Raw genomic sequence first — 215,007 nt, forward strand, 5'->3', positions numbered from 1 at the left:
AATTAAATATTGTGATACTCAGAGGTGTGTGTGTGTGTGTGTGTGAAAAGGCTTTGGGAAAGTGCTTTTCAATGTGGATTGGTGATGACGTTACTGTAATATTGAGGTATTGGCATATATGAATGGGGTATTAGCGATCTTACATTCAAACTGCAATAACTCTCTTATTCCTTCTTTAATTTCTTTTGAACTTTTAGTATTTTGTTTCTATTATTTTTCTTCTTTCATACAAATCATATTCTTCACAATTTTGAATCCTAAAATAAAAAGAAATCATTCATGTTTTACAGTGCTAGCAACACACCAATGTAGGAACAAGAAACTGAGAAATTTCATACATTCACTGTTCATGAGGTGAGAATGTTGCCAACTGTAATTTTCACCTTTCAGGTAAAATTAACATGGATAGCAGGGAGATCATTTCCAATCAGTGTACAATTCATTCCAAAAACCTAATAATGGTATATCATGACAACAAAGATATAAATTAAATTTTAGAGATTATATGATTTATTGTCATATTGAACTTGTATCAAATTAAGTTTCTCATGAAGGAAAATAGAATTATGATTACCAGTGATAAACTGCATAAAAAAATGTACTTCTATTAACATAATTATGATGCACTTCCTTTGGTCGTTATAAAGATTTAACTTTGAAGGATTTAAAAGTATTTAGTGCTACTGCCCCCTCCCCCCCAAAAAAGTAGCATCCAGACCGGGTATATGATGCATTGCCCCCAATACATCACTAATTGATTACCTATATCAAAATAAAAATCACGTCTACTTCAAACTTTGTCTTCCAATTCTGCATGCACTAGAATTTTCATAATGGATAAAAACTTACACATGTATTATCCATAATTGGTGATATGCATATGAAAATTTTGATATGTTGAAGCAGGGCTTAAGCAATGCACTACACAATGTGACATGTTTGTTAGACCCAAACACATGTTACACAAAGATACAACTACAAGTAAATGTTTGCATGAACAACGATGCAAAGGTGAAGTTGGAAACACCTACATGTATCCTGTATTTCAAACCAAATATTCATGTAACCTGTCAAAATCTAACAACGCTTAATTGCTATAGCAACCTAGAAAGAGCCCTAATACTTCATTCAACTGACGATCTCCAGGAAAGAGAGAGCTGAGCGTTACAGTGCCTCATGAAGGTATTTTATGGTGGTTTCCTTTTTTTCTATGCTTATCTTTGTATATTCCACAGACCATCACAAAATATATCTTGATCATGGAAGGTAAATGGAAACTGTTCTATCATTATTAAAACTTTCTTATTGAGCATCACATATCAGTTATGTATTAAAGTACTTCTTTACCCCAGTCACCTGTGATAAGCAGGTTATCTTGGACAGGCTATAATTTCAGCCACATCATTTCAGTGGAAACTATAAACATCAACTTACTGATGTTCCTGCCATGTTGATAATTATTTGAACTCATTATTTTTAATCATCTAAAATTATACCTCCCTACAATATCATTCAATTCTGAGAATAAACATTTCCATCAGTACTAATTTGTGCAACATACAATCAACTTTGCTCAAATCAAATCCATAACAGAAATATCTTAAGTTTAGAGGAAATTTGACTTATATCAGCTTAAATATACATTAACTGTACACTGTAGAACTTGTGCAAATTATAATGTTGGAAGAGTTTCACAAGTTGATATATTCATGATTTTCAATATAAAATTTCTATAGCAATGGTCATATAACCAAAGTGGAACTTTCATGATGATGGACTAGTAAACTTTGCAGAAACATATAGCCACAATTTAATCCCAGTGTACACACCAATACATCTTTTATGATTGCAGTGCTCATGCTTGAGAAGAGAAACCTGAGATGGCTCAATCAAAACATGACAGTTATGAAAATTCACTTTTCATGAGCCCTGTAAAATTAACTAATTGATATATATTTAACAAAAAACATTTTTTGCTTTATCCAAATGAGGTAAATTGATACCCAATGGAAGACAATCCAACAATATCCCAAAGAATCAACAACCTCAACAACATCAACAAACTGAGGTGAGGGAATCTCAAACAAACAAGATGAGAATGGAACTTTATATCCTAGAACATTCATATAATATCAGAAATAAAAGAACCATTTTATGGTCTGTGTCATTTAAGTCCTTTCCAAGGGAAGTAGATTACTCTAAAGGAAAAAAAATTACAAATTACATTAAATGTAAAGAACTATACATGTTCACTAACACATTTCATATAAATCTGAAAGAAATGTTTACTCACTGGTACTATGGCATATCAAGTTCTTGAAATCATACATCTTATGAATCAATATGATAACATAAAGTTAAAAAAACAACAGATACACTTGTCTTGAGGGTACCCATGAAACGGCATATTAGATGGTAAATAAGGATGAAACCAGAAAGGCAGTCACGTATTGTTTGGATTCATAAAAAAAAAGATGATGTATGAGAGTGGTGATCTAGAATTCCACTTGCAATTTTCTCATAAACTGTCAGTATATCAATTCAAATAAGTACATATCAATTGTTACTTACTCTGGGTAATCTACATGTAAAGCCACTCATCTGGTAGTATTTCATACAGCAATGCATAGTGCATACAGGTAGTTATACATGCAAGTGACTAAAGACATTTCTAAACAGACTTTATTCAAAGAAGCATCACCAAAAAAAATAATAATTTGTATATCAAGTCATTTTCATACCAGCTGACAGAGTAGCTATAAATCCAAAGCACAGACTCTACCAAAACTTAACCTTAATATCTAATATATATATTTTCAAACTCTTTTATTATTTTATTATTGTCAGTTCCAAGTTTATCCTCCTGAAAAGAGCAGAGAGACATCATCCTCCAATATCATTTTCAAAATCTCACATATTTAGTGAACCAAACTTCACATAACCCTATATTATCCCTATTAGCCAATTAAACTCACCAGGACTAAACTGATAAGAGTCATTAAATATTTATCCCATTTGCCTCTGTCCATACACAATGCAGCTTTTATTAAACATTTATAAAATGGGTTCAATGATGTAGCCAATGGTGAGTGTATATGCAAGCCACATGTTCATGCTTTAATTCTAAGCAACTTTCTAAACATGCATTTTAATGCAGCACTCTGCATAGACTGAGATGCTACGTGAAATAATGCTCTTTCAAAGAAAAGGCTATGGCAAGGATTTTGATGCATAGCCGGGCTATTTTGAAATTGCATAGCCCGGGGGGGCCTAATAGGCCCCCCCCCCCTTAGATCTCAGCCGTTCATCGACCGATTGCGACCAAATTTGGTGTGTGGGTGTCTCATTATGTATTTTACAAGAATGCGTTGTCAAATTTGTGATATTTATTATCATTTTTTATTTATCTAATTAATTATGCGAATATTCACATTTTTTCAAGGAATTTTCATTTTTTGTAGAATCAAGCATGTTAGTAGCCAGTCATGTAATCTAAAAGACAGCTCACTCTACTGTCTTGAAATTGTATAATTATTAGATTATACTAGTAATTAATTATGCGCATATGCTAATTACTATTTTGTTTTGGCGTCACCTGTGCCTGGGAGGCGAAAAGCGAACTGAATCACTATGACCCGCAGGTCTCTCCTCCCGATATAACTGATTGGGGGGAATGCAGGTGGACCACTACACCGGGGTTTCCCCCTACTCTTATACGAATAGTGCAGTGGGTTCTTAACGTGCAAAGGTGGTGACTCTCCTCTACACGGGGCCTCCATTTAACGTCCTATCCGAGGGACGGAGTGTTTTCCATTGTAACATAGCCTGCATCTATGAAACATGGGAGAGACGTTTACACACAACGCACTGGCTTCAGTCATCCGCCCGGGGTGGACTCGAACCCACGATCTTTGGTTCGACGGGCAGACGCGTTACCAACTGAGCCAACAGTTTTCTCGATAATATTCTTGTTTTCTTCTGTGTTTCCAAATTCTTATGTATTTCTTTGTTTTCAATTTATCATGTATTTCTTTGTTTTGAAATCTCTATTTTTATTGTTTTTTAAAATCTAGAATAGTTGGTGATAGCCCAAAAGAAAGTTATGTGAGGAAAAACAGAAAAAAAAATTCATCTGACAACACTTCTTGTAAAACCCATACATTGTACACACAAAAGTCAATGGAAATTGCCATTTTCGGTGACATTGGTCACGAATATGTGCTATATCTCCGCAAGTGTACCCCCGATTTTCGCAAACAGGGTCTCAAATGTGCGGGAGATGTGAAAGAAAAAACTCATGAAATTTCAGCGTATTATTTTTTTGCATTTAGAAATTATCGCGAAAAATGTCGAGGGGGGGCCTTTTAGGCCCCCCCCGGGCTATATAGGGTTAAATGTACATATTTGATATGCCTGTGATGTCATAATAGAAAGCAGATGTGACCCCTCTGTCTTTGCAATCCTCAAAAATATTGAAGGATTCCAACAAATTTTCAACTACAAACTCATTCTACCAACTTGTTTCATAAAACAATGCACATTTTGGTATTCATGATGTTAGTGATGATGCAGGCATCTCAGATTCACCACATTATGTAAAAGCACTTAGCACAAGTGCTTCAAACTTGTCGCATATTGTAAATACCCTTGATTGTGCCACATTGCCACAACACACTCATAAATGTGAACTATTTGAATACTATGTTATCCCTAATTAAGAGTGGTATGTGAACAATACATTGATATTGGATAATCACCTACAAGGGAATATGTTATATTACTACTGGTAATACTCGAATACCCAAATAAATAATATACTGTAGTCTTATAAATGCTTTACTGTGTCACATAACACAAGAAGCATACAACTTTAAAATCAAAAGTTAAATCTAAAATTCAACAAGTATTTTCGGGTAGTTTTTAAAGGACAAGTCTTCAAAACATCTTCAAAACAACCTTCTCATGATAGTCCCCTATTAGCAATGATGTAATTGTATATTCATAAAATATATTTGGTAATCAACTGGATGCCTTTGAAATATGACACAGATCATATGGTGGTACACGTACTTACCGGTAATCAAATCAATTGAAATATTTTTTGTACTTCAATACTTTTCAACCTATTGCCTTTTGCCACTCTACTATCTAGTTTCACTTTTGTCCATCTCCTGTACAGGAAAGTACTGAGAAAATATCACACATCCATCTCCAAAAAAACGTTTCCATGGTCCATGATACAACATTGAGCATATATCACCATTATTTTTTTTCTGGATAACCTTCAACATCCATAGCTTCACAGAATGAGATCTCAAGTAAAGAGTTTGTAATAATGAAAGTCTTTAAGCATTGTGAGAGTTGAAGTTTAACCTTTGATGACAGCAATAGGACGAAGTTTGAGTACCTTACTGCTAATACCTGCCTCATGACAGGTATTCACCACACTGGTTACGTCCTTGTAGGATTCTGGAGCCTGGCAAATGTAGAAAGAAGATAACATTTCAAGTACGATGACAAATAATTTATATTGATCAATTATCAAAGTTATATTTCATTTCAATGTACTACACATACGAGTTTAATAATTCCAACTCATTTAACTGGATAAAAAAGGGCAATAAGCAGAACATTGTTGAAAATAACCTGTACTGTATACCTGCAATGCACAAATGAATAAACACGGCATTTCATTTTCAAGGGTGGAGTTGAGGCCAGCACCAAGACCACAATTTTACGGTCTTGTTCTTTGGTCAAATCACATGTAAAACGTTTATGGGAGATTAATTTCTCCAGCAGCACTGTGACTCAGAATTCCCAGTTTATTCTAGATTCTTGCAGATCTTTGACTTTGTGATCCCACATCTGATTGGATCAGTGTCCCTCCAATACATATAAATGAACTAGGTTTCAAGTTGATCAATCAAATGGTTCTCCATTTATGATGAGATATTTCAATGCATATGACCTCTGTGATCTTTGACCTAAATAGTCCAATGTAATTGACTAAGTTTAAAGTTGATCAAGTAAATAGTTCTATAGTTATCTTGAGAACAATGGGACAGATGAACCAAAAATATAGCTAAGACCACCATCTTTGGTGAGTGGGGGCATGAAAAAATTATTATAATGTGGTAGTTCTTTTGAGAAAAAAATTATGAGCTGTAATAAATCTTACCTCTTCCATGACAAGTTTGGGTGAAGCAACCCTGATTGAGATACCCATATCAGAGAGGTTCCTGAGCACTTGTTGATAATCCAAGTTTCTTCTTGATTTTGCACGTGACCAAGCTCGACCCTACCACAACACAAAATAAACACAAATATCCTAGTGTACTTTACATCAGTGGTAATCTTATAAACAACAATAGTACACTCATATCTATCTGTCTTTATCCTATCACACAACTATAAACACAGATATGAAAGTGAACCATTATAATGTCTTTTTATAAAAAGAGATGCAGTGGGTGATACAATTTACATTGCTGTTAGTATTTCAAATATCAATATGGAAATAAGAAAAGTTAACATTGCAGGTAGGCCTACATTTATTGTCCAAGAGATATCGATTTATTTCAGTAATTATTATATATTTATTCTGTGATGGACTGATCAGAGTTTCTAATGATGAACAGAAAAAAAAATGCCGGCTACTTACAGCGCCATGGCATGTTGTTCCAAATGTGGTATTCATGCCAGTATCTGTCCCTGTCAGGACATAGCTACATGTACCCATAGTTCCACCAATGAGTACAGGTTGTCCAGTCATCTGATAATCAACAGGGATGAGAGGGTGGTGAGGAGGAAATGCTCTTGTTGATCCCTTACGATGGACTAGAAGAGTCTTCTGAACACCATCTAACATGTGTTCTTCAACCTGAAAATAAACAATTTTAATCACCTTGTTTGATTATGACGCACAAGATAGATATTACAAACCATACTTGTAACGAACACGAATGACCAGAGAACCAAATTTAATTTGTAGTCCACTCTTACTGCCATTCACAAATACACTGTTCCACTAAGTCCTTTCTATTTATGAATGTATAAATCAGTGTACTGAATATATATAAGTCCACCTTGTGCTGTCTTACCATATTTGGTGGACTAAGTCTCATACTTTTGTAGTTAGCAGAAATAATGTCACTGTTAACTTTTTAATAGTTTGAGTACCATGAATGTTTGTTATTAAAGATAGTAACCATCTAGATTCAAAAAAAAACATTATCTTAAGAAAAAATGGTAACAGATTATTTGCAGTTTTTTATATCCTCAATGGTTTTCCAAAAATAGCCACTTCCAACTTCCAATCACTCACCTTAGCAATGTTATGTGAGACATCGTAGATTACATGCATGTCAAGGTCATCAGGTGTGGTGTTGAATTGCTTAGCAAATGCCTGGCGAGTAAGGAAGGTCATACTTGACCGATTTACCCAAGCATAATTAGCAGCAGCTGCCATGCTTTTCAAGTAATCTTGACCTTCTTGTGAGTTGATACGAGCACAGGCTAGCTGACGATCATTCACCTCAATCTTATCTCTCTTCATTGCTTTCTCCATCTGAACCAAGGCATCTGAAGATCAAAGAAAATGACCAATGAACAAAATTGAATCTGGGGTATTAAATTGATTCCAAACAAAGAAAATCGAACCATTTCACTGTTATTTCTTGCATGAGAGAGCACCCTCACAACAACAGGCGACACATTTCTATTTGGAATAGTTAGCTCTCTGATGGGGAGGTAGAGGTTTTACCTAACTTAATATACTCAAAATTGGTAATGATCTATCTTTCTTGAAGTGGGCATAGGTATATACGATATATAATTGGATGTTAGTCCAAATGAAATCCCAAGAAATAATATTACCTGTGGCTACTTGATGTCCCAATCCTCTGCTTCCACTGTGTATCATAAGGCAGATCTGACCCTTTCGGTCTACTCCCATCTTCTTAGCAGCATGATTGTTGTAGATTTCATCCACTACTTGAATCTCAGCATAGTGGTTGCCTGCTCCTAGTGTTCCAAGCTTTAATATACAAGAGGTAAAAATAAGAAACCCCAAAACGAACAAAATAAACATTATCAATGTATACACGATAAATTCCACTAATAATGATTTTAAAATAGAGCAGTTCACTTCAGTTTCCCTTGAAAGCTACTCTATGAATCCTGCTTACAAAGACCAATCAGCTCTCTCACCTGAATGTTCTTAATGAAAAGATTCACTTTACTAGATTTTATAAGCATCCCCATTCTCACTCATTATCATTTTATGTTCATAAATCATAAGTTATTACTGAGTTGGTCTACTTCTGCCCGATATTTAAGCAACATAATGAAATACTTCCATCTTCAGAGTTCTTTTTTAATTATTTTATTTTGAATAACACCTACAATCTTTACCTGTGGTAATCCTCTTTTCTTTGCTCTAGCACTGACTTTATTTGGATCTGCTTGTAACATTCGGCCATATTCCTCACAGTGTTCCTTATCCTCTGCCCAAGCATAACCTTCACAAGAAGCAACAATTTGCAATTCAAATAAGACTTGATTGGATAAATAACATATCACAAACAAAATCTATTACAATATGTACACCATTGTAATGGTAGCAGACAAAGTCTAGGAGTGGGTGTGTTCCTCAAAAAGTGTACCCAGCATCTAAAGTAGAATCTTGTTGATTATGCAGTAATGCAAATCCCATGAGAACAATCTGATTAATAAAATGTATTACATACTTACACAACTAGGAATTCAAATGCAACTCGGTCTAGGGTCAAGGATGAGTTGCCCCAGAACTCCCAACTCCTCCCTAATCTCATCCATCCCAATTTTTACACATAAAAAGACCATGGTGTAGCAAACTAACATGACTGTATAAGTGGCAAGGGGAAAGATGAACTGACTATAAACTTTGAAGATCCCAGGTTGTTCACTATTACCGTGTGAGTAAAAAACCTTGACATCTCACAAACCCACAATTTAAGGGAAAGATATTCAATGAGTATATAATCATTGTATATGCATGGAAAGAGTACCTTCTCCTAAATAATTTGATACCATATTTATGTGGTATGTCATCATGCTTGGATAATTAGCCAATATTTTTTGCAGTGATGTAAATTTTTACTGGCGCTAAACTAGGCATCAATCCAATTAATGAATTCAGATGTCAATGATGAAATAATCCTACAAAGGTTCCAATAAATTCCATTGCAAAACATTTCTTTAATAATCAACATCAGAATTGTTTAATAAACACTTTTTACTATCAATTCTCAAGTAAATTTAATTGAAAGGGATTCACCAATATGTTTACTAACTCATGTATAGGATTATGACATTGGATCTGGATTCATTCCTTCCATCCAAGTAAAAAAATACCTCCTGATTATTAAAGTGTTTATACATACCACATAAAGATGGTATCAAATTATTTGTGAGAAGATACTCTTTCAGGCCATTTATAATAATTATGTGTACATCAAATTTTTTTCTTTAAATTGGGGACTCTTGAGGTGTCAAGTTGTTTTGTTTGTTTTTTAACTCACAAGGTATATAAACATTCCCAAGTAGCCAACACCAAATAGGTATCAATTGGTAGGACTAGGAACAACTAATTCTCAATCATGTCAAATTACATCCTTCCCCAGGAATGATCTATGTTGAAGAAAGAGTAAAAGTGTAAGCTATAAGAAGAACATGTGACAGTGAGAATAAAATATTCCCTAGCTGCTGCAATAAAGTTTTGGCAAATCCAGTAAATACTCACCTTCTCTAAGAGACCAGTCCATTCCCATCTCTAGAGCTTCTTCTAACTCTCTGTATGAATAAAACCAAATAGATGGTTTATTTTCACTCACCAGTTGGTCTACTGTAATTTGCATTTACTCTACTTGTTTTTATTCTTTTTCAAATGAAAATTTGGTTCATTAAGAGGTCATTCATCAGGTTATAAACTGGCCATTCATGATGGTACTTCAGGCTGAATTAATTACAATCAAATATTTAGAGTAAAATTCAGTAAGCAAAACACTGAATATTTCATCAAAATCTGATTTAAAAAAATGAAGTTATTGAATTGTACTTACGCTATACATGTATTTGTGAAAACAGTTACATGCAAGCAGTCATGAATATGCAAGCAGTCATGAATATGCAATAGGTGGGCTGATGATTTCACATTCCCACTTTCTTTTTTCCTTTTTCAAGTATGTTTCACCCACTGAACATGAAGGGGATACAATTACTAAGGGAATAAATGGCATCTGTTCGTTCGCTACCTGTCCGCCAAAACAAGTGTATCTACAAGACTCATATGAAAAAAAGCTTTGCAACCATTGCTCCTTTTCAAAAAACAGGTAATATCATGAAGCAATAGTGTCATAAGGAAAATGATGAGGTCAAAGTTCATTTGAGATCAGACATTTAAGTTAATCTGCAAGAATTTTTGTGAAATCAAACTTATTTAGGAAAATACTGAGGAAATCTTGTTATGTAGTTATGGGTAGGTGAAACACAATCTGGCTAGTGACTTAATATGAAATCCTAAATTATTTCGTATTTTCATACATCAGTCCTTCACGTTTATAATCTCGTGGAGCTCAATAAATCGCTCTCCTTATTTTTTTGAGGAGCTCAATTGAGCTCCTGAGAATCGCTCTCCGTGAGGAGCTCAAATCAATTCATTACAAAACATGTATGATCAATAGTAGATTTTTCTTAACATTGTATATATGCAATATCTGTGTTAGCTATTAATTAATCTGTGGTGAAACTAGGCCTGGGTTATGTCAATACGTTTACAAGATGTCGTACGCGCTCCTGCTTAAAAAAAAAATAATTGCTAAAATTTCACATTTCACATCTTTAAATCCATGAAGAGGCCTTCTTTTTTCCATAATTCCTTGAAATTACTTTGATTTAGTTGAAAAATATCAGAAAAATGAAAAATATTCACCTCTTTCCCGACTCTGATTTGAACTTATCTCGGTAAATATTGTAGTCCCACATGTAGACTTCCATGGTGTTGCCATGAAAATCTACATATGGGACTACATGGGACTGCAGTATTTACCGAGTTTATATTAAAATCAGAGTCGGGAAAGAGATGAATATTCTTCATTTTTCTGATAGTTTTCAACTAAATCAAAGTAATTTCAAGGAATTATGGAAAAAAGAAGGCCATTTCATGGATTTAAAGATGTGAAATTTTTCTTTTTTTAGGAGCGCGATTTTTTGCTCTCCTTATTTTTTTAGGAGCACGGTAGGAGCGCCGGCACGATCGCGCTCCTCAAAAATGAAGGTCTGATACATGTGTAAAGCTTAATAATTAAACCAGTTTTAAGTAATGATTATCTTATACTGTAAATCAGAGGTCAATCCTATTTTGAAATTATTGGAGAAAAGATAATATAAACATGATTTCATATGATGAATAAAAAGAGAATAAGTGATGAGATGACATCAGCTTGCTCATTGTATATTGAAGAAGACATGCGAAGAAACGTTTCACTAAAATAATGCAAATGTCATAACTTTGTTCTTCCTTGCCCAACTTTCATGAAGTGTTTAGCGATTTGTTTTTCTGATTTTACTTAATCTACTGAAATTGAAACCATATAATTTTCAAACTCGAGTACCCATTTAACCATACAGACAGTGTGGTCATATGGATATTAAACAAAATGGTAATTGACAAAATGTTCAATGCGCTAAATCAGAATTAGACCAAATGATTATTAAATGACATGGTTGGAGATTAATTAGTATTAGACCATATGGGATGAGAACAAATGGAAAGAAGACGAAGTGGATGTAGACCAATTCAGCAATTTATGAAACAGGTAAGGCATTGATTAACAAGATTGCACAACCACTATCAAACAGCTTGTACTATCAGTTCAAACAAAAACCATTATGAAAAGACTCTAACACTCCATTGACCATGTTTTCACATTGCACAATTACACCCACAAGATTTATACATAAATAAATAAACATTTTTTAACACTCAATTTTAAATCTGGAATTATATTCCCTGTATGTTCCAATATTTGGCTAAATGTTATCTTGAAAAGTTTGACAAAAACTCACTTGGCACCCATTGGAATGACCCCCTTTGAGCCTACTCCTACAGGAATATGATCAAAGAGTGACTGTGCTAGTTGTTCCTTTACAGGTAGAACATCTTCTTCAGTCAGGTTTGTTCGCAGAAGACGCACTCCACAATTAATATCAAATCCCACACCACCAGGGGATACTACAGCATCTGGATTTGACATATCAAAGGCTGCCATATTACCTGCAAAACAAAATATTTTTCATATATTAGCAAAATATGGTGTCTAAATTATGCTTAAATAGAAAACACATCATATAAATCATAGAGAGATTCTTGTCATATGATTGGTTGAAAGGTGTTCAATATATTACAATTGCTATACTGCTTGCATTTTTCATTTTAGCACTCTCTCCCACAGTGAGTACCACTGAGTGAGCATGCATGTAATTTTTTTTTATGAATGTGTGTGTTTGTGCACATGAAGTATTACATATTTCATCAACCTAGGCTAACTGTTCGTACCAAGATCCATGAAAAAATGTGTCAAAAAAGAAAGCCAATGGCTACTGTTGTACATGGGTAAAAATAATCCATTGGGTAGGGAAACCAGTATTAACAGAGAAAAAGGGTTTCCTAACATACATGTAGGCCTACTTATATTTTAATTTCATCTACCAGTACTGATTTTTTTTCTATTTTGTCAAATAACAAGATGTTGATGTTGCTGTTGTTTTTGTATTTTCCCCTTGAATTTTTGTGCACTTGCAATTTCACCCATGATTCTGTATTGCAGAAAACATGAAAGTGATTTACAGAGTCAGAGATTGATTTGAACACCATTTCAGGGATGTAATATTGGAGAAACTGTACTTCAAGAACAAAATAATATTAGAAAAAGAGAACTTTGCATCATTGCAATATAGCTGAAATAAATTTACAAAAGTTGCACAACAATGTCAACTGTCTTTAAGAGCCAGTAGTAATGCTTCAATTTGATAATTACTTATATCTATTTATGGCAAGTAGCTAAAAATATGCATCAATTCAAAAGACAAATCCACATTTGGCAATACAACTGAATACTGGAAGAAGATATGTAAGCAAAGCTATCAATGAATTTAACAAAAATTGATAGAGAGCTACAAATGATGAGTGGGTAGGTAATCCATAGTGCCCAGTTACATTTAAGACTACACTCTATATTTGAAACCCACTGTTCTAGTCAGTATCAGAGGATAAAGATAATCAGCAACCTATAGGACCTATGTGCTACTAGGCATCTGGAGAATAGGTAAGTCTAAAGAGTCCATAAACTAGTGAATATATATAGGCCAATTGAAGTACTGAAGAACAAAAAGATATTGTACAGGTGTTATAGTTGTTGTCTGCTTGGAATTTTGGATACAAGTTGTTTGATAGGACTCACAATTTGGTGGCTTTACAATATGGTGCGCCATCTAATGGTTGCAGCGAAAAGGCCAAATTTCTAACTTCAAGGACCACATTGTGCACAGGCCACGCAGGCATGTAGTGCTCAGTACTAGTATACTGTAAAGTGACTGTGATGCTACAAATATGAAAAATATATGGCAAGAATTCATAAACAAGTGGAGCTCCTCTGGCAGTCCCACCTGCATTACACGATTCAATATACCAGCAGTGCTGACTTTGTAAACTAAGTATAAAATAATTATTCACAAAAACACCATTCACATAATGATACAATACTACGTTCATTGATATTTGACCTTGATCATGTGACCTAAAACTTGTCAGTGATACTTGATTACCCCTATGTCCACATTTCATAAACTATATCCATACACTTTGAAAGTTATGACAGCAATTTAATAATTACCTCTAACATGGCCAAATTTCATTGACCTTAACCCTAATTCTCCCGGGGGGGGGGGGGGCCATAATGGCCCCCCCCTGAACAATTTTCGCGATATATCTGCTGCGCGAAATTTTTTCACCTCGCAGCTCACTGACTTTTTACATTCAAGTCTCGCGAAAATTTTGAGACCAAAGTTGTGACGCCCGGGAACGCGGTTACGACATTACGCAACATTATGCAAGTGCATGTCAGACCCAAAATTGCTCATAAACGTGATTTCATGTACAAATCCAATGCAAATTGCGTATTGAGCCAAAATTCATAAATGTATCATTATTTCTACTTTTACTGATTAAACTTAATTAATTTTGCCTTGTTTATGATCAGAATTATGTCTGGAACAATTTCCATTGAAAAAACAATAAAAAACAAAAAGTAAACAAGTGGAATGCCTCTGGCCGTCTCACCTGCAATATAGCAGCACTGCTGCTATATTGAACTACTCTAACTCGCACAAGATGTTCAGTGATACATGGTTACTCTTATGTCCACTTTTTATGAACTAGACCAATAAACTTACAGAGATATGATGGTTATTCAACAAAAAAACCCAACATGGCCAAAGTTCATTGACCTTACATGACCTGTGACATTTATCATGTGACCTGAAACTCGCACAGGATGTTCAGTGATACTTGATTACTCTTATGTACAAGTTTCATGAATCAGATCCATAAACTTTCAAAGTTATGATGGTAATTCAACAGATACACCCAGTTCGGCCAAAGTTCATTGACCTTTGACCTTGGTCATGTGACCTGAAACGCGCACAGGATGTTCAGAGATACTTGATTACTATAATATCCAAGTTTAATGAACTAGACCAATAAACTTTCGTTATGATGGGAATTCAACAGATATCCGCAATTCGGCCAAAGTTTATTGACCCTTAATGAACTTTGACCTTGGTCATGTGACGTGAAATTCGTGCAGGATGTTCAGTGATACTTGATTAACCTTATGTCCAAGTTTCATGAACTAGGTCCATATATTTTCTAAGTTATGACATTTCAAAAACTTAACCTCAGGTTAAGATTTCGATGTTGATCCCTCCAACATGGTCTAAGTTCATTGACCCTAAATGACCTTTGACCTTGGTCATGTGACATGAAACTCTAATAGGATGTTCAGTAATACTTGATTAACCTTATGGCCAAGATTTATTAACTAGGTCCATATACTTTCTAAGTTATGACGTCATTTCAAAAACTTAACCTCAGGTTAAGATTTGATGTTGACGCCGCCGCCGCCATCGGAAAAGCGGCGCCTATAGTCTCACTCTGCTTCGCAGGTGAGACAAAAACAAGGAAATGCATAAGAAATTCATAAAACAATAAAATACACAAGAAATTTATTTCCAAACCAAAGTTTTTTTGAATTACAATTGTTAAGAATGCTACAAAGAAAATTTTTACCAAAAATTAGCATTCTAGGAGCTTTATTTAGTGAATTAGAGCAAAAAGTATGATTTATGCATAAATTAGCATAATTAATTCATATAAAATAAAATTTCATCATTTTGGAAAATTTTACCATACAGCCTTGTAGATTACATCGCACACTACCAGCGTGCAAATTTTTGCGTCGCTCGCGCGATCGGCGGCCGAGATCTTAAGGGGGGCCATAATGGCCCCCCCGGAATGACAAGAATCAAAATACCCCGAGAGATTTAGGGTTAAATGACATTTGACTTTGGTCATGTGACCTGAAACTTGCACAAGATGTTCAGTGATACTTGATTACTCTTATGTCCAAGTTTTATGAACTATTTCCATACACTTTCAGAGTTATGATGTGTATTCAAACAAATACTCCCACATGACCAAAGTTCAATGACCTTTGACCTTGGTCATGTGACCTGAAACTCGCACAGGATATTCAGTGATACTTGATTACTCTTTATGTCCAAATTATATGAATTAGATCCATAAACTTTCAAAGTTGTGATGGTAATTCAACAAATACCCCCAACTTGGTCAAAGGTCATTGACCCTAAATGACCTTTGACCTTGGTCATGTAACTTGAAACTCGCAAAGGATGTTCAGTAATACTTGTTGAACCTTATGTCCAGGTTTCATGAAACAGGTCTATATACCTTTTAAGTTATGCTGTCATTTCAAGAACTGAACCTTTGGTTAAGATTTGATGTTGACACCACCATCGGAAAAGCAGCGCCTATAGTCTCACACTGCTTTGCAGGAGAGACAAAAAAAATTCTAGATTTCGCACAGAAATATGCGGGAAAATTTCTCTCCCACCTCCTAGACCTTGTAAACAGCACATCCGGTTGAGCCGCTTTGGCCAGCGCTGAATAATTGCATGCATCATAAAGTAGAATTAAAGTACAGCTGTAATTTATCCACCTCCATGGCATGCATGCACTTTAGTGCTAGCGCGAGCATAATAGATGTTGACTTTTTCCCATGGGGCATTGTGAATTTTGGCCTGTCTGCTGCAACTGATAGATGGTGCACCATATTGTAAACCCAACAAATTGATGACATTGCAACTTATATATCATCCATCATAAAATAGTACTTTGTATTCATATTTCCATCAGTATCTGTAAAATAATAAGTGCCCATATTCTAAATGGTATTCTTTATTCTGATAGAGGCCATCAGTACTTACCAATAGCAAAGCCATATCCAGAATGGATATCTGGTAGTCCGATTGAGTAGCCAATGATGCCTGGTAATGCTGCTACGTTTGCGATCTGTTTAACCGCTGGTAAAAAACCACCAACACCTGTAATGTGTGTATAATATGAATACATTTTCAATTGAAATACTCATAAGGGATATAAGAAAGAGAATGAGAGAGAAAGAGGTGGAATCAAAGGAGAAGGGGGAGAATGGAAAGAGGAAAAAAGAGGAGAAACAAGTGGAATGCCTCTGGCCGTCTCACCTGCATCACGCGGTTCAATATAGCAGCAGTGCTGACTATGAATACTACTCTAACTCGCACAAGATGTTCAGTGATACATGGTTACTCTTATGTCCAAGTTTAATGAACTAGACCACTTTTTATGAACTAGACCAATAAACTTACAGAGATATGATGGTTATTCAACAAAAAACCCCAACATGGCCAAAGTTCACTGACCTTACATGACCTTTGACCTTGATCATGTGACCTGAAACTCGCACAGGATGTTCAGTGATACTTGATTACTCTTATGTACAAGTTTCATGAATCAGATCCATAAACATTCAAAGTTATGATGGTAATTCAACAGATACACCCAATTCGGCCAAAGTTCATTGACCTTTGACCTTGGTCATGTGACCTGAAATGAGCACAGGATGTTCAGTGATACTTGATTACTCTAATGTCCAAGTTCAATGAACTAGACCAATAAACATTCAAAGTTATGATGGTAATTCAACAGATACCCCCGATTCGGCCAAAGTTCATTGACCCTAAATGACCTTTGACCTTAATCATGAGACCTGAAACTTGCACAAAATGTTCAGTGATGCTTGATTACTATTATGTCCAAGTTTCATTAATCAGATCCATAAACTTTCAAAGTTATGATGGGAATTCAACAGATATCCCCAATTCGGCCAAAGTTCATTGACCCTAAATGACCTTTGACCTTGGTCATGTGACGTGAAACTCATGCAGGATGTTCAGTGATACCTGATTAACCTTATGTCCAAGTTTCATGAACTAGGTCCATATATTTTCTAAGTTATGATGACATTTCAAAAACTTAACCTCAGGTTAAGATTTCGATGTTGATTCCTCCAACATGGTCTAAGTTCATTGACCCTAAATGACCTTTGACCTTGGTCATGTGACATGAAACTCTAATAGGATGTTCAGTAATACTTGATTAACCTTATGGCCAAGTTTTATGAACTAGGTCCATATACTTTCTAAGTTATGACATCATTTCAAAAACTTAACCTCAGGTTAAGATTTGATGTTGACGCCGCCGCCGCCGCCACCGCCGCCGCCGTCGGAAAAGCGGCGCCTATAGTCTCACTTTGCTTCGCAGGTGAGACAAAAAATAGGAGGAATAAAGGAGAAAAAAGAGAAGGATTTGAAGGGGAAGAGGAGGAAGACAAAGAACCAGGAAGAGAGGAAATGAAGAGATGGGAGAAAGAAAACAAAAAGAAAGGGAAGAGAAGGGGAAGTAGAAGGGAAGGAGGAAAATTATGAGAAAGAGACAAACAAAACAAAGAATTGATAGAAGTAGTAGTATTAGCAGTAGTAGTAGCAGAAGAAATTTATGGAGAAGAAATAGTAGTAGTAGATGACATGGTAGTGACATACGCAGTAGTTGTAGCAGCAGCCATAGCAGTAGTAGAAGTAGCAATTAACAGACTACAGTACATGTATATACAGTGGATAAAATATAAAGAGAAAGATTAACGGACGCAATGGACAAAGAAAAACACGCTGAGATAAGAATGCGTTACCTTTTGATCTACAGGAATGTTGCAGCTCTTCAAACATCAGCCTCTCCAACTTCTTGTCAACATAAAAGCGTCCTTCCACCTGTGTATAAATAAAAGTATAATATAGGAAACATGATTGCAACTACCGGTATATTTTCTTGCTTTCAGAGGCCTCTAGTAATTAACAGCAACTTAACCCTATCTAGGCCAGGGTGTTTTGGGAGATCACATGGCGGGGGGCCTCCCAGGCCCCCTAAGAGATCATGGCAGTCGATCGCGCCGAAAATTGGCACGCAGGTTGGATGGGACATAATCTACAAAATTCTGTATGAATTTATTTCATGCAAATGGCTATTATGTAATGCTAATTTATGCATAATGTGTATGCAAAATTATACTTTTTCCTCTAATTCCCTAAATAACGCTCCAAATGTTTTAATTTTTGGTGAAGAAACTCTTTGTGTTCTAAGCAAATAAATGTGAAAAAAATTGCGATATTAGATCAATTTCTCATGTATCATATTGTTTTTTGCAATTTCTTATGTATTGTTTTGTTATTGGACCATTTGTTTTTCATTGTTTTTTCCATGAACTTTGTCGGAGACTCTTGAATTCATAAACAGCATATAATAAATTTGTTTAGACCAGCAAAACTAAAAATAATCATACGTTTAAGATTTTTGGTTGAAAGCACAATTTGCATTTACTTTATACATGAAATCATGTTTTAGAGCAATTTTGGGTCTGACATGCCTTACAAAATGTTAGGTAATTTCATAACCACGTACCCATGCGCAAGACTTGAACGAAAAAAGTCAGAGAGTGGCACAGTCAAAAAATTTTGTGTGGCAAAAATATTGTGCGAATTGTTGAGGGGGGTTCCCACTCCTCCAAGCCCCCCCCCCGGACTAAATAGGGTTGTGGAAGGTTAATGTAATTTCATATTCACAGTAAGCGCTCAAAGTTACAATACATGAGAAGGGGGTTTATCAATGTACATTATCAAAATCTGAATATTGTGCTTATTATATAAAAATCTGTCATTCATATGATATACTCCAAATGAGTAAGTGAAGACAATCGGGTAACCTTTGCATTAAGGTATTGGTAACATTGATTTGACTTTAACATAAATCAGAAAATATATTTTGAAGATATTATTCAATTCCCCCTCCCCCCCAAAAAAAAGATTAACTAGCATATAGAGTTTACCTGCATATTGTTAACAAATCCTTTCTTGATCTGCCAACAATTGCCAGAAAGTTTGTTGAGGTACTTCAGTTCCTCATTATATGTTCGAACGGTAGTCGCCATCTTCAACAACTTACAGAATCTACAAATAAAGGAAACATTTCAGCCCCATCTCGTTAAATTGAACAAGCATTGGTAATATTCCAGATATTACACAGCATAGACTAGACTATTGCAATGCAGTTCTTAATCATATTAGTCAGGTGGACTGCGAGTGTTTAGAATGCTGGATCTAGACTTGTGAAACAACATGTTCATTTACATTTTCTTGCCTCATCTCTAACACATCAAATTCACTGGCTGTGAGTCAAAGAGAGAATATCCTTCAAGCTTATTCAACTGGGGCCATATTCTGAAAATTGTCTTAAGAGAAATACATGTATTCTTGTACATTTAGAGTTACAATAAAATCTGTATTCTGAAAACTCTGGTATCTATTCTGGTAACTTTCACTAAGCGCTTATGACATCAGTTACAATGATGCGTAAAGTTAACAAGTGGAATGCCTCTGGCCGTCTCACCTGCATCACGCGGTTCAATATAGCAGCAGTGCTGACTTTGAATACTACTCTAACTCGCACAAGATGTTCAGTGATACATGGTTACTCTTATGTCCACTTTTTATGAACTAGACCAATAAACTTACAGAGATATGGTTATTCAACAAAAAAACCCAACATGGCAAAAGTTCATTGACCTTACATGACCTTTGACCTTGATCAAGTGACCTGAAACTCGAACAGGATGTTCAGTGATACTTGATTACTGTTATGTACAAGTTTCATGAATCAGATCCACAAACTTTCAAAGTTATGATGGTAATTCAACAGATACACTCAATTCGGCCAAAGTTCATTGACCTTTGACCTTGGTCATGTGACCTCAAATGCGCACAGGATGTTCAGTGATTAATGTCCAAGTTCAATGAACTAGACCAATAAACTTTCAAAGTTATGATGGTAATTCAACAGATACCCCTGATTTGGCCAAAGTTCATTGACCCTAAATGACCTTTGACCTTAATCATGAGACCTGAAACTTGCACAAAATGTTCAGTGATGCTTGATTTTACTATTATGTCCAAGTTTCATGAATCAGATCCATAAACTTTCAAAGTTATGATGGGAATTCAACAGATATCCCCAATTCGGCCAAAGTTCATTGACCCTAAATGACCTTTGACCTTGGTCATGTGACGTGAAACTCATGCAGGATGTTCAGTGATATTTGATTAACCTTATGTCCAAGTTTCATGAACTAGGTCCATATATTTTCTAAGTTATGATGACATTTCAAAAACTTAACCTCAGGTTAAGATTTCGATGTTGGTTCCTCCAACATGGTCTAAGTTCATTGACCCTAAATGACCTTTGACCTTGGTCATGTGACACGAAACTCTAATAGGATGTTCAGTAATACTTGATTAACCTTATGGCCAAGTTTCATGAACTGGGTCCATATACTTTCTAAGTTATGATGTCATTTCAAAAACTTAACCTCAGGTTAAGATTTGATGTTGACGCCGCCGCCGCCGTCGGAAAAGCGGCGCCTATAGTCTCACTCTGCTTCGCAGGTGAGACAAAAACGGCACATATACCTCTATGCGCAAGATAACATATCAAGATAAAACACATTCTGAAAATTCTCTTATCTTTGCATTCTGTTAACTTCCTTGCAAATTACAAGAAAATTTACAAGAGGTAGGGGGCTATTGTAACTTAATGTTAAATGCAATATTTCTTGGTCAAAAATAATAATTTCTTGCTCCATCCCAGAACATCATATTTTACAAAAGGAGACATTCCAAAGACGTTACATATATAACAACGGATTGGTAGACTTTTCAGCTATTGAAAATTGACATTCAAGATGAATATTTTCAGAGAAAATATGACTCTGAAAAGAGTCATGTGTATTTTAGCACAGTAGCATACAAGCATAAGCGTCGGTGGCACAAAGGAAATTATGCTGCATGTCAACAATGCGCTTAATTATTTTTTTTTAGACGGGACGCTTCTACTGGTTGACTGAAACATATAAAAAGTTTGATTGGTTGATGATAAAATATTATGCTTGCCAGAGATAAATTAGGGGATGTCCTTACAGAGATAAGACAATTTTCAGAAAACTGATTGAAGAGAATTTTAGCAAGCTGTAATCTTGCTGAGTTACAAGAAAGTTAAGACAATTTTCAGAATACTCCCCCCCCCTGGGCTTTAAATCCTGTCTTTAGCTTTGGTATTTGGTAAAGCATCTATAACGTAAATGTAAACCATACTCCGGTAGCATTGAAAATTACAATACAATATTTCAAAAGCGTTTAAATGGAACATTTTGCACATTTTGCAATCAAGAACAAGATGCATTAGGCTCTATATATATATATAGATATGTGAGTGCAAGCTTGACATTTTTGATATTCTGACCTGAAAATGTAACATCTTAAACATGAACAACTGCATGTATCACTAATAAATACCAAAGCATCCATAAATGAATCAGATCTATGCTGGATTTCACTACAGCATCTAGACACAATATCCTGTAAAGGCTTGCAATTTCATCTGTGCTAAAATATGTAATGTCTGTAACACAATAGTGATGTACATGTAATATCTATAAAGCTTTTTTCAATAATTTATGGAAATCTTTTTTTTCCCAATGTGTTATGTTCTGTGATTTCACACATCAGCTGTGCATTTGAATTTGCCAAAAAATTGGAACAAAATCAATGGATGTCATTAGATTTGTGACAGACGGACTACATTTGGATTCCTATTAAATGGCAAAAATGGCAGCGATTAAGTATTTAAGACCGTACTACAGTGGGCTCACAGGCCTAACTCATTTCCAATAGACTGGTGTGTTAAAGTGGCACTTAAAAAGAATTCATAAAAAATAAGGAGGAAATTCGAGGGTTGAATGTTTACTACCAGTGGATAGGATAAATGTCTGACATTCCACATCTGACCAGAAAAGGGTACCTCAACCAGCCCATTTTAAAAATAAATCAGCATTTATGAAGACTACACCTGATGGGACCAAATTCATCACTTGAGTAAAATGATCTTTCCAATTTGGAAAAAGTAAGATCAATTTTGATGAAAGGTTCAATGCTACTGCTATGATTTTGTTGGATTTTTCTCTTTTTAATCAAATCAACTTTACAGATCTAGATCGAATAGACTATTAACTTAGTTAGATCTAGTTACAATCTAGATTTAGTTAGACCTAGATCTGGAATGTTAGCCAGGAAAACCAAAATTTACTCCTTTATAGCTAATGCTAGGCCCTAGGGACTATCTCAAACCCTCAACTTAACAGAGGAGCATATCCCTGACAGAAATAAACCTATTTATCTGACTTTATCTTATCTCATACCTGATCTCAAATTAGGGCAGGCCGTTAGTCGACCAAAAAGCTTCGGTCTCTGTTATGTTGATTGTTCCACTGAACTCCATTGGCTCCAACCACCAAATACCATGAATACAGAGACCGAAGTTCTAGCGCGATCTGTACAGGGGACTCAATGGCCATATGTTTATGTATTAAGTTCGGCTAAAACAGGGAAGTGAAGTTGCGCAACAGCCAAAGCAAGTCACTGTTTTTTCCCCCTTTGCATTGTTAACCCCATAATGGCGGCTGCACGAATAGTGAGCCGTTTGTGTACGAGGAGAAAAAAAATAACAATTTTAAGAATTAAATAAGAATTACATAAGAATTAAGAAGAATCATTAAGTATTAAATAAGAATTAATTCTAAAAATAACAATTAATTTTCAAGGTTAGCGCTAATAATACACGTAAGAAAATTTTTACATTGAGAATCTGCAACTTATCAGTCCTTTGCCAGGACTGTTCTACTTTTCAGTTATGTTGTTGATCAGTAACACAATCTTGAACCTCTAGGCTCTACACCTGAAATGAAAACAGCCGCACGATTTCCTACCATCATGAAAGAGGGGATATCGCGATCACTGGGGAAGGCATGCAGGGGATGGAGAATGAAGCAAATGGAGAGAAATAACAAGTACACCGACGTCTAGAATCTAGACTAGCAACTTTTGGAAGTCTTCCTGTGCACGATATTCCAATTTCACCAACCATCCACAATCTCCTTTATGCCGATGATTGTGTAATATGGAAATCTGCCAATGATATAAGAGAGGGTACCAAAGAAATCCAGGAATATCTAAATATACTTTATGATTGGTTTCTCTCTTGGGGAATGATAATTTCTTGTGAAAAGACGGTTCCCCTACTTTTTTCTCATTCCCCTCGATATGATCCATGTCTCGAGATATATTTGGGGGACAACCTCCTTACGCCAAGGAAGGAGTACAAATATCTTGGTACTATTTTCGACTCTAGGCTAACATGGAGACCCCACATACATGAAGTAGTTCAAAGATGTAAAAAGAGAATTAACATTTTGAAATGCTTATCTTATGCCAATTTCTGTGGTAATGTTGGAGAACTACTCCACGTATACCGGGCAATTATTCGGTCACTCATGGATTATTCATGTGAGGCTTATGACTCTGCAACCACAAATGTTAAAAATATTCTTAACTCCTGCCAATATCAGGCACTCGCCATATGCGCGGGAGCAAAAAGGGGCACTTCCCTTCGAACTCTTCAAGTAGAACTTGGAGAAATGCCCCTAGATATACGACGTGAAATGCTGAGCGTAAGACTCAAGAAACGCATAGATAGTATACTAAATCATCCATTGAAACAAGATCTTCAAGACTGTTGGCAGTTTCAGTTTTACTCTGACAAGAACACGAGGAAGCCGTTCGGGGAAAGAATATCGAAATTACCCCAACCTCTCCAATATGAAATTGAATATATGTACTCATATACTTTTATACCTTATTGGCATTACCGGTCACCAATAATATCCACGGAGATATCTGATTATATATCGAAAAGTGACAATTTAACATTCCAGAAACAAACAAGTCTTGAATTAATACACAAGAAGTGGTCTAACTTCTTACAAATCTTCACTGATGGTTCGAAGTCTCCTGAAACAGGAAAAGCAGCAGCAGCATTTCACGTACCCTATTACAAATATATACATTCAATGAGACTCCAAGATAATACATCGTCTTATAGATCGGAGCTTGCAGCGATTATACTAGCATTAAATTGGTTGAACCAGTTACCTGGCCTTTATACAGGAGCGGTCGTATTTTGTGATTCACTCAGCGCACTAGAGGCAATCAAAACTAAAAAAGAAACTAACTTTGTGAATGAAATTTTGTTAATGTATACACAATTGTATAATAAAGGAATAACAGTGTATTTTGAATGGATCCCAGGTCATTGTGATATCAGGAACAATGAGGTGGTGGATATCGCAGCCAAACAAGGTTTACGGCACAGCCAAATTGATGTAAATAACAAAATTAGTAAGCATGAATCAAACTGCATTCTTAAAACGTACTTCACACAAATATGGCAAAAAAAATGGGATGAAACACTATCACCTTTGAAGGACATTCAAAAATCAGTTTCGAAAACTTTCAAATGTGTTCTAAACCAGAGATATAGCACATCTATTTTACATTGTCTCCGAATGAACAATATTGATCTTAACGAGAATAGACGGCTTGTCAACAATCATGAAACAGGTCTATGCTCATTCTGTGCTGTGCCGGAAACAACTCTCCACTATCTCACAAAATGTCCAGAATACTCACAAGAAAGGGAAAGGCTCTTACTTGAAATAAATGAAAGCGAATTGGATATAAAGAGACTTCTCAATTCAGCAGAGTACTCGCATCAAAAAGCTTTGGTATCCTTCGTAAGAAGGACCCAAAGATTCACATAGTATATTCGAGTCATTATTGTTAATTGAAATAATTGAACGTTGTATTAGTTCCATTCATATATGAATATTGATGTGTTTGTTGAGTCTTATAAACCCATGTTGGAAAAATATATATATATAATTATATACGTGTTAGATATGAATGCATTACATATATGTCTTCCGTATGATCTTATTAATTTGTAAATATTTGATATATTGAACAAACTATGAGATGTGAAAATTAACCCAATGCACGATAACTGCACAAGACTCAGAACGTTTGTTTTGTCTCGAACCTAACCATTTGTATTAACATAGAGCTATTTTGAAACTCGGTTGAAGGAGATCATTTCGTCAACAGACATCACACAGCCTTGACTGGTATTGGGGGGGCCTAAGGCTACGCATGCGCATCATGCAGTAGCTGAGAAACCTGATCAATGTACCGATCCGGGCTTGGCCAGAAAATACATCTAAAGTGGTTAAGTGATTTGTGATGACAGTCTGTTGTGAATCTCCAAAATTGCGCGAATAATGCAGCGCCGTACCTGACTTTTACTGAATTGATTTAAGTACAGAAAAATTTATAAATAAAATTACCGCAAATTATGCTGGCGCAAATATTCACTACTGAATGACACGCGCCGTATAAGCTAAAACAACAACAACAACAATCTTCCTGAGCTTGCACTGTCTGTAGTAGAGTCTAAGGATTGTATTACAATTTGGAAAAAAGGATTTATTTTTGGTGGCGTAATGCAGAATTAGAATTTTTTATAAGGTTCCTCCCCGGACTGCGCTCATTCTTCAGACATCACTGTTTATCACCAAAAGCTGGACATAGAGGAACAGAAGATCCTGCATCCAGAAATGAACCTAGTTAGGACCTATGTAAAAATAAAAAACTCCTTGAAACAGATGGCTGCCAGCTGTCTAGCAGTTAATTTGAACTTGTGAATCTTCTCAGACTTTACTAACCCAGGGAGCTCTGGCCCGCTTGAGACCCCAACCTACCCCAGTCCCTTGTCTCCCTTGTTTTGCACAGTTGACTTCTGGGCTCCGGCACGATGCTCCTGGCCTGGATTAATAAGTCTTTACATGCATTGAGAAATTGAAAATTTTAAGTTTTTCAGTTCAGTTAAATGGCCAAATCGTGGTTTTGGGAACCACTCGTAGATTTGCGTGCGCGCACTTGTGTACAAAGTGAATGGAGGTGGAAATAGGGAACCGTGCGTGTGACTGAATAAAGCACTGCTGTATGAAGTGAACGGTGGTTCCCTATAATATATCACGATAATGCCAGTTAAATTACCAAATCAAATGTTTGTAGGCCCTTGAATCGTCTCTCTTTCTCCAAAGCAGGCAAAGATAAAGTAAAGCCAGCAATGTTGTTAATGTTAGGCCAGGGCCTAGATTTACTTAGGCCTAATAATAGGCCTAGGCCTAATGTAATGATAATTGTGTTAGGCCTACTAGGTTCGGCTCCTGTTCCCTCCTTCTCCGTCGAATAGTACCGTATCACTGCCAGTAACTATCTCTCAGTCTCAGCTTTGGCTTCTCTCAGTCAGTCATCTAAGTTAGGCGCCGTCAGCTCAGGGCTAGTGCTCATTGGCAGTGGATCGACTCAGCTAAAGAGAGTCAGACTCCGTAAAGACAAGGCAGTTGGTTACGTTACCTCGTCAAACAATGTGAATAAAATTGAAAGCATTGGAAATCAAATGCGATGTTCTTGGCCAAATAAGATCAGCGCGTGTGGTATGATGGCCTCATCTCCTATTTCGCAATATGTCGCCACGCCACACACACAATATGCAAGAGCAAGTTGCAAGGCTTCGTTCAGACTCAGTCTAGTCTCGTCATATGGGCGTACGGCTGCGCCAAAATTTACCGAGCTAGCCAGCGCTATCGCTGGACCACGGCCACCGGTCCAGGCCGGCCGGCCAGGCGAAGGCGATCGGCTGTATATGTACTCGAAATAGCATGGCTCGGAAAGTAACTCGCCAATAAATCTTTTCGTTTTTCATGAAATCGCCCTTTTCATATATCATTTTTTTCCGCTCGGTCGCTCGAACCATGGACCTACCAGAGTGGTAGGTCCATGCTCGAACTAATAATATGTGAAACCATGGACCTACCACTCTGACAGCGTGGTAGGTCCATGGTGAAACTGAATGCCCAATCCGATCCCTGGCCCATGCAATCATCCTTCGAACATGCTCCTAACGCCCAGGGGCGGATCCATGAGTTTCCAAGGGGGGGGGGGCAAATTTTTCGTCGGAGAAAAAGGTACCCAAAAAAATCCAAACCAAGCAAAAAAAAGGTCTTCAATAGTTCAAAAGAGGAATTTTTACATTACAAATTTTTAATTTTGCTTCTCAAAGGGGGCCGAGGCCTACGTGCCCCCATCCATCCTGGATCCGCGCCTGCTAACTGCTACTCAACAATCATTTCTACCATGTGTTGGTTTATGGAACCAACATGTCTGAGAAGCCGCGGACAGTTGGACTTCCAACATAGACTATAGTGACCCTGTGCCCTTATTACTGGGTGCCCCGTGAAAAGACCGTTTTTTACGTTTTTTTTTTTTGGGGGGGGGCCGGCCGGGGTCGCGCATGGTATGTCCCCCGGCCCCCCGCCGAAGACTTACAAAACTTTGCAGATACTGGAGTTGACTGGAGTAGGCCTAGATCATCAGAATCAAAACCCTGAATGTGAATAAGTCAGCTGCTTGCATGGAGTTGTTCACTCAGCTAAACAAAACTACATGCCAATTCTCTTCAAGACATGCCCCATCTGGAATGGGAGCGTCATCTCGGACTGGAACGATATTCACAGAACAGAAAATTGAGAGAGTATCCGGGAGGCGAGCAAAAAAACTTGTGAAGGATTTGAGAAACCATATGAAATTAAACTGCAGGGAACTTAACACGATACGCCTTCTAATAGGAGAGGAGATTAGCCTATATTATCCATGCAGATTGCCTCCAAGTCTGGTATCCTCCATTCATAATTATAGGTCACTCCGCATTAGTGACATCCCATGAGCAATCTGGATCTATAGGCCCGGGAAATAGGGCATAAAATTATTTTAGTACAATATGGCTAGAATAATATCCCGAGAATAGTTTCCCTGCATACTTAAAACAAATTTGCCAACACTGGGAACAAAGAAAGAAATTTTGATATATTTTGGCAAAGTAAGCACTTTGACTATCCAACTATACTCGCGCAAGCTCATAATATTAGTCAGCAATATTCCAGAAGCGATTAAGAGTATATACAGTCTCGTGTCTTCATCCCATTCCAGATGATGATGAACAACTAAAAAGTCGTTATTTTGTTTGTTACTTAGTTGGACTGAAGTTTGAGGACATTTAGCATTAAACAAGATATTTTTTGCATTGATCATGAAGAAGATCACACAGTCAAAATTAAAAAAATGGAGTGAGATTCCAACCTGAAAGCTGGACATTATGATTTTTTTGGTAACCATGCAGGAAAAAACAATAATATTGATAGGAGCGCGAAACGTGCCTATAGACCTAAAAAGTGGCATTTTCGTGATCATGAAGAGTAGTGGCGTATAAAACGGGGATTGTTACAGGTGTGCCGCCACTTTGAACCGGCCCCTAAAATTTTGTAGACTGGCCTCCTTTGGGGGCTTGCCATTTTTTTTTGGGGGGGGATGTGACGGAAACGACGTAAAATTGACGTTGGACATTTGTGCTAAAGACTTTTTTTTCTTGCTTGTCAATTTTTTTGGGATAAACGACCTATCTGTGGTGAACATGGTCGGACCGTCCAGTCAACATTTCATTCAGCTTCCCGTCCCCTTCAAAAATCTCAGTACCCGTGGCTCGCCAAGTTGATAAAAATGATAGTTTATGCGCCGCAATGGGGCTGATTTTTTTTAATTCCGATCCCGAAATTGGATGAATAATAAAGAGCAATTGCCCTGAAATGCTGTGCATCTCAATAAATGCTGTTAGTATGACTAAAGGAATGATAATAATGCGAGCGGCGGAACGCGAGCTGGCTGGATCTGGAGTGCAGGACCGTTAGGTATAATATAATGCACTCTAAATTTTTTTAAACTGAAAACTAATTTCCATTTTAAGCACCTTTAAAGGCAAAGAAAAAGCTGTAAGCTGTTTCCTCCCCCCTTTTTTTATCATCTTCCTCAATAAACTATGCGACTGCGTGCCGTGAGGGCAGTGCATGGATGATGGTGAGAGACTTCTTCAATACCCGAGGTTTGAGATAACGGTTATCTATGGACCGAAGTCGTGTGCGAGATTCGAAAGGTCGAAAAGTCTGTAAATGAATTGCAGGCGATACACGTGTGTAATATGCACGAAGTACCAGTGAATGACTCGTTCAAAATTGCATGTATTTCCTTTGTCATATGGTAACATATTTACCATATAAGAAGCATCTCTGATTCAATTTAATGCAAAATTGCAAGGATGACTGAAAGTGAAAAGTCGTTGGAAGATTTCTTTGCTAAGAAAAGCAAGAAGAAGGGTGCTAAAGGAAAGGCGAAGAAGTTTACGACAACCGATGAGATCGCGAAAAAGCTAGTTGAGCAAGACACATCATCCGGACCGAGCAGTCTTGGATCGGCATCTACTGATGTTGCGACAAAAAAGGCCAAAGCTTCAGCTGAGGTAAACAAAGAAGAAAATGAAGAAGATCAAATGAACTATCGTTTCAGGGTGAGTGGCACCGGGGTCTTAAATGTCATGTTCATCCCAGCAGAATGTTGACTTGAAAAGTTGAATAAATAGGCCTAGTAGAAGGAGAAGGCTAGAGGTTAAAATTCAAATTAGCAAATAGCATAAGCCATAATAACACTGAAAATTTCATGGAACTTGAAAGTCATTGGATTTGAAAGTTGGAATTTGGAATCTTTGGATGTACTAAAACTAAAAGAAAGTTATGCCAATAAAAAATAGGCAGTGTATACAGCCACACGCGTTTGTCTTTACCATGATCCAGCCACACGTGTGTGGTTATATCCAGAACACCTATCTGTGGATACCGCCACACGCCGCCAGTAATAACAGTAAAACACGTATCGTATGTAGGTCTGACCGTCTACATGTATATCACGATCAAAATAACCTCATTTCTTCATTAAATTCTTACATTCTAAACCCCTTTGATATCCTTAGATCGTTTCAATTTCATTCTCACCGTCTTCTCTCCTTGCTTTTCTTGTCTTGTTACAAACGGTCGTCTGTTTAACAGCAAATTCTCTTTTTCTACTTGTGTCGATTCTGGTTCCTTCGCGGTGGCAGACCCATACAGCGTTAGCGCAGTAGTAGACATACACAGTTTGGGTTTACGTTTAAACATTTGTATGGGTCTGCCACCGCGAAGGAAGCCAGAATCGACACAAGTAGAAAAAGAGAATTTGCTGTTAAACAGACGACCGTTTGTAACAAGACAAGAAAAGCAAGGAGAGAAGATGGTGAGAATGAAATTGAAACGATCTAAGGATATCAAAGGGGTTTAGAATGTAAGAATTTAATGAAGAAATGAGGTTATTTTGATCGTGATATAGACGGTCAGACCTACATACGATACGTGTTTTACTGTTATTACTGGCGGCGTGTGGCGGTATCCACAGATAAGTGTTCTGGATATAACCACACGCGTGTGGCTGGATGGTAAAGACACACGCGTGTGGCTGTATACACTGCAAAAAAAAAATTTGGCATTTTAAAGTTTTGCTTATTTTTCACTAAGCAGTGATATGCACAACTCCGTTACATGCAAATGAGTCTGTTTTATGATGTCCATCACTCATTATTTCTTTTGTTTTTTATTGTTTGAAATACATTTTTTAACTTGACTGAACCATATAGTGGTATTTACTATTAATAAATTCCACATGTTCAGGGAGGAATCACTGTTTCAACTTTCACTTGACAATGCAATGTAAAGAAAATTTGAATATTTCATATACAGGCACAGCCTAATAAAATGAAAAAATAGTGAGTGTATGATGTCATCAGTTTCCTCATTCTCATACTGACCAATGCTGACCAGGATGTGCATACATGTAACTGTTTTGTGAAATTAAGCGTCATAATTTTCTTATTTTACATCCGATTTTGATGAAATTTTCAGTGTTATGCTTGTTGGATTTTTTCTCTTTTTATTCAAATCAACTTTTTATTGGGGTGGACTTGTCCTTAAAGTTTTAATATAAGACAGAGATATTCCATGACAACAACAATCCCGGGGGGGGGGGGGGGGGGGCCACTTCCATTCATGAGTGGATACCATGCGTGACCATGGGGTCTCGAAAAGCACCCTAAACACGTAATTTCCATATTCTGAAAATGCACCCCGTAACAAGTATTGGCGTGTGAAACCCTACCCTTAACAAGTATTGAAAACAAACGATACTCTTGGCAAATATTCCCTGAAATGAACCCCTAAACAAGTACAGGAATGTTTTATTGTTACGGGTCCTTCGGTCGTCGGCTTTTAGTACGACCCCACCTTCTACACCTCGCGCAAATCGGACTCTAAAACACGAATTGTTGGGGCAAACAGGACATTCTTTATAAAACATTTTAATTTTGTTTTATCATCCCCCCGAATTCTACCCTAAACACATAATTTTCCTAGCAAAATAGATACCCTTTTTTCATTATTTTTGTGTTTTTGACACCCTTATCACGTAACATACGTAACGTGCCCTATCGTGAAAAAGACATCCTTTTTAAGTGTTTTTTTGGTCGCGCATGGTATCCACTCGTCAATGTAAGTGGCCCCCCCCGGGCAACAATCATGAAATTGATATGAAGCCCCAAAATGAACAGGACATTTTTTACAACGAAAAAAATTTACATACATGTATGTAGTTATGTACGTAGTATTATTACATCTGTACGTAGTATTATTACTTACGTACGTAGTGTCATGTACTTATGTAGTATTATGTACGTTCGTAATAAGCAACTCCTCAAACCTGTATTGACAGAATGACAGTTGGACAATAAGGTTTGACTATTATGCAAGGCTCCACATTAACTTTTTTTGGTGGTGGCCCATTTGGGCCACCAAAACCTTCAAACAATTTTTTTTGGTGGCCCATTAGTGAAGTTTGATGGCCCGAAAAATATAAAGAAAAACTTTAATTAAAAATAATAAAACAAACTGAAATATTCTGCAGTCACTACCACGTACCACTATTCTTTGTACATCTTGTATGTAAATCGTGCTTGCTGTTATTTTACTTTGCTTTTTTTGTGGTAATATATAAATTAATCTATCATTATAAATATGAAATGATTGAAAAAGAATAAAAGAATTGTATTGTTCCCAGGTTGTGTGGACTTTTAATCTCCGTATAGACACACACTCATAATGGTAAAGTAAATAAATAGTGCATATAGCAAACTCAGATAGATTTACAAAACAGTGGTTTTTCCTTTCTTCCTTTTTGATTGTAAAACCTAGATTATGCAGGCCCCAAATCCAGTTTATTTTTTCTTTTCCAGCATATTATAGCAGGAGAAAATCACAGAAAAAATATGCTGCACAATAAGAACAATGTGTAAAAGGGGGAAATAAACAAGCCTGAGTCATATCGATTATTTTGAAAACTGGTGTTCGACAGCTCTAATTCGATCGAACATCGATGCATCGAATATTGAAGGCGGGGAAAATTTAGTCTTTTGTTTTTGCGTCGATGCGATGCGCTTTGCATATGCACTACGCACTGACGGTATGCGCTGGCGTTGGCCGGGTGAGCGTTGCACAAGCAGATAACAGAGCAAAGTTCGTTTGTATTTTCCATGATCACAAAACACAAAAAAAAGGCCGGGGGCGGGGACCAAAGCAGAATTCTTCCCAAAATATCTTCAACAATGATATAATTTGCAGATGACAACATATAAGTTTAAAATAAACAATAATAAAGACATGAATCAAGCAGAGTCGATCCGAATGATTTTCGGTCAACTAGCATTCGCAGTCCATTCACCAGCCCCGTCCGCAGCTCCGTACACTCACTCTCCCGAAACGACAGGCGTGCTTGACGTCAGCGCCAGCAAACAAGTGCAATCAACGGAGAGCGCTGTAACTTGCCTGAGATTGTGTAGTTGGATCCAAAATGAGCTCCAAATAAATTTATGGGAATAAATACGTAATTTTCTCTGGATGGTCATTTGAATTGCTATTCAATGCTGATATAACGATTGTGAGGAAAGATTATGGAATATGAGTTATGACGATGTTCCAGAATTAATCCTGATAGTGACAATCCAGTTTTTTAGACGCAATTGAGCATGCGATCAAAATAAATATGAATGTTTCGAATCTAGCCCTAAATTCATCTAAATTATTACGATTTAACAAGATTTTATGGTCATACTAAGAATATTGACGATGTCAGCAAAGTATGTTATGTTCATATGGAAGAATTAATACTGGGATTATTTCTATTATTCCACCTCTGGACGTCTCCTCCAAGCTCCGAGAAAATAAGCACAATGCGCATGCGTGTTCGATGACGTATGACATATTCTCCCATTCATGAAATCAGAGCCCAAATTTGGGCATAAACTAGCTTCAAATTGATGGGAAAAAAATCAAACGCAATTTTCTCTGTTTTGTCATGTAAAATGTTATTATATGGTGATATTACGAACTTGAACAGAGTTTTTGCATGTAGACAATGTTCGAGAATCAATCCTGACGTGATGATTATTTTTTTTTAGACAAGTGCACTAGCTCGACTCAAGAAGTCAAGTCGATCGTCATGAGATGTCCGCCATTGAAAATTGAAACGAAATACAAACGTTTCACATCAAGCTCTAAATTCATATTATTGATTATCATATACAAATTATTGTTAAATATTACGATTAAATAGTGTTCTATGGTCATGATATTAATATTGTTCATGAAAGCAAGATTTATTTTACGTTGATCGCGTCAATTTCCGGCCATTTTCTGGTTTGATTAAAGAACAGTACTGCGCATGCACGATCGATGGCCATGACTTCCATTCATGAATTCATCGTGCATAAATTATCTCGGCTTGAGCAAACGAGTAAGACTCGAACCATGATCGAAATGAACTTCAAATTAATGGTGAATAGCATCATAATTACTTAATCGGTGTCATTTTGGGGGCAATAGAAATCAAGTAAGTACATGTAGTAGTAAAGTTGGACATTACTGATATTTTGATGATTGATTGTGTAAACCAAACGAATCGGCCGGCCGACGTATTTTTTTTTTTTTTTCGATGCACCGATTTTGCAAAATCTGCACCGGTATTCGATGACATCGATCGAACCCCGATTTTAAAATCGATTCGACTCAGGCTTAATTTAAAGGGGCAAGGCCATTTTTTAAAAGGGCACTTAAAGGGGAAGTTCACCCTGAAGAAAACTTTGTTGCAAATATAGCAGAAAAAATAATTAACAATATTGGTGAAGGTTTGAGGAAAATCCGTTAAAGAGTAAGAAAGTTATTAGAGTTCAAAGTTTTGGATTCGTGACGTCATAAACGAGCAGCTGCCCCATGTGTTATGTAATATAAAATGCATGAATTTCAAATTTTGCACGGTTCCTGATGACTTAATTTTGTTTTCTATTCATGATCGGGTGTGAAATGATTTGTCTATTGATATACAAAAGGTACAGTGACAACCATTTTCAATTTTCTGAGAAAATTATATTTTATTGATTTTTTACCATTCGCTATGTACGAATGCTGCTCGCATATGACGTCACAAATCAAATAATTGAAATTCTAATAACTTTTTAATTATTTGATGTATTTTTCTCAAACCTTCGGCAATATTTTTTCTTATTTTTTCTGCTATTTTTACAATAAAGTTTTTGTCAGGGTGAACTTCCCCTTTAAGGGAAAGGGCAGGCAGTTTTCACTTTATGGGACATCCAAGGCCACCAAAAAAAGGGCATCAATAATAAATGCACTTATCAATGGGGCACATGCACTGGATTACCGCAGGGCACCAAGGCCACAGCAAAAAAGGGCAGTTATTTTGGCCTTAAGTCTACAAATATTGGAAAGGGCATCAAGGCCATTTCTGAGGGCATCTAAGGCCATGGCCTTGGCTTGGATGGCCTTGGATTAATTCGAGCCCTGAAATCAGATATAAATAAGATAGTTTAGTTATGACATTGTAAAATTCCGCTTAATTTCACAAAACAGTTATGCATATCCTGCTCTGTATGCAAATGAGGAGATAATTATGTCATTCACACTATTTATTTTTTATTTTATTTTATGAAATTGAAATATGAAATGTTCTTATTTTCTCCTCATTGTCCAGTGAAACGACAATTGATTCCTCTCTGAACATGTTGAAGTAGTATTGTGTAATAGTACAGTCCGACCTCTCTTATCCGGACACGTTGGGACCAGCACCAATCCGGATAAGGGATTTATCCGGATCTGGGAGACCCAATATTAAATATACGGAGCTGCGCTGCCGGCTGCCTCCCAGGCCACCGGCGGTAGCTACACTGCACTTTTGTAGTGGGCGTACGGTAAAGACAATATTCACTGCAGAGTCAGTGCAAATTATAGGCAGTGTTTTTTATTGAAATGAAATCGATCGATGGCCAAAACTCTTGGATAATTTACCTGCTAAAATGACTGAGGTATACATCGAGAATACTTCGAAAGAAAGTGAATGACTCGATGAAACCAAGTTTTAAAATTAGATCATCGCGGCGGGTATCGCAGCTTCGCAATGTCAGCCATTGTTCCACTGACTGTAGGCTCAAACATGATAGATGGCGCTGTCCGTATTGAGGCCTAAAGTTAGCTAGCAAGACTTTCCGGCGAAGCAAAAAGAGAAACGTGATGAAATGTTTGCGCTGCACCCTGATTTACTGGAAATTATCATTCCTAAAGTTCTTTTGGTGATTTGGGTGAGATATTTTCATGAAAAATATGTTTGGTGTAGTTTGACTATGTTTGGAAATATATGTAATCAGAGTGGGCTTATGTATAGGATTGAGTTTAGATTGAAATCTCATTTCCTCACGTACCTGTACTAGATTAAAAAAAAAAAATCTCGGCAAGTGTGCGTCCGGATAATAGAGAGATCCGGATAAGGGGAGGCCGGATAAGAGAGGTCGGACTGTATATTATTCAGTGAAGTTGGTCCAAATGAAATATTGTATGAGTGAGTGAGGGACATCATTGTCTGAATCATTTGCATGTCACTGGGTTGTGCATTGTTAGTTTAATTTTTCTCTATTTATTCAAATCAACATTTTTTCTGGGGTGAACTTGACCTTTAAGATGTTATGTTATTTCAATTTACATTTTGACTGCAACCCAGAATTTGTCAGTTTTTGTCCAATCCAATAATAAAGTCTTAAAACATTTTCATTTTAGGATGATGATGAATGGACAGATTTCAGAGATGATTCACAAAAAGACTACAGTGGCTTAAAAATTCAGGCTCTTCAGGTGACGTAAGTATTATAGTAACCATGATTCTTGTATTTTACAATCAACAAAGGGGATAACACTAATCAGGGGTGTGAGAGTTCAGATTTTTAGCTGATATTAGATTTGTTTTGTTTTTATTTTTAGTTTAATTTCAGCTTATTTTGGGCTTTCCTCTGCACAAACAGTATGGGAGCTATTTCTATTTCAGACTTTTTCAGCATTCTTCAGCTTTTTTCAGATCTTTTTATTTGTGACCACTCACACCCCTGACTACTACTTCAGATGAATTCAATCAGTGGTCAGTCAACATAACTCTCTTGTATGCAAATCTCCAGGGCTTAACCCTAAAAGGCCTGGGGGGATGGGGGGGGGATCTGCCCCCCTCAACATTTTTCGTGATTTTGACCGCGCCGCTCGCTGAGACCAAATTTGCGATGCCTGGGTATGTGGTTCCGAAATTATGCAACATTATATAAGCGCATGTCAGACCCAAAATTACTCAAAAACGTGAGTTCATGTACAAATCCAATGCAAATTTTTTGTTTAGCCAAAATTCATTAATGTATTATTATTATTATTTCTATTTTTACGGATTAGAACTAACTAGTTTTGTCTTGTATATGATCAGAATTAAGTCTGCAACAATTTCCATAAAAGACTTTTAAAAAAGTAAAAAAACAACAACAAATGAATACATAAATAAAAAAAAAACACTAATAAAATACATTAGAAAAAACTTGTGATACCAATTTTTTTTTATGTTCATTTGATCAGAATCCTACAATGAGTCTGTAAATGAAAAACTCGCAATCTTGGGGCCATAAGTTAATTAGAGTAAGTGTTTTATTTCATGCATAAATTTCAGAAAAGTTAATCATACAGCCTTGTAGATTTTATTGCACACTACCACTGTGCAAATTTTTGCGGCGCTCATGCGATCGACGGCCGAGATCTCGTGGTGGGGGCAGATTCCCCCCTCGGCTGTGAGAGTCCAAATAACCCGGGTCTTTTAGGGTTAATGCAGAAGTTCACTATAATGATAAGTTGGTTTTAATAAATGCAGAAATAATTGCGCAAAAATATTGTGAAGTGTAATAAAAAGTCTGTGAAGAGTAACACAGTTATGAATTTTTAGTGTTTTGTTTTTGAGACATCACAGATGAGCAGCTCTGTCTTGATCTCATGTTTAAATTCCAAAAATGTCATTTTCTCAAAAACTTTAAAATTGAATTCATGGATTTTTATATAAATTACATAATATTTGAAGGAATGGCTCGGATTTGACATCACTAATTTAAAATTTAAAAAAACCCATCGCATCTTCCACTTCACCAATGTTTTCCCTAATTTTTCTGCCTTATTAAAACTAGCTTCTCATCAGTGTCAACTCTTCTTTAAATCAAGGTGTAATCAGTGACTTTTAGTGCTGTTGCCAATCGATTTTTGTCTCACCTGCATAGCAGAGTGAGACTATAGGCGCCGCTTTTCCGACGGCGGCGGCGTCAACACCAAATCTTAACCAAAGGTTAAGTTTTTGAAATGACAGCATAACTATGAAAGTATATGGACCTAGTGAATGAAACTTAGCCATAAGGTTAATCAAGTATTACTGAACATCCTGCCTGAGTTTCATGTCACATGACCTAGGTCAAAAGTCATTAAGGGTCAATGAACCTAGACCATGTTGGGGGAATCGACATCAAAATCTCAACCATCAAGTTTTTGAAATGTCATAACTTAGAAAATATATGGACCTAGTTCATGAAATTTGTACATAAGGTTAATCAAGTATCACTGAACATCCTGCACGAGTTTTATGTCACATGACAAAGGTCAAAGGTCATTTAGGGTCAATGAACTTTGGCCAAATTGGGGGTATCTGTTGAATTACCATCATAGCTTTGAAAGTTTATGGATCTGATTCATGAAACTTGGACATACTGCAAGTTTCAGGTCACATGATTAAGGTCAAAGGTCATTTAGGGTCAATGAACTTTGGCCAAATTAGGGGTAATTGTTGAATTACCATCATAACTTTGAAAGAATAATGGTATAGTTAATAAAACTTGGACATAAGAGTAATCAAGTATCACTAAATATCCTGTGCGCATTTCAGGTCACATGACCAAGGTCAAAGGTCAATGAACTTTGGCCATAATGGGGGTGTCAGTTGAATTACCATCATAACTTTGAAAGTTTATGGATCTGACTCATGAAACTTGAACATAAGAGTAATCAAGTATCACTGAACATCCTGTGCGAGTTTCAAGTCACATGATCAAGGTCAAAGGTCATGTAAGGTCAATAAACTTTGGCCACATTGGGGGTATTTGTTGAATTACCATATCTCTGTAAGTGTATTGGTCTAGTTCATAAAACATCTTGTGCAAGTTATAGTAGTTTTCAAAGTCAGCACTGCTATTTTGAATTGCAAGATGTAGGTGAGACTGCCAGAGGCATTCCACTTGTTACTATTTTTCATTGTCATTTTGAGGAGCTTGCGTTTGCAGCACATGTGATGCTTATGATTGTTGTTTTGGGCCATCCAAACAAGCCTGATGAGCTTTCATTTGGTTTACCACTATTTTAAAATGTATGTGTATATTGCTTTGTATATATTTTAATTTTGTGAAAATAAATGAAATGAAAAAAAAAATAAAATGTGTACCAGTGATTCTCAAATTGGCTTCGAGTGTTATTGTGCATTGCTTTCGAGACCGGATTGTGGTACAAAAATTTTATACTCGAGAATAAATGTGGATTTAATTGGTGATTTTAGAAGTGAATTCACTCTAGCTTTTATAGTCAAAATATGTTTTCCCAAACTGAGCCTGTATTATATATCTAGATCTAGTATGGGGATATCACTCGTGTCAAGGTGAATATATTTGATTGAGAGAGTGTTCTGTGCCACGATCGAATGATTGTTGGGGAGCCTAGGCTAAATTATGGTCCCTTTTTCATGTCAACCTTGTCGATGTCAGGATTAATTTTCAAGCGACATGTCGACATGGATTTCCCCCCCCCCCCCCGACAACAGCACTAGTGACTTTATATTTTGAATCTTAACCAAAGGTTAAGATTTTGGAATGTAATCATAACTTAAAAGTGGATCTAGTTCATGAAACTTATAAATAATGGTTATGAAAATCCTGCCCGAGTTTCAGGTCACATGACCAAGGTGAAAGTCATTTAGGGTCGATGAACATGGGCCATGTTGGGGTATTTGTTGAATTACCATAACTTTGAAAGTTTATGGATCTAGTTAATAAAACTTGGACATAAATTAGTAATCAAATATCAATGAACATCCGTGCAGGTTTCAAGTCACATGACCAAGGTCAAAGGTCACTTTAGGTCCATGAACTTTGACCATGTTGGGGGTAATTTAGAATTGCCATCATAACTTTGAAAGTTTATGGATATAATAATAGTTCATGAAATGAAGGGGTAATCAAATATTACTGATCATCTTGCACAAGTCTTACATGTACATGTAGGTCGCATGATCAAAGTCAAATTTCATTTAAGGTCAATGAAGTTAGTATATATATGAATTGTGTTTTTGTGAATGATTATTTGATAGCTGTTTTCAAAGTTAGCACTGCTACTATATTGAATCACGTAATGCAGGCTAGACTGCCAGAGGCGCTCCACTTGTTTTATCATTATGATGTGAAAAGTGCTCAATTTTTTTTAAAGGCTTACATGTATATGTAATTACTCCAACATTATAATCTGTGAGCTTATGAATTTTAATGAGCTCTGAATGGTCAAATAATATGGGGCGTAAAAGTTTCTGACAAATTCTAGAAATTTGGGTTTTCAGATATTTTGCTGAATCCAAATAAATAATTATTATGTATCCTGCCGTTACATTCAGGTTGAAAAATACAGTTTACTTCTGGTTGGTGAGTCTACTTCCTTCTCCCAGACCATCTCAGACACACCAGTGCCAATTACTTGACTTGCATCATACCCCTTCAGGCTCTTTGAGTGCTACTTATAAATACTTTTAATGTGATCAACTATTTGGTTGATTGCTCGCAAGAGCTAAATTGATAGGGGAGGGTGGGGGGATAAAGCAGGACACTAAGCTCAACACATTTGTCACCTTGAAAATCAAAGATGACAAAGAAACTGGGTCTTATCAATAAATAATCGTTTTAAATGGTAACTCCCTTCTCTAGAATTTGAAGGGGATTTTTCAGGGGGGGTGCATAATACTGTATAATCTTGTAGCTCACTCTATTTTGAGGCAACTTCTGTTCATCGTTGGAATCTGCATCTCTTGTCACTTGATGGCAATGTGAGTTAATGTTAATTATTGCTTCATGTTGAGTATTATTTTTTTTAATATTTTACACTGTTTAGTGATGAACCACCTGAAGCAGAAGATGAAGAAGAAGAAGTTGATGAAAATGGAGAACCGATAAAGACGAAAGGTCAAGGAGCATCTGGGCCATGGAATAAGGCATCTGATACTACTCCAGCTCCTGCTCCTGCTCCCGCTCCAGAACCGGGTAATGATGCTGGTATTCAGTTATCAAGAAGAAGTACATTTTTAGATGGTTTCTCAACTTGAATATTATGGGTGGTATTGTAGTACACATTTCATTGGGGTTTGGATTTATAGTAACAACGCAGTTCTTATGTAATAACAATGCAAGACTCTCTTATGACATCTAACTCCGCAACCGTAAGTTGCTTTTCAACCAAACTTGGATGGTAGATGGACTTGGGGGACCTGTGTGTTATGCTGCAGTCTGAGGTCACATGGTAAGGTCAAAGGTCATTTTCAGGTCAATGTTAAAGTTTACATGCAAGACTCTCTTATGACACCTAACTCCACAACCGTAGGTTGCTTTTCAACCAAACTTGGATGGTAGATGGACTTGGGGGACCTGCATGTTATGCTGCAGTTGGAGGTCACATGGTAAGGTCAAAGGTCATTTTCAGGTCAACATGCAAGACTCTTATGACACCTAGCTCCGCAACCATAAGTCGCTTTTCAACCAAACTTGGATGGTAGATGGACTTGGAGAACCTGCATGTTATGCTGCAGTCGGAGGTCACTTGGTAAGGTCAAAGGTCATTTTCAGGTCAACTTTTCTTAAGTTTTCATGCAAGACTCTTATGACACCTAATTCCGAAACCGTATGTCGCTTTTCAACCAAACTTGGATGGTAGATGAACTTGGGGACCTGCATGTTATGCTGCAGTTGGAGGTCACATGGTAAGGTCAAAGGTCATTTTCAGGTCAATGTTAAAGTTTACATGCAAGACTCTCTTATGACACCTAACTCCGCAACCGTAAATCGCTTTTCAACCCAACTTGGATGGTAGATGGACTTTGGGGACCTGCATGTTATGCTGCAGTCGTAGGTCACATGGTAAGGTCAAAGGTCATTTTCAGGTCAACTTTTCTTAAGTTTTCATGCAAGACTCTCTTATGACATCTAATTCCGCAACCGTATGTCGCTTTTCAACCAAACTTGGATGGTAGATGGACTTGGGGGACCTGCATGTTATGCTGCAGTCGTAGGTCAAATGGTAAGGTCAAAGGTCATTTTCAGGTCAACTTTTCTTAAATTTTCATGCAAGGCTCTTATGACAAGTGTTATTCCATCCCAGTCATTTCACAATGAAGTTTCGATATAATTCTCTTGCGTGCCCTCACAAATCACGATATTTCTGGTTATTTTCATAAGTGGGCGAGACACAAAATTGGTTTTGCCTTGTTTTTCTTCTAAAATACCATCTTCAATTTTGACTTGCAGATCAGCTATATTTTTTGTTTAAATTTAGAAATTATAACAAACTTTATGCCTTTGTATTTTTGCCAAGTATTGATTTTCTTAAATATTCAAAAATCTTGGAAGTATAGTTTACTTAATATTACCTATATTGTTACTTCATTTGGTCTTTACCAACTTGGTAAATGATAAATGCCATTAATTATTCACTATTTTTAAACATTGTTTACTTCTTTTTTGTTATTCATCTGTTAATTCATTTATTTGTTTGTACCTCTAGCTGTTAAATATATCTATTTGTTTGTTGTGTTGCAGAACCTGTCAAAGAAGAACCAAAGCCAGTAGTTACATCAGGGAAGTATGTTCCACCTAACAGGCGAGGTGCTTCAGCCGCCAGTGCACCACCATCATCTAGCGTAGCTGCATCAAATGCTAGGCTTGGCATTAAAAGCAAGGGGAAGGCACCACAGATAAACAGTGAATTTGAATTCCCAACATTAGCTGCAAGTTCAGATCTAGTAAAGCATAGGTAAGCCCCTCGCCTCCCCCCCCCCCCCATTCTCTGTCTCTCTCACTTTCGATATTTGGAATGTCAGCAGGTAGATGTGACTCTAATTACATTTATTAGTGAATATATTCTATTTGGGACAAGAAAAAAATCAACCCCCCCAAAAAAAATATATGGAAATTGGTGATGCGCTGATATCCAACATGAGTAGATGTTTATATGGCCGAGTTAGAAAAATGAAGACATATTCAATGTTTAATTTTAATGGAATTGCCAGGTATTGAGTTGGAGCTTGAAATGGGTTACTGAAAATCTTTTTAAAGTCCAACTAGGTTTGCTGATTAAGCAAATCAAATGCTGTGGAGATATCAAAGTACTTGGAAGTAGAAGAGAAAAAAAACCTTGTCTTGATATCCTGTGAAAGCAGTTTGAATCAAAAGTACACATTTGCATGAGAGTGAGTGTCAGATCCATTGTATGTATGTGTCACGCATGTGAACCATGCAGTGAACACATTGCATTCATGTACCAGGGAGCTTGTGCAATACCAGACAGCATCTGAAAGCTTTAGATTGTTTATTATCATATTGTTAAAATTTTTTATATTTTTTCCTGTTAAATGTCTTTTTGTTTTCAGTAATAAAGTTGAGGATGCAACCTTTTCAACTGTAACAAAAGGTGGACAAGCAGTGGATGGTGCAAGTAGTAAAGGTGGAGATTTACAACTAGGAAATCGCTTCGCAGCTCTAGGAAATTGACCTCTCCTAGGAAGTACGGGGTCAGCTTGAACATTTACAGATGCTGTGAACAGAGACATATTTTTCTAATGTGCAAGATATCACAGACATTGATCTCAAGGAATGTTTTTGAGTATAGGCTCAGAATCGACACTGGTGTACTTTGTCCTTGTTTTCTGCAGAGCCAGCAATCAGCATATTATAATTTATAGCTCTTCCAGGATGGTATAACTCTGCTTGATTGCTTCAGCATCACGTCAACAAGTTGAAATGCAAATGCTATTGTCTACTAATGTCAAATGTATATCATAGATCTACTGCAAGTAAATTTCATTACGATTATTTGCAGTAAAAAAGTAAATTACAGTGAATGGATCATGTTGACATGCCCATCAATTCAAATCTGTATCTGAACTTTTTGCCATTTATTATGTAATGTTATTCTATGTGGAAATAACATTGAGATGTGGGCAGTATCTGATGTCATGTGACAACAAATTGTTCATTTATTTGATCATGAATGGTGCTCACTTTTTAAGTGTGCCAAGAAAGTGCATTCCTTGATGTGTGATGTCACATTTTCACTTGTTTTCTATTATTACGTGAATGTTATCATCGTGCATTCAAGGTCATCACTACTTCAAAATAATGATTCTGTGTGAGGAACATTAAGGTGACAATGATTATTGGTACTACATGCAGGTCTATGATTGAGATGAAATCAAGTTAATGTAGTAAAGTGTTCTCTAGACACACTTGTTAAAAAGGAAAGTGCTAGGAAAGTATCCTGTTAATTTTCTCTCTCTGTCTCTCTCTTTATTATGAAATGTTTATGAGAATATGAAAAATACCAGGGATGTCAGGGTTTATGTTGTGTAGCACATAATTCATTTGGCTTTAGCATGTTCTTGCTTATTTTCAGGCCCAGTAATCAAGACCGACTGACATCCTTGAAATTTGAGAACATATAATCTTCAAATTTACTAAGAGAATTATAGACAAGAAATGAAACTTTACACACCCTAAATTACTGTGCAGCAGATTATGTGTGTATGTACCAGTGGTACATAGATATATTCTCCTATGTTAAATGTACTGTAACAGTTTTGGGATCCCAAGTAGATGTAAGCCACTATTAAATGCCTGTTATAGTCACTATAACAAATATTTACAATAATGATAATTTCAAAGTTATATTAGCATGTTTATAATTTATATTACTTTACTGCAAGCTTATAAGATGGGAAATTGTTCTGAAACTTGTCAAATCATTTGCATTTGAACATCCCATTCATTCATTAACAGTTAACATTGTAAAAGCAGTCCAAGGTAATACACAATGTACGCATGGTACCATTGATGTGCGCTGATGTCATGTACTACTGTAATGTACTTTCTCTGGCCATTGATCATATGCGACTTTGTACACACAAAAAAGTGCAAAAATTGTTGTGTGACTTATTATCACCCATTTTTCCATGTCAGGAAGAGCCAAATGTTACCAAGCAGAAATCTTTGTTTGAATATGAATAGATCTAATTATTATTAGGATGTGAAATTCACAACTAACTTGTGCCCAAAACTAGGCATATTCAATGCTACGACTTTCTGTCATTACTTTCTGTAGACTTGTATTTGTAATTAAACCGGTGAGTCAGTCAGCCCTAGATAATTAATGTGGACCATAGCAGTCTGTTCAATTTAGAAGAGGTAATGCATCATATTTTATACAATCTGGTCAGAAAAGTACTTCCACTTGGATAGTTATTTGATTTGACATGTGCAGACTTAACTAATTACCTGTAACAACTAAATCAAAATAGCCGAGTGGAAAGAAAAGAGTTTTACACCATTGTCTATTTGAAAGGAATCTTTGGTAGTATATAATACATACAGCATAGCTACATCACATTGCCAATTTCAGATCTTCAAACATTTGATCGTTCGTTGATTTCTCATTACTTGCATTTTTTCTTTGACTATTCACTGGTATGCATTTTTCATGGTCTGCTTTTTTGAATTTCAGGAAAAGTTTAAAAAAGGCATGATTTTACCCGAGCCTCAGCCGTTACTTAAATGGGGGGAAGGGGACCCCCCCCCCATTAATTTCGTCACTATCTCGCCATACTAATTTTTTTACCACGCCACGCCGGTGAATTTTTACTTTCAAGTCTTTCTTGCCATCAGCTCCTTATATATCTCTGCTAACTGATCTTAATAATATAGGTCAAGTCCACCTCAGAAAAATGTTGATTTGAATCAATAGAGAAAAATCAGACAAGCACAATGCTGAAAATTTCATCAAAATCGGATGTAAAATAAGAAAGTTATGACATTCCAAAGTTTCGCTTATTTTCAACAAAATAGTTATATGAACGAGCCAGTTACATCCATATGAGAGAGTCAATGATGTCACTCTCTATCGCTTTTGTTTTATATTGTTTGAATTATACAATATTTCAATTTTTACGAATTCGACAATTAGGACCTCCTTGCCTGAAGCACAAAATGTTAAAATAATGGAATTCCACGTGTTTAGGGAGGAATGAAACTTCATTTTACATGACAATGACGAGAAAATCAAAATATTTCATATAATCAAATACAAAAGAAAAAGTGAGTGATGTCATCAACTCTCTCATTTGGATGTAACTGGCTCGTTCATATAACTATTTTGTTGAAAATAAGCGAAACTTTAAAATGCCATAACTTTCTTATTTAACACCAGATTTTGATGAAATTTTCAGTGTTGTACTTGTTGAATTTTTCTCTTTTTGTTCAAATCAAGTTTTTGTTGGGGTGGACTTGTCCTTTAAGCAACATTTCTTTAGTTAAAAAAATTAATGATTTTGGATTACTAGTTTTCATATAGAATTTCATTATCCTCTCAAGATGTTTGTATCATTAACCGATGACAGGTATCAATGTGAGTGCGCTACTGAAAAATGTGCTTCTTCCACTTATGGAGTGTCAACTTAACATAAAATTATGTGACCTGCGTTTTTAAAGTAGAGCGCCTTCACTTTTGTAGAAGGGTAGTCACCAATATCTTGATGATGATCTTCTATTTAAAGATAAAAGGCTTTGTCTGGTCAATCAAAGATTGTTCTGATAAATATTACAGGTTACTCTGCCCAAGTCGACCTTCCATATGTCAAGTAATCGCTCAAGTCAAAGCAATTTTTTTAGGCCAGAATTTTCAAAACATGTATTATATACAGCCTCTTCTAAGTTGAATTTGCCCAAGCCGAACAGATTTCTCTGGCCCAAGAGATTCAACTTGGGCGGATTTACTTGTACATGTATATTAAAGTAAATTGGGGTACCATGGCTGCATATGGACATTCATAGACATGCTTTGATTTCTATTACAAATGTTTCTTTGGGTTCTGTAAAGACTGTGCTCATTTTGGTGATTTAATGATTAACATGCACTATTTTCATTTAACGTAAAATGTAATTAAGCACATGCTGATTCCATATTCATGTTTACTCCAGTATGCTATAAACATTTATTTTCATTACTACATAATTTCCCAAGTGATGTACTAAGATATTTTTATATGGAAAATGATTTAAAAGATAATCATTAGAATATTAATATTTTCAGGGTTTGGGAGTCCTGGGGGCGTTTCATGATAGTTGTCAGCACTGACTAAATTGTCATTGCTGACTATTTCAGTGAAATCCTTGCTTTTGATTGGCTGAAAAGCTCTGGCCTCTATTACGATAGCAACTGTCAGAGAAAGACATCTTACAGTGCTGACAATTTTCATGAAACAATCCCCAGGTTTGATATATTCTGATACCTAGGTCACATTTGATCCACGGTGGCCATACGGCTAATTGAAAAAAGCCATTTTATTCATTTTAATTCAAACCACCTATATGTAGCTGGTCTAAGCAAAATGTTATAATGGCTGTTTTTGACTCACTGTATGGCTGCCATAGATCAAATGTGACCGAGGTATTACCCCCGTAGTTCCCTTGTTTACTACTGAGCTCCTTATTAAAAGACAAGTCCACCCCAACAATAAGTTGATTTCAAATTAAAGAGAAAAATCCAACAAGCATAACACTGAAAATTACAGCAAAATTAGATGTAAAATGGGAAAGTTGTGACATGTTAAAGTTTTGCTTAATTTCACAAAACAGTTATATGCACATCCTGCAAATGAGGAGACTGATGTCATCCACACACTAATTCTTTTGTATTTTATTATATTATGAAATATTAAATATTATAATTTGTGCGTGGGAGGCGAAAGGCAAACTGAATCACTATGACCCGCAGGTCTCTCCTCTCGATATAACTTATTGGGGGGAGGATGAGAGTGCAGGTGGACCTTTATATTCTATTTTCTCATTGTCGAGTGAAACAAAGATTAATTCCTCCTCGAACATGTGGAATTAGCATTGTTTTAATTCTATATGGTTCAGTCAAGTTGATTGTCAAATCTGTAAAAAAATGAAGTATTGTATAATTCAAACAATAAAAAACAAAAGAAATTGTGATGGACATCAAAATTGTCTTATTTGCATATCACTGAGATGTGATTTAATTTTTTTGTGAAAAATAAGGGAAACTTTAAAATGTCATAACTTTATTTTACATCCGATTTTGATGAAATTTTTAGCCTTTTGCTAGTTTGATTTTTCTCGATTTATTCAAATCATCCTTTTCCTGGGGTGGACTTGACCTTCAAGGTTTTAATGCAGAAATTTTGATGTTTATTGATCAGCTAATGGTGCATTTACATTTCATAATCTGAAAAGATTTGGAATATTCTGTCCAGGAAGTTCATAGTTACAATTATTTGGTATATGTTTTGAAAAATTCTATTCCATGTATCCTTTATTTTCCTATATGAATTCATATCCCTCATTTTCTTATTTCATAAACTTTCCTATCAAATTTCTGTTAATGGAATTTTTCTGCATATTTGATGTAGTCTCCTTTGAAACAGAAGGTATGTAATACAACTGCCTTATTGCATAAAAATCTGATAAACCTCGGTCACATTTGCTTTACAGCGGCTATATGGGGAGTAAAAAAACGGCTGCTCATTTTTATTCAATCCACCTATATGTAGCTGGTGCAAAAATGTTAAAAAAGAGCTGTTTTCAACTTGCTTTACGGCCACCATAGAGCAACAGTGACTGAGGTGTTAAGTCACCACTGATTTTATTTTTACTATTAATGTTAATTTCCTTGTAGACATGTTACTATGTTTAAAGTGACTAGAGTTAATGGAAAAGGTATCGGCAACAGGGCCCCATGGGTGTAATCCATACAATGAATTCTGACTTTTAAATCAATGCTTTTTATATATACAAAAGAATTAAAGTTCAGGTCATAAATGTAAGAAGCAGATCAAATTTGGTAAATCAAATTTTGAAAAACTCAACTTGTGTATGAACTGTACTAACAAAAATTAACACATCTAGATAACACGCAAACAAACAAATAATAATTTTCAAAAATGAGTATTTAATTTCATAAGTAATCAATTTATCAAACTGCAGTATATTTTCATACCTACATATTTACTTTTCTGCAAGATGATTACACTTGCAGCATTATATTATGAAAGCTGTAAATCAGCATATTGTTAAAGTTTTCATGTAATTTCATTAAAATGAAATTCATTATGCAAGAGAAGTTTCATGTATCATTCATTACTAGGTTTTGGTTAACTAATGTCCAGTATGCATTGTTTTACCCAAACAAAGTGAAGTTGTTCGAGCGAGAAACAAGAACAAGAAAATACCACTTTTTAGTGTTGCAAGAGGTGTGTACGTTGGTAACAACAATGATAATTTATTAATTTTACTTATTGAAAAAGAAAAAGGGTAATCATGCTAATGGTAGGATTTGGCAGATGAAGGCAGGACCAAAATTTAAAAATTACATCATAATCGTAAATGACAGCAAGATAATTCATAGCAACATGCGGAACAATTAACAAATTACATGTAGTTTAATTAAACATTAAATGCTAGAAAGTAAGAGAGAGTTAACCTTTAAACAATTTAGTCAAAACAAATCAAAAATAAAAACATACTAAATCTAGAATCTAATAAATAATTTGACTACAGAAACTATCAAGTGTTGCATTGTGATATTTCAAGGTCTTCTTTGTCAAATCTAAATCCTGAAGACTATGAATGGAACAAGTGGAATACGCAGGTGGGCATAGTATTTACAAGGCATATTTGATGACAATTAAAAGACATTGTTTTTCCAAAGCTTAATAACAGATTTCCCTAGATTGATTTTCAATTTCTCAAAATGACATTTCTAGGAATTTTTATTTAAAAAAATTCAGACAATGATAGAGCAAGCCTTTAAAAATCGTATATTATTTGGTAAATCCCCCTAAAAGTGCATGTCAAAATTCCAATTCATTTCTAGATATTAATGCACGTGCCCCCAAACAGGTTGAAAAGGAAATAGACTAAAAATGTGGTCAATTAGATAAATTTACAGATTTTACAGATCAGGTTCCCAATCAAAACAAAATATCTGCACATTGATGTCTTGTTTATTCTCAAGCATGAAATGGGCTGAAAATTTAAGAATATGTTAGTCTACTAATGGGGCATTGCAAGAAACTTGACAATTGCAAGTCTATTTTTGGTCACAAAATTAACCAAATGTCTTACAAATAGTTGTAAATTTGTGATTGGTTAGTGAAATGCTTCTTAAAACAAGAAGTGTAATATGATTTGCTACAGACAAAATTGTTAAATTGATTGTAAAATTCCAACAGAAAACTTGCAATTGATTGCAAATATTTTCTTGTAACACCCTCTCTAATGGGGCATTGCAAGAAACTTGCGATCAATTGCAAGTCTATTTTCGTTCCCAAAATCAAGCCTATGCCATGCATGCGATTGATTACTAATCTGCTTCGTAGAAAAGGAGCGTAATTTGATTTGCTATTGTTAAAACTGATCAATCAATTGTATAATTGCAACAGAATATTTGTGTTTGCAAATATTTTCTTGCAACACCCCCTTAGTATTTAAAAATGCTCAAATGGCTATTAAAAAAAAACAAGTGGAATGCCTCTGGCCGTCTCACCTGCATCACGCGATTCGACATAGCAGCAGTGCTGACTTTGAAAACTACTATAACTCGCACAAGATGTTCAGTGATACTTGGTTACTCTTATTTCCACCTTTTATGAACTAGACCAATACACTTTACAGAGATATGATGGTAATTCAACAAATACCCCCAATGTGGCCAAAGTTCATTGACCTCACATTACCTTTGACCTTGATCATGTGACCTGAAACTTGCACAGGATGTTCAGTGATACTTGATTACTATTATGTCCAAGTTTCATGAATCAGATCCAAAAACTTTTAAAGTTTTGATTGTAATTCAACAGATACCCCCAAATCGGCCAAAGTTCATTGACCCTAAATGACCTTTGACCTTGGTCATGTGACGTGAAACTCATGCAGGATGTTTGGTGATACTTGATTAACCTTATGTCCAAGTTTAATGAATTAGGTCCATATATTTTCTAAGTTATGATGACATTTCAAAATCTTAACCTCAGGTTAAGATTTTGATGTTGATTCCCCCAACATGGTCTAAGTTCATTGACCCTAAATGACCTTTGACCTTGGTCATGTGACATGAAACTCTAATAGGATGTTCAGTAATACTTGATTAAACTTATGGCCAAGTTTCATGAACTAGGTCCATATGCTTTCTAAGTTATGATGTCATTTCAAAAACTTAACCTCGGGTTAAGATTTGATTTGACGCCGCCGCCGCCGTCGGAAAAGCGGCGCCTATAGTCTCACTCTGCTATGCAGGTGAGACAAAAAACATGGTATAAAAAGGGCACTAGATACAAAATCCAAACTCTAATGCATTTTTTAAAACAAATGCAGAATTTACATTCTAATGGCTGCAAACACATTCAATGAAAGCTACACTTCTGTAGTATAGGAATGTTAAAGGTCAAGTCCACCCCAGAACAAAATGTTGATTTGAATCATTATAGAAAATTCTAAGCATAATGCTGAAAATTTCATCGAAATCACATGTGAAATAAGAAAGTAATGACATTTGACAAGTTCTACTTATTTTTTATCAAAACAGTAAAACGTACAACTCAGTGATGTGCAAAATATTTTTTGGTTTTTTTTGTTGTTTGAATTATACAAATTTTCAATTTTTACAGATTTGACAATTAAGTAAAACTTGACTGACCCACATAATGTTAAACAATGTTAATACCACATGTTCTGGGAGGAATAAAACTTGATTTTGCATGACAAGGGGAAGAAAACATGGAATACAAAAGAAATTGTGAGTGGGTGCCGTCATCAGTCCCCTCATTTGCATACCAACTAGGATGCACAATTAACTGTCATGTGAAATTAAGAGAAATTTTAAAATGTTCTTACTTTCTTATTTCACATCCAATTTTGATGAAATTTTCAGTGTTTTTTTCTCTTTTTATTCAAATCAACTTTTTGTTGGGATGGACTTGTCCTTTAAATGATACTTGAGTCTAGTACTGAACCTTTCGCAAAGTGTCTATACACTCCCTAAAATAGGGACAGAATCAATAATGTGAACAGAAAATTGTGAGCAACATAATGACGCAAATAATTCTATAAATATGAATATTAAAAATTGGGACATTCAAACATTGTGAAATTTGAATTTTCTGATTTCTTCAATTCTTGGAATCACCTCAATCTTTTTCTTTTCCCCAAAAATACTTGGGGAAAGATCTGGATTTCCCAGGATTCAGGTAATAGCAAACACTGATAACATTGTTAAAAGACTGGCATAAAAATAATTATGTTGATAGTACATAGAGCAATAGAAGAGCTGCCAGTCTCTCTTTCATACGAAAAAGAGAAATAAGTGGGGGTGATAGAAGAGCAAGGAGAGAAGGAAAGGGAGAAGATAGTACACCGAGGTGGAGAGAGAAAAAAGAAGGGGAAAAGATATACAAGAAGAGGGAGAGAGTGTAAGATAAATGGTTAATATATTAAAGGGGAAATTCAACTTGACAAAAATTTTGTTGTAAAAATAGCATAAAAAATATTGGTAAAGGTTTGAGAAAAATTATCAGAATTTCAATTTTATGATTTGTGATGTCATTAAGGAGCAGCTGTTCCATATGTTATGTAATATAAAATGCATAAATTTAATTTTTTAATGGTTCATGATGACTTTTATTTTCATTTTAGGGGTGGGTGTGAAATCATATGTGTATTGATACAGTATATTGAAGGTACAAAAAAAACATTTTCAATTTTCTGAGAAAAAGAACATTTCATTAATTTTTACCATACAATATGTAGGAAAGCTGCTCTCATATTTGACATCACAAATCAAATAAATAAAATGATGGATTTTCTCAAACCTTCGCCAATATTTTGTATTATTTTTGTCCTGCTTTTTTTTTACAATAAACCTATTGTCAGGGTAAAGTTCCCCTTTAATTACACATACAAAAATCAGAATAGCAAAGTTTTGATACAGGCTCATCCCAAGCTGTATAAAGGCTCAGTACAATATAAGTTAAGAATAGGTCAAACACAGTGAAATCTACATTTCAATGTTAAGAACACAACCATACAAACTTGATTTTAAAACCGTATCACCACACTGCTATTGGGCAGACTCTCTGGTGCAGATCCAGGGGTTTGGTGGAAAGTGCAGGTGCACCCAGTAAAATTTGAAAATGCAATGGGGTACCCCATTAAATGCTTTACCGGTAATCATGCACCTTTTTCATTTTCTTTCTTTTCTTTTCTCTTTTTTTTCTTGCCAAGTTTTTCATTTTGGAATACCCCCTTTTTTTCTAGGCAAATTTTGATGAATTTGCACCCCATAAATTTTATACTCTAGATCTACACTTGGACTCCTGTACATTGTATGAGTATAAATCTGGATTTACAACTTCTAAATTAAAATTTGTATATTGATTTAGAAGAGTTTCAATGATCAAAGCATGTGTAACAGTGTAAATAGATATTTAATATCTATTTAATATCCATTTACACTTTAATTATCAAAACTGTTCTAAATTAATGTACAAATGAGGCCTTTACTAATCATTTCAGAAAACTATCAAATTGCACAATATCCATCATGGAATCAAAAGCATAAGGATAAAAATTTCAAATTTTCAATTGCACCTTTTTTTTCTCCAGTAAAATTCTCATGACTGTCTTCTGCAAACGTACTCAAATCTAAACATACGCCATATAAGCCCCACTTTCAACAAGTGGAACGCCTCTGACAGTCTCGCCTGCATTATGCGAGTTGATATACCAGCAGTGCTGACTTTAAAACAGCTATTAAATAATTATTAAAAAAGAAAATATGATAATAAAATACTATGTCCATTTACCCAACATGACCTTTGACCATGATCATATGACCTCAGACATGTGCAAAACAATCATTACCCTTATGTCTATGTTTCATGAACTACATGTGTAGATCCATAAACTTTCTAAGTTATGATGCCAATTAAACCAAGAAGTTTCTATGACTGGAGTTCCAACAGGCAACAAATTTATTCAAGCAGCTGTTCATTTCTAAAGAAGCACAAAAGAAAGAACGGCAGTTAAGACCTTTTTGATGTTTGCCTTCGAAGCCGCCAGTTTCAGTTAAGAAATCCGAAGTGAAATTTTACGAATATCCATTTGGATAAATTTTCCATCTTTTATATTAATAAACAAACAGACATTTGTACGCATGACAATACATCAATAACCAAGCACTATTACGCTGAGATATTTTCCCAGATTATATCAATTTACCTCTAATTAGTGAAAAAAATTAAGAATTTGACCTTTACTGAAACCAGATTTTAACACTTTTCCGATCGTTTGCGGCTAATGAAAATTTCAAAAGTGGTCAATGGAATATTGCTATTCATTATTGTATATGCCAGATGAGTGCCCGCACATGCCCAGTCGAGGAAATTTCAGTCATATTTTAGGACATATTGCATAGTTTATTTTCGCATGCCTCCGAATTATGTACTACACATAACCAGACCAGATGCGGCGAAAAAGTAATTATCATCATGACCATTCCCTTTATGACCTATATAGCTGCAGTCATGCGGGAATCATTTGTCTACACGATTGCAAGAGATGTGAGCAAAGTGCATGCCTGACATACTTTCTGCTGGTGGTTTTTAACCTTGCTCAATAGGCTTTAATTTGCTGTTACTCCATCTCATTTGAAACCTCCTTGATTAAACAAATACATGTACCCCCCAACACTGCTAAAGTTTGTTGACCCTAAATGACCTTTGATTTTTTAAGTTTCTATGAACTAGATCTATAAACTTTTAAAGTTATGATGACGATTCCACAAATACCCCCTACATTATCAAAGTTCATTAACCCTAAATGACCTTTGACCTTGGTCATGTGACCGGAAACTCGCACAGCATGTTCAGGGATACATAATTACTCTTCTGTTTAAGTTTCATCAACTAGATCCATGAAGTTTCAAAGTTATGATGACAATTCCACAAATACCCTCAACATGGTCATAGTTCATTGACCCTAAGTGACCTTAGACCTTGGTCATGTGACCTGAAACTCAGGCAGGATCTTTAGTGATACACTATCACCCTATGTCCCAAGTTCCATGAACTAGGTCCATACACTTTCTAAGTTATGATGACATTTCAAAAACTTAACTTTGGTTAAGATTTCAATGTTGACGACGCTGTCACCGCCGCCACCGTCGAAAAAGCGCCGCCTATAGTCTTGATCTGCTCTGCAGGCGAGACAAAAATCATTCATTTTGAATGATTTTGAATTACTGTTGTATAACAAGATAGGAAATTTATCCACAAGGCAAAATGACATACCCTGATTAATAACCTAATATTTTTGCTCAATAATATTTACAAATGGATAAGTATTGTATATTTCATAGATCAAGATTCATTCATCAACATCTCATTAGATCATATCAGAACCTCAGCCCCCTACTCTTTTCCAGTAAGTGTGAAAAACAACAATGTGAAAATGAACATAAATTGTAGTTTTATACATGTTCAGCCCCTACTTTCTACCGAGCCCCCCCCCCTTCAAAATCATTCAGTTTGCGTGTCTGGGAATCACCCTTGAAAAACGAGGCAAAGAAAAATCATCCATAAGGCAAACAAAGAAAACATGTGTCAAAAATTTCATATTAGAATGTACCATGTTACACATTAACAACTTAATATTTTTTTTTGTTCTTTTAGATTGAAAAATGGATGGATATAGTATATTTCAGATATCAAGTTTCATTAACTGACATTTCAATAGAACTTTATTAATTGGAATGTTACCATACAACAATGACCTGAACAATCTTCAATTATGACAAGAAAACAAAACATGATCATCGTGTCAGCACTGGGGTAACTCATTTATACTTGATAGAGCACTTACATTCATGTAAAATGGACAGGAAATATAATGCAGAAGGCATAATCAATAGAGCTCTGTAAAGAGAATATTCTCATTGACATTAATATCATTATATGGCTTTCTATAAAATAACTGAGAAAAATGGGTTTAAACAGATGGCTGGGAGCAGAATAATACTTGTGTCTAAATCATGAATTAAATCATGAATTAAAACCTTAAGCCAACTGTTGCTTGAAAAATAGTTGCAATGAATTGCAAATTATGAACTGTGTGTTGTGTGAGACCAAGCACATCTGGCAGTCTCACCTGCATGATGCTATTCAATATAGCAGCAGTGCTGACTTCCAAAACTACTGTAGAATATTACAATACTATGCTCAATGATCAAGGTTAAATTTCATTCAGGGTCAATTGGCCCTAAATGATATTTGACCTTGCTCATGTGACCTAAGACTTGTCAGTGGTTACCACCATGCCCACAATTCATAAACTATATCCATTTAAATTTTATGACAGCAATTTAACAATACCCCCAAAATGGCCAAAGTTCATTGACCTTAAATGACCTTTGACCTTGGTCATGTGACTTAAACTCAAGCAGGATGTTCAGTAATATTTGATTACCCTTATGGCCTAGTTTAATGAACTAAGTTCAACTATGCTGTCATTAAAAAAAAACTTAACCATCAATTAAGATTTGATGTTGACGCCGCCGCCTTCGGAAAAGCGGCACCTATAGTCTCACTCTGCTATGCAGGTGAGACAAAAATATGAAGATTGCCACACTTTTTCTGAATGACTAAGTACTGGTACTTCATGAAATAACTTTTCACTTACAGCTGACTTTTCATTTCACAATGCACATTATTCAAAAACACTGATTCATAGTATTTCTGAGAATTTGTATTGATTTGAAGTAAAATAAACTGTCTACTATTTCTAGTTCGAATTGTGGTATTCCAAAGTTAATTTAGAAAGGCATTTCGAAAGACTTCCACCGCCAAATTCATACTGCTCCAGTTAACGATTCTCCATCTTGATGTGCATCCTCTAGCACTGGTAGGAACTTCATAGATGTTTATCTGTAGTCTCAAAGGTACTCATACAGGATGAATTTCATCCATACTACTTGTTTCTTCACTGTAAGAAAAAAGAAAACATGAGCAACATATTTCATTGACAGTCATGCTTTCCATAGTGTGTTTTGTGCCAAACAAAAAGGTTGAGCAAAAACTCAACTAAACATATCCTCTGCTGCAATACAATGAATGACTCAGTACTTTCATTGCTCATTTGAACAGTTCCTACTCTTAAAGGCCAAGTCCAACCAAACAATTTAAAATGAACAAAGAGAACAAATAGAGAAAAATCAAGAAAGCATATTCCTGAATATATCATCAAAATAAGTGGATGTGAAATTTTTAAAAGTATCAATTATCTTGCTTATTTTTACAATCTGCAATCAAATACATTTCTCCAATCCCGGTCATTAATTGATGTTGCCATTGAGACACACATATTTATTTTGTACATGTGAAATTAGAAAACAAGAAGATTACGTTAATTCTATATAAGGGAAAACATGAAATGCTTGACATATCATGCAATAAAACAACAAAGAAAATGTGTGACATTCTGTATCTGTGATTTAGATATCACTGTTTTGTGCAAATAATTGAAAGTTTACTGTCTTATCTTTCTTATTTTATATCTGATTTCAATAAAAAAAATCATGTTATACTTGTTTAATATTTTTAAGTGCATTCATATAATCTTTTTGTTTGGGTGGACTTGACCTTTCAAGTCCTTTCACAATAAAATAAACCACCACCAACTCTCAGAATGAAAATAATTTGTAGGAAAGGGGGTGAATACAAAAATGGAATGGTGAAAATTTGACAGAAATAGGACAAGGAATGAGTAAGTTACAGCTGTTTAAAACAAATTAGGTAACTCAGATTATAAGAATCTCAAATTGACATATTGGTGAGTAGTTTTGTTACAAATGGAAAGTACAACTCTCCAATTTTGCTGTGTACTTATAACACCCTGTGCTTTCAGTAAAAATCAAATACAGGGTTATTATATTGGAGAGGTTTGATAAAAAAATCCATTGAATAATTGCCTGAGAAAATAGTATTTTATGAAATTCATATCACATGACCTACATGTATTGGGAACTACTCGCATCAAAAAATCACAAATTCCAAATGAAATGAGTTTGATTCTCAAGTAAAATCAAGCACTTATAAAATTTCTTCCATTGATTTTCACCAAACCTCTTTTATTTTGCATTCTTATAAAAACATTAGTACCACGGTGAAGTTCCCCTTTAAAATAATATTACCTTGGATACCTTAATTGTAAATCAAAATACAAATAGCAAATATATCATATCATATCAAATGGAAATTTAGGTCATTTTGTGTATTTGAGCAAATAATAGTTGTCTTTACCTTTAACAAGGCCATCACCTATATAGTCTATTTCAAATGCCCATATAGATATAGTAATAACTGCTCCTTTAAGTTTTCTTTTTTAATTATGACAATATTCCATTTCCGCTGCATGCCCATAAAGCTTCTACCACCCTAGAATTTGAGGATAAAAGCTTGCTCACAAATTATAAATTGTTCACAGAGTGTGATTGTTTTTTTTTTGCACCTTGGATGAGGGGCCTGCTATTATCTCTTTCTGACTGTCACCAAGAATAAAAAAATCTCAATTATTTAACCACTGTTATAATGAATATAAAATCAAAACTCTGAAATAAGATTACATATGACACACATTCTCAGACATTCCCATTTTATATTCATCAATTTATTAATTTCTACTAGAAACTATTCCATTTGTATATAATATATGATATAATTTTTCACATAAAATGAACTTCCAAGTATCTGACAATTGCAATTTAGTAAGGATTAAATCTGAATTATATTATTTCTCTGTGAAAATTAAAACAAAATAAATAGAAGTACTGGCATATACAGTAAAGCTGATTGGTCAGGAGTGTACATAGTTTAAGTTGACAAGCTAAATAATTATATTCAATATCAATTGGTAGTTTTATCAACAAAAAAGTAATATAAGTTGTATGTATTGTACAGCAATATATAATGCATACTTACTAAATGAAAACATATAATAAATATCATTTTAACAATTGAAGGGGAATCCAACCCAAATAAAAACTTGGGTTTAAGAGGAAAAAGAAAAATCTGACAAGTTGATAGTTGAAAGTTTGAATATCAGGCAAACAATAAGAAAGTTATGATTTTTTTTTAGAGTTGTATATAATATTGATAATCACTACACCCATATATGATGTCATACGGATGTAAGGCAAGGACTATACTCTTCCATCTACTGCAATACATAAAATAGTTAAATGTAATTTTGTTCAAAAGTTTTACATCCAATTATATATATATATTTTCATGAGGATATAAAACAATATACTACCTGGGTCATATTTAGATTACTACCCTAGGGGAATGGGAGAAACCACAAACCCCTAATAATTTTATATTGACTGGCCTTGAGGGGAACATCAAGTATGTTCAACAGAATCATATTGGCCAGAGTCTTTAGACAAGGGCAATACAGTTCTTTTAAGAGCAACATATCTGATGTTTCCCAGAAGAAGAACAAGTCAATATTACTATTATTACCTAAGTTTGTACAATGTGTAATACAAGCTTTTATTTGGAACATGCCTGTTTGCTTACCATTCCATATGATTTCAGGTTATTCATGAACTTAGCGAAGTAAACGATTTTGACGTAAATTGTTACTTTGAAGTTGCGCATGATGCATGGCGTGCACATACCCTTAACGCATAGAAAATCTTGCGCTTGGTTTTGTGTATGGACTGACTGCGCCGTGCATTGCGTTGGTTCATATTAAAACTTGTTCCAGCCAGATTTCTCAAATACTGAAATTAGCTCCTACTGCACAAGCACACTAGTTAGCAGAAATATGGCTAATCGCATATTGCCCTCTGTTTTAGTACATACATGATACCTATGGCCAAAACCCAGGGAGGGCAATATGGCAAATTATTGGTCGCGGATTGAAAGTAGCGAGCAAAATATGACATTTATTTATCTGCTAAAATGCCTTGTATATGTAATAATTAAGTACATGGCCTATGGGAAAGTTGTATAATTTACAACTTACCCAGTGGCCACTTTGAAATCTAGATGTATAGTCTTTAATAGGGATCTTAATTTTAAAGCAGTCATAACTTTCTTATTGCTTGTCTGAGTTCTTTTTCATACTTTCACCATTCTGTTTTATTTATTTTTCTCCTTTTCAACACAACATTTTATGACCAAGGCTGGATTTCTCCTTTAAATTGCAAATTAGTAAACATTGGTCAAACTCAATAAGAAAATTCCAATCATTCATTTCTAGAGTACTACAAGTTACATAAGTTACTTCTTTCTAGAGCATAAGTTATAGTTGAACGGGAATCAAGCAGCAGCAAGAGCACTCAACAACTACATAAACAACAATGGCAGCAGGAAGCAAAAAAAGGTGATTTGAAGGGGGTTTTCTCAAAGGAGAATCTAGTCCAGGATAGAAGAGGCAAGTGGCGGCTATTTTAGATATCACAATACAGCAATGTCCCCATATGACATAAAATATATCTTGTTAGTAATGATGACTTGCATATATTACTTTGTTCATACATCGCGAATTTCTGCGGTTTGGTGCTCATTTTTGTGAAAATTAGTTTTCCCTATTCATACTGTACATAATAGATTATACAATGGCCTATAGCAGCCATTTTGAATATCAGGAAAATAGATATTTTGTCAAAAATTATTTTTTCAGAGAGTATTTCACTCCTGCCACACGATTTCATGCATTTCATAGCCAATGTGCGGACAATTTTAGGATTTTCATGGGTATATTTGCATATTCTGGCGGCCATATTGGATTTTGCCAATTTGCGGAAAATGCTCAAAGTTACACCAGTCGCATCATCAAGATTCGTAATCAGCTCCCTCGAATTGACAAGATACTATAAAAAAATATTGCATATATAAAAAACAAGGTTTGGTCAAGTTTCTATGGGACCTATCCTGGACTAATCCAACTGATTTAAAACATGGTTAAAACATGTGGTTTTAAGACACAATCATGGCAATTTACAATGCGAGTATATAAAACTTACACATATTTCACATAAAAAAATAACAATTAATTGAATAAAATGGGATGGATGGAATAAGATTGATAGGATACAAACAGCAAGGTTGGGAATATATTTCCTTTAGAAGTGATGAATAAACACAGCTGTTACAAGGATGAATAAGCAAGTTTGCTGATACAATCTGAGCATGGGCAGATATTACATGTATTTGTTCCAAAATCTATAACTCATGATATGAACTCTTATATCGCAGTCACAGTGGTTTTCAAATGTGGCTTGGTGCTATAGGACGGCAACACCATTATTAACCTGCAATAAATGTATTTACAGCAAAAAAGTTATCCAAGCACAGTCCCAGGTTAAATTTCAGGTACCCCATTAACACTGCAGCGGGTGATTTTTACGACCTTCATACCAAAACATGTATACATGTAGGCTCTTGACCCTCACATGACCAAAAACACAAATAACATCAGAATTGCATATATCATTTGCAGTGCAAAATATCTTCATATCCTTACTCTTGTGTCTGTAACCGTGTTTAAGGCCACTGTGAATGCGGTAGCCTAAGAATGCCTGAAATAGCAACACTCAATATATGCATACTCCATAGATTCCAAACACACAGCATCATTGATTACAGAAAGCAGGTTTACAAGAAAAGCTTGTCTCTAGGTGCTTGCAGCTGATAAGTACATGCATTGATATGACTGCCCTACAGAAGCAGTCTATTGTTCACTCACTGTACATACATTATGTCCAGAGAATGTCACTTTTCAATTAAGAGAGTGATTCATTATTAAAAGCATAGATTTAATGAGTACCTTATTTAAGTGCAAAAAGAGACTCCTTCATGTATGAAAACATCTGTTGACATTAGAGGTCATTCTGGGCAAGCTGTGAATAGCCTTGTTGGAATCGTGATGTATATCATTTGAACATTGGCTCACATATAAAAATTTATAAATATGTCCAATGGGAGGGGTAATCTCTTTTGATATATCAAGGCATCATTGCATCAGTTAAAAGAACCACAAGTTCAAACAAAAAAATATCAATTTATATTGTCTTGGATTTCTTGTGCACTGCATTATGGCACTTTCATATTCTTGAAATACATCTCCTTTATTTTGGTATTCAGGTATCAGCATTAGGTTTTTTTTAAGACCTGTCTAAATTTAGAGGGAAATAGAAATATTGCAACAAGCAATTGATGTTTTCTTTTAACACTTGTAGTGAAACCAGGCCAACAAACATTGCCATATTATTTTCTTTTCTGGTTTGCAGGAAATTTCACTTTGAGAATAAATTTGATCTCTTCTGCTCTTTTACAATTGAATTTCTCATTCCAGACTTGCCCCAGTCCAAAACTTTAGATAGCCGCAAACTATCCTCTATTTTACTTTTTGTTTTATTTTGATTAAAATTACATTAAAAATGGTAAACTTTAACATTTTATATCATTTGCACAGTAAATGCCAACTGTCATCTGCTCTTATTAACCAGTCACATAACCAAATCCAATGGCTGCCTAGTGCCTACACAATTGTTTGGGTCTATCTAAAGAAAATATTTTCTTCATTCCTTTTGGTTGCTTGGTACCATGATTGTAGGGTTAGGTATATTTAGTATGGGACTATCAATGAGGCTAGCCCAGTCTTGCAAGAAGCAGTGTATAAAGCAGAGAGCAGGCTTGAGATAGTCTGGTACTATTACTGGCACTAACAAATGTAAAATGCCCTTTGACTGACATGATCTATTCTCATAATAAAAAAGAAAATGGAAACTTGGAAACTGGACAGATATGGGAAAGGAAATAGTATGACTCACCTCTCTGACCTATCACATCTATTTATTAAAACAAGTGGGAAAAAGCAGGACGGAATTGAAAAGGAATGTATTAAATCACTTTAAAACACAACATACATGTCGGGGGGGGGGGGGGGGGGCACTCAGTATATAATGCATAGTGGGTATGTGCCGCGGAGGGGGCCCCCATTTTTACACTCAAATTTCTGTTCCAAGGCATAGTATTTTTGTCTTATTGAGAAAAAGAATAAAGAAATCCGATCCAAGGCATAGCATTTTCTTCTTATCGAGAAAACAAAGAAAGAAATCCGCTCCAAAGCTTCGCATATTTTTCGTTACGCCGTTCCGGTCGCATTGATCTGCTACAATGAGCTGCAATTTTGGTGAAAAGCGGCTGCAGAGCACTGTCCGACCATCGCCTCTGCGCGAGCGCACCCGGCGGCTAGCTGCATCATAGACGCATGCCCGTTCCATAGGGATGCATACGCACTCACACGCTGGCGATCCGTTTCAAGAACCCCCCTTTTCACAAACATTTGTAGTTCCAAAGCACGTTCCGAGGACCCTCCTTTTTACAATAAGCCCGCTCCAAGGCCCCTGTTTTTTGTCTAGCCCGCGGCACACCCCCACCACTTTTTTGGTCGAGTGCCCCCCCCCCCCCCCCGGGATACATGTGTTCACTTATGAATCCTACTGTTGAAAAAGATTATCTATGAAAGAGCTGAGAATCTAGACTATACAGTGCATATCAAAAAAAAAGTTTACCTTTTAAAAAAATCCTGTAAAATTATACATTTGTAATATCCTGAGGATTTTTTCCACATTTTAACATTGGTACAGATCCATTTAAGCAAATGACGATATAACTGTCGAAAAATATTTCCGCTTGAGTGAGCACCACTTACTTTTGAAAAGTTAGTGAAAAATTATTTGCGTAGATCTTTGAAAGAGTTATGCGAATAAAAGTAGGCCTTAATCGTGAAGAACACGTGGGATTTAGCTAGTAAATTTGATTTGAAGATACTTTTACCTTTTTTAAACTTGTTTCCTTGCCCAAAACACTTCAAAGAGTGCATTGCACCCCACTCCACTCCCCCACACACCGAGGCCATCGTGACAATAATCGCTTTACACTGAGCTGTGATTTAACATGAAATGGCTTAGGCTTGATTTTCATTTTGTTAATCATTGTCAAGCTTGAAAAAAAGTGTGGAGAAAGAAATATTAAATAAAAAATGAAATGTAAACCCACTTTAAATGGTAAAAAAATAAAGGGTAAAGGTTGTGCTTACTAAGTGTTGAAATTTCAAATTTGGGTAGCAAAAATTGTTACAAAATGCTTGAATGTATCCATTTATTACAATTGACAAAAAGTGCAGTGGGAAATGTATGAGAAATGTTTGATTTCTCCCTTTCCTCTTGACAGCATGAAAACGAGCATTTCTGCACAAACAGATTTCTGCGAGCTTTGAAATAAAATAAAATTGACAGTGCTCACTCAAGTGTAACATTCTGTCAAAACTTTTACTTTCTTTGGATAGATGAAACCCAAACCCAAGATTATATGTGAAAAAATTACCCACATGTTGTAATTTTTTTAATTCCCAGAGCTTTTTCAAAGTGTAAACTTTTTTTTTTGATATGCACTGTATAGAAAGTATTATTTGGGCAATATCATGGTTCCTTTATGTTACATTCAAAATTTTGAATGAACATTGACTTCTTCCACGAGCTCTAAAAAAGTATACATGTACATTCCATGAACACTATCATATATGCACATCATTTATTGGACAAGCAGGGTTTTACAAATAATTTTTGTATAAGTAAAAAAACAAAACTATTTTGAATTGTGCAATTGTGGAATACAATGGAAGAGCTGTGGTGTAGTGGTTTTGACTCTCGCCTTGTAAACAGAGGGTCATGTGTTCGAATCCCACCGTGGTCTAGTGTCCTTTGGCAAGGTCTTAATCCACACTTTGCGACTCTCGATCCAGGTGCTAAATGGGTACCCGGTAGGATGCGAAAGATATTGTATGTTTGAATTTGCCAGCGCCATAATGAGGCTGCCATGAATGCAAGGAATGCTCCCCAGGGAGTGGAACTTGTATACTATTCTTGCGGGATTGAAATGAATCCAATGACCGGGGTAATAATAAAGCAATATTGACTGGCCTCGGGGCGATACGACATATATCGCCCAAACTAGATTTATATCGCCCGAGTCGCAGACGAGGGTGATATCAATTTAGTGAGGGCGATATAATGTCCTTTCGCCCCCAGGCCAGTCAATATTGCTATTATTAACCAAATCAGGCATCTAGAGCAAAAATCATTAAATCTAGATATTTTAAATTTTTAGAAACAAAATCTTGGTTTATCATGTTGAGCAGACTGGGCCTCTGAACTTTACCATTGTGACGTAATTGAAATGACGCGTCCACGGCCTGGGGACGCAGTATCCAGCGTTGTCTTAACTTGATTACCATTATGACGTATAGCACTGCGCGGTTCAAGGACGCGTGCAGAAACGCGTAGAATACCCGGATATTAGCGCCGCTTTTTATCGCCCGCTACATTTCCACGCATTTTCTAATTGACTTTCCTAAGCGGGCAATAAATTGGGCCCGTGGATAAACAATTGGAATTTTATTGACCGGCAATTTGATCCCAGTCTTAAGCAGGCAACAATGTTTCAAAGTTGCCCTGCTCAGATGTCTGATACGGTTAATAATATGATGTAACACGCTTTGAGCCATTCTGGGAAAAGCGCAATATAAAAATTGGCTATTATTATTAATTCGTTTAAATGCGGCAAAATATGTTGGACTCAAATAACATGTTTTAGAGCAAAGAGACAGATGGACAGATAGAGAGGGGGGCAACAGACACACAAAAATACAATTTCATAGCACATGATATGGTAAACAAATGGAAAGTATGATTTAAAGATGAAGAGCATTGAAAGTTTATTTCAAATTAAACCTTGCCTTTAGATCATCATTGAGAGTAATGAGAGAAGGCAATATCAGATTAGCCCATCCCTCATCCCTATCACACCTGCTAACATACTGCTTGCCATGACTACCGTTGCTGTCATAGTTCTCATACGTCTCCAATTCTCTCATAAAAGGCTTGTAACAAGTGATAATGTAGAGCCAGCAATCAATGACATCGGCGCAATTCACTCCTTCCATCTTCTGTTCCATTTGGATCCGTATTGGCCTCCTGTCATAGTAACCAGGGTATCCCTCTAAGTCATCCAAGGCAGCAAACAGAGTATCATTTACCTCATACACCTCACCAACTATATTCTATATCAAGGCAAAGGGAAACAAAAACTAGATAATACTGCAGTGCTTTCCTTATATCAAGATTTGCTAGTAGATAGGCCTCACTGTATTTCTTAACAAACAAGTGTAACGCCTCTGGCATTCTTGCCTGCAATACGCACTTCAAGGGCAACATTGCCTATCAATCATTCAACAAATGTTGCCGCACCCTCTCCTTGAGATGCTGTAAGAGGGACACACACGCACCACTCACACACTGCACCAACAAGATCACCAAAGGTCACCACATCACCTGAAGCACTGGCAGCACCTGACACAGCACAACCCTCTCCAGGACGGTGCCAGGTAAAAATGGCAGAGGTAAAAATGGCAGAGGTAATAATGGCAGAGGTAATAATGGCAGAGGTAAAAATGGCAGAGGTAAAAATGGCAGAGGTAATAATGGCAGAGGTAAAAATGGCAAAGGTAAAAATGGCAAAGGTAAAAATGGCAGAGGTAAAAATGGCAGAGGTAAAAATGGCAGGGGTAAAAATGGCAAAGGTAAAAATGGCAAAGGTAAAAATGGCAGAGGTAAAAATGGTAGAGGTAAAAAATGGCAGAGGTAATAATGGCAGAGGTAAAAATGGCAGAGGTAAAAATGGCAGAGGTAACAATGGCAGAGGTAAAAGTGGCAGAGGTAATAATGGCAGAGGTAAGAATGGCAGCGGTAAAGATGATAAAGATATAGGCTACATCATAATAATTATCACCTATGACCGAACTCTTGTCGACAAAATGGGCTATAAAAACTGATTAAATATTATGTTGTTTTTCGTCATTTAAGATCTATATATATCATTTATATATGACTAAACTCAAGCATTTTCTTGCCAAAATGATTTCAATTAGTGACTGCATGATGAAATGATCTTAAGCTCGTAAGCAGAACAACGCTTTGCGTACAAACCCACGATATTTTAAAATGTAAACACCAATGTGTGCAGCCACTAACCCTCTGAAACGAAGAAGTTCGTGTCTACGTCGAACTAGTTTCATAATTTAAACTGGATAAAAAAATAACTGAACATTCTGTAATAAAAGTATTTTTTTTATTTCCATATCACGATGGATCATGATGAATAGATATTGATGTCACTGGCGGATCCATGGGGCACAGCTGGCCCGTGCTCCCCCCCCCTTGAGAGGTACAATTAAAATCTTAGCAAATATGCTAACTCAAGTGTGCCCCCTTTTTAAAGCGAGACCCTTTTCTGCTTGCTAATTATTTTTGTGGACGAGTTAGCTAGTAGGCTGAAAACTTTTTTGCGTGTCACTTTTCAGGAAAATGTGCCCCCCCCTTGGAAGCTGTCCCATGACATTTTATGCACTAAATAATGATTCATAATTGTTTTAAAAAAATATTTGAGGAGCGTCAGTGAAATGATTTGTCTCTTGATGTATACTAAAGATAAAAAAAAATATTTTCTTTTATAGAAATTTACATTTCATTAATACTTTCTATACACCAAATATGGGAAAGCTGCTCGCAATGACGTCATCATTAAAATATAAAAGTATAGCTTTTTTAATCTTTGATTGATTTCCTAAAACCCTCACCAATATCATTTTATTTTTATTTTTTTGCTATTCTACAATGAATTTTAACTGAGGTTGATCTTCCCCTGTAATGAATTAAGTACAATTGCGATCAAGAGTGTGCTTCAAATTTGAATACTAATACAGCGATTTGACATGAGAAGGCCGTCCATGAGAGTCCAAAAAATAAGATATTCTAGCCAAAAAGGTTATCAATTTGGTGCAGACGATCTATCTATGATTTTAAGAATGTCACCCTTTCCATTATTGATAGTTAATCTATGTAGGGCTTACATGCGGGGGCTGTTTGATTTTTTTTTCATGGGGGTTTAAGACTCTTTTTACCTACATACCACTATGACCTCTGCCATTTTTACCTCTGCCATTATTACCTCTGCCATTTTTACCTCTGCCATTATTACCTCTGCCATTTTTACCTCTGCCATTATGACCTCTGCCATTATTACCTCTGCCATTTTTACCTCTACCATTTTTACCTTTGCCATATTTACCTTTGCCATTTTTACCTTTGCCATTTTTACCTCTGCCATTTTTACCTCTGCCATTTTTACACCGAGCCCTCCAGGACAGCATCTACGCTTTTTGTGAGGGTTCAAAGTTCAAGGTTCGATATAGCCGCAGTGCTGATTTTGAAATGACTATACAGTGCGTATCAAAAAAAGTTTACACTTTGAAAAAGCCCTGGGAATTAAAAAATATACAACATGTGGGTATTTTTTTAACTTATAATCTTGGGTTTGGGTCTCATCTATCCAATGAAAGTAAAAGTTTTGACAGAATGTTACACTTGAGTAAGCACGGTCCATTTTTGTAAAGCTCGCAGAAATATGTTTGCGCAGAAATGCTCGTTTTCACGCTGTGTCAAGGGGAAAGGGCGAAATTACGCTTACCCTGCGAAACATTTCTCATAGATTTCCCTTGCACTTTTAGTCAACTGAAATAAAATGTATACATTCAAGCATTTTGTAACAATTTCGCAACCCAAATTTAAATTTGAACATTTAGTAAGCACAATCTTTACCCTTTTTTGTGCCAGCTGGATCTGAGGACATAACTGAATCTGAACAAAAATTTATATCAGACATCTCCAGCATTTTTTTCACTTAGTTTTTATCATTTTATCCTTTAATGTGGGTTTACATTTCATTTTTCATTTAATACTTGTTTCTCCACACTTTTCCCAAGCTTGAAAATGATTAACTAAATGAAAATCATGCCTTAGCCTTTTCATGTAAATCACAGCTCAGTGTAAAGCAAATAACGTCTCGATGGCCTCAGTGTGTGGGGGACTGGGGTGGGGTGCAATGCACTCTTCGCAGTGTTTTGGGCAAGGAAACAAGTTTTAAAAGATAAAAAATATCTTCAAATCAATTTTACTAACTTAATTCCATGTGTTCTTCATAATTAAGGTCTACTTTTATTTGCATAACTATTTCAAAATTCTGCGCAAATCATTTTTCACCAACTTTTAAAAAGTAAGTGGTGCTCACTCAAGCGGAAACATTTTTTGACAGTTATATTGTCATTTGCATAAATGGATCTGTACCAATGTTAAAATGTGGAAAAATATTCAGGATATTACAAATGTGTAATTTTACAGGATTTTTTCAAAGTGTAAACTTTTTTTTGATACGCACTGTAGAATAATTATTCACAAAAAACACCATTCATATAATAATAAAATACTATATTCACTGACCTTACATGACACTTGACCAAGATGATCAGTGATATTTGATTACCCAATGTCAATATAACCATAAAATTTTGAAGTTAAGACGGCAATTCAACAAATACTCCCAACAGGACCAAAGTTCATTGACCCTAAATGACCTTTGACCTTGGTCATGTGACCTGAAACCCACACAGGATGTTATGTAATACTTGATTACCCTTTTTTCCATGTTTCGTGAACTAGGTCCATATATTTATTACGATGACATTTTCTGAAGCTTAACCTTATTTTAAGATTTTGATGTTGATTACGACACGCTGCCACTGCCTACACTGTATCCCTCTGCTATGCAGGCAAGACAAAAACTCTATCATTGCTCCATAAAATTGAAAGTATCATTACAATATACTCACATGACCTTCTCCTTCAATGTCCAGTAGGAATGGGATATTGTAAGTTGATGCAATGACCAATGGCCATTTTGAAACAGTCCTTCCTTGACCCAAAAATGTGTATTTTCCTCCCTCACACTGCGTTAGGACATGATGATTCGGCTGCCCTTTCTTGAGGGTTCCATACACAAAGACTTGATGTGCCATATCAATTTTAAATGAGGAATATTATGCTTCCTGTAAGAAAATCAAATTGGGCAATGATTACTATCAACCAACTAAAGTGATACAGTGCTTCCCAGAAACGAAACCAAGATTCATTGACGATTTAATCGTAACTTTATCACAAATAGTAGACTTGTTAAGAGGTTGAACGTTGCATTTTTGAGTACATATGTCCCACTTGGCACAAATGTTCCTTGAGTCAATAGAAAGATTCATCCAAAGAGACACGCTGTATCTATGCAAATAAGCAAGTAATTTGCATAAATTTGCATATTATGTCGATATGGTATAAACAAGTAATTCAGAATATATATTTCACCAGAACTGCCCTAAAATTGGAAATAAAGACTTTGGGTAAGACAGGGAAGAAAATTGTCATTAAATAATTGGGATATCCTTGTTTATTATTACCTAATTTACATAAATTATGCAAATTATAATTTAAAACAGAGTATTTTTTTCAAGAATCCTGAACTGTTTTATAAATAACAGCAATTAATACAAAATGTCAACATTCTACATGAAAGAGAATATATTAGCGAAAACATCGATATGCTTCATGACAGTATTAGTGTCTTAATTTGCTTAGAAAGAGGGCAAATATGTCAAAATGTATGACGTGATATTGCGCTAAAACGAGACCAAAACAACCTCTATGTCACAGTCACACTCACGAATCAGACAATAAAGCGATCAATGGTATGTCATTCGAGATAACACAATCTCAACACAATAGCTTCCATCTGCGTCTCGCTTTTGTTGGTGTGTCTGCCACACCGTAATCTATGATATATACGGGCAAAATGCATTTCGGTATCGGTAAAACACTATTAATTTTGTTTTATTTGTTTATAATTTGTTTCTCTTGGAAAATTTACAGGAGACATTGCTTTGCAGGTTATTGCTTTAATGAAGCTCTGGCACATGAATCATGACGAATGTACCCCACCTCAATCCATATATTAACTTTGTTAAAATATATATTTTTTGGAGACCCCAAAGTGGCAAAACTGCATCTCCCCGGCATTCCCGCTACTTTACAAAACCAGTTTGACTTGTATTATCAACTTGGAAAACACAGATATATGGGACATCAGACAACATGATTCCTGAAATGAAGTTTTTTATTTTTGTTTATTTAAGCCCACGGGAGCCCTCCTAATTTACCCCATCTCCTCTCCGTATTTCGACTTTAAATAAAGAAAAAAAATATCATGTTTTAAAGCCATCGGCAAGGCAAATTGCGGTTTTTGGTATAATAAAGCAAGTTTTATATCTATATTTTTATATTTACATTCATCATTATTGATATTGTTATAATTATCATTAATATTATTATCATTACTATTATTATTACTATTGTTGTTCTGCCGTTTATAAAAGTGCTCTAGCACAGTAAAGGCTGTAACCAAACAGGAGCATGCCTAGGATACCCTTTCCCTTTTTTGTTTTATGTATTATTAGTTTATTGTCTTTAGAACTCTTAAAAGATTACTTTTGTTGTATTGATCCATCCATCCAAAAGTCATTTGATATAGCGCCTTTTCCTTTCGCTTACAAAGCGCTGCACACACACTACTCCATATTTGTTTTGGCCACTAAAACAACTGTTCTACACCTCGGAATGATCGGTCTAGTCCATGCAATTAATTGTCCACTTAGCAGAATAGATGGGATTTAATGGCCTTCTTGAATTGTTCAACAGAGGAGGCCATCTTCACTGCAGCTGGTAGGTGATTCCATAGTTTTGCAGCAATCACAGGAAAGGACATTTCACCCGCACGTCTCTTGGAAAGGCGTTGAATTCTTGGAAAGGCGTTGAGTGAGCCAGATTGACGAAGATGAACGAGTAGTACGGACTTGAGAACGACGAATGAGAATGTTATCGATGTACTCCGGGCTTCTGTGGTTGAGCGACTTGAAGACTAGCAGCAAAATTTTGAAGGCTATCCTCTGTCTCACAGGCAACCAATGGAGTTCCAGTCGGAGAGGTTCTGTGCGAGTCCGAAGGGGAGCAGAGAAGACAAGCCTAGCGGCAGAGTTCTGTAGTCTCTGAAGTCGGTCTAAGTCCTTCTGGCTAAGAACGCTGAAGAGACTATTGCAGTAGTCCAGTCTGGAAAGAACAAGAGCCCTGACAGCAGCATGACATGTTTGCTTGTCAATAAAACGTCTCACTCTCCAGAGGTTACGAAGATGAAACTTGACGTTTCTGCAGACCAAGGTGAATGCTGTATGCACTGCGGAATGCCGTAGTGCAATGTATGTGGTCTGGAAAACTGACCCGACACAAGAACGCGGCTACTTCGATTCTCCAGATGAGATTTGCAGAAGGCTCAAATGTTATACCAAGATTGCGAACAGACTTACAAGGCTGGAAAGATTTCTCGTTGTCAGTCTGACATCCTTCATGAGATCAGATGATAAATGATGTGGCGAAGCAGAGACAAAGAATTCAGTCTTTGCATCATTGAGTATGAGCTTGTTTGCCTTCATCCAGTCATGGATTTCAGTGATACAGCAGCTAAGTTTGTGAATAGGAGTATCAACTGCCACTGGATCCATTGGAACAAACATGGTGTAGATCTGAATGTCATCTGCATGCATGTGGAAGGAAACATCATGAGATCGAAGGATATCTCCAATTGGACGAACATAGAGTGTAAACAACAGTGGCCCGATGACAAAACCTTGCGGAATGCCGTAGTGCAATGTATGTGGTCTGGAAAACTGACCCGACACAAGAACACGGCTACTTCGATTCTCCAGATAAGATTTCACAAGTTCAAGGGCAATTCCTCCAGCTCCAATTGATACCTTGGAATAGATTGAGGGGAAAATACTCTTCAACTGACATGTAGAGGAGCTGTGGTAAATTGAAGAACAGCCACATGGCCCTTTATTGATTCCACTCTATGTTGAATTTAAATATTTTGAGAGCCCAATCGGAAGAAAGATACATTTCTACTACACACATTAAAGCCTCTTTGCGTTCTCCTCTTGAAAAAACAAACAAACATAGAAGGCATTGTTTTATATCTTATAAAATAAGTTCGTGTACGTGACGGTGGCCTGTCGAAGTTGCCAAAACCGTTTATTTTGTTTTGACAATATATATTTAGAATATCGTCTAAATGAAGCCCTCATATGGAAAAGGGCACTTATTAAAGGCAGCATCTACATTATATAGAGGAGGCCTTGGCACTGGGAAGGGGGCTGACGCTTGTTTAATTTCTTGGGACCAAAATTTTACATTGAACTTTATTTGATTTTCAAATTTACATCAATTAATTTTACAGGAAAATAAACAAAAAGGATTGCACTACAAAATGAATTTTTTGGGGTAACGTTTCTTTTTTTTGGTCACATCTGCCGGAATTCCAGGGGGTGCTATCTATCGAGAATAATACACGCAGCACACCCCCCCCCCTCTTCCGGAAAATCTTGCGGGTGCTTCAGCCCCAGCTTCCAAGTACCAGGGCCTCCTCTATATAATGTAGATGCTGCCTTTAATAAGTGCCCTTTTCCAGATGAGGGCTTCATTTAGACGATATTGTCAAAACAAAATAAAGGGTTGGGCAACTTCGACAGGCCACCGTCATGTACACGAACTTATTTTATGCGATATAAAACGATGCCTTCTATGTTTTTTTTTCAAGAGGAGAAAGTAAAGAGGCTTTTACTCTGTGTAGTAGAAATGTATCTTTCTTCCGAATGGGCTCTGAAAATATTTAAATTTAGAATAGAGTGGAAGCAATAACGGGGTTTGAGTATTATAGAGCTTACGTGTGGCTTCTTTTTTAAATGTACTACAGCTCTTCTGCATGTCAACTGTAGAGTATTTTCTTCTCAATCTATTCCAAGATATCAATACAAACAAAATTAATCTTTTGAGAGTTCTAAAGACAATAAAATATTTTTGAATATATAAAGCCAAAAGGGAAAAGGGTATCCTAGGCATGCTCCTGTTGGGTTATAGCCTTTACTGTGCCAGAGCATTATTACAAACTGCAGAACAATAATAATAATAAGAACATTAATAATATTATTAATAAAGATAAATATGAAATATAGATATAAAAGTTGCTTTATTATACCAACAAGTGGAATGCCTCTGGCCGTCTCACCTGCATCACGCGGTTCAATATAGCAGCAGTGGTGACTTTGAATACTACTCTAACTCGCACAAGATGTTCAGTGATACATGGTTACTCTTATGTCCACTTTTTATGAACGAGACCAATAAACTTACAGAGATATGATGGTTATTCAACAAAAAACCCCAACATGGCCAAAGTTCATTGACCTTACATGACCTTTGACCTTGATCATGTGACCTGAAACTCGCACGGGATGTTCAGTGATACTTGATTACTCTTGTACAAGTTTCATGAATCAGATCCATAAACTTTCAAAGTTTTGATGGTAATTCAACAGATTAACCCAATTCGGCCAAAGTTCATTGACCTTTGACCTTGGTCATGTGACCTGAAACGCGCACAGGATGTTCAGTGATATTTGATTACTCATATGTCCAAGTTTAATGAACTAGACTGATAAACTTTCAAAGTTATGATGGTAATTCAACAGATACCCCCGATTCGGCCAAAGTTCGTTGACCCTAAATGACCTTTGACCTTAATCATGAGACCTGAAACTTGCACAAAATATTCAGTGATGCTTGATTACTATTATGTCCAAGTTTCATGAATCATATCCATAAACTTTCAAAGTTATGATGGGAATTCAACAGATATCCCCAATACGGCCAAAGTTCATTGACCCTAAATGACCTTTGACCTTGGTCATGTGACGTGAAACTCAGGCAGGATGTACAGTGATACTTGATTAACATTATGTCCAAGTTTCATGAACTAGGTCCATATATCGTCGGCCTTATGCCAAAAGGGCCTTAACCCGATTTTAGGGGTTCTGAATATTTTATAATAAATTTAACACATTTCATGTAAAACTTAATAACTTAACACGTTTATCGAAATTGGCTTCAAAAGCAAAAAAACGACCACAAACTTTTGATTATTAGAGAGGCAAAAACCTTTAAATGCCATTATCTCCGAATGGCCAAAAGCAGTTAAGGCCCTTTTGGCATAAGGCCGACGATATTTTCTAAGTTATGATGACATTTCAAAAGCTTAACCTCAGGTTAAGATTTCGATGTTGATTCCTCCAACATGGTCTAAGTTCATTGACCCTAAATGACCTTTGACCTTGGTCATGTGACATGAAACTTTAAAAGGATGTTCAGTAATACTTGATTAACCTTATGGTCAAGTTTCATGAACTAGGTCCATATACTTTCTAAGTTATGATGTCATTTCAAAAACTTAACCTCAGGTTAAGATTTGATGTTGACGCCGCCGCCGCCGTTGTCGGAAAAGCGGCGCCTATAGTCTCACTCTGCTTCGCAGGTGAGACAAAAACGCAATTTGCCTTGCTGGTGACTTTTAAACACGATATTTTTTTTATTTAGTGTCGAAATACAGAGAGGGGATGGAGTAAATTCGGAGGGCTCCCGTGGACGTAGGCTTAAATAAACAAAAAAAAACTATCTTCAGGAAACATGTTAACTGATGTCTCATACATCTGTCTTTTCCAAGTCGATAATACAAGTCAAACTGGTTTTGTAAAGTAGCGGGAATGCCGCGGGGGAATGCAGTTTTGCCATTTCGGGGTCTCCAAAAGACATATACTTTAACAAAGTTAAAATATGGATTGAGGTGGGGTACATTCGTCATGATTCATGTGCCAGAGCTTCATTTAAGCAGTAACCAGCAAAGCAATGTCTCCTGTAAATTTTCCAAGAGAAACAAATTAGAAACAAATAAAACAAACTTAATAGTGTTTTACCTATACCGGAATGCATTTTGCCCGTATATAGCACAGATTACGGTGTGGCAGACACACCAACAAAAGCGATACGAGAAGCCGATGGAAGCTATTGTGTTGAGATTGTGTTATCTCAAATGACATACCATTGATCGCTTTATTGTCCAATTCGTGAGTGTGACTGTGACATAGAGGTTGTTGTGGTCTTGTTTCAGCGCAATATCACTTCATACATTTTGACATATTTGCCCTCTTTCTAAGCAAATTAAGACACTAATACTGTCATGAAGCATATCGATGTTTTCGCTAATATATCCTCTTTCATGTAGAATGTTGACATTTTGTATTAATTGCTGTTATTCATAAAACAGTTCAGGATTCTTGAAAAAATACTCTGTTTTAAATTATAATTTGCATAATTTATGTAAATTAGGTAATAATAAACAAGGATATCCCAATTATTTAATGACAATTTTCTTCCCTGTCTTACCCTAAGTCTTTATTTCCAATTTTAGGGCAGTTCTGGTGAAATATATATTCTGAATTACTTGTTTTTACATATCGACATAATATGCAAATTTATGCAAATTACTTGCTTATTTGCATAGATACATCGTGTCTCTTTGGATGAATCTTTTTCTTTTGACTCAAGGAACATTTTTGCCAAGTGGGACATTTGTACTAAAAAATGCAGCGTTCACCCCTTTTTTTGCAGTTAACAAGTCTACTAAAATACAATAGACAAATGACCTACAGTACCAATGTAAAGCTTAGAATCTCCTCTTTCATCTGATATTATGTAGATTATTCCTCATTCACGCATGAGTGAGCAAAAACAATTTTAAGAGGGGATACCAAAAAAAGTCATTTTGGCGGGCTGTATCTGGGTTTCAAAAAGAAAACCACATTTTTAAAAAGTTCAATATCTGCTCTTTAATTTGATACCTCAATTACAGAAAATGGTCAAGAAATAACGAAGTGCTGGTTATTTTAAAGAAGGCTTGAATTTCAATAATTTCATAAAATGAAGGTTTTACAGGCTAGCGTTCAAACTCACTCGACACTTCATTTTGTTGACGATCAGCCACGCATTAAGTCTTTTGTTAACCATGTGATAGCTTCTGCGGGAAACCTGTAAAAACACGTTTATTTATTGAAAGTATGGAAATACAAGTTTCGAGGGAACATAACTTTTTTACTTCTTGACCATTTTTTTGTGAGTAAGGTATCAAATAAAAGAGCAGATATTGAACTTTTTAGACATGTGATTTTCTTTTTGAAATTCAGATACCCCCCTCCAAATGAGTTTTTGGTATTCTTTCTTCAAATTTTTTTGCTCACTCATGCGTGAATGAGGAATAATTTAAGTAATATCAGATAAAAGAGATTCTAAGCTTTACATTGGTAGGTCATTTGTCTATTGTATTTGTGATTAAGTTCTGATAAATCGTTGCTTAATCTCCATTTCGTTTTTTCTGGGATGCACTGTACAACAATCTAGGAGTTTTAAGAGGGGCAAGAGACCCAAATTTTTGGTCATGTCATAATGTGAACAGGATATTTTCTTATGATTGTGCAGGTAGCACAAACCTACATAGACCTGTCAGCGTGAAGCTCTTTGCTGCAGTAGCGTAATGTTGAACAAAAAAAATGAATATAGTGGGAAACCAACATGCATATGATATGGCAAAAGTCCCAAAGCAAGCAATTTTTTTTTACCTTATTCAAAATGAGAATTTAATTTTAACTTTGTGATAGATTTCAGGATGCATGAATGAAATTCAGAAAATAACATTGTCAGGAAAGAAATTTAATACAATCAAACATGTGTTTGCAATATTTATCAGACCTGGTGAGAGTACCGGTACATACTTGTAAGTTGTACAGTAGACCAAAAGCTTCGGTCTCTGTTATGTTGGTTGTTCAGCTGAACTCCGTTGGCTTCACTCACCAAATACAGAGACTGAAGTTCTAGCGCGATCTGTACAGGGGACAGACGGATGCCAGCTGTCTAGTTGTACATATGTTTGGAATATTTGGAACATCCAACCTCAATTGAGTATGCATAACTATGCAAGCATTGGAAACGTTTATTACCCCCCCCCCCTTCCGAGTTCAAGTGTACCCAGGTTGATGTAATATTTTGTACAAGTGTTTCAAATATATACAGTTCTCAAATCCTTTGGAACAAGTTGGCTTGTGTCCAAACAGAAAAATAAAAGAATAAGAACAAGGAAAAATCAGACAAATAATGAGAAAGTTATGAGCATTTGAATATTGCAATCACTAATGCTTTAATGCTATGGTGATCCTCCCATTGGCAATGCGACAAGGATGCGTTATGTCATGTGTAAACAACTTTCCTTTTTTGGTTGTCTGTTGATTGTTGATCGTTCGTACTTAAAATCCACTCATTCAATGAACAAGGTTATAATATAACCTTGTTCTCAGTTATATCTCCATGTGTGACAAAATAAGGGTGGCAATGTTTGGCTTATTTTCTCTTTTTCTTTGGGGCAAATGCTTGATTTTTTTACACTGACAGTTTCCATTAGACCTGTTAATTTATACTGCTTGGCTCTTATTTAAATTTGATTCTTTATATCATTTTTTTTCTTAATGAAAAATAGAGATCAAAAAATGAAAATTTTCTTGCCATATTACTTTCCACCAATAGAGGGCGTACACAAAAATATGCCCAAAATTCAAGTTTTTGAGCGCTCTGGTGAATACAAAAATTATTCCCACATTACTAATGATAAATAAATTAAAAATGTATGGAAATTAGTAATTTTGGTCACTAAAGTGATATTTTAATGATTTTTTAAAGTGTGTGCTCTATACAGCATTGGCATACCATAGTCCTACCTGTAGATTCTCCACAGGCCAGATTGTAGCAGTGAACAAGTGCTTAAAATCGTAGGATGAGTGACTAAGAGTACTAAGTCTAAGAACCCCCAAAATGTCTCCTTTTTCTTAAGGTGATACATCATCCATGATGTATTTTTTAAAAATCTGAATTACATGCTCTCCTATTATTAACGATAAACGAACACATGATCTACTAATAGTAATGATGAAAGAGGCAGTTTAAGTGAAATACCATCAACTTGATGTACCGGTACGTGGTCCCTGGCAGCCGAGCTGTGCCGGGGAACAACCGAGTAACGTTACGGCTCAGATTCAGAGCTGAGCTAAGCCTAAGGCTAAGCGGAGTCAGTTGGAGACGCTTTCAAGATATTTTAAGGGTATAATCTTCTACTTTAGCCTAACGTTATGAATGGCACAATTCAAAATTTTGATCAATCATTAGGCCTATATCAAGAAAATGCTCAACTTACCCTCCTTCGGCCCTCGTTGTTTGAGACTGAACCAGGAGCAGGACGGTGCCGGTACGTCCAGAGAGACAGATCGAACCAAACTACCGGCCGGATGAGTTACCCGGGTATAGCTAGCTAGCTGAGCTCGAGAGCAGCGCTAGCTGAGCTATGAGCTAGCTAGCTATCTAGGGGGCGAGGCCGGGGGGGGGGGGTACCGGTCAGGTACCCGTACTTAGATTTGGTTTGGACGTGGGCGTGCGGCTGAATGTTCAAAACCAAGCCATACCCAAATTAACGTGCCATATTTGTTTTAAAAAAAAGTATCATTACCCAATGACTTGACAAGCAAAAAAAATAAAATAAAAAAAAATGGACCCATGTTTAAGGCCAGTATATAAAAATTGGGGACTGTTTAGGGATTTTCCAGCATAAAACCATACCTATATGTTTAGGGATTTCTTCAACGAATTGTATTGTATTACTGTGGATTTCTTCCAAAATAAAGAGCGACCCATTCGTACCGTATGCCTTATTTCGTGAGAACCGAGGGATGAGGGGATATAATCACTGAGCTGCTCGATATATATCTTTGATAAGGATATGATATCGAGGAAGCTAGCTTGCTAGTATAGCTGCAGCTGCAGCTATGGAATAATAAAAAAAATTTAACCAAAAAAAATCTGAAGGAAAAGATTTCCAGTGCTCAGCCAATCATATGGCAATGTAGAAATTTGCAAAGAGCTATAATATGGTTTAACAAGAAAATGGACGGATATGTTAATATAAAGGAGACAATGGTAAAAGGAAAGTGTTTTATTTTTATTATTTTTTAGAAAAGTTAAGAATATCTATCGGAATGATGGCCTATAAATATACGTTTAATCTAGTCCGAGCAATGGGAGACGATATCATAGGCGGATCCAGCTTTTGGCGAAAGGGGGGGGGGGGCGCACTGCCGAGCGGCGCACATATTTTTGCACTTCACCGGCGCCATAAAAGAAAATGTTGAAAAAGAAAAAGGGGTAATGCCTGACCCTGTCAAAACACGCACACACACACATGCATATATATATATATATATATATATGACTCATATCATATAGATATATATGACTCATGAGATAGAAACACATATTTCACCGACAAATTAATGCGAGCGCGAAGCGCGAGCTGAAATTTTTAAAGTATACTGACCTGAAAACAGGAAAAAGGTGCCTGTTTAGGACTGTTTGTAGTAACTCATGAGGAGGATACATATCTCACTACACAGATAATGCGAGTGCCGAGGGCGAGCTGAAATTTACTTATATTCTGACCAGAAAGCTTGATATTCTAAGCATTCTTGGTACCAATGATTAAGATGGGTATCTAAAAAAAATGTGAGCGCGAAGCGCGAGCTTAAAATTTTGATATTTCGATCTGAAAACATTACAGTTTAATGTACGTTTTAATAAAGAACAAGATTATATCCAACAAAAGATTATTGCAAATCGAAGCGGGAGTTCTTTTGAGGGTCAGAACTAAAAACGGGACATTCTATTCACCTATTTAATCATGAAAAGTATGGGGTTTTGCTACAGAAATGATGCGAGCGCGAAGCGCGAGCTGAAAATTTTTATGTTCCAATCTGAAAAGCGGATAATTTGAGCACGATTTTTCATTTCATTTCATTTCATTTATTTCCACATAAAAACACATGATACATAATATACATAAAGCTGAACATAATTGTGGAGGAGTCACTAAAAGCCAAGGGCTTGTCAAGAGTGACTCCTACTGTAGAGTTACTTTTACATAATACATATACATAATACAAGTATCAAATTATTACAAGGAAATAATATTACTACAAAAGAGAGAGGGAAGAAGAAAGAAAAGCAAGAAGGAGATTGATAAAGTGATAAAACAAGCAAGTTATGTGTTGGTTATTACATTACATATTCTCTAGTAGCAACTGTTTATATTTTCTCTTGAAATGGTTTAAAGATTTACTTTGTCTTAGGCTATCAGGTAGATTATTCCATAACAGTGGACCTTCATAAAATATTGATGATTTAGCAACTTGTTTCTTCATCAAAGGTGGATGAAATTTATCCTTATTTCGGGTATTATATGTATGTACATCTTTATTGAATAAGAATGATTCGAAAGACTTGGGTAGCAAGTTGTTATAGCAACAGTACATAAAAGTAGCAATATAATATTGACACATTTCATTAATTGGCAAAATATTTGTTTTTTTGAACAAGGGTTTACTAGAAGATAGATAAGTGGAATGAGTTACAATACGTATGGCCTTCTTCTGTAAGACATGTATGCGATTCAATTTAGTTTTAGAAGCAAATCCCCAAACCACTATACAGTAACCTAAGTATGATGTAATAAAAGAATGATATAAGACCTTCAGGACATCCTGTGGTAAACAACTTAGTTTATTAAGTATTCCTATACTTTTTGCAAGTTTGTTATTCAAATGTGAGATATGCGAGTTCCAAGTAAGTTTTTCATCAATTGTAACACCCAAAAAATTAAATTCTTTAACGCGTTGTATAATAAAGAACGAGTTGTGTAGCTCAATCTCGTTTGCTGATTTCTGTGTAACATTACCATCTTATTGTTTTTGCACATGCGGAATTGATGGGGGAGGACAAAACGATCATTCTTGACCGCGGCGCCGATCTAGATTTGGTTAGCAATAGGCCCTTCTTCATTATTCTACCGGCGCTTATTTATTGAAATCAGGGGACGCTGATCATTCTTGACCGGCGCCGATTTAAATTTAGGTGGCGCCGGTTAAGACAAAGGCAGCGCCGATTTGTCTTGACCGGCGCCGATTTAAACAAGTAGTAAACTAGTACTGATTATTTTTACCGACGTTACGTAAGATTCAGGCAGCGGCAATCCATAATCGACTGGCGCCGAAGTTATAACCAGATGACGCCGATTGTTCTTGTCCAGCGTCGATTTAGATTTAGGTGGCGCTAATTATCCTTGATCGGCGCCGGTTAAGACTCTGGCAGTGCCGATTTTTCTTGACTGGCGCCGATTTATAACTAGCGCTGATTATTCTTGTCCGGCGCCGATTTAGATTAAGGTGGCGCTGATTATTCTTGATTGGCGCCAGTTTATATGCAGGCAGCGCACTGCTACCGGCGAAGTTGTTGGGAAAAGGGTAGTTTAAAGAAAAAATAAGGAAGATGATATGATTACGCTTTGCTGGGGATAGTCTTTCCTTTACTGTTGATAATGTTATATCAGTGTATAATTTTTTTTAAAGTAGCGCCTTTTCCCTTTCTTTCCTTTATTTTTAATTTTTCAAGCGGCGCCTTTCCTTTCTTTTACTTTTTTTTATTTTTTTATTTTGAGCGGCGCCTTCGGCGCCGCTCAAATATTAGGGGGGGCGCGCGCACACTGCGCACCCCCCCTGGATCCGCCGATGGATATATTGAACTGAAAATTCAACATTTTTGCCCGGCACTTTTACACTCCTAGAAACATATAGGCCTACATAATGATACCATCCCTTTTTGTGATGACAAAGTTCAATCACATTTTTTGTTCGATGGTTTTAATTGTGACACAAACTATACTAAATTAGTATAGGCCTACAGTAGTTAGATTTGAAAGCGACGGATTTACGCAAGCAAGCAAATTTCAGTATTGGAAGAATGAATGGTGTCGATCCAAACCCAGTTGTAAAGTAAAAACGAGAAAATGAACTTAAAGATTTAACAGTCAAAAATTATAATCATGGCCAATTTCAGAGGTATGTATTGGATTTATAAACGCGGGAACGGAGGCGACCATGTGAGCAAATTAATCAGCGTTTTGAGCAGGGGCCTGCCGTGTGACGATTTTTGAAGAGGGGGTGCTAGTTTCTAAAAAATAATTACTAGCAAAGAAAAAAATGGAAAAAGGGGTCCACAAATTCCAAAAATTAAAGTGCTTTTTGCCAGAGTGACATATACATACATACATACATATATATATATATATATATATATATATATATATATATATATATATATATATATATATATATATATATATATATTTGTGTGTGTGTGTGTGTCATGTGTATTACCTAGTAGGCCTACAAGTAACAATTGTTTTTATTTGAAAATCCGCTCTGCTGAAAGGGCTATTCACCCTATGACAGGAAATCATTAAATAAAATTGGAAGTCATAATGAGAGATGACAGATGAAGGTAATAATAAGATTATATTGAAACTGATGTATTTGAAATAAATTGCTAAACAAAGTTAGGTTATGAAAATCTGGATTTAGGTTATTTTGTGCCATTTATAAGCGATTTACTATATTTTGTGTTATGATGGATCACCGGATAATTATTTTGCTACCGATTGTATTCAGAAGGGACATGCTGCACGGGCTTCACCAGTATAAAATGGACTGCAGCGATTTAACAGGCGAGGTGGGGGGGGTGCAAGGGCACTGGGAATGATTTTTGACTTGGGGTGCTATGTAAGTTTTTCACTTCAAAATGGAAATCAAATTGGTTCAGAGAAATTCGAAAAGCAAAAAAAAAACTAACAAACAAATGAAAAGATATTTTCACTGCAAAATGGAGGAAATTTTGTTGATATATACCTTTTTCAAATTTTACACATCTTCAAGAATACCTGGGGGTGCTGCCAATGGAAAATAACCCCCAGCACTTCCGCTTCCCAGGGCCATGCATGAGTGACCTTTCGCCACTGTGCCCTTTTTTTTAATTCATTTATTTTTAAACTCATCACTGCCGCAGATAGCTTCGCCCTAAATTTCTCGCTCATTATCATAAAAAAATTCTGTTCATAATGTCGTACAGACCAAGAAAGAAAAAAAAAAGGAACAAGAGAAGGGTGATCGGTGATTTTTTTTACCTGATTGCTAAGAAAGCATGAATGCTTGTAAGCAAGCAAGCAACCAGAGTACCGACGGCTTAAGGTCCCCTCCGAAGGACCTGGTACTGAGGATTAATGCCTTACCAAAGGGCACTAGTGCACCAAGTGGGAATCGAACCCGGGTCACCGGAATACGAATACGAATCCCCCGCTCTACCGACTGAGCTATGAAATATAATTTCATTTTTTGAATATTAATTATTTTAGCATCAGTCACAAAATGCATTTTGTAATAATAATGTCGAATTTTTTGCTTGCTCGCAAATAATAAATTTTGCCAGGTTCGTCCTCCTCAAAATTTTGGCCCCCTAATACCATGATTATGACCGGGAATTTTTGGCTCTTGCCCCCCCCCCTAGCCATCAATTCCTTTATCCCCCCCCTGACTTATACTGTGGTCACTATAGATTGATTAAAACATTATGGTCTCGGCCTGAGAATAAAATGCTGGAAAGGGGAGAGCAATCATCAAGAAAGAAATATCGCCGAAACTAGCCAGCTATAATCGAATGATTATTTTTCCCCCATCGCGATAATAATATTTTAGGAGAAAAGCAGGAGAAGGTAACAACAACGGCAAAACAACTCCCCCGAAAATGAATAATAATAATAGACAAACCAGTTTGTATAAAATAAAATGTTTTGAACATAGATGGCGCTATCACACTTTTAATTTGTAAGATGTTTAGAATGGGTTAATTCTTTTTAAAAAAAAGCAATTTATGCCTCGATAACCTTTTAAAACGGTTAATAAAAGAGATTTCTCTTTTGCCATGTACTCTATTTTATGACGATTGAGATATTGACAAAACTATGGAAATTACTTAAAGTTTATTTTGGCGACTATAATGTAAACAACTACAGTTGGCGCTATGCTTATTTTGAAAACGGGAGTATACCGTTGTGCATATTGGGATAACGCGGTTCATTAATATTATTATCCACCCCTCATCCATTCATCATAATTATCCTAGCTTGACTGCACACTTTGTGTTTTCTCCAAACCTGTGAAAGAAAGAATTATCGTTTACAACAATTACTCTTGCAAAGCTTCCAACAAAGCTTGTTACGTTTTCAAGCTTTGCTTTTGTGACGACCCTTGCAACTATTCTACTTATTGTAACAGGAAATACCACTTAACATGCTTAATGATTTTCAATTATGCAATATATGTTTGAGGATTTATATACAAAACTATTGTTCATTATTTTGATGTCAAGTCTCAGATATGTATTTTCGTGTCCAGAATTTTGTTATGAAAAATGTTGCAAAAACCAATAAATGAAATGAAATGAACAATGTGGAGATCTGCGGAGGGCGTACATGATCTGCAAGCTTCGCTTCTGGTGAACCTTTCTATTTTCAGCTGCAAACATCGCAATACTTTCTGGCCCGTATTCTGAACTCATGTTTGATCACTGATCTGAATACTATTAGTATCAGATGAGTTGGTTTAATTCAAACTCAGGTTTAAAGTTGAAGTCTAACTATGAAAAGCCAATGATGACACAAATCTCTCAATTTCAATTTTCAAGCTCTTTTTACAAGGCAAATCATTCATTTCATAAAAAATATTTTCTTGGAATGAGAACAAAAACAGTTTTATTTCCTAGCAAAATCACAAGGAAGCACAGTAAACACAATAAACATACAATATAGGCCGAATTGCCGAAATAAACTTTTTGGCTCTCCGTATTTTAGCATAATAGTGGCCTAAGTTTAACTTTAGAATATGGGACAGTGCATGTTTTAAATTTTGATTTTTTTTCACCGCACAGTTTTATTCTTCTTTTCAAACGACGTGACCAAAAAAAAAAAAATCCTTCAGTGATCCAGATAAAATGGCAGCAATTTGTGAAATATATTTCTATGACTACCCCATCCCTAAAAAAACCCAAATGTGGCCCATTTCATGAAATGTTGATATGATTGATCCCTTGCTCGAATGAAAACAGTAAAACTTCTGCTTCCTAATTCGTCGTTCAATGAAAGTTGATATTTCATCAAGAGTTGCTGTCATATTAAATCTTTATGAAATTTAGCTCTCAGCTTTTCACCATTGTTTATTGCCACCGAAAAAACTTGGTTTTGCAAAATTGAATTTTGTTCATGTTTATTTTCCAAAGCTTAAGCATGATTTTTTTTAGATTTTACTTTGCGAGAAAGTGAAGTATGGACAAACAGCAAGCTGGTGTCTTTTTTTTTGGGGGGGGGGTTATTGGCAGGAACAAATCTAGGATGGAGGTGGGCAGGGGCTTTGGCCCCACTTTTTTTCCCCCAGAATGCATGTATAAACATGTAAAAAATTACCATTTGATTGTGATTTTTTTTGCATGGACAACCCCCCTCCCATTTTCAAAAAATGTTCTGCTGCGCCTGTGTGGGTGGGCAACCCGCCCCCCCCCAAAAAAAATGATAAGCTGCCCACCCCCACAACAAAAAAATCAGATGAATAACCCAACCCCATCTGCCCCTGGTCATTGGATCTGGGAATCTCCTCCCGTGTGAAAACCTCGTGCTATGACGAACGAGTATGATAAATAGTCTCCATAAGGGTTTTTTGCATGTAATGTGAGTGTGTGTGTGTGGTTGAATATGTAGAATAATTTGTTTTATTATATTCGCATAGCTGTGTATATATGAAATTATGTCTGCACTACAAAAGATCACCTCGCCTATGGCAGGTATGTTAGGCGTTACAAAAGAACCAACATTTCCATATCATGAAAAGTTTAATAATAAGCCCGACTACCATGACTACCATGACGACCCATCCAAAATCCAAAATTTTACCTACAATACCCATTTCCCAGGATGGCCCACATATTAATACACATACACAAATTAAATCATGTTACCTGTATGAATTCTCTTCCTCTCACTCTCTCTCTCTCTCTCTCTATCTCTTTATTCTTATTTCTCTTATTGTTTCATTTTCATTTATTTTTCTTTGTAATTTTATTTCCAATAATCATTTTCCATTGTGTATCTACTGCACGTCAGGTATTATTTAGGAGACCATTCAAATCCGCAGAATTAATTGTTTATTTTGTTTGTATCAACATTACCTTCTATTCGACTGCTAATGGATGATTATTCAAGTGTTTCATTGTGTTTACCATGAAGAAAAAAATGAACAGATATATTGAACAAAAAATTGATTGTAAGATATCTGTAAACTTGTCTGTGGATTGTATTATTTTGTTTGCATTTAGTCAATATGTAAATAATTACCTGATGGCAAACAATCATGTCAAAGGCAGTGTGATTGTAATTGGGTTTTACTGTATTTGCGTGGCATGAAAAAGCAATGTTTTCAGCGAAAAAAAAAGTATCTTAAGCTTTTGAAGTCTATAATGTTAAGCGGGGTGAGTACAAATCTAACAGACAAAGAAATAATATTCCATGCAAATCTACATCTCAGTTCAACAGATTGGAAAAGTTTTGATCGCGAAAATTTTCAAGGAATCTAATAAATTTTGACAAAATTTAATGGCATAAATAATAAACCTTTAATATATTCAACTATACATGGCATTGTACAGCTTTAAGTTTTGCTTTCTAATAAACAAATTTCAAATTTTACAATAAATTTGTAGAAGTAGCTAACGAGCGTATTTTTTTTTATTTGTTTGCTATTTCCAACTGAATAAAACATGAATTGATATGGAAATTTATTAAAAACTAATGTAATGTTTCCATCTATAGATGGCGCTAGACAGGTTTTTTTACAGTAATAGTTTAATACTCTGTGTTGATTTCACCTGTTCTGAAGTAATCAATTAAATTGGACGGTGTGTTGAAAAAGATTTATTTGTTTTGACATTTTATAAGTATCAAGTAAGGTTTGTTTGGCACTGTAAATCAAACTGGATCACACGGGTCGTGTGGTCCAGTGGTTAGAGCATTGGACTCATAATCGCAAGGTTGTGAGTTCCAATCCAACTCTGATAAAAAGGCCCGAGAGTGATATCTATAGTGTCGTCTATAACGTCAGAAACAAATTCATGAAAAAAAGTCAAATTGCTGTATTGATTGTGATTGAGAATAAACTAGGGGAAAGAGTACCCCCCCCCCCTATTTTATAAATCAAATCATTATCATGATTGGAATCTTGTTTAGTTGATGTGCTCCCTTGAATAGAAATACATTTTCTTTTGAATATCCCTGAACATTTTCTTAAAGAATATTCTATTAATATCCATTTTGACCTGGAAGGTATGCACATTTTTTTTAATATGTGAATTTGTTTCATAGAATGAAAAATAACCTTGTTTGCTGGAAGATGGTTGCATGGTTGCACTTTTCTACAGAGTTAACACTTGAAAACTTCTTCCTACGAATCTTCATTCAACATTTACAAGTATATATCACGCCGAATTAGTCAAGCCTTCTCTACGAAAGTTCTCTAGTGCCATCTCTAGTTAGAAACATATTGTTTTAATAAATGATAATTGCTCCTTCAAATTGTTATGATTTCTTCAATATGAAATAATGCAGTTAATAATGAAAAATATAACATAATTAACATATTCTGTACCATTGCTGGATTTTCATTGCTTGATTTGCAATGAATATCAAAATCATTACTAAAACTCACATTGTTATCGTGAAAAGTAGTATTGTGAAATTATTTTTTTTTTAATAATTATCTGGGCAATTAATTTTTTAAGCGACACATTCCCTAGAATCAGAAATAACATGAGATGATGTAGAAAAATAAAAATACGACTTGTTTGATATTATTTCAGCCGTTTTGAAAATACTGGTAGGCCTACATTCAATAACGTAATTGACTCACGAGTAAAAGTTGATGGGGCAATGGTTTCGATTTATACGAGTTTTACGACAAAACAGTATTACACAAACCTCGATTAAAAGAGGGTTATTTTATCTTTCAGTTTCTTTCAAATAAAGTCGTGTGGTCCAGTGGTTAGAGCATTGGACTCATAATCGCAAGGTTGTGAGTTCGAATCCCAACTCTGCCATTGTCTCCACTTTGATAAAAAGGCCCAAGAGTGATATCTGTCGTCTATTACGTCAGCCACTATGACTGATCAACCTAGACGTAAAATGTTTCCAAGGTAACTGGTTCTATACCAGCTTGGCGTTTACCAGCAATAATTGCTGTCCTGCCGAGTTCCTACGGGAGTTACCACAAACAGAAACAGAAACAGAAATATTTGTTTTTGTTTGATAAGTTTGAAGTTCATCGTAAAAATACCTGAAAAAATCAATATTTAAAATAGTTTCTGAATAATTAGATGTAACATCTGCTCTCTCAGCATGCTACAATTTGTATTTAAAAGTAGTATTTTTTTATCTTCAAGATAACACACAAAAAATCCTTGATTGTTGTGAATGACTGGAAATCAATCCACAGACATGATCAAATGAGAATCGTAGTTTTACAAAGCCTGCCTGTACTTTCAAAACAAAATTTCACTGGTTTTATGCTAAAGTCGTTATTTGATGGTTGGTTTTTATTTGTATTATTATCAGGAGGTTGCACCCTACAAGCTCTGCCTTATTTGCAGCCTCCTATGTTTCCCAACCTGTTTATGTACATGCACACTAGCTGTTAAAAATAATTTAAACATCGTTGTTTACTTTTTGAATCGCACAGTAATTGTTTAAACAAGTGTTTAAAACACTGGCGTAAATCCGTGTTGATGGGTGGGGGGGGGATGACTGAAATATTTTGGCATTTTTTTTGCAATCATGTATTTAGATATGCAAGGAATTGTCATTGATATGTCCACAGTGGTGTACCGTGGGTCACGGCATTGTGGGGGCACCAGCAAAATTTTTGATTCACTGAGTTGGCGCGCGAAGGGCGCTCACTTGACAGTTATACTGACCTAATTGAGAAATTTTAAGGACAATGTCATTAAACGGATATGTATCTCACTGATCAAATAATTCATATCTCACCATAGTCATCTAATGCGAGTGCCAAGCGCTTGCTGATTTTATTAGAATTACATCTGAACACATGAAACACTTTTTGTAGTCATTGCAATCATGACTATCATACGCATCTTACTAATCAAACATTGCGAGAGCGAAGCGCGAGCTGAAAATTTAGACCTGAAGTGGGGCATTCTAAGGTTTCTTTGTGGGGTGTAGGAAGTAACTGGAACCATACGTATTTCATTAGTCAAATGATGCGAGCGCGAAGCGCGAGCTGAAAATTTTTGATATTCAGATCAGGAGAAGGGACATTTTAACGACTGATTTTAGGAATTCATGAAGAGCAGACATATCTCACCAATCCACTAATGCGAACGTAATCACGGACAGGAAATGTTTCACATATACGAAGACCTTAACATGGGGCAATCACTTTTTGAGTCATGTAAAAGAAGCATATGTCACTACATAAAACAATGATAACTCGTGCTAGGAAATATATTTGGTTTATATTGACTTGAAAACGGGATGTTTTAGTACTTCAGGATTATATATCTCGTTAAACAGACAATGCGAGCACCAGGAACAATGAAGACGTAGGCCCTGGGCAAATTATGTTTCATAAAGTTATGATAAATATGTAATGTAACATAACATAATTTATAATATAACATAACATTATAATGAATAATATTTTCTTCTTTCCCACTACGTTTCTCTTCCTTTCTCCCTCTTTTCTCCTTTTCCCCTTTTTTTGTTCAGCCGATGGAGAGGGGGGAGGGGGGTTATGTGCCCCCGTAGTTACGCCACTTTATGTCCATATCGCAAATACCCCTCCAATATTATTATTTTTCTTACCCATTGATGGTTCAATGGTTTTATTAGAGATTACATTAGAAAAATTGACTTTCCATCTTAATCCCTTCTCAAAGACCCCAACATTGATGAAGAATTGAGGGTTTCTCTTCAATAAGTATTTCGTTTGGAAATGGTGAACTGGCTCTTTATTTGCATTTTATCATTCAATAATATTGTTTTATTTGTTAAGCGGTATTTTAGGAAGAATTTTTACCAATAATGCAACTATCTCTTGTGATTTTTTTTTCATTTCTTTGGTAAAAAGTGGGGGGATGTTTGTACAGGCCATCCCCCCCCTCCTCGAAAAGTGGGGGGATATATCCCCCCATCCCCCGGGATTTACGCCAGTGGACTTTAAAATGTACCATGCTTAAATTATTGATTATAGAATATTTGAATTTAATTTTTTTTCCAGAATTTAAACACTTGTTTAAACTGTTTAAACAACTACTGTGCGATACACATAGTAAACATCGTTGTTTAAATTATTTTAGCAGTTTATGATAATCTTGATTATAATTTTTGTACATAGAAATTTCCAAAATGTTTCTTGCTCATATTTGTATGTCAAAATGTACTAAACAAATTGTGAATGATGGAGATGGAAATGAACGCAATGAAATGAAAATTAAAGCGAAAATTAAATATTGAGATTGTAGTGATAATAGCGGCCTAACTATTGCACGAAAACGTAAGTTTTCAAGGGGAACATTCAGGATTTAATATTAATTTTAAAAATATGATTGTAGATTTTGAAATAATTTGACAGGACGGATGACACGTTTTTGTTTTTTAATGGTTATCACATGCCCCTTATTTTTAACTTCTTACAAATTATTACGTATTCGAACCCGTTTGAATTTACGCTTTTCTCTACCGATAGTGGTATATCGTCACGCTTTCTTACCGAAAGTGGTATAGCGCCATCTCTGTTTCAAACATTATATTGTATCATTGAGCAATGCCAGAAGTGGTATTCTTTAATGATGAGAGCAATCTTGATATGAAAAAATGCAGTAGGAGTTTGAAATAGAATTATATATCTGTTCTGTACCTTGGTAATATTTTTGAATTGTTCTGTTAGTCAATTGAATTTAAAACTTTGTTACCGGATATTAAAAGTTGTATAGCGCCATCTATAGTTTAAAACCGCACAGAAATGCAAAGATAGTCTAGATTATGATGGTTGCCATTCATTTCAAACTGATCCATATCTCAAAGATCACCTGCTTAGCTTTTTATTGATGTCTTACTTGTATTTTCGACGTCACACACGGCCCAATAAATCAATGTGAAACTAGGGAAGTGTCTACATAACACTTCCCTGGTGAAACTGAAAGACAATAAATATGAAATATATTTCATGTACTTACTATTCAATTCCAATCCACATCATTCTTATTTCAACCACCTTATGATACCAATAATATCTTTATTAAATTCCACCACCCCTCCTCCCCAGCGGGATTCGTTATGAGTACCCGGTTAAAGATTCTAAAGACCTTTAATCTTTCTGTTAAAAAATTCCTATTGCTATTTCAGCCCCCCCCCCTAATTTTTAATTTTAACTGCATGGTTTTATGCTGAAATTGTAATTTTGTGTGTGTGCTTTTTGTGTTTATACTACATGTATTTACAAGAATTATTTTATTAGGAGGCTGCACGTACCCTACAAGCTCCCACCTTTTCCTCCTCCGTCCATTTAATTCCAACGTGCTATAATAGTAACTATTATTTTTTTCTACGTAGAAATTTAGCATGTTTCATTTTCTTACATAATATTGTATCAGAAATGTAAATGTTGGAAATAAATGAAATGAGATGAAGATTAATTCAATTGTATTTTCCAATTTATAGGCATACAAGATGAAATTTTCATTTGGATATCTCGATTGACACTATTTACATCTATACCCCCACCCCCGGCATCCCCCTGGGAAACGGGGGTGCTGATGGTAATGAACGATTCTCGGGGTTATACGTAATAGGCCTACAAATGCTGCATCCGCCTGGAAATCAGGTTCGTATAAATGAAGAAATTAATTTGTACAAAAGCACTTTTATTTTGGAGCGATCAAATCCTGTTGTTTTTTTTTAAATAAAAACTAGCACCCCTCTCTGAAGATCGTTTCCACCCCTCCCCTCTTCCCTCTTGATTGGGACCAAGGCCGTTCGATCGTCACCGATCGACTAGCTGCTTCATTTTTTTCTCCCTTCGCCATTAGGCCTATTGGTATATTTTAGAGGGGAGTTGACCTGTATACTATCAATGGGGATAGCCAGCCACGGGAGTATACAGAACAGAGGGGGGAGGGGGGATGCAGTCATAGGCGGCGGAAGTGGGGGGGGGGGGCCGGGGACCTAAATTTGAGGTGGGGGGCAGCCCCCCCTAAATTTTGTCTTTATAACCTTTTTTCCCCCGTGTCCCCTAAATTCAGGTGGACCCCCTAAAACATTTGTGATTCCCCTAAAATTTTGGGTGATAACCCCTTTTTTTTGCTTTAAATTTTTTATCTGTTACCATCCCCAAATTTCAGGTGGACCCCCCCCTAAATTTTTTGGCTTCCGCAGCCAATGGATGCAGTGTCTCTTTCCCTTCTCCTGCTCTCATTTTATTTCTTTTGCGGGGGGGGGGGTATTATTTTGCCCCCCCCCCCTGATTCGCACCTACAGCACTAGGCCAAGAGCGAACCTGCTTCAACCAAGAATATCTCCTTGCTTCAACAAGTGATGAATCAAACGCAACGGTATGGGAAATTTCCGTGACGTCATTTTAGCGATGAGGTCAAAGAAAAATATATACATTGAGGAGCTGTTTGATAATTTTATTTTGTACTTTTAAAATAATAATAAGAATAATTTGAATAGTTACAAATTATTTTGAAATTTTACATATTTTTTTAAAAATAAAACAATGGAAAATTTTGATTTATGAAAGAAATATTATGTGTCTTACAACTGACCACTAAACGTATTTCGGCAACTCAAACTTAAAATCAAATCAGCTGTGTGCGCGCGTCTGAAACTTTGTTATTTTCCACGACGTGCATCGATTTATGTGACGACTGGTTCGTGCATTTTCACAGCCTACAGCACTATCATTTTTTTTTTCATTTGGGAGTTTTGCATGACTGCATTCTAAGGAGAAAATATCATTACTGTTCAGTCCAAGTGAAATAGCTTTTGGGAAAATCTGATGTTCAAGCTGTTTGTGTTTGACCATTAATTATTGTCACTGCAGTACCCGGTATTGTCGAAGTCGCACCGCTCACACTTCGGCTCCCCCTCCGCTCCCTTGCGGTAGCGCCTCCGTTGTCCCAGGGCCCACCATCATCCACCACCAGCCAGTTGCACTATCCAGCCTGCGCCAGCCAAGGCCCAAGCCAAAGCCAAGGCTTGCATCGAAGTCAAGAATTTGATCAAAATGGTACGCTTAACCATGCGCTTACTCGCCATGGCGAAGAAGAATATGCAGGCTCAGATGGAATACTACTCAAAGTTTTCACCATCTCCACTTTCTATCAAGCAATTCATGGATTTTGGTAAATATTCAATTTCAAAATTCAAGTGAATCTTATCTGACTAGCCAGGAGGCTTCTTCTGTTCTAGAGTCGAGAGTAAAAATCATTTACTACAATACTAACGTTAGTAAATGATTTTTACTCTCTAGAAGCCTCCTGGCTAGATCCGACTAGGTTCTAGGCCTACTGACCTGCTGACTGTACTCCGTAGACTGCATTTATGTAACTAAGTGTTATAGAACTTCATCATGTCTCAGTCATGATTGCTTTCTATTCCAATTCCCTTCCTAATTTATGATTGTGAGTTGGGAGGGGGGGGGGGGGTACGTTCGGTGGTAAAGCTACACACTGTTTTCAAATGGTTAAAAATTATTACAATTTTAAAATTTTCATAACATTTTATTTTGAATGCAGAACGAAATAAAATAAATGAAGGCATAACAGAATAACGTTTTCAGGACATGTAATTAAAGAAAAGGGGAGAGATGAAATATGTACATGTAGTGTACATAAATGCCTTTCTGTCAACCTAAAAACTCTGAAACCAATGAAAGAAATCAAAAGAAATGCTTTAGATAAGTTATAATTAAAGATCAGTTTGATCTACGGGTATGATGAAGTTAAGATGGTGTTTTTGGTCTCGTTATATTTCACTTTTTTGAGGCACTTAATGACTTTGGACACAATTTTTCTTGGCTTCATTTTTGTAACATATCACAGACACAGGTGACAAGTGGGACCTCGCAGCTCAGATTTTTAAAAAGTCAAATCATTGTTAGCCAATGCCAATATTCTAATTTGTGGTAAAGTATTCTAAGATTAAAAGAAGAAAATGTCTTTTTGTATCTTATATTGTGAAAAGATGGAAGAGTCTTGCCCGATGTTTACGCCGCCATCTTGTTTCCTATTGTTCTTCGTCAACGTTACCCGACGCACGGGTCTGTTAACGTTGGCGAAGAACATTAGGAAACAAGACGGCGGCGTAAACATCGGGCAAGTCTCTTCCGTCTTTTCACAATGTTTTTCTCATTTTTTTAATGAATTCTTGTTCAAAAATAACAATGAGAGCGTAGAAATGTTGGAAATGAAGTTTTATCCCATGTACAAGATTTAGGGCTAGATCTTTTAGAAGGAAAGTAGAAAGTTTCAGGTTTTGGCATCCTTCGTGTAGGTGAATGAGAAAGAAGACCTGGCTTCATTGAGAGTAAGCCTATGTCAGTAAATGATTTTTACTCTCAAGAAGCCGCCTGGCTAGGTAGGCCCCCTAGGCTAGGCTAAGTCTTGACACTCATTCAATGAACAAGGTTATGATATATATATATATTAATGAGTCAGAAAGAAGAGGATCGAGGGTATTTGAATTCCAGTTCATCGTGATTTAGCCGTGAACCAGAATAGCCTGGTGGTTAAGTCGCTGCCCGTAAAGCAGTAGATGGCAGGTTCGAATCCCTCTGGTTCCAATTTTTTCTGACTTATGATTTTCATTAAGATCGAGCATACAATCTTAATACATAGGAGTAATGCCGAAAATTTGTTTACAAAATAATTTCCTCCTATTAGAGCCTCTTTATTTATTGGCTCTCTTACAATTACAGTGTAAGAACTAAGATATAAATATTATCGATATTACTGATAAATCCTAAAAATAAAACTAAGCGTAATTGAATCTACATGTAAGTTAAGCATAATATATTTATTGTTATTAACATTGTCATTATTTTCATTATTATGAAATAAATGGTCTGAATGGTACAAAGTACTTGTATGTTCATCTACTCAGCTGCATCTACTATGTAGTTCAGTCCGTACAATGTAGGGTTTAATTTGATCCAATTGGTGTAGTAGGCCTACAATGTACATGTAGCCTCAATGCCCTTCTCATAGCTCATTTGCCATAGAGATTTGTTGTGCCTTTTTATTATTTTTTAATTCGTCTAGAAAAGTGGCCTGAGTCCCCAAATAGTGAAATTCAAAACCCCGAGGTGATATTAGATACAGTATGTAAGCCCAAACTATACTGATGAAAACAAATGAGAGCATTCAGTACACTGCAGTTGCCAATCTCCACTATCGAATGGAGGGAGAACAAGATTACAAAAAAATATATATTTTTAATGTAAATACAACTCAAGTTCCATGTACACACTGAATATGAACACTTGTAGTTTTCTTTACCAGTATTTGTCTGTAGTGTTGTTAAATTTCCTTTTTTTTTCTTGAATTTGCAGGAAATACTTTTTCTGGTATCGCATCGCAATTTGCTCCACATTTTTGAAAGACTGCTACATGTATGCATAAAGTCTTTTGTATAGCATATTTTTACACAGGACTGTACATGTATGTACATGAAGTAGTTGAGAGCTTTTCAGTTATGACCAAAAATGCTAGTGTGTGTATTCACATTTGTAAAGCAAAATTATTCCCTGATTTGGTTGTGTCATTCACAGGACCTCCTAGTCATGAAAAATATTCTTTGATATACATGTAATATACATATAACACAATTAGTTCTGGTCCTTTACAATTGTTCCACTTGCTATGCTATGAATTACACTGTATGTCACATAAGGAACATGTTATGTTTATTTTTTATACTTTATTTGCCAAAAATTCAGTGATTTCTCTTGATGCCCTATGGTTAAATTTTGAGAGAGAGAGAGTTTTGGTTTTGTATTTGAAATTAAGACAACAAACTTTCAGAAGCTCATAGGCATTATTCATGATTTTCTTTGAAGTCATTCATATACAAAATAGCATATTCCTAAAAGTCACTAATTAAGGGAATATTCTGTACTATGTATTTTTTTTCCATATACATGTAATACTCTTCTTTATTGTTTTCCTTGTTGGAAAACCCAATATATAATCCAGCTGAATCCATTTTTGTTATCTATAGTACTAGTACATTTACTAGTTATTCTTAGAAGGGTTGATTGTTTATGCTGGCTATTTGACCACAATATTTGACTACAATTCGTGTACAATGTACAGAGGCATAGATCTGCAGTACGTGTACAGTTCCATGTATACATCACAAGGTGACCTTCTCCTTACTGGCAGACACACATCTGCCAACTCCCACATTGAGCAACCAATCAGAATTGAGTATTGGGTGCCAAGCCCCCAATGTAAATACAGTACTTGATTTGCAAAGGAGCTGTGAATGGGTTTTTGTGTTGACACTCTCAGAAAGGAGAATGGGGAGCCTTTCATGAGCAGCAATGCATGACACTGGCATACTGTGGTGACAGCCAGAGCTATGCCTTGTTTACAAAATTTGTTTTCTTTTTTTTTTCGTACAGGCTGCAGTGTACTGTATACTATGGTTTCAAGGAATCTGTATTTCTTTCAATCAGTTGAATTAACAAGACCCAAAGATTTTTTATTTAAACTGATTGTTAATGTTAGTATTAAGTTTATGTTTACATCTAGGACATTTATGATCTCCTTTATTAAAAAGTACAATTCATCTAGATGCATAATTGCATATTGATATAATGTAAAAATCATGACAATGAAATTGATATAAGACCAAAATTTATCATGGTAAAAAAATACAATTCAGGTTACTCTTAATGCCAAATCTCTTGGGATACAAATATGTTTGACTAACAATTTTTTTTTTCTAAACCTGGTGCAGAGGTGCCAAGTAGTACTGATTTTCGGTATTTAGTACTGAAAAATGAGAATACTGATAGTTTCATGCAAAATACTGATTTCTCAAGTTTCATTTTTATGTGTTGTCCTATGGTATTTCTTTGAAAATACTGATTTCCTCGTCAAAATACTGATTTTCAGCTTTAAAAATACTGAAAAGTTCTTGTTCAGGTTGGCAGCTCTGCTGATGGGATGACTTAGCAATCATTTGACTCACAGAAGGTTGACTAATTTATGCATTACATGTAATACGATGATGAAATATTTGAGATTGAATGTTATTTGGCTTATTTTCTTTCAATTGAAAAGATAAACAGGAGAAAAGGTGGATAGTCAAGTCAGTTTTACATGTACCTATTTACATAGAATTTACTGATTTGATACTATGAGGGAAATATGTAGTCAACACAGTAGTGACAATACACCCCTATTACAAGAGAACTATAAATGATATGAATCAATCCAGATATGACAAAATACAATTCAGGACATCAGCGTAACACTATGCAGATGATGTAGTTTGTATTTTATACTGTTGTAAGTGGGATGATTTGTCTCCCCATGTCTGAAGTATGTAGATGGACAATTTTGTAGAGCTTTGTCTAACCATATGTCTGAAAGAGGCTTGAGTAAAGCTGACCAGCTGCACGTATTGACATTCCTTAAACAAATACCACCAAGTCTTGTCATACCTATTAAATTGCCAACATAGAATTATATCTCCTACCAGGTTCACACAACATCCCAGGATCTTGTCCTGAAAGATACGGCCTACATGTACATGTACTTTAGTGTATTGAAGAAGGAACCATGTGGTGAACACATTTTAAAGAATAGATAAATAGTAAGAAACTCCAAGGACACTCATTACAAGTCTACATTGTATTTGTTGCCATGAGAATGCTCTGATAATATTCCTATTAACTGTTAGGTTGTATTGCCCAAATACAATACATGGAATTATCATTGTAACAACGTACATGTCCAGGGCTAAGACAATGCAGAACTGTACCGCCATTTTTTTCCAAAGCCTGGGTCAAGTGCTCTAATAGAATATTCTGTCTATGATACTGTCATGTCACAGTCATCAATATTACATGTACATGTGGAATATGACTTCAGTCTAATGACATGTACATGTACACTGGCCAATGATGTCACTACATCTGTCACATTCCATGAAATAATTAAGGGCATGACGATCAGAGTGTATTATAATTATACATGTAGAGGAAATGTTAAAAAGAAGCAGGGAGTTGAGCAGGATACAATTGTTCTATATTTTTAAATCTTGTGTCATCTAATTTTTTTACATGTAGAGCCTACTTAGACTTAGATCTACATGGCAATGATGGCATGCACATTTGATCTGGCTCCAGGACTCTGTATTTTTTTTCCTTTTCATCAAATGCACTTGAACTATTATTGAATAATATCTTTACATACAGTTTGATTGATGTGGCTACTTTTGTTTCATGAACAGACAGAGAAAAATCCAACAAGCATAACTATGAAAATTTCATCAAAATTGCATTAAAGTTGTGACATTTTAAAGTGTTGCATATTAAAAAAAAACAGTTCCCTGCACATCCTGATTGGTATGCAAATGAGAGAACTGATGACATCACCCACTCGATATTTCTTTTGTATTTCATTATACAAAATACTTTTTCCATATTGGCATGTGAAACTAATTGTTATTCCTCCTGAACATGTGAAATTACCATTAAACATTTCAAAACTTTGTTTTTCAATCAAGAGTGTCCTCTTTGACTCCTTATTGTAGAATTGGTAAAAATTGAAATATTATGTAATTCAAAGTTTTCAAACAAAAATTAACAAGAAATAGTGAGTTACAATGTCAGGATATCATTGACTTTATACTCATTTGAATATCACTGAGTTGTGCATTTTCATGTAGCTAACCGCTTTGTGAAAAATAAGTGAAACTTCAAAATGTCAAAACCTTTGCATTTTACATCAAATTTTGAGGAAATTTTCAGTGTAATTCTTGTTTGGTTTTTATCTGTTGATTCAAATTTATGAATACTTTTCTGGGGTAGATTTGACCTTTAAATTATTCCAGTTTTTTATGACATTAAAACCTCACAAGGCTTTCAAGGCCTTTAAAATATAAATAAAGATGCTATCATCAGTAGTCAACAGTCAGGAGCCACAAAATGAACTACATTTACATTAAGGTTACCATACTCATTTAAAGAAAAAAAGTGAAAATGAAAATGAATGCTTATATTGTGATTGTGTTTACATGATGTCTTCATGAAACTGGAATGAATTCAATTTCAAACTTTATCAGTACATTATGGTAATTCAATACCAGCACTGGACTGATTATCTGTAATTCTTCCCCATTGTATGCAAAGTATGCTTCATGCCTTCAAGTGTGTCTGCAAACATGATGAAGTTCACATCTTTATTTATTTTTCCATCAAAAGTTAAATACTGGTATTTTTATTTTACCTTTGATTTCGGGTTACCTTTTTTGATGCTCAACCAATGATGAGACATTATTTTTGCCTTTCAAGACATGAATTTCAAATACGTGTAGTATTTTTCATTTTGTTATTAATATTTTTCTCTGTATTTGTCAGCAATGTGTTCTAATTTAATGATATGACTTGAGAACTTATGTGAACAGAATGTAATAAAATCCCCCTAGTAACTGCTATAGATTAACAAACTTTTTAAACTTTGCCTATTAAAAAATGAAAAACTTCTAAAGAGCACAATTAAAAACATGATTCATTTTATTTCTTTGCAAAATCTTGAATGACATACCAAATGTGATTCCTTTCAATCAAATACAGTCATTCATGTAAGCATTTGTATTATTTTAACATGTTTTGAAATATTGTATAATATAAGCATACTAATCAAGGTTTTTCTTTCTCTTTTGTTTTTTAAATCTTATTTAAAACACAGGTCAGAGTAAACATGTTGACTCTGCCAAGTCATTTTTATTCCTGAGACAAGAACTTCCAGTCAGGATTGCCAACATCATGAAAGAGATCAATTTACTTCCTGAAAAGCTTTTACAAATGCCTTCTGTTCGTATGGTACAAGGATGGTAAGGTTCAACATGCATTTTTTGTAAAACTAATAGAAATGTAATTGGTCATACAAGCCCTCTTAACAGAGTCCTACATGAACATGGAAATCAATATTCTATCCATAATTGACCCTTATTAAATGGGGGGGGGGGGTCAATTTGTCCCCCCTTGACAGATTTCGTCACTACGTTGTCGTGCCAAATTTTTTGACAGTGCCCTTGCTGACTTTTTACTTTCAAGTCTTGTGCATCTTTTAGTCCAATTTGCAACGCCTGGGTACGCGGTGCCGAAATTACTCAACATTTTGTAAATGCATGTCAGACTCAAAATTGCTCAAAAACGTGATTCGGATTCCGTGTACAAAGTCAATGCAAATTTTGTTTTTCAACCAACAATCATGAATGAATGATTATTCCTACTTTTTTTTGATAAGATGGAATTGTTTTATGCTATTTATGATCTCAAAACGGTCCCCGAAAAAGTTCATCGGATAAAAACAATGAAAAACAAAGGTTTGAAAAAATAAAGAAATACATCAGAATTAAAAGTACAATGAAATTCATAAGAGATTAGTTATATTTTGCAATTTTTTTGTAGATATTTGTTAGAAAATGTAAAATTTGATACTCTCACCAAAATTTAGCATTCTACTTTCTATGTATATGAATTGAGTTAAAGGCAAAAACATACACAATAAACAAATTAAGGGCAAATTTCATATGTTCATTTGCATAGAACAATGAATTTTTTGAAAATTTTACTATACAGTCTTGTAGTTTACATCTGGCTCTATTTTCGCAGCGATCGCTCAATCAGCGGTCGAGATCTGAGGGGGGTCAGTTTGACCCCCCTGTATATCCTGGTCTAAAATATAGCCCAGTTTAATAAAATAGGGTTAATCCCAGTTCTAATAGTGCTGATGGAATATACATGAGTTTATTACTTTATATTCCACTTATGTCATTGTACAGTAAAATGTAGGCCATAGGAACTTTTTATATCATTTGAACTACATCATTTACAAGTGATAAATGTACTGTAAGTGATAAATTGTTAGACTTTGTTCTACTTAACAAAGCAAAGTCATGGACATCATTTTGATTTTTTTGGGAAGCCAAGTATTCCATTGTTCACATCCTTTTTCAGTTTCCTGTATGATGTAGTCTGTTATCTATAAATGGAAGTTAAACCTGCATGTTCACCTGCACGTTCACTTGAATATAAACTGAGGTGTCATCATGATAAAATGATCATAACTACTCATGGGGCCCAATCCTCTCTTTGATTTGATTACATGTTGGAATTGGTGTATTTTATTGCTATTTGCAAATGATAAACATGTATACATTATTTCATCTGACATGATAAGAAAAAAGACCTTGAAATTCAGTATGATGATTCATTTTGTGCAATGTAAATACATGTATGTTTTAATTAGTGTCGCATCTCCACGGGGGGGGGGGGGATATTTTTGGGGTGATGAAGCATTGGTTCTGGGTAAATTCTGCCTACTTGATTATTAAAAATTTGTTGGATATAGAGGAGCAGATTTATTTGGCCTAAAGGGAGCATTATTATTATACCGTGTGAGTGAATAAATAAAACTTGACATCTCCCAGATTTAAGAATAAAATGTGCAATGAACACATAATCATCATGTATGGCTGGAAAGAGTAACTTCTCCCAAATAATTTGATACCATATTTATGTGGAATGCATTGCCAAGACACAGGACCTCTTCTTATCAACATAATATTTGTTTTATAGGTCTGAAAAAGTGGAACAAATTCCCTACAGACATCAGAAATGCACCAGCTTTGAATAACTTAAGACAAAACTTAATAAAAAAAACTTAGGTCTGGTCCCTAAATTTTTGTGATTTGCTTTGTAGGTTTAATTGTGGGATGATTTGTTTAACGATTTATTTACTTTTGCAAATGATATACTAGTATTTCATATAAAGTTGCCGTTTTTTTTTTCCCTGTTTTGTATTGTACACTGTTTAGATAAGCTTTTTTTCTTCATGTATTATGTATTTATTGTTTATTGCACGGTGCACTCATCACAAGCTGTGCTTTCTGAGTTACTACCTCCATTGTTTTGTTCAAGTTCTTAAAATGTATCGATTCTTTTATCGTTGGAATTAAATGTTCTTTCATTCATTCATTCATGCTTGGATAATCGGTAGGTATTCTTTGCAGTGATGTTTTTAAATTTTGATTTGCGCCAAAGTAATGTAGTGCAACCCTTGTTGGATTATGACATTTGAGATCTGGATTCATTCATTGCAATCATGCCTTACTTTGGCACAAATCAAAATTTGCATCACTGCAAAGAATACCTCCGGACCATCCAAGTGTTAACCATGTAAATATGGTATCAAATTATTTGGGAGAACATAGTCTTAGGCCATTATGTGTTCATGGCATACATCTTTTCTTAACCCTTTGAACCCAAAAAGCTGGAATATTGGCTTCACTGTGAACGCGAATATACCCGAAAGCCAGAATACTGGCTTCAAGTCATGTGATTCGAAAAGCTTTGGCTTTTAGGTACATGTACCAGGTGACCTTTTAACATGACATAATTTTAGAGATATTCAGTCAATAACTTCAGTTTATAATTTTGTTGACAATTTGCTTTCATTTGTAAGGTTTTAGCATAAAAAAATTACCAAAATATACTACCCTAAATGTACCAAGCAGGCTTGTGCGATAATACATGGCGAGGCATAGACGGACCATGCGTACGTTATTGTTGAATTTTACTGCCCTCAAAGCAGTGATTTTGAGACAAACTTTGAGATTATCATTAGTATGGGAAGCTAAACAACCTCAGCCATGCCAGACCGGGTACCAGTGGAGTGAGGTGCCACTGACATGGCGGGACTTGAATCATGAGAATAGGAGATCAGTTATTTCAAATTATGTTCTTTCATTTTGCCGATAATGCTCAAGTACAGTAATTCAGGGTGAGGGTCACGACCCTCCCAATGAATTCAGGGTTCAAAGGGCTAAATTGGGAATTAAGTTTTTTATTACTCACATGGTTTCAAACAAATTTTGACAAAAAAATCAGACAATGACCTAACTAGTCTTTTGAAAACACAATTCATGCTCCCTTATTTGTTGCCAGATGTTCTGCTCAAAAAATGTTATTCTATTCTCATATTTTAGTATTTCCATTATACTTTAATTGTAGCATCACAGCCCCAATTAATACTTTTATTACCTGTAACATTATTTCATAGTGCAAGATTTTCATTAATGATTTTAATTCTAGATTTAAGAACTTATTATCATCATCATCGATTGTGGCTGAATGAACGTCACCATGACCAAAACATTATTTTGTTTCTGTCTGGTGGCTGAAGTTTGATCCCTTTATTATTTGTGAAAGGTTTGATGGCATGTGTTGATGTACACATGGTTGTCATGTCCTTCCAATGACCATGGACCCACATGTACATTGCTTTATAATGATATGAAACCTATTTGTAGAAGGTAAATACCACTGTATATCTTTTCATTGTACCAGATTTTAGGAAAAAAAAACCATTTTCATTGTCTCAACCATCTTTTGGCCTACATGTAGCCTTGCTTCCTTGCATGATTTTCTATGACATATTGTTAATTGTGATTATCTATATTTTTGTGACCCCAAAATAGTGCAATTTGAAATTCCCCCCATCCCCCTTTCAACTGCATTTCTAATTCTAATGAAATCCTGGATCATGAGATTTGTTTCTTTTTCATGGATGCCTCAAACATTTGTTTGTTTTAACAGGAATGATTGATAAATCGTAATCCAAATATTTGTTTCTTTGGCGTAACATGGTCTTCAGTCTTTTTTTTAAAAAGAATTCCACTTGCATTACCGGTACATGTAAGATTAAAGATTCCAGTGGCAATGAATAGCTGTACATAGAGAATCTCTTATCAATTATTTTAACCAAGGAGATGTTAGAGGTGATATCTCCTTGTTTTAACGCAATCCTTTGTGTTTAGTACAGCAATGATAATGAATTTAAATATATCTTCTCCTCCTTATTTAGGTATCAACAAACATTTGAGGAATTGCTAGAGTATGTCGAAAAGTCAGAAGAAGATGAGACAACTTTATCACAGTAAGTAATCTCAAAATAACTTCTTAACTGGAAGGGGATCATAAATTTTAACAGTAATGTAATATTGCCTGTGCACATTGGAATGTATTGTGTAGTCTATCCTCTTTTAGCACTAAAACAAAAGTGAGTACATATATACTGGTATGAGTGATCATGGGTTTTGGTGTATGTTTTGGCATATATATATCAGAGAACGACTTTTAAAGGGCCCTTGTGTTTTATGTTGTAAGTCATCACATAAAGTTTGAACAGGTTCTACTCTTTTGAAACCCTGCACACATATTCAATACTTATGTTGGTTATATGGCATATGAGGAATAATTATGCTACATGTAGACATTTTGAAAATTAATGTCATATGACTGATTCAATGACCAGGGTAAAAATAAACCTCGAAGTGCTTACCGGTAGATACATGTACTTGCCATGTCTTAACAGCCTTACATATCAGATTCTTATTGTCATTATTCTTTCTTTTTTTGTTTATTTTATCTCAGCTACATCAATCAACTCACTACAATTAGGAACAGGCACGTCAATGTTGTTGAGACAATGGCACAGGTATAAATCTTATTTCTAACAGCTGTTGAAATGTACATGTGTTTTTGTACAGGGACTTCTTGTCCTACTGATTTACATTCCAAAATATCTTTTGTATAAAAGGTAATTAAAGTTTTAAATTTGGACATTGAATTGGCAAAGTAGCCTTCAGCTTCTATCTTGATGGTCTCCAAGTTTTACAGGTAGTTTGCAGAAATACAATAACTTTTTTTAAAATTTATATGAACCCAAATCTTCATACATGTCTGTCATACATGTACAGTGATGTCTATAAAATGGCAGTAGGAATAAGTTTTTAAAGTACTTATGACCCATCATGGAAAGGGTGGTGCCAGGCGTCTTCGCAAGGTTCTACGAGACAATATCCAAGGTATCACAAATCTATGATACCTGATCAATATGTAAGTGCTCATTTTCAACAAATGCCCAAAATGATGAGATAAAGAATTAGATGCTATAAAAACCATGAATTTAGCTACTGGTTTTTAATATACTCCTGTTGAATTCTAGAAAGGAAACTTATGATATAATTATGATATATATTTATTTATGTTTAATTTGTTTTCTCATTTTGCAGGGTATACTAGAAATGAGAGAAAGTTATAAGGTAGACCAACATGAAGAGAATAATGTACAGTATTTCTTGGATAGATTCTACATCTCAAGAATAAGTATCAGGATGCTCATCAACCAACACAGTAAGTTATGAAACCTTTAAAAGGCCATTTGCAAGGTGACACAATATACTTTATTTAAATATTTTCCGTATATATGACATGTTCAAATTACATTTTTTTTACCTTGAAGGCTCCAAAATATGGGGATTTTGTGCAGAAAATCTTTTCAAAAGATGACTGTGATATGATAGTTAACTACTTAAATATTTGGATTTTTATGCGTTTTCCTGTCTATTTTTCAGCTTTGATGTTTGGACATACACCCAAGACGCATCCACTCCATGTTGGCAGTATAGACCCTAGTTGTGACATTGTAGCTGTAATCAGGGGTAAGGAGTAGTAGTAATACAGATTGTTTAATCTGGTTTACCAGGAGTTCCCTTTTACAAGGGTTGCCAGTCTTACCATGCTGTTCCACCCAATCCACTTTCCCCTATTCAGTGCATCCTTGTATAGTCGACCTTCATACTCTCCTTCACCACTTGCTTCTTCCATATCTTCTTTGGTCACCCTGCCGATCATCCAACATACCTGCCAACCATTCCGATTTTGGCGGAATTATACAGATTTTTTTAGCCTCCATTCCGAATTCCGAATTTTTAAACCAAAATTCTGATTTTTGGATCAATCAATATAGTGTTGAAATTATTGAAATGGCTGTATGATGCGACTAACGCATAAGCGGCTGTAAGATACGACTAACGCATAAACAACTGGAGCACACAGCTAAGTGCACAGTTCCATTGAAAATGCATGTGAAAATTACGAGCGTACACGCAACGGCCGATATTAGCGTTGACTTCCGGAACAAAATGGCGGCTGACATCGGCTCGCGAAAGTGACAGTTTTTAGTTAGGACACGTTTTCAAAATCCACGAACATCGGAAAAACCGTGAAAAATTCACTTTTTTTAGACCCCTTGTTTCCTAACTATGATATGTAAAGAATTAACGATGGTGATATTTTTTACCCGAAATATGGTGATTAAGTGAGAAAAATTCACTTTTTATATGAGGTTTTGCCCTTTTCGCCGGATGATTTTGTATTGTGGAGTGAGTTAGTGAATGTGTCCTCTACCGGTGTCTAGAGCGTGTTGTTAATATCATTGGTGAGTCTGCCGAATGGCTGCTTACGTAATTACCCGCTCGGCCGTGCTCTGACGCAGTTACTCAAGTTAGATCTATCCCTACGCAATGTTGAAATTGATCTGTACTTTATTTTTTTGAATAATTGTCAAATTTGTGAGAAAGAAAATTATTAACTTTCGATCGCAAGTTGAGCCTTCAGAGCCAAACGCCAAATCTACTTGCTTAAACTCCCGGCGCCCGAGTTGCTGCGCCTCAGCCCCCCCCCCCAGTCTCACCGGCGCACCGCAAGTGCAGTGGTGGGTGTGGGTCGGGCGTATGCCGCCGTAAGCTTCAGCTCCGTTTTTGTCATGGCTGAAAATCTGCTTTCTTATGCCAACAAGCACTTATCTAAAAAAGGTTGTGATATAATCTTGTCCTCAGTCACTACTCCTGTGTGGTAAAATAATATGAATAAGATGACAATGTTTGGCTTATTTTGATGCATGATAGACTTGATACATAAATGTTCAATTTTTTTTTGCACTCAGTTTTTAATACAGTAGGCCAACTTAAATCTGAATTGATATCCCTTGGCCCAAAACCCAATTGAATTCTTGAAATAAGTTTTTTCTAATTAAAAAGAGAATCTGTGGAGATGAAGATCTGCATCAATCTCACTTTCCAACAATAGAGGCCCTCACAAAAATATGCTCAAATAAATTATTCTAAGTCCATATAGATTTAAATGAAAACAAATCACACCTAAATGAAACTGGGTGTATTTTTTGTCACAAACATGATGTCTTAAAGACCTTTGTTTTAATTGATAAATGATATTAAATTACATATAAGTAGACTAACATTACATGTAGGTCATCCTGTGGTAAGGTAAAGAGGGTAAATTTGCTTTAAAAAGTGTAGGGAAATGCTACTTTTACATGCAGAAAATGCAGAGTCCCTACCATGGGAGGGGGAAACCCTCTCGCGCGTGACCCGCTCTGCGCCCTCGTGGCTTTGATACTGATTTTTTGTTATCAAAGTTTGGCAGGTATGATCCAACTCCTTTTTCAGAACTAACATATGTACATACCAGCATACTCCTGTGGTGGTGTAAATGAGATTGAGGAAATGGAATTCACGCAATCAAAATTGATTTTCAGCAATAGCTTTTTTTCATTTCCTTTGCTCATTCCCATTAAACTGAATTGATTGTCAAGCCCTACCTTGTTTTGCATAATTTTATTTTTTCAAGGCAAGTATATTTTTCAGTATTGGTATACATGTGATAAGAGTACCACACACTGCAATTGTACAGCCATAATCCATTTCATTCCTATTATACTACACTAGAGATGGTACAATATCCAAGGTTGCCACTATAACCTAACAAGGCTGACATCTTCCTGTAGGAACAATGCTCTCAATATTGTTTTGACATTGACTTCCTGAAACCTACATCTAACAAAACAACGCAAGATTGGAATATATGTTGAGTGGTGAGCAGCAGACCTGAAGTGAATGAGGACCAGATGTATATGATCACAGACTTTATTCCTCCCATATTTACACACAAGATTTTCTAATTTATCTATGATAACAATTGGCAACCATTTTTATTACTTTAGGATTCCAGGCTTGTTATTTTTATTAAAAAGGACAGAAAACTTTGATATTAGATTACCTGTGATTTGAATGTAATTGGTTACCTGAGACTTTTTACATTATACAGATACTAATCAATCATCACTTGTTGAATATTGATCTTTGTACATAATACCAGTATAAATTAATATATGAATTAAAGTGATTGGTTAACATTGGTTTGACTTTCAAAAAAATCTGAGCTAGAAGGTCACACTTGTCACCTGTGTCTGTGATATGTTACACAAATGAAGCCCAGAAAAAATTGCATTCGAAAATAATTATTTAGTGCTTCAAAAATTGAAATATAAAGTGACCGGAAACACCATCTTAATTTCATCCCGATCCCATACACTTATGTGTACTATTTAGGCATCTATAAGACACCTATTTACAAAATGGGGGTTTGCCTTGTAGTTTTAGCTTTTCATTTTCAATAATGGTTGTTTTCAGGGTTTATTAGTTCTAATAGATGCACTTGTACACATGTTTCATCTTGGTTTGAGAATTTTTTAAATCGGCTGCTTACAAAGTTAAACAATACCTTTAAGTCAATTACCTTTAAAAAAATCTTTGTCATTAGATATCTATAATAGTAAAAGTAATTATGATCAAATCCTATGATCAATCCCAAATCATTTATTTCAATTTCTCTGATTAAACTAGGCAGTGCTACAATGTATGTACCATTGTAATCAATTTCACACCTTTTGTTTGAATGTATTAAAGATGCTTATGTCAGTGTCAAGCACCACTTTAATATATATTTTAATCGGTCTCAATTCTTTTGTTTGAATTTCTGTGATTAGATGCATATGACAGTGCCAAGTACCTTTGTGATCAATATTATCTTGCTTCACCTAATATTGATGTGAGGTGGATTGATAGTGAGTACCATTTTTTTCCTTTCCTTTATAGAGTTTAACATATCATGGTTTAAGAGAATTGATTCATGTATGCTAATGTCACCTCTTATCATTTAAAGATAAAGATATGTTTTGATGTTTCCAGATATGATATATGTACCAGGCTATGAGAAAGTATAGAGGTAATTCTTCTTCTGAGGTAGGACTGGCAGATACTATTATTATATTATAGCCATTTTAACTGAGGATGAATAGTTTCCACTAGTACTGTAAAAAACGCCTGGTACAGTATATTTATTTTATATCTCTTCAAGTTTGAACAATAAATTTGGGAATTTGTCCAAGTTGGTCTATATTTTAGACCAAATTTTTTCCACCACCATGCACATTGAAATCTGATCATTATCTGTGTCGCTGCACTGCAAGGGTTTCTCACTAGAGACAACCTGCTATTCACTCTGTCCAGGATTCAGCGTTAGCTCTGTATAGTTTTCAATATTTTTGCCAGGAGAGTAATGCGCATGCTCGATAATTTATTGAGCTCCGAATAGTTTTCCTGCAGAAAATATAATAGAAAATGTAATTTGGATGTAAAGGACATGTTATTCTTGCTTCAGGACAAAGTTGGTACATTTTGTGGTTTAACCCAGTAAATTTGAGTCCTAAAAAAGTCCTAAAAAGCATGCATAATACAGCAGAAATGTAAAAAATCTTCACTCACTATACCCATTTTCATTGCAATTACTAAGTATCCTTTATTTAATATTAACACTTAAAGGAAATTAATCACTAAAACTTTGAATTTGTCAGTACTATGGAAAGGTCACTGTCTTTCCATGCAAATATTTGGTAATTTTGAACTTGTAAAGAATTATCAATATATTATTTCTAATGCACATTGAAAAGAAAAAATGCAACAATACTGCCTATTTGGAGAATTGCAAGTGATGAAATCTGAGACTAAATAATTCACTATCCTGAATGGTTTAGATACAGCTGAATGAACATGGTCACTAATGAAAACAGAAAAGAGTGCTTATTCCCGAAAATACATATGTTCTCTCTTATTGAAACTGTCACATACTTATCCAAGTTCACTCTGATTGGGTCAAGTGAAGACAAATCAATTAAAACTGTATGTGCCATGTATAATGTTTTCTCTATGTACTCCCCTCTTCCTACAGCTCGTGATGGCAGTGACAGTATACGTATGGTGTATGTTCCTTCCCATCTCTATCATATCATGTTTGAATTATTAAAGGTAAGTACTCATCTCCTCTTATAATTGAATATGTGTGTTTTAAAAACAATGATTTCCAATTTAATAGGTGTTATGCATATTTAAGAAATGTACTATTATTATTATTTATGTGTCAAGTATTGATTCAAGATATTTCCCTTGCTCCCATGTACACTCATCACTTTGTTCACTTCCTAATAAAGGTAATTTTGGCAATGTTACACAGTGCATAACTTACTTTTATTAACAGGGCTCAATGTCTTAAAAAAAGAAGAAATGTTAAACATAATTTCTAATGTTTTCTCATCTGTTTTTAATAAGTTTTGGGATTTGATTTTTATCTTGAAGGTGTCTTTATAGGCATTTTGATGTGCTCCTAACCATATTGCTTCTTAATATATTATTTCTACCCTTTTTAATGTTGTGTAGAATGCAATGCGTGCAGTGATGGAGCACAAAGGACCTTCTGCCTCTGAATACCCTCCTATAGGAATCCTGGTTACAAAAGGAAAGGAAGATGTTACCATTAAGGTCAGTCACTGACAAAGCTTTAAGACATGAATATATGTTGTTGGGGGAGGGGGTTCAATATTTGGTACATTTGAATTGTTTGAAGTCAGCAATAAAGCTAGGCAATGCCAAGATATTTTTATTTGTAAAGTGATGTTATGAAAACTTAGAGCAATGTTTATTTACCGGCAGATACTTGATAAGATAATATCTCAAATGGTCTTACATGCTATTTATCTTTCCCTCTTCGTCATTTGTCCTACATTTCTGTAGGTTAGCAAACTTTATTGGGTCTATAGTCAACATGTTCATGGTTGTTTACAATTCAATGACTAAAGATAAAACATATCTAATTATATATTTTGTAGTGCTCAATGCTAAGGCACCTTCAAAATAGATTCTTATCTGAATAAATGGGTTCTTTGCATGACTCTTTACTGAACATTATAAAGTGTTATCATTGCTCACACATGTTGGTCAACAGTCCTTTGAAGTATCTAACTGAATATATGTAATGATTGTTAAGGAAATTTTATTTTACATCATGTTTACAAATTACAAATGCATATATATGTATATGTCCATATACAGTGACATAAAAATCACAATTATGGTGGGAGTACAAACATTTATACAGTGTATGTTTTCATTGAAATTAAGCAAACTATGTTTGTAAATACAATTAGAATGAAGTCTTTATTCAAGTATCAAACATTATGTGATTCCATCTCCAGCCCCAATGCAGAATAAGTTTGTACTAAGGCTGGGATAGGAATGAGTAATTTGTAAAAAGAAAAAGGGAAGTAGCTGCAATACTATTCTTCATGTTGAGAAAAACGGAACCCCCTACCAAGCCTATTTGGTAGCCGTACTTTTGAACACTTAAATCAATTCATTTATTCTTTTCCATTAAAAAACAACAAAATATGTACATTTGAAAGTATACAAAAATAGATCAAATACATAAGCATAGTAAATTAATATTGTAAGTGATAGAAATAAATGGAAAATGGAACACCTGTAGAAAGCTTTTAAGAAAGCTTGTAAATGGCAGGAGTCCAAAAGTTTACAAAATACAAATATAATATTGATAATAATAATATTAGAGAATTGAATCACTGATCATTACATCTTGTTAGTAAGCTTTATTTTTGTTTTGTTTCTTTTCTCTACGTAGGTATCAGATGAAGGTGGTGGAATCCCCAAGAGTGAAATTGATCTGCTATTTAACTACATGTACTCTACTGCCCCTACTCCTCCAAAGCCTGGTGTTAGCACAATACCACCTCTGGTAAATTTCATCATCACTTTATAACTAACTTCTGTTTACACTGTTGGGAAATTCATCGTACGTGTGTATCATTGATTATCATCTCAGGCTGGAAGAGAATCACTATGACTGAAAACTTGATTAAAAAAAAACAGAAAGGAAAGACTAATAATTCTGTGTGTGCTGACTAAGACACTTAATGTACATTGGACCATATTTATATTAACACTTGTTTGTTTTTCTGGTTTTAATTTGTATGCTCAATTTTACCTTGATGATTCTAGAGTAGTGGCCCAAAGGGTTCAGCAGCAATATGATGTAGGGGTTAACAGAGCTGCCAAGTAGTACAGATTTTCCATATTTAGTACTGAAAAATGAGAAGAATACTGATGGTTTCATGCAAAATACTGATTTCTCAAGTTTCATTTTTATGTGCTGTCCTATGGTATATCTTTGAAAATACTGATTTCCTCGCCAAAATACTGATTTTCAGCTTTAAAAATACTGAAATGTTCTTGTTCAGGTTGGCAGCTCTGGGTTAAGTTCTATTGGATTGTACTTTTTAAATGCACCAATTTTAAGTCATTGTCCCCAAGATATTAATTTTATCTCAATACTCCTCTACTTACATGCAAAATATTAGATTGTTCATCATATCAGTTTCTTAATAGTATTTTTTTTCTTTGCTTTGTATTCCTTTTTCTAAATTAGGCTGGCTATGGATATGGTCTTCCCCTCTCAAGACTGTATGCCAAATATTTCCATGGTGATTTAACACTGAGCTCAATGGATGGTTATGGTACAGATGCCGTAGTCTATCTCAAGGTTTGTACTCCATATAATACTGAAAAATTAGAAAAACAGTTTTGATTTAGAGGATACAGGAATATGCATGAAACAGAATTTTCAGAACTACACAAGCTGCGTGTCACCAATCAATGCATGCAAGGCCCGTAGCTAAAATGATGGTATGGTGACGTCAATGTATAAGGTTTATATGGGAAGGCCAAAGTAGTATTTTGAATTACAAACCGAATATCTGTCATTATTTCCTTGTTATGATTCAAATGATGATAGGTTGTTCTACAAATTTTAAAAACCATCATTAACATTTATATCTACACATATGGTATTTATTTAACAACTTGAGAACTTGAATATAATTTTCAGCAGCTTTTCTGCTTTCATGAAGGCATACAAATATGTGTCATAGAGAAGAAAATACTGTTTTTTGTGATCTTCAAGACCCAAAATGAAATGTCAATCATAATTTATTCCTAAATAGGTTTGAGTGTTGATGTCTCAAATCAGAGATTTGCTACTATCCATGTTAATTCATTAATACTGCCGCCATTATTGAAATGTGAGTTTTATTATGAGAAGTGAAGAATTATCTCTGAATTATTGAAAACTTCATGTTATCTCTGAATTATTGAAAACTTAATGTTTTGCAGGTTCTATCAAGTGAGGCTGCAGAGCTTCTACCTATCTACAACAGTGCTGTATCAAGATACTACAAGACACCTACCCCTGCAAGTGATTGGAGTACACCAGGTTATTTCATAAGGAACTACACCACCAAAAGATATGGGAAATAAAGGACCATTGAACTAATGAAGCTCTCATAGAGCTATTCCAGACGGAGAGAATATATCTCATGTCACTAAAGAAACATTTCTGAGGATGAAGCATTATGACAAGAGATGAGTTGATGTTGCCCTTCCCAAGACTTAAGAAACATGGATGTATAAAGTCTATAAAAGAATTTTGTACTGCGTAGGGGCCTTGTGAAAATAGTGTGTGTGATTGATCAAAGCTGAATTAGAATGCACCTAATATGCTGTTGTTACATTAGCCATTGCATGTAATATCAAACTCACTTAATGCATTCTATTTTATCTTCCGTTTTTTTTTGCACTTCTTTCTATCTATATTAAGCATTGTACAATCTGGTATATTGTATTTACTATGAATTATTTGCTTTAACTCATGCATTATGATGATTGCATGATGTTTCTAATGTTATGTCTTTAAATTACATCTATGGCTCTTAATATATTTCATTATGTGGACTTAGGTATATTTTGTTTCTTATAAATCATTCTTTGTTCTTTCCTACCTTTTAAGTGGTTTCAAACCATCAACCAATTGAAGAGGAATCTGTTCTATCACGATATCAATATATCATTTTTGTTTTTAGAATAAATTGGTTTGACCTTAGTCAATATTTTGAAAGACTTCATAGAGCTCATCAATTCTGAAATGTGATAAAATGTATATAAAAGTGATTTTAAAAAGTGTTCCTCAAGCCAGCCAATTCACATGATGCACTCTTACACTATATATGGAGACATCAACTATGGAACTTTGTAAATAGCTTTCATATATTTTTTTATAAAATTGTATATAAGTTATGTAATTTATATTCATAATGTGATATGATTATCAATGATTTAAAGGTCATTTTTCAATGTTATTGCTATACATCAGACATGGTACTATTCATGTTTCTATGCTACTGTATAACTTTATGATGGCCAAAATCATGGCTAGTTGCTGTTTGGATATCTTGACTTGTTTTAATCAGTACATGAGGCTTTTTTGTATTGTAGTCCTGCATGTTTAGAACCAGAAAGGTGTAACTCACATCTGTTGTGATCAGTGTAGATCAGTAATGCTGCAAGGGGTAATTGATATGAACTATATACTTTTGTTTATTGAGTAATGTAAAGTAGCAATGGCAGTCTACTCTTCTGCTGTGATTTTTTTGTTATAATTTATAATTTCTTTGGTCTTACTTCAATCAGACATCACTCAGTCACTGGATCTAATATTTCACTAATATATACACAATGTAGAATTCCTTAATAATGATATTAAAAATGTGAAATTATTTCCAATATCAAAATAACCCCAAAGATTATGTTTGAAATATAAAAAAAAGCCAGAGGACCAAGCAATTATAGAGAATTGTCCATTCTAATAATAAGTTATTGAAAGGGTAAATAAAATTCTGACAAGTTGGTTTTGATATACCGGTAAGCAGGAAAAAAAACAACAACAAAGAAACAGTGATGTCGGGGTAGATTTCTTTCCCGTCAAGTATTTTGACCCTCAGCCTCAATCAATTTCCTTTTTAGGTATCCCTATTGTGAATTGTTCCAATAAACACTCGATTATATACCATCAATTTCAAGAGTTTAAAACTACTATTTTTTTTAAAGAATTGTTTAAGCCAATTTTCCCAAATGCACAAGTTGAACATACAGTATAAAAGCATTCATTGTCATACACAATTTTCTATTATATTACAGGCATTTTTTTTCATATACAAAGTGATACTATTTTGTTATTTTTAGCAGTACATTCCTGCAAAACCCAATACGGTCTTAAAAAAAAACCCACAACAACCAAAAACAATGGTAAACCAGCATTTTGTAACTCAAAAATTACAGATTGATCATAGGGATGAATTTTTTTGTTGTATGGTCATTCACAAAGGAGCATTATGTGTTATCCGCTTATATTTGGTTTCTAAGGACCATACCATGACAGTGTGCGATTTATGATAGATGTATTCATCTGTTACATTTAAATCGCTATATCAGTAGGATAAATAAATAGTATTGCCAACATTTGTATGACCATATGTATTCCAGTGAAATAGCCCAGCAACAGTTCCCAGTAATAAGTGAATATTTGTTCATTCCTAAAAGATGGCAGTTGTCAATAAAAATAAAGTGAGAGTGGGGAAAATGCATTTGATATTGCAAAGCACAATGTGTGGTTAAATAAACCAGTCTTATTGTCTTTGAGAAGTATGTGTATTGCAATTCAGAAGCTTGCTAGTCTTCCAGAGTAGGAATGGGATTGAATGCTAGAAAGAAACAGAATCTTCCATTTTAGTATTACTCAATTGTTGAATATATCAAAATTTACCAAAAAGATTGGTAATAATACTTAACACAAAATCATTACAATGTGGATTATCTAGAGAATATGATTTTCAAACTTTAATTTTTTTCAGTGTATTTTTTTTTCCCTTCGAATTACTAGTATACCTTGGTTATTGTTAGACATACATGTATGGTTTGACTTCAAGATTACTTTACCCAAGTGTTCAAGAATGGTATTTAAATAAGCAACTAGATGACTCAGTGACTGATGGCTTTGGGTTCTCTCTGAAGGACTTGCATGTGGATAATGTTATTTTACTGAATTGCTTTTACTTTTTCACATTCTTGTTGTGAATATCAAGCATATGCCCTTTCTAAGCTTTATTGAGTTTTGGTAAAGGGAAAAATCATTATTTGTTATAAGTTGAGTTCACTGAAATGTAAAACACAGGTTTTGTGAAATTTGCCATCTAAAGTTTGATATTTGGGGTTGAAATTTAAGGTCCCTGAAAAAGCATTGGATTGGGGGTGAATTTTAGAATACAATCTATGTATACTTTTATGTAGTTTTCTAATGTACAATTACTAAATTTGTGTGGTCATTGATGCATTAATGAAGATTTTTTTTTGTTCATTCACAGAAAAATCTCAATTTTTTTAGAAGATTAGGCATTAAAAAAAAAATGGCAATGCTCATGACACTTTTAAAATTGAAATTTAAGAATTACAACTCAATATAGTTCATATCATTGATATGTTACCAAAAGCTTTAGACAGGCTTTTAGCAAAAATTTCATTTAATTGAAAATGAAATTGCCCCTCCTTCAATGTGGCGACCTTTATCTTTGTTTATTATAAACATATTCAGAATTGTCCTGTCTCCCCCCCCCCCCACCCCCATTGAAGTAATAATATTTTGATTCAATTGTGAAAGAATTTTTTCTTAAAAAGTGGAACTAAAAAGCAGTTGGTGTACTCCCGCACTCATGAAATTGTGGATTTAATCCGAGGGTGAGTCCACTGCTCAATAACATATAGTACCTCTTCAAAGAAAGTTGAAGGTAATTTGAAAATAAAATTTGACTTCTTGATGTAAAATATATCTGTAACACAAACATTGCTCTGGTGTTTAAGATATTGTATGAAAGGAAATATTGCCATGTATGAGAAGTTAAAAGTATGCTCATTATAAGATTACAATCTTATAGATTTCAAATTTTATATTGTTTATTGTATTGTAGGCTACAAATGAAATAATGTTTGAAAATCTCCATTTAGAAACTAGTATTAAAGTTTGAGTTTGATACAAGAATTAGTCAATCTGTCTACTTCCAAGTTAAAACTATAAATTGCTATTCCCTTTTTTTGTGCACACAGTTTCTTTTATATTTGCTTGAAAATTTATTTTAATTTCCCAAGAATGCATAACATCTGAGCCATTTACCTCATCACAAAATGCTGATCCAAGATATATTATCCCTTACATGTTTTTTTCTTCTCAAGAATTCAGCATGATATTACAGATTTATGAAAATTTTTGATGGTACAACAGATATATTCATATTTGACGAGGTTAAATGGTTATAGATATGTAAAGAAATTTGATATAAACATAGAATCCTGTTTCAAAGTTATCTTCTTCACCTGTGGTTCAGCTAGTACAAAATCTACGTGTGGTTCTGTAAACTTCAGAATTACTGTAATGTTTTTTTTTTAATGAACGATATGTTACCAATGTACTTTGGTGAAATACTAAACTCTATTTGTTAATGGTATACATTAATTGAGATAGTGAAAATCTGTGAATAAAGCTGCAATAATACATTCAAAATCAATTTTTTTTTTCCATTTGTGTTTCAAGTGTGTGAGAGAAATAAATAGAATGCATGGGCTTGAATTTTATAGGGTAAAAAAGTGAAGGCTTTGCCCTTATCAAAAACCAATGGGATGAAAATTTTACTTTACTTTACAGGCAAAAAGGGGTGTACACTCAAGGTATCAAATATGGAGGTGTTTCAGCTAAATAATACCTAAGACTCTCAACCTAATGGGCTTTATAATGGCCAAAAGAGTTGCCTACATCCATCTGTATGTAAACTATAGATTTTATCCTTTAATCTTTCTCCCTTTCTCTGCAGAATTTTGCAGAGATACACAGAAAAAAGTAAGCAAATTTTTGGCCATTTTGAGATTTTGGCAAAATATATATATGGTACCCGATAGTAGAGGTCTAACTCATTGAAAAGAAAGCAGATGAAGAAAGGGGCACAGAAATTGGAAAGAAGCAATTTCATTGAGAGAAACTAAGGTTTGGGGAGTGTTTGAGTCGGCAAAAAGATAGGATCTCCCCCTATCCTCCTTGGTTTGCCAGGCAAAGATAAAATTTATTCCCCCCGCCCCCCCCCCCCCCCCCCCCCCCTAGCTAGCCCTCAGCCGCCCTGGCCTGGCGTCTGGACCACTGATCTGCTCGGGACGACCGGACCAGCGCGCGCAGCGCGCGAAACGATCGATCGCTACGTCGCAGCTGTATCGTACTTCGTAGGCTCGGCAGCGGAGGAGAATGGACTATTCTTTCTTGCATGAGTTATTACAGGTGATATTTCTATTTTAGCAGGCATTTTTTATCGGATTTTTTATTGTCTTAGGTTTGTTAGATCACACTCCTCTTTTAGTTTAAGAAAGATCTGACTAGGCCTAAATCATTTCCGACATTTCTCGGTCTACGACTACGGGGCAGTCCCATCCGTGTATTTTTGTGCTGGATTTCTGTGTTGACTGCATGCACTCATTCAATGAACAAGGCACTTGTTCACTGCTACCATTCTGCCTGTGGAGAAACTACAGGTAGTACTATGGCATGCCAATGCTGTATTGAGCACATACTTTAAAAAATCATTAAAATATCACTTTTGTGACCAAAATTACTGATTTCCATACAGTTGCAATTTATTTTTTCATTTTGACATTAGTAACTTGGGAAAAATTATTGTATTCACAGAGCGCTCAAAAACTTGAATATTGGGCATATTTTTGTGTACGCCCTCTATTGGTGGAAAGTAATATGGCAAGAAAATTTTCATTTTTTGATCTCTATTTTTAATTAAGAAAAAATGAAATAAAGAATCAAATTTACTTAAGAGCCAAGTTGTATGATGAAAAGGTGTAATGGAAACTGTCAGTGTAAAAAAAATCAAGCATTTGTCCTAAAGAAAAAGAGAAAATAAGCCAAACATTGCCACCCTTATTTTGCCACACATGGACATATAACTGAGAACAAGGTTATATTATTCTTGTTCATTGAATGAGTGGAACAAGGTTATAATATAACCTTGTTCTCAGTTATATCTCCATGTGTGGCAAAATAAGGGTGGCAATGTTTGGCTTATTTTCTCTTTTTCCTTGGGGCAAATGCTTAATTTTTTTTACACTGACAGTTTTCATTACACCTATTAAGTATTATTCATACAACTTGGCTCTTATTTAAATTTGATTCTTGAAATCATTTTTTTCTTAATGAAAAATAGAGATCAAATAATGAAAATTTTCATGCCATATTACTTTCCACCAATAGAGGGCATACACAAAAATATGCCCCAAATTCAAGTTTTTGAGCGCTCTGGTGAATACAAAAATTATTCCCAAGTTACTAATGAAAAATAAATTGCAACTGTATGAAAATTAGTAATTTTGGTCACAAAAGTGATATTTTAATGATTTTTTAAAGTGTGTCCTCTGTACAACATTGGCATACCATAGTCCTACCTGTAGATTCCCCACAGGCAGGGTGGTAGCAGTGAACAAGTGACTGCATGCATGCAATGCAATGACGTTCGAATTCGCACGGTCGGTCGTCTCTCTCTGTTCATTTTTCTTCTTTTTTCTTTATTTCCTTTCTTTTTTCTTTCCTTCAAATTTTCTTTACTTCCATCCTCTTTTTCTTTTCATTCTTTCAGTCATCAGGGTGACCAGATTTCACAAATTGAAATACGGGACAATCAAGCAAAAAAGATGAATTAAATATTAAATAAACAAAGAAGGCTACACAGTGTTAGACTCGTGAAAAAAATTGGAAAGGAGGGTGAACGAAAGAATGAAGGGGAGAAAGAAAAGATGAAAGAAAATAGATGAAATGATAGGGCAAATGAAGGAAAAAAATACAAAAGAAGAATGAAAGAAAGAATAAAAGAGAGAAAAAAGGTTTCCAGCATTCTTTGAACTGAATACAGAAAGAAAGGTAGGGAAGATGAATAAATGTATGAAAGATAAAATAAAGGAGAGAAAGGGGAAAAAAGAGAAGGAAAGAAAGACTGAAGGAAAGAAAACAAGTTTCCTTCATTCTTTGAAAGAAACAAAGAAAGAAGAAAAACATGAAGGAAGGAAGGGAAGAAAGAAGAAGGGAATAGAATTAGAAGGAAAAATAAAATAATAAAAAAAGGAGGAAAGAATGAAAAAAGAAATCAATGAAAGGAGGGAAAGAAAAAGGAGAGGAAGGGTAAAGGAAGCAAAGACATGTTTAAGGAAAGAAAGAATGAAGGGGGAAAGGAAATTAAATAAAGAAGGCAGGTAAGAGAAAGAAAGAAAAATGAACAGAGAGAGAGAAAGGATCAGGAAAGAAGGATGGATGGAACAAAATGGGCAAGCAGGAAGGACAGGAGGATGAAGAAAGATAGATAGAAAAAAAGAAAGAGGAAAAAATTCATAGCAAATAAAAACAATCATCTAACAAAATCATAATGATATTTGGTGGTTTTTTTATATATTTTTTAAATTTAGAAAAAACTAAAATGTTTTTCAAATGAATAAAATTTCAAAGTGAAACATTGCTAACTTAAAAATTAGATGAAACATCGTGGCATCATACACAGGAAGACTCAAAATGAAAGCGGAAACAACTAGATCTAGTTATGAAAACTCAACTTGTTCCTCCGATTATAATCTCCAAATCAGTAATCTGAGAATCCATAATATGATTATACAAATTTCAGCCTAATTTGTGATTATTTTGGTGGAAAACTGTTTTTATTGTTTGCACCATTGAGAATCTGCTCCGATCCTACATGCCTAGCTAATACCCTGCCACACACAGGCAGGATTCCAGTTCGTTTGCAGTGTATTGGGTTAGCAAGAAAATCAACGCAGAACTTGCAAAAGTTTAGTTATCGATTTTATTGTTGTCTCTGCTTCGTCATCTGCAGGGTATTTGATGAAAATTTGTCACGTTTGAATGTATTAACTATATTGTGTTCAATATTCTGAAATACGGGACAAATAGGCGTCCCGGGAAGGGTTTGTCGGGACGCCAGGACAAAGGAGCAAAATACAGGACGATCCCAGATATACGGGATGTCTGGTCACCCTGGCTGTCATCCCTTCTTTCCTTCTTCCATTTCTTTCTTGCTTTCATTCTTTATTCGCATTCGCTTCATTCTTTCCTTCTCTATTTCCCCCTTTGTTCTTTCTTCCCTTCCTTCCTAATTTTTCTTTTTCTTTTTTTTTTCATTCCTTCTTTCTTTATCCGATCCTACCTAAATTCTTTTTTCCATTCCATCTAGCTTTATTTCTTATTATTTCCGAACATTCCTTCCTTTCTGTGTACATTTATTTTCTTCATTATTTCCTTCTTTAAGTCCCTTATTATTTTTCTTTCCTTTTTTCTCTTACTTTCCTTCTTTTTTTATTTCCTTTTTCATTTCCTTCATGCTTTCTTTTCTTCAATTTTTTCTTTGCTTCCTTCTCTCTTCCTCTCCCCTTTCTTTTTGCTCTTTCTCTCCTTCCATTATTTTCTTTCTTTTATTTCATTCTCTCCATTCTTTCCTCCCTCTCTTTCATCCTTTCTTTCTTTCATTCTTTATTTTTTTTTCCTTTTTGCTATTCCTTCCTTTTTTTCCTCCCTTCCTGTTTTTCTTCTTTCAAAGAATGAAGGAAACATTTTTCTTTCCTTCATTCATTCTTTCAAACATTAATCTTCCCTTCCTTTCTTTTTCTTTCCTTTTTTCTTTATTTATTCAAAAGAATGAAAGAAACCTTTTTTTTCTTTCCTACATTATTTCTTTCATCCTTCTTTTATTCATCTGTCTTTCTCTTCACTTTTTTCGCTCCATTTTTCTCTTTCATTTTTTATTTCTTTCTTCTCCGTTCATCTCTTTTCTTTCTTCTTTCCTTCTCCCCTTCATTCTTTCTTTCACTCATTCATGCACACTCCCTTCATTTTCTTTCTATTTTTTCCTTGCTTGTTTGTTTGTTTCTTTCTTTCTTTCTAAGGTCTCACGGGCCTAATTACTAGTGGTAGGCCATAGATATTCATTCGAGCCAACCCATTGCTATTTTTTTTATTTTGATATGGCTGATTGACAAAGTGTATGCATATGATTGTACATCTAACACTGATTCTATTTTTGGTAATTACTGAACTTCCTTTTCCCTAATTGGGAAGAAATATCACCAATTTTGGACTATATTTTGACTGGCGGAAGGATTAGGGCCATTTTGCTGTTTGAGTTGATGAATCTGCTCCCCCCGACGGTGTCTTCAAACACGCCAATTTATTTTTGAAATGAGCCGGTCGAGGGACCCTTTTCTGGTCAGATATGGATTGCCAGATATAAATCCTATCCACTGGTAGTAAACATTCGACCCCCGAATTTCATCCTTATTTTTTATGAATTTTTTAAAGTGCCAATTTAACACATGAGTCTATGGGGAATGAATTAGGCCTGTGAGACCTATATATAACCTGGCATAGCCTATTACATGGGGAATTCCTTAGTGGATGAAATACCTGCCCAACTCTTCAGTAGCAGATTGTTTTTACTAGTAGACATGTTTCAATCATCAAGAGGTCCAAAAACTGAACTTCATGGCTATACAAGGCTACATAGGGGGTACTACAGGTAACAAGTTGTTATTAGTAACTAACTCTGTGTTTGTGTACCTAGGCTAGGCTGTGTAGGCTGTGCGTGGGACTTGCTAGCATGTTGTCGTGTGTTTTTGTATACCGACAAGCGCTGCTGTAAATCGTGTATTGCACCCATCACGAGATAAAGTACACATTAGATAGGCCTTGCATCAATTGCGCTTGTGAAATTGGTTCATGGGGAAGGGAATGAGAAGAGAAAACTTTAGAATTTGGCTGAAGAGTGGTGGATTCAAGAGGGAGGGGGGGGGTAGAGAAAAGCATAGTTAGTATGTGGGGGGGGGCTGAGAATGAGTTCTACATACTGCTATCTTGTTCAACTTTTACTGACTTCTAGCCAGACTAGCCCCCATCCATTTAGAATACAAGCCATCTAACCCCCTGTCTCTTTCTCTTACACCCTAGCTTGGGCCCTTGTCATAGGAAGATGTGAATTTATAGTATGCTTGTATGTTGATTCTCATTTCTTTTTATTGTTATCTAATTAAACTCATGTGAATCTGGTATTTATATTGTGGGCAGATCTTGAATCCAGATATGCACACTATTCATATCTACAATTTGCATTATAGGATTTGGGCCCTACATTGCATCCATTGTTGAGCTACATATAGGCATGTAGGATGTGTGTAAATCCATAGGGCACTACACATTAGGAATAACATTAGAAATGGTCATTACATAACACATCTGTATATTTCATGCATTTCTTTGTGATAAAGTGAGTGTACAGATGTTGAAGAAAAGCCAGGAAGGTAAATTAAAAAGAAACCTTCATGTGCCATACAATACAGGTCTCACGGGCCTAATTACTAGTGGTAGGCCATAGATATTCATTCGAGCCAACCCATTGCTATTTTTTTTATTTTGATATGGCTGATTGACAAAGTGTATGCATATGATTGTACATCTAACACTGATTCTATTTTTGGTAATTACTGAACTTCCTTTTCCCTAATTGGGAAGAAATATCACCAATTTTGGACTATATTTTGACTGGCGGAAGGATTAGGGCCATTTTGCTGTTTGAGTTGATGAATCTGCTCCCCCCGACGGTGTCTTCAAACACGCCAATTTATTTTTGAAATGAGCCGGTCGAGGGACCCTTTTCTGGTCAGATATGGATTGCCAGATATAAATCCTATCCACTGGTAGTAAACATTCGACCCCCGAATTTCATCCTTATTTTTTATGAATTTTTTAAAGTGCCAATTTAACACATGAGTCTATGGGGAATGAATTAGGCCTGTGAGACCCTAATTAATTTCAGTTCAATTCTCAATTTTTAATTCCCTTTTTTTATTATATGCCATGGTCACAAAAGTACATGAAAATATATGAGAGAGGAAATCGTTCAAATGGCATATCAACACAATAATAATTGGAGGTGTGATGAAGTCACTTTGAAAAAAAAAATACAATTTTACAAATGCAAGGTACATGAGGTCATGTTAAAAAGAGGCAAAGGACAATGGTACATGTATATAGAACAGCACTACTTTCTTTTGAAGCGGTAAAATCTTGTTTTGAAAGATTTTTTGGGGGTAAGTGAAATATATATTCGGGCAAGTATTTTCCAGCTATTTTGAAATTCACTTGCCCAACTTGGCAAGTTCTTCAAAGAGTTATGTAGCACCCTGTACAAGAGTAAGTACATTTGACATAGATAAACAAAGGATACTTAAAAAGATTGGCCTTCGATTCCCTTCTTGGAAAAAGATTTTGGCCTTGGTGCCCAATGAAGTGGCCTTGATGCCCTCCAAAATATGAGGTATTTCAAGGCCATTCTGGCCTTGCCCTAAAAATGACGAAATTTAAGGCCTGATATTGGTTTGGTCAAGACTCTCTACAAAAAGGTGCTGGTCAACCTTGGACGCTTATTAAACCAAAACAATCTGTACGTCATAACTTTAAACACCAGCACCATTTGACATGGCGAACTTATTTCACAAGCCAACACAATCAATCACCACAACACATTGTTATATACACGGGCACTATCCCTCACCACATGAAAATCGGCATTATTGCGAAATTAGGAACCAGTTCCTATTTTCGACTGGACACTTATTCATGACAAGACATGCCCTACCTTCCTTTTCAAGCTTCCTAACTGCTTCACGCAGCTGGCAGCACGCTTCTTCTAAATCCTTCATAGAGCTTAGATCAGAAAGATTGATTTTGTTGCCATCTTTTCTAATTCCTCAACTCATTGAAATGGGAACCAACATGGAAATTCTCCATAGAGTTGTACACGCTGGTTCCCATTTTGAAGAGTAGAGTTATCTAGTTTACTAATGAGATTTATTTTGTCAGTAACGATTCTGAGAGATAAATCTCACTCTTAAAATGTATTCATAGTCTACTCGTGGAAATGGGAACCAGCGTATACTATTCTTGAGAATTTTCTATGAAAATTTCAGTGCAAATGCTCAAAAGGCCAAATGAGGTACCAAAAGCAGCCACGCATTTAACCCAGCTCTGGTGGTTGCCTCAGCTGCGGCTCGGCCTGGCCTAATTTTTGCACTGTAAACCCACGCAGGGCCAAATGTGGTACCTTTAGACTACGGAAGTGAAAGCATGATTGTGAAAGGATCGTGGCTTCGTAGGAAATTATATCTAGCTTAGTTCGATCTTAGTGCCTTTTCCTGTGCCAGCGTGACCCTGGCATGCCACAAAATAATTGTTTACATATGTAGAGTCCCACTACGATAAAAGTATAGAAAGCTTAGAATTTAGGCTTGGTCCAGCCCGCCACTGTCAACGCACAAAATAGGGAGGCCGAGTACAGCGATTCAGCCGGGGCTCGGCCTGGCCCTACATAACTAAAAAAGAAAAAACTGAACAACTCTACTGCATTGAATTTGCACAGAAATCAAGTTGATGGCTAGACTGATATATTCCTATTTGTTCTGAGTTTTTAAACATTTTGTCACATTAGAAATTGCTATCATACAAGGATTTTATAAAGTTTGTGCTATTTCGTGGAATTAAAATTTGGTTCAACCTGAGTAAATTATAAAGAAAAAGGATTGCTCAATATATTGTTAAATATGTTTTCATAAATTTATGTAACTTTTATCTATTGATGTATTTTGTTCTAATTTCTGTCACATTTTAGGTTTAGTGTTTAGGCTAGGGCAAGTCCAAGAACTTGTGTGTGTTGCATATGGGACATTTCAGAGGCTGTAATGACCTAAAAAAAACAGTGTTAATGGAGTTTGATTGATGGTTGATATCTAGGAGAAGAATAATCATGTAAAAACTTGTGATATATGACCTTGACCTTTTAGAGAGAAAACAAGTAAAAACAAGTAAAAGGGCATTTTTAAAACATTTGTTTAGTTGGAAATTCTTTGAAAGTATTGCATTTAAGTCAGTGTAATAAAAGTCACAACGCTCAAGTATATCAGAGGCAAGTTTCATGTCCTAAGGCAAAACCCTCTAATTACAGACTCTAATTAAACAAATTAATGACTTGGTAAATATGAGACGGTTATGTATGGGATATTTTGTCCTGCATAGAGATGTAGGCCTACACAATTTTCCCCACAGTTTTAAAGATTAAAATCATTTCAAAAACTTCCTCAAAATGTTACGTATCACTATGGGACTTTCCATCCTTTGACTAGACCTAATTTGCATGTGAAAATTAGGTGACAATACTTTTCCCCCCAAAAAAAGTAGTAAGATGTTGGGGGAGGGAAGGGGTCCATGTCCCATCTATGAGTAAATCTCACAGGTTTTGTTTTGATTCTTTATGATTTTTTATAATTGTCCCAACGTAAGTAACGCCCATTTTACCAATCATGTAAATCAGGTGCCCCAAATTTTTCTAACGTAAAATTTTTCTTAATAAAATAAAATTCAAAAATTCAATATTAAATTTTGGGCTTCTCTATCCAACCAAACATAACTTCTCTAGAAATTTAGTCTCCTAAGGTGACCTTTTCTTGGACTTGCCCTTTAATGGATAAGTTAGATCAGGTTTAATGTGAGTGTATACAGAGTCTCAAGACTATTAGGAAAGTACTTGTTTTGCTACTGAGTAACATAATTACTTTGGTTTGAATGTATTGAGCTGAGTGTTCAATTAGTGTGTTATGATTCATGATTCATTCATTACAAGACTACAGGTCAGAATGCTGCATTTTCCTGGCCAGAGTTGAGTAGTTGAGGACTTGTGGTGGCGCAATTATTTTGTTTCTCTTTTAAGATTAACACTATCATTTGGATTCTCTTTACTTTTAGCAGAGCACCTTACCGTTTTCCAGAATTAAAAGCAGATAGAAGTCATGGCTGAAAAACCATCTCAAGGTCAAGGATCACCTGGTAGTATCCCTCGTGGGCTTATCAATAGACGAGGGAGTGTTATTAAACCCAGTGAAAGATTGCCTTCGCTACGCACTCGTGACCTAACTCTAGGAGGCATACCAAAGGTAATTATAGCCATAATGATGTCAACACTTGGTATTTACTGCTTTTATCTAATATATAAGGGTCACTGTATGGTTGGGTGGTTCGTCTATCCATTGCAAATCTTGTGGATCAAATAAAACTACTCTCTCTATTTTCACCTATTTTATTAGACTTCACATGCAAATTTATCTTTGAGAGATCGAATGGGTTAGAAATTGTTGCTCTGGTGATGATATATTCAATTAGTGATATTTCTAGTTGTCCTAGTGACAAATGAATTTCTAATCTATCTTTGCTTTCTCAATGGCATGCTACCAAAAATTGAAGTTTGTATATTTAAATGATCCAAGAGGAGAGGGAAAATTGAGCAGTGAAAAAATGTTTTCTGTGTAGCAGTCTATCAAATAAAGAAAACTACATGTTGAATATTAGAAATACGTTCTATAAAATTGGAAATTAGGATATGATTGTAAGTTTATATGTTATGTTGTTTCTTTGTCTGCAGAAATCTTTTAAGCCCAATATACCAGTAAGAAGAGAAAAAAACAAAGATGAGTAAGTATTATTCTTTTTTTTGTATATCAGACTTGTCAGTGTCAGCATTCCAGACAAACATGAAAACATGATTACCAGTACTAAACCATTAAAATGAATTATATATTGCTATCAGAAAAGGCTGATCTTTGTAGATGCTTAATTCTTGTATTTGTTTGTCTGGTGAGTTATTAACATCTTTGTGCAGAATTATTATAGAACATACATTATCTCAATGAGAAATAATCTTTGTAATTTGAAATGTAAATAGCATGATGATTTGTTATTGTATAGAAGCAGAGAAGCAGCAGCATCATCACCATCTACATCTAGAAGATCAGGAGACGGGGATAGGAGTGGAAGAGGCAGAGGAAGAGGGAGGGGTAGGGGAAGAGGCAAACCTGAGTTAATCCAGTCACATTCATCCATCTTTGAGGGGGGTCCAACTGAAAGACTTAATGCAAGACGTAAGTTTAGCATGCTTATACTGTATCATAATTCAATCCATTTAGTCATGTACTACATACAGCTACAGTACATTTTCCTTTTACCTCTGGTAATCTCATGTTGAGACTCGAGACAACCCAGGGGTTTGCTCATACAACTAGTGACATATGAGCAAGATATATGAACAGAATGTCCACAGTGTCTAAAAGGAATTAAAACATGTATAACATGTGGTATAAGATAAGATTCATAAACAGTATGGTTATTTGTTTTTGCTTCATTGAATCCTTAATGAAGAAACTTGTACTTTTGTATTTTATATAATTGTATTGTCCTTACCTATTGAATGCTTGTATTGAATGTGTATGCTGCTATTACTCTCTTCTGAGTCTCATTAATCACAAATTCAATTTTATCAAGCTTTCATGAAATATTCAATGTCAGTTATGAAGAAGTGAAATGAAATAGGCTGTAATATTAATAAGTACGGCTATTTTTTTCATATGAGAAGAGTCCATATATCACCATTACATCTGTTTGTGGGTATCATTTTAATAGCTTCTTCCAGCGTGTTTGAACAGCCAAGTTTTCGTGGAGGAGGGGGTGGAGGTGATGGAAAGTTCTCTTCTCGAGGTGGCAAGGCTGGAAACAAGAAGTCTGGTGCTGGAGATTTCATTGGGGATAGTGACCGTCTTAGAGAACTTGTCAGAGATGATGTAAGTTTTAATAATGTTTATGGTAAATGGAATAATCATTCGCACTTTGTCAAAAATTCTTTGTAAATGTGAATACACATTACTGACTTGTAATATGTTGTCACTTTTAATAAGATAGTGATCGTCATGCAAAATGCTATTTTTTCATATATCTTTCTTTCTTGTAATGAATAAATCATAGAATACGTTCAAATATGACAAGAAGCTTAAAGTGGGATGTGTATATATACACTTAGTATAAACTTGAGCTTGATATATATATAAAATATTTTCATTATACAAAGTGTAAAAATATTTCTAAAGCCTGTCTTAAAGCTCTGGTAATTAGCTGACAGTGGGATGTGTAAACATACACGGGGTAAAAACTTCGGCTTGATATGACATTTTGAAGATGCATTGAAATATTCCATAAAGCATGCCTTAACTCTATGTAGACTGTGGCCCAGGGCTATTTTGAAATTGCATAGCCAGGAGGGGGCAGTCCCTCCCCCTCAGATCTCAGCCATTATTATGCCGTTTTCTCCACAATTTGATTGTCAGTTGCACCCAATTTATTCCAAATTATTTTTTATTAATTGATTATGCTAATTTGTGCATAAAATCATAATTTGGCTGTAAAGCTTTCAATATAGCCCCAAAACGGCTAGATTTTGGTCAGGACACCCTTTTGATTATTATCAAATATATATTTTTAAAAATGGCAATATAATTTTTTTTTCTTATGTAACCTCTTTAAAAAAAATCTTATGTATTTCTTTGTGTTTTGACTTTATGTTCATCATTACTTTTTTAATGCCCTCGGGAGAAGGATAGGCTACTTTTGATGTTCCTGAGAGTGAATAGTTATAGCATGTTCCGAGAATGAGTCCTTGTATATTTGATTTATATCCATTCCACCTGCGTCATTCCTGTTCACATCAAACAAGAAATAATTACAATAAAAAGTTCATAACTTATGACAAAATTTATCAATTTTTTTAGATATGCTGATTGTTTGCTCGGCAGTAACTAGGTGCACCAGTATGATACGCACAATGGCTTGATTTGCCTTGGGTAGTGCACATGTTCCTTGGATAGGATGTTAAATGGAGGTCCCATGTAGAGGAGAGTCACCACCTTTGCACATTAAGAATGCACTGCACTATTCGTATAAAAGTAGGGGAAACCCCGGTGTAGTGTTGTTCCTCCTGCACTCCCCCCAATCAGTTATATTGGAAGGAGAGACCTGCGGGTCATAGTGTTTCAGTTCGCTTTTCGCCTCCCAGGCACAGGTGACGCCAAACAAATAATAACATGTACTTAGCGCTGTGCACATATGGTGGTGAAGACGAATAGTTCACTTTATCCATGAGAGAAAAATGGACTGTGCATGAGGTCAGTAAGGAAAATGAAATATTTCATGGGAAAATGTTTTTCCTAGTAAAACTATCTGATTTCTCCTTGTGTACCCTCTCAGTGCAACAATCTTAAAGCAAGGGATATAATATTATCTTCATCATATTATCACCTTCTATTAATACAGTTTATCAGTGACCTTGGAGATTCTACCATAGATGATAGGTATCAACCAGTTTCATTACCGATGGCAAAACCAGTCAAACCACTCAAAACCCAATCTGTTAAAGATGAAAAGAAACCCATTATTAAGGAAGAAGACATGGATGTAAAGATGGAAACTGATGATGTCCAAGATACAGATGTTAAAGGTAACTCTTAATAGTGTGGTCTCTGTCAGACAAATATCACTTGAAATGTTTATAGCTCTGGAGCATTTTAAGGTCCTGAGTGCATGTATGTGATTTTGTTAGTATTGTTAGAGGAGTGAAAAGAACTTGCATCACAAATTCTGAGAAAAATGTATGCCTTTTGCTTTAATTACTAGATAATTCATGATTTTATGTCCTGTTGAAACCTCAGCTATCTTTCTAAAGAAAGGAAACAACCATGCTATGCCAAAAAGGAGATTATGCCATTGGATATAATGCTGTGTCAGCCATGTTTTCCAATCTCTTGAATAATGAACTTTTGAGATAAAAGTTTTGTCATCCCAAGCCACAAAATCATATCACTTAGTGTAGTAGGGTTCATGGTACACCATGTATCTTTTTTGGGCAAGTGTTGGTCCTGAAAAGGACCACCCAATCTTGACTAATTAGACTAATTAGCTGCTGGGACATTCCACACACGTGTGAGCATTGTAGTGTACGGGTGGACGTGGTGGCTTTTGTCATTTATGCTAATCTTAGCGGGAATGATAATTGACAGCATGTCCGGTCTTCACTGGTTTTGCGCCCCCAATTTTGTGTGTTGTCACCCACGTCCGCATATGTGGATGTCATGTGACTTATCTAGCCCATCAGAGACATGTACCCTTCAAGGTACCGTGCTTACGGCACTTTGACGGAGTATATACATGTAAGGCCTGCTTTTACGACCTTTGCTCATTCTCCTGAAGACGACAAGAACACACTTGTTGGAACATCGAGATTGGGTGGTCCTTTTCAGGACCAACACTTGCCCAAGAAAGATACATGATGTACCATGAAACCTACTACACTATTCTTCTTCGCCATGGAAACCTTCAGAAGCTACATCATCACTTGTTACAAATGCTATGATGTAAGCTATTCTTTACTTTTGTATTAGATGATTAGAGCAGATTTAATTCTGTAATCAATAGAATTTCATGTTTATTATTATTTTCATGTTCCCTTCCATGACATTTTGTGGCACCATTCTAAAGATTTCTTAGTGATACAAATTTACAAAAATAGTCACCTCATTCCATAGCATCAATGTATATTGAATTACAGCCAAGTATAAATTTGCATTGAGAAAATGGGAATTGCATAATAAGAAATCATCAAACAAATTTGGCAAGAATTCCAAGGGGTAAAGTTTGGGATATGCTGCACTACTTTGAACAATTTGAGAGAAAGAAAGAGACAGCCAATAAAATCATTTTTATTTTTAACAGAAATCTTTGGTTAGTTTTGTAGTAAATTCGCTGGATATTATAGAAAAATTCAATGGTTTCGTGAGTTTTCACATATTGTAAAAAAAATAATTGAGGGCAATGTTCCGCCAAAACCCTACCAACCTCTATGCCAGTGATCATGTTAGATGAGAAAAACCTTGCCTAAATTTTGAAGAAAGTGATTGGATAAAATCACCCCTGCTAGAAATCAATTCTGTGGAGGTTACACCCTGGTCTCAATTCCTCAGGTGAATATTTTCAATACAGACTATGTAGGTCTAGTAGGATATAACCTAAAATTATCTCATGGAGTTTGACTGATGATCAATTCATACTGAGTCGACCAGCAGGTGTTGGTTTAAGAACAGGTGTACGAAATCAATTTGTTTTTATTTAATTTCTGAAGTATATGTTCTTTCAAATGGAAATTAGGAATGCTGCTTTTTATCAAAATCTATAATAATAATAATAATAATATAGGTATATTTACCCAGGGTAGCCACTTCAGTTTCGAAAACTGTTCTACCAGCGGGCCCTGCTATTATCATTACCCCGGCTTTAGCTGAGCTACCTAGGCGCTCAAGCATTCAAGGATTTTCTCCCTACCGGGTACCCATTCACCTCACCTGGGTTGAGTGTAGCACAATGTGGATGAGTTTCTTGCTGAAGGAAATTACGCCATTGCTGGGATTCGAACCCACAACCCTCTGTTTCAAAGTCAGAAGACTAATCCACTAGGCCACAACGCTTTATACATGAATGAGATACCACAATTTGCACAATGAAAAAAAAAGGATACCTCATTGTAGCTTGTCATGAGAATTAAGACTATAAAAATATTTGTGACCTGAAAGGGGGTTTAAATCAGAAGATGGTCTTTGTGTTCTTAACAAATTTTGAATTAAGAATGAAAAAAAATAGATTGACAACAAAGTCCACATTTTAATGAAATATATTTATAATTTCTTGATTATTAATTGTTAAATGAATTATTCATTTATTAAGTTTTCGGGGAGGGAGACCCTTGGGTCACAGTTATCAAGTTAGCTTTTCCCAAACCCAGACAGCCAAGCTACATGTACCCACCTACAGTTATGTTTTTATTCATATATCAAACCATTACTGTAATTGCTGAATCGATAAATAAATGAATGAATGAATAAATAAATAAATTCTCTTATTCGTTTATTTCTATGTATTTACCTTTATTGTTAATTTGATCGTATTTTTATTCATGCATTTATTTGTGTGATTTGGGGAGGAGTTACTATCACATTTTTGTACTGAATGTTGGGTTATGGTATGCTTTATCATATAACTCAATTCCTTAAACATTCATTTTCATTATTCAGTCAAAAAGGAATCCATGGATGATGAGAAGATGGATATCTCTGAGGAGAATAAACCAATCTTAGCATCCTCCAGCCTACCACCACCATCCTCCATCTCGGATACCTTCCGAAATGACCTGGCTTCTGGAAGAGTCACGTGTGCAACCGTCTTCAGTAGGAGGGGTCAGTCCAGTGGAGATCCATTGTTCTTCCAGTTACCAGATACTCTTCCTGGTTTACCTATAGTAGAGGATGAAGAGGAAGACAAGAAGCCAACTGTATCAACAAGTGGAGCTGTTGAGAAGCCAGGCAGTAGCTCAAAAAAGGTAGAAAACAAAATTAAGTCGTTTATTTGTATTGGATGTTATCATAACCTTCTTACCATGCATTGTATTATTACATCTTGCTCAGGTACTCATTTATGATAACAGTGATAATTTGCAAAGCTTAAGATTTTTGTGCAAGGTAATGTTGTCGTGGCTACATTCTTACATCATCATTTCAAGATCACGATTTTTAGAAATAAAATCATTTTTCTCTTTCACCATACATTTGATTAAATCATATTTATTGTGGTATTCTATATTAAAGTAATTGAACTATTTCAGGGTAACTAACTGCATGATCTATGTATCATTTAGTTTGTATAATTTTCTCATTTTAATTGTATTATTCCTTGCTTTACAGAGACCATGCACACTGAAAGATCTGCCTGAAGGATTTTTGGGTAAACTTCAAATCTTAAAGTCTGGAAAGACAAGACTTGTCCTCACAAATGGGGTCACTCTTGATGTTTCATTAGGAACACCTTCTGGTTTCCTTCAGGTAAGCAACAAATAAAATATCTATTCATCCTATGATCTTTTTTCCTCAGCTAAACCTACCTATTTTCAACAAATCTTCTGAACCTCTTACATGACATTGATGATCATAGTAGAGATCCTATAAAAATTGCTTTATAATTTATTTTCAACCTAAAAGTGGAAAGACAAGAGATGAGTGAATATAAAAGCTCGAGACTGGATTTAAGACCAAGGAAGAAAGACGAATGGAATTTTCACAAAAGTTCCAATATCTAAGCACAAAATTTGAAATTAATACTCTATTTTGGAATTAATGTAGTTTAAAAGTCTTAAGTTGTAGTTGTACTTTAATGTTTGATTGAAAATTCTGTAATTATTTGACTTCGTAATGTTTGTTGATGGAAAATAATAAAGTCTGTATCTAAATCTAACCAATTTGAAGTAAACATACTCACTGAACCAAGAGAAGATTTGAATATATGTACATCGCATCAACTGGTAATTTTCTTCTTCCAATGTTTTTATTTTGATATAGGACTTGGTTTCCATTCATGTTCGAGAAGGAGGAGAAGAGATGAGTGAAATGCTGACTCTAGGGCATATTAAACATCGTGTTATATGTACTCCAGACTTTGAGAGTTTACTATCTATGCCTTCCTGATGGAAGAGACTTGATTTTTTTTATGATGGACTGAAAAAAATTTGGACTTTATATTCTGAGGTCAAGCTATGGAGAATGACATACTGAAGGAAACCAGGAAAGCACTGATTATCAACATTGTAATGTTTCAATGCTGTGGATGAGTTGTGGGCAGTCTCCTTTAACAAAGTTTTGAACATGTTCAAATTTTTTTTGCGCTTAAATCTGACTTGCATGTACTCCTGAGTGCAACATACACCTGCAAGTCACACGCAAGGCTAGCACAAAACAATAAGACAGGCCTTAATACAAATAATAAATATAATATATAATATAAATAATGATGATATCCTATAAATGTCAACATTAGTATATGGAAAAGCTTTTGTGAAGGCTCTTTAAAAAAACAAACATGAAAATGGAATACCAGTACCCAACATGGCACTATTCAAAATTGAATAGGGCCAACAAATCAGTTTGAATATTTAGATTGCATTATAATTACAATTTGGTCAAAGATATATTATATTTTGTTCAAAAAGTGCCTTCTGTTTGAGCTGCTTAAGGACGTTCCACAGTTTAAAGAATGAAGTCCATATCATTTCCATCCAATTTTGCCGAGAGTTATTTTGGTATCTATGCATTATGAAAATGCAAAAAATAATATAGGTTTATGTGCTTATTTTTTTCTACAGGACTTCAAACTCGCCGTATTTGAATGATATTGCAATCTTGCGCAATCAAGAGAATTATGCCTCTATTAGGCCTCACGAATTCAACAAATGAGTTTAAATCATCTTTACTCAGTGGATACCGCATCATACTTTCAGGATATGTAACTAAGTTGATACCAAAGTAGGAGAAAGTCTTTTAATTAGTCAGCAGTGTCCTCATTTGAAAAGAATGGTGCATAAACTTCCAAAAAACAAGTCTTCAAAAGACATAAATCTATTTGAAAATTAAGAAAGTATAGTTTAAGCTGCACTGTATACAAAATCCATGTCATTTTCATCAAATTCGGCACAATTGTAGCGGAATGCATTGTAAAGGTGTAGGCGAGTTAAAAATATGGGGTCCATTTGCTCGTTTTTAAACTATCAGTGTCCAAACTGTTGCGAGTTGGCTTAAAAATTGCCTAAAATGCGCTGAAAACGTGCAAAAGTCTGATAATGCCATGTAAAATGCTAATGGTTCCATAGTTCTGCTCCCAAACACTCAAAATCTATGTAATTTTCATCTTAATCTCTAGATTTGTAGAGGAACTTAAAATATTGGAAATATGGGGTCCATGTGCTCGTTTTTAAACTATCAAAGTCTAAATTGTTGCGAGTCGGCTTCCAGTTTATTAGCTTCATAAAATAACACATCAGATCTGAAGTTAGTGCAGATGAGGAGAAACATCAGCTCATACCTACAGCTGATTAATCACCTGTTCATCCATTGTAACGTCAGCGCGCAGATTGTAAAATATGCTCAGATCATGATACACACAAACATAACTGTGGAACGTCCTTAAATGCTTTTACATGTAAATATAGGCAAGAAATAATAATAAAAAAGATTGATCATATATATATTGCAAAAGCAGATATGTATTACATTGCATGATAAAGATTGAAATACAAGTACATTTGTTGCTTGCTTGAGTAAGCAATCAATATTGCTTTCAGAGGATAGCCCAATATTCTTAATTGCATGTTGATAAAGGGTTTCTCCAAAGAATATACATATATCTTCCCGAATCATGAATATTTTAAAAAGTGATAAATTCATATAAGTTCATATAATCAGGAAGGTTGTCATCGATATACAGAGACAAAGTATGACTCTGCCAATTTCAATGGGAAACCGTTTGCAACTTTTGGGAAACCTCTTGGAAGCTCACAGAAATCCAAGATTATGATCTTCTTACCATTTCAATGACTTTGCAATCTTATGATAATGGTAAGCTGCCTAGAACAGTGAAAGCTACTTGAATTCAAGCAACAACTAGATAAATGTCCACTGTTAGCATGCTAGCAGCATGCTTCTGAACCAGATGTACAGTAAATGGGAAACAGCCCTATTGTTTGTGCATGTCCAATGTGATGGAGTTGTAGGATTTCCGCTACATGTGTATACCATATGTGGGATTGATGAAAGTTAGAAGAAACTTGAAGTTGTAGATTATACAAAATTAAGTAATTCTGACATTGTGGGGTCACAGATGAGATGCCCCTATGGCATGTTATATAAATTCAATAAATTTCTGTTTTCTATGTTCATGATAACAAAACACATTTTCTTGGAGAAGCGAACGTTTATTAATGTATCTAATGATATATAGAAGTACATGTACATTATATCATACATGGAATGTGCAATTAAGAACATTACAAGCTTTTTCAACGCCGGTGGCAGCGTCAACATCAAATCTTAACCGAAGGTTAAGTTTTTAAAATAACATCATAACTTACAAAGTATATGGATCTAGTTCATGAAACTTGGCCATAAGGTTAATCAAGTATTACTGAAAGTCCTGCCTGAGTTTCAGGTCACATGACCAAGGTCAGAGGTCATTTGGGGTCAACGAACTGTGGCCAGGTTGGAGGTACCGGGTATTTGTTGATTTACCATCGTAACTTTGAAAGATTTTTGGACCTAAAACTTGGACATAAGAGTAATCAAGTATCACTGATCATCCCTTGCGAGTTTCATGTCACATGACCAAGGTCAAAGGTCATTTTAGGTCAATGAACTTTTGCCATGTTGGGGGTAATTGTTGAATTGCCATCATAACTTTGAAAGTTTATGGATATAATTTATGAATTGTGGACATAGGAGTAATCAAGTATCACTGACTAGTCTTGTGTCACATGATCAAGGTCGAATGTCATTTAGGGTCAATGAACAATATATGAATGGTGTATTTTGTGAATAATGATTCTGTAGTAGTTTTCAAAGTGTGCACTGCTGCTATATTGAATCACGTCTTGCAGGCAAGACTGCCAGAGATGCTCCACTTGTTCATTGAGAAAATTGCATTTTCTGACATTTCTATCACTTGATATACAGGGACCTGCTTATGCTGCTTGTGTGTGATGTCACAAATATGAAACTATCACTTTTCACCAGACCTTCATTAATATATTTCATTGTCTGCTTTTATGAATGAAACCCAACTTTATATAAATGTGAATACCTTGTTTACTATGATTGATTGAAACTGAAAAATGTTGAAAATTTATACCATCTGTCTTGTACTCTGGATTTTTGTAATTTGACAGATTGATTTATGAGTGTGATAAGATCTCATGGTAAAATAATGGTACCAGTTGAGGTGGTAGTTGTGTATACTAGAGAATATAAGCTTCAAATTAAAAATTGGCTCATGAAATGTTGCATGGTGAATAGACTACACAATGCACATGTATATGACCTTGGATAAATATAGGGCTTTCCTCCATTGTTCTTTTGTTTTGATTTTGTTTTCCATGACACTTTTGAGAAGTGCAAGTCAAAAAAATTAATGAAAGTCATCAACATTGAAATCTTAACCAAGGTTAAGTTTTTGAAATGTCATCATAACTTAGAAAGTATATGGACCTAGTTTATGAAACTTGTGCATAGGGTAATCAAGTATTACTGACCATCCTGCCTGAGTTTCAGGTCACATGACGAAGGTCATTTAGGGTCATTGAACTTAGACCATGTTGGGGGAATCAATATCAAAATCTTAACCAAGGTTAAGTTTTTGAAATGTCATAACTTAGAAAGTGTTTGGACCTAGTTCATGGAACTTGGACATAAAGGTGATAGTGTGTTGCTGAATATTCTTCCTGAGTTAAAGGTCACATGACCAAGGTCAAAGGTCACTCAGGGTCAACAAACTTTGACCATGTAAGGGGATATTTGTGGAATTGTCATCATAACACTGAAATTTTATGGATCTAGTTCATGAAACTTAGACATAAGAGCAATTAAAGGAAACCAAAACCCAAGAAAAAAGCAATCTTATCAGAAAGAGTAAAACAGGAGGAACAATTGAAAACAAGTTTCATCAAAATCGGTTATAAAATGTTAGAGATGTTTTATAGTTATAGATGTTTTAAAAGTCTTGTACATTCTATGGGTATCCTCAAATTAGCAAACATGCTTCAAAATGGCTGATTTTGTGGACAATGCTCCATTTGTTTTGTACACAAAATTTTCAGGTTCCCCTTTATTTTACATATTTCACATGATTTCCTCCTGACCTTGATATATGTGGTGTGATTTATAATTTCCCATGACATATATTAGCTCAGAATGAGGCAATATGCAATTTGAATAATGGGAAAAATCTGTGTACAAAACAAATTGAGAGTTGTCCACAAAATCAGCCATTTTGAAGCATGTTTGCCAATTTGAGGATCCCATTGAAAGTAAAACAAGACCTTTTAAACATCCATAACTTGCTTATTTCACAACCTATTTTGATTAGATTTATTTTAAATTGTTCCTCTCATTTTACTCTTTCCAATTAGATTGCTTCTCTTGAGTTTCGGTTTCCTTTAAGTATCCCTGAACATCCTGTGCGAGTTTCAGGTCACATGACTAAGGTCAAAGGTCATTTAGGGTCAACAAACTTTGATAATGTTTGGGCTATTTGTGGAATTGTCATCATAACTTTAAAGGACAAGTCCACCCCAACAAAAACTTGATTTGAATAAAAAAATAAAAAAATCCAACAAGCATAACACTGAAAGTTTTATCAAAATCGGATGTAAAATAAGAAAGTTATGACATTTTAAAGTTTCGCTTCATTTCACAAAACAGTTATATAAACATCTCGGTCGGTATGCAAATGAGGGAACTGATGACATCACTCACTATTTCTTTTGTATTTTATCATATGAAATATTTTTATTTTCTCGTCATTGTCATGTGAAATAAAGTTTCATTCCTCCCTGAACACGTGGAATTCCATTATTTTAACATTTTATGCTTCAGGCAAGGAAGTCCTAATCATCAAATTCGTAAAAATTGAAAAATTGTTTAATTCAAACAATAAAAAACAAAAGAAATAGTGAGTGAGTGACATCATCGACTCTCTCATTTGGATGTAACTGGCTCGTTCATAATTATAACTATTTTGTTAGAAATAAGCGAAACTTTGAAATGTCATAACTTTCTTATTTCACATCCGATTTTGATGAAATTTTCAGCATTGTGCTTGTCTGATTTTTCTCTATTGATTCAAATCAACATTTTTCTGAGGTGGACTTGACCTTCAAAAGTTCACAGACCTAGTTCATGAAACTTGGACATAAGAGTAACCATGTATCGCTTGATATCCTGTGTGTGTTTCAGGTCACATGATCAAGATCAAATGTCATTTAAGGTCAATGAACTTTGGCCGTATTGGGGGTATTTGTTTAATTGGCATCATAACTTCTTTCATTAAAAATGTGTGGAAATGATCAGTAAAAAGTAAGCCAAGGATTGTTAACACATAAACTTATACTCAATATTGACTACTTATGAAATGTAGATTTGACTATGTAACTGATACAAGCAGTGCATAATGTATTATGATAAATATATGCTTATTATAACTGATGTTCTTTTTGTGTTGTTGTTTGTTCTTCAGTAATTTCTTTGACTTTTAAGAATATATCTGTCACATATTTCTTAAAGACACAAGCACATATTTTGGAGTCTGGTTTTAACTTTGGTGTGGTTTCAGGATGTTCTTAAATTACGAGAAGCTGAATTAAAAACATTTGTATTATATACACAGTGTTAAAAATTTTGGAAACTTTATTTTACAGAAAATTTTCACAAAATTCACTAGAAGTGCAAAACTGTGTGCAAAATCCTTCAATTTCACTTGAAAAATAGCAAAAGAAATTCCCCAATGACAAGTTTGGTCACTTTCTTTTCATGTGTTAGCCTTGCTACCCCCCCCCCCCCCTTTCCCCGAAAAAGGTATCTTTAGATCTATTGAAATTTGTTATTAAAAACAGCTTACTAATTAGTTCAGATTTGCTGAATGTAAATATGTTAGAGAAATTGTGCATTTCTTATCATAACAAGTCTTTATGAAATGGATGGAGCCCTGTCATTTTTACAATTGAAAAAAAAAAGTTTGAAAAAAATAGAGGGGGCTTTGGGGCTGAAGACGCTTAGCCCCTGAGCTGCCGGTTCTTCATCCCATGTTCAGTTGCTGGATCAGCTCTATTTTAGGAAAGAGTTATTTCGGCAGATGAGTCTACATGGATTTTAAATTGAATTGAGTTGAGGAGGGGGCCCCAGGAGGGGAAGGCTGATCAGAGCTAGCAGAATATCGGAAGTTATTGCAGTTGCGACAACAAAATCCCATCTAGCTAGCTCCAATGCGACCGCTCCAGGCTTCCAGCCCCGTACTACTACCAGGCTAGGCCGGCGTATACATACGGGATACGGTCCGTGTTCTGCGGTTACATAATCACGGAAAATGGCTTCATCTACAGGAACCGGGCCTGGCAATCCCCCCAAACCTCCTGAAAATATGAAGAGGGTAGACTTTTCTCGGGATGAACTATCTGCTAGAGACAAAGAGTATATCAATAAGATGACGGACGCACATCGAAAAAATGTAGAGAAGCTGTCTAGAGCAAGATATGTGAAGCGGAATGGTTTGTTAGCATTGGCATTGGGAGCAAGTGCGCTTGGTGTCTGTATCCTTTTACTATATGCCCCACGTGTAGTTATTTGTGTAATTGTTAACCGGTACTGTATGGCCCTCGAGTTATATAGGTAGAGATCTATCGCTTGTGCAAATGAACAATTTAATTGATAAAAGTGCACTTTTCTGTGTTTGGAACTGAGACTGCAGAGTTTACTGAACGATTCATCATACTCTCATACCCCAAGTGGAATGTCTATACAACTGAAATAGAATTGATAAATCTTGCACAAATCAGTAAATCAGAGTATGGTCAGTTCCCCCATGTCTGCGCGGTCTCCCAAGTCTGCGCACCCGCGTATCTGCGCGATTCTAGTTAAAGAAGATACGCAACGAGCACGAACTTTACAAATGCAATACATAGGCAGGTATTCATTAAAAAATCCTACTCAAAATGGTGGAAAAATAATGAATTCAGGGCATTTCATGTGACGGCCTCAAAAATGCAGCCTTTGTCATCAAAATCCCCGAAACGTGTGCAAAGTGAATGAGTGCGCAGACATGGGGTACCATTGTTTTTTTCAATCTGAAAATGACTGCCCGAAGTTTTTTCAAGAAAATCCTATATTTTCTTTCATTTTTTAATGGGAAATTTGGTACACTTACTCTTAATAATATAAGAAACATTATCAACTCAAAGATTTTGTGTAATAAGAAAAAAATCATGTTAAATCTGAACTCAAATTGTTAGGTGTGCAGACTTGGGGCCCACCATCATATTTGCAATATAAATTAACAGATCATCTAGATTTTTTTTATCATTAAAATTATCATAGCTTTCATCTTTTGTAAACGAAGTGCTTAACGGTTTTGGATACCCCATCTCATTTATTATGACTGTGAGTTGATTGTCTAATGAATCACTTTTCATGTATTTTAGGGACTTTTATGCAAATAATTTCATGATGTATTTTTATTTCTGATTTGTACTTGTAGATGAGTGTCCCTACTTTATTCTAGGCTGTAGACCTAATTCAATTCAGAGTTCTGATTGACTAAGTAGCCCTAAATAACTTAGCATTTTCTCTGTTGATATTTTACTATATCAAGCCAAATTTAAGCAAAATGTTTTATAATATCCATTGCATTGTGACTAGAGCTGGTCTAATCTCAAATCCATTCACCTGTATGCAGTAATATTGACTATGCATATGTCCTTTTGTAAACTGCATACTAGCATAGCAAGGCATGACCCAGGTAGGGATTAAACTTGGATTTAAAAAAGCAAAATCCTTACCCCAGAAAGCAAAGAGCGATTGGTTAGCAAAGATGATTATGTACAATTACTTTAGCAGAATAATGACAAAATTACATGTCTTAAGTACCGTATTGAATTGAATACTGGCCCAAGATCTCTCTTGCCACCTCTTATCCCTACCACAAAGTAAACACAACAATGGGAACAGTATATCATGTAGCAGTATCATAGAGATCTAGCTGGCAAAAGCATTTTTTTAATGAACTCTCAAAGACATCAAAACTTCTGCCCCCCCCCCCATAAAAAATTGAAATGGATTATATGAATGACAGAAAGAACAATGATTGAATAAAAAATGAAATAAGATGAAGATTTTTTTGTTTAATAACAAATGTGCACATTTTACAAATCTTATACTAGTAAGATTCATAATGTAAGTCTGGGGTCATTACTTTTTATTCATCTAGAAGCCTGAACTATGATGAGAGATTACCTTTCCTTAATTTCCTACATTTAATTCTCAGATACATACTCAATTTATTCTGTCTCACAAGAATCATTTCTGGAAGACTTTGATGAACCAAATAAAAGTTCATAATGAAGTAGCTAGGATTCTGCTGAGATTAATAGATGTGAAATGAAAATGGGAAACTGTGGTCATTTAGACCAAATCCAAACTCTGAGATGGTCATGTGTTGTATATGGAAGCTTTCATGTGGAGGAAAGAAGATTGTTGCTTTGATTACATCCTGACATTGAGCAAGCACTCTGATGATCTGGAAGACGTGGAGCAGGAGACAACTAACAAGATTCAAGCACTACGTTTTATGGGTACAATAAAAAGTTAAACAGAACAGTTATGTCTTGTTATATGATTGAACTAAAATTATTCTAGTCCAAGAGCATGAATAGCTCTACAGATTTTATTACTATTTTGTTTTATGAAGTCATATTCATGATACATGGATATGAAATAGATTCTTTCTTATAATCTTACAATGATAGGGGGAGAATATGAAAACTAAACATTTTCTCAATGATTAACCAGTGAGAATTTTCCCAGACATAATCATTTGTACATGGTGAACAAAGAAATTTTGGTAACTCATAATCATCACTTCATGTCTAGTGGACATATGGCAATATGTATTTTTTTTTTGCTTTCCATAGAAATGATCTGTTGGCAGAGCTCTATTACATGTAAATCTTTAAAGATGCTAAATCCAGAGCTTTTTTTTTTCTTTTAAATTTTTAAATTGTCATGTATACAGCAACAGTCAATTAGTTCTGTAGGAAGTGAGCTGTTAACTTGTACCACTTATGGTTTTATACATAAACCAGTTACATCAAAATACCCCTTAATAGTGTGTTTCAAAGTTTTGGTACACATTTTTATTTGAATAAAACTTTGAAGTGCATCAAACCAATTTGAAATGCCTATTTGGCATGTTGACAATACAAGAACTGCTTGTGTAACAACCTTTCAACGATGTATTTCTGAGGCATTATTTTAATGTATCATGTTTTCCTACTTGATATCATAGTATGTATCACATTATTAGTTGACTGTTGACCCATATGATTCTGATTTTTCCTATATATTGCAGAGATCAGATTAAAGATTTGTCTCTTTCTAAATCTGAGAGCAATAACACTGAGAATATACAGTATTTAAGGCAAAGTGTATAGACAGCTAATTTTATGTCCACTCTGACTTAAAAAGCAATTGGAATTGCAGTTAAAATCATGACAAAAAGTGCATAATGAACGATCATGGTGGTGAATCAGGAATGCAATGCACTCATAGTGTTGGTTTCCATTATTTTTCTCCTTAACAATGAAAGAACCCCAGTAATGGGATTTGTGATGTATTTCATTACATGTATATGTATCTTCACCCAAGATGATGCAATTTACAATGTTTGTTATTGGATTTGGCCTATTTGTTATTATTTACATATTAAAACTATATCAATTCAAATAGTATATATATGCTCAAATGTTCATAAAATATACTGAGAAATTGTTTTACTTGGGCTACTAGCTTGAGTTGGAGGATCTGAAGGATATTCTGAATTTAGATGATGAATATTTGTTCATTCACAGTGAATACACCACATTTGATTTAGAATTTTCTCTTTGGAGCCAGGTCCCGCTGACTGCATTATAGTCCCTTACAGGATATTTTTGTATGGTGAGAGCACCACATATCTACCACCTTGCATCCATTAAAAATAAAGTTATTGCGTATTACAAACTATACGCGCAGGAGAGTAGGCGCAGTGTTTATAGGAACGGTAAGAATCGATTTTACGAGAGAAAAAGAAGGGAAAAGTAAAAATATAGTAGAATTTATTAAAATTGTTATGACTGAACCTGAACCCCGCCCTGTTTGCGATAGGGAACTGCTTTAGAACAAATATCCGTCGTCGATCGTCGAATCATGTGCAGGAGCTCACAGTGGAGGTTGTGAGATGATCATTTAATATGTTGACATCATAGAACTGATTTGGAAGAGTCAAGAATCGGCCGTAAACTTAGTGTATCGTGGGTGGTCGATTTTAAAAGAAGGGTGCGAATGAGCAAATGTAAAATTGTTGTATTAGTTGTTCGCCAGTATATACGTGAATTGAATTGGAGTCGCCGATCGAAACATGGGAATCTGATCACTCAATTTCCTGCAAGAATGAGATGAAAACTAGGTAAAACTGATCAATATTTTCGGAGATACGATGCTTAGAAAATTAGGTGGTCAATAAGGGGTAGTTTTAACCATACTTTATCAATACAGAATAAATATAAAAGAAAAAAGTAGTGTGCAGTTTCAAATCCTGTGCATTGTGCTGTTAAAAATTTGTTTATTATATTGGATGCTCATGCATGAATTAATCCCCCAAAATATGTTTGAAATATGTTGCCAACTCTTTGTTAATACCAGGTTTTGTGCAGGAAAGATTTGTCTGTAACTCTGTATGTGTAAAAAAGGTGGATATTATGAGAATGAATGGAATACAAGCAATTTATACAATGTGAAAGAAATGGGTGATAGACAAGCAAGGTGATTATTATACAGACAAGATAATTTAATTAAAGTAACCTGTACCTATTCAGTTTAAAAGTGGCAATTTCAGTAACAATTGAAATGGCCACAAGTTTGACACCTTGATAACTGAATTATTAATTATTCAGCAATGTTGTCATTCAATTTGTTATAAATTTACTTCTCAAAATAGAGCTAGAATACTCAGGATTGATGTACTCCTATATTAAATTGTCAAATGAAATATTTGGTCAAAATAACTTAGCTCTGGGCCCCAAAATACAAGGAGTGTAATAGATTCCATCAAAACTGAAAGTGTGATTGATCATCATATTCTAAGTTCCCTCTTATTATTCAAGATCGTTATCAGTTTAGTTCAATATGTAAAATGGCCCAGCTATTGGTCTTAAAATTTGCAGTTGCATGCACAACCAATGATGATTTTATTTTGTTTGGCACCTCCTGTGCCTGGGAACCAATATGTGAATTGAATCCTTACATGACCAGTAAGTCTCTCGTGATAAAAATGCAAAATAATTGTGAATATCTGTGTCACACAGGACCGGGAGAATAATTTTTTTTTTTTAGTGGAATGGAAGGTCTGATATGCATCCACTTACAAGTCTAAAAGACATCAATTGAAGCCTGTACAATAGTAGATTGATATGGGATCAAAAGAGTGTTCTCTGTTACTCATATTTTTTTATCATTTGGTTGGCAGATAATAAGCCAGTTCGTAGTTCCATTCTGCGCATGACCAGAAGGTCATTTGTACTAAAGTTACAGAGTGGTTTAACATTCAATGAGATAAGCACCATCATTGAAGTCTTGATTATTCTTTTGAAATGTGTTTTCACTAGATCCACAAAAAAGCAATGCATCAACTAATACTGGTTTTTAACAGTTGGCCAAGTACATTGCATTCAAAGAAGAAATACAGCAAAAACCGTCATAGATTGTTCATGGGTGTGCTATTTGGGTGACCTGGGGAGCGTTTCATGAAAGGACTAGTCGGACGTTTTATCCGACAAGTCCCATTTTATCCGACAGTTACTATAGTAACAGTGCCTCACAGCCAATCAGAGTCAGAGAAAGATGTCAGATCTGACAACTTGTCGGACAAAAATGTTGATGAAACGCTCCCCAGGTCTATGCAAAATTTCTGCATCTTGTCATGTGAGGCATGCTTACGTCATATATCTTTCTTTTAAATCTGCCTATCATAATGTCTGAAATGAAAGGTCATTTGACCAAAATTTGCTCATGAGTTAACTACGAACTGGTCTATTAATACAAATTTATCTCTCTTCATGCTCTTGAATTACAGAGGTTTTGAGGATATTTTCATATAGTGTCCCAAATGTAACCCCATTTTACCTACATGTATGATATCCATTTGTTCTAAGGAATCTTAGCACTCGGAGAAGGGCTGGTAATCCATGAAGAAATGGTCATCAATATGGTTAAAGTTGTTAAAGTTAAACATATTTGAGAAATGGTTAGAATTAATCCAAAGACATGTTCAACTTTAAATGAGAGATATTTTGAAAACCACCCATTGTCAGTTTTTGTAATGTACCGGTATGAAATATATTTGTAAATTTGATATTGATGTGATGTAATGTAATAAAAATAATGCAACCTTCCTTATCAAAGATCTTCTGTTTACCATATGTATCCCTTTTTAATTCGGTGATTTAAGTTGTAAGTACTCAAACTTAAAAAGCTCAACCTCAAAGGAAAAGTAATTGATTGTGTGTGTGTGTGAGGGTGTGTGAGTGTGTGTGTTTATTTAACGTGTATCAATCAGATATGATTAAATACGTCTGGGACTGACATTTAATGTCACTATCTAAACAATATGACTGGGCCCATTTCATAAACTGTAAGTTACGAATGACTTTACGCACGGCTGGTGACCCTTTCTTGTGCTATATGATATATCCCTATGTAGCTGACTTATGTATAAGAACATGTTCCAGTCGTTCGTAAAGTTGTGCGTAACTTTGCGAACAGCTTTATGAAACACCACCCTGCAGGGCACAAACCTAACAGTAGGGAAATCGAAGGAAAGAGAGAGAGGAAGTGGGAGATGGAGAAGGGAAGTTCAGCTCAAAGGAGAGAGGGAAGGGAGAAAAATATTATTTTCTGAATATTACATCAAAATCTATCCCCCCCCCCCAAAAAAAAAATCCTAACAAAACAAATTGCCCGATAAGTCATATCTGGGCCCCCTCAAGCTGTTTTGCTCATTACGCCACTGGCTCAGTTGATAAAAGTGTGCAAACAAAGAGTGACGGTATGATTATTGCACTTTTAATGATACTTGAAGAAGAAACAGACGGGGGAGATAATAAGAGTGGGGAGTGCTTTATTAAAATGATATAATTTGCAACCAGATTTGGAAATTGTCATTTTTTTCATTAGTCTTTCTCAATAACATTGTTCTCAAACATAATGAAATTATGAAGTAGTAAATAACTTTATTTGTAAATGGCAAAGTCCACCTAGCAATTAATTGATTTGAATAGAAAGGGAAATTCCTAAATATATCACTTAAATTATATAAATTTGGGATGTAAAATGTTTATATTCTAAATATTCTAATTTTTACAGAACCTTGCTAGCCATTCGCCCATTAAATAGAGCTAATGATCTTGGTATATAGGCCTACATAAAAAGACTCGCCATTTCTCTTCTGTTTTCTTTGGAAATATAAATAAAATGATTTAATATTGAGCATTTCATGATCAAGAACACCAATTTACTTTAATTTATCTCGTAAGGTCTCATTTTCAAGGGCACATTCACTTTGTGAATTAATGATTCCTTCTTTTGAAGGAGGTGGGGTTGTGATGTAGGGGTGATATTGATACAGAGGTTTGGGGTGAAGATGCATTAAGATCGAGAAAAATTAGATTTTGAGGAAGTATGGACGGATTGATATAGAATAATGATATAGGCCTCTAAAAAATGATATAGAAATGTCGAATGAGAGACATGTGGGACTTTTTGTAGGATTTATCTTTTCTTTTAATCTGTGTGCATAATTCAACATTCAGAAGCAAAATAAAATTCCCACACCGTATCGGTTATCCCCTTCTGATTGTGGATATCGGCGGGGTAGTACCATGGTATGTCCTTTAATTAATTTGTTTTTGCCACCCCACCCCCATTTTCTTTTGAATATTTGCTTTTCTTGATTTTTATTTCAATTTATTTTATTTATCATTATTCATCTTTTTTTTTGGGGGGGGGGTGGGGCAGTGGGCTTGTTCAATGTGTTTTCCACAGAGAGGTGGACGAGAAAGTTTTTGTTTTGCCCTGACAATTATCATGGGTGGTGTTTGGGATTTTTTTTTGGGGGGGTTGGGGTGGGTTCAAGACGACAACCCATTATTTTCCCCCAAAGGAATAGTAAAGTACATACTGATCTGTCCTTCTCCAGCTAGAACTGCAAACATCATACCTTTGACATTTTCTAGATTTGGCCCGCTGTTCAAAATAAGTGAACTTGGGAAATTGGGGATTGAAGTAAATCCCTCGAAAAAGAATGTCATGAAATATTATCTTAATTATTTCAACAAGACCTACATGAAATAGCTAATAAACTTTAATCAACTAAAACAAAGAAATGGTTAATCGTTGGTGACAGCAGTGGCAGGATGCATGATTATATATTTTCCGAAAGCAGTCAATTCCAGCTAAAAAAGGAAGGGGGTGTGGTCAAACAATGTTGCACCGGTGAATCCAAATCCCGGCAAGATGGCGCACGTCACTGGAAATTGGAACCCACTGGGCGATGTGTTTTATAGGTAAATGTGTCGAAATATAAATATTATTATTCTATAGTTTCTTACTATGCCTTTATACGTTTTCATAATTTACAAGAAATATAATTGTTCACTGAGTAACCAATTTACTTCAAGTATTGTTTAAGTCTAACGTTTACTCGTTAGTCTTTGGTCCCACACTTTGGTTTTGATGTCATTCAGAAGAGTTAGATCTAACCTGAAACTAGTAACCACTCATTCAATTTCAATGAACAAGGTCATGAAGGTTATGATACAGATCTAACCTTATTCTCTGTTACCATTCCCTGTGTGGTGAATGAGTTTGGTAATGTTTGGCTTATTTTCTCTTGTTCTTGTGTCCAAATGCTTGATTTTTTGACACTGTCATTGTCAGTTTTGTCATTTGAAAGTGAAACTAATTGTCTGAGCTGACTTTGTTCTTAAAACTTTAGTAAATTGAATTCGGAAAGATATGCACTCCCCACCAAAAAAGATTGAGACTTCTGGTTTGTTCACTTCAGATTTTTCCACATTTTTTACTGTTGTTTACCTTGGTTGGTACTCGAACTCACCTCCTTTTCCTAGAGAGTAAAAATCATTTACGAACGTATGCTTACTCTCAAGCCTGGAATTGCTTCCCATACACGCACTGCCCAAAAACCTGAAACTTTCGCCCCCAAGATTTCTGCTTTCCTTCTAAAAGGTCTAGCCCTAGATCATGTACATGGGATACAACTTCATTTCCAACATTTCTACGATATCTTTTTCATTTTTTAAACAAGAATTCAGTCAAAAAACAAGAAAAATGTTATGAAAAGACAGGAAGAACTTGCCTCAGTGTTTACTTCGCCATCTTGATTTCATTGTCTTTTGCTTGGCGACAGCATGCAAACTGCGTGATTTGCATACTCTAAACACATAGTGTTGACTCTTGGGGCAAAAAGTACATCCTTTGTAAAACAATTTAGTCTTTTTTTATACCATCGCAAATTTGGCCCTAGCTTCCTAGCAAAAACTGATACACCTTTTTCATTATATTAGTGTTTTTGGCACCCTTATTCTGTTATGTACCCCCCCCCCCACCCTGGGTGTAGCTGCCATATTAGGGGGTTAACAATGCAAAATCCCCCCGCCGGGGCTCATCGATTTTTACCTAATTAGGAGTCATTTCGATTTTCCATACAGTTGCAATCTATTTTTCTTTAGTAATGTGGGGATCATTTTTGTATTCAGTGGAGCGCTCAAAAACTTTTATGGCATATTTTTGTGCAGGCCATCTGGCTCTAAATTTTCTTGAAACGTTACCTTTTACCAATTAGAGTCTATTGGTGAAAAGTAAAATTTCAAGAAAACTTCTCAATCTCTATTTTTAATTTGGAAAAAATAAAACACTTCAGTTTACTTCAGAACGAAGTTATATGATGAATAGTTGCAATGGAAGCTGGCAGCGTGAAAAAGGTGAAGCATTTGTCCCCATAAACAAGAGAAAATAAGCCAAAGATTGCCAACCTTATATTGCCACACAAACAGAGAACAATGTTATATCTTAACCTTGTTCATTGAATGAGCGACTAGATCTAGAATCTCTATTTTGTTGCGTTCTTCATTTCAACTGGTCACTCTGAAGACCGCACATCGCCATAGCATTAGGATTGCGTCAAATAACACATCTCCTCTTTCTTGTAAAACATGACCTCATTTAACCTTGATAACCAACCTTTATCTCTCTTATTATACTCATACTTTATGTCCCCTATCCCCTTCGGGGATTTAACCCTGTTGGCTAGAGAAATCCAGATACACTTTTTCTCTAGATACTCTGTCTGAATGACAAAAGTTCCATTCAGAAGCTACCCCACCCCGCACACAATCTTGAGCGTCCCTCCGGCCTGCCAAACTTGTCCAGTGTGAGCACAGCAAAGGCAAAGCTAGCTGCATGCACGGCTTCACAAATCCCTCCACTCTATACCATGCTGCTAGTGCCATGCATGGCTAGTGCCAGCGCTAGTTCGTACTATACATGTACATGTACCTCTTGACAGTTTAGTACAATAACGCGATCCTGTTCCGTAGACCCTTCAAAGTGCCCAGTATTATACCTTTTGCTTGTCAAGTTTTGAGTGTACATTGCAAAATGGTGACATCGCCAGGAACTTGGAACTTTCGTTTTTGTTATGGACTTAGAGTATTGAAAACAGAAAATACGTGTAGGAAGGTTAATTATACATACATTTGCCTTTAGCCCTAGACTCTAGAGGCCAAATTAAGGCTTGACATGAACATTATATTGTATGAAGGGGGCCCCATCTCTGAGCACCTAATTATTTAAGTTAAGATTTAACATGAATTTCATTTTATTTCACAAAAAAATTAGTTGATAAAGTTCCTTATATTCTTCTGAGTAAGTGTGCCAAAATCTCATGAAAATTTGAAAGAATTATATGATTTTCTGGGAAAAACCCTTGGCCAGATATTTTCAGATTGAACCCCAAAATAGTGCCCCATGTTTGCACATCCTATCACTTTACACACGACTCAGGGATTTTGATTAGACTGCATTTCGAGGCCATCACATGAAATGTCCCAAACTTATTATTTTTCCACCATTTTGAGTCAGATTTTTAAATGAATATCTTTTTATATCATGCCATGTGTATAGTTTGTGGTTGTTGCATAACTCAGAGTTGCTAATTTTCCGGATTTTTCCGGAATTTCGGATTTTTTTCCTTTGCTGAAAAATATTCCGGAAAAAAAAATCGATTGTCAAAGTGAAATCCGTAAAAATTTCCCCTCCAAATCTTGTCACGGAGTTCGCTACGGAGAGCGCAATTTCAATTTTGGATGGCCAATTTGCGCAGACGGAAAATTATTAGCGTTGTGCGCAGCAGGAAGTTTAGCTGGTACTGTACTTGCACGGTACGCGCGAGCAATACATTGTAGCAATTGCAAACGCCGCCCTATACCCTGCAGGGATACGGGTGTCAGCGCTATCCCAGTCGGGCGATCGGCCGGTAGAACCGCTCGAAGCACGGCCCGGTGTGGCTGCAATTGCCTGCTGCTGCGTGAGTGATTGGTTGTCTGCTGCGGGATTTCAGCTGAAAACCTATTTGCTACCATGAAATATGTGTTCTCTGGTGCGTATTCATCAATTCATATGTGTGAACTATCCATCATTTTGATAGAAATTGTGATTTATGGATTTTCAATAGTAGGATTGTCTTGTTGATGAGTACAGTGAGTGAAAAAGGGCACCCCAGCTGCTACATACACCCGTCCCGAGTCGCACCCATTGGCCGCAGCATATTAACCCGCAGCAGGTTAACCCGTACCGTAATGAGTACGGGTTACATGATTTTTTTTTTTGAGCACCTTTCTTGCCTATGATATGAAGTTTATTATGTCATTAATTATTTGTTATGTACTACTGTAGATTAATGATTTCAGCCCTCTAAAGAATAAGAAAACGTTCCAGCTTCAGGGGGCTTCGCCCTTGACCCCGCCAGGGGCCCTGGGCGGGCCCCTGGACCCCCGGCCTGGGTTTTCAGGATTTTTTTGAGCTATCAGTTAGCATCTCTGATAACTTCTTTTACTACATGTATGTAGATTTGTGCAGATTTGTGTGTGCGCAGACAAGGGGGACCTTACCATACAAGTACATCAATAAATAAAAAGATTAAAAAAAAAACATTACAATATTATAGTCATCAACAAAGCAATGAATAAAATTGCAATAAAATGTCAATGATCTGCTTTTAATGTTAGCCCTATATGCAGTCAAATAGGAAACTTGGGATGAAGTGACTGGTCAAGTGGTGATTCAGGTGAATCTTAGCTATCTGCACACAGTAACTTGTTGAGTAATTAGGCACTGCATAGTCCTGCATATAGATACCAAGCATAATATCAGGCTGGATTACATTACAAGTTTCTCTCCCTGGTTATTAAAACATACATCAGTTCCCTGGTTATTTCTTCTTCCAGACTTTGTTTTTGAGTGCATCTAACTTGTAATTATTGATTGTTTAAATGTTTGAACATGTTGGTACTTTTGTTATGTGGTAAGTGTTTGTATTGCGTCCTGTGCAAGTCAAAAGTCAAAACCTACAATAATAGTTTAAAACTATCCACCTTTCAATCAATGAATTATAAATCCTATTCTATGTACAGCAATTATTTTGTAATCCAAGCATGATTACTTTTTTTTTATGTAGGAAAGTGGAACTGTATTCTATGGACAGACTATGGCAGGAGGTTGCAGATCTTAGGAAGTTCAAGGTTGCTGTAGCTCCATTTGGAGGACCTATTGGTGAGAATAATCCAGAAGTAGAAAAAGTATGAAGCTCTAGGTTGCTAAAGAAAGTCAGGTGTTGGACTCATTGCCAGTGCTTTTAAATTATTTTGCTGAATGGCAGATTTAACTATGCCATTAGGTAAACCATATCATTAAACAATTTTCTAGCACATTGCCTCTTTCATAGTTCCTGAAATGAGTCCTAGAAATGCACCATTTGAAAATATAGATATATGATACCAGTATATATATTCATTTTGCAATGTTCTGTTTTACTTCAGTATGTAACATGTCAATTTCATTTGACTCTTCATAATTCTTATTTCTTTAATTTTAGCTCTGATGAGAGACAGTAGTAAGATTACCCAGGTCAGGGGTTCATCTCATATAGTCATCTTTATCTTCTCAGCCGCAGGAAAAGAAATATCTAGAATCAATGTAAGTTAAGTTGGTGATTATTGAATTTTTGATAAATTTGTATCATTGGGCTTTAAAGGGTATTAATTAACGTTAGCGTCTCCATAAAAAGAAAGAAAATAAAACTGATTTTTAAGATGTTCCTATTAGTACCGTTAGAATCAGTCTACATTAAGATGAATTGAAAAGACAATTTTCTCAAAATAGGAATTACTTTGTGCAAAATTTTTGTGAGCTAAGATGGTAAGATTCATATCTTTCAGTCTTCCAAATCAATATTTTCAATTTTATTGTTGAGATTTTGGAAATAATCCATGAACAAAAGACTGTTAATATGTAGTGTTTGTCAATTTATGACCTACTATTGGTTGTAGGTTGATCATTTTAATTGAATATTAATCATACTAAAAGATTGATCATATAGTCTTAACAGGGATTTTTTAAAGATAAAGATAATAAACTTAGCAAGACAAATGACAACTCATGTTCATTTCTATGTCTCCTGCAATTTGCTTTCTTTATTTGTGATTTAATTTGGCAGTGGAATAGTGGTAATGTGATTCACATTGGCTGGTCTTTATCAGAAGATCTTCTCTGTACCCAAGATGATGGCACTGTCCTTGTCTATGACATCTTTGGAAAATACCAAAGGAACTTCAATATGGGACAGGTATTTATGATCATAACAGCAATCCACTTTGTAGGTAATGAAATATCCAAACCATTTATAGTGATATGAAGGTCTTTTTCATACAGGATTCTGTTACTGTTGATTTTGTGTAGAATTATTGCACTAGAAATAGTATCATATTGCATAGTGTGAAAGAGTCCATATTTATGTATAAACTGTTTTAAAAATAATGAATCCATTCTTTTAGATTATGAACTATGCTTTTTGTAAGTTGATTTTCATATGATTCTAGATTATTTCAGAGAACAATACTTTGGATGACATCATTTGAAATTTTAGAGAAACTATCTTTTTAGAAAATAACCTCTCAAACAAAAGGCAAAAGAGTCAGGTTGTCTGTATGGTATAGTTTAAATAAACTTTGTTGGCTATGATTATTATTCCATGTTTCTTTAATTTTTATTCTCAGGAATCAAGAGAATCAAAGGTTATTGAATGCAAAGTGTTTCATAACACATCATATGGAGGAACCGGTGTTGCAGTCCTGACAGGAACCTACAGGATTTATGTAGTAAATGATGTACATAATCCTACTAGCAGAAAGATGATGGAAGTGCCAGGTTAGTGTACATGAGTTTTATGCATCATTATCTGAAGACAGTAGCTTCAACGAAAAATACTCTACATTCAACTTAACTTCAATAGAATTCCTGAGTGAAGCCTTGAACTTGGTCTCCATTGGTAATTGAGCAATCCTAAACCCAACTTAATTTTTTTCTCAAAATTTGCCTTATAGTTTTACTTTCATATCCTTAATTTATCAGTTTAGAAATTGACATCTTCCAGTTTTTGAAATATTACTTCTCCAAGCTGATCAAATATTGATGACAAGTGTGTTATCATTTCCTCCATTTTAGCCCCTTACTAATCTCATCGATTATGTGTTATCTAGGACTAGATGCCCCACCGAGCAGCTGGTGTGTAATAGGGGGTGACAGACAGAATCATATCCTCCTAGCAAGAGACAAACGTCTTTACAAGCTAGACCGGAGTGACATGCAGCAGGAGTTATTGGAAACCAAGACTAAAGAAGTGAATGCTTTCATTGAGATGGCTGTGTCATTTGACAATCGTTTTCTAGCTTTATTCAGTGATACAGGTCTACTTTGGATAGGGTCTTCTGATTTGCAGGTAAATGGCATGTATTATTCAATTATTATTATCTGTTTATTGTGGAGCCATCGCAAAGCTTATCTAGATCAGTATTGACTGGCTGTAGCATTTGGTTGCTATTTTGTTCTTCACTTGCCCTATTTGGTAGCTTTAGCATATATGAACCAACTTGAACCTGGTTTGCTATGCAATCCCAATCAATGTCTCTGCATGTGCTTAGAGAATAGCCTCCTCTGTGGCAATACATTTTCACTTTTATGAAGAAATTTCAGAACCTGTTTATATCTCAATGGTATATTTCAAATACTTGGGAATTGTATAGGTTGCTCAAGTCTGTAAAAGTGACACAGAATGTAACCAGATAGAAGATGTAAATTGTTTAATATTGTTATTCTCTTATTGGATAACTATTAGTCTCTTGAAAGGGGGGGTACCTTTATAAAGCCTAGCAATTAAGACACTCAGTATTCACTTGTCAAATGTTGGTGGTGATTAACTGAATTTCCCTATTTTGCCACTTATGATAGTTGATACCAACATAAATTTCTAAGGTTTATTGAAGTGACATTTGTAACTTTATAGTCTGGTTCTAATTATTGATGATATAGAGACTGAAATATTTAAATTTTGTAAGAATATAATGAATGCTAACTTTGATATACATGTATATATTTTTTTTCAGAAAACCTATTGTGAGTTTGATACAAGTAGTCAGATGCGTCCCAGACAGCTGGTATGGTGTGGTACTGGTGCTGTGGTGGGATACTGGGAGAACCTTCTTCTAGTGATCGGACCACAGAAGGATTGGATCAAGTATCCTTTATATAGTAAACTGGGCCCCATCTTACAAAGATTTACGATGGACGTCCAGCAACATTAGCATCTAAATTGCAAATTTGTTCAAAATATTTTCTAGATATGATGTATATTCATACAATCATCATTCTCTTGAAGATTCAGTGCGATTCTCTTTGTTTAATAAGAAGATTGTGCAAATTCCTGTAGGAAAAATGATGGTATAGATGGATTTCCATAATGTTGAGATTGATTGGATCAATTGTAATTCTTTGTAAGCCGGGGCCCTGGATTAAATGTGAGATATCTGAAAAACACCTTCTTTCTTTTTTCAGAGGTAAAGGTATTTATATACTTCTAACTAGGATAATGTTTTATCTAATGAATTTAAGATGGGCCAATTCAGCTTAATATTCAGTTTGTAATTATCTTAATTGATCAAACTGCACAGATCTTATCCTTACAGTTCATTTACTTTTCAAATCAATTATTGTAATCGGGGCTAGAATCATTTTGGGAAAGGTACCACAGTACAAGAAATTAATTAATGGGTCTCTCTCTTTTTCTTGAAATCATTTGATAAAATAGATTGATCTTAACTATTGTTCAGATATAACATGGATACTGATGCCATTCTAATCCCAGAGAGTGATAGTCTACATATCCTCCAGACCCACACACATGAATTGCTTCAAAGAGTACCAGGTATAATCTCCAATCATGTAATTGCTACCACAACATAAAATGTGCAATATCCTCACCCCATTCCCACATTAATGTATCTTTATATGTTTTAGTTTTGGCTCTTAATCTTCATATGTATTGTCGGCAAAATGAGAAAGTCTTACTTCAGATGTAAATGCTATAGCTGAAACTTGAACTGACAATGTTTAATCCAAAATTTGATATATTCATTTGACCTCTATTAATAAATGTGTAAATATTAGAAAATAGGATTGCTTATTAAAGAAACTTGGAAACTTTAGGAGGGAAAAATCCTTTTTGAATGATACATTTGCCCAGTAGCATAAAACTAGTTAGCGACTGATCTTGGGGCTGTCTTGTATGATTGATTGCATTGATGAATGCATGTTATCAATTTCATAAAGGTCAGCCCCATGTTGAAGTGCTAAGCTTTTCGTTACGGGTTTCAATTGTTTTGCAGGTGTTGTTGAGGACATTTTCAAGATTGGTTCAATGGCTCCAGGTGCTATGCTCTATGAGGCTTGTAGGGAGTTTCAGGTATGAAATCATATTTAGACAGTCATTCTTGAATGCACATCTTCAATTTACTGGAAGGCTGGTTGCCAAGATCTCATTCCTAAAGATTATCTAAACTTGCCTTGATATTCAGTCTGATTATAAGTGATGGAGCCTGTTACATGAGAGATATGATCAATTGCACAATGAAGTGGAAGCCTTATTGCAAATCACTTATATTCAATTGTAAATTTTAATTGTATCCCTTTGTGTTACATTCAACTGGACATGTAAATTAAAATGGATTGCAATTTTAGGCCAGCCTGAAGCCAGATCCTTACAGTTTGATCTAGGCTATAGTTGAACTATGTACCTTCTTTTATTGCAATGTATATGTAGTTTATTGTAAGTGATTCACAGCCCTTATGTTCAATTCTAAAAGAATTTCCCTGTAATTTGTTTATATAAGTGTGAAAATACAGATCAGTGAAGATGTTTTATATATATTTGATCTTGTTCTGTAGAAAGAAAGTCAGAAAGCTGATGAGTATATCCGTATGATCAAAGATCAGTTGAGTTTAGCAGTTGAACAGTGTATAGAAGCGGCAGGAGCGGAGTATGAACCAACTGTACAGAAATTACTACTCAGGGTAAGATTTATGTTGCTTCATTGTCATTCACACATAAGCAGAGGAACATTTAGGGTGCACCAGGATTTATCTTTCAATAAGTTCAGTGCTAAATATATTATATGAATAGAAAAAATATAGCTGATATTGACACAAACATCTGATGTTGTTGATATGGATTTGGAAATGTAAAATTTGCAAGTGAGCAAAGAGTGCTATGGTGTGCAATGAGGGATTTAGATATGATATGATTGAAGTCCTTGAACAAATCTTTAGCTGGCGTTCATATCCTGTCAAAAGTTATTTAATGGCAAAAAGAAGCTGCTGAAAACTGCTTATCTAATAAAATAGAGCCAGTGGAGTAAATTTGAAAGCTAAGCTTTCGATCCTAGCAGAATCTACGTCGGAGGCATTAGCAAAAATCATCACCATCACATTCACAGCTTTGGTCAGTAAAATTGGTAAGTTCTTTCTCTATGCAAAATGAAAGTTTAGTTTATTCTTTTGAACTTAACCATTACTTAAATACTAGCCTTATAGAGTAGGTTTTGTTTCAAACTCTTATACAAACTCATTACTTGTAGTCAGACTAACACAGAGTCATAATTGAATAATCATCTGATGTTTGTTCTTTGCCATGATGCAGGCGGCCTCATTTGGAAAGTGCTTTGGGACTAATGTGAACGCAGACAAGTTTGTGAATATGTGCAAACTACTAAGAGTGCTGAATGCAGTTAGAGATTATCAGATTGGAATTCCACTCACATATGAACAGTATCCTTTTGAAATTATTTGTTATTGATTTTAACAAAGTTGACATGATGCAGTACTGTGTGATGCAATGTTGATCTCCATTTTACTTTTTTGTGCAATTATTGATTCATGTTTTGATAGTAATAGAATGTATTGTGTATTTATATGAAATGCATAATCCTGTAATTTGTGAGAGAAAGACTTATGAAATTAAAATGAAGAATATGAAGTAAAAGAAGATGGTTGGCCTACAGATAAGTTAGAATGAAAAAATTAAGAAGAGGTCACATTCCTAAGTTGTGCTATACACTGTATACCAATCAAAATTACAAAAAAATTAGCATTGGTGCTGGTATTTAGGCTGTTAATGAAATAAATGTTACATAGATGCAAAATTTGAGAGAAAAAAAATGTTTTAAGCTGTTTACTGATATATCTAAGAAGCTGACGATGATTTTGATTGTAAGAGTGAAAGTCTTGTTTTACAATAATCCAATTTGTCATTTGACAATGCTAGTGCTCATCAACTTAGTTCTCTTTTTCTTTGACATATTTGATCACAGACTCAAGAAATTAACATTGAATGTACTTATGGACAGGTAAGATTTACTATTAATCATCATTCAAAGCCCAATAGTTATAGGGTAGTTTTATCAACTTTTGATGGTTTTGCCCTCTATACACAATGCACAAAGCTGTCTCATGAACGTGTCATGTTATCATGTAAACCTTGTTTGAGATCGCCACTCTTGTTTTCTAATGTGTCTAGACCCCACAGATCATGCATTCAGTTTATGGGCACAAGATTTGGTGGTGAACTTGTACTCTGTTTGTGTGAATCACTCTTTATTGTATTGTTCATATTTGTCATTTTCACTATTTTTTTTGCGTTTATTTTCATTTTCAAACTTAGATTAATCTTGAGAAGACAATGGGCTTTGGCACAGCAGATCAGTCAGTATCTAAAGCTACCTGAATCAGATGGTGAAAGCAGGATATTAGGCCACTGGGCTTGTTATAAGGTATCTTCAAAGTACATTAGAGTAGCATCAAAGCAAAATTTATAGTTCATGTACCTAGTAGCTGTTTATCATGAATTTTTCAAATGGATTATAGAAATTTTGTAACAAACCGGGCAGAAATATTCAATCTATACTTTGAATCTGGGATGATTACCAACCCCTCCGTCCCACCCTCACCTGTGATAAATTTGCAGTAAAAGAATCCTAAAAATTGCAATGCACAATTTTCACATTTCGAATTGCAGATTATGAATTTATAAGATGATATTTAATGATTAATCTTTCATGTGTTGTTTTATTTTTGTTATTACAGGTTGAACAAAAACACATTCCAGATGAGCTGATAGCACAGAGCATCAAGGAAAAGCTTGGTGATACACCAGGCATTGCTTATTCAGAGATTGCTAAGAAAGCATCAGAATGTGGAAGAACACAACTAGCTGTCAAGGTGAATATGAAATCATGATGAATATAGACAAAAGAATATTGGGAAAATCTCAGTTTAAAGATAAAAAAACAATCCTTCCTGGAAAAAAAGCTGATCATGGCATCCATGGAAAATAAATCCTCCTTTTTTTCCCTTCTCCTTTCCATAAACTCCTCTTAATTATTAACATCATCATCATTATCACCACCATAATTGTTACCAGGAAATCATAATCTTACTTTCTTTATTGTAGATATCTATTACACCAACTAAAAGTCTATTTGTCTGATAATATTTCAGACAATATCCTTTTTTTTGACAAGGGATTATTTGAACTTGAACTGCCTCCATTGATTATATGATTGCAGTGCATAAAATTTAGATTTATCTTTGATTGTGTTTATTTTTACATAGTTATTGGAGTATGAGCCAAGAGCAGCAGAACAGGTACCACTGTTGATGACAATGAGAGATAGTCGGACATCACTTAAGAAAGCTATTGAGAGTGGAGATACAGATTTAGGTAAGCTTTCTATCTCTTACATATGACTCTTTATGGGATGACTTGTCAGTGTGTGCAGATAATGATTAAATGATTGTTGCCTTGACAGATAATGATAAATATTTTTTGCCTTGCATGAGAATATTCATGGTGAATTCCATGTCAGAATGTAAAGTGCCATTTTTCTTAAACTATCTGCAGTGTTCCTACTGGTATGCAGATTTGTACAGTGCCAGTCTTGTGAAAAGGTGGTTGTTATTTTCCAGTATAATCATACCACAGACTGTAATGAATATTACTTTCTGTCCTCTAGATAGATGCTCAGGATATTGAAATGGGAAAGCATTAAAATGCCATATCCAATTTTATGCAGGTAACTAATAGAGCAGTTTTGTTTGTATCAGTCTAAATAGAATGTTCCTTGGTAACATCATTTATGATTACTTTTTGATTTTTTTTAATATTTTGTTTTTGATCATTCAGTATACATGGTTCTGCTTCAGTTAAAAGAAGATCTACCCCGAGGTGAATTCTTGATGATGCTAAGGAACCACCCTCAGGCTCAGGACCTCTTTATGCAGGTAGATATAGTGTCATATCATAATTATAATGATTATATCAACTTGTATTCATTGTACCTCCTACACATACAGATGTGGGAATATGGAGTAAAAAGTGTGGACATCAGCATATGATTCATAAGAATATGCATTTAGTGGATGAGAGGAGAGGAAATAAAGAGGAAACCCACCCCAAGGAAATTCAAATGGTGGTGATGATGCGGATGATAATGAGGATGAAGATGATGGTGATGGTGATGATGATGATAATGAGAATAAAGATGATGATGATGATGATGATGATGATGATGATTTTTTTTTCTTCAAAATACTGCATTCTGTTGATAATTTCCATTTATTACAACATTTTGATAAACGTTTAGCTGTGTCGAGAGCAACATCCCAACCTCCTCCTAGATCTGTATAATCAGAATGATAACTTCCAAGAACTGGCCAACACTGCTGTTAGAGATAGTCTGAATGAGAAGGTAATTATATGGGGTCAGGGGCTTTCCAATGACAAATTTATTTCACACATCAGATGTAGTAGCTTCTGACAGTTGAAAATCACTGATTAGAAACTTTTTGAAATGCTTTCCTGGTATATTGATACTATTATGAATTTATATCAACAAATATTCATCAAAATTGCTCAAAGCCAATATGATGCAAGGAACTGAGAGCTTACAATTTTTATCTGTGAATATCACATCAAAATCACTTCCTGAGACAGTCCCCTTACCTGTGCTGATGTGTATTATATATTTTTATTTCAAGGTATAAAATTGATACGATAAGATTTCAAAGACTTTAGTTAAGGTTAGCAATGGAAGTACAGATGACTTAGATTGAACTGGTATGGATCCCAGTATATATGAGATGTATACAAATATCATTATCCATCTCAAGGATGCTGTTAAATTGTCAACAAATACTTGTTTATGTTTTATGTGATTGAATTTATGTTTAGATTTTTTCTAATCGTGTAAATCCAGGATTTACAGAAGAGGTTATCCCATTTGAATGCAGCTCAAGATAACTACAAGAAAGCTGCTAATGATTTCTCTATGAAGGTGAGATGAATATCATTCAATTGTATTCATTTAAGTTTTTTTTTCATGTTTGATAAAAGTACATAACAATATAGTGCATACAATTCAAATATAGATATGAATGTACAAGAAAATCATAATTATAGATAACATTTCAATTTTAGGGGGTAGCAAAACCTTTTTGCCTTTTGAGACTCCTCTCCATCTATGTGTCACTGACAAATCATAAAGTACAAGTTCAAGACTTGAGCCTACACCCAAAGACAATAAATAGCAGTAGTTGACTAATTGCTTTGAGTAGACTTCTTTATTGTACATTCTGTCCATACTTCTTTTATATGTTTCAAAGTCGAATCTATCTAATCTATCCATCATATTGATGTTATATATCATTCTTTCTTTTTATTATAGGCAACAGAGGAAGAGATCAAGTTATTAGGTTACCAGATGAGGATGCAAGAGCAGTATAGAGAACAATTCCTTTACCTTTCACTCCATGATACCATCCATAAACTCATTGCTAAGAACCTTGGTAAGATGGCTGAACAACTCAGAAAAGAATTCAAAGTTCCAGATAAGAGGTGAGTCATATTATTATCACAAATTTATTTTCAGTTAAAAATCTCAACCCCACCCGCCTAAAAGGGGTTTTCATTTTCCAACGGATGCTTCCACAATGATGAAATTGACAATTAAACCATTGGTGCATTTATCAACTCCGAGGTTTTATCGGTCCTACAGTTCTTACGACTACTGTGTTGCAGCATTGAGATGAAAATGACTACATGGCAATAGAGCTGTGGCACCATGGTACTTTTTAACTACATTGATGTTAGTATGTAATGTTTACAAGTCAATATGATTCATTCACAGGATGGAAACACTGATGCATCAGATGGCACACTTGTTAATAATTATCAAGAATCATAGTAGCATCCATGATTACACAAATACAAACACTCCAAAAGCACTTTCATACTCCCAACTACAGATGGTGCCAAAGGCAGTATTTGATGTACCCTTTATCACATTAGTTTTTGCTGAGCTGAGACATGAAGAAAATTGAATGCTTAACGTGTACTTCATGTCTTCTGAAGGCTAATCTGCCATATTCTGTACTGCTCTCTATGAGCTATTGATTTTAAATGTTATTAAAAGGCTATTTTAAATGATGTAAGGTAATGTTGTTCATGCTGTAGATTCTGGTGGTTGAAGATTGATGCCTTAGCAGGGGCAGGAGAATGGATAGAACTTGAAAGGTTTGCTAAAAGCAAGAAATCACCCATTGGGTATGAGGTAAGGCTTATTATTATAAAGGCAAAGTATTAGTTAACATGTAATTATTTCATCATAAACACTTGTATCAATGTTGATCTTCTTTCTACTAAGTAACAAATCACATGTAAGTACATGTAAATACACAAATCAGGAAAAAAATGAATATTTTTCTGGATGTTTGATTGTGTTGTGTTAAGGCAACACTAAAAACAATAGAATTTCTAATCTGTCTAAAAGTGCTAACCATAGCATTAATGCTTTCAATATCTTCCGATCAGTTTTCTTTCAGCAAATTCTAAATGCATTTTCACTCTCTGTAACATATGATCTGGTACATGTCTGACTGTGATCACTGATACATTGCATGGATTTTCTTCTGTTTTTCCTAGCCATTTGTAGAGGTGTGTATGAAATATCACCAGAAGTATGAAGCTAACAAGTATGCTGCCAAGGTTACTCCTGAACATAGAGTTAAGATGTACATTAGAATGGGGTAAGTTGTGAACAGTTTAAATTGTTTGTTTGTTTTTTTGTTTTTTGATGGGGATAAGGGATTGTTTTTTCTCTCTCTCCCTATTCTTTATTTCCTTATACTCTTCATTTTGCTTTATTGTTTGACAATATCATTGCTGTTAGCAATAATTTCTCAGGGGAAGAAGACAAGTTTCTTTCCCTTTTTGCCATGATTAAAACCAGCTGGATGTCAGGATGGACTCTTTTTATCCTTTCTTACATTTGTTAATTTGACAGAATAAGAAAAGTACATTTCAGTAGTTTCAAAATTATGTTACAATGATGAATGGTGTCCATGTTTAAGTCTCCCTGTTAAAGATGAGACTTTGTTTGTACACTGATCTTTGTTCATGTATCATTTAATATTTCAATTTTCAGATTTATTTTATTTGCCATCTCTAAAAATGAAATGAAATGTGGTATGAGATAAATATGAACACATTTTGTGAAAACCCTGTCTATATTGCGGAGACATTCTATGTGCTGATAACATTATGAAGTGTCACACAAGAGTGGAAATTTTTACATTATTTTTTTTACTAGTAACTTGAACACATTTTACAACAATCATTTCTTCTGTGATTAATACCTTCAGAGTAACACATTGCTACTGTTTATACAAAACTGAAATGTAAAAAAAAAACAAAGTTTATGTTACACATACAGATCTTTGTATATTTAGGTTCATTTGTACAATATGGTTCTTTTTCCAAAAAGACTTATTATACTGTTTTGGGTGGATATATAATTTACTTTGAAAATGATTTGTCATCTCGAACAGAACTCTTGATGAAGCTGCAGAACTAGCATTCCAACAAAAAAGTGAGGAAGATCTTAATCTGGTTTTAAGAAATTGTGCTGGTAACAGACAACTCTCAGCTAAGATTAACACCATGAAGCAACAACTTGGCAAGAAATAAACTCAATCAAAGAGGTGCAAGCCATTTTCAGATTTTTTTATTACAGTGTTCATAATTTGGTTACTATCAGAGTGCAATACTGCTGTTCATCACTTAGTGGTTATTTAACGCCATCCTACGACCTCCAGCTTTGCAGCCAATGGGATAATATATATATTGCATTTGAGAATAGAATGCGGTCTCAAATTTCAGGTTTGGATTATGATGATGTGAAGGTGGTTAGTATCTTTGTCCAGGACTTTAAATAAAAATCAGTGATTCAACCTGCAATTCAATCATAATTGCAATTCTTTACAGCCAGAGTTTTATTAGCCAGATGATCATTTATTCTTCGAGTTATCTACAATGTCACAATTAGGGTACTACCATGTCATTAAGAATTCTTCTGGCAAGCAAGTTCTTAGTGTCCTGCATGCCACTGTGTTGTGCCTTACACATGGTCAGTCTGCTGGCTGCACTCAAGCAACCAATGTTTGGTGAGCCTTGGTTATTTGTTTCCTTTAAAGTTAGTCAATGACTTCCATTTTGTCTAAAACTTCAGATATTATTGATTATACAAGAGATACAGTGTACCTCTTTTTCCATCAGAAGGAAAAAATGTTTGATTTTAACAAAGTTCATTAATCACTCTAAGATTAAAGGTAACCCCATGCAAACACGAATACTACATTTTGAAGACCTTCATAACTTGTAATCATAGTTGAATTATTTTTTTTTTGTCCTTTGTACTTTTATCTTTATTATTTAATATTACCTGATCAAAATTTTTATAGAGCTTTCAAACATAATGTTGAATCAGCATTTTTTTTCTTTTACTTATTTTGTTTGAATCATGAAGGATCATCTAAGAAAATTTGTTTATATATCTTTAGGAGATATTTCAGACAGACTATTTCAATATAGGAAATATAAATGGCAATGTGATCAAGGGTAATGACATTATTAAAGAGCCATGCCAGTATCGCTGTTATTGGTGGTGATGGTGTTCAGGGGCTGACTGATACAGGATTTGTACAGAAAAAGTTTGAAAAGCAAAAACAAAAAAAAATGGTCCTCACTTCTCATATGCATGACATATATTCCCCTAAAAATTATTTTGTATGCCTCTCAAGGGGGGGGGGCACAGGCCAGATGTGCCCTTACCTGTATCCACCCAGGATGATGTCGTTTACACTGTTGATGTGCTCGTCAAAGGATAGATGAATGAAATCATTTATTAAATTTCCTTCTGTGTTTAATGATTTGTCAACCTAGTAATATCTAACATATCTCAGAAAATGAGAAGTAAAAGTTATGCATATTTCATGAAGATTGACCAAGGAAATTCTTTACCCTCTAATCTCTGATCTTGGCTAAAGTAGTGTTTGATCATTTGATTTTCAATATTCCAGTAAAAAAACAAGGATTTGGTTGAAGAAAGTAAATAGAAAGTGAAAGAAACCTCATATGAGGTTAATCTTCAACATCATGTCTGTGTCTTATGAAATTGATATTTTCCCTACAACCCTCTCATAAATTGTTTTCAATCTTGCCACAATGTATGTTTACACCCATGGGAACTAATGCATGATGTGCTTGGTACCAATTGATTGTTCAAAAGACATCAAATTGCTTTTATACCCCCTTGATATACAATTTTGTGTATGTTTTTAGATAAAGAACAACTTTGCTTGACCATTCCACATTATGCAAAACTATGAACTGAATGTCTTGAAAATGAGTGTGCAATATGAAGTGAACTATCAAAATAACAAAGAATATTTGTTTACACAAATAAGGATCAAGATGTGTATCATTTTCATCAAACACCATCCCAAATGAATGTGAAGCTTGATTCCATTGTACAGTAGCATCTTACAATATGGGATTGATGGAAATAATCATTGTGAGCTATCAAACTTTCACTCTTATCTTTGGAATTAATGTCATTAAAGATAGTCTACTGCAAGGGACTGCTATCCTAATGACAGCTGAAATGGTCGTGCTGTCCATTTATGTGCACAGTCAAACCTGTCTTAGTGACCTTTCATCTATCATAAAAACCTGTTAGTTGCCACCAAAATTATCCTAATTTGAAAGGAGTATGTGTTATAGTACCTGTCTAAAGGCCACCTGTCTCCAGGGACCATTTTTTTCTGTTTCCCTTGCATGGCCTTAATACACAGGTTTTACTGTAATTCCATGCATGATTCAGTTTTACCCTAGGAGAAATAGACTTTGTGTGTAGAGGGTGTAAAACAATGCAGTATAATATAAGAACAATTACATCTCAGTACACATTGATGTTGGCAATTGTACATTGTTAACTAAACTTGGACAGAGATAATTGTAGTTGAAAAATTAATTTTGTACTTACTATTTAGAGATCTCTTCTTATGACCATATTCCTTCAATGTGAATGAACTGGTAATCAAATATTTGTCACAGTGTTTTGTTTTTGGTTGCATCTCTCTCATCCAGCTTTGAAAAAAATATTGCATTTTCAATGCGTAATATGTGTATTGATTTGAATTGTAAACAATCAAACACAGTAAAAATGTATTGTGTTTTTTCTATGACATTATGTATTAAAGGAAATATATTGTACAAATCTTATGAAGATGAAGATTGAAATTGAAATATCAGTCTAGATATTACAGTACTGTGGAAACTTTGGGAAGAGATAGATAGGGGTGGAGTGAATTGGGGAAAGGACATTTAGATAGGGAATGAAAGGAATACAAAGAAAGAGACAAGGGATGAGGGGAGGGAGTACAAGAGAGAGAGTGAAGGGGTGGGGTGAATTGGGGAAAGGAGATTCCGATAGGGAATGAAAGGAATACAAAAAGAGAGGGGAGGGAAGGCAAAAGAGTGGGGGTAATAGAGAGAGTGATGGAATGAGAGAGAGGAAGGGATGATAGGAAAAGGTCTGCTAGTCAACAGAATAAAGTGGAAAATAAAGAATTTTAGAATGCGAGAACAAATGTTGTTACCTGAACATGAAAAAATAGCTTTTTACAACTTTTTGTCCTACTTAGTTTCCAGTATATAAAGCGTCTCAATTTCTCAGACGAATAGATTATCAGATGTGGTCAAGCTCTGAGTAGTTTGTATCTGTTTAAAAAAATCTTTGTTAAAAGAATACAAGAAGATCAATACTCGAGTCCAAAGCTGTAACTTTGACCCTTCGTAACCTGCTACTGCTGCAGGAATCAATACCTAAAAGGATTAGTGTGGTGAAACGATTACATTCTGAGAAAGGTGGTGCACATAATAGCACTTCTATGTAGCTATACTTTCTCTTGCATTCATCATTGGAAAAATTGATTTTGTTGTTGTTGTTGACTTGCACTCGCTTTAGATTGGAGCAAACAAAATTAAACAAGTAGTAACAGTTTTCAATCAAGCTATCACGTAGAACGAACAAACTGTCAGAATATTGAAGTCCCTGGGATAGAAGTAAAATTATTTCGAAATAAAAGTTGATCTTAATCAACCAACAGTTTTTTGGAATTTATTTCAGAATGAATGAATCGGGCAAACAAAAATGGTAATGCTAGTTTAGGTGACAGTTCACTATTAAATCCCCGTTCTATAGAGACTGCATATATGTTATTTTCACCATTCACAATAAAGCAAGGTCCGTTCATGCCACCCCCCCTACTCATGCGAGATGACTGCCCGGGATGGCTGTCTTCTGTTATACTTCCATGGCTTTTCGCAAGTAATCGTAGACGATAATGTAAATAGAATCCTTCTACTAGTGACACAACCACGTCTGCTTTCTCTCTGACTGTCTTCATACCTTGCGAGATGATGCAAAGTGGCTCGATGTATTTATTCAGCAGTTCTTGGTCAATAGACAGAAAGCAGCATCATAGCAACGTCATTACGATCTTGCTCTCGAACTTGCTCTTAGAAATATCCCCCAACACTTTATTTTCATTGTAATCTATTTCTGTTTCCTGATCCATTATTTCATGTAACTCATTTCTTCTATTTTTTCATTTCCCTCATTCTTCATTCTTCTTCTTTTCTTCTCTTCCTCTACTTCTTTTCTCCTTCTTCTTCTCCTCCTTCTTCTTCTTCTCCTTCTCCTTCTTCTTCTTCTCCTTTTTCTTCTCCTTCTCCTCCTCCTCCTCCTCCTGTTTCTTCTTCTTCTCCATCTTCTTCTTCTCCTCCTCCTCCTCCTTAATTCTTATTCTCTTCTTTTTTTCTTCATACTGATCTATCAATACCGGTTTTTCTTTTTCTTTAGTATAGGCTTTGTTATTTGCCTGTATTTGTCTTCAATATGTTCAATCTTATTATTTTCTTGTGATACAACACCCATTATGATTTTAAAAGAGCTATTTTTTCTCTGCTTGCCGCTTTTATTTCTGATTACAACCTGAACAAAACCACAGCACAGCATTCGATCCCTATTTAAAAATCGTTCGCAGGGTCCTATAATAACTGAGAAATTATTGACAGGGTGAAACCTTATAGACCTAGGGCCTACATTTTGGTGTCATCTCATTAATTACCAATGTGAGACAAATCGTGATATAGTGTCTGTCAGAGCTCGCTTTATGAATAGCAATCAATGGGCAATTAGCACCCCGCTTCTGTCCGCACCAACGAGCCAAGGGATTCATATTCACTGAGTGGTGGTGGGAGAGTAAACGTCACGAAGATCAGACGTTAAGAAATTTCTTAAGAGGACATGACGTATTGGCCTGATACCTCCAGTCTAATAATACATGACAGCGACATTGGTATTGGTAAGAGTAAACGATTGATATTATGATGGGGTGGAATCTCAGTTGCACTTTTGTGTCGAAAACAATCAATGACGGAATAGTGTTTGACGATTTGTATGTTTTCACCATTCGTGTTTCTAAAATATGCATATGGAATCGATTAATTGTGACATTTTGCGAATATAAACGTATCGGTTAAATCACAATTATTGATTATGAAATCACAAATAAGAAATGTAGGGTTCTTGAATCAAATTCCTCTTGCGTCACACATTGTTTTGAATATACAGAACCGAGTTGTAATATGGACAATGGATATGATGTTACAAATGGTAAAATGCAATCAATATGAAATGATCTTTGCCCAATTTCGCTATTTGAATTGACTCGAATTAGTCTGTTTTTGGTATCATATAAAAAAGATCTAAGTACATGCAAAATTACAAAAATATTTGTTTTATCCGTGATGTGAACTTGGCATATGTATAATGAGCCTGTGTGTTATTCTGATAGAAATCTCACATTAGATATAGGCCTAAAATTCAATCTCTGTGCAGAATTTACACTTCTGAACACGACCCTATAAGCCTACAGGCCTATGTATGTTTTTAGGCCTGATTATGTAGAGTTATATTTGAATGCATGGTTGTATTAGCTCTGAAAAAAATCCTATGGAAACTAATGATAATGAACTGACCACACTTTATGGTATCATCGTTTTATGGAAGGAATTATTAGGGAAGTGGTGACGTGATATATATCCATTTTAAAATTTTGCTTAAAATATAAGCACAACTCAGTCGTATGCAATCTAGAGAATCGATGACATCCCTCACCATTTCTTTTGTTTTTTATTGTTTGAATAATACAATATTTCACTTTTCACTGATTTGACAATAATGACCCTCTTGTTTGAACTATACAGACTATTCAGATGTTAAAACAATGACAATCCCACATGTTAAGGGAGGAATAAATGTTTGTTTCACTCGGAATTTGTAATCATTGGTTATTGCTTATGTTATTTTTTTTTTTTCATGTCTCCGATTTGATGGATTTTCAATCCGTTTTTATAAAAATAATGTTACACTGAAACTTTCACTTGAAACATTTCTAAAAAGAGACATAATATGTCAGGTGATAGTTGTATTTTTATTTATTTTTTGTCGCAGACAGGCAATCGTTTAGTTGTCAAGCCGACAGAAAACTTGATATCAATATTTACCTCTTTCTAACAAAGAAATCCGATCAATTGATTAGAAATTTGGTGCGAATGGTTTTCACTGCATGACCGAGAGCTGTTCAGAGAATGAAAATATCACATTTCGCTTTGTTAAGTAATATTTAAAGAGGAAACATCATTTTCGTACAAGTGACAAATGATATCTGAATAAAACAGTAGTGGATTTGATATTGTTTGTTGACAAGAAACATTTATTTTGTCCGAGAAAGTGGCACATATTTTAGACAAATCTATCATTCTCAATTTTTGTCTCACCTGCGAAGCAAAGTGAGACTATAGGCGCCGCTTTTCCGACGGCGGCGGCGTCAACATCAAATCTTAACCTGAGGTTAAGTTTTTGAAATGACGTCATAACTTAGAAAGTATATGGACCTAGTTAATAAAACTTGGCCATAAGGTTAATCAAGTATTACTGAACATCCTATTAGAGTTTCATGTCACATGACCAAGGTCAAAGGTCATTTAGGGTCAATGAACTTAGACCATGTTGGAGGAATCAACTTCGAAATCTTAACCTGAGGTTAAGTTTTTGAAATGTCATCATAACTTAGAAAATATATGGACCTAGTTCATGAAACTTGGACATTAGGTTAATCAAGTATCACTGAACATCCTACATGAGTTTCACGTCACATGACCAAGGTCAAAGGTAATTTAGGGTCAATGAACTTTGGCCGAATTGGGGATATCTGTTGAATTCCCATCATAACTTTAAAAGTTTATGGATCTGATTCATGAAACTTGGACACAGTAGTAATCAAGCATCACTGAAAATTTTGTGCAAGTTTCAGGTTTCATGATTAAGGTCAAAGGTCATTTAGGGTCAATGAACTTTGGCCGAATCGGGGGTATCTGTTGAATTACCACCATAACTTTGAAAGTTTATTGGTCTAGTTCATTAAACTTGGACATTAGAGTAATCAAGTATCACTGAACATCCTGTGCGCGTTTCAGGTCACATGACCAAGGTCAAAGGTCAATGAACTTTGGCCGAATTGGGTGTATCTGTTGAATTACCATCATAACTTTGAAAGTTTATGGATCTGATTCATGAAACTTGTACATAAGAGTAATCAAGTATCACTGAATATCCTGTTCGAGTTTCAGGTCACATGATCAAGGTCGAAGGTCATGTAAGGTCAATTAACTTTGGCCATGTTGGGGTTTTTTGTTGAATAACCATCATATCTCTGTAAGTTTATTGGTCTAGTTCATAAAAAGTGGACATAAGAGTAACCATGTGTCACTGAACATCTTGTGCGAGTTAGAGTAGTATTCAAAGTCAGCACTGCTGCTGTATTGAACCGCGTGATGCAGGTGAGACGGCCAGAGGCATTCCACTTGTTAAGAAATAATATCACTTTATCAGGAAGAGCATTGATTAAATTTAAAAAGCACAATAGTGTTTTGCCACAGTCGTCCATTTAAAGAAATGCTGGGTAGGTACATATTAATTATTTGGAAAATATGAGGCAAGCATTAAATTGAATTAAATGTAAAAAAATCTCGCATCTGTCAAGTGCATAAACTTTGATAAAGAAAAACAAAATGTTTCGATTTCATGTGTGTACAGTTGTCCATATAGGTGTAATACTTGATCTCTTGTTTCAAATGATAATACCTTCTAAATTAATTGTTTAACTTAATCCAAATCTATTCATATGTCAAGCCAATATATGAATCTTTCGTTTTATTTAGGTTTAAGTAGGCATTTAATTTTATAAAGGTGATAATCTCTATATCAAATTTAGTATTTTTTTTACAATTGTCCTCGGTCTCCCCTTCTTGATGGTGCATCGCGTGTAGTCAGATTTTATTTTTATTGAAACCAGTGTCAGACTCATATCAATAATTCAGTAAAGTAATTTTCAGATTAAAACCCTAATGATAAGATTTAATGACCGATGGACTTTATCCATTGACCTGTGTTTTCTAATTATCCAAATTCAAATGGACCAATTTATTTACCCAGTTGATTTGTTATCGTCATCGATATAGGGCTTGATTGTCTGTGTAAAATCATATCAACAAAAACAAATATAATCATATCACTGTGTAAATAATTATATAGATATTGACAGCGAAATCTTTTCTACAAATCGTGCTATACAGATACCTCACTCATGATATTCACAAAATAAATCCCTTTTCAAAATAGCATTTAATATTTGTATAGGCATATTGCTTACAAGCATGGACAATATCAGGAACACTATACTTTTCCGTATACATACCATCAAAATAAACAAAATTGAAAGTAAAAAAAAAAGGAATCAGAAAAAATGCATGTCAAAATAACCAGGTCTGAGGCTATAATATACATTGCATCATCTGAATGAATGGGCATGATTACAATTTCATGAGTGTAGGGGCAATTTCTAAGTATAGAAACGGAGATAAATGAGCGAAAATAGAATGAAATAGAGAAATAATACTCTATTAAGTTCACAAATAGGGGGCGCGTATTTCAATACATTTCTGTTTAAATCATACACATACAATTAGGCCTACAACTAGACAGAGGGTGGTATCTTGCCCAAACGAGATACTTTCATCTATACTGACAAATGTATCTCATTATAAGTGCTCGGTTTCAAGGTCTACCATTGACTCGTACATAAAAGATAACACTCACTTACATGGGAAAGGGTTTACTGAGTAAACACTTGCTCACAGAGCACTTGTAAGAATTCGATACAAGAAAAGACCATGTTTAAACAACACACACCCAGTGGACGCCATCCATTCGAATAAGGCTATTAGTGAAGTTCTTTTTGAGATCGCCTACAGGAAAGTTATCATAGGATTATACCATGTAGCTAGGATTATACCTTGGAGCTATGATTGTACCATGGAGCTATGATTATACCATGGAGCTATATATGATTATACCATGGAGATATGATATACCATGGAGCTATGGTTATACCATGGAGATATCATTATACCATGGAGCTATGATTATACCATGGAGATATGATTATACCATGGAGCTATATATGATTATACCATGGAGATATGATTATACCATGGAGCTATGATTATACCATGGAGATATGATTATACCATGGAGCTATATATGATTATACCATGGAGATATGATCATACCATGGAGCTATGATTATACCATGGAGATATGATTATACCATGGAGCTATGATTATACCATGGAGATATGATTATACCATGGAACGTCAGAGGCGTCGATCCATTTTTCAGATGGGGGGGGGGGCAAAATCATGAACAACGTTCCCGAAGGCGCTTGATCGTACAAAACACTCCCCACACACACACAGGCATATATATATATATATATATATATATATATATAAATTAATGCGAGCGCGAAGGACGAGCCGAATTTTTTTAGTATACTGACCTTAAAACAGGAAAAGCGTGCTTGTTAAGGACTGTTTGTAGTAACTCGTGAGGAGGATACATATCTCACAAAACAGATATAATGAGAGTGCCGAGAGCGAGCTGAAATTCCTTCATACACTGACCTGAAAGATTGATTCTGTAAGCATTTTTGTCACCAATGATTAAGATTGGTATGTAAAATAGATGCGAGCGCGAAGCGCGAGCTGAAAATTTTGATATTTCGATCTGAAAAAATGACAGTTTAATGGACGTTATTGATAAAAAAACGAGATATATATCCAACAAAAGATTATTGCAAATCGAAGTGGGATTTCTTTTGAGGTTAAGAACTGAAAACGGGACATTCTATTTGCCTATTTAATCATGAAAAGTATGGGTTTTTGCTTCAGAAATGATGCGAGCGCGAAGCGCGAGCTGAAAATTTTTATATTCCAATCTGAAAAGATGACATAATTTGAGCACGATTTGAAATATAAAGAACGATTTGTGTATCTCAATCTCACGTGCTGAACATTACAATCTTATTTTATTTTTGCACATCCGGAATTATTGGGGGGGCAAAACGATATGTTTGCCCCCCAATATTTTTATTGGTGGGGCGATCGCCCCCTTGCCTGCCCCCCCCCCCCCCCCCATGATCGACGCCTCTGTGGTACGTGTCTCTTTATTCGAAAAGTTTTTAAATAACGTTTTTTAAAACTAAAACAGAACATTATTTACAACGCCAGTAATAAATCAGGATTAAGGCAAGTTATAGCAAGTTTTGATGATGATGATGATGAAGATGATGATAATGATGGATGATGATGATGATGAATGCCGCTAATAATATTTTCCTCGTTTGCGAACATCGTTTTTTTTTCAGGGAGATAACATAAAAGAGAAGGTAAGATACACTCTTTAAAGAGTAATGGTAAAAGTTTATCACTTATTGGAGTATAGTGTGTCTGACAAAAACAATAATCATTGATCAGTGTACTGGTTTAATTTGTCTGTTTATTTTGTTTGTGAGGTTTGGGGCGGGAGGGGGTGGGGTTTCGGATATGTATTCACCAAGATATTAGCTAGACCAATAATTTTTAAGAATGTGAATATTCACGAAATATATACGGTATGGTGTAGATAGGCTTTCTTACGTTCACCACCAAGCAACTATTATCTCCTGGTCGTATTTTCGAGAGTTCATTGTGATGAACTGTTGTTGCCACTAGTTTTCGTTGATGCCAAGAATGCAATCAATAAAGAATGAAAATCGGACAGTCCGTTTCCAAGTATTTTTTTATTAATCTATCACAATCATGATAACAGGCCTGTATACATACCATACGATCTAATCTTGAATTCTGAAGTGTCCATAATCAATTCTAAGAGGTCGCTGATCCGATACAGTAAACTAATTGATTATTGGTGTTTTCGAATCTTTTTTACGTCATCACAGAATGAAGATTGGTAGGCGAACAGCGTCCAGTCACAGACGCGTTTTTTGGGGGGTGGGGCTTTTAGGACTGCAGCACCCCCCCCCCCCCAAAAAAAAAATCGCTCAACCTCCCAAAAAATTTAGACCACAACGAAAAAAAATCTCTAAACCTGTCCGTGTTTTGTCAAAAGCGCTCCGAATATTTGTCATTCTTTAGGATATATAATAGTTTGATGGTTTATAGTGCTTTCAGACGTTTTTTGCAACACATTTTTTGCAATGGATTCATGATTTTTTTTTTCATTTTGGCACAATTATTGGGCAGGGCAAATCTATATGTTTGCCGCATCTCCAATATTTCCATGACGATCGCCCCCTGATAGAAGCAACATATAAAATGATTCGACTCTATTCCCTTCGCTACTCTCTTGTATAGACTTTTGTGTTATGCAGGGTAGTGATCATTGAGTAGTATTCTTTGCAGCAAATATCTATGATGAGTATCCCATAATCCCAATGTAACGATGTTGTATATAGATGTGCATTTATTTGGAAGTTCGTAAAGTGCCCTTATGAAAGGTTTCACTTCAAAAACCCACCAGGCCCCGATGCATACTATAGATTAATAAATCTCAAGCATTTTGAAAACATGTTTTTTTCGCTAGGTCCCTAGCTCCCTCGCAATATATTATATTTTATTTATGGGGGGTAGCTGCTTAGTAGGCTACCTACAGGTAATTTTCATTGGCTTGAATAGATCAGCATCGAAAATTTCTCAAGCTCCCAGAAGACCCCCCCCCAAAAAAAAAAGTCTACAACCGCGCCTGTCCAGCCAGCTGGCCGGGGCTCGAATGTTTTCCTCGATTTAGTGCATGTTTTTCCCCCTGGGCATATTGACATGTTCAGATATATCGATTAAGCTATTTCCTGCAGGCAGTCGCTGAATATGTTTTTTGTTCACATATATATTTTCCTTTCAAAATCCAATATTCTTTTCTTTCAATTGTCCTTGCAAATAAACTCATTTTACATGTTTCTATAGGGTTTCTTCTTCGATAGCCAACCCTCCCCTTTCTCTCTCTCTCTGTCCAAGTATTGACAAGGATCAAGAGAATCGTAAGTCATTGTTCTTATTTTAGTATCATTTTTAAAGACATGACCTGTGGCTACTGCTTTTAGAAAATTACGCCTTCTTTCAAAAAAGAGATACATTCTTATTTATATTCTTTTTATGAAAAATGATTCTGTATGGTTTATTTTGAAAATGGAAGGAAATAAATGTTTATTTGGATGAGCTTTTTTATTATTCTTTTACACAAATTGACAATAAGAATAGACCCCATGTCTCGCATTGGTAGGATTGTACAATCCCATGCTTTCTGTTATTTTTCTTACATGGAACTCTAGATTTTGTGATGGGTGAGGATTACAATAGTGAGCCATACTAGGTCTAATGGCTACCTCATCATCATCACGGATCAGAAATAAACCTGTGAATCTAACAGAGGTCCGCCATGAACAAAGACGTGTAGCAGCATTACTCAATGCATCAGGACAAATCAAGGTAACATATCCGGTAAGTTATAACAAGAACAAGAAGGAAAGAAAGAAAGAAAGAAAAATAGAAAGAAAGAAAGAAGAACGAATTAAAGAAAAAAGCAATAAAAACAAATAAGGGTCAGTTATGTGAATAATATTCGAGTATCATTTGACTTTTGAGCATGTATTGATATCACAAGATATATCTTGGACATTTTTGTTTGCTGTTAATTTTCTTTCATCCGTTAATTCTTCGTGCAAATGTGAATTTGATTTTTGTTTTATATTTCAGTACAATCGGAACATTATCCAATCAAACACATTTTAATCTTATATCCTCCAAATTATAACTTGACCTATTTAGGGCAGATCGGAATAGTGGCGATGAATGTATACTTTGGGGAACTTACCAAACCTTGAAATAAGCTTTAGCCACAACTAGAACTGGATTCTTTATCTCATCAAATATGCAAAGTCGGTGAATTATAATTGTAGACTTTGATATTTGATAAGTCTATGGTTAATAAGAGTCCTCTTTATGATATCGAATTACTGCATGCATACATACAATGTATGACTGTATAGTGGTCTTGATTCATGAGTTTGATTATATAGGCTTAATGTATTTTGTTGCAATGGCATAATATGCTGCCGTTGAAAAATAGTGGAATATAGCTTGTACTTTGACTGTAATTCGTATGTAGCCGAATGGTTATATTTAGAGTAGGCTTTTGGTATAAACATTATCAAGACATATTGCTTATGTACCTGATCCCATTCTTGCTCATAATTTTTTTTTTCATTTACAGCCTCATGATAGTATACCTGTCCAGGACCTGTACAAAAGTCGATTTTATAGAGAGCTCCGGGCAGCCAGGTCCCTACCAAACCGGATTCCACCACTGGGTCACCCACTTGTTCCTTTACCTGATTGGAAACAGACTGATCAAGACAATGCTCTAGTTTCAAATCAGTATGGACATTTCGGAAAGGGTGACAATTATAGCTCTGTTGCTGCATTGGCACCTTCGTTTCAAGATCCAGGTGACAATCAGAACACATCTGGTCATAAAACCAGTCCTAGACGAGCTGTCGCCCTAAGGAGAACTTTGTCAAAGAGTGTGCCCAGTTCTTTGGGAGTAGATGCTTCAAAGAAACGGTCAACAAAATCTCTTTCCCGATATGAATCTCTTCCTGATATAGGTCAATCTTCAAGGCATGGGAATGACGATGGTGACGGCATATCCAAAGTTGAATTTCGCCTTCCAAGATGGCGACGAGGACCAGGAAGATCGTTGGACATCGTTACAGAGGGTTCAACAGGACCACCGCATCTTCAGTATAATCATGGCATTGTAGATCCTGGAAAGGTTGATTCTCGTTCTATCTCTCAGATATTCTCACCAACAGGGTGGCTAAGGGGAGATACTGACACTGACATTGAAACAATGCAAAAGCATAATCAGGCTCGGCATCATAAACGGAAACATCAAAGTCTGGCAAATCCGTTGAAACAGGCTTATGAACACGAGCGAGTACCTTTTAACAGTCCGGAATCATCGACGTCGTCACCATGTGTTAAGACATCGTCAAGAGAAAGTGGCACTACTTCTTCATCTACCATAGATTGTGATATCGATGGTGATCATTGTCTGGAGGATGACTCCAATGAACTTGACAAACCTGCTGCCGAAGAGCAAAATATTGATATAGAACCTTCTTGCGGTCCCCAATATACTCCTGGTGATGATATACACCAACCTAAACCTAAAGGTTCTGGCTTCAATTGTAGTTTGAATCCAAATGATGATCCTTATGGAACGGCATACGTGAAGGCTCTCTCTGTATCACGATCAAAGGCATTACAGAAGGATCCGTTTTATCTGAGTCATCGTTTGACACGACCGTTTACATTCTCCTACTTTTGCCACAATGAGGTATGCACCTGTGGTAAATGTCCTAAGATGAAGCGAAAGAAAGGGAAACTTGGATTCAAGTCCATACTGGATGATGTCAACATGTATGATTATTTCAAATGGTCCAAAGATGGAACACAAGGACAATGATAGAAACGGTTTGAAAATAGCGAACATAGTCATTGCGGTAAGCGGACATTTTAATTCGACGTATAGGTAATATTACTCTGCAATATTATTTATGATAAAGACAATTAACATTTATTGACAATCAGTAGATCAGTGATGATAAGTTTGCATAATGACAATCACAATAATGGTGATCTATAGTTAATATCATAATTCCTTGATTAAATTAGAGCAGTTAAATCAAATAAAAAACTATTCATTTTATAGCAAAGGGTAGGATTTTTTAATTATTACCCGGAAACTGATCTGATATTATGCAATAGTAATGATAATGATAATATGCAGGCGCTTAATACAATGTTAAGAACACTACAATTACCCCCTCTTTAGCACGGCTACCCCTAATGGAATGATCGAGCCTTCAAGGAATTTCCTCCTACTTGGTAGCCATTTACTACACCGTGGAGAGTGGCAAATAGACGCAAGTTCTGTGATGGGATTCGAACCCAAGGCCTTGTAGTTCAAAGTCACTAGACGTATTCACTGAGCAACAAGAGCTCTAAATTGTGTACTCTGCAGGGAAAATGAATTTTCATGTCCATTGTTGATTGGATCATTGGCAAGACGCTTTATAGTATATCTTTAAAGGACAAGTGCACCTCAACAAAAGTTGATTTGAATAAAAAGAGATAAATTCAACAAGAATAACACTGAAAATTTCATAAAAATCGGATGTAAAATAAGAAAGTTGACATTTTAAAGTTTTGCTTAATTTCACAAAACAGTTATTATGCACACACTGGTCGGTATGCAAATGCGGAGACTATGACGTCATCCACTCCCTATTTCTTTTGTATTTTATTATATGAAATATGCTAATTTTCTGCTCATTTTCATGTGGTACCAAGGGCGCCGGAAGCGGGGGGGCAGGGGGGGCACTTGCCCCCCCAAATAAAATTTGGGGGGGCAAAACGAGATTTTGCCCCCCCAACGTGCCCCCCTGAAAGATGAAAAATGATAAATTATTTTAGAACAAAAGTAAATGAATGCACTTATCTGCCTGAAAATTGTCATTTCCATTGTCAAAAATGAAAAAATTTTGCCCCTGACGGGGCAAATACATGATCACAGTAAGCCTCGCGTCTTTTGACGAACAGTTCCTCTGTGAAACATAGCTTTGATAAGCCCCTTTTCCATCTTATTACAGTGTGATAACGTTTAACCTTTTAATGAATACATTTCAGACTAAAAGCGAATGGCAAATTGATAGTGGTCCACCAATGATTAGGTTTATAATTCTATGATGCTGGCTGTGTCGTCTAACAAACGCGCGGTCGCCCAGAAACGCTCAGACCGGACCCGATATAACTAACGCGCGTGAACACTACTTACTCGAGTAAGATATGGAATCTATGTCATAGCTGTCAAGCCCAGAAACCATAACATATCGAGAAACTTGTTTCAATTATTTCATTTTCAACTAAATATAAATTGAGTTAATACAGTGATAACAAGAGAGCGGTGTTGGCTCAGTCGGTAACGCGTCTGCCCGTCGAAGTCGAAGCAAAGATCGTAGGTTCGAGTCCACCCTTGGCGGATGACTGAAGTCAGTGCGTTGTGTGTAAACGTCTCTCCCATGTTTCATAGATGCAGGCTATGTTACAATGGAAAACACTCCGTCCCTCGAATAGGACGTTAAATGGAGGCCCCGTGTAGAGGAGAGTCACCACCTTGGCACGTTAACTGGAAGATATTATCCGAGATATGAATAAAAATGTAAAGAATATAAAAGAAAAAAATAAGCGTTACAGTAGTGCTCTACTATAAAAAAAAAATCTTAAGATATTTTCACAGCCCCGTATTTCCTCTATTCCTTTTCATTGGCATGATTGGAAGGCGTTTTGTCTGATACTATTTCAGCTCATATATAGCACTTATGTATTTTAGATTCCAAAAATTCTTCCCATTACCTGTTACTAATCAGATCGAGATGGCAGCTATGTTCTCTGGTTCATCCCAGCTTTTGTTATTCATGGACGTTTGCAAAAATAAAAAAAAAACATCCCGGGAGTGGGTGGGCTGCAAGACCTAAATTTTCGAAGAAACGTAAGAGCGAGGGGATTTGTGATGGGAGAGCTTTTGCATTTTCTAGAATGAAATTGAAGGATTTCGTGCACACTTTTGGTGAATTTTGCCCTCTCGATCGGCGGCCCCCGGCTGCGTACGGTCATGTTTGTCATCTTAAACATGTTAAAGTCTTTAAAAGGCCTATATTACACTGGTTTGAAACAATTTCGTTTGCAATAAGGCTCGCAATTTGCTGGAACTGCGACCCTGGTCATGAAGAAACACCAGGCTGGGTCAGAAGGGAGGAAACAGAAGGAGCAAAAAGAACTCCAAGACTGTTTAATTCTCAAGAAATTAATTTTTGAATGCACTTAGAAACGCAACTTTTATACTCCATTTTACACAAAATCCTTACCGTGGGGGGGGTCCCATAGCCTCTCCCGCTCGATCGCTTCGGTATCTCACGCTGTCAAAAATATTGTGCCCCCTTCGGGATTTTGCCCCCCCCAAAACTGAAAGTGTTCCGGCGCGCCTGTGTGGTACAACGATTAATTCCTCCCTGAACATGTGGAATCAGCATTGTTTAATACTATGTGGTTCATTCAAGCTAGTCCTTATTGTCAAATCTATTAAAAAAAAATGAAATATTGTATAATTCAAACAATACAAAACAAAATAGTGAGTGATGGACATCATCGACTGACTCACCTAGTTTTGCATATCACTGTTATGTGAAAAATGAACGAAACTTTAAAATGTCATAACTTTCTTATTTTACATCCGATTTTGATGATATTTTCAGCATTATGCTAGTTTGATTTTTCTCTATTTATTCAAGTCAGTATTTTCCTTGGGTGGACTTGACCTATAAAATTTAGATTAATTATGGTAAACTTTATTTGGGAACCATGCATTCGTATAACAAAGTAGGCAAGCAGCGCTTCTATGTATCTCATCCCATCGCATCCACATCATGCATGATGTACGTGATTATATTGTTTAAAAACCATTGCTACCGTTTGAATTATTCAAAGAATAGAAGATGATATTGCTAAGGAAAGGAAAAGAAGGGGTGCCCGGTGGGATGGAGAGAGGCCGGGGTGGCGAGTGAATAAAGCATGAACCTATAGGTCCATGGTGAAAGGGGTAGAGGGGGAGAGAAAAAAAGAGTCAGTGGGTGTGAGAAAAGTATAGAGAGAAAGGGGTAGGGGAAGAGAGGGAGAGAAAGGGTGAGGGGCGGGGTTGGATGTGGAAGGTGTCATTTTAATACAGTACAGACAATACTATCATAGTAGTATTAATTGTTTGATTTTATGTTTTAGAATAGGAAATTGGTTTCAATTTCGACATTAATTATTCTGAAACCTATTGTCGAGACACGTCATTTTTTTTCAAAGGATGTATTTTACAATTCTGTTATGTAAAATATTTTGAAAATAAATGGTTTTCTTATTACAATGGTCATCTATCAATAACTATTTCATAGATTACTTTCCCATTTGTTTTTAGTCGTCGTTCATGATCATGGTAATATTTATTCGAATAATATACCTACTTCAATTTGAATGAAGTTGCTATTACACTCATTATAGTATTAAAAGGCTTTCATTCCCTGTTATTATCACCATTTCCCTGTTTTGTTTATCATAATCGAATGAAAACAAATGTCTTGATAAAAATTGTAAGTTTGTGCAATAAAATACGATGAAACAATAATTATGCAGTTTTGTAAGTTTGTTGTTTTCTCATTGATTATAAGACCAGGATACTTAATTTGAAGGTCTACCTCACTGACTTGCCTCTCTAAGAATGATCCATTTATATGCGTCCACTTTTCTCTGGACCCAGGGCCGTCGCTTAAGGGGGGGGTGACTCCCCCCCCCCCTCTGGATATCGTCGGTAAATCATCTCCATTTAGTGAGATCCATATCACCTTCACAATATTCTTACGTATTGGACAGGTTCTAAAGAGGGTCAGTATGAAAATCAGCTCGCGCTTTGCGCTCATCTATTGAGATACAAAGATTGTTCTTTCGACCTATTGAAAAACATTTTCACGGCGTCAAGTTTGAATATTAAAATTTGTTGAGCATGATACACTCCGTTTTCATTATTACAAGAGGTGCAAAAAGAAAGCCTTCTTAAAGTCGAAATAAAAAAAAATAGCTTGCTCTTTGCGCTCGTATAACTGTTTATTGAGATAGGCCTACATAATATCTTGATCTTCATGAAAAAATACCGTTCTTAGAATATTCAGTTGTCAGGTCAAAAAAAAATTAGCTCGCATTGTTTTATTGGATATCCAATGAAACATATTCAATTGCGATATGAAGAATTTGGTATCAAATGAAAGACCATATTGAGCTCTTCCACATGATTGGAATACCGTTGAGATCAAAGTATATTTCATTTTCAGGTGGAATTTTCTTTGAAGAAAAAAAGAAATATTAATGCCATTGTATTCTATTGTTAGTTTTTATATTTTCAAACATCGTTTCATAAAAATATATAAATGTCAAATCTATAATTTATATTACATTTTCTATCATATGTCACCACTGAACAAAAATGCGTAATCGAAAATGTTTGTTTTGAGAAGTAACTAGCACAAATATGAAATGTTTTTGTCAAGTTTTTATTTTTAATTCGTCTAAAATATGAAGATTGTGTGGGAAAAAATTTCACCGAAATATTTTTCAGCTCCTGGTGACAAAGCAATGTGATAAAGGGGCATGACATACTCATTAATTTGATATCGAATTTGTCATGATAGCACAAATATTTTATAAGATACAGTAAATTCTATGACGTTTGACAAATGTCAGCTTTTCTTTGAATTTCCTGGGCGTATGTAAACTTCTGGCCTCAACTGTATATATATATATATATATATATATATATATATATATATATAATCATAAAAGGTATAGTAAATACCGTAGAAATGAAATCATAGATTTTGAAAGGAGCATATCTCTCAAAAATGAAAGGTATAGTCACACTCTTCGTCAGTGCCCATGATGTGAAACAAAAAAGAGAATTCAAAATCCGTTTCTGAAACAGTCGTGAAAAACACGTCGGTTCATGGGCATACGGATAGAGAGAGAGATTTACCCCCTCCCATAATATGACAGCTGGAACTACTCCTTAGCGTGACGAAAGAAAATGTAATCGTTACTTATATTTGTCGGTAATCAGGGTCTCCAGACCCCCCCCCCCCTATCGGAAAAGGCCTAACGACGCCCCTGGTTTCAGACCTATAAACGGGATACGTACTCTATTGATTTTTTTTTTATCATGAGGATGGGTAATTGGATATCTTCTTGTGAATGCAAAGCGCAAGCAGAAAATTTTGTATACATACTCTTAATCTAGATAATAGCACGTCTTAAATAATCAACAAACTGCGTATCTCAATAAACATGCTTGCGCGTGTTTTAGCTTTAGACCTAGAATCTGGGCATTCTGAATACATTTTTTTTATCATATGACGATCAATAATGCGAGCGCGAAGCGCGAGCTGAAAATATTTGATATTCCGATCTAAAAAAAAGGTCAAATAACTATTTCAAGCATTGTGTAGGAAAAAATGTGAAGTGGATGTGAATCGCACTTGATAAATGATGCGATCGCGAAGCGCGAGCTGATATTTGTCAAATATTATTTTGACCCAGGACCAGGACATTTTAAAGGACATTGGGTTATCTTATGAAAAATTTTGATATTCAGACCATAAAATGGACATTATTTTTTTACACTTTGTTTTAATTAAATCAATTTGTAATCAAACAAAATAAAGAAATCTCGTTGTCCGAGCTGAAATATGTTTATTGACTTAACATTTTAAGCTCCATATCAGCCTATTTAGCAAGATGTATTTCATTGAACATGCAATGCGAGCGCGAGCGAAAATTTCATATAGTGACATGAAATTGTTTTTTTATTTCCCAAGTCCCTTATTTATTCACTCGTCTTCCTCGATCCTCTTATATTTTCCTTGTCTCTTTTACTCCTCTCTTTCCCCTTATTTTACTTTGGTTTTTTTTCTTTCCTTTTTTCTCTGCCAATAGGGGGGGGGGGGCTCCTCGAGGTGATCGTGAAAGGGGTATAGTACATGTTCGTGAGGGGGCAACTTTTTATTGCGTGAAAGAGCCATTTTGTCAACGCTTCAAAAAGTGGGAGGCACTGTGGGGAGGCACCCCCCCGCCGCGCCCCTGGTCTATATCGCTATATAGTGCCTTAATTTGGTTTTTAATCCTCATTTATCCTCATTACAAGGTCCCTCGGAGAGGACCTTAAGCCGTTGGTCCCCTGGTTGCTTGCTCACATGCATTCGTGCTTTCTTAGCAGCCGGCTTAGCAGTCAGGTAAAAAAAAACAACTCGATATATCTGCAGAATAGTTCTCTGCGTAGGAAGGTGTGGTGGATTGAGACTAGCTGTGGTCGCGGAACTTTCCGGTAATTTCCGTGATCACATGATCTAGCATTCAACGATCATGTGATCTCTCTTGTTTGTTCCTTGGTCACATGAGTCAGGAGTCGAGTCAGCGCAGCATTCATATCAGCAGACGATCGAGGATCAATTCAAGGGGATCAAGCTTCAAAGAGAAAGTAGAGAAAATTACGTATCAAAAATGTTATTTAGGAATGTGATCTCTATTTTATTGATATTTGGAACACCTTCATTAGTCCTTGGATGCGGGTTTCCCCCAGACCTATGGTGCAGCTCACCAGAAATTTCTGAAAAGTGTGGGGTAAGTCCGAGCTAACAGTAATAACAAGTTACCGTACTTAGCTTAGCTTAGGCCGCGCCGGTCAGGCCTAGGGGCGGGTGCCGGGCAGGGGTAAGTTGGACCCTGGTTGGACCGGAGTTTTCTTTAGTTTACAGTTATAACACTGAACACTCGGTCAGACTGAAGTCAACCAATTACGGCATTATCGTGATATAGGTAACCACCATTCACTTCATACAGCAGCGCTTTATTCAGTCGCACGCACGGTTCCCTATTTCCACCTCCATTCACTTTGTACACAAATGCGCGTACACAAATCTATGAGTGGTTTCCAAAACCACGATTTGGCCCCAATTACCAGTAGTACTACTCAACTGACAGTGAATGGGACGTTATTACTTGTTTTAGATCTACGCCAAATGTCGTTATTTTATAAGCCTAGGCCTATATATATTTAAAAAAGTAAACTGAGCTAATTTAGTATATCGGTACTATCATAAAACTATCATGACTATAATTGAAAAAGTTTGATTTGCGATTTTTAATTCTTTAACTGCAACAAATTTCTTTTTAATGTAATTTTTCACAATTTTCTTTGAGAGATATGTCAATATATCATTCATTTTATCAAGGGAACTTTGATATTTATGTAAATGTAGAATATCCAAAGGCCTAACTGACCTTTGAAATTATATGAAGCCTGTTGCATAAAACTTTTTACCTGAGAAAACTCTGGTAAAAACTGAAAACTAAGGTTAGTCTGATTTCCACCATTGACTTTAGCACAGGGCAAAAACTCCGGTAAAAACAACCTTGAGTTTTCTCAGGTAAAAAGTTTTATGCAACGGGCCCATGATTTTGAATTTCTAATGAATTATAACAACATGATTCTATGATGTGTATGATTATGTTAAGCTGTAAAATGACACCAATTTCCTGACAATATCTCTGTTCAGCAGAGATATCAGACTGAATGAAATTTGAGAAAGTGTAACAACAAGCCACCATTTTGTGGGGCGAGTTCAAAATGCATGGCCAGTCATGACATATGTCTTGAATTGGATCTTTAATATTCTTTAAGATAAATACCAGTAACAATCTCAAAATGAGTTCAAACAGAATGAAATAAAATGAAATAAGATGACCACCCAAGTGTTTGTATGCATAGATAAAAAATATGTGCCAATGATTAAAATTAAACAAGTGTTTGTATGTAAAGACAAAAATTATGTGCCAATGATTAAAATGAAATAAAATGACCACCCAAGTGTTTGTGTGTATAGATAAAAAATATGTGCCAATTGACTCTGGAAGAAAATGTGTAATTGCTGAGAAATAAGCAAAATAAGCATGGAATTCCATAAAATGTGGGGTATTTTTCCAAGCAATATTAATACAAAATTGTCCCACATATGCATTTTTGTGTTATTTATCATCAGAATTATCGGTTTTCAGCTGAGATTTCATGATTTCAATGTATTAGATCTAGACCTTGGATAATATGGTGGTAATTAACCTTGATTTTATTTTCAAAAGCATTCTTATGAAATAATTGTTTGCTGCAATTACTTTCTTTAACCTTTAAGATGAGCAAAATATTTCCTTACTTTAATAAAATGAAAATTAAATTGACATTATTTTGTTCCCCTTACTCCTTTTGAAAATATGAATTTCATTTTTTCATTTAACGTTATTTAAGGTTAGTATATAAGTCCAATTGGAAAACGTAATTTGCTCACATGAAAATTTTTCTGCCAACTCTTGTATACATGCAGGTAGAGAAGCAGTGTTCATTGTGGCATTCTAAACAGGCTCTTACTGATGTTCCACTTGTGCGTTATGAGCTTTATTATGAGTCTCTGTGTCCTGGTTGTAAACAGCTCATCCTCACACAACTTTACCCAGCTTGGCTGAAAGTTCAGAGCATTGTCAATGTCACTTTGGTACCCTATGGTAATGCCCAGGTATGATAAAACCATGTTTTTTCTTTCTTCAATTTTTCTTTATCTCTTTTGATCTTTGCAATTTACAGAGACACACAAGGGTAGATTTGATAGTTGAATAATAAATAATAATGAATATTATAATGCAGTATACAATATTAAACAAGTAATGTACCTTCGAGTACAACTGTCCCCTTCGGACACTGTACATATAATACCCCAAAACATCATTTTTTGCCCATTCTATTTCTAATGACATGTAAAACAGTCTATGATATATCAGTCCTCTCATAAAAAAGAAGGCCTGATCTTGCAATAGGCTAGATGAAAGAGAATATTTCTGTGAAATAACATAGGCCTACTATGTGGAAGTTGTATTTCTGTGACATTACAGATCTTGATTGCATTGCCATTTGGAGGATTTATGAAGCATCATTGATCTCAATATTCAAACGCTCATAACTTTTTCATGAAATTCATTCAATCTTACAATTTGATTGATCTGTTTCTGTGATTTTTCTTTTTAATATGAATTCATCTGGTTTCTTTCTTTAATTGAGTAAAAATTTGATTCCTATGTATTTTTCTACTTCACAAGGTGATTTCCATTCAAATTTTCACTTCTTCAAAATTCCCTTTTCAAATTGCATTAATTATCACCCCCTACTGATGGTTATGAATATTTTTTTTTATTCCTTTAGGAGAACAAATATGGAGGAAAATGGAACTTCACGTGCCAGCATGGTCCTGCAGAATGTGTTGGGAACCTAGTTGAAACATGTATCTTGTCGATCCTGCCCTTTGATAAAGCATTTCCATTCATCCACTGTCTCGAAACGTACAACCCTTCAACTGATGGAAAATATGTGCGTTCATCTTCATTTTATAATAGAACTTATCTTTAAGAGGGTTGTCTTATAGTTGGGGGGGGGAAACAAGAGAAATGTTTCATTTAGAAGAATAGTGGCATACCTGGCACCTTGTCATGATGTACTGAGCCAAAAAAAAGGATGTCAAATGATGCTACCAACTCTGAAAGCTTCCTTTCTCCTATTTATGACAAGGTACTCTGCCCCCCCCCCCCCCACCTCCTCCTTGGTATGTTAGTGAAGCAGATAATCTGACGCTGTACTGGACTATTTTCTGGTGTTAAAGAATAGAGATAAAGAGAATAAATACAGGTCACATTTTTAACTTAACAATATTATGATATAATATAGGGGTTAACCACTTGTCGGTGCTTTGATATTGTCTCAAAGAAGACCTATGGATAATGTACACATGAGAATTTAATACATAGAATTGTATCTTTATTCTAATTATATTTCAATATTTCATTATATGTTTTATATTATTTTCTTCTGATTGCACAGATATTTAAGAAAATGCCCCTTTTCATGTTTAAGAGTTTTTTCCCTTAAAGCGCTTTGCAAGTTATATTCAATACTTTAATATGTATAACTGGTGAACTGTTCTTAGATCCCAAATCTGATTTTCAATCACTACGACTCCATTTACATTTAGCTACAGTTGAACCCTAAATCTTGTTGATTAAAATTCTTACATTGTCAGCATGCATCCAAATGCAAGATTTATTATTTTCACAAATATCACTAGGGTTATTGGAAATTTACTACCACAATGTTGAAGCAGGATAAAAAGTGTATTTCACTTTCATCTAGCACAAGAACAGGTTAGTCTGCAAGCACAGACTCATATTTGACACTTCAACCAATAACATGTCTAGAGTGAAGACTAGACTCCAGAGACTCTGTGAGCCAGGCATGATGCATAATGAATCTAGTCTCACTGATTCAGACTCTGCATTATGCGAATTGTGAAAACCTATGGTCTGTGCCGCCAGACTAAGAACAGATCACGAGTCATGCTTTAAACTTAGTTGAAGTCTTGCAAAGTTAACAAACATCCACTTTAAACCGTTGAACTTTTCCACGAAGGATTATCTATTATTAATCCTCCCATGACTTGAATCCCTCATGTCATCTTCCCTTTTGTATTGAGAGCTCAAATCTCTTATTCATCTTTGTCTCACAGTGTGCAAGTTTGTATAATCTGTTATCCTATTGGCCATCCATTGAAGAATGCAGCACTGGACCTAATGGAAATTCACTTGAGCATGATATGGCTGTTAAGACAAACGCCTTGAACCCACCTCATCAGTATGTACCATGGGTTGTACTCAATGGAGTAAGTATAACTATGAAAACTATTTGTTGGCTTACATGTACGAATACATAGGCTAATGTTCTGATTGCATGGGGTTGTAGCCTACCCGTTATGGTCTTATGGATACATGGTGTAAGTACTGGAACCCATTTCATAAATTGTTATAATAATAAGAATTTTGCATTAACAGTCTACGCTACTGAAAACCTTCATTCTGATTGGTTGATAGTAAATTTGTTCTAGAAATTAATTTGTTTTTACAAGTCTTTTTGAATCAGGGCTCAGAACTGTATCTAAATTAATTGATTTTAATTAATTTCTTTTATTTCTATTTATTTATGAATTGAATTCAGATTTTGAGAAAAAAATATCTATGTGAGTGATGTTTATGAAATGTCAGTCACAAAGACTCGTCTCATAATTAAAGGTATTGGCTAGCTTTGCAAACATTCATTTAAAAAAATCTCAAATAAAAACTTGTTTTTATGAGGAAAAGAAAAATCAGACAATTTGACAGGTAAAAGTTTGAACAATATTGGACCAACAACAAGAAAGATATGAATTTTTAAAAGTTGTAAATATTGGTAATCACTATACCCATGAAGACTTCAAATTGGCCGCATATAGGATGTCATAGTGATGTAAGGCAAGGACTACTCTTCCATGTACTCTAATACATATTATGGCTAAAATGTCATTTTTCCCAAAAGTTTTATTTCAAATTATATTTTTCTTTCATGAGGACATAAAACACTATACTACCTGTGTTATATTTAGATCACTGTCCCAGGGAGTGGGTATTCAGGAGAAAACCACAAATCCCTGATAATTAAGTACATGGCCTATGAGAAAGTTGTCCTTGCCCCTTGTCATAATTTACTTACTCAGTTGCCAATTTGAAATCTACATAGTATTAGTGATCTCAATTTTAAAGCAGCTATAACTTTCTTATTGCTTGTTCGATTTCTTTCAAACTTTCACCATTCTGTTTAATCTATTTTTCTCCTGGCCAACGTAACATTTTATTGCCATGGCTGGATTTCCCTTTAAGATAAAAATAGTGATAAAAAATATTTAGCAGTCTCTATGCAATTGTATGTTCATTTGTTGTGTATATGCATTCATACCAGTTGACTCAATGTTTTTTTTTCATATCCTATAGGTTCACAATGAAGAAATCCAAAGTCAAGCAGAATCAGATTCACTTGCACTCATCTGCAATGCATATCAGGGTGTGAAACCAGCTGGATGCACTAAAACAGGTTTTATAAGAAGTCCAGTTAAAAAAATTCTCTGAAATTAGAAAGGTTTGCATTGTGGTATGAACAATTGCTGGAGTGATTTACGGTGCCCCATGGTGTACTGTAAACCACTTCCGCAAAGAATTTTCTAATTTTTATTCTCTAGTTAAAACAAAAAGATACATGTATTGCAGAGCTTGGGACTATTTCACAAAGCATCCTGTCAATGATTTGCAGTGACGAATTTGCTCTCAGCTAATCAAGATCTAGGGGGATTTTTACTAGTTTGTAATGGTTCTAAGTGAATACCAATACAAAGCTTGCTTCATGAAACATATAAGGACTTCAGGTTAGCCTGAAAAATGATCTATTAGATGATCTGAGTATTGGACCATCTGTTAGTAGACCAAGTGGCTTTAGCTACAAAGCACATCCCAGAAAAAGAAGAAAGGAAGAATTATTGGTACTTTAGCATAACTTAATCACAAATGAAAGGACCTATCACTGTAAAGGTCATAGAATCTCCTCATTCATCTGATATATGTAGATGATTATTCATTCTCGCATGAGTGAGCAAAAATAATATGAAAGAAAGATCCCAAAATGGTACCTCAGTCAAAGAAAATATCCCAAGAATAGCAAATTTTTGTTCCTTTGAAATAATACTTTCATTTTCATGATTTCATCAAAGAAATTGCATTTTCATTGTCTGCTTACTTTAGCTATTGTATCATTAACAAAATACTTCATGGCTGATCCTCAACAAACCAGAGTAATGGGTTAGTGTGACAGATATCCTTCAAATGTCCTCATTTACGAATATTTTTGAAATTCATTCATTATTTAAAAAAAAGCAGAACTTTTTTATAGTCCATATTCTTTTATATTTATGCTCACACATGCGTGAATGAATAGTCATCTAAATGATATCAGATGAAAAGAGAGACCAAAATGGGTAATTATATCTCATTTGTTATTAAGTTCTGCTAAAGCTTCAATACTTGGTTTCATTTTATTCCGGGATGCACTGTATGATGGTGTTGACGATATAAAACAACAACTGCCAGTTGACCAAGTGGGTTAAGCTATAATAAATAAATGGTTTTTAATGAGTAAACAATATGAGTAGTTGAGATATGAATATCCCTATGAAACCAATTGTTTCATTACAGCTGAAAAAAATGGGTGACTCACTGGAAATTTTGAAGAACATGTCTTTTGATTAGTGTGTGAACATTTTGTAAACCTATGAAAATTTGTATTTTCTACTGTAAGAATGGTATATTAATGTATGTAGTCCAAATGTTTTTTTTCTAAAAGTTCTTGTTAGTTATTGTACTCTATTAAAAAAGTGATCCATTGATATTTGAAATCATATCTGTCATTGCATTACGGAAATAAAAATATTTATCTTGGTTATATAAGCAAATCTTGACTCTGTTGTGTGACTAAGCATATTTTAAGCAGTGAGTGGCATTAGCTCAGTGAATATCCTGCCTCTGTTCACGATACGATGCAGTTATATTCACTGAGGTGAGTTGTAAACTTGGAATAATAGTTAGAATCCTTGCAGCTATGATCATGTGATTAACGATGTATTGATCTATCACTGATTCAAGTCTACATTATCATTCAGTCAATATATATGTAAAAGAAAATAATTGTTTACGAAGTGTAAGAGCTTATTCATATTTGTTTTTAAAGGGGTGCTCCAGGCTGAAAATAATATGATTTGAACAGATAAGGAAAAATCAAGCAACCAAACCATTGAAAATTTGATCAAAATCGGACAAGGAATAACAAAGTTATGGCATTTTTAAAGATTTGCATTATTCCAGTGAAACGGTTCTAGACATTACTTCATGAATATTTAATGAGCTAACTGATGATGTCATATTTCCACTTGTTTTGTTTTTTATGTTATGAAATAAGGTATATGAAATTTTTTTCATCCAAGAACAAAAAAAAAATGGATTGACAACTGATTCAGTGCATTAGATGTAATTTATACAACTTACTTCATTAGGGAGATATGTCATTCACACCTTTATGAATAAAAAAATGAAACAATTATGGTTTCATGTAATAACATAAGGAAAAATATCTATGATCTTAACCCTTTGATATTAAATAGTTTTAGACATACATTTATAACTTATTGTCATTGTTTCACTCGTTTTCTATAATGCCACAATTCATTGCTATCATTTCAGTGTTTTTTTTATCAGTGAATAAATTATACAATTAGTAGTTTTATAATTGGTAACTGTTCCATTTTGATAGCTTAAATATTTCAGTTTGATTCATATTATAATTTTAAAATATTTGTTTATTTATGTTACCAAGCATTGTTATATCTTTAACTTAGATTTTGACTTTATTTTCATGTATGATATGATGATTTATGTTTTCATCAGGTCATTGATGAAAAACAGTCTTATGGTGATCTTTGTACCTGAATTAATATGTTCTAATAAATAAATGAATAAATAAATAAATAAATGAATAAGGAAAATGAGGATGTGACATCATCATCCCACCTAATGAATATTCATGACGATGTGCATGTAACCGTTTTCACAATATATTGCTTAACATCAAAATTGAATAACTGTTATTTCTTATCAGATTTTGATGACATTTTCAGAATTTTAGTCTATTTATTTAGATATAAATGATTTCAGTACAGAGTAGGCCTACCCCTTTATTTGATATTCAATAGTAATCTTACTCTTACTGTTTCTAGGCCTCTCGAAATTTTCCAACTTAACTCATTATATTTGGTATTCTTTTCCTTTAAACTTAAGTAGGGTTATGGATTGATCGGATTAAGGGTTTGGTTGAGGGGATAGGGTACATAAATGATAGATTTGGGTTAGGGTTCCATATGCTGGGGGTTGGGTAAAGGTTAGGGTCCCATAGATAACAGGTAGTGAGAGGGCACAAAATGTTTTGTAAGTATGGGGATGAACTTGCAAAAAAAATCACAGTCAGATGGTAATATTTTTTCTTTAATTTCTAATTTCACATGGTTTGGGAAAATATGTGGGGAGGGGCTGAAGGCCCCCCCCCCCCAGCTCCTCCGGTTCCACTGCCCCTGATACAGAGTTGGATCCAGCCTCCGCCAATAAGGGGGCCCGAATTTTTTTTCACCCATAATTTCCCCGATCGGATCAAAGCTTATTTTTGTTTGTTTCTTTGAAGGGGTTGTCCCAGTGGTGTAATGAGCCAAAAATTTTGAGGGGGTTTGAAATGGCATAACGCGTAAAATTAATAAGAAGTTACGAGCGAGCAAAAATTGATTGACATTTTACTACAAAATCCAAGTTTGTGATATATTTTAACGTATTTGGAAAATAATATTATACATCACCCTTTTCCGTTTTCTTTTCTCTTTTTTTGTGATCGTGAATTTTTTTTTCGGGGGGAGGGGGCAAACGCATATGTCCTAACAGTAATTGATTAGCTTTATTCTTATAACAACTTAAATGTGTAATAATTTCATAGGCCCTATTAAAATAGTGTTAGCGCGAAATGCGAGCTAAACTATATTGAAATTTCATGTATTTTGTCCTGAAAATTCAGTTGAACATTCTGGGCAATAAACCTGAAGAAGATGCGTGTGTAACTAGATCATTACTGCGAGCGCGAAGCACAAGCATAAATTTTTATAACGCATTCTGGCCTTGTTGAAAAGGGATCTGTTAAGAAAGATTTGCAGTTAACCATTAAGACGTTGCATATTTCAATGATTAAATAATGCGAGCGCGAAGCGCGAGCTGAAATTGTTTGACGTTCCAGCCTAAAAATTAATGTTCTATGCACTTTTTGTAATCATGAACAGTTTAAGTATGTAATAAAACAATTGATGCGAGCGCGAAGCGCGAGTGGAAAAATGAGATTTCAAACCTAAAAACGGGACACTCTTCATGTTTTGTAAATCATGAAAAAAATTAGGTATAACTTGGTATCTTCCTACATTAATTATGCTAGCGCAAAGGATGAGCAGAAAATATTTGATACTCTGATGTGAAACTGGATAGGCTCTGAATAAACATGCGTGCGCGTGTTTCAGATTTCAACCTAGAATCTTGGCATTCTAAATACCTTTTTTTCATCATGAAACTCAATAAAGTGAGCGCGAAGCTCGAGCTAAAATATTTGATATTCCAATCTGAAAAAAATGTCAATTTAAGCTCTGTATTCCAAGCACTTTGTAGGAAAATTATGAGGTGTATATGAATCACAGTTAAAAAAGGTCTGATATGTTTCACTATTACTGTGAGTTTTGACACGGACATTCTAAGAAACATTATGTCATCATATGAAAATGATAAATATCTTCCTATTTCTCTTCCTAAGCGGGAGATGAAACTTGTCGATATTCCATTCTGAAAAAGGGGCAATTTTCTTTATTAAATTAATATCTTATTTATTAATTTAATAAGCCTAATGAGAGCGCAAAATCTGTTGATTTTTATGGCCTGGAAACTGAACATTTCAAGCACTTTTGTAATTATAAAAATAAGATGCATGAGTTGATATATTTCAACAATCAATGTAAGCGCAAATCACGAGCCGAAACTAAACTGTCATGAAATGGGAATTTTAATTGTTAGTAATAAAATTAATATTGATATATACATATCAAATCAGTGATCACAATCAAAATGCGAGCGCGCTAGCTATTACGTTTTGACAATTTGATCTGAATAGTATGAAAGCTAGGTGCCACCCAGATGTTCAGATAATAATCTTGTTATGTCTACATCCCTTAGAAAAATGACCCGATGACAAGATCTTGGATCTCGTCATGTCTACATCCTGTGGAGGAGATGATCAGATTACAAGATCTTGGATCTCGTCATGTCTACATCCTGTGGTAGACAGGGGCGTCGATCCATTTTTCAGATGGGGGGGGGGGGCAAAATCATGAATCAACGTTCCACACAAAACAAACAACCAAACACACACACACGCACATAGGTCTATACATACACACACCCACCCTCACACACACACACACACACATATATATATATATATATGACATGAGAAAGAGACACATATCTCACAAACAAATTAATGCGAGCGCGAAGCGCGAGCTGAAATTTTTTAGTATACTGTCCTGAAAACAGGAAAAAGGCGCCTCTTTATAGGACTTTTTGTAGTAACTCATGAGGAGGATACACATGTCACTACACAGATAATGCGAGTGCCGAGAGCGAGCATAAATTGCTTTATATTCTGACCTGAAAGCTTGATATTCTAAGCATTTTTGTACCAATAAATAAGACAGGTATCTAAAAGAACAATAGATGCGAGAGCGAAGCGCGAGCTGAAGTTTTCGATATTTCGATATGAAAAAAAGGTGTTTAAAATCCAACAAAAGATTATTGCAAATCGAAGTGGGAGTTCTTTTGAGGTTAAACCTGCAAACGGGACATTCTATTCACCTATTTAATCATAAAAAAGTATGGGTTTTTGCTCAAGAAATCATGCGAGCGCGAAGCGCGACCTGAAAATTTTTACATTCCAATTGGAAGAGTTGACATTTTGAGCACGATTTTAAATAAAGAACGAGTTGTGTATCTCAATCTCGCTTGCTGATTTTTTTGTAACATTACAATCTCATTTTATTTTTGCACTTATACGGAATTATTGGGGGGGGGGGCAAAACGATATGTTTGCCCCCCCCAATATTTGCATTGGTGGGGCGATCGCCCCCCTGCCCCCCAGGATCGACGCCTCTGGTGGTAGAGATAATCAGATGACAAGATCTTGGATCTCGTCATGTATACATCCTGTACAGGAGATGATCAGATGACAAGATCTTGGATCTCTTGGTGTCTACATCCTGTGGAGGAGATGATCAGATTAAAAGATCTTGGATCTCTTGGTGTCTACATCCTGTGGAGGATGTTATGACCATCTCTCACACAGGATTGTATACATGACGAGATCCAAGATCTTGTCATCTGATCATCTCTCCCATGGGATGTAGACATGATGAGATTCAAGATCTTGTCATCTGATCATCTTATCCATGGGATGTAGACATCGAGATTCAAGATCTGTCATCTGACCATCTCTCCCATGGGATGTATAACGAGATCCAAGATCCTGTCATCTGATCATCCTTTTCAAGGATTGTAGACATGACGAGATGATTATCTGAACATCTGGGTGGCACTTTTAAGCTTCCATAGGGATGCAATCAGAATCTCGAATTTTGTCATTGCATAATAGAGCTTAACAGAGCCTATCAATGCACAATTATTAAGAGAGCTTGACAATCGTATCAGAGCGTTATTTAAAGCGTGATAGGCGCATCGAAGCTTATCAAAGAGTAATAACTTTTCTTTTTTTTCTTTTTCTTTCTTTCTTTTCCCCCTTTTTAAATTATTTTTTCTTTTCTTTTGTCTTTTTTCTACAGTTTTTCTCAGTTTTGTTTTTTCTTTACGTATTTGTCTCTATTTTCCTTTTCTTATATTCTCTTCTTTTGTATTTTTTCCTGCTTTTGTTTTGATTTTCAGATTTTTTATTTAACTTTACAGCATGGCCATGGAAATGGGAGAGCTGGGGATGCTGATCGGAACCGTGACACCCACGATTTTCCCAGGGGTGCTTCGATCGTGTATTATTCTCCATATAGGCAGCATGTGGCAAATTGGAGACGAAAATGCCAATTGAGCAACATTTTGTCTTTTTTTTTCTTGTCGAATTTCTTGGGACCAAAACGACTGATCCCCCTTTTTTCCTTGTTAAATTTAATTCAGCACTCCAGCAAAAAAAATCATTTCCACGGCTTTGCTTTACAGCCTATAGAAAACAAAAGTGAAATGGATTTGAGGACCGAGTTGAAAAGAAAGTGCGAAGAAAAAAATAGATTATCAGATAAAAACGGGAAAAGGATTTAAAGTGCAAAAAAAGAAAAAATAGATTATCAATAAATAAATAAATAAATAGATAAAAACAGAGAATAATCAAAATTTTTATCAGGCTTCAAACTGGCTTTTTTTTTAAGATGAGAAATCGTTTTTCAGAAAGCACTCATCTAAAGACCCCTCTCTCTTTCAAACTGTCAATTTAGACCAAATTATGATTTTTAATCATGATGTTTATAGGGTTGACTGTGCGTTTCATATTTTATAAGTTTTTAATGAAGAATCTTTCAATACTAATTGATCAGTAAACAACATAAATCATTTCTGAAGCGAACTAAGATAGCCTAGTGGTGAAATAATTGAGCACTGTTTCATATTTTCACAACTTACTGGTGAAAGGTTCAATGTCTCCTTTTTCCATTTTCGTTTTAAATTAATTCAATTATACCATTTGAAATGTTCCCGAAGTTAAGCATATTTTTGGTGAATACAAATTGATAAAAGAGAAAACACTGAGTGATGATTTAAATTGAGATGAGACCAAACAGAGGCATGCACACTCCCTAGTAAACAAAAATTGCTATTTCTAGCTGTATATACATACATACATACATACATATATATATATATATATATATATATATATATATATATATATATATATATATATATATATATATATATATATATATATATGCCAAATTGTTTGTAAAACGCGATAGTTAAACAGTAGATTCCAAGCAAAATGTGAGAGCTTTCAAAATTATCTGTTTATCATGAATCAAATTCAAACCCATGTACAAGAACACAATTAGGGGCTTTCATTTTTTGTAACTATTTGATGACAATCGAGATATATTAAATGAGGATATGATTTAACCCCAGGAGAGACGCACGTATTGCTATAAACATGGACCTTTAAATTTGCCATGTACCGGTACTGGTACTTCAATCAAAATCAAAACTATCGAAAGCTCGAGAGCTGAGCGGGATGAATACGATGATAAAACGTATTTTGCAGATCACCCTTATCTTTTATCTGATTGTGACTGCCTACACCTTGTATGTACTCTTGTGTAAGTTTGTTGAGTTTATTCAAACTTAAATATTGACCATTGTATTTCTAACTAAGTAACGTTAAATCTGAAGCTAGTAACACCTCCGGGTAACACTAACCCAGGGAGCGCCGGCCCACGAAGCGGTCCGGCGCTCCCTGGGTTAGGTAGCACCAGCTAGACCTCTAACTAAGTCTAAGTAAATTTAGGCGTGTAGCTGTGTGGATGCCAATGGGCTAACATGAAAACGGGTGCGTGGGGCAAGAGTGAAATGTTGAGGGTAATAAACCTAACGTAAACGTTACTGGCTAAGGACAGATTAAATAATTGGAATGATAATGCTGATTCTAATGTGAGATTATTGACATTGGCAAAATTCATTTTGGAAGGAGTTCCATAAGATCTAGGATATCTATATGCACCCTCAAGAAAAAGGAGGCCAAAGCCTTAAGGGCCAAGTGAAGTCTGACGTCTGTGCACCTATATAAATTGAGTAAGATTTAACATGATATTTTTATTATTATTTCACAAAATCTTTAAAATAATGTTTCTTTTATTATCATGAGCTATGAGTATCATGTGTACCAAATATCTTCTAAAAATTTGTAAGAAATAGGCCTATAGCCTAGGATTTTCTTGGAAAAAACCTTGCCCTTGGGCACTCATTTTCAGATTGAAAAAAAAATAGTACCCCATGTCTGCGCACCCATTCACTTTGCACACGATTCAGGGATTTTGATGAGAAAGGCTGCATTTCGAGGCTGTCACATGGAATGCCCAAAATTCATTATTTTTCCACTATTTTGAGTCAGGGTTTTTAATGAATATCTGTCTATGTATTGCATGTCATACCGAGGTTTTACCTGACTGATAAGAAAGCCTGAATGCCTGTGAGCAAGCAACCAGGGGACCGATGGCTTAACTAGGGACCTGGTAATGAGGATAAATGCCTTACCAATGGGCACTAGCGCACCACTTGGGAATTGAACCCGGGTCACCGGAATCTGAAGCCCCCGCTCTACCGACTGAGCTATTGCGCCTCCTGTGTAAAGTTTGTGTTCGTTGCGTGTCTTTTGCTAGAATCGCGCAGATAGTGTGCGCAGACAAGGTAGACTGTGCAGACTTGGGGGAACTTGCCATATGATTGATCCATTGCAATCAAGGGTAACTATGGAAATCCATCAGTGTCATAATTTTTTCTACAGGAAATTTGCGCAATGTTTTTTTTGTAAGCAAAGAAAAGCACAGCAAATTTTAAAGACCCAGACCGGACCCAAAAATGAAATTGACAAATTATATATACCCAGTTGTTGTGTATCCGGACGGGTTGTGTGTCCGGACGATCAATTTTAGAATGTCATTTGGAAAAAAATTACCAGCGAAGTTTCATCAATTTTTAGTACAAAATGTTAGGAAATATTATAAAGAACACAATATAAAATGATTACAAGTAATGGATTCATACTTTTAGTGTAATCCACAGACAAAAAAGAAGGCTTCAAAAAAGATAAAGTGTCCGGACACTCGACCCCCCATCCTACCAATTGAAAGCTTATAAGCTACTAAATACAGCATTGTGAGCTTTATTCATTTTCACCCTTCCCAGCTGAGTATTTTGCTTAAGAATATTCCAATTATCGGGCTTCGAACCCGGCTTCGAAAATAGGCTTTATTGTGCTTTTCAAATGCCTCGAGACCGTGACGTCACGTTGTGTAAGAAGCGTCGCGATTCCATAGGTTTGTACACAGAAAAACTGGGTTGTTTTTTTGCTTTCCAGATTACGCATTTCATTTTCTTCACTTCCATCACAGGTGATATCACATACCATATATTTTTTCCTACATGCTTAAATTATGAAATCTACAGTTTTGAACTAGTTTTTGCCATATTTTATTTCCTGCTTATTTGGCGTAGATTTCAAATCTATTTGCATTCAGATTATGTATCACAACTTTTCCTGACATAGCAATTTAGGCCCAATAAGAGCCAAACAAAGAAGTCACAAAAAAGGCAGTGAATAGTTGTAGGTTTCCATCAATTTCAATAGTGAATAATTGTGAGTGCCATTTTCATCTGAAAACGGAAAAAAAATTGGATTCATAATATAGAAATGGAAGAAAATACCCAATGCTTTTGTACACAAACCTATGGAATCGCAACCCTCCAGACACAACATGACGTCATCCTTTCCAGGCGACGTGGGGTGCTCAATCGAAGCATACTTTGGAGGAGCAGTTTCTTTGATATTTATCTAATATTTCTAAAAAATGGAAGGAGATGTATAGAATATATTTGGTATATTTGTATTGTATGAATCATTGCCTTTCTTTTGATATATGATTGTTTTTACACCGGTCAGGGTCTTTAAAGAAAACAAATAAATGCATGAATATGTAATAGAAAATGTTGCTGGCTTTCCATCATTGATCGTTGCGAATCAATCGCAACTCTAAGACGGGGCCCTAGTTTTCTTCACAATTTCTGGGGGCGGGGGAGGGGGCACTTCCACTGACAGGTGGATACCTTGCGTGACCATGGGGTTTCTAAAAAGCACCATAAACAAGTACATGTATTTTCCGTGTTCTGAAAATGCACCCCTTAGTATTGGCGTGTGCATGTGAAACCTACCCTTAATAAGTATTGGAAACAAAATGGTACACTTGACAAGTGTTCCCTGAAATTAATTGACCCCCTAAACAAGTACAACGATACCTTAATTGTTATGTCACGGATGTCGGCATAACCTTTACTTTCATTAGGTTTTGTAGGATGGGGGGGTCAGGTGTCCGGACATTTTATCTTTTTGAAGCCTTCTTTTTTGTCTTTGGATTACACTAAAAATATGAATTAAATACTTTTATTCATCTTCTATTTTGTTCTTTATAATATTTCCTCACATTTTGTACTAAAAATCAATGAAACTTCGCTTGTTATTTTTTTCCAAATGACTTTCTAAAAATTGTTTGTCCAGACACACAACCTGTGCGGACACACAACAACTGGGTATACCATCCCACCCAAGGGTTCATTACATGCCACAGCGCACAGAAAAATCAAGCCATAGAAGTCGTGTGTTGTGGACCCCTGGAGTGAGATCCCATCACGCGCGATCCACTAGTTAGAAATCCACTGCCAAACGTGTTTCATGGTATACTAACCTCACAATATATGTGAGTGATGCCACCCCACACACCTCGCTCAAATCGGACCCTAAATACATAGGCTCAAATTCACAAAGGTGGTCTTTAAAACCCATGGTTGAGTCTATGGTTTATGCAGATTTCCTGTATAAATTACGCTTAATTGAACGCATATTGGGCGCATGTATAAACAATGTCCAATGCTGATGCGTGCTTTTGTCACAGTGCGCCAAAGTGATGCCTGTTGCCATGATTATCCACACTATTTTATTCATGAGTCCACTGTTAGAAGAGTGGACTCATGAATAAAAACAGTGGGCTCATGAATAAAATAGCGTGGATAACCACAGCAACAGGTGTCAATTTGGCGCAGTAATATATGCGGTAAAATAAGCGTAATTTTTGCAGGAAATCTGCATAAACCATGGACTCAACCGTGGGTTTTCAAAACCACCTTTGTGAGTTCGGGCCATAGTATTGGGGCAGAAAGTAAGTATTTCAGTCTTTTTATATCCTCGCAAATTGGACCATAAAAAGTAAACACATAATAACCCTTTTTCAATAGGGGTCAATTTTCGAAATTGCCCCAATTCTATGGCGTGACACATCAAATTGTTTGTCTTGTTATACTGAACAAGAAAGTGTACACAACCATATACTCTTGACCACCAGTTAAAAAGTTATGACCGAAAATATCAAAAGGCCAATGAACTATCATGAAATAGCAAATTACACAACGTGTTAAGAGAGCTAATTTTTCTGTGTTTTTATGCATGTGTTTACTTGTTTATTTTTTATTTTGATAAGTCCATTGTCAGTATATCCTTCATTTGCTTCAAGTACAGAATTTTTTAATTAACAGAAATTATTGTAATATATTGGGGTATATTTGCATATTACTATGTTAACAGAATAAACACATCGATTGATTAGTGCTTCCGGCTCCTAAGAAAGATGCCTAACATTTCATTTGGATTTACTTGCAAATAAGATAATAAGGTTAGGATTGGGATGATAAGTTGGGCTGCAATTGCTCCTCAATTCTAAAATGTGACGATTATATCATTTCTGACAAAGATCTCTTTCCGCTATGACTATGCCAGCAGTTAGGTATTCTGCTCTTCTGATGAAATTCAGAAATGTCTAAATTTCTTGTATGATTTCAATGGAATAAAAGCAGAATATGATAAAAGTGGCTTATCACCCTCCAATATTTCCCACAGAAAAACACATGTTCAGTAATACACTACCATTTTAAGAAAAAAATTTTAACCCTAAAATGGCGGGGGGTTGAACAACCCCCCCATCAACGTTTTCTACGATCATTCCGCCACGCAAAATTTTTTGACCACGTTACTCACAGAGTTTATATTTTTAAGTCTCGTGCATCTTTTGAGACCAAATTTACGACACCCGGGTACGCGGTCCCGAAATTATGCAACATTTCGTAAGTGCATGTCAGACCAAAAATTGTTCCAAAACGCGATTTTGTGTACAAAGTCAATGCTAATTGAGTTTTCTCATCTTATTCATAAAGATATGATTATTTTTACTTTGAACAGCTGAAATCAATTGATTTTAGTATAATTATGCTTCAAAAAGTTTGTGCAATAAATCTGGTGAAAAAAGCAAAGAGAAACAAAAGGTTGAAAAACAAAGAAATACATAAGAAATTCATAAAACAATAAAAAAAATAAGAAATTGATTTCCAAAATAATTTTTTTTTTCAATTGCGATTGTTAAGAATGCTACAAGGAATATTTTCTCCAAAAATTAGCATTCTAGGAGCTTTACTAAGTGAATTAGAGCAAAAAGTATGATTTATGCATAAATTAGCATAATTAATTCATATAAAATAAAATCTCATTATTTTGGAAAATTTTACCACACAGCCTTGTAGATTACATTGCACACTACCAGCGTGGCAAAAAAGCCCGGCCTAGTTAGGGTTAAGTGATAAAAGTATTTTACATGCAAAGAAGGGCCAGAGAGGAAGCTGATATCGGAAAAAGAAAAGTGATCTTGGCCAAAGTTTATATGTGTAACAAGTGTTCTGTAATATGATCCACTCTCATAAGTGATGTAAATCACTTGCATGATGCAGCAACCAATATGCCCCACCAAGCACTGTAGCCTGGAGGCTTCAGAGGAGCGCTAAAAATCTTTCAATAATGCAAACTCTCCATGGCAAGTGAACTCACAATGATCTTTTATATCCTAAAGCCTCCAGGCTGGAGTTTCTCAACAAGATAAACAAACTTGTTTTTATATTGATCCAGACTCAATGCATCTATTGGATTTATGTCATCACTTTAATCAATTAATAGTTACTGTGTCTGACAATCTTTTTTTTTTTTTTTTTTTTGCAGTAGCTCCAGATGAGAAGAAGAATGTCCATCAAGACCAGGGGGTTCTAGGTAACGCTGAGATCAAGAAGCCCAAACCAAAGCCTGTGATACCAGATCACCAAGATGTATTTGCCAAAGTACCCATTCAAGCCAAGAATAGTACCTATTCAATTGAAATCTGGAGCAAAGTAGGCCTAGGTAAGTCAAACAGATAAAGACCTTTTTGCATTCATACAGTCTGGCAAAACTGGTAAAACCAACTCATACCAAATGTTATTTCCAATGACATACAGTACTATAAAAAGTCAGTGTTGTTGATGTGTCTGTATCATTATGCAAAAAAAGAGAAGAGTTGGTAAAAAAAGAGTTGGAATGAAGATACCTGTGGTGATAAAGATAAACCCAATTATGCGGCTAATAGCAGCATAATTTGGTCGTAAAATTGGAGGAGGACCAGAGTTATCCGCATTATTTTGATGCTGCAATTATCTGCATAATAGCAGCATTGGGACCAGATTTTGACTTTATGAACGCATTTCCAAAGTAATGCGGATAATTGCCAAGGTGCGGTCACAAGGTCACCCTTTTGCAACGCAACCCCATCGGAAGGGGCGCGTGCAGTTGCCATGACAATTCTCCACCTTTTTCAGGTCGGGCGCTCGTAAAAAAATAGTGCGGATTATTTTCGGAGTTTGTGAATGCAATTTTTATTGAATTATCCACATTACTCTTAGGCGGATAATTGGAGGATAGGTTTATGAAAGGGGTATAAGGGAAACACAACCCATGCAATAGATTAACTGGTATTGAGGAATAAACATCAGAGAAAGTTGCTTAAACCTGTCTTTTTAAAAAATATGAACATTTAGAATACTCAGTCATTTATTTGTTTTTATTTATTCATTTATTTTGTATTCACTCAAAATTATTTTTAAAACTGTTTTGTAGCCAATTTAATTAATATTCTTTTCATTTGATCAAATAAAGGGTTTACATGGGAATGTCATTGCAATGTACTATTGGAAAAGAAATGAAACATTGCTTATGCTCCTGATATATTTGTGTGTGTGTGCATTTCCATTTTTCAGGCTCATATACTTGGGAGCATATATTAAATGGAAAGCTTGAATCAAGACTTGATGGTATTTGGTTCTATGGTGAACTTCAAATGCACAACTTGAAGTTCAGGTAATTTCCTTCTTTTTTATGTTTATTCTCACTTAAGGTTTGATGTGGAAAAAAAGAAAAATCATGTAATTTTGATATCTTGCATTTCAAGTATTCTCTCTAAGAATTGTTTAACTTTTTTTTTCAATTATCCTTTTAATTGCTATTTATGTTTACAGATATATTATAATTCTGTATTTTGATATGAGAATAAGAATTAGGAACATGTTTTAAGTTAATTTTTTGAATGATGAAATGTATTTATGGAACAAAATACAAATAAGCTCATGTTGATACCTGTTGATAAACATATATTGGTTGTAGTGAGAAAATGAAAATCTTAAAGTTAATGCTAATAACAAATATATGTTTAAAATGGTCCCTCTGTTCTCTGTTTCAAGATCCATTTCTTGTAATGGTAGTTTACATGTCATTGCATTTCAGACAGGGAGAGGCAACTATAAAATTGTGATTTTTATTTTCTTCTTTCAGAATGCGTGACGGAGATGGGGTTCAACCAGATAAAGTCCCTCAGGACATAGAGAATGTTATGCTTATTTTAAATGGGAGAGCTCCAGACAAAGAGGAATACACACGATACTGGCTTGACTATCTTGGATCATATTCACAACTTAGACGGGTAGTTTTGATGCTGATTGGTAATGAGCAATGCCAGAATGATTGGGTACTTCCTTACATGAAGAGCAGGGGTGGACCTGTTGATAGACTCTTCATCGTTTACGATACTCTCATTGTCAATGGTGATGATATTATGCAGTGGCCCCTTGGTGTAGCAACGTAAGTATTTTGTGAATACAAATATTGTTAAAGGTCAAGTCAGCCCCAGAAAAATGATGATTTGAATCAATAGAGAAAAATCCAACAAGTATGCTGAAAACTTCAATTAGAAAGTTATTTTAAATTTTTCAAGAAATAGTTAAATGGGCAAGTCAGTGACATGCAAATAAGAAAGTTGATGATGTCCTTCACTCACTATTTCTTTTGGTTTTTGTCTCACCTACGAAGCAGAGTGAGACTATAGGCGCCGCTTTGCCGACGGCGGCGGCGTCAACATCAAATCTTAACCTGAGGTTAAGTTTTTGAAATGACGTCATAACTTAGAAAGTATATGGACCTATTTAAGAAAACTTGGCCATAAGGTTAATCAAGTATTACTGAACATCCTATTAGAGTTTCATGTCACATGACCAAGGTCAAAGGTCATTTAGGGTCAATGAACTTAGACCATGTTGGAGGAATCAACATCGAAATCTTAACCTGAGGTTAAGTTTTTGAAATGTCATCATAACTTAGAAAATATATGGACCTAGTTCATGAAACTTGGACATAAGGTTAATCGAGTATCACTGAACATCCTGCATGAGTTTCACGTCACATGACCAAGGTCAAAGGTCATTTAGGGTCAATGAACTTTGGCCGAATTGGGGATATCTGTTGAATTCCCATCATAACTTTGAAAGTTTATGGATCTGATTCATGAAACTTGGACATAATAGTAATCAAGCATCACTGAACATTTTGTGCAAGTTTCAGGTCTAATGATTAAGGTCAAAGGTCATTTAGGGTCAATGAACTTTGGCCGAATCGGGGGTGTCTGTTGAATTACCATCATAACTTTGAAAGTTTATTGGTCTAGTTCATTAAACTTGGACATTAGAGTAATCAAGTATCACTGAACATCCTGTGCGCGTTTCAGGTCACATGACCAAGGTCAAAGGTCAATGAACTTTCTCCGAATTGGATGTATCTGTTGAATTACCATCATAACTTTGAAAGTTTATGGATCTGATTCATGAAACTTGTACATAAGAGTAATCAAGTATCACTGAACATCCTGTGCGAGTTTCAGGTCACATGATCAAGGTCAAAGGTCATGTAAGGTCAGTGAACTTTGGCCATGTTGGGTTTTTTGTTGAATAACCATCATATCTCTGTAAGTTTATTGGTCTAGTTCATAAAAAGTGGACATAAGAGTAACCATGTGTCACTGAACATCTTGTGCGAGTTAGAGTAGTATTCAAAGTCAGCATTGCTGCTATATTGAACCGCGTGATGCAGGTGAGACGGCAAGAGGCATTCCACTTGTTATTGTTTGAAATATACAATATTTCAATTTTTACAAATTTGACAATAGGGACTAACTTGACTGAACCATAAAATGTTTTGAAAATGGTAATTCTGTATATTAAGAAAGGAATATAACATTCCTTCACATGACGGAAAAATTAGAATATTTCATGTAATGATAATAGTGAGTGGATGACATCATCAGTCCCCTCATTGTTTACAGACCAGGATGTGCATATAACTACTTTGTGAAATTAAGCGAAATTTAAAAATATAACTTTCTTATTTTACATCCAATTTTGATATTTTTTCAGTGTTATGCTTGTAGGATTTTTCTCTTTTTATTCAAAAGAACTTTCTGTTGGGGTGGTCTTGTCCTTTACCTTTTGCTGTCAATACAATAGGCCTACCAAGCTGACAATTTGCACAGATAGTATTTTCATGGTTTATTGAAGTGATATAAAGAGACCAGTTAAAATATTCTGGGTGTGACATTTGTTTCAGTAAAAGAAAATCAATTTTGATCCATTGTTTTTCAGAACGCAAATAAAGACAAGAAGTTCTTGATTAGACTTGAGGACTGTTTATTTGTTTCTTTTACAGGACTGTCCAAAGAATCTTATTCTAACTATAGTCTACTGCTCTTGAATGGTAGCATGGAGCAGGCCTGTGTCGTTCTCAAAGTGTATCAATACACTAGTTACTTAATGTGTCTTGTAAGATTACATAATTGCACTTATTGCTTACTTATATTGTATTATTTTTTTTTTCACCAATAGGTACAGAGGTTTTCCAAAGATAGAAATCAATCAGCTTAATCTACGTTCTCCAAGAAAACATAGATGTAATTTCCTTGGTACCATGTACCCTAACTCATCAAGGGAAGTACTATTAAAAGTCATCAATGAAAATAATCTCCAGGATTACTGCTACTTTAAGACAAGACAACAGTAGGTCTCCTTTTATTTCACTTTGTAGTTAACATTGAGCATGCCATTCGATAAGTCAAATATGTGTAGTTCTTTTTTAGCCAGTATGTATTTTATTTACCTATTATTATTAGTCAAATTTTTCTATAATACTTTGAGCACGAAGTTTTTTTTTTTTTTAAGTAAATTATACTTATCATAGTCCTAAGAATAATATATATGATGGATGACATCTTACATTAGTTTCATGAATGGGAGTTTAAACCAGTTTGTTAAAAATTATGTCCTAAATTTATAGTAAAGAAATGAAATTGGACCTGATGCTTAGTAGCATTTCATTATTTTTTAAATGGATAATTTTGTGTACATCATGATATCTAGTGAATCAATAAATATATCTTGTTTCTGATTAATAGTTCAATAGTGGCATTTATGAGTTTTAAAGATGACTTGCAAATATTTAATTAATTGGCAATATGATGGAATGTCCCCTAAGCAAATACAGGCAGTTATACAGAATTTGTTTATCTGATATTTCAGATGGGAGCCTGATGAATCAGAAGCTAGTCTCCAAGCATACATTAATGTAATCCTTCAGAGTGATCTCACCCTAAGTCCTGTTGGAATGAATGTTGAGTGCTACCGTATCTATGAAGCATGTGCTCTAGGATCCGTCCCTGTCGTAGAGGATATAACCACCAAGGGAGATTGCAGCCCTAATCCATTAAGACTCTTGAAAAAACTGGGAGCACCTTTTATTTTCATCAAGGACTGGAAGGAGTTGCCAAGGATCATGGAGGCAGAGATGAAGATGTCAGTTGATGAGATTGTCGATAGGAGAAGAAGACTTGTTGCTTGGTATGAAACGTTTAAATACAAGATGAAAGATATCTTGCTCGGGAAAATAGGAGAGGTATTTAAAGAAGATGCGTTGAGGTGATGTCATCTGTCTTTTATGCCTTGTCACAGTGGTGATTCTCTTGCAGAAGTAAGGGAAGTAGGGATCAACTCCTTAACATTTTTGTAAGCAGAAAAGTACAAAAAACACCAAATCAATAAACCAGGTTAATACTCATAGTTTTTAGCTATAAGGGAGAATGAAACAGAAATATCAAAGAACAAGAACAATGAAAGTTTGAGTAAAACTGGACAAGCAATAAGAGAGTTGTAAGCATTTGAATGTCAAGATTATCCTCCCATTTGCAATGTAAGCAAGAACTGTGATGTCACACATGTGGAACTTTCCTCTTTTGACAATTCTCTAAAATATCTCCTTTTTTTTGTCATTCTAATGATATGACGAACAATTCATCCATGATACAATGTATTGAAACCTCTATTACATGTCCTCTCATTAAAAAAGAGCACTTGATCGTGTGAGAGATCAGATGAAAGAAATAATTTAAGTGAAATATTTATCAAAGTATTGGGGAACTTGTACATTGTGACATCACAGATATTGGTTGCATTGCAAGTGGTAGTGATGATAATGATTTGTTTAACTTGATTGCTATTAAAGCATGAATGCTTGTAAACAAGCAACCAGAGGACCGACGGTTTAAAGTCCTCTCCGAAGGAGGATCTAGGTTACAGAGTATTAGTGATCAAAACTTTCATTGATCTGATTCTTTGATTTTTCTCTTGTATGTGAATTCATCTGTTTTGAAGGGTTTATTCTCCTTTAAAACAGGAGATCTTGAAATCCAAGCAAATTTTTAATTGGCAATGTTTTCAATACTCTTCCCCAATTGTTGTGTAATTCTTTTTTTTTATTCTTATTCCTAACGTTCTCACATTTGGGCATGACTCTGAATATATCATGTAACATGTAGCCCAGTCATTTTAGCACAAAATTTGGTCAAACTTGGAACAAATTGCAACAGATTTTCTTTTTTCAACACAATGGATTTCTGTGAGGTCCCTAGTACAACATACAAGTCCCAAAATATCTGAATAGGGGAAATGCATCTAATTTGCATAAATCCAAGATGGCTGCCAAAATTAATTGATATGCCTTATTCTTGATATTTTCGCACAGGCAATAGGTAAATCTTTAATGAATATGCATTTTACTATGATTAAGATTTTAGAAATCGATTGCTTGACTGTCCGGTTAATATATTTTTTTTAATGTGAGAATTTATGCCAATATTTCCATGTTTTGGGTAAAAAATTTGCATGTGCATTGATATCTTTCTGTTGTATCATTATCATCAACAGCTAATGCAAAATATCAGCATTTGACACGAAAGGGGATATAACAAAAATATTGATATGGTTCATGACAATATTAACCGAAGTGTTAATGTCTTAACTTTCTTAGATAAAAGGCAAATACCTCCTAATATTGAGATAAATAATACAAAAAACCAACCTTCGTGTCTTAGTCACATTATTGATATTGACTTCAATGCTGGCATGCCTTTAAAGAGAGTACAATAGATTAAATCGGTCATGCCTCGCCTTTGTTGATGTGACTAACGTGCAGAAATACATGTAATGTGCGTAGCGATAGAAAGTTGAATATAACTTACATGGGTATGTGGGCAAAACGCGTTTTCAACATAATAAAGCAACTTTTATGTTAATGAAATTGCTTTGAAAAGTTAGAGGAAGCATTGCTCTACATGCTCCATGCAATTACATTTGGGCACCGTAAGCATAGTCCCGCTAGAGCCTGTTGAAGGTACCCCTTATCCGTAGCTTAATTAAAATATTGTGCTTTTAGGAGTCCCCAATGTGACAAAATTGTTATTTTGCTACAGAAAAAACAACTTTTATTTGGAGGCAAAAGAGTAGGCTTCGCTATCAGTTACATATAAAGAACTGATGGCACAGCAAATCCTACCGCTTCAAGGGGCTGCCGGAGTCACCAACCCCTTTTTTGTATTTTGCCCATTTCTTGAAAAATTCACACTTTTTTAGCCCCATTGAGGCCAAAAGGTGTTTCCCCTTTTCAGTAAACCACTTTTATTGTTTTGTAAGCTCTTGGGGATGGAAAAATAGATTTTCCTCCATCAGCTAAATATAAAGAAATGCTGGCACAGCAAAGCCTACCCCCTCAGGGGTCTGCCAAAGTCACCCACCCTTTTTCCTTATTTTGCCAATGTATGGAAAAATCTATAATTCGGAGCCCTCATTGAGGCAGAAAGGTTGTTTCTGCTATATAGTAAGCTACTTGTTTTAAAACCACTTGGAAACAAAAGAGTAGCCTCTCCTCTACCTGCTTCATATAAAGAAGTGCTGGCATATGGAAGCCTACATCCCTCAGGGGGCTGCTGAAATCACCCACCCATTCTGCGTATTTGCCCATTTCTTGGGCAAAATACGCAATTACAGTAGTACAGTTCAAACAGAATTGAATTTATGCATTTAATGTTAATAGTAACAATGTTCTTGTATAAATCCTTGCTTACTGATATTTATAATATAGCTATAGTTCGAGAAAGCCAATATTTATAGTAGTATTGAGTCCGTAATTGATTTGATTTGCAATCGGGTCCAAGTACATAGTGTAACTAGCGTCATCTGCTACATAAACTAAATTAGCGAATATGACCTAAACTAACCATTATGTTTATACAAATTAGAACACTTTCCTCTATTCAGAATTTTAGGGACTTTTAGTACATGTATGTTCTTCTATGGACCTCAAAGAAATGTTCTGCACTGGAATAAATGCTGTTGCAATTTGTTCCAAGTGAAAAGTTAAAATGACTGGACTAATGTATATGATGACAGGTGTATTGTTTTCAAATCATAC

General features: G+C 35.2%; 9 protein-coding genes and 1 long non-coding RNA gene across 19 annotated transcripts; 8 read left to right on the top strand and 2 right to left on the bottom strand.

Moving 5' to 3' along the window:
- Positions 1-4,931: 4,931 nt before the first annotated feature.
- LOC121410482 (RNA-splicing ligase RtcB homolog) lies at positions 4,932-27,569 on the bottom strand. Of its 4 annotated transcripts, none has more exons than XM_041602610.1 (12): positions 27,127-27,569; positions 19,593-19,713; positions 18,402-18,480; positions 16,603-16,719; positions 12,106-12,313; positions 9,782-9,831; positions 8,413-8,519; positions 7,876-8,035; positions 7,325-7,581; positions 6,662-6,880; positions 6,179-6,298; positions 4,932-5,476 (listed from the first exon to the last, which is right to left on the bottom strand). In XM_041602610.1, the coding sequence occupies exons 2-12, from the start codon at positions 19,692-19,694 to the stop codon at positions 5,369-5,371; spliced, it is 1,527 nt and encodes a 508-aa protein (XP_041458544.1). In that variant the 5' UTR covers positions 19,695-19,713; positions 27,127-27,569; the 3' UTR covers positions 4,932-5,368. The 4 variants fall into 4 exon arrangements, with proteins under 4 accessions (XP_041458544.1, XP_041458541.1, XP_041458543.1 ...); XM_041602607.1 differs by having other exon boundaries at positions 26,925-27,568; XM_041602609.1 differs by lacking the exon at positions 27,127-27,569 and adding an exon at positions 26,764-26,909.
- Positions 27,570-29,741: 2,172 nt separating this feature from the next.
- Positions 29,742-45,718, top strand: LOC121410483 (protein CDV3 homolog). Its single transcript, XM_041602612.1, has 5 exons — positions 29,742-30,166; positions 36,855-36,934; positions 41,286-41,434; positions 42,983-43,196; positions 43,813-45,718. Exons 1-5 carry the CDS (start codon positions 29,918-29,920, stop codon positions 43,931-43,933), a joined length of 813 nt encoding a protein of 270 aa, XP_041458546.1. The 5' UTR covers positions 29,742-29,917; the 3' UTR covers positions 43,934-45,718.
- An 11,168-nt stretch (positions 45,719-56,886) lies between these two features.
- On the bottom strand, positions 56,887-79,759 carry LOC121410484 (putative gamma-glutamylcyclotransferase CG2811). Of its 4 annotated transcripts, XM_041602615.1 has the most exons (5): positions 79,690-79,759; positions 70,301-70,516; positions 66,384-66,637; positions 63,345-63,362; positions 56,887-57,487 (listed from the first exon to the last, which is right to left on the bottom strand). In XM_041602615.1, exons 2-5 carry the CDS (start codon positions 70,484-70,486, stop codon positions 57,448-57,450), a joined length of 498 nt encoding a protein of 165 aa, XP_041458549.1. In that variant the 5' UTR covers positions 70,487-70,516; positions 79,690-79,759; the 3' UTR covers positions 56,887-57,447. The 4 variants fall into 4 exon arrangements, with proteins under 4 accessions (XP_041458549.1, XP_041458550.1, XP_041458548.1 ...); XM_041602616.1 differs by lacking the exon at positions 63,345-63,362; XM_041602614.1 differs by lacking the exon at positions 63,345-63,362 and having other exon boundaries at positions 66,314-66,637.
- A 14,613-nt stretch (positions 79,760-94,372) lies between these two features.
- Positions 94,373-119,270, top strand: LOC121410485 (pyruvate dehydrogenase (acetyl-transferring) kinase isozyme 2, mitochondrial-like). The gene is made up of 12 exons (XM_041602617.1): positions 94,373-94,889; positions 101,469-101,613; positions 105,651-105,722; positions 106,220-106,283; positions 106,861-106,981; positions 107,203-107,289; positions 110,478-110,555; positions 111,719-111,795; positions 112,204-112,305; positions 113,462-113,575; positions 114,266-114,379; positions 115,009-119,270. Exons 1-12 carry the CDS (start codon positions 94,772-94,774, stop codon positions 115,150-115,152), a joined length of 1,236 nt encoding a protein of 411 aa, XP_041458551.1. The 5' UTR covers positions 94,373-94,771; the 3' UTR covers positions 115,153-119,270.
- A 711-nt stretch (positions 119,271-119,981) lies between these two features.
- LOC121410487 (DNA-directed RNA polymerase III subunit RPC4-like) lies at positions 119,982-138,701 on the top strand. Of its 2 annotated transcripts, none has more exons than XM_041602619.1 (9): positions 119,982-120,043; positions 128,615-128,802; positions 129,288-129,337; positions 129,611-129,783; positions 130,322-130,479; positions 132,002-132,185; positions 134,809-135,113; positions 135,475-135,612; positions 136,126-138,701. In XM_041602619.1, the coding sequence occupies exons 2-9, from the start codon at positions 128,659-128,661 to the stop codon at positions 136,249-136,251; spliced, it is 1,278 nt and encodes a 425-aa protein (XP_041458553.1). In that variant the 5' UTR covers positions 119,982-120,043; positions 128,615-128,658; the 3' UTR covers positions 136,252-138,701. The 2 variants fall into 2 exon arrangements, with proteins under 2 accessions (XP_041458553.1, XP_041458552.1); XM_041602618.1 differs by having other exon boundaries at positions 119,987-120,043; positions 128,618-128,802.
- A 3,665-nt stretch (positions 138,702-142,366) lies between these two features.
- On the top strand, positions 142,367-148,087 carry LOC121410488. Its single transcript, XR_005969344.1, has 2 exons — positions 142,367-142,910; positions 144,641-148,087. It is a non-coding gene; the product is annotated as an uncharacterized LOC121410488 (long non-coding RNA).
- A 2,811-nt stretch (positions 148,088-150,898) lies between these two features.
- On the top strand, positions 150,899-169,708 carry LOC121410489 (vacuolar protein sorting-associated protein 16 homolog). Its single transcript, XM_041602620.1, has 22 exons — positions 150,899-150,971; positions 155,162-155,256; positions 155,579-155,679; positions 156,200-156,328; positions 156,759-156,909; positions 157,242-157,480; positions 158,145-158,275; positions 158,868-158,962; positions 159,423-159,499; positions 159,982-160,107; positions 160,733-160,860; positions 161,403-161,438; positions 161,753-161,861; positions 162,175-162,309; positions 162,703-162,811; positions 163,274-163,371; positions 163,734-163,838; positions 164,346-164,423; positions 164,814-164,983; positions 165,602-165,698; positions 166,070-166,173; positions 166,975-169,708. Exons 1-22 carry the CDS (start codon positions 150,922-150,924, stop codon positions 167,111-167,113), a joined length of 2,502 nt encoding a protein of 833 aa, XP_041458554.1. The 5' UTR covers positions 150,899-150,921; the 3' UTR covers positions 167,114-169,708.
- Positions 169,709-171,378: 1,670 nt separating this feature from the next.
- On the top strand, positions 171,379-182,169 carry LOC121410490. 2 transcript variants are annotated; one of them, XM_041602621.1, is made up of 3 exons: positions 171,379-171,855; positions 179,282-179,450; positions 180,223-182,169. In XM_041602621.1, exons 2-3 carry the CDS (start codon positions 179,328-179,330, stop codon positions 181,477-181,479), a joined length of 1,380 nt encoding a protein of 459 aa, XP_041458555.1. In that variant the 5' UTR covers positions 171,379-171,855; positions 179,282-179,327; the 3' UTR covers positions 181,480-182,169. The 2 variants fall into 2 exon arrangements, with proteins under 2 accessions (XP_041458555.1, XP_041458556.1); XM_041602622.1 differs by lacking the exon at positions 171,379-171,855 and adding an exon at positions 178,722-178,990.
- Positions 182,170-188,033: 5,864 nt separating this feature from the next.
- On the top strand, positions 188,034-195,054 carry LOC121410491 (gamma-interferon-inducible lysosomal thiol reductase-like). The gene is made up of 5 exons (XM_041602623.1): positions 188,034-188,279; positions 190,034-190,222; positions 190,903-191,067; positions 192,257-192,409; positions 193,551-195,054. Exons 1-5 carry the CDS (start codon positions 188,160-188,162, stop codon positions 193,683-193,685), a joined length of 762 nt encoding a protein of 253 aa, XP_041458557.1. The 5' UTR covers positions 188,034-188,159; the 3' UTR covers positions 193,686-195,054.
- Positions 195,055-201,453: 6,399 nt separating this feature from the next.
- On the top strand, positions 201,454-214,440 carry LOC121410492 (ribitol-5-phosphate xylosyltransferase 1-like). Of its 2 annotated transcripts, none has more exons than XM_041602624.1 (6): positions 201,454-201,592; positions 207,082-207,258; positions 208,149-208,248; positions 208,720-209,025; positions 211,095-211,265; positions 211,785-214,440. In XM_041602624.1, exons 1-6 carry the CDS (start codon positions 201,508-201,510, stop codon positions 212,182-212,184), a joined length of 1,239 nt encoding a protein of 412 aa, XP_041458558.1. In that variant the 5' UTR covers positions 201,454-201,507; the 3' UTR covers positions 212,185-214,440. The 2 variants fall into 2 exon arrangements, with proteins under 2 accessions (XP_041458558.1, XP_041458559.1); XM_041602625.1 differs by having other exon boundaries at positions 207,085-207,258.
- Positions 214,441-215,007: the final 567 nt, after the last annotated feature.

The sequence above is a fragment of the Lytechinus variegatus genome, chromosome 3, assembly GCF_018143015.1.
Source record: "Lytechinus variegatus isolate NC3 chromosome 3, Lvar_3.0, whole genome shotgun sequence".
Classification (NCBI taxonomy): domain Eukaryota; kingdom Metazoa; phylum Echinodermata; class Echinoidea; order Temnopleuroida; family Toxopneustidae; genus Lytechinus; species Lytechinus variegatus.

Excerpts from the sequence above, each read along its gene's own strand:
- LOC121410482 (XM_041602610.1), bottom strand. The coding sequence starts at position 19,694 with ATGGCGACTACCGTTCGAACATATAATGAGGAACTGAAGTACCTCAAC. Across the intron at positions 9,832-12,105 it reads GTCATTCCAATGGGTGCCAA|AGAGTTAGAAGAAGCTCTAG; the intron begins GTGAGTTTTTGT and ends TTATTCATACAG. Across the intron at positions 7,582-7,875 it reads GGGACATCAAGTAGCCACAG|ATGCCTTGGTTCAGATGGAG; the intron begins GTAATATTATTT and ends TTTGATCTTCAG.
- LOC121410483 (XM_041602612.1), top strand. The coding sequence starts at position 29,918 with ATGACTGAAAGTGAAAAGTCGTTGGAAGATTTCTTTGCTAAGAAAAGC. Across the intron at positions 41,435-42,982 it reads TGCTCCCGCTCCAGAACCGG|AACCTGTCAAAGAAGAACCA; the intron begins GTAATGATGCTG and ends GTTGTGTTGCAG. Across the intron at positions 43,197-43,812 it reads TCAGATCTAGTAAAGCATAG|TAATAAAGTTGAGGATGCAA; the intron begins GTAAGCCCCTCG and ends TTTTGTTTTCAG.
- LOC121410484 (XM_041602613.1), bottom strand. The coding sequence starts at position 70,486 with ATGGCACATCAAGTCTTTGTGTATGGAACCCTCAAGAAAGGGCAGCCG. Across the intron at positions 66,638-70,300 it reads ACATTGAAGGAGAAGGTCAT|AATATAGTTGGTGAGGTGTA; the intron begins GTGAGTATATTG and ends GCCTTGATATAG.
- LOC121410485 (XM_041602617.1), top strand. The coding sequence starts at position 94,772 with ATGGTACGCTTAACCATGCGCTTACTCGCCATGGCGAAGAAGAATATG. Across the intron at positions 94,890-101,468 it reads CAAGCAATTCATGGATTTTG|GTCAGAGTAAACATGTTGAC; the intron begins GTAAATATTCAA and ends TTTAAAACACAG. Across the intron at positions 106,982-107,202 it reads GATGCTCATCAACCAACACA|CTTTGATGTTTGGACATACA; the intron begins GTAAGTTATGAA and ends TCTATTTTTCAG.
- LOC121410487 (XM_041602619.1), top strand. The coding sequence starts at position 128,659 with ATGGCTGAAAAACCATCTCAAGGTCAAGGATCACCTGGTAGTATCCCT. Across the intron at positions 130,480-132,001 it reads GAGAACTTGTCAGAGATGAT|TTTATCAGTGACCTTGGAGA; the intron begins GTAAGTTTTAAT and ends CTATTAATACAG. Across the intron at positions 135,114-135,474 it reads CAGGCAGTAGCTCAAAAAAG|AGACCATGCACACTGAAAGA; the intron begins GTAGAAAACAAA and ends CTTGCTTTACAG.
- LOC121410489 (XM_041602620.1), top strand. The coding sequence starts at position 150,922 with ATGGCGCACGTCACTGGAAATTGGAACCCACTGGGCGATGTGTTTTAT. Across the intron at positions 158,963-159,422 it reads ATTGCTTCAAAGAGTACCAG|GTGTTGTTGAGGACATTTTC; the intron begins GTATAATCTCCA and ends ATTGTTTTGCAG. Across the intron at positions 160,861-161,402 it reads ATTCCACTCACATATGAACA|ACTCAAGAAATTAACATTGA; the intron begins GTATCCTTTTGA and ends ATTTGATCACAG.
- LOC121410490 (XM_041602621.1), top strand. The coding sequence starts at position 179,328 with ATGGCTACCTCATCATCATCACGGATCAGAAATAAACCTGTGAATCTA. Across the intron at positions 179,451-180,222 it reads AAATCAAGGTAACATATCCG|CCTCATGATAGTATACCTGT; the intron begins GTAAGTTATAAC and ends TTTCATTTACAG.
- LOC121410491 (XM_041602623.1), top strand. The coding sequence starts at position 188,160 with ATGTTATTTAGGAATGTGATCTCTATTTTATTGATATTTGGAACACCT. Across the intron at positions 190,223-190,902 it reads TACCCTATGGTAATGCCCAG|GAGAACAAATATGGAGGAAA; the intron begins GTATGATAAAAC and ends TTATTCCTTTAG. Across the intron at positions 192,410-193,550 it reads CATGGGTTGTACTCAATGGA|GTTCACAATGAAGAAATCCA; the intron begins GTAAGTATAACT and ends CATATCCTATAG.
- LOC121410492 (XM_041602624.1), top strand. The coding sequence starts at position 201,508 with ATGAATACGATGATAAAACGTATTTTGCAGATCACCCTTATCTTTTAT. Across the intron at positions 208,249-208,719 it reads ATGCACAACTTGAAGTTCAG|AATGCGTGACGGAGATGGGG; the intron begins GTAATTTCCTTC and ends TTCTTCTTTCAG. Across the intron at positions 211,266-211,784 it reads TACTTTAAGACAAGACAACA|ATGGGAGCCTGATGAATCAG; the intron begins GTAGGTCTCCTT and ends CTGATATTTCAG.